The sequence below is a fragment of the Rutidosis leptorrhynchoides genome, chromosome 4 (genome assembly GCF_046630445.1).
Source record: "Rutidosis leptorrhynchoides isolate AG116_Rl617_1_P2 chromosome 4, CSIRO_AGI_Rlap_v1, whole genome shotgun sequence".
Classification (NCBI taxonomy): domain Eukaryota; kingdom Viridiplantae; phylum Streptophyta; class Magnoliopsida; order Asterales; family Asteraceae; genus Rutidosis; species Rutidosis leptorrhynchoides.
Window position 1 is genome coordinate 287,963,176 of NC_092336.1, and position 288,358 is coordinate 288,251,533.

Below are 288,358 nucleotides of genomic sequence, written 5' to 3' on the forward strand. Positions count from 1 at the left end.
CTATGGTTGAATTATCGAAATCGAATATGCCCCTTTTTATTAAGTCTGGTAATCTAAGAATTAGGGAACAGATACCCTAATTGACGCGAATCCTAAAGATAGATCTATTGGGCCTAACAAACCCCATCCAAAGTACCGGATGCTTTAGTACTTCGAAATTTATATCATATCCGAAGGGTGTCCCGAAATGATGGGGATATTCTTATATATATGCATCTTGTTAATGTCGGTTACCAGGTGTTCACCATATGAATGATTTTTATCTCTATGTATGGGATGTGTATTGAAATATGAAATCTTGTGGTCTATTGTTACGATTTGATATATATAGGTTAAACCTATAACTCACCAACATTTTTGTTGACGTTTAAAGCATGTTTATTCTCAGGTGAATACTAAGAGCTTCCGCTGTTGCATACTAAAATAAGGACAAGATTTGGAGTCCATGTTTGTTTGATATTGTGTAAAAACTGCATTCAAGAAACTGATTTCAATGTAACATATTTGTATTGTAAACCATTATGTAATGGTTGTATGTAAACAGGATATTTTAGATTATCATTATTTGATAATCTACGTGAAGCTTTTTAAACCTTTATTTATGAAATAAAGGTTATGGTTTGTTTTAAAAATGAATGTAGTCTTTGAAAAACGTCTCATATAGAGGTCAAAACCTCGCTACGAAATCAATTAATATGGAACGTTTCTAATCAATAAGAACGGGACATTTCAGTTGGTATCCGAGCGTTGGTCTTAGAGAACCAGAATTTTGCATTAGTGTGTCTTATTGAGTTTGTTAGGATGCATTAGTGAGTCTGGACTTCAACCGTGTTTACTTGAAAAATGATTGCTTAACAAATTTTGTTGGAAACTATATATTTTTAACATGTGAATATTATGTGATATATTAATCTCTTAACGTGTTTGATATTATGTGATAGATGTCTACCTCTAGAACAAGTCCCATTGACTCACCTAATAATAATGAAGAGTCAAATGTAAATTGGAATGATTCGTGGACTGATTCACAAGTTCCCGAAGAGGAACCGGAAGAAGAGTCGGAACCGGAAGAAGAATCGGAACCGGAAGAAGAATCAGAACCGGAAGAAGAAATAGAACCGGTGGGGGAAATAATAAAATGGTTAAGTAAAAGAGAATCCTCAACCAACCGACCAAGGTTAATTATGGTCAATGGTGTTTCCGCCAAGGAAGCAAAATATTGGGAGGATTACCAATTCTCCGATGAATCGGATTCCGACGAGAATTCCGATGATGTTATAGAAATTACCCCAACTGAATTTAAAAAGGCAAAAGAAAATAATAAGAGAAAGGGCATAAAAATAGAGAAATCTAATTCCAACCCCGATGAACTTTATATGTATCGTCAACCCCCGAAGTCCTTAAGTTGTAACAATGACCCGGGAACCTCTAAACCACCAGGTTTTTCTAAACCAATGTGGACAACGACGGCTCGTAATAGGGGAACATCATATATCCCTAGAAACTTGGCAAAACGAACCAAAACCGAACAAGAAGAAACGAGCGAGTCGGAATAAGATAGTTGTATTCGTGTGGTGTAATATATGTAATATAGTGTGCTTATGCTTTATGATATATGTAAAAATTGCTTGTATTAATAAGTATTTTTTTTATGAATCTAACTCTTGTCTATTTTACAGTATAAAAACACAAAATGGATAGACAACCCAATATTTTAAGAGACCTACCCGGAGACATGATTGATGAAATCTTGTCTAGAGTCGGTCAGAATTCTTCGACACAACTATTTAAGGCGAGATCAGTTTGTAAGACATTCGAAGAACGTTCCATGAATGGCTTGGTTTATAAAAGGCTTTCATTCGAAAGATGGGGGATATCACATTGGGAAATCCATAAGTTACGATGTGTTTACTTTGACGCATATATTGCGGGGAACCCAAATGCTATTTTACGTAATGGGTTAAGAAATTATTTTGACTCAGTATATCCGAATATAGGACTTCGTGATTTAGAAAAAGCGGCTAACATGCAACATAAAGAAGCATGTTATGCTTACGGATTAGTAATGTTCACTTCTCACCAAAGTGAGAACAAGAACATCGGGCTACAACTATTAAACAAAACGTTCCCACAAGTGACGGAGTCGGTAATTGGGGTAAGAAATGAGGTTTTTAGGTTATTACGAGACTGTTGGTCATTACGTAACCCTCGTACCTTTGACGACGTTACAACACGCTGTCTTATCAACGGCCATAACGGTTATGTTCCACAAGACCAAGGATGGGAAGTAGTCCTAGTAAAACCAGAATGCATGACTTGTTTCTGGACGTATGAATTACGTGTCTTTATTGCCTTTGCTGAACGACTTGTGTACTAGCTAGAATTATCTTCACAACTATCTTGTATCAAAGTTATTGTGTGCTATATTTCATGCTTTATGTAAAATAAGCGGTATTGTAAGTTTGTAAAATATTGTATAAAAGTTTGAACGCGAAATATTATTACAATCAGTTTTTCATATAGAATTGTAGTAGTTGAATTGTATATTAGCTACTAAGTATGAACTTAACGGGTAGGTACTCCCCGAATTTAAACTTATAAAACGCTAATATGAAGAAAAAGCTTTTATAAATGAGTTCATATTATGCTACGAAATACTATTAACTACTCTTAATATTCTGTATGATTAACTTGTTCCATTTGACTATTTTGAAGGAAATGGCACCGACTACTCGATACACCGTGAATATGAATGAAGAGGAATTCCGTACTTTTCTAGCTTCAAACATAGCCGCAGTACAGGCTGCACTACATACCAATAATAACCTTGGATCTGGCAGTACAGGAAATCGTGTAGGATGCACCTACAAAGAATTCACTGCCTGCAAACCTTTGGAATTTGATGGAACCGAAGGACCGATCGGATTGAAACGGTGGACCGAGAAGGTCGAATCGGTGTTTGCCATAAGTAAGTGTACTGAAGAGGACAAAGTGAAGTATGCTACGCATACCTTCACATGTTCTGCGTTAACATGGTGGAATACCTATCTAGAGCAAGTGGGACAAGATGATGCGTACGCACTACCGTGGTCAGCATTCAAGCACTTGATGAACGAGAAGTACCGTCCCAGAATCGAGGTCAATAAGCTCAAGACAGAACTTAGAGGGTTACGAACCCAAGGATTTGATATTACCACGTACAAAAGACGATTCACAGAATTGTGCCTATTGTGTCCGGGAGCATTCGAAGATGAGGAAGAGAAGATCGACGCGTTTGTGAAAGGATTACCGGAAAGAATCCAAGAAGATATAAGTTCACACGAGCCCGCATCCATACAACAGGCATGTAGAATGGCTCACAAACTAGTGAACCAGATTGAAGAAAGAATTAAAGAACAGACTGCTGAAGAGGCCAATGTGAAGCAAGTAAAAAGAAAGTGGGAGGAAAACGGTGATAAGAATCACCAATACAACAACAACAGCAATTACAACAATAATCGCAAAAATTATCCCAACAATCGCAACATCAATCGCAACTACAACAAACGGCCCAACAACAACAACAACAACAACAACAACAACAGCAACTACAACAATCATCCCAACAACAATAATAACCGCAACAACAACAACAATCAGAAGCAGCTATGCCAAAGGTGTGAAAAGTATCACTCGGGGTTCTGCACCAAATTTTGCAACAAGTGTAAAAGAAATGGTCATAGCGCGGCGAAGTGTGAGGTCTACGGACCAGGGGTTAATAGAACGAAAGGAACAAATGGTGTCGGAACGAGTAATGGCGGAGCAAGTAGTGTCGGAGCAAGTTATGCCAATGTAGTTTGTTATAAATGTGGAAAACCGGGCCACATTATTAGAAATTGCCCGAACCAGGAGAACACGAATGGACAAGGCCGCGGAAGAGTTTTCAATATTAATGCGGCAGAGGCACAGGAAGACCCGGAGCTTGTTACGGGTACGTTTCTTATTGACAATAAATCTGCTTACGATTTATTTGATTCGGGTGCGGATAGAAGTTATATGAGTAGAGATTTTTGTGCTAAATTAAGTTGTCCATTGACGCCTTTGGATAGTAAATTTTTACTCGAATTAGCAAATGGTAAATTAATTTCAGCAGATAATATATGTCGAAATCGAGAAATTAAACTGGTTAGCGAAACATTTAAGATTGATTTGATACCAGTAGAGTTAGGGAGTTTTGATGTGATAATCGGTATGGACTGGTTGAAAGAAGTGAAAGCAGAGATCGTTTATTACAAAATGCAATTCGCATTATACGAGAAAAAGGAAAACCCTTAATGGTGTACGGAGAAAAGGGCAACACGAAGCTACATATTATTAGTAATTTGAAGGCACAAAAACTAATAAGAAAAGGTTGCTATGCTGTTCTAGCACACGTCGAGAAAGAACAAACTGAAGAAAAGAGCATCAATGATGTTCCCATTGCAAAAGAATTTCCCGATGTATTTCCGAAAGAATTACCGGGATTACCCCCACAGCGATCCGTTGAATTTCAAATAGATCTTGTATCAGGAGCTGCACCAATAGCTCGTGCTCCTTACAGACTCGCACCCAGCGAGATGAAGGAACTGCAAAGCCAATTACAAGAAATTTTAGAGCGTGGTTTCATTCGACCAAGCACATCACCGTGGGGAGCTCCTGTTTTGTTTGTCAAGAAGAAAGATGGTACATTCAGGTTGTGTATCGACTACCGAGAGTTGAACAAACTTACCATCAAGAACCGCTACCCACTACCGAGAATCGACAACTTATTTGATCAACTACAAGGCTCGTCTGTTTATTCAAAGATTGACTTACGTTCCGGGTATCATCAAATGCGGGTGAAAGAAGATGATATTCCAAAGACTGCTTTCAGAACACGTTACGGTCATTACGAGTTTATGGTCATGCCGTTTGGTTTAACTAATGCACCAGCTGTGTTCATGGACCTTATGAACCGAGTGTGTGGACCATACCTTGACAAGTTTGTCATTGTTTTCATTGATGACATACTTATTTACTCAAAGAATGACCAAGAACACGGTGAACATTTGAGAAAGGTGTTAGAAGTATTGAGGAAGGAAGAATTGTACGCTAAGTTTTCAAAGTGTGCATTTTGGTTGGAAGAAGTTCAATTCCTCGGTCACATAGTGAACAAAGAAGGTATTAAGGTGGATCCGGCAAAGATAGAAACTGTTGAAAAGTGGGAAGCCCCGAAAACTCCGAAACACATACGCCAGTTTTTAGGACTAGCTGCTTACTACAGAAGGTTCATCCAAGACTTTTCCAGAATAGCAAAACCCTTGACTGCATTAACGCATAAAGGGAAGAAATTTGAATGGAATGATGAATAAGAGAAATCGTTTCAGTTATTGAAGAAAAAGCTAACTACGGCACCTATATTGTCATTGCCTGAAGGGAATGATGATTTTGTAATTTATTGTGACGCATCAAAGCAAGGTCTCAGTTGTGTATTAATGCAACGAACGAAGGTGATTGCTTATGCATCTAGACAATTGAAGATTCACGAACAAAATTATACAACGCATGATTTGGAATTAGGCGCGGTTGTTTTTGCATTAAAGACTTGGAGGCACTACTTATATGGGGTCAAAAGTATTATATATACCGACCACAAAAGTCTTCAACACATATTTAATCAGAAACAACTGAATATGAGGCAGCGTAGGTAGATTGAATTGTTGAATGATTACGACTTTGAGATTCGTTACCACCCGGGGAAGGCAAATGTGGTAGCCGATGCCTTGAGCAGGAAGGACAGAGAACCCATTCGAGTAAAATCTATGAATATAATGATTCATAATAACCTTACTACTCAAATAAAGGAGGCGCAACAAGGAGTTTTAAAAGAGGTAAATTTAAAGGATGAAATACCCAAAGGATCGGAGAAGCATCTTAATATTCGGGAAGACGGAACCCGGTATAGGGCTGAAAGGATTTGGGTACCAAAATTTGGAGATATGAGAGAAATGGTACTTAGAGAAGCTCATAAAACCAGATACTCAATACATCCTGGAACGGGGAAGATGTACAAGGATCTCAAGAAACATTTTTGGTGGCCGAGTATGAAAGCCGATGTTGCTAAATACGTAGGAGAATGTTTGACGTGTTCTAAGGTCAAAGCTGAGCATCAGAAACCATCAGGTCTACTTCAACAACCCGAAATCCCGGAATGGAAATGGGAAAACATTACCATGGATTTCATCACTAAATTGCCAAGGACTGCAAGTGGTTTTGATACTATTTGGGTAATAGTTGATCGTCTCACCAAATCAGCACACTTCCTGCCAATAAGAGAAGATGACAAGATGGAGAAGTTAGCACGACTGTATTTGAAGGAAGTCATCTCCAGACATGGAATACCAATCTCTATTATCTCTGATAGGGATGGCAGATTTATTTCAAGATTCTGGCAGACATTACAGCAAGCATTAGGAACTCGTCTAGACATGAGTACTGCCTATCATCCACAAACTGATGGGCAGAGCGAAAAGACGATACAAACACTTGAAGACATGCTACGAGCATGTGTTATTGATTTCGGAAATAGTTGGGATCGACATCTACCATTAGCAGAATTTTCCTACAACAACAGCTACCATTCAAGCATTGAGATGGCGCCGTTTGAAGCACTTTATGGTAGAAAGCGCAGGTCTCCGATTTGTTGGAGTGAAGTGGGGGATAGACAGATTACGGGTCCGGAGATTATACAAGAAACTACCGAGAAGATCATCCAAATTCAACAACGGTTGAAAACCAAAGTCGACAAAAGAGCTACGCTGACATTAAAAGAAAAGACATAGAATTTGAAATTGGAGAGATGATCATGCTTAAAGTTGCACCTTGGAAAGGCGTTGTTCGATTTGGTAAACGAGGGAAATTAAATCCAAGGTATATTGGACCATTCAAGATTGTTGATCGTGTCGGACCAGTAGCTTACCGACTTGAGTTACCTCAATAACTCGCGGCTGTACATAACAATTTCCACGTCTCGAATTTGAAGAAATGTTTTGCTAAAGAAGATCTCACTATTCCGTTAGATGAAATCCAAATCAACAAAAAACTTCAATTCATCGAAGAACCCGTCGAAATAATGGATCGTGAGGTTAAAAGACTTAAGCAAAACAAGATACCAATTGTTAAGGTTTGATGGAATGCTCGTAGAGGACCCGAGTTCACCTGGGAGCATGAAGATCAGATGAAGAAGAAATACCCGCATCTATTTCCAGAAGATTCGTCAACACCTTCAACAGCTTAAAATTTCGGGACGAAATTTATTTAACAGGTAGGTACTGTAGTGACCCGAACTTTTCCATGTTTATATATATTAATTGAGATTTATATTTACATGATTAAATGTTTCCAACATGTTAAGCAATCAAACTTGTTAAGACTTGATTAATTGAAATATGTTTCATATAGACAATTGACCACCCAAGTTGACCGGAGATTCACGAACGTTAAAACTTGTAAAAACAACATGACGATATATATATGGATATACATATGGTTAACATGAGATTATGATAAGTAAGTATCTCCATAAGTATATTAACAATGAGTTATATACATATAAACAAGACTACTAACTTAAGGATTTCGAAACGAGACATATATGTAACGATTATCGTTGTAACGACATTTAAATGTATATATATCATATTAAGATATATTAATATATCATAATATCATGATAATATAATAATTTAACATCTCATTAGATATAATAAACAATGGGTTAACAACATTAATTGAGATAGTTAACTTAAAGGTTTCAAAACAACACTTACATGTAACGACTAACGATGACTTAACGACTCAGTTAAAATGTATATACATGTAGTGTATTTAGATGTATTAAAATACTTTTGGAAGACTTCAAGACATATATCAAAATACTCATACTTAACAAAAATGGTTACAGTTACTTTTCCATTCTTTTCTTTCATCAAGAATTCTAGTCGTATTCTTACCCGTATTATACACAGCTTCAAAACGTACTTACTATGAGTATATACCAATAGGAACTAGCATGGGATTCCACTCTTGATTATGTCATGTATGACTAATCAATTTTAACTTCTACCATGAGCTAGTCAACTAACTAGAACTCCTTTTAACCCCACTCACCACTCACCAATTACCACTCATCATTCACTCCATTTCACTTCCAATTCTCTTTCTAATTCTCTCTCAACACACACACACTATTATGAACGTATTTTTCCAGTAGTTAATCATCATCTTCATCAAAAATCACTTCAAGAATCAAGCTATAATCATCATAGGAAGAACACTTCAAGAACACTTCAAAAATCCCTTCAAGTTTACTAATTTACTTCCAAGCTTTCTAATCCATTCCAAGTAATCATCTAAGATCAAGAAACCTTTGTTATATATAGTAGGTTATCTTTCTTATTCAAGGTAATATTCATATTCAAACTTTGATTCAATTTCTATAACTATAAACTATCTTAATTCGAGTAAAAATCTTACTTGAACTTGTTTTTGTATCATGATCCTACTTCAAGAACTTTCAAGCCATCCAAGATCCTTTGAAGCTAGATCATTTCTTGTCACTTCCAGTAGGTTTACCTACTAAACTTGAGGTAGTAATGATGTTCATAACATCATTCGATTCATATATATGAAACTATCTTATTCGAAGGTTTAAACTCGTAATCACTAGAACATAGTTTAGTTAATTCTAAACTTGTTCGCAAACAAAAGTTAATCCTTCTAACTTGAATTTTAAAATTAACTACACACATGTTCTATATCTATATGGTATGCTAACTTAATGATTTAAAACCTGGAAACACGAAAAACACCGTAAAACCGGATTTACGCCGTCGTAGTAACACCGCAGGCTGTTTTGGGTTAGTTAATTAAAAACTATGATAAACTTTGATTTAAAAGTTGTTATTCTGAGAAAATGATTTTTATTATGAACATGAAACTATATCCAAAAATTATGGTTAAACTCAAAGTGGAAGTATGTTTTCTAAAATGGTCATCTAGACGTCTTTCTTTCGACTGAAATGACTACCTTTACAAAAACGACTTGTAACTTATTTTTCCGACTATAAACCTATACTTTTCTGTTTAGATTCATAAAATAGAGTTCAATATGAAACCATAGCAATTTGATTCTGTAACATCCCGTGATTTTCCGTTTAATTTATTTTAACACCGTCTTTTTTTTTTATATAATATCTTTCGTTATTCAAATTTGTATCTTTCGTTAACTAACGTTCATAATATTCTCGTTATCTAATTATAAAGTCATCCGTTACTCGAACGTTTTTAAAATATTCGTTGGGTTAATTCCTGCACCCGCTTTGAAACTCGAGGGACCGAGATTGCCAAATGGGCAAACTAGTTGACTAGGTCAACTAGTCAACCCACTTACCACATCCATTCATTTCATCTCCACCTCCCACCTTCATCCTCCTCTTTCTCTCTACTTCTCATTTTTGAACTCAAAACCCTCAAACATAAAATCATCATCTAAATCCGATTGGAGAAGCAAACATCAAAACAAATTACATTTTCGTGATCCTCTCTTCATCCTCTACATTTTGATACCAATATCATCAAGTTTGGGTAACATTTCTAAAACTCTAGATTTCTTTAAATTCGTGTTCTTGACTTATAAAGTTGTTAATTAGTGTCTATGGCTCATCGTGATGTCGTGTATGTAATTTGTATGCTCGATTCGTTGTTTTTGGTGTAACTAGTTCATTATGAAAATTTGCTTGCTAAATCTTTGATTTTGAATGATCAAATGTTGTTAGATTGTTAAAGTGCATGTTTTAAAAGTGTTACTAGTATCATTAGCTTCGTTTTGATGTATAGGTTGATTAAGGAAACTCCAAGAACATGATTAGTGATTTTGTGAACTTGGATTAGGGTTTGATAAGCTTTAGATGAACTTTTGATGCACCAAATGCTATGAAATATTGTAGATAAGAATTTTGTTGCAATGTGTGTATGATTACCTTCGAAACGGCATATCATACATGTAAATTGGTTGCCCGAATCATAAAATGCGTTTTAGAACTTGAAACTTTGATTATGAACGTTTAATGCGGTTTTTGGTTGTTGTTAGTGATGAATTGCTTGATGAAATGTGCTTAGTTGTTTTCCTTGTCAAATTACCTTTCTAATGATATAGGTTATGCGTTTTAATTGTTTTCGGTGCATGAAATGTGTTATATTGTATTTTGGTTCGTGACTTGGACCATTTTTTTCTGCAAACTGCATGATTCCCAGGTATTGCGCGCCGCGCATTTACCCGCGCGCCGCGCAGAATCAGAGATCCCAGATGTTTGCCTTCTTGGTTGAGTTCTGACCAGAAATTGCACTTGAGTGCGCGCCGCGCAACCCAGTGCGCGCCGCGCAAAAGCCCCAGGCCACTCTCTTTTGTTTTTAAATGTCACAAAAATGTTTCCGCTTAACTAAAACTCCGTTTAACATGAAACTTGACTATTAGGCTCTTATATTACTTCTCGTCTTGGGAAAATTATCGGATACCCGACCCGACCCCGTTGACTTTGACTTTGACCAAGTTTGACTTTTAGTCAAACTTAACCAAACGATTATACAATCGTTCTAACATACTTAACTACTTGTATCGTGCATGAAACTTGACAAATTGATTCACATGCTATATTAATCGAGTCGTAACGAGCCATAGGACTAATTGAACATCTTTGACCGTTTGTGCTTACCGATATTGATATAACCTATATGTTTAGGTCAAGACTAGCTTTGTCTTTGCACGCGTTTACTTGTTGAAGTACTTTATTAACTCTCGCGCTCAAGGTGAGATCATAGTCCCACCTTTTTCAACAACTTTTATACTTTTAAATCATGGGCTGAGAAAACATATACTTTGTTACATCTTGTACTACTTACTTTTATGTTTTGAACACAAGTGTGAAAACAAACATTCCACGTGCGAGTTAGAACAAAAATGCCTCAATTCGATTATCATTAGTTACACTTGCAGGGTGTAAGCGAGAACTTATATTGTGTGGCCATACGGGTTTAACAAACCCTCATTCGGACGGTTCGCTACCGTTATGCGGATGAAATATATTTTTGTGTTTTAGTGTGGGTTCTAGCACTGTGTGATGGGGTAACGTTGGTTAAGTTTTGATAATTGAGTGCTCGCGTATAACAACACTTTTGGAATGCAAATGATTTGGATAATCTACGTTATGGAAATACAAAATCTTGTGGTTCAAAAACAACGTTTAATACTTACTAAACCTATGATTTCACCAACGTTTTCGTTGACAGATTTCTATGTTTTTCTCAGGTCTTGCACGATATGTGATACATGCTTCCGCTCATTATTTGATACTTGCATTGGATGTCGAGTATACATGCTTTTCATGGAGCGTCTTATGACTTTACTTTAAACCGTGTCGCCTAGATTTCCTTTGTACTTATAACCTTGTAAACTTTGGGAACAATCTTTATTTTGAAATGAAGGCGACATATTTTGGTCAAACTTTGTCTTAAAGACTTATGACCATGCAATGGGACCTACGTAGACGACGCCGTCACTTGACGATTTGTCGGGGTCGCTACAGATTAACTCAAAACGGATTTAAAATGAAGAAGTTATGGGTAAAACAAGATTGGATAATTTTTCTCATTTTAGGTACGTGAAAATTGGTAACAAATCTATTCCAACCATAACTTAATCAACTTGTATTGTATATTATGTAAACTTGAGATACCATAGACACGTATACAATGTTTTAACCTATCATGTCGACACATCTATATATATTTCGGAACAACCATAGACACTCTATATGTGAATGTTGGAGTTAGCTATACAGGGTTGAGGTTGATTCCAAAATATATATAGTTTGAGTTGTGATCAATACTGAGATACGTATACACTGGGTCGTGGATTGATTCAAGATAATATTTATCGATTTATTTCTGTACATCTAACTGTGGACAACTAGTTGTAGGTTACTAACGAGGACAGCTGACTTAATAAACTTAAAACATCAAAATATATTAAAAGTATTGTAAATATATTTTAAACATACTTTGATATATATGTATATATTGTTATAGGTTCGTGAATCAACCAGTGGCCAAGTCTTACTTCCCGACGACGTAAAAATCTGTGAAAGTGAGTTATAGTCCCACTTTTAAAATCTAATATTTTTGGGATGAGAATACATGCAGGTTTTATAAATGATTTACAAAATAGACACAAGTACGTGAAACTACATTCTATGGTTGAATTATCGAAATCGAATATGCCCCTTTTTATTAAGTCTGGTAATCTAAGAATTAAGGAACAAACACCCTAATTGACGCGAATCCTAAAGATAGATCTATTGGGCCTAACAAACCCCATCCAAAGTACCGGATGCTTTAGTACTTCGAAATTTATATCATATCCGAAGGGTGTCCCGGAATGATGGGGATATTCTTATATATATGCATCTTGTTAATGTCGCTTACCAGGTGTTCACCATATGAATGATTTTTATCTCTATGTATGGGATGTGTATTGAAATATGAAATCTTGTGGTCTATTGTTACGATTTGATATATATAGGTTAAACCTATAACTCACCAACATTTTTGTTGACGTTTAAAGCATGTTTATTCTCAGGTGAATACTAAGAGCTTCCGCTGTTGCATACTAAAATAAGGACAAGATTTGGAGTCCATGTTTGTATGATATTGTGTAAAAACTGCATTCAAGAAACTGATTTCAATGTAACATATTTGTATTGTAAACCATTATGTAATGGTTGTATGTAAACAGGATATTTTAGATTATCATTATTTGATAATCTACGTAAAGCTTTTTAAACCTTTATTTATGAAATAAAGGTTATGGTTTGTTTTAAAAATTAATGCAGTCTTTGAAAAACGTCTCATATAGAGGTCAAAACCTCGCTACGAAATCAATTAATATGGAATGTTTCTAATCAATAAGAACGGGACATTTCATGTTATAGGTTCGTGAATCATCCAGTGGCCAAGTCTTACTTCCCGACGAAGTAAAAATCTGTGAAAGTGAGTTATAGTCCCACTTTTAAAATCTAATATTTTTGGGATGAGAAATCATGCAGGTTTTATAAATGATTTACAAAATAGACACAAGTACGTGAAACTACATTCTATGGTTGAATTATCGAAATCGAATATGCCCCTTTTTATTAAGTCTGGTAATCTAAGAATTAGGGAACAGACACCCTAATTGACGCGAATCCTAAAGATAGATCTATCGGGCCCAACAAGCCCCATCCAAAGTACTGGATGCTTTAGTACTTCGAAATTTATATCATGTCCGAAGGAGGATCCCGAAATGATGGGGATATTCTTATATATGCATCTTGTTAATGTCGGTTACCAGGTGTTCACCATATGAATATTTTTATCTCTATGTATGGTATGTGTCTTGAAATATGAAATCTTGTGCTCTATTGTTACGATTTGATATATATAGGTTAAACCTATAACTCGCCAACATTTTTGTTGACGTTTAAAGCATGTTTATTCTCAGGTGAATACTAAGAGCTTCCGCTGTTGCATACTAAAATAAGGACAAGATTTGGAGTCCATGTTTGTATGATATTGTGTAAAAACTGCATTCAAGAAACTGATTTCGATGTAAAATATTTGTATTGTAAACCACTATGTAATGGTCGTGTGTAAACAGGATATTTTAGATTATCATTTAATCTACGTAAAGCTTTTTAAACCTTTATTTATGAAATAAAGGTTATGGTTTGTTTTAAAAATGAATGCAGTCTTTGAAAAAATGTCTCATATAGAGGTCAAAACCTCGCAACGAAATCAATTAATATGCAACGTTTTTAATCAATAAGAACGGGATATTTCAGTTGGTATCCGAGCGTTGGTCTTAGAGAACCAGAAAATTTGCATTAGTGTGTCTTATCGAGTTTGTTATGATGCATTAGTGAGTCTGGACTTCGGCCGTGTTTTCTTTAAAAATGATTGCTTAACATTTTTGTTGGAAACCATATATTATTAACATGTATATATTATGTGATATATTAATCTCTTAACATGTTTGATATTGTGTGATAGATGTCTACCTCTAGCACAAATCCCATTGACTCACCTAATAATAATGAAGAGTCGAATATATATTGGACTGATTCAAAAGTTCCCGAAGAAGAACCGGAAGAAGAATCAGAACCAGAAGAGGAGGAACCGGAGGAGGAAATAGAACCGGTGGAGGAAATAATAAAACGGTTAAGTAAAAGAAAATCCTCAACCAACTGACCAAGGTTAATTATGGTCAATGGTGTTTCCGCCAAGGAAGCAAAATATTGGGAGGATTACCAATTCTTCGATGAATCGGATTCTGACGAGAATTCCGATGATGTTATAGAAATTACCCCAACTGAATTTAAAAAGGCAAAAGAAAATAATAAGGGAAAGGGCATAAAAATAGAGAAATCTAATTCCAACCCCGATGAACTTTATATGTATCGTCAACCCCTGAAGCTCTTAAGTTGTAACAATGACCCGGGAACCTCTAAACCACCAGGTTTTTCTAAACCGTTATGGAAAACGACAGCTCGTATTAGGGGAACATCATATATCCCTAGAAACTTGCAAAACGAACCAAAACTGAAGAAGAAGAAACGAGCGAGTCGGAATAAGATAGTTGTATTCGTGTGGTGTAATATATGTAATATAGTGTGCTTATGCTTTATGATATATGCAAAAATTGCTTGTATTAATAAATATTTTTTTTTATGAATCTAACTCTTGTCTATTTTACAGTATAAAAACACAAAATGGATAGATAACCCAATATTTTAAGAGATCTATCCGGAGACATGATTGATGAAATCTTGTCTAGAGTCGGTCAGAATTCTTCGGCACAACTATTTACGGCAAAATCAGTTTGTAAGACATTCGAAGAACATTCCAAGAATATCTTGGTTTATAAGAGACTTTCGTTTGAAAGATGGGGGATATCACATTGGGAAACCCATAAGTTACGATGTGTTTACTTTGACGCATATATTGAGGGGAACCCAAATGCTATTTTACGCAACGGGTTAAGAAATTATTTTGACTCAATGTATCCGAATATAAGACTTCATGATTTAGAAAAAGCGGCTAACATGCAACATAAAGAAGCATGCTATGCTTACGGGTTAGTAATGTTCGCTTCTCACCAAAGTGAGAAAAAGAACATCTGGCGACAACTATTAAACAAAACGTTCCCACAAGTGACGGAGTCGGTAATTGGGGTAAGAAATGAGGTTTTTAGGTTATTACGAGACTGTTGGTCATTACATAACCCTCGTCCCTTTGACGACGTTACAACACGCTGTCTTATCAACGGCCATAACGGTTATGTTTCACAAGACCAAGGATGGGAAGTAGACCTAGTAAAACCAGAATGCATGACTTGTTTCTGGACGTATGAATTACGTGTCTTTATTGCCTTTGCTGAACGACTTGTGTACTAGCTAGAATTATGTTCACAACCATCTTGTATCAAATTTATTGTGTGCTATATTTCATGCTATATGTAAAATAAGCGGTATTGTAAGTTTGTAAAATATTGTGTAAAAGTTTGATCGCGAAATATTATTATAACCAGTTTTTCATATAGAATTGTAGTAGTTGAATTGTATATTAGCTACTAAGTATGAACTTAACGGGTAGGTACTACCCGAATTTAAACTTATAAAACGCTAATATGAAGAAAAAGCTTTTATAAATGAGTTCATATTATGCTACGAAATACTATTAACTACTCTTAATATTCTGTATGATTAACTTGTTCCATTTGACTATTTTGAAGGAAATGGCACCGACTACTCGACACACCGTGAATATGAATGAAGAGGAATTCCGTACTTTTCTAGCTTCAAACATAGCCGCAGTACAGGCTGCGCTACATAGCAACAATAACCTTGGATCTAGTAGTACAGGAAATCGTGTAGGATGCACCTACAAAGAATTCACTGCCTGCAAACCTTTGGAATTTGATGGAACCGAAGGACCGATCGGATTGAAACGGTGGACCGAGAAGGTCGAATCGGTGTTTGCCATAAGTAAGTGTACTGAAGAGGACAAAGTGAAGTACGCTACGCATACCTTCGCAGGTTCTGCGTTAACATGGTGGAATACCTATCTAGAGAAAGTGGGACAAGATGATGCGTACGCACTACCGTGGTCAGCATTCAAGCACTTGATGAACGAGAAGTACCGTCCCAGAATCGAGGCTAATAAGCTCAAGACAGAACTTAGAGGGTTACGAACCCAAGGATTTGATATTACCACGTACGAAAGACGATTCACAGAATTGTGCCTATTTTGTCTTGGAGCGTTCTAAGATGAGGAAGAGAAGATCGACGCGTTTGTGAAAGGATTACCGGAAAGAATCCAAGAAGATATAAGTTCACACGAGCCCGCCTCCATACAACAGGCATGTAGAATGGCTCACAAACTAGTGAACCAGATTGAAGAAAGAATTAAAGAATAGACTGCTGAAGAGGCCAATGTGAAGCAAGTCAAAAGAAAGTGGGAGGAAAACGGTGATAAGAATCACCAATACAACAACAACAGCAATTACAACAATAATCGCAACAACTATCCTAACAATCGCAACATCAATCGCAACTACAACAAACGGCCCAACAACAACAACAACAACAACAACAACAACAATAAGAACAGCAACTACAACAATCATCTTAACAACAATAATAACCGCAACAACAACAACAACAATTAGAAGCAGCTATGCCAAAGGTGTGAAAAGTATCACTCGGGGTTCTGCACCAAATTTTGCAACAAGTGTAAAAGAAATGGTCATAGCGCGGCGAAGTGTGAGGTCTATGGACCAGGGGTTAATAGAACGAAAGGAACAAATAGTGTCGGAACGAGTAATGGTGGAGCAAGTAGTGTCGGAGCAAGTTATGCCAATGTAGTTTGTTATAAATGTGGAAAACTGGGCCACATTATTAGAAATTGCCCGAACCAGGAGAACACGAATGGACAAGGCCGCGGAAGAGTTTTCAATATTAATGCGGCAGAGGCACAGGAAGACCCGGAGCTTGTTACGGTTACGTTTCCTATTGACAATAAATCTACTTACGTTTTATTTGATTCGGGTGCGGATAGAAGCTATATGAGTAGAGATTTTTGTGCTAAATTAAGTTGTCCATTGATGCCGTTGAATAGTAAATTTTTACTCGAATTAACAAACGGTAAATTAATTTCAGCAGATAATATATGCCGAAATCGAGAAATTAATCTGGGTAGCAAAATATTTAAGATTGATTTGATACCAGTAGAGTTAGGGAGTTTTGATGTAATAGTTGGCATGGACTGGCTGAAGAAGGTGAAAGCAGAGATCGTATGTTATAAAAATGCAATTCGCATTGTACGAGAAGAAGGAGAACCCTTAATGGTGTACGGAGAAAAGGGCAACACGAAGCTACATCTTATTAGTAATTTGAAGGCACAAAAACTAATAAGAAAAGGTTGCTATGCTGTTCTAGCATACGTCGAGAAAATACAAACTGAAGAAAAGAGCATCAATGATGTTCCCGTCGCAAAAGAATTTTCCGATGTATTTCTGAAAGAATTACCGGGATTACCCCCACATCGATCCGTTGAATTTCAAATAGATCTTGTACCAGGAGCTGCACCAATAGCTCATACTCCTTACAGACTCGCACCCAGCGAGATGAAAGAACTGCAAAGCCAATTACAAGAACTTTTAGAGCGTGGTTTCATTCGACCAAGCACATCACCGTGGGGAGCTCCTGTTTTGTTTGTCAAGAAGAAAGATGGTACATTCAGGTTGTGTATCGACTACCGAGAGTTGAACAAACTTACCATCAAGAACCGCTACCCACTACCGAGAATCGATGACTTATTTAATCAACTACAAGGATCGTCTGTTTATTCAAAGATTGACTTACGTTCCGGGTATCATCAAATGCGGGTGAAAGAAGATGATATTCCAAAGACTGCTTTCAGAACACGTTACAGTCATTAAGAGTTTATGGTCATGCTGTTTGGTTTAACTAACGCACCAGCTTTATTCATGGACCTTATGAACCGAGTGTGTGGACCATACCTTGACAAGTTTGTCATTGTTTTCATTGATGACATATTATTTACTCAAAGAATGACCAAGAACATGGTGAACATTTGAGAAAGGTGTTAGAAGTATTGAGGAAGGAAGAATTGTACGCTAAATTTTCAAAGTGTACATTTTGGTTGGAAGAAGTTCAATTCCTCGGTCACATAGTGAACAAAGAAGGTATTAAGGTGGATTCGGTAAAGATAGAAACTGTTGAAAAGTGGAAAACCCCGAAAACTCCGAAACACATACGCCAGTTTTTAGGACTAGCTGGTTACTACAGAAGGTTCATCCAAGACTTTTCCAGAATAGCAAAACCCTTGACTGCATTAACGCATAAAGGGAAGAAATTTAAATGGAAGGATGAACAAGAGAAAGCGTTTCAGTTATTGAAGAAAAAGCTAACTACGGTACCTATATTGTCATTGCCTGAAGGGAATGATGATTTTGTGATTTATTGTGATGCATCAAAGCAAGGTCTCGGTTGTGTATTAATGCAACGAACGAAGGTGATTGCTTATGCGTCTAGACAATTGAAGATTCACGAACAAAATTATACGATACATGATTTGGAATTAGGAGCGGTTGTTTTTGCATTAAAGACTTGGAGGCACTACTTATATGGGGTCAAAAGTATTATATATACCGACCACAAAAGTCTTCAACACACATTTAATCAGAAACAACTGAATATGAGGCAGCGTAGGTGGATTGAATTGTTGAATGATTACGACTTTGAGATTCGTTACCACCCGGGGAAGGCCAATGTGGTAGCCAACGCCTTGAGCAGGAAGGACAGAGAACCCATTCGAGTAAAATCTATGAATATAATGATTCACAATAACCTTACTACTCAAATAAAGGAGGCGCAACAAGGAGTTTTAAAAGAGGGAAATTTAAAGGATGAAATACCCAAAGGATCGGAGAAGCATCTTAATATTCGGGAAGACGGAACCCGGTATAGGGCTGAAAGGATTTGGGTACCAAAATTTGGAGATATGAGAGAAACGGTACTTAGAGAAGCTCATAAAACCAGATACTCAATACATCCTGGAACGGGGAAGATGTACAAGGATCTTAAGAAACATTTTTGGTGGCCAGGTATGAAAGCCGATATTGCTAAATATGTAGGAGAATGTTTGACGTGTTCTAAGGTCAAAGTTGAACATCAGAAACCATCAGGTCTACTACAACAACCTGAAAACCCGGAATGGAAATGGGAGAACATTACCATGGATTTCATTACTAAATTGCCAAGGACTGCAAGTGGTTATGATACTATTTGGGTAATAGTTGATCATCTCACCAAGTCAGCACACTTCCTGCCAATAAGAGAAGATGACAAGATGGAGAAGTTAGCATGACTGTATTTGAAGGAAGTCGTCTCCATACATGGAATACCAATCTCTATTATCTCTGATAGGGATGGCAGATTTATTTCAAGATTCTGGCAGACATTACAGTAAGCATTGGAAACTCGTCTAGACATGAGTACTGCCTATCATCCACAAACTGATGGGCAGATTGAGTCAATGGGACTTGTTCTAGAGGTAGACATCTATCACATAATATCAAACGCGTTAAGAAATTAATATATCACATAATATTCACATGTTAAAAATATATAGTTTCCAACAAAATTTGTTAAGAAATCATTTTTCAAGTAAATACGGTCGAAGTCCAGACTCACTAATGCATCCTAACAAACTCGATAAGACACACTAATGCAAAATTCTGGTTCTCTAAGACCAACGCTCGGATACCAACTGAAATGTCCCGTTCTTATTGATTAAAAACGTTCCATATTAATTGATTTCGTTGCGAGGTTTTGACCTCTATATGAGACGTTTTTCAAAGACTGCATTCAAAACAAACCATAATCTTTATTTCATCAATAAAGGTTTAAAAAGCTTTACGTAGATTATCAAATAATGATAATCTAAAATATCCTGTTTACACACGACCATTACATAATAGTTTACAATACAAATATGTTACAACAAAATAAGTTTTTGAATGCAGTTTTTACACAATATCATACAAGCATGGACTCCAAATCTCGTCCTTATTTAAGTATGCGACAGCGGAAGCTCTTAATAATCACCTGAGAATAAACATGCTTAAAACGTCAACAAAAATGTTGGTGAGTTATAGGTTTAACCTATATATATCAAATCATAATAATAGACCACAAGATGTCATATTTCAATACACATCCAATACATAGAGATAAAAATCATTCATATGGTGAACACCTGGTAACCGACATTAACAAGATGCATATATAAGATGAAAGGACCCGTTCATATACATTATAAACGATTCACAATAGTTGATTACATCGCGAGGTATTTTGACCTCTATATGATACATGTTACAAACATTGCATTCGTTTTTAAAAGACAAACTTTCTTTACAACGAAAGTTGACGGAATGCACACCATTTCATAATACATCCAACTATAATTGACATAATAATAATCTTGATGAACTCAATGACTCGAATGCAACGTCTTTCAAAATATGCCATGAATGACTCCAAGTAATATCTTTGTATCCCCTATTTATTTGATAAAATAATATTGATCATAATAATAATAAGTAAAAGTTGTATTATTTTGTAATAATAATTATTATTATTCTATAAAAAAAATAACAATATTTATATTTACTAAAAATGTTATTATGATAAAATGATAATACTAACATAATAGTAATAATGATATTTTATAATAACAATGATATTTCTATTAAAATAATAACGACGATAGTAATAATAATCATTTTAACAATAATACTAAAATTCAGTTGACTATAACTTCAAATCCGTTCATCGAGACCATTCGATATCTAAATGAAAAGTTCTTAATTTTTCGCTAGCTTTCCAATGACATGCATATCATATACCCTATCTCAGTAGCATATGTATCTAATTCAGGATTCAACAAACCTATCTAAGGACAATATCGAATGTACAAGCATGCATAATCCTATATACTCGAGCACTAGTCAGGGATACACTATTGATATATAAAAGTTAAGTTATGAGTGCTCACGTATCAATATTGAGATTCAATATTGCAGGAAAGTACGTAGACGCAACGGAGATGATAAAAACTAGATTGACCTGATGAGCATACCCATGAACCATACCCATCACCTCCATAGCTATAACCCATAATTTCCTTAGCTTCGACTCATTCAAAAAACTATTTTGAAATCACTCGGACATCACTCCGTCGTAATATTTTATGTATACTAATAATATCTTGAAATAATATAGAGCAAATATATATATATATATATATATATATATATATATATATATATATATATATATGTAAATCGATTGAGAGAGTTTAGAGAAATATATTTTCAAGTTTCTATGAAATAATGAAACCTATTGAATTCTATTTATAATAGATTTTTGAATTATTAAAGTGAATTATTAAAGTATGAATTATTAAAGTGAATTATTAAAGTATGAATTATTAAAGTGAATTATTAAAGTATGAATTATTAAAGTGAATTATTAAAGTATGAATTATTAAAGTGAATTATTAAAGTATGAATTATTAAAGTGAATTATTAAAGTATAAATTATTAAAGTATGAATTATTAAAGTATGAATTATTAAAGTAAAAGTAAAGGTAAAGTAAAGTAAAGGTAAAGTTAAAGTATAGTAAAAATATAAAAACTATGTATGTATAATACGTGTATAAATATATATAATATTAATTTAAATCGTTATATATATTTAATAAAATAAAATATAAATATCGTTATATTTATTATACTGGTTAAGTAATGAGTTGTCAAAAGTGATTCTAGATATTTATAAAAGTTATATACGTTTTAATAATAAAGTTCTTTTTAAACTGAAAACGTTTTTGTACGTTTAAAAATAGATTAATAGAATATTATGGAAACCAATTCTCCAATAGCTTTTGTCTAACTTTCGTAAATGACACTTTTTATTTTTATTTATAAATAGCTTTACAAATTATTCCGAATATCGTAAAGAGGAATAGATTTCTCAAATCATAGTGGACCTCTCAACAGAGACTTGTAATCATAATTCAATGTTTCTGATAATTCAATCATTTAATATATTTTTTTTATTTCGTCGATAATCATATTGAAACAAATACATTCATATAAAGCATTATACTTTTAAATACTTTGTTGACATTTTCAATTTATAACATATACACATATACATACATATTCATATATGTTCATTTAATGGTTCGTGAATCATTGGAATTTGGTCGAGGTTTAAATGAATGTATAAACATAGTTTAAAATCCTTGAGATTTAACTTAACAAACATTGCTTATCGTGTCAGAATAATATAAAGATAAAGTTTAAATTTAGTCGAAAATTTCCGGATCGTCACAGTACCTACCCGTTAAAGAAATTTTGTCCCCGAAATTTGATAGAGGTCGTTATGGCTAACAATGAGAATGTTATTATGACTATTATGAAGTTTTATCATGTCTAAGAAGTATGGATAAAATAATTCGATTACTCAAAGCGTATGAGGGAAGTTATTATAAATGAAGGAAATAAGATTATAGTGATTCGTCATATCTTTTGACTTCATCACAATTGATCTCTGAATTTAAAGAAAATATTTGTAATCTATGTTGGATTTGATGCTTCGGTGATTAAGGAGATTATGATTCTCTTCGAATTAATACGATAATCCATCTTGATTTCTCTGTCGGGTATTTCACTATAAATCCACCTCCTTCGTTTCCTTACAACTCACACCTTCTATTCTTTCTCCCTCAACTCATATTTTAAAGTATTTGTCAATATTCTTCATCCAGTACTGATTCTCGATATACTCCTCACTTTCATATCTGTCATTCTTCTTTTTCATCTGCCTCCAGAAGAATCTATTTACTTCTACTATATTCTCGGTTTTATAGCGTTTTTAGTTCTTCCGTGTCTTTATATTGCTATATGCATAGATATATACGGTTTATAATTTTTGGGTGGTTGTTGGGTTTTATATCTTCCCTTATATTTCAAAGCCCCTGCTTTTGTCTTCTATAATCATTGGCATCCAAGTTAATGCCTCCTTCTATTTGCTGCGATTTATACTCCAATTTCTATTTTGGAGTTTTGTCCTTTTGTTTCTTCTTCTTGCGATTAAGCAACGTTTGTAATGATCCAGTATTCGAAGATATAAATTTCAGAATGAACATAGTTAATGTTCTAAGAAGGAAATGGTAATGGCACGATCTTGATTTATTAATTTACCAGAATACCCTGAAAAGGCCGAATCATCAAGAAAATATATTCTTGATATTTTTAGAGATTAAATAGAATACAAGAGTCGTGTAATATGGAACATGATGACGGCATGGTCTGTGAATCGTCATGTCCCATTAGAAACGTAGCATGACTTACTGTAATATAATCACGTTGATCAAGTGTCATTATATTATACTAACTCATGCTTCATTTCTCAACACTACTTCAAAACATTCATAATTTAAACTCGAAAGTTTATAGAATATAGAAACTAATAGTTTCTTATATGATATAACACTGATAGCGCAAAGAGATAAATGACTTCAGATAAGATTAGTTGTGAAAATATCTTCAGAAATATCGCGGATATTTATAATGAAAGATATGATAATATCTTAGAATTTCTATTATTGATGGATGATGATGAAGATTTGTCTGTAAAGGTTTAGAATAAAGAGTAAGGTAATCGTTAATGACTTTAGCAGGCACTGAATCATTTGGATTCTTTGAAGGCAGATTTAGTCTTTGTGATTTGTCCACAGCCTCCTTCATAGTCTGTTCAATCCGTTTTCCAGTTCCAAACCTTCTCTTTTTCTTAGCTTTACCACCTTACTATTCTTTGTCATCAAACTTTTTACTGTTAAGATCGTTTACAGTTTTTGATGCTTCGTCAGCATTTCAAGAACTAGTTTGCAGTTCAGAATATTTTTCAAAACTTCACATTCAAAGTATGTAAGTCCAGGAGATAGACGTTTTACGTACACATATAACTGTTGGCGTAGACATGCTGCGAGATTTCAAAATACTGGTTACTGTTTTTTGATGATTCATATGACAATTCTCGTTACAAGATGCGAATGAGTAAATGATATGATTTCAATAAATATAATGATTTTTCGAAAAGTCAAAGATAATTGAAGTTGTTGGTAAGTTTATTACTAAGGTGGCGAGATATGAAAGGTCCCCAGTAACGATGACGAAAGGGCAACGTATCTATCGAGGTTATAATAAGACTAGTCCAACTGAAAAGTCGAAGCTGACTTGCTGGAGCTGTGACAAAACTGTCTACTTTGAAAAGGAATTGAAAAGTCATTTTAGCTAATAAATGCCAAAGGGTCTGACACGGATACGCGTCGAACTATGACTTTGGCTTCGAGAGCTTTTTAGGTACATAAATGTGGGTAATATGTGATTGGATCATCATCTCGATTGTTCATTGTTTGAGGTGTCTTCGAAAACTTCGGAGAGTTTGAACACAGTTTGTAATTGTTAATATACATATGATGTTCTAACACGGTTTCGAAGTCAAAGTATAGCTTTGAAAGATGTAGGAATCAAAGAGTGATGTCTTCTGTTAAATCATGACTTGGATTTTGATTTGTCAAAATCAGAATGCGTAATCAAATTTGGGTGAGAATGGTTGTTTTGATTTCTATACAAGAATGTATATTGTTGTGAGATTTTGAGAGTATAGTTGATGATTTGCTTAATCAGATTCGAAAAATGTAATATATTAATTGTAAATTTATATATCTCTCGGGTATTACCTACCCGTTAAAAAAAATTTCACAATTAATATTTTGTACAACAGAATTTTATTACAGTCTTTATGAAAATATATATGTGCATATTTTCTTCAGATGTAACATAGATTTAATGAGTTAATATTAAATTAAACTCATTTGATTTACGGTTGAAACTAGAACTGAATAATCCCTAAAGACTTTAGAAATTACATAACTTTTACGGAGTATTTATTCAATAAAATTGAAATTATGAATTAATACTTCGTTATTTGTTGGTGTTTGTAACCCTTGCACCATATTCTCTAAAGCCACTACTCGAGCGCGAAGATCGTTGACTTCTTCTATTACATCGGGGTGATTGTCGGTTCGGACGAGCGGATAAATAAAATCTAGAATTTGATGTAGTATATAATCGTGACGAGATACTCTGAAAATGAGAGAGAAAATGGTGTTTCAGACCGGTTCGCTGGTAAGTGCTTTAGGTTCATCGCCAAGAGGGCAATGTGGTGGATGGAAGGGATCACCTTTTTCTTGTCTCCAATTATTGAGGAGGCTACGAACCTATCCCCAATTCATTCATAATAGATGATGTCTAATTGGTTGATCCATTCCGGTCACACTGCTTTCGGAGCTTGAGTGGGATTCCATATCGGAATTCGAGGGACTTGAACTAATGACGAATTCCATTTTGTTCGATTGAATAAAGAATTTTTCGATATAAAAGATTTTTCGGCTATCGGGTGGTATTCTAATTACATAGAATATCTATATATATAGCGCAAAAGATTTCGTAGATTACGGAGGAAATTACGGGATATGTCAGGCAAAGTTTACAGTAACAGATACGCTAAGATATGGATTAGCAGATACACTAAGATATGAATTTTGTCTATACACTATTCATGCAATCAATGCAGTAAGACGTGTCTAGACTAAGAATGATAAGCAGACAATTTCTGACAAAAATGATAAGCAAAACTTTTGACATGCAGACACGGTCGAAGTCCAGGCTCATTAATGCATCCTAACGACTATCAGTCAGACACACTAATGCAGACCTGGTTCGCTAAGACCACCGCTCTGATACCAACTGAAAGGACCCGTTCATATATACATTATAAACGATTCACAATAGTTGATTACATCGCGAGGTATTTTGACCTCTATATGATACATGTTACAAACATTTCATTCGTTTTTAAAAGACAAACTTTCTTTACAACGAAAGTTGACGGAATGCACACCATTTCATATTACATCCAACTATAATTGACATAATAATAATCTTGATGAACTCAATGACTCGAATGCAACGTCTTTCAAAATATGCCATGAATGACTCCAAGTAATATCTTTGTATCTCCTATTTATTTGATAAAATAATATTGATCATAATAATAATAAGTAAAAGTTGTATTATTTTGTAATAATAATAATTATTATTCTATAAAAAAAATAACAATATTTATATTTACTAAAAATGTTATTATGATAAAATGATAATACTAACATAATAGTAATAATGATATTTTATAATAACAATGATATTTCTATTAAAATAATAACGACGATAGTAATAATAATCATTTTAACAATAATACTAAAATTCAGTTGACTATAACTTCAAATCCGTTCATCGAAACCATTCGATATCTAAATGAAAAGTTCTTAATTTTTCGCTAGCTTTCCAATGACATGCATATCATATACCCTATCTCAGTAGCATATGTATCTAATTCAGGATTCAACAAACCTATATAAGGACAATATCGAATGTACAAGCATGCATAATCCTATATACTCGAGCACTAGTCAGGTGTAGTGACCCGAACTTTTCCATGTTTATATATATTAATTGAGATTGATGTTTACATGATTAAATGTTTCCAACATGTTAAGCAATCAAACTTGTTAAGACTTGATTAATTGAAATAGGTTTCATATAGACAATTGACCACCCAAGTTGACCGGTGATTCACGAACGTTAAAACTTGTAAAAAAAACTATATGATGACATATATATGGTTATATATATAGTTAACATGATATTATGATAAGTAAACATATCATTAATTATATTAACAATGAACTACATATGTAAAAACAAGACTATTAACTTAATGATTTTGAAACGAGACATATATGTAACGTTTATCGTTGTAACGACATTTAATGTATATATATCATATTAAGAGATATTCGTACATCATAATATCATGATAATATAATAATTTAAAATCTCTTTTGTTATTATAAACATTGGGTTAACAACATTTAACAAGATCGTTAACCTAAAGGTTTCAAAACAACACTTACATGTAACGACTAACGATGACTTAACAACTCAGTTAAAATGTATATACATGTAGTGTTTTAATATGTATTTATACACTTTTGAAAGACTTCAATACACTTATCAAAATACTTCTACTTAACAAAAATGCTTACAATTACATTCTCGTTCAGTTTCATCAACAATTCTACTCGTATGCACCCGTATTCGTACTCGTACAATAGACAGCTTTTAGATGTATGTACTATTGGTATATACACTCCAATGATCAGCTCTTAGCAGCCCATGTGAGTCACCTAACACATGTGGGAACCATCATTTGGCAACTAGCATGAAATATCTCATAAGATTACAAAAATATGAGTAATCATTCATGACTTATTTACATGAAAACAAAATTTCATATCCTTTATATCTAATCCATACACCAACGACCAAAAACACCTACAAACACTTTCATTCTTCAATTTTCTTCATCTAATTGAACTCTCTCAAGTTCTATCTTCAAGTTCTAAGTGTTCTTCATAAATTCCAAAAGTTCTAGTTTCATAAAATCAAGAATACTTTCAAGTTTGCTAGCTCACTTCCAATCTTGTAAGGTGATCATCCAACCTCAAGAAATCTTTGTTTCTTACAGTAGGTTATCATTCTAATACAAGGTAATAATCATATTCAAACTTTGGTTCAATTTCTATAACTATAACAATCTTATTTCAAGTGATGATCTTACTTGAACTTGTTTTCGTGTCATGATTTTGCTTCAAGAACTTTGAGCCATCCAAGGATCCATTGAAGCTAGATCCATTTTTATCTTTTCCAGTAGGTTCATCCAAGGAACTTAAGGTAGTAATGATGTTCATAACATCATTCGATTCATACATATAAAGCTATCTTATTCGAAGGTTTAAACTTGTAATCACTAGAACATAGTTTAGTTAATTCTAAACTTGTTCGCAAACAAAAGTTAATCCTTCTAACTTGACTTTTAAAATCAACTAAACAAATGTTCTATATCTATATGATATGCTAACTTAATGATTTAAAACCTGGAAACACGAAAAACACCGTAAAACCGGATTTACGCCGTCGTAGTAACACCGCGGGCTGTTTTGGGTTAGTTAATTAAAAACTATGATAAACTTTGATTTAAAAGTTGTTATTCTGAGAAAATGATTTTTATTATGAACATGAAACTATATCCAAAAATTATGGTTAAACTCAAAGTGGAAGTATGTTTTCTAAAATGGTCATCTAGACGTCGTTCTTTCGACTGAAATGACTACCATTACAAAAACGACTTGTAACTTATTTTTCCGACTAGAAACCTATACTTTTTTTTGTTTAGATTCATAAAATAGAGTTCAATATGAAACCATAGCAATTTGATTCACTCAAAACGGATTTAAAATGAAGAAGTTATGGGTAAAACAAGATTGGATAATTTTTCTCATTTTAGCTACGTGAAAATTGATAACAAATCTATTCCAACCATAACTTAATCAACTTGTATTATATATTATGTAATCTTGAGATACCATAGACACGTATACAATGTTTCGACCTATCATGTCGACACATCTATATATATTTCGGAACAACCATAGACACTCTATATGTGAATGTTGGAGTTAGCTATACAGGGTTGAGGTTGATTCCAAAATATATATAGTTTGAGTTGTGATCAATACTGAGATACGTATACACTGGGTCGTGGATTGATTCAAGATAATATTTATCGATTTATTTCTGTACATCTAACTGTGGACAACTAGTTGTAGGTTACTAACGAGGACAGCTGACTTAATAAACTTAAAACATCAAAATATATTAAAAGTGTTGTAAATATATTTTGAACATACTTTGATATATATGTATATATTGTTATAGGTTCGTGAATCAACCAGTGGCCAAGTCTTACTTCCCGACGAAGTAAAAATCTGTGAAAGTGAGTTATAGTCCCACTTTTAAAATCTAATATTTTTGGGATGAGAATACATGCAGGTTTTATAAATGATTTACAAAATAGACACAAGTACGTGAAACTACATTCTATGGTTGAATTATCGAAATCGAATATGCCCCTTTTTATTAAGTCTGGTAATCTAAGAATTAGGGAACAGACACCCTAATTGACGCGAATCCTAAAGATAGATCTATTGGGCCTAACAAACCCCATCCAAAGTACCGGATGCTTTAGTACTTCGAAATTTATATCATATCCGAAGGGTGTCCCGGAATGATGGGGATATTCTTATATATGCATCTTGTTATTGTCGGTTACCAGGTGTTCACCATATGAATGATTTTTATCTCTATGTATGGGATGTGTATTGAAATATGAAATCTTGTGGTCTATTGTTACGATTTGATATATATAGGTTAAACCTATAACTCACCAACATTTTTGTTGACGTTTTAAGCATGTTTATTCTCAGGTGATTATTAAGAGCTTCCGCTGTCGCATACTTAAATAAGGACAAGATTTGGAGTCCATGCTTGTATGATATTGTGTAAAAACTGCATTCAAGAAACTTATTTTGTTGTAACATATTTGTATTGTAAACCATTATGTAATGGTCGTGTGTAAACAGGATATATTAGATTATCATTATTTGATAATCTACGTAAAGCTTTTTAAACCTTTATTGATGAAATAAAGGTTATGGTTTGTTTAAAAATGAATGCAGTCTTTGAAAAACGTCTCATATAGAGGTCAAAACCTCGCAACGAAATCAATTAATATGGAACGTTTTTAATCAATAAGAACGGGACATTTCATCAGGGATACACTATTGATATATAAAAGTTAAGTTATGAGTGCTCACGTATCAATATTGAGATTCAATATTGCAGGAAAGTACGTAGACGCAACGGAGATGATAAAAACTAGATTGACCTCACGAGCATACCCATGAACCATACCCATCACCTCCATAGCTATAACCCATAATTTCCTTAGCTTCGACTCATTCAAAAAACTATTTTGAAATCACTCGGACATCACTCCGTCGTAATATTTTATGTATACTAATAATATCTTGAAATAATATAGAGCAAACATATATAGATATATATATATATATATATATATATATATATATATATATATATATATATATATATATATATATATATATATATATATGTATGTATGTAAATCGATTGAGAGAGTTTAGAGAAATATATTTTCAAGTTTCTATGAAATAATGAAACCTATTGAATTCTATTTATAATAGATTTTTGAATTATTAAAGTGAATTATTAAAGTATGAATTATTAAAGTGAATTATTAAAGTATGAATTATTAAAGTGAATTATTAAAGTATGAATTATTAAAGTATGAATTATTAAAGTGAATTATTAAAGTAAAAGTAAAGGTAAAGTAAAGTAAAGGTAAAGTTAAAGTATAGTAAAAATATAAAAACTATGTATGTATAATACGTGTATAAATATATATAATATTAATTTAAATCGTTATATATATTTAATGAAATAAAATATAAATATCGTTATATTTATTATACTGGTTAAGTAATGAGTTGTCAAAAGTGATTCTAGATATTTATAAAAGTTATATACGTTTTAATAATAAAGTTCTTCTTAAACTGAAAACGTTTTTGTACGTTTGAAAATAGATTAATAGAATATTATGGAAACCAATTCTCCAATAGCTTTTGTCTAACTTTCGTAAATGACACTTTTTATTTTTATTTATAAATAGCTTTACAAATTATTCCGAATATCGTAAAGAGGAATAGATTTCTCAAATCATAGTGGACCTCTCAACAGAGACTTGTAATCATAATTCAATGTTTCTGATAATTCAATCATTTAATATATTTTTTTTATTTCATCGATAATCATATTGAAACAAATACATTCATATAAAGCATTATACTTTTAAATACTTTGTTGACATTTTCAATTTATAACATATACACATATACATACATATTCATATATGTTCATTTAATGGTTCGTGAATCATTGGAATTTGTTCGAGGTTTAAATGAATGTATAAACATAGTTTAAAATCCTTGAGATTTAACTTAACAAACATAGCTTATCGTGTCAAAATAATATAAAGATAAAGTTTAAATTTAGTCGAAAATTTCCGGATCGTCACATAAGAATATCCCCATCATTCCGGGACACCCTTGGGATATGATATAAATTTCGAAGTACTAAAGCATCCGGTACTTTGTATGTGGTTTGTTAGGCCCAATAGATCTATCTTTAGGATTCGCGTCAATTTGGGTGTCTGTTCCCTAATTCTTAGATTACCAGACTTAATAAAAAGGGGCATATTCGATTTCGATAATTCAACCATAGAATGTAGTTTCATGTACTTGTGTCTATTTTGTAAATCATTTATAAAACCTGCATGTATTCTCATCCCAAAAATATTAGATTTTAAAAGTGGGACTATAACTCACTTTCACAGATTTTTACTTCGTCGGGAAGTATGACTTGGCCACTGGTTGATTCACGAACCTATAACAATATATACATATATATCAAAGTATGTTCAAAATATATTTACAATACTTTTAACATATTTTGATGTTTTAAGTTTATTAAGTCAGCTGTCCTCATTAGTAACCTACAACTAGTTATCCACAGTTAGATGTACAGAAATTAATCGATAAATATTATCTTGAATCAATCCACGACCCAGTGTATACGTATCTCAGTATTGATCACAACTCAAACTATATATATTTTGGAATCAACCTCAACCCTGTATAGCTAACTCCAACATTCACATATAGAGTGTTTATGGTTGTTCCGAAATATATATAGATGTGTCGACATGATAGGTTGAAACATTGTATACGTGTCTATGGTATCTCAAGATTACATAATATACAATACAATTTGATTAAGTTATGGTTGGAATAGATTTGTTACCAATTTTCACGTAGCTAAAATGAGAAAAATTATCCAATCTTGTTTTACCCATAACTTCTTCATTTTAAATCCGTTTTGAGTGAATCAAATTGCTATGGTTTCATATTGAACTCTATTTTATGAATCTAAACAGAAAAAGTATAGGTTTATAGTCGGAAAAATAAGTTACAAGTCGTTTTTGTAAAGGTAGTCATTTCAGTCGAAAGAACGACGTCTAGATGACCATTTTAGAAAACATACTTCCACTTTGAGTTTAACCATAATTTTTGGATATAGTTTCATGTTCATAATAAAAATCATTTTCTAGGAATAACAACTTTTAAATCAAAGTTTATCATAGTTTTTAATTAACTAACCCAAAACAGCCCGCGGTGTTACTACGACGGCGTAAATCCGGTTTTACGGTGTTTATCGTGTTTCCAGGTTTTAAATCATTAAGTTAGCATATCATATAGATATAGAACATGTGTTTAGTTGATTTTAAAAGTCAAGTTAGAAGGATTAACTTTTGTTTGCGAACAAGTTTAGAATTAACTAAACTATGTTCTAGTGATTACAAGTTTAAACCTTCGAATAAGATAGCTTTATATGTATGAATTGAATGATGTTATGAACATCATTACTACCTTAAGTTCCTTGGATAAACCTACTGAAAAATATAAAAAATGGATCTAGCTTCAACGGATCCTTGAATGGCTCGAAGTTCTTGAAGCAGAATCATGACACGAAAACAAGTTCAAGTAAGATCATCACTTGAAATAAGATTGTTATAGTTATTGAAATTGAACCAAAGTTTGAATATGATTATTACCTTGTATTAGAATGATAACCTACTGTAAGAAACAAAGATTTCTTGAGGTTGGATGATCACCTTACAAGATTGGAAGTGAGCTAGCAAACTTGAAAGTATTCTTGATTTTATGTAACTAGAACTTGTAGAATATATGAAGAACACTTAGAACATGAAGATAGAACTTGAGAGAGATCAATTAGATGAAAAAAATTGAAGAATGAAAGTGTTTGTAGGTGTTTTTGGTCGTTGGTGTATGGATTAGATATAAAGGATATGTAATTTTGTTTTCATGTAAATAAGTCATGAATGATTACTCATATTTTTGTAATTTAATGAGATATTTTATGCTAGTTACCAAATGATGGTTCCCACATGTGTTAGGTGACTCACATGGGCTGCTAAGAGCTGATCATTGGAGTGTATTTACCAATAGTACATACATCTAAAAGCGGTGTATTGTACGAGTACGAATACGGGTGCATACGAGTAGAATTGTTGATGAAACTGAACGAGGATGTAATTGTAAGCATTTTTGTTAAGTAGAAGTATTTTGATAAGTGTATTGAAGTCTTTCAAAAGTGTATAAATACATATTAAAACACTACATGTATATACATTTTAACTGAGTCATTAAATTATTATATTATCATGATATTATCATGTATGAATATCTCTTAATATGATATATATACATTAAGTGTCTTTACAACGATAATCGTTACATATATGTCTCGTTTAAAAATCATTAAGTTAGTAGTCTTGTTTTTACATATGTAGTTCATTGTTAATATACTTAATGATATGTTTACTTATCATAGTATCATGTTAACTATATATATATCCATATATATGTCATCATATAGTTTTTACAAGTTTTAACGTTCGTGAATCACCGGTCAACTTGGGTGGTCAATTGTCTATATGAAACATATTTCAATTAATCAAGTCTTAACAAGTTTGATTGCTTAACATGTTGGAAACATTTAATCATGTAAATATCAATCTCAATTAATATATATAAACATGGAAAAGTTCGGGTCACTACAATACAAACGCTTGAAGACATGCTACGAGCTTGTGTTATTGATTTCAGAAACAGTTGGGATCGACACCTACCGTTAGTAGAATTTTCCTACAACAATAGTTATCATTCTAGTATTGAGATGGCGCCGTTTAAGGCACTTTATGGTAGAAAGTGCAGGTCTCCAATTTGTTGGAATGAAGTGGGGGATAGACAGATTACGGGTTCGGAGATAATACAAGAAACTACCGAGAAAATCATCCAAATTCAACAAAGATTGAAAACCGCCCAGAGTCGACAAAAGAGCTACGCGGATAGTAAAAGAAAAGATATAGAGTTTGAAATTGGAGAAATGGTCATGCTTAAGGTTTCACCTTGGAAAGGCGTTGTTCAATTTGGTAAACAGGGGAAACTAAATCCAAGGTACATTGGACCATTCAAGATTATAGATCGTGTCGGACCAGTAGCTTACCAACTGGAGCTACCTCAACAACTCGCGGCTGTACATAACACTTTCCACGTCTCAAATTTGAAGAAATGTTTTGCTAAAGAAGATCTCACTATTCCGTTGGACGAAATCCAAATCAATGAAAAACTTCAATTCATTGAAGAACCCGTCGAAATAATGGATCGTGAGGTTAAAAGACTTAAACAAAACAAGATACCGATTGTTAAGATTCGATGGAATGCTCATAGAGGACCCGAGTTCACCTGGGAGCGTGAAGATCAGATGAAGAAGAAATACCCGCATCTATTTCTAGAAGATTCGTCAACACTTTCAACAGCTTAAAATTTCGGGAGGAAATTTATTTAACGGGTAGGTACTGTAGTGACCCGAACTTTTCCATGTTTATATATATTAAATGAAATTGATATTTACATAATTAAGTGTTTCCAACATGTTAAGCAATCAAACTTATTAAGACTTGATTAATTTGAATAGGTTTCATATAGACAAATGACCACCCAAGTTGACCGGTGATTCACGAACGTTAAAACTTGTAAAAACTATACGATGACATATATATGGTTATATATATAGTTAACATAATTTTATTATAAGTATGTATCTCATTAGGTATTTTAACAATGAGTTATATACATAAAAATGAGACTATTAAATTAAGAAACTCGAAAACGATATATATAACGATTATCATTATAACGTCTTACTAGGTACATATGAATCATATTAAGATATTGATACACTTGGTTAATTATGTTAAATGATAAGTAAATATATCATTAAGTGTATTAACAATGAACTACATATGTAAAAATAAGACTACTAACTTAATGATTTTGAAACGAGACATATATGTAACGATTATCGTTGTAATGACATTTAATGTATATAGATCATATTAAGAGATATTCGTACATCATAACATCATGATAATATAATAATTTAAAATCTCATTTGATATTATAAACATTGGATTAGCAACATTTAACAAGATCGTTAACCTAAAGGTTTCAAAATAACATTTACATGTAACGACTAACGATAACTTAACGACTCAGTTAAAATGTATATACATGTAGTGTTTTAATATGTATTCATACAATTTTGAAAGATTTCAAGACACTTATCAAAATACTTCTACTTAACATAAATGCTTAAAATTACATCCTCGTTCAGTTTCATCAACAATTCTACTCGTATGCACCCGTATTCGTACTCGTACAATACACAGCTTTTAGATGTATGTACTTTTGGTATATACACTCCAATGATCAGCTCTTAGCAGCCCATGTGAGTCACCTAACACATGTGGGAACCATCATTTGGCAACTAGCATGAAATATCTCATAAAATTACAAAAATATGAGTAATCATTCATGACTTATTTACATGAAAACAAAATTACATATCCTTTATATCTAATCCATACACCAACGATCAAAAACACCTACAAACACTTTCATTCTTCAATTTTCTTCATCTAATTGATCTCTCTCAAGTTCTATCTTCAAGTTCTAAGTGTTCTTCATAAATTCCAAAAGTTCTAGTTTCATAAAATCAAGAATACTTCCAAGATTGCAAGTTTACTTCCAAGTTTTCTAAATCCATTCCAAGTAATCATACAAGATCAAGAAACCTTTGTTACTTACAGTAGGTTATCTTTCTAATACAAGGTAATAATCATATTCAAACTTTAATTCAATTTCTATAACTATAACAATCTTATTTCGAGTGGAAATCTTACTTGAAATTGTTTTCGTGTCATGATTCTGCTTCAAGAACTTTCAAGCCATCCAAGGATCCTTTGAAGCTAGATCTATTTTTCTCATTTCCAGTAGGTTTATCCAAGGAACTTAAGGTAGTAATGATGTTCATAACATCATTCGAGTCATACATATAAAGCTATCTTATTCGAAGGTTTAAACTTGTAATCACTAGAACATAGTTTAGTTAATTCTAAACTTGTTCGCAAATAAAAGTTAATCCTTCTAACTTGACTTTTAAAATCAACTAAACACATGTTCTGTATCTATATGATATGCTAACTTAATGATTTAAAACCTGGAAACACGAAAAACACCGTAAAACCGGATTTACGCCGTCGTAGTAACACCGCGGGCTGTTTTGGGTTAGTTAATTAAAAACTATGATAAATTTTGATTTAAAAGTTGTTATTCTGGGAAAATGATTTTTATTATGAACATGAAACTATATCCAAAAATTATGGCTAAACTCAAAGTGGAAGTATGTTTTCTAAAATGGTCATTTAGACGTCGTTCTTTCGACTGAAATGACTACCTTTAAAAAAACAACTTGTAACTTATTTTTCCGACTATAAACCTATACTTTTTCTGTTTAGATTCATAAAATAGAGTTCAATATGAAACCATAGCAATTTGATTCACTCAAAATGGATTTAAAATGAAGAAGTTATGGGTAAAACAAGATTGGATAATTTTTCTCATTTTAGCTACGTGAAAATTGGTAACAAATCTATTCCAACCATAACTTAATCAACTTGTATTGTATATTATGTAATCTTGAGATACCATAGACAAGTATACAATGTTTTGACCTATCATGTCGACACATCTATATATATTTCGAAACAATCATAGACACTCTATATGTGAATGTTGGAGTTACCTATACAGGGTTGAGGTTGATTCCAAAATATATATAGTTTGAGTTGTGATCAATACTGAGATACGTATACACTATTGTAGGTTACTAACGAGGACAGCTGACTTAATAAACTTAAAACATCAAAATATATTAAAAGTGTTGTAAATATATTTTGAACATACTTTGATATATATGTATATATTGTTATAGGTTCGTGAATCAAGCAGTGGCCAAGTCTTACTTCCCGACGAAGTAAAAATCTGTGAAAGTGAGTTATAGTCCCACTTTTAAAATCTAATATTTTTGGGATGAGAATACATGCAGGTTTTATAAATGATTTACAAAATAGACACAAGTACGTGAAACTACATTCTATGGTTGAATTATTGAAATCGAATATGCCCCTTTTTATTAAGTCTGGTAATCTAAGAATTAGGGAACAGACACCCTAATTGACGCAAATCCTAAAGATAGATCTATTAGGCCTAACAAACGCCATCCAAAGTACCGGATGCTTTAGTACTTCGAAATTTATATCATATCCGAAGGGTGTCCCGGAATGATGGGGATATTCTTATATATGCATCTTGTTAATGTTGGTTACCAGGTGTTCACCATATGAATTATTTTTATCTCTATGTATGGGATGTGTATTGAAATATGAAATCTTGTGGTCTATTGTTACGATTTGATATATATAGGTTAAACCTATAACTCACCAACATTTTTGTTGACGTTTAAACATGTTTATTCTCAGGTGAATACTAAGAGCTTCCGCTGTTGCATACTAAAATAAGGACAAGATTTGGAGTCTATGTTTGTATGATATTGTGTAAAAACTGCATTCAAGAAACTGATTTCGATGTAACATATTTGTATTGTAAACCATTATGTAATGGTCGTGTGTAAACAGGATATTTTAGATTATCATTATTTGATAATCTACGTAAAGCTTTTTAAACCTTTATTTATGAAATAAAGGTTATGGTTTGTTTTAAAAATGAATGCAGTTCTTAAAAAATCGTCTCATATAGAGGTCAAAACCTCGCAACGAAATCAATTAATATGCAACGTTTTTAATCAATAAGAATGGGACATTTCAGTTCTTGCAAGTGTGTGTGAAAATTAGAAGTAAAATTTGGAAAATGAATGTGTAAAAATGAGTTAGAAATGGTGCTTATTTATCGGCTTGAAAATTTGGCTTTTAGTAAAAATATCTAAGATAAGTTAAAATGTATTAAGTCATGGATGACATATTAAATTGATTAGGTCATGGATGACATATTACACAAATAATTGCAGATTTCTATTGGTATATACCAATAGTAAATACTTCTAGAAGCTGTGTATAATACGGGTAAAAATACCGTATGAATGCGAGTAGAATTCTTGAGAAAATTGAACAGAAATATGAGTATAGCTATCCTTTATATGTATTGGTATATTATAAAGTGTATTCAATACTTGTAAGGATATATTTACACTCGTAATACATTATATGTAAATACATTTTAATATAAGTTAATTACGTCGTTTAAATAGTAACATATATATTGTTTAAAAACTCTTTAAATTAGTAGTATGAAAATATATATACAATACTTTTTTAATATACTTAATGAGATATTTAATTATCATATTTTCAAGTTATATATATATAAATCCATATATATACATAATAATTAAACAATTAAACAATTAAATCAAGTTATGACGTTCATGAATCGTCGAAATAAAAGGGTGAACAAAAGCTTGTATAAAACTCTTTCCGGAGGTTCAATATTTATTAAAAATTCATTGCTTATCAAGTCGGAATTATAAAGATTAAGTTTAAATTTGGTCAGAAATTTCCGGGTCGTCACAGTACCTACCCGTTAAAGAAATTTCGTCCCAAAATTTGATCGAGGTCGTCATGGCTAACAATAAGAATGTTATTATGACGAATATAAGTTGATTCATAGGGTTTTATCATGATTGAGAAATATGGATAAAATAATTCGATTACTCGAAACGTATGAGTGAAGCTATCGTAAAAGAGTGAAATGAGAAAATAGGGATTCGTCTTATCTTTTGACGTCATCACGGTTGATCTCTGGATTAAAGAAAATCTTTGTAATCTATATAGAATTTGATTCTTCGGTGATTAAGGAAATTATGATCCTCTTCGATTTAATGCGATGATTCATCTCGATTTTTCTGTCGGATATTTCACTATAAATCCACCTCCTTCATTTCCTTTTAATTCACACCTTCTATTCTTTCTCTCTCAATTCTTACTTTAAAATTTTTTGTCAATATGCTTCATCCAGTGCTGATTCTCGATATACTCCTCACTTTCATATCTGTCCTTCTTCTTTTTCATCTACCTCCGGAAGAATCTATTTACTTCTACTATACTCTTGGTTTTATAGTGCTTTTAGTTCGCCCGTGTCTTTATATTGCTATATGCATCGATATATACGGTTTATAGTTTCTGGGTTGTTGTTGGGTTTTATATCTTCCCTTATATTTCGATGTCCATGTTTCTGTCTTCTATAATCATTGTCATCCCCAATTAATGCTCTCTTTTATTTACTGCGATTTATATCCCAATTTCTATTTCGGAGTTTTGTCCTTTCGTTTCTTCTTCTTGCTATTAAGCACCACTTGTAATGATCCAGAATTCGCATATATGAATTTTGGAATGAACATTGTTAATGTTCTAAGAAGGAAATTGTAATGGCACAATCTTGACTTGTCAAATTACTAAAATACCTCGGAAAAGGCCGAATCATCAAGAAATATTTTCTTGATATTTTAGAGGTTAAAGAGAATACAAATGTCGTGTAACATAGCATATGATGACGTTATGATCTACGAATCATCACGTTCCATTTAGAAACTTAGCATGACTTACTATTATATAATCACGTTGATCAAGTGTCATTATATTATACTAGTTCATGCTTCAGTTCCCAACACTACTTCAAAAATATTCCTATTTTAAATTCGAAAGTTTCAGAATTTAGAAACTAAAATAGTTTCTTTTATGATGTAATACAGACAGCGTGAAGAGGTAAATGATTTCAGATAAGAATAATTATGGAAATATCTTCAGAAATATGGAGGATATTTATAATGAAAGATACGATGATATCTTAGAATTTCTAATATCAGAGGATGATGAAGAATATTGTCCGTAAGGGTTTAGAGTCAGGAGCAACGTATTCGATAATGACTTCAGCAGACACGGAATCATTTGGATTCTTTGAAGGTAGATTTCGTCCTTGTGATTTATCCACAGCCTTCTTCATGGTTTCCTCAATTCGCATTTTTCAGTACCAAATCTTGTGTTTTTCTGAGCTTTGCCAACACACTACTCTTTATCATCAAACTTTAACTGTTAAGGTCGTTTATAGTATTTGTTGCTTCATCAGCATTTCGAGAACTAGTTCACAGTTTAGGGTGTTTTTCAGAAACTTCACATTCAAAGTATATAAGTCTAGAAGATAGACACATATAATTGTTGGTGTAGACATGCTGCGAGATTTCAAAATACTGATTGCTAATTCCCGATGATTCGTATGGCAATTCTCGTTACAAGATGCAGATGAGTAAATGATGGGGTTTTGATAAATATAAAGATTTTTCAAAAAGTCAAAGATCAATGAAGTTGTTAATAAGTTTACTGCTAATGTGGCAAGATATGAAAGGTTCCCCGGTAATATTGATGAAGGGGTAATCATTATAATAAGGCTTATTCGAATGAACAATTGAAGTTGGTTTGCTGGAGTTGTGACAAAACCGTCTATTTTTAGAAGGGATTGAAAAGTTATTTTAACTAGTAAATGCCAAAAGGTCTGACATGGATACGTATTAAATTATGACTTTGGTTTCAAGAGTTTTTCATGTACGTAACTGTGGATAACATGTGGTTGGATCATCATCTCGATTGTTCATTATTTGAAGTGTCTTCAGGTATTTCGAAGGGCTTGAACACAGATTATAATCGTTAATATACATACGATGTTCTAACACAGTTTTGAAGTCAAAGTATAGCTTTAAAAGATATAAGAATCTAAGAGTGATGATACCGGTTATATCTTGAATTGAATTCGGCGATTTCAAAATCAGAATATCTAATTAGATTTTTGAATGAGTATGGTTGTTCTGATTTCTATAAAAGAATGTATATTGTTGTGAAAGTAGAGAGTATAATGGATGATTTGCTGAATCAGATTCGAAGAATGTAACATATTAATTGTGAATTTATATATCTCTCGGGTATTACCTACCCGTTAAAAAAAATGTCACAATTAATATTTTGTACAAAAGAATTTTATTACAGTCTTTATGGAAATATATGTGTATATTTCTTCAGATGTAATATAGATTTAATGAGTTAATATTAAATTAAACTCATTTGATTTATGGTTAAGGCTAGGATAGATAATTTCTAAACTTTAAAAATTACATAATCGTCGTAGAATGTTTTCCCAATGAAGTTATGAATCAATACTTCATCGTTGTGGTATTCCTTAGTATCTACAGGGCGTATGACGTCAATGCTCATAGGACAGATTGTGAAGTTGAGGTTTGCGATGCGGTTGTTGTTGGTGGTGGTAATGGTACTATTGATGTTGTTTATGTTGCTGGTGCTGCTGCTGGTGTTTGTAACCTTTGCACCATATTCTCCAAAGCCACTACCCGAGCGCGAAGCTCGTTGACTTCTTCTATTACACCGGGGTGATTGTCGGTTCGGACGAGCGGATAAATAAGATCTAGAATTTGGTGTAGTATATAATCGTGACGAGATACTCTGGATGAGAGAGAAAATGGTGTTTCGGACAGGTTCGCCGGTAAGTGCTTCAGGTTCTTTGCCAAGAGGGCAATGTGGTGGATGGAAAGGATCGCCTTCTTCTTGTCTCCAATTATTAAGGAGGCTACGAACCCATCCCCAATTCATCCAGAATAGATGATGGCTGATTGGTTGATCCATTCCAGTCACACTGCTTTCAGAGCTTGAGTGGGATTCCATTTCGGAATCCGAGGAACTTGAACTGATGACGAATTCCATTTCGTACGATTTGATAAAGGATTTTTCGATACAAAATGATTTTTCGGCTATCGGGTGGTATTCTAACTACATAGAATATCTATATATATAGATCAAAAGATTTCATAGATTATGGAAGAATTTACGGAATATGTCAGGCAAAGTTTACGGTAATAGATACGTAAGATATGATTTAGCAGATACGCTAAGATATGAATTTTGTCTATACACTATTCATGCAATCAATGCAGCAAGACGTGTCTAGACTAAGAATGATAAGCAGGTAATTTCCTAAGGATGATAAGTAGGTAATTTTTGACACAAATGATAAGCAAAACTTTTGTCATGCAGACACGGTCGAAGTCCAGACTCACTAATGCATCCTAACGTCTTATCAGTTAGACACACTAATGCAGACCGGGTTCGCTAAGACCACCGCTCTGATACCAACTGAAACGACCCGTCCATATTACTATAAACGCAGTACGTTCTCATTGGTCCCATAGCGAGGTATTTGACCTCTATATGATACGTTTTAGAAAATATTGCATTCATTTCATAAAAAGTACATTATTATTATACATAATGCATGTTTTAAACAAGTGGGCGATTATTTAAGAAATAATCCCCAAAATAAATCGGTTTCCAAATACTACACACGTGATGTAACAGTCGAATATAATACATGACAAAGGTTTTATTGAATGCAACACTTTATTTAAATAAAAGTATGAGACTCCATGCACAGCTTGCTCAGATAATGCAACAGCTGAAGACTTTCTTAAGGACATGAGAATAGACATACGTAAACAGTCAACACAAAGGTTGGTGAGATATATAGGTTTATCATCGATATAAATATAGACCACAAGATTTCATAGTTATAAATATATGTACACTCGCAAGTGTATAAAAGTATTCTATAAGTTGTTGAGCGCTTCAGTAACCATACTTAACCTTTAATGTGGCATATTCCCTTTATTGTGAAATCTCTCTACACTGTACCAAGTATAGTAAAAATGAAGTACTATCAACCATTTACGATACTAGAGCGACTAGCCCGGTTGGGGTTGTCAAACCCGATATATCTATCAATAGGATTCGCGCTTACATGTTCTTACAACATGTAAATATTAGTTACCAAGCTATTAGGGAAGATATGCAAGGTGGTACAACTCAACGTAGAATATATTTTAATTACTTGTGTCCATGGCGTAAAACATAAAATGCATGTATTCTCATCCCAAAATATTTGTAGAGTTTAAAAATGGGACTATATACTCACGGTAGTAAAAGTATATTAATAATAAGTTTTTAACTTATTAAAAATATGGCCGTCGTCCTTGGATTCACGAACCTATAATAATAATAATGATTCAGATAATAATACATGTGAACAAAATTAATATAGAAAGTTCATATCATATATTCAATCACATGTGATTGTTTGAGTTTATATTTTCAATCACATGTGATTATTTATATTTTCAATCACATGTGATTATTTAAGTTGTCAAGTTTAGTAGTTCAAAATTGTAACGACCCGGATTTTTCAGATCGTTTTATACATATAAGATTAATATTTACATAAATTAAATATTACCAACATGATAACCAATCCAAATTGTTGAGGCTTATGTTTTTGAAAAGAGTTTTACACAACGGTTGACCGTCCAATTTGACCGATGATATCACGAACTATATAACATACGATTATTATACGTTTGTGTATATATATGTATTTATATATATTTAACATGATCTAAGGATGGTTTAACATCTCATTGTGTACTAATAACAATAAGTTATAAGTATACTTTGAGACTACTCACTTAAGCTTTCAAAACAATAACTATACGTAACGTTCTTTGACATATATACTTGTAACCTATAATGCTTATACAAGTATCGTATAAATATGTATTTAATTACTTTTAAAGGGATTTTATACATAAAACAATATAAGTATATTTACAAAAGATAGGTATATTTGAATCCTCGTTCCGTTTTCTCAAGATTTCTATACGTATATCTATGGTATATGTACCTGTATCATACCCAGCTTCTATACGTATTTACTATTGGTATATACACATCAAATCAACATCCAAATCAGCCATATTACAAAATAACAAACTAAGAACTTTTCCTTGTCCCCCCCCCCCCCCAATTCACGTTTTTAAGGACCATCACCCATATCATTTCTAGTTCATCATCTCACTTCCAATTACCCTCTAACTCACCTACTTGAAAGCCATAAGAAACTCACATCAATTCAGCAAGTAACCATGAAGATCTAGCTTCAAAAATAAGCCTTAATCATCATAAGAAATTCCTTTCAAGAACACTTCAATAATCCTTCCAAGTATACAAGTTTACTTCCAACCATTTGATCTAACTCCACCACTCTTTGATTCCAAGATTATTTCTTATCTCTTGCAGTAACTTTGTCCAAGTAACTTGAGGTAGTAACCTTTTTCATAATCTTATTCAATTCATATTCATATAGCTATCTTATTTTGTGTTATAAAATTTTAATAACAAGAACATAGTTTGAATGATTTCAAACTTGTTCGGAAACTAAATAGATCCTTCTAACTTGACTTTTAAAACACTTCAAGACCTGTAATAGATCATAATGATATGCTAACTTAACAAGATACAACTTGATTTTACAAAGAACACCTTAAAACTGAATCTACATCGTTGGAGTGCAACCGGGGGCTGTTTTGGGTTGGATAATTAAAAACCATCTTAACCTTTGAATTGGAAGTTTATATTCTGGAAAAATGATATTTCTTATGAATATGTTAATATATAAAAATCTCATGGTGTAACTCAAAGTGTAAGTATTTTTGTAAAAATGATCATCTAGATGTTGTTTTTACAACGGAAATGATCACTTTCATAAGTTTCACCAAAGTTTGACCTATAACCTGTGATTTTGAATGCAAACTAAGGTATTTATAGTTCATATTCATAAATAATGACTCAATCCAAGGAAGTGGCAAGTTGAACCAACAAAAACGGAGTTATATTGAAGAAACTACGGCTAAAACAAAATTGGGTATCCGAAGCTAGTTTAGCTACGAAATTAATTGGAGTAAAACTAAACTAATCATGCCTTTGCTAATTAATATGATATTTTATATATATTTACTTATGATTTGATTTTATATATTTCAGGACCACCCGTAAACAACACGAGAAGATTAATCATAAGACCTCATGATTGTACGCAACACGTCATTTGACAACACGGTACTTTATGTACGCAACACGTCATTTGATAACATGGTACCATGGGTCAAGATTAATTCCGATCAATACGAATACGATGGGGTCTTTATTTATTTTATTGAACAACTAATTGTAGACCACTAACATCGGACTGCTAACTACGGACTAATAGATATTAAAAGTATTATAAGTATATATGTAACGATTATTTGAAAAGAAAATATGTTAATATATTATATATATGGTTAGGTTCGTGATATCTATCAGAGACCAAGTCGTGTTAAATATCTTCAAGGCAAAAGTGAGTATATAGTCCCACTTTTAAACTCTAAATATTTCGGGATGAGAATACATGCATTTTATGATTTACGTTATGGACACAAGTGATTAAAAATATATATTCTACGTTGAGTTGTACCACTGGCATACTTCCCTGTAACTTGGTAACTACTATTTATATGCAGTATTGTAAACGCGAATCCTGTTAATAGATCTATCGGGCCTGACAACCCCAACCGGACTGGACGACCAGTATTCAACGGTTGCACAGTACTTCGTTTCGGTGACTACACTTGGTACGGTGTAGTGAGATTTCATAATAAAGGGAATATGCGACGTTGATTAAATTTTAAGTATGTTTATCAAGTGCTCAACCACTTAGAATATTTTTATTAAAACGTTTATGTATATTAAATCTTGTGGTCTATATTTATAACGATGCTAGCATTAAACCTATATCTCACCAACTTTATGTTGTCGTTTTAAGCATGTTTATTCTCAGGTGATAATTAAAACTGCATTATGCCGAATTTAAGCTGGATTTGGAGTATGCATATTTGTGTTAAAAATAAAACTGCATATTGGAAGATTTGTAATGTGAAATATGTTGGAAATCGTATTGTTATTATCAAATGTAAACTTTGTAAAACTAAGATTATCGCTAAATGATAATCATTATTATGCTGTTTGAACCTTTGATTATAATAAAGGTTATGGTTTGTATTATCAAAACGTATGCAGATTTTGAAAAATGTCACATATAGAGGTCAATACCTCGCAATGACACCAATGGGTACGTGACGTTTATATTCGATATGAACGGGACGCTTCAGGTGGTATCAGAGCATTGGTCTTAGAGAACCAGAAAATTTGCATTAGTGTGTCTTATCGAGTTTGTTAGGATGCATTAGTGAGTCTGGACTTTGACCGTGTTTGATTTCGAAAACTATTACTTATCCTTGTTGGTTAAAAATTAATATGTAAATATTATGTGGTACTAATGTGCTAGTTGTTGTGTGATAGATGTCTGGCTTAGAACTTGTTATCACATTCAGCGACTCCGAACCAGAATCCTCAGATAGTGTTCCAGTCATTAACTTATCCGATGATGAAAACGACACCTTTGGGGAAGACTCACAATTTCCGGATGAATCAATTGAAGAGGAACTGGGAAGTGATGCTGAGGAGGAAGAAATATAGGAAATTACGAAAGATAAGTTTGAACGAGGAAAGAAACGAAAGGCTACTGAATTGGAAAATCCAAATCCCGAGTTTAGTGAGGATGTTGTGGCACCAACTCCACCAGACACTTCCACCCCTATACCCGCTATTCCTATTAGTTCTATCCCGACATCCAGTTCTTCAACCCCTCAGCCAAAACGTAGGGAGACAGCCAGGATAACCTTTAAGCGATTTGTTTGAACACAAACGTTTTGGGTTAAATGATGCGCTGTTGTTTTAAACCATGGGATCATATAACATTTTGTATAATATTACTAGTGTGGTTTGCTTAATGTTTGATGTAAGATAAGCATATGTAAAATTGTGAAGTGTGAAATGCAATAATTTTCCATGGTTGAGTATTATTTGGGTGGTAGTAATTGATTCCGTACTAAGCTATTAAGTATGAACTTTAACGGGTAGGTACTACCCTAGATATAATTATAAAATGCTAATAAGAAGAAAAGGCTTTTATAATAATAACTGGTTTATATTATTAATAAGCTACGATGTACTATAAATACACACTACATCTATAATATTCCATGTAAATAATTATTTTTTTTCCATTCTTATTGAAGAATATGGCGCGATTGAACCGAATGATGGAACAAGAAATCAAGGAACTCATCAATCAGCGAGTGAACGACAGAATGTTATGGGTCGAGGCTGCAAGATGTGCTGCAGTTAACCCAAATCCTCGTGTGGGATGCACCTACAAAACTTTTCAAGGTTGCAAGCCCTCATCATTCAGTGGAACAGAAGGACCGGTCGGTTTAATCCGGTGGATCAAAAAGATTGAGTCTGTGTTTAAAATCAGTGGTTGTACTGAGAAAGACATGACCAAGTATGCATCGTGCACCTTACAAGATATTGCACTCATGTGGTGGAAAAACTATGTGAAGGCCGTAGGAGGAGATGTAGCTTATGATACTCCATGGGAAGAATTCAAAATAATGCTAATCAACGAGTATTGTCCAAGGAACAAGGTTAGGAAGTTGGAAGCTGAACTACGAAGCCTGAAAGTTATTGGTACTGAACTCACCAACTACAATCAGCGATTCATGGAATTAGCTTTGCTATGTCCCGAATTGGTACCAACAGAAGAACGGAAGATAGAACTGTACAAAGATGGTTTGCCTAAAAATGTCAAGGCAAATGTTACAGCATGGAAACCCAAGACTATTCATGAAGCCATCACTATGGAAAACGAGTTGATGGACCAGATTATTCTGGATAAGAACACCGATGTCAAGACATCGGAAAACAAAAGAAAGTGGGAAGGTAATCAACAATCCAACAAGAAACCACGCAAGGTGCTGGTAGTGGTTCAAGCTCAGGTTACAAGGGACGAAATCCTTTATGTAACAGATGCCACAAACATCACTCTGGTTATTGTAATGTGGTATGCAATAATTGTAATCGAAGGGGTCATCTTACTGAAGATTGTAGGGTACCCGTTACAATTACAAATGACACCAAGACTCCTGCCACCAATGCAAATAGAACTACCTTGGCCACTGTTACTTGTTATGGGTGTGGGAAATAGGGTCATTATAAGAGCCAGTGCCCGAATCCAGAGAGAATAACGGATCTGCACGTGGAAGAGCATTTATTATTAATGCTAGAGAGGCGTGTGAAGACCCGGAGCTTGTTACGGGTAGGTTTACCATTAATAACTTATCAGCATCTATTATATTTGATACTGGTGCCGATAGAAGTTATATGTGTAGAGACTTTTACGCTAAATTGAATTGTTCATCATTACCTCTAGATGCTAAGTACATGATTGAGTTAGCTAATGGTAAACTAATTAAAGCCGATAAAATTCGTCGTGATTGTAAAATAAATTTAGCCGGAGAAAAGTTTAAAATTTATTTGATACCCGTAGAATTAGGAAGTTTTGATGTAATAGTCGGCATGGACTGGATGTCCAAAATAGGAGCCGAAGTTGTGTGTGCCAAGAAGGCAATTCGCATTCCTCGTAAGGATAAAACGCCAGTAATAATTTATGGAGAGAAGGGTAACTCAAAGCTAAAACTTATTAGCTGTTAGAAAGCCCAAAAGTGCCTGAAGAAAGGGTGTTATGCAATCTTAGCACATGTTCATAAAGTCAAAATGAAGGAAAAAGAGAAGAGCATCAATGACGTGCCTGTAGCAAAAGATTTTCCTGAAGTCTTTCCGGAAGAGTTGCCGAGATTACCTCCATTTAGATCTGGAGAATTTCAAATAGATCTAGTACCAGGAGCTGCACCAGTGGCTCGTGCTCCATACAGTCTTGCACCATCTGAGATGAAAGAGTTACAAAGCCAGTTACAAGAATTACTGGACCGTGGTTTCATTCGACCGAGCACTTCACCGTAGGGAGCTCCGATTTTATTCGTCAAGAAGAAAGATGGATCCTTCCGAATGTGTATAGATTACTGGGAATTAAATAAATTAAGTATCAAGAATCGGTATCCACTACCAATAATTGACGACTTATTTGATCAACTGCAAGGATCATGTGTTTATTCAAAAATCGATCTAAGATCGGGCTATCATCAACTACGCGTCAAAGAAGAAGATATTCCGAAAACTGCTTTCCGAACGCGCTACGGTCATTATGAATTTTTGGTCATGCCGTTTGGATTAACGAATGCGCCAGCTGTATTCATGGACCTCATGAATCGAGTTTGTAGTCCGTATTTAGATAAGTTTGTTATCATTTTCATTGATGATATTCTCATCTATTCCAAAAATGAGCAAGAGCATGAGCAACATTTAAGGTTGGTATTAGAATTGCTAAGAAAAGAACAGTTATACGCCAAATTTTCTAAGTGTGCATTTCGGTTGAAAGAAGTGCAATTTCTTGGTCACGTTGTTAGTAGCAAAGGAATTCAGGTTGATCCAGCTAAAATTGAGGCCATTGAAAAATGGGAGACTCCTAAGACACCATTAACATCATTAACGCAAAAAGGGAAGAAGTACGAATGGACATCTGAGCAGGAGAGTGCATTTCAATTACTAAAGAAGAAGTTGACTACAGCGCCTATTTTATCGTTACCTGAAGGGAACGATGATTTTGAGATATATTTTGACGCTTCGCGAAAAGGTTTTGGTTGCGTCCTTATGCAACGAAAGAAAGTTATTACATACGCATCCCGATAATTGAAGATTCACGAGCGAAATTATACGACGCATGATCTAGAACTGGGAGCAGTCGTGTTTGCATTGAAAATATGGAGACACTACCTATATGGGGTTAAATGCACTGTGTTTACCGATCATAAAATCCTTCAACATATTTTCGATCAGAAACACCTGAACAAGAGGCAACGTAGGTGGGTCGAGCTAATAAATGACTATGATTGTGAGATTCGCAATCATCCCGGGAAAGCGAATGTAGTGGCTGACGCTCTAAGTAGAAAGGAACGAGAGCCAAATCGAGTACGAGCGATGAACATAAAAATTCGTATGACTCTCAACTCACAAATCAAAGAGGCTCAACGAGAAGCTCTTACTAAGGAAAACATAGGAACTGAAATGATGAAGAATTATGAGAAGCAACTCGTTATACGGGAAGACGGAATTCGATGTTTTGCAAAACATATTTGGGTACCAAAGTTGGGTGGATTAAGGAAGTTGATATTGAACAAGGCACATAAGACAAGATACTCGATACATCCTGGAGTTGGAAAGATGTATCAAGATCTTAAGACACATTATTGGTGGCCTAATTTAAAGACAGACGTTGCAACATATGTCGGGGAATGTTTAACTTGTTCCAAAGTTAAAGCAGAACATCAGAAGCCGTCAGGGTTACTTCAACAACCAGAAATCCCAGAATGGAAATGGGACGGTATTACCATGGATTTTATCACAAAGTTACCCAAGACTGCATGGGGTTATGACACCATTTGGGTAATAGTTGATCGTCTCACCAAATCTGCACATTTCTTGCCTATAAAGGAAACGGATAAAATGGATAAACTATTATGATTATACATAAAGGAAATTGTTTCAAGGCGTGGAATACCTATCTCCATTATATCCGATCGTGATAGTAGATTTACTTCAAAGTTTTGGCAATCACTACAGGAGGCCCTAGGAACTCATTTGGATATGAGCACTGCATATCATCCGCAAACTGACGGGCAGAGTGAAAGAACCATTCAGACTCTTGAAGATATGCTCAGGGCATGTGTGATTGATTTTGGAAACGGATCGGATAAATATCTACCATTAGCAGAATTCTCGTATAATAATAGTTATCATGCGAGCATTAAACCTACACCATTCAAAGCACTGTATGGAAGGAAGTGTAGATCCCCTATCTGTTGGAATGAAGTAGGAGATCGACGATTAACTGGTCCCAATATTATACACAAAACTACTGAGAAGATAGTACAAATCAAGGAGAGATTGAAAACAGCCCGTAGACACCAAAAGAGCTACGCCGATGTCCGAAGGAAACCATTAGAGTTTCAGATCGGTGACATGGTTATGCTAAAGGTGTTACCTTAGAAAGGTGTAATACGTTTCGGAAAAAGGGTAAACTGAACCCAAGGTATGTAGGCCCGTTCAAGATCATCGAACGCATTGGACCGGTAGCTTATCGACTTGAGTTACCACAACAACTCGTCGGAGTACATAATACGTTTAACGTTTCAAACCTCAAGAAGTGTCTTGCAAAGGAAGACCTCACCATTCCACTTGAAGAAATCTAAGTTGACGAGAAACTACAATTCATAGAAGAACCAGTCGAAATCATGGACCGTGAAGTTAAACAACTCAAGCAGAGCAACATACCAATCGTTAAGGTTCGTTGGAATGTACGAAGGGGTCCTAAGTTTACTTGGGAACGAGAGGATCTGTTGAAACAAAAGTACCCACATTTGTTTCCCGAGAACTCAAAATAGGTAAAACTTTAAAATTTCGGGACGAAATTTATTTAACGGGTAGGTATTGTAACGACCCAGATTTTTCCGATCGTTTTATACATATAAGATTAATATTTACATAAATTAAACATTACCAACATGATAAGCAATCCAAATTGTTGAGACTTATGTTTTTGAAAAGAGTTTTACACAATGGTTGACCGTCCAATTTGACCGATGATATCACGAACTATATAACATACGATAATTATATGTTTGTGTATATATATGTATTTATATATATTTAACATCATCTAAGGATGGTTTAACATCTCATTGTGTACTAATAACAATAAGTTATAAGTATACTTTGAGACTACTCACTTAAGCTTTCAAAACGATAACTATACGTAACGTTCTTTGACATATATACTTGTAACCTATAATTCTTATACAAGTATCGTATAAATATGTATTTAATGAAATGTCCCGTTCTTATTGATTAAAAACGTTCCATATTAATTGATTTCTTTGCGAGGTTTTGACCTCTATATGAGACGTTTTTCAAAGACTGCATTCATTTTAAAACAAACCATAACCTTTATTTCATCAATAAAGGTTTAAAAAGCTTTACGTAGATTATCAAATAATGATAATCTAAAATATTCTGTTTACACACGACCATTACATAATGGTTTACAATACAAATATGTTACAACAAAATAAGTTTCTTGAATGCAGTTTTTACACAATATCATACAAGCATGGACTCCAAATCTTGTCCTTATTTAAGTATGCGACAGCGAAAGCTCTTAATAATCACCTGAGAATAAACATGCTTAAAACGTCAACAAAAATGTTGGTGAGTTATAGGTTTAACCTATATATATCAAATCATAATAATAGACCACAAGATTTCATATTTCAATACACATCCCATACATAGAGATAAAAATCATTCATATGGTGAACACCTGGTAACCGACATTAACAAGATGCATATATAAGAATATCCCCATCATTCCGGGACACCCTTCGGATATGATATAAATTTCGAAGTACTAAAGCATCCGGTACTTTGGATGGGGTTTGTTAGGCCCAATAGATCTATCTTTAGGATTCGCGTCAATTAGGTTGTCTGTTCCCTAATTCTTAGATTACCAGACTTAATAAAAAGGGGCATATTCGATTTCGATAATTCAACCATAGAATGTAGTTTTACGTACTTGTGTCTATTTTGTAAATCATTTATAAACCTGCATGTATTCTCATCCCAAAAATATTAGATTTTAAAAGTGGGACTATAACTCACTTTCACAGATTTTTACTTCGTCGGGAAGTAAGACTTGGCCACTGGTTGATTCACGAACCTATAACAATATATACATATATATCAAAGTATGTTCAAAATATATTTACAACACTTTTAATATATTTTGATGTTTTAAGTTTATTAAGTCAGCTGTCCTCGTTAGTAACCTACAACTAGTTGTCCACAGTTAGATGTACAGAAATAAATCGATAAATATTATCTTGAATCAATCCACGACCCAGTGTATACGTATCTCAGTATTGATCACAACTCAAACTATATATATTTTGGAATCAACCTCAACCCTGTATAGCTAACTCCAACATTCACATATAGAGTGTCTATGGTTGTTCCGAAATATATATAGATGTGTCGACATGATAGGTCGAAACATTGTATACGTGTCTATGGTATCTCAAGATTACATAATATATAATACAAGTTGATTAAGTTATGGTTGGAATAGATTTGTTACCAATTTTTACGTAGCTAAAATGAGAAAAATTATCCAATCTTGTTTTACCCATAACTTCTTCATTTTAAATCCGTTTTGAGTGAATCAAATTGCTATGGTTTCATATTGAACTCCATTTTATGAATCTAAACAGAAAAAGTATAGGTTTATAGTCGGAAAAATAAGTTACAAGTCGTTTTTGTAAAGGTAGTCATTTCAGTCGAAAGAACGACGTTTAGATGACCATTTTAGAAAACATACTTTCACTTTGAGTTTAACCATAATTTTTGGATATAGTTTCATGTTCATAATAAAAATAATTTTCTCAGAATAACAACTTTTAAATCAAAGTTTATCATAGTTTTTAATTAACTAACCCAAAACAGCCCGCGGTGTTACTACGACGGCGTAAATCCGGTTTTACGGTGTTTTTCGTGTTTTCAGGTTTTAAATCATTAAGTTAGCATATCATATAGATATAGAACATGTGTTTAGTTGATTTTAAATGTCAAGTTAGAAGGATTAACTTTTGTTTGCGAACAAGTTTAGAATTAACTAAACTATGTTCTAGTGATTACAAGTTTAAACCTTCGAATAAGATAGCTTTATATGTATGAATCGAATGATGTTATGAACATCATTACTACCTTAAGTTCCTTGGATAAACCTACTGGAAAAGAGAAAAATGGATCTAGCTTCAACGGATCCTTGAATGGCTCGAAGTTCTTGAAGCAGAATCATGACACGAAAACAAGTTCAAGTAAGATCATCATTTGAAATAAGATTGTTATAGTTATAGAAATTGAACCAAAGTTTGAATATGATTATTACCTTGTATTAGAATGATAACCTACTGTAAGAAACAAAGATTTCTTGAGGTTGGATGATCACCTTACAAGATTGGAAGTGAGCTAGCAAACTTGAAAGTATTCTTGATTTTATGAAACTAGAACTTTTGGAATTTATGAAGAACACTTAGAACTTGAAGATAGAACTTGAGAGAGATCACTTAGATGAAGAAAATTGAAGAATGAAAGTGTTTGTAGGTGTTTTTGGTCGTTGGTGTATGGATTAGATATAAAGGATATGTAATTTTGTTTTCATGTAAATAAGTCATGAATGATTACTCATATTTTTGTAATTTTATGAGATATTTCATGCTAGTTGCCAAATGATGATTCCCACATGTGTTAGGTGACTCACATGGGCTGCTAAGAGCTGATCATTGGAGTGTATATACCAATAGTACATACATCTAAAAGCTGTGTATTGTACGAGTACGAATACGGGTGCATACGAGTAGAATTGTTGATGAAACTGAACGAGGATGTAATTGTAAGCATTTTTGTTAAGTAGAAGTATTTTGATAAGTGTATTTAAGTCTTTCAAAAGTGTATAAATACATATTAAAACACTACATGTATATACATTTTAACAGAGTCGTTAAGTCATCGTTAGTCGTTACATGTAAGTGTTGTTTTGAAACCTTTAGGTTAACGATCTTGTTAAATGTTGTTAACCCAATGTTTATACAAATGAGATTTTAAATTATTATATTATCATGATATTATCATGTATGAATATCTCTTAATATGATATATATACATTAAATGTCTTTACAACGATAATCGTTACATATATGTCTCGTTTAAAAATCATTAAGTTAGTAGTCTTGTTTTTACATATGTAGTTCATTGTTAATATACTTAATGATATGTTTACTTATCATAGTATCATGTTAACTATATATATATATCCATATATATGTCATCATATAGTTTTTACAAGTTTTAACGTTCGTGAATCACCAGTCAACTTGGGTCGTCAATTGTCTATATGAAACATATTTCAATTAATCAAGTCTTAACAAGTTTGATTGCTTAACATGTTGGAAACATTTAATCATGTAAATATCAATCTCAATTAATATATATAAACATGGAAAAGTTCGGGTCACTACAGTACCTACCCGTTAAATAAATTTCGTCTCGAAATTTTAAGCTGTTGAAGGTGTTGACGAATCTTCTGGAAATAGATGCGGGTATTTCTTCTTCATCTGATCTTCACGCTCTCAGGTGAACTCGGGTCCTCTACGAGCATTCCATCGAACCTTAACAATTGGTATCTTGTTTTGCTTAAGTCTTTTAACCTCACGATCCATTATTTCGACGGGTTCTTCGATGAATTGAAGTTTTTCGTTGATTTGGATTTCATCTAACGGAATAGTGAGATCTTCTTTAGCAAAACATTTCTTCAAATTCGAGACGTGGAAAGTGTTATGTACAGCCGCGAGTTGTTGAGGTAACTCAAGTCGGTAAGCTACTGGTCCGACACGATCAATAATCTTGAATGGTCCAATATACCTTGGATTTAATTTCCCTCGTTTACCAAATCGAACAACGCCTTTCCAAGGTGCAACTTCAAGCATGACCATCTCTCCAATTTCAAATTCTATATCTTTTCTTTTAATGTCAGCGTAGCTCTTTTGTCGACTTTGGGCGGTTTTCAACCGTTGTTGAATTTGGATGATCTTCTCGGTAGTTTCTTGTATAATCTCCGGACCCGTAATCTGTCTATCCCCCACTTCACTCCAACAAATCGGAGACCTGCACTTTCTACCATAAAGTGCTTCAAACGGCGCCATCTCAATGCTTGAATGGTAGCTGTTGTTGTAGGAAAATTCTGCTAACGGTAGATGTCGATCCCAACTGTTTCCGAAATCAATAACACATGCTCGTAGCATATCTTCAAGCGTTTGTATCGTCCTTTCACTTTGCCCATCAGTTTGTGGATGATAGGCCGTACTCATGTCTAGACGAGTTCCTAATGCTTGCTGTAATGTCTGCCAGAATCTTGAAATAAATCTGCCATCCCTATCAGAGATAATAGAGATTGGTATTCCATGTCTGGAGACGACTTTCTTCAAATACAGTCGTGCTAACTTCTCCATCTTGTCATCTTCTCTTATTGGCAGGAAGTGTGCTGATTTGGTGAGACGATCAACTATTACCCAAATAGTATCAAAACCACTTGCAGTCCTTGGCAATTTAGTGATGAAATCCATGGTAATCTTTTCCCATTTCTATTCCGGGATTTTGGGTTGTTGAAGTAGACCTGATGGTTTCTGATGCTCAGCTTTGACCTTAGAACACGTCAAACATTCTCCTACGTATTTAGCAACATCGGCTTTCATACCCGGCCACCAAAAATGTTTCTTGAGATCCTTGTACATCTTCCCCGTTCCAGGATGTATTGAGTATCTGGTTTTATGAGCTTCTCTAAGTACCATTTCTCTCATATCTCCAAATTTTGGTACCCAAATCCTTTCAGCCCTATACCGGGTTCCGTCTTCCCGAATATTAAGATGCTTCTCCGATCCCTTGGGGATTTCATCCTTTAAATTTCCCTCTTTTAAAACTCCTTGTTGCGCCTCCTTTATTTGAGTAGTAAGGTTATTATGAATCATTATATTCATAGATTTTACTCGAATGGGTTCTCTGTCCTTCCTGCTCAAGGCATCGGCTACCACATTTGCCTTCCCCGGGTGGTAACGAATCTCAAAGTCGTAATCATTCAATAATTCAATCCACCTACGCTGCCTCATATTCAGTTGTTTCTGATTAAATATGTGTTGAAGACTTTTGTGGTCGGTATATATAATACTTTTGACCCCATATAAGTAGTGCCTCCAAGTCTTTAATGCAAAAACAACCGCGCCTAATTCCAAATCATGCGTCGTATAATTTTGTTCGTGAATCTTCAATTGTCTACACGCATAAGCAATCACCTTCGTTCGTTGCATTAATACACAACTGAGACCTTGCTTTGATGCGCCAAAATAAATCACAAAATCATCATTCCCTTCAGGCAATGACAATATAGGTGCCGTAGTTAGCTTTTTCTTCAATAACTGAAACGCTTTCTCTTGTTCATCATTCCATTCAAATTTCTTCCCTTTATGCGTTAATGCAGTCAAGGGTTTTGCTATTCTGGAAAAGTCTTGGATGAACCTTCTGTAGTAACCAGCTAGTCCTAAAAACTAGCGTATGTGTTTCGGAGTTTTCGGGGTTTTCCACTTTTCAACAGTTTCTATCTTTGCCGGATCCACCTTAATACCTTCTTTGTTCACTATGTGACCGAGGAATTGAACTTCTTCCAACCAAAATGCACACTTTGAAAACTTAGCGTACAATTCTTCCTTCCTCAATACTTCTAACACCTTTCTCAAACGTTCACCGTGTTCTTGGTCATTCTTTGAGTAAATAAGTATGTCATCAATGAAAACAATGACAAACTTGTCAAGGTATGGTCCACACACTCGGTTCATAAGGTCCATGAACACAGCTGGTGCATTAGTTAAACCAAACGGCATGACCATAAACTCGTAATGACCATAACATGTTCTGAAAGCAGTCTTTGGAATATCATCTTCTTTCACCCGCATTTGATGATACCCGGAACGTAAGTCAATCTTTGAATAAACAGACGAGCCTTGTAGTTGATCAAATAAGTCGTCGATTCTCGGTAGTGGGTAGCGGTTCTTGATGGTAAGTTTGTTCAACTCTCGGTAGTCGATACACAACCTGAATGTACCATCTTTCTTCTTGACAAACAAAACAGGAGCTCCCCACGGTGACGTGCTTGGTCGAATGAAACCACGCTCTAAAAGTTCTTATAATTGGCTTTGCAGTTCTTTCATCTCGCTGGGTGTGAGTCTGTAAGGAGCACGAGCTATTGGTGCAGCTCCTGGTACAAGATCTATTTGAAATTCAACGGATCGATGTGGGGGTAATCCCGGTAATTCTTTCGGAAATACATCGGGAAATTCTTTTGCGACGGGAACATCATTGATGCTCTTTTCTTCAGTTTGTACTTTCTCGACGTGTGCTAGAACAGCATAGCAACCTTTTCTTATTAGTTTTTGTGCCTTCAAATTACTAATAAGATGTAGCTTCATGTTGCCCTTTTCTCCGTACACCATTAAGGGTTTTCCTTTTTCTCGTATAATGCGAATTGCATTTTTGTAACAAACGATCTCTGCTTTCACTTCTTTCAACCAGTCCATACCGATTATCACATCAAAACTCCCTAACTCTACTGGTATCAAATCAATCTTAAATGTTTCACTAACCAGTTTAATTTCTCGATTCCGGCATATATTATCTGCTGAAATTAATTTACCATTTGCTAATTCGAGTAAAAATTTACTATCCAAAGGCGTCAATGGACAACTTAATTTAGCACAAAAATCTCTACTCATATAGCTTCTATCCGCACCCGAATCAAATAAAACGTAAGAAGATTTATTGTCAATAAGAAACGTACCCGTAACAAGCTCCGGGTCTTCCTGTGCCTCTGCCGCATTAATATTGAAAACTCTTCCGCGGCCTTGTCCATTCGTGTTCTCCTGGTTCGGGCAATTTCTAATAATGTGGCCCGGTTTTCCACATTTATAACAAACTACATTGGCATAACTTGCTCCGACACTACTTGCTCCGCCATTACTCGTTCCGACACCATTTTTTCCTTTCGTTCTATTAACCCCTGGTCCGTAGACCTCACACTTCGTCGCGCTATGACCATTTCTTTTACACTTGTTGCAAAATTTGGTGCAGAACCCCGAGTGATACTTTTCACACCTTTGGCATAGCTGCTTCTGATTGTTGTTGTTATTGTTGTTGTTGTTGTTGTTGGGCCGTTTGTTGTAGTTGCGATTGATGTTGCGATTGTTGGGATAATTGTTGCGATTATTGTTGTAATTGTTGTTGTTGTTGTATTGGTGATTCTTATCACCATTTTCCTCCCACTTTCTTTTGACTTGCTTCACATTGGCCTCTTCAGCAGTCTGTTCTTTAATTCTTTCTTCAATCTGGTTCACTAGTTTGTGAGCCATTCTACATGCCTGTTGTATGGAGGCGGGCTCGTGTGAACTTATATCTTCTTGGATTCTTTCCGGTAATCCTTTCACAAACGCGTCGATCTTCTCTTCCTCATCTTCGAATGCTCCCGGATACAATAGGCACAATTCTGTGAATCGTCTTTCGTACGTGGTAATATCAAATCCTTGGGTTCGTAACCCTCTAAGTTCTGTCTTGAGCTTATTGACCTCAGTTCTGGGACGGTACTTCTCGTTCATCAAGTGCTTGAATGCTGACCACGGTAGTGCGTACGCATCGTCTTGTCCCACTTGCTCTAAATAGGTATTCCTCCATGTTAACGCACAACCTGTGAAGGTATGCGTAGCGTACTTTACTTTGTCCTCTTCAGTACACTTACTTATGGCAAACACCGATTCGACCTTCTCGGTCCACCGTTTCAATCCGATCGGTCCTTCGGTTCCATCAAATTCCAAAGGTTTGCAGGCAGTGAATTCTTTGTCGGTGCATCCTACACGATTTCCTGTACTGCTAGATCCAAGGTTATTGTTGGTATGTAGCGCAGCCTGTACTGCGGCTATGTTTGAAGCTAGAAAAGTACGGAATTCCTCTTCATTCATATTCACGGTGTGTCGAGTAGTCGGTGCCATTTCCTTCAAAATAGTCAAATGGAACAAGTTAATCATACATAATATTAAGAGTAGTTAATAGTATTTCGTAGCATAATATGAACTCATTTATAAAAGCTTTTTCTTCATATTAGCGTTTTATAAGTTTAAATTCGGGTAGTACCTACCCGTTAAGTTCATACTTAGTAGCTAATATACAATTCAACTACTACAATTCTATATGAAAAACTGATTATAATAATATTTCGCGTTCAAACGTTTATACAATATTTTACAAACTTACAATACCGCTTATTTTACATAAAGCATGAAATATAGCACACAATAACTTTGATACAAGATAGTTGTGAAGATAATTCTAGCTAGTACACAAGTCGTTCAGCAAAGGCAATAAAGACACGTAATTCATACGTCCAGAAACAAGTCATGCATTCTGGTTTTACTAGGACTACTTCCCATCCTTGGTCTTGTGGAACATAACCATTATGGCCGTTGATAAGACAGCGAGTTGTAACGTCGTCAAAGGGACGAGGGTTACGTAATGTCCAACAGTCCTGTAACAATCTAAAAACCTCATTTCTTACCCCAATTACCGACTCCGTCACTTGTGGGAACGTTTTGTTTAATAGTTGTAGGCCGATGTTCTTGTTCTCACTTTGGTGAGAAGCGAACATTACTAATCCGTAAGCATAACATGCTTCTTTATGTTGCATGTTAGCCGCTCTTTCTAAATCACGAAGTCCAATATTCGGATATATTGAGTCAAAATAATTTCTTAACCCATTGCGTAAAATAGCATTTGGGTTCCCCGCAATATATGCGTCAAAGTAAACACATCGTAACTTATGGATTTCCCAATGTGATATCCCCCATCTTTCAAACGAAAGCCTTTTATAAACCAAGGCATTCTTGGAACGTTCTTCGAATGTCTTACAAACTGATCTCGCCTTAAATAGTTGTGCCGAAGAATTATGACCGACTCTAGACAAGATTTCATCAATCATGTCTCCGGGTAGGTCTCTTAAAATATTGGGTTGTCTATCCATTTTGTGTTTTTATACTGTAAAATAGACAAGAGTTAGCTTCATAAAAAAAAATACTTATTTAATACAAGCAATTTTTACATATATCATAAAGCATAAGCACACTATATTACATATATTACACCACACGAATACAACTATCTTATTCCGACTCGCTTGTTTCTTCTTCTTCGGTTTTGGTTCGTTTTGCCAAGTTTCTAGGGATATATGATGTTCCCCTAATACGAGCCGTAATTTTCCACATTGGTTTAGAAAAACCTGGTGGTTTAGAGGTTCCCGGGTCATTGTTACAACTTAAGGACTTCGGGGGTTGACGATACATATAAAGTTCATCGGGGTTGGAATTAGATTTCTCTATTTTTATGCCCTTTCCCTTATTATTTTCTTTTGCCTTTTTAAATTCAGTTGGGGTAATTTCTATAACATCATCGGAATTCTCGTCGGAATCCGATTCATCGGAGAATTGGTAATCCTCCCAATATTTTGCTTCCTTGGCGGAAACACCATTGACCATAATTAACCTTGGTCGGTTGGTTGAGGATTTTCTTTTACTTAACCGTTTTATTATTTCCCCCACTGGTTCTATTTCTTCATCCGGTTCCGATTCTTCTTCCGGTTCCGACTCTTCTTCCGGTTCCTCTTCGGGAACTTGTGAATCAGTCCACGAATCATTCCAATTTACATTTGACTCTTCATTATTATTAGGTAAGTCAATGGGACTTGTTCTAGAGGTAGACATCTATCATATAATATCAAACGCTTTAAGAGATTAATATATCACATAATATTCACATGTTAAAAATATATAGTTTCCAACAAAATTTGTTAAGCAATCATTTTTCAAGTAAACACGGTCGAAGTCCAGACTCACTAATGCATCCTAACAAACTCGATAAGACACACTAATGCAAAATTCTGGTTCTCTAAGACCAACGCTCGGATACCAACTGAAATGTCCCGTTTTTTTGATTAAAAACGTTCCATATTAATTGATTTCGTTGCGAGGTTTTGACCTCTATATGAGACGTTTTTCAAAGACTGCATTCATTTTAAAACAAACCATAACCTTTATTTCATCAATAAAGGTTTAAAAAGCTTTACGTAGAGTATCAAATAATGATAATCTAAAATATCCTGTTTACACACGACCATTACATAATGGTTTACAATACAAATATGTTACAACAAAATAAGTTTCTTGAATGCAGTTTTTACACAATATCATACAAGCATGGACTCCAAATCTTGTCCTTATTTAAGTATGCGACAGCGGAAGCTCTTAATAATCACCTGAGAATAAACATGCTTAAAACGTCAACAAAAATGTTGGTGAGTTATAGGTTTAACCTATATATATCAAATCATAATAATAGACCACAAGATTTCATATTTCAATACACATCCCATACATAGAGATAAAAATCATTCATATGGTGAACACCTGGTAACTGACATTAAGAAGATGCATATATAAGAATATCCCCATCATTCCGGGACACCCTTCGGATATGATATAAATTTCAAAGTACTAAAGCATCCGGTACTTTGGATGGGGTTTGTTAGGCCCAATAGATCTATCTTTAGGATTCGCGTCAATTAGGGTGTCTGTTCCCTAATTCTTAGATTACCAGACTTAATAAAAAGGGGCATATTCGATTTCGATAATTCAACCATAGAATGTAGTTTTACGTACTTGTGTCTATTTTGTAAATCATTTATAAACCTGCATGTATTCTCATCCCAAAAATATTAGATTTTAAAAGTGGGACTATAACTCACTTTCACAGATTTTTACTTCGTCGGGAAGTAAGACTTGGCCACTGGTTGATTCACGAACCTATAACAATATATACATATATATCAAAGTATGTTCAAAACATATTTACAACACTTTTAATATATTTTGATGTTTTAAGTTTATTAAGTCAGCTGTCCTTGTTAGTAACCTACAACTAGTTGTCCATAGTTAGATGTACAGAAATAAATCGATAAATATTATCTTGAATCAATCCACGACCCAGTGTATACGTATCTCAGTATTGATCACAACTCAAACTATATATATTTTGGAATCAACCTCAACCCTGTATAGCTAACTCCAACATTCACATATAGAGTGTCTATGGTTGTTCCGAAATATATATATATGTGTCGACATGATAGGTCGAAACATTGTATACGTGTCTATGGTATCTCAAGATTACATAATATATAATACAAGTTGATTAAGTTATGGTTGGAATAGATTTGTTACCAATTTTTACGTAGCTAAAATGAGAAAAACTATCCAATCTTGTTTTACCCATAACTTCTTCATTTTAAATCCGTTTTGAGTGAATCAAATTGCTATGGTTTCATATTGAACTCCATTTTATGAATCTAAACAGAAAAAGTATAGGTTTATAGTCGGAAAAATAAGTTACAAGTCGTTTTTGTAAAGGTAGTCATTTCAGTCGAAAGAACGACGTTTAGATGACCATTTTAGAAAACATACTTTCACTTTGAGTTTAACCATAATTTTTGGATATAGTTTCATGTTCATAATAAAAATCATTTTCTCCGAATAACAACTTTTAAATCAAAGTTTATCATTGTTTTTAATTAACTAACCCAAAACAGCCCGCGGTGTTACTACGACGGCGTAAATCCGGTTTTACGGTGTTTTTCGTGTTTTCAGGTTTTAAATCATTAAGTTAGCATATCATATAGATATAGAACATGTGTTTAGTTGATTTTAAAAGTCAAGTTAGAAGGATTAACTTTTGTTTGCGAACAAGTTTAGAATTAACTAAACTATGTTCTAGTGATTACAAGTTTAAACCTTCGAATAAGATAGCTTTATATGTATGAATCGAATGATGTTATGAACATCATTACTACCTTAAGTTCCTTGGATAAACCTACTGGAAAAGAGAAAAATGGATCTAGCTTCAACGGATCCTTGAATGGCTCGAAGTTCTTGAAGCAGAATCATGACACGAAAACAAGTTCAAGTAAGATCATCATTTGAAATAAGATTGTTATAGTTATAGAGATTGAACCAAAGTTTGAATATGATTATTACCTTGTATTAGAATGATAACCTACTGTAAGAAACAAAGATTTCTTGAGGTTGGATGATCACCTTACAAGATTGGAAGTGAGCTAGCAAACTTGAAAGTATTCTTGATTTTATGAAACTAGAACTTTTGGAATTTATGAAGAACACTTAGAACTTGAAGATAGAACTTGAGAGAGATCACTTAGATGAAGAAAATTGAAGAATGAAAGTGTTTGTAGGTGTTTTTGGTCGTTGGTGTATGGATTAGATATAAAGGATATGTAATTTTATTTTCATGTAAATAAGTCATGAATGATTACTCATATTTTTGTAATTTTATGAGATATTTCATGCTAGTTGCCAAATGATGGTTCCCACATGTGTTAGGTGACTCACATGGGCTGCTAAGAGCTGATCATTGGAGTGTATATACCAATAGTACATACATCTAAAAGCTGTGTATTGTACGAGTACGAATACGGGTGCATACGAGTAGAATTGTTGATGAAACTGAACGAGGATGTAATTGTAAGCATTTTTGTTAAGTAGAAGTATTTTGATAAGTGTATTGAAGTCTTTCAAAAGTGTATAAATACATATTAAAACACTACATGTATATACATTTTAACTGAGTCGTTAAGTCATCGTTAGTCGTTACATGTAAGTGTTGTTTTGAAACCTTTAGGTTAACGATCTTGTTAAATGTTGTTAACCCAATGTTTATAATATCAAATGAGATTTTAAATTATTATATTATCATGATATTATCATGTATGAATATCTCTTAATATGATATATATACATTAAATGTCTTTACAACGATAATCGTTACATGTATGTCTCGTTTAAAAATCATTAAGTTAGTAGTCTTGTTTTTACATATGTAGTTCATTGTTAATATACTTAATGATATGTTTACTTATCATAGTATCATGTTAACTATATATATATCCATATATATGTCATCATATAGTTTTTACAAGTTTTAACGTTCGTGAATCACCAGTCAACTTGGGTGGTCAATTGTCTATATGAAACATATTTCAATTAATCAAGTCTTAACAAGTTTGATTGCTTAACATGTTGGAAACATTTAATCATGTAAATATCAATCTCAATTAATATATATAAACATGGAAAAGTTCGGGTCACTACATTTAATCACTTTTAAAAGGCTTTTATACATAAAACAATATAAGTATATTTACAAAAGATAGCTATATTTGAATCCTCGTTCTGTTTTCTCTAGATTTCTATACGTATATCTAAGGTATATGTACCCGTACCATACCCAGCTTCTATACGTATTTACTATTGGTTTATACACATCAAATCAACATCTAAATCAGCCATATTACTACCCTAGATATGAGGTAACTAAGATTTGTAAGCTAGTATGGATATTATTACAAAATAACAAACTAAGAACTTGTCCTTGTCCCCCCCCCCCCCATTCACGTTTTTAAGGACCATCACCCATATCATTTCTAGTTCATCATCTCACTTCCAATTACCCTCTAACTCACCTACTTGAAAGCCATAAGAAACCCACATAAATTCAGCAAGTAACCATGAAGATCTAGCTTCAAAAACAAGCCTTAATCATCATAAGAAATTTCTTTCAAGAACACTTCAATAATCCTTCCAAGTATGCAAGTTTACTTCCAACCTTTTGATCTAACTCCACCACTCTTTGATTCCAATATTATTTCTTATCTCTTGCAGTAAATTTGTCCAAGTAACTTGAGGTAGTATCCTTGTTCATAATCTTATTCAATTCATATTCATATAGCTATCTTATTTTGTGTTATAAAATTTTAATAACAAGAACATAGTTTGAATGATTTCAAACTTGTTCGCAAACTAAATAGATCCTTCTAACTTTACTTTTAAAACACTTCAAGACCTATAATATATCATAATGATATGCTAACTTAATAAGATACAACTTGATTTTACAAAGAACACCTTAAAATTGAATCTACATCGTTGGAGTGCAACCGGGGGCTGTTTTGGGTTGGATAATTAAAAACCATCTTAAACTTTGAATTGGAAGTTTATATTCTGGAAAAATGATATTTCTTATGAATATGTTAATATATAAAAATCTCATGGTGTAACTCAAAGTGTAAGTATTTTTGTAAAAATGATCATCTAGATGTTGTTTTTACAACGGAAATGATCACTTTCATAAGATTCACCAAAGTTTGACCTATAACCTGTGATTTCGAATGCAAACTTAGGTATTTACAGTTCATATTCATAAATAATGACTCGATCCAAGGAAGTGGCATGTTGAACCAACAAAAACGGAGTTATATTGAAGAAACTACGGCTAAAACAAAATTGGGTATCCGAAGCTAGTTTAGCTACGAAATTAATTGGAGTAAAATTAAACTAATCATGCCTTTGCTAATTAATATGATATTTTATATATATTTACTTATGATTTGATTTTATATATTTCAGGACCACCCATAAACAACACGAGAAGATTAATCATAAGACCTCATGATTGTACGCAACACGTCATTTGACAACACGGTACTTTATGTACGCAACACGTCATTTGACAACATGGTACCATGGGTCAAGATTAATTCCGATCAATATGAATACGATGGGGTCTTTATTTATTTTATTGAACAACTAATTGTGGACCACTAACATCGGACTGCTAACTACAGACTAATAGATATTAAAAGTATTATAAGTATATATGTAACGATTATTTGATAAGAAAATATGTTAATATATTATATATATTGTTAGGTTCGTGATATCTATTGGAAACCAAGTTGTGTTAAATATCTTCAAGGCAAAAGTGAGTATATAGTCCCACTTTTAAACTCTAAATATTTCGGGATGAGAATACATGCATTTTATGATTTACGTTATGGACATAAGTGATTAAAAATATATATTCTACGTTGAGTTGTACCACTGGCATACTTCCCTGTAACTTGGTAACTACTATTTACATGCGGTATTGTAAACGCGAATCCTGTTGATAGATCTATCGAGCCTGATAACCCCAACTGAACTGGACAACCAGTATTTAACGGTTGCACAGTACTTCATTTCGGTGACTACACTTGATACGGTGTAGTGAGATTTCATAATAAAGGGAATATGCGACGTTGATTAAATGTTAAGTATGGTTATCAAGTGCTCAACCACTTAGAATATTTTTATTAAAACGTTTATGTATATTAAATCTTGTGGTCTATATTTATAACGCTACTAGCATTAAACCTATATCTCACCAACTTTATTTTGACGTTTTAAGCATGTTTATTCTCAGGTGATAATTAAAAGCTTCCGCTGCATTATGTCGAATTTAAGCAGGATTTGGAGTATGCATATTTGTGTCAAAAATAAAACTGCATATCGGAAGATTTGTAATGTGAAATATGTTGGAAATCGTATTGTTATTATCAAATGTAAAGTTTGTAAAACTAAGATTATCGCTAAACGATAATCATTATTATGCAGTTTGAACATTTGATTATAATAAAGGTTATGGTTTGTATTATAAAAACGTATGCAGATTTTGAAAAATGTCACATATAGAGGTCAATACCTCGCAATGACACCAATGAGTACGTGACGTTTATATCCGATATGAACGGGACGCTTCAAAAATAGTCTGAAAATTCCAACAGTCCAACAGTCCAATAGTCGGTATATATATATATATATATATATATATATATATATATATATATATATATATATATAGATATAATCTTAGAATTACCCCACGGCGTATTGTGTACGTATTGTCTTACATCAATCTAAAGATGTATTGTATACGTATTGTCTTAGAATTAACAAAGACGTATTGTGTACGTATTGTCTTAGGATTTATCAAAACGTATTGTGCACGTATTGTCATGGAACGTACCAAGATTATTATATATATATATATATATATATATATATATATATATATATATATATATATATATATATATATATATATATACAATCTCGAAATTAATCAAGATTATAATATTTTGTTATACTAATGATAACATGTCCAAATATATATAGGATATAGGAAAAGTTAACAAGGATATGGTTAATATAGTTTTTATAATATAAATTTCACCCATACCACGTTAATTTTAGCAGATTTTGTTTTGCTCGCCAAATATTCATTACAACTCCGTTTAAAGTGAATCAAATTGTTATGGATTCCTTAAGAAGTCAATTTTACAAAAACAATTCAAAAAGTTCATCCCAAGTAGTAATTGTTAGAGCTTTACCCTCTTTTTGTGTCAGTGGACAGATTTGGAAAAATCCCGGCATCTACCCAATATATGATTTTTGATAAAATACTTCCACTTTGTCTAAAATCATGAAAAAAATACTGGAAGTCTTATTTACATATATTAACATATTTCCAAAGTCTTAGCCTCGAACTAAAAGTCTAAGATAGGTTTTTAATTTCCAACCCAAAACAGCCCGCTTTTTACTGAATGGAGATTAAAGGATATATGTTAAGTTTCAAGGTGTTCTTCATATGTACAAGTTATAAGTTCTTATATTAACTTAATATAACATCATAATACAAATAAATAAATGTTATTAGAGTTAAGTTAGAAAGATTAGATTAGTTTTTCAAACAAGTTTAGAATCAACTAAACTATGTTCTAGTTTATAAACTCTTATATAGATAGCTATAAACATATGAATTGAACAAGAGTTGAAGTAGAGTTTTTACCTCAAGTTTAGAATTTAAAGTTGCTGGAAAGAAGTAGTAGAACAAAAATTGAGAGAGTTCTTGTAAGTGTGTGTGAAAATTGGAAGTAAAATTTGGAAAATGAATGTGTAAAAATGAGTTAGAAATGGTGCTTATTTATAGGCTTGAAAATTTGGCTTTTGGTGAAAATATCTAAGATAAGTTAAAATGTATTAAGTCATGGATGACATATTAAATTGATTAGGTCATGGATGACATATTACACAAATAATTGCAGATTTCTATTGGTATATACCAATAGTAAATACTTCTAGAAGTCGTGTATAATACGGGTAAAAATACCGTATGAATGCGAGTAGAATTCTTAAGAAAATTGAACAGAAATACGAGTATAAATATCCTTTATATGTGTTGGTATATTATAAAGTGTATTCAATACTTGTAAGGATGTATTTACACTCATAATACATTATATGTAAATACATTTTAACATAAGTTAATTACGTCGTTTAAATAGTAACATATATATTGTTCAAAAACTCTTTAAATTAGTAGTATGAAAATATATATACAATACTTTGTTAATATACTTAATGAGATATTTAATTATCATATTTTCAAGTTATATATATATATAAATCCATATATATACACAATAATTAAACAATTAAACAATTAAACAATTAAATCAAGTTATGACGTTCGTGAATCGTCGGAATAAAAGGGTGAACAAAAGATTGTGTAAAACTCTTTTTGAAGGTTTAAGATTTATTAAAAATTCATTGCTTATCAAGTCGGAATTATATAAAGATTAAGTTTAAATTTGGTCGGAAATTTCCGGGTCATCACAGTTTGACAAATCAAGATCTTGCCATTACAATTTCTTTCTTAGAACATTAACTATGTTCATTCCGAAATTCATACCTACAAATTATAGACCATTATTCGCTTGACTTGAAGTCGGAAAGAGGAGACAAAAGTACGGAACTCTTGAATATAAAATAAAATATAAAGCTCAACAACAACACATAAATTACAAACCGTGCATATCAATACGTATTGCGACGTAAAGGTACGGGAGAATTAAAATTACTATAACCCCAAGGTAATAGTAAAAGTAAATAAAATCCTCCTATGGTAGATAAAAAAGAAGAATGACAGATATGAAAGTGAGGAGTATATCAAGAATCAGTACTGGATGGTGCATATGGATGAATACTTTAAAATATGAGTTGAGGGAGAAAGAATAGAAGGTGTGAGTTGTAAGGAAACAAAGGAGGTGGATTTATAGTGAAATATCCGATAGAGAAATCGAGATGGATTATCGCATTAAATCGAAGAGGATCATAATTTCCTTAGTCGCTGAAGAATCAAATCTTATATAGATTACAAAGATTTTCTTTAATCCAGAGATCAACCGTGATGACGTCAAAAGATACGGCAAATTTCTATTTTCTCATTTCACTCTTTTACGATAGCTTCACTCATACGCTTCGAGAAATCAAATTATTTTATCCGTATTTCTTAATCATGGTAAAAATTTTATGTATCAGCTTATATTTGTCATTATAACATTCTTACTGTTAGTCATGACGACCTCGATCAAATTTCGGGGACGAAATTTCTTTAACGGGTAGGTACTGTGACAACCCGGAAATTTCTGACCAAATTTAAACTCTAATCTTTATATTATTCTGACATGATAAGCAAAGTTTGTTAAGTTAAATCTCAAGATTTTTAAACGATGTTCATACATTCATTTAATCTCAACCAAATTTCGATGATTCATGAACCATTATATAATTGGATATGAATATGTATATATATATATATATGTATATGTATATATTATAACTTGAGAATATTAACAAAGTAGTAAACATATAATACTTTACATGAACGTATTTGTTTCAATATTTTTATCAATGGAATTAGAAGATAATATCAAATGATTGAATTATCAGGTACAGTGTATGATTAAGAGTCTCTGTTGAGAGGTCCACTTTTGATTTAACAAACCTTTCCTTTTTAACGGTATTCAGAAAATGTGGTAAAGTGATTTATAAATAAAAACAAAAGTGTCATTAACAAGAATTAGACAAAGGTTAGTAGAAGACTAAATTGCATATTAATCAATTGATTTAGTTTCAATCGTACGAAAACGCTTTTCGATATAGTAGAACTTGATTATTTAAAATGTCTTTGATTAAATAAACGTAAGTTGAAATATTGGTTGTTAAATATATATATATATATATATATATATATATATATATATATATATATATATATATATATATATATATATATATATATATAACTTGCAACTTGTATTTAAGAAGTATTCATTAAAAATATATGTTTTCAAATTAGTTGAGTACGCGATAGTAACACTCGCTTAGTGATGCGATTGATATTTGAAACGTTAGTACATAAATGAATCGTATTTATTTAAGTTTCAAAAATGAAAACGTTACGTGTTATAATATTTTTCTAAACGAAATAAAAATGAACTTTGAAATATAATTAGTTTTGAAATGACAAATATTATATCATTAGATAAATATTTCAAAAAATATATATTATGTATAAATTTATAATTCTAAATATATATATATATATATATATATATATAAATATATATATATATATATATATATATATATATATATATACATATATATATATATATATATATATATATATATATATATATATATATATATATATATATATATATATATATATATTAACTTAGTCATAAAAAGTCCCGATTTAAAAAAATATATTTTGATAAACAACGAGCCACTGATTTATAGAAGCAAATGACCACAACACTCAATTATATAAGTTACATTTCTTATAATAGGTACGCGTCGCGTAACATAAAGTCACATATGGATAATTATATATATATATATATATATATATACACTATATGGATAATTATATATATATATATATATATATATATATATATATATATATATATATATATATATATATATATATATGTATATATATATATGTATATATATATATATGTATATATATATATATGTATATATGTATATATATATATGTGTATATATATATATATATGTATATATATATATGTGTATATATATATATATACTATATATATATATGTATGTATATATATATATATACACATACATATAGTATATTACGTGTCATTAATGATGAAACATTAGGAGGATGTGATCATTCAATGTTAGGAAAAGAAAACTTGTCCTCAAATATTCTATAGAACCTAAGGATCGTCAAAATGAACTCAAAAGTAGAAGAAGTGAAGAAATCCTTCATCAGAAGATTCACGGCTGAAGCACGGCTGACCGCAGTCACGACTGTAGAAAGCTGTTCTAATCGTCTGAAGTTTTTCCTCCACGGCCAAGTCCACGGTCGATCGCACTTCGACCGTGCGCGGCCTGACACTTTTATAAATTGAATTAAGCCCTCACTTTTTATTCCACTCAAACTCAATTCAAACAAATACTCTCTGCACGGCTGAGGAGATCGACCGCACATCGAAGAACACGCATTCCTTCCATCTCAATTCCTATTTTCAGTATGATCAATCCCTATTTTCCTAGCATTCAATTGTGTCTATATGATGAACTCCTCACTAATGTTGTGAAGAAACCCTAACTAGAATGTCCCAAAATCTAAATTGATGCAAACAATCAAAATTGTTCTTGAAGAACAACTTAGAAACGATTGTAGTGATGCCTATCTATGCATTGATTTAACTTTGAACAATTCTAGGGTTCATTATACATCTAGGTTAGGTTTTCATAGAACCATTGTTCATATGATATAAACTACATTGTTGCAAATTGAGTGTGATAATGTTAGATATCAAAACATGTGTTAATGATAATCTCAAAAATCTAGAACACATATGAACTTTGTGAAAATCATAATCTAGTTGAAAACTCATTGATACTAATAAAGAGTGGAAATGTGAATTGAAAACTCATAATCTAAGTATTGATGATAATTAAAGTTTGCAAAACTTGTTGCCTACAATTGAATTATTCATACACTTTGAATTGACTTGAAGTATCGTTGTGTAGAAAATGGCAAGAGGGAAGGGAAAGAATACCGAACCGAGAAGAAAGGATTCATACAAACTGTGATGACCAGGGAATTTCCGATCAAATTTAAACTTTAATCTTTATATGTTTCCGACACGATAAGCAAAAAATCTGTAATGTTGAGTCTCAAAAGTTTTGAAATCTATATTCATGTAATCAATTACCCTTTGACTATGCCTGACAATTCACGAACAATTATGTGTAAACAAATATATATACATATACATATGTGTGATTTTTAAATTAAGAAATATTAATAAAACATTGAACGGATTAGTTGATATGAATATAAGCTATGAGATCTATTTTATGAACTTGGAAATGCTATCAAGGTATTGAATGAATAATACTTTACATGAACGTATTTGTTCGATGTAAGTTTATCGACGAGATTAAAAGATAATACCAAATGATTGAATTATCAGATACATTGAATTATGATTACGTGTCTCTGTTATGAGGACCACTTTGAATTAGGAAACCCTTACTTTTTAACGGTATTCGGAAATAATGGTGAAGTGATCTTCAAATAAGAACAAAGTGTCACTTATCGAGAGTTAGACAAAAGTTAGTGGAGAATTGAATTTCGTAATACATTGATTGATCTATTTTCAATTGTGCGAAAACGTTTTTCGATATAATAGAATTTTTTTATTAAAAGGTCCTTGTTAAATAACGTAAGTTGGAAAATTAGTTGTTAGATATATGAATAACTTGCAACGTACATTAAAACGTGTTCATTAAATACATATGTTTTAAATTAGCTTAGTACACGATAGTAACATTCGCTTAGCAATGCGATTGATAATTAAAAAGTTAATAAATAAATAAATTGTATTAAGTTTTTTAAATGAAAACGTTACGAGTTATAATACTTTTCTGAACGATTTTAAAACGAACTTTGAAAAATAATTGGTATTGGAAAGACTAAATATTGTATCATTAGATAAATATTTCAAACATATATCATGTACAAATTAACAATTCTAAATAAAAATATATATATATTTTAATTTAGTCATAAAACGTTCTGATTTAAAATAATGTATTTTGATAAACAATGGGTCACTGATTTATAGAAGTAAATGACCACAACGCTCAATTTCATAAATTACATTTTTATATGATAAGTTATTGATGAGTAAGTCAAATTATTAATAAGGGTACACGTCGCGAAACGTAAAAGGCTAGTTTTCTAAACGTACGAAAGTGCGCTCGAAAAACCGAAAGTGGTACATGAGTCGAGTGACAACATACGAGTCATTTGAACAAAAATTACATTTTTACTACGCACATAAATATAATATAATATTTAATTAATTCTAAAGATTAAATATAATATATATTAAATAATATATAAATTTACTTATCATATGTAATATAAAGTAAAAGTGTCGACATCCTTAAGAAATGAATTTGTGAGCTGGATAATTAGATGGCATGAGGAGTAGGTGAGCTTCAGGATCTTTAAATAATCGAATTCTGGTTCTGCATGTATCATTATCCATCCAACTCTATCGATATCTCTCTCAATATATATATATTATTAATATTATTTATTATTATTAAGATTAAAATATTTATTATTATTAGTAGTATTAATATTATCTATACATAAAATACTACGACGGGGTTCTGTTCGCGTGTTTTCAAAACGGGTTTTAGGAGTGGGATAGAGCTAAAGAAATTATGGGTTATAGCTATGGAGGTTATGGGTAATGTTTGGGGGTATGCTCGTGAGGTCAATCTAGTGTTTATCATTTCCGTTGTGTTTACGTACCTTTCCTGCAATATTGAATCTCAATATTGATACGTGAGTACTCGTAAATTAATTTTTACATATTAATAGTGTATCCCTGACTAGTGCTCAAGAAAATAGGATTATGCATGCTTGTACTTTTGATATTGCCCTTATATAGGTTATGTTGAATCTTAAATTAGTTACACCTACGGTTGAGATAAGGTATAAGATATGCATGTCCTTGGAAAGCTAGCGAAAAATTAAGAACTTTTCCTTTAGATACCGAATGGTGTTGACGGATGGATTAGAAGTTATAGTCAATTGAAATTTTTGTATTATTATTAAAAATGATTATTATTATCATCTTTATTATCGTCGTTCTAGTTTTCATTTAATTATTATTATTTATTATTATTATTATTATTAATACTATCATTATCAATAAAAAGTATTATCATTAAAGATTATTATTTTTATTATTATTACTATCGTTATTATTGTTAAAAGTATAATTAGTATTATTATTATTATTATCAAAAATATTTATTAGTACTATCATCATAATATTTATTATCATCATTAATAATACTATAATTGGAACTAATATTAGTGACATTTAATTAATATAAATATGATTAATATGGACGCGACATAAAAGACGATTTAAAAACTATTAAATGAATTGATTAGAAAATAATGAGTATGAGTATCATGATGAAATTAAAATATTGTAAGGTATTAAATTAGATAAAATTGGCATTTTTTTATCATTACTATTATTACTAAAAAGTATCGTAAATATTAAAGTTATTCTAATTAAAACTATCATTCTATCATATTATCATTCTTAGTAATTTTAAATATTAATATTTTATTAATAGGATAATAATTATTATTATTACAAAATAATACAACTTTTACTTACTATTATTATAAATATTATTTTATCAACTAAATATGTGATACAAATATATTATATTACGTATAATAAAATTACATTAATAATACCTATCATATTATCTTTATGATATTAAATAAACTTTATAAATTTTATTACTTAATATATATATATATATATATATATATATATATATATATATATATATATATATATATATATATATATATATATATATATATATATAAGTATATTTTATTATATAAATGTTAATATAAAATTTCACTTATTAATAAATGAATTATTCTAATAAATCTTTTAAAAATATTTAAATATAAAACGACGATATTTAAATTATATAATAATCATGTACAAATTTTAAAAATCATTTTTAGTCAAATTGACTTTTGTTGACTTTGGCATATTAGTCTCGAGCATTAGGATTGTGGTACACTATGACTTGACTTAATTTGATAGACAGATATTGACCAACATATAAATATATATAATCTATTTAGGTTCGTGAATTCGAGGCCAACCTTACACTTGTTCAATGATGTTATATGCATTTTTACTACAAAATACAGTATGGTGAGTTTCATTTACTCCCTTTTTAAATGCTTTTGCAATATATAATTTTGGGACTGAGAATACATGCGCTGCTTTATAAATGTTTGACGAAATAGACACAAGTACTTAAAACTACATTCTATGGCTGGATTATTAAACCGAATATGCCCCTTTTTAGTATAGTAATCTAAGAATTAGGGAACAGACACCCTAATTGACGCGAATCCTAAAGATAGATCTATTGGGCCTAACGAACCCCATCCAAAGTACCAGATGCTTTAGTACTTCGATGTTGTTTTTATCATGTCCGAAGGATTTCCCGGAATGATAGGGAATATTCTTATATGCATCTTGTTAATGTCGGTTACCAGGTGTTCAATCCATATGAATGATTTTTGTCTCTATGCATGGGACGTATATTTATGAGAACTGAAAATGAAATTCTTGTGGTCTATTTAAATGATGGAAATAAATGATTATGATAAACTAATGAACTCACCAACCTTTTGGTTGACACTTTAAAGCATATTTATTCTCAGGTGTTAAAGAAATCTTTCGCTGTACAATTGCTCATTTTAAAGATATTACTTGGAGTCTTTCATAGCATATTTTGAAGAACGTTGCATTCGAGTCATTGAGTTCATCAAAGATTATTATTAAATCAATTTATAGTTGGATAGTGGATATTATGAAATGGTATGCATGCCTGTCAATTTTCGATGTAAAGAAAGTTTGTCTTTTAAAAACGAATGCAATGTTTGTAAAATGTATCATATAGAGGTCAAATACCTCGTAATGTAATCAACTATTGTGAATTGTTTATATTGTATATGAACGGGTCCTTTTAGTTGGTATCAGAGTGGAGGTCTTAGCGAACCAGGTGTTGCATTAGTGAGTCTAACTGATAGTCGTTAGGATGCATTAGTGAGTCTGGACTTCGACCGTGTCTGCATGTCAAAAGTTTTGCTTATCATTTTGTCGGAAATCAATTCCTTACCATCCTTAGGAAATTACTTGCTCATTATTTTTAGTCTAGACACATTTTACTGCATTGACTGCATGAATAGTGTATTGACAAAATTCATATCTTAGCGTATCTGTTACTGTAGACTTTATCTGACACGTTTCCTTAATTTCCTCCGTAATCTACGGGATCTTCTGTATTATATTAGATATTCTATATAATTAGAATATTATCCGATAACCGAAAATCATTTCATATCAAAAACCCTTTAACTGATCGTGAGAGATGGATCCTACTCCTAGCTTGGATTCCATTAGTTTGGGAAGCGATTTCGAGATGTATATTGAAACAGACTCCGAAGTCAATGAACCAGAAGTGCCTCAACCATTTAGTTATTTTTCTTTCTGGAGGAGATGGGGGTGGGTCCTAGAATTACTCACTCGATGGAGAAATGAAGAAGGAGAGCCCTACCGCGAACCAAACTTACCTCATAACATCGGAGAAAATGAAGTGCTCACCAGGGAACCTATGCGCAACACTGTATTCACCCTTCTTGCTAAAATATTCCGCCTCGAAGGTCGCGTTACTGCAAACTCAGAAAATATTCAACCTCTACTTCCGGATACCAATCGAAGGGGAATATTAGAAGAAGTTAGTGAACTTCAAATTGATAATCAAGATCTATCGAATCAGATGAGTGGATGGATAGAAATGATAGAGGGTAGGATAGAAAACCTGACAAGAATGGTGCGTGATCTACAAGCTATACTTACTACACCAACATCATCACCAACCTCAGCACACCAACAACACTTGTAGCACCGACAACAATAGTACCACCATCAGCAGCACCAGCAGCATAACCAGTACCAACAACAACAACATCATCACACGTCTCAACCTCGCAATCTATACCTCAAGCATAATCATCGTTCTACAAATCGTTCTACATAAACTATCTTCGTCCTTCATGGCAATTATGTAATCTCTAATGTTTTAGATGTTATGTACTCTAGTTCTTGCCGTAAATCTAATGAGTTTAATAACACATTGACTCATTAAATCCATGATTACGTCTGAAGAAAGTATATATGTATATATATATTGTTTCATAAAGATTGTAATTAAAAATACTTTCGTACAAACTATTAATGGTGAAAATATTTTAACGCGTAGGTAATACCTGAGGAATACTTAGATTTCACATTAATAAGTACACTGTACATTCTTTCAAATCTAATTCAACGATCATTTATTATCTTATTTACATCCACAGATAAACGTATCCGTTCACCACAGAATAACCATATTCATCCAATTTCATATTGGGATATTGAGTTATCAGAAATCCAATAAGTGGCATAATGAAGAAGATATTTGACAAAATAAAATTTGTTAGAAACAAACAAATTAACTATGAGAAATTTTGTTAAGAATCCACGCTAACAAGATCCTAGCTAACTGTTCCTAGCTAACTGTTAATTCCGTATTACATATTAATTATCGCATTTTATTTATCGCAATTTTAATTCTCGCAATTTTATTTATCATTATTTAATTTTTTTTATTTATTTTACACACTTTAAATATCGGGACACGTATACAAGGTTTTTGTGACAACCCGGAAATTTTCAACCAAATTTAAACTTTAATCTTTATATGTTTCCGACACGATAAGCAATATTTGTTAAGTTAAATTGCAAGAATTTTAAACTATGTTCATACATTCATTCAACCTCGACCAAGTTCCAACGATTCACGAACCATTAAACGAATATGATTATATATGTATATGTGTATATATATTATAACTTGAAACGTAAACAAAATATTAGATTAAATACTTTATATGATTGTATCTGTTTCAAAATATTTATCAATGGAATTAGAAGATAAGATCAAATGATTGAATTATCAGATATATTGAATTATGATTACAAGTCTCTGTTGAAAGGCCCATGTTGATTTGAGAAATCTTTCCGTTTTAACAATATTCGGAAAATGGTAAAGTGATTTATAAATAAGAATAAATTGTCAATCATTGAGAATTAGATAAATGATAGTGGAAGATTGAATCTCATAAAGACTCGATTGATCTATTTAGTTTCAAACGTACAAAAACGTTTTCAGTTTAAAAAGAACTTTATTATTAAAACTTATATAACTTTTATAAATATCTAGAACCACTTTTGACAACTCATTACTTAACTAGTATGATAAAGATAACGATATTTATATTTTATTTTATTAAATATATATAACAATTTAAATTAATATTATATATATTTATACGCGTATTATACTTACATAGTTTTATACTTTTACTATACTTAAACTTTACCTTTACTTTATTTTTACTTTACTTTAACTTTAATAATTCACTTTAATAATTCATACTTTAATAATTCACTTTAATAATTCATACTTTAATAATTCACTTTAATAATTCATTTTAATAATTCATACTTTAATAATTCACTTTAATAATTCATACTTTAATAATTCACTTTAATAATTCAAAAATCTATTATAAATAGAATTCAATAGGTTTCATTATTTCATAGAAACTTGAAAATATTTTTCTCTAAACTCTCTCAATCGATTTACATATATATATTTACTCCGTATTATTTCAAGATATTATTAGTATACATAAAATATTACGACGGAGTGCTGTCCGAGTGATTTCAAAATTGTTTTTCGAGTAGGATAGGATTAAGGAAATTATGGGTTATAGCTATGGAGGTGGTTGAGTATGGTTCATGGGTATGCTCGTGAGGTCAATATAGTGTTTATCATTTCTGTTGCGTCTACGTACCTTTCCTGCAATATTAAATCTCAATATTGATACGTGAATACTCATAATTTAACTTTTACATACTAATAGTGTATCCCTGACTAGTGCTCGAGTATTTAGGATTATGCATGCTTGTACTTTTGATATTGCCCTTAGACAGGTTAGGTTGAATATTGAATTAGTTACACTTGCGGTTGAGATAAGGTATAAGATATGCATGACCTTGGAAAGCTAGCAAAAAATTAAGGACTTTTCCTTTAGATATCGAATAGTTTCGATGAATGGATTAGAAGTTATAATCAATTAAATTTTCGATATTTTTATTAAAAATGATTATTATTATCGTCGTTTTTATCGTCGTTCTAGTTTTATCTTATTATTATCATTATTATTATCTTTATCAATAAAAGGGATTTATCATTAAAAATTGTTATTTTTTTTATTATTACTATCGTTATTATTGTTAAAGTTATAATTAGTATTATTATTATTATCCAATTATTATTATTATTATTATTATTATTATTATTATTATTATTATAAGTATTATTATTATTATCATTATTAATATATATATCATTATTTAAAAATGGATATTGTCATTGTTATTATTATTATTACTCTATTATCATTAAGATAATTATTAGTATTATCGTTAAAATGTTATAGTAACTATCATTATTAATATTAGTGTAATTAAAACAAATATTTGTAACACCTAATTATTTTGATTACTATTATTATCATTATTATGAACACGATATAAAAGACGATTAAAAGCTATTAAACGAAACGATTAGGAAATAATGAGTAAGAGTATCATGATAAAATTAAAATATTATAAGATATTGATTTAGATAAAATTATTTTTCTTATTATTTTTATCATTACTATTATTATTAAAAATATCGTTAGTATTAAAACTATCATTTTAACAAAAATTATCATTTTAATAGAAATGTCATTGTTACTATAAAATATCATTATTATTATTATTTTAAATAGAATTATTATTTTAAAGATAATATTAAAAATCATCGTAAATATTAAAGTTATCATAATTAGAAATATCGTTTTTTCATAATGTCATCTTAGTAATTATAAATATTGATATTTTTATAATAATAATTATTATTACAAAATAATACAACTTTTACTTACTATCATTATAGATATTATTTTATCAAATAAATATGTGATACAAACATATTTTACTACGTGTCATAACTTACTTTAATAATACCTATCATATTATCTTTATAATATTAAATGAACCCTATAAATTTTATTACTTAATATATATAAAAGTATATTATATTATATAAATTTAATATAAAATTTTATTTATTAATAAATAAATTATATTATTTTCTCTAATAAATCTTTTAAAAATATTTAAAATTATAAAACCACGATATTTAAACTATATATTAATCATGTATAGATTTTTGAAAATTATTTTGAGTCAAATTTACTTTTGTTGACTTTTGCATATTAGTCTCGAGCATTAGGATTGTGGTACACTATGACTTGGCCTAATTTGTTAGACAAATATTGACCAATACATAAGTATATATAATTAATTTAGGTTCGTGAATCTGAGGCCAACCTTGCACTTGTTCAATGACGTTATATGTATTTTTACTACGAAATACAGTATGGTGAGTTTCATTTGCCTTTTTACCCTTTATATTTTTGGGACTGAGAATACATGCGCTTTTATAAATGTTTGACGAAATAGACACAAGTAATTGAAACTACATTCTATGGTTGAATTATCGAAATCGAATATGCCCCTTTTTATTAAAGTCTGGTAATCTAAGAATTAGGGAACAGACACCCTAATTGACGCGAATCCTAAAGATAGATCTATTGGGCCTAACAAACCCCATCCAAAGTACCGGATGCTTTAGTACTTCGAAATTTATATCATGTCCGAAGAAGGATCCCAAAATGATAGGGGATATTCTTATATGTATCTAGTTAATGTCGGTTACCAGGTGTTCACCATATGAATGATTATTTTTGTCTCTATGCATGGGACGTATATTTATGAGAACTGGAAATGAAATTCTTGTGGTCTATTAAAATTATGGAAATAAATGATTATGATAAACTAATGAACTCACCAACCTTTTGGTTTGACACATTAAAGCATGTTTATTCTCATGTGTTAAAGAAATCTTCCGCTGTGCATTTGCTCATTTTAAAGATATTACTTGGAGTCTTTCATAGCATATTTCGAAGAACGTTGCATTCGAGTCATTGAGTTCATCAAAGATTATTATTAAATCAATTTATAGTTGGATAGTGGATATTATGAAATGGTATGCATGCCTGTCAATTTTCGATGTAAAGAAATTTTGTCTTTTAAAAACGAATGCAATGTTTGTAAAATGTATCATATAGAGGTCAAATGCCTCGCAATGTAATCAACTATTGTGAATTGTTTATAATGTATATGAACGGGTCCTTTCAGTTGGTATCAGAGCGGTGGTCTTAGCGAACCAGGTTTGCATTAGTGTGTCTAACTGATAAGTCGATAGGATGCATTAGTGAGTCTGGACTTCGACCGTGTCTGCATGTCAAAAGTTTTGCTTATCATTTTGTGTCAAAAATTAACTACTTATCATCCTCAGGAAATTACCTGCTTATCATTTTTAGTCTAAGACACGTCTTGCTGCATTGATTGCATGAATAGTGTATAGACAAAAATTCATATCTTAGCATATCTGCTAAATCATATCTTATCGTATCTGTTACTTTAAACTTTGCCTGACATATCCCGCAAAGCCCTCCATAATCTACGAAATCTTTTGATCTATATATATATATATATATATATATATATATATATATATATATATATATATATATATATATATATATATATATATATATATATATATATATATATATATATATATATATATATATATATATATATATATATATATATATTCTATGTAATTAGAATACCATCCGTTAGCCAAAATCGTTTCATATCGGAAAAAAAATCCTTTATCCAATCGTACGAAATGGAATTCATCATTAGTTCAAGTCACTCAGATTCCGAAATGGAATCCCATTCAAGCTCCGAAAGCAGTGTGACCGGAATAGATCAACCAATCAGTCATCACCTATTCTGGATGAATTGGGGATGGGTTCGTAGCCTCCTCAATCATTGGAGACAAGAAGAAGGTGATCCCTTCCATCCACCACATTGCCCTCTTGACGAAGAACCTGAAGCACTTACCGGCGAACCTGTTCGAAACACCATTTTCTCGCTCATTTCCAGAGTATCTCGTCACGATTATATATTACATCAAATTTTAGATTTTATTTATCCGCTCGTCCGAACCGACAATCACCCCGGTGTAATAGAAGAAGTCAACGAGCTTCGCACTCGGGTAGTGGCTTTGGAGAATATGGTGCAGAGATTACAAACACCACCAGCAGCAGCAGCAGCATAACCAGTACCACCATCATCAACGCCAACAGTACCATTACCACCTCCAACCACAACCGCGTCGTAAACCTCAACTTCACAATCTGTCCCATAAGCATCAACCTCATACGCACCATAGATACCAAGGAGTACCAACAACAATAACTGACGAAGTATTAATTCATAACTTCATTGGAGAAACATTCCGCGGCGATTATGTTGTAGTGACCTGAACTTTTCCATGTTTATATATATTAATTGAGATTGATATTTACATGATTAAATGTTTCCAACATATTAAGCAATCAAACTTGTTAAGACTTGATTAATTGAAATATGTTTCATATAGACAATTGACCACCCAAGTTGACCGGTGATTCACGAACGTTAAAACTTGTAAAAACTATATGATGACATATATATGGATATATATATAGTTAACATGATACTATGATAAGTAAACATATCATTAAGTATATTAACAATGAACTACATATGTAAAAACAAGACTACTAACTTAATAATTTTTAAACGAGACATATATGTAACGATTATCGTTGTAAAGACATTTAATGTATATATATATCATATTAAGAGATATTCATACATGATAATATCATGATAATATAATAATTTAAAATCTCATTTGATATTATAAACATTGGGTTAATAACATTTAACAAGATCGTTAACCTAAAGGTTTCAAAACAACACTTACATGTAACGACTAACGATGACTTAACGACTCAGTTAAAATGTATATACATGTAGTGTTTTAATATGTATTTATACACTTTTGAAAGACTTTAATACACTTATCAAAATACTTCTACTTAACAAAAATGCTTACAATTACATCCTCGTTCAGTTTCATCAACAATTCTACTCGTATGCACCCGTATTCGTACTCGTACAATACACAGCTTTTAGATGTATGTACTATTGGTATATACACTCCAATGATCAGCTCTTAGCAGCCCATGTGAGTCACCTAAAACATGTGGGAACCATCATTTGGAAACTAGCATGAAATATCTCATAAAATTACAAAAATATGAGTAATCATTCATGACTTATTTACATGAAAACAAAATTACATATCCTTTATATCTAATCCATACACCAATGACCAAAAACACCTACAAACACTTTCATTCTTCAATTTTCTTCATCTAATTGATCTCTCTCAAGTTCTATCTTCAAGTTCTAAGTGTTCTTCATAAATTCTACAAGTTCTAGTTACATAAAATCAAGAATACTTTCAAGTTTGCTAGCTCACTTCCAATCTTGTAAGGTGATTATCCAAGCTCAAGAAATCTTTGTTTCTTACAGTAGGTTATCATTCTAATACAAGGTAATAATCATATTCAAACTTTGGTTCAATTTCTATAACAATAACAATCTTATTTCAAGTGATGATCTTACTTGAACTTGTTTTCGTGTCATGATTCTGCTTCAAGAACTTCGAGCCATCCAAGGATCCGTTGAAGCTAGATCCATTTTTCTCTTTTCCAGTAGGTTTATCCAAGGAACTTAAGGTAGTAATGATGTTCATAACATCATTCAATTCATACATATAAAGCTATCTTATTCGAAGGTTTAAACTTGTAATCACTAGAACATAGTTTAGTTAATTCTAAACTTGTTCGCAAACAAAAGTTAATCCTTCTAACTTAACTTTTAAAATCAACTAAACAAATGTTCTATATCTATATGATATGCTAACTTAATGATTTAAAACCTGGAAACACGAAAAACACCGTAAAATCGGATTTACGCCGTCGTAGTAACACCGCGGGCTGTTTTGGGTTAGTTAATTAAAAACTATGATAAACTTTGATTTAAAAGTTGTTATTCTGAGAAAATGATTTTTATTATGAACATGAAACTATATCCAAAAATTATGGTTAAACTCAAAGTGGAAGTATGTTTTCTAAAATGGTCATCTAGACGTCGTTCTTTCGACTGAAATGACTACCTTTACAAAAATGACTTGTAACTTATTTTTCCGACTATAAACCTATACTTTTTCTGTTTAGATTCATAAAATAGAGTTCAATATGAAACCATAGCAATTTGATTCACTCAAAACGGATTTAAAATGAAGAAGTTATGGGTAAAACAAGATTGGATAATTTTTCTCATTTTAGCTACGTGAAAATTGGTAACAAATCTATTCCAACCATAACTTAATCAACTTGTATTGTATATTATGTAATCTTGAGATACCATAGACACGTATACAATATTTCGACCTATCATTTCGACACATCTATATATATTTCGGAACAACCATAGACACTCTATATGTGAATGTTGGAGTTAGCTATACAGGGTTGAGGTTGATTCCAAAATATATATAGTTTGAGGTGTGATCAATACTGAGATACGTATACACTGGGTCGTGGATTGATTCAAGATAATATTTATCGATTTATTTCTGTACATCTAACTGTGGACAACTAGTTGTAGGTTACTAACGAGGACAGCTGACTTAATAAACTTAAAACATCAAAATATATTAAAAGTGTTGTAAATATATTTTGAACATACTTTGATATATATGTATATATTGTTATAGGTTCGTGAATCAACCAGTGGTCAAGTCTTACTTCCCGACGAAGTAAAAATCTGTGAAAGTGAGTTATAGTCCCACTTTTAAAATCTAATATTTTGGGATGAGAATACATGCAGGTTTTATAAATGATTTACAAAATAGACACAAGTATGTGAAACTACATTCTATGGTTGAATTATCGAAATCGAATATGCCCCTTTTTATTAAGTATGGTAATCTAAGAATTAGGGAACAGACACCCTAATTGACGCGAATCCTAAAGATAGATCTATTGGGCCTAACAAATCCCATCCAAAGTACCGGATGCTTTAGTACTTCGAAATTTATATCATATCCGAAGGGTGTCCCGGAATGATGGGGATATTCTTATATATGCATCTTGTTAATGTCGGTTACCAGGTGTTCACCATATGAATGATTTTTATCTCTATGTATGGGATGTGTATTGAAATATGAAATCTTGTGGTCTATTATTATGATTTGATATATATTGGTTAAACCTATAACTCACCAACATTTTTGTTGACGTTTTAAGCATGTTTATTCTCAGGTGATTATTAAGAGCTTCCGCTGTCGCATACTTAAATAAGGACGAGATTTGGAGTCCATGTTTGTATGATATTGTGTAAAAACTGCATTCAAGAAACTTATTTTGTTGTAACATATTTGTATTGTAAACCATTATGTAATGGTCGTGTGTAAACAGGATATTTTAGATTATCATTATTTGATAATCTACGTAAAGCTTTTTAAACCTTTATTTATGAAATAAAAGTTATGGTTTATTTTAAAATGAATGCAGTCTTTGAAAAACGTCTCATATAGAGGTCAAAACCTCGCAACGAAATCAATTAATATGGAACGTTTTTAATCAATAAGAACGGGACATTTCAGTTGGTATCCGAGCGTTGGTCTTAGAGAACCAGAATTTTGCATTAGTGTGTCTTATCGAGTTTGTTAGGATGCATTAGTGAGTCTGGACTTCGACCGTGTTTACTTGAAAAATGATTGCTTAACAAATTTTGTTGGAAACTATATATTTTTAACATGTGAATATTATGTGATATATTAATCTCTTAACGCGTTTGATATTATGTGATAGATGTCTACCTCTAGAACAAGTCCCATTGACTCACCTAATAATAATGAAGAGTCAAATGTAAATTGGAATGATTCGTGGACTGATTCACAAGTTCCCGAAGAGGAACCGGAAGAAGAATCGGAACCGAATGAAGAAATAGAACCGGTGGGGGAAATAATAAAACGGTTAAGTAAAAGAAAATCCTCAACCAACCGACCAAGGTTAATTATGGTCAATGGTGTTTCCGCCAAGGAAGCAAAATATTGAGAGGATTACCAATTCTCCGATGAATCGGATTTCGACGAGAATTCCGTTGATGTTATAGAAATTACCCCAACTGAATTTAAAAAGCCAAAAGAAAATAATAAGGGAAAGGGCATAAAAATAGAGAAATCTAATTCCAACCCCGATGAACTTTATATGTATCGTCAACCCCCGAAGTCCTTAAGTTGTAACAATGACCCGGGAACCTCTAAACCACCAGGTTTTTCAAAACCAATGTGAAAACGACGGCTCGTATTAGGAGAACATCATATATCCCTAGAAACTTGGCAAAACGAACCAAAACCGAAGAAGAAGAAGAAACAAGCGATTCGGAATAAGATAGTTGTATTCGTGTGGTGTAATATATGTAATATAGTGTGCTTATGCTTTATGATATATGTAAAAATTGCTTGTATTAATAAGTATTTTTTTTTATGAATCTAACTCTTGTCTATTTTACAGTATAAAAACACAAAATGGATAGACAATCCAATATTTTAAGAGACCTACCCGGAGACATGATTAATGAAATCTTGTCTAGAGTCGGTCAGAATTCTTCGGCACAACTATTTAAGGCGAGATCAGTTTGTAAGACATTCGAAGAACGTTCCAAGAATGCCTTGGTTTATAAAAGGCTTTCGTTCGAAAGATGGGGGATATCACATTGGGAAATCCATAAGTTACGATGTGTTTACTTTGACGCATATATTGCGGGGAACCCAAATGCTATTTTACGCAATGGGTTAAGAAATTATTTTGACTCAATATACCCGAATATTGGACTTCGTGATTTAGAAAAAGTGGCTAACATGCAACATAAAGAAGCATGTTATGCTTACGGATTAGTAATGTTCGCTTCTCACCAAAGTGAGAACAAGAACATCGGGCTACAACTATTAAACAAAACGTTCCCACAAGTGACGGAGTCGGTAATTGGGGTAAGAAATGAGGTTTTTAGATTGTTACGGGACTGTTGGACATTACGTAACCCTCGTCCCTTTGATGACGTTACAACACGCTGTCTTAGCAATGGCCATAACGGTTATGTTCCACAAGACCAAGGATGGGAAGTAATCCTAGTAAAACCAGAATGCATGACTTGTTTCTGGACATATGAATTACGTGTCTTTTTTGCCTTTGCTGAACGACTTGTGTACTAGCTAGAATTATCTTCACAACCATCTTGTATCAAATTTATTGTGTGCTATATTTCATGCTATATGTAAAATAAGCGGTATTGTAAGTTTGTAAAATATTGTGTAAAAGTTTGAACGCGAAATATTATTATAATCAGTTTTTCATATAGAATTGTAGTAGTTGAATTGTATATTAGCTACTAAGTATGAACTTAACGGGTAGGTACTACCCGAATTTAAACTTATAAAATGCTAATATGAAGAAAAAGCTTTTATAAATGAGTTCATATTATGCTACGAGATACTATTGACTACTCTTAATATTCTGTATGATTAACTTGTTTCATTTGACTATTTAAAGGAAATGGCACCGACTACTCGACAAACCTTGAATATGAGCGAAGAGGAATTTCGTGCCTTTCTTGCTTCAAACATAGCCGCAGTACAGGCTGCGCTACATACCAATAATAACCTTGGATCTAGCAGTACAGGAAATCGTGTAAGATGCACCTACAAAGAATTCACTGCCTGCAAACCTTTGGAATTTGATGGAACCGAAGGACCGATCGGATTGAAACGGTGGACCGAGAAGGTCGAATCGGTGTTTGCCATAAGTAAGTGTACTGAAGAGGACAAAGTGAAGTACGCTACGCATACCTTCACAGGTTCTGCGTTAACATGGTGGAATACCTATCTAGAGCAAGTGGGACAAGACGATGCGTACGCACTACCGTGGTCAGCATTCAAGTACTTGATGAACGAGAAGTACCGTCCCAGAACCGAGGTCAATAAGCTCAAGACAGAAGTTAGAGGGTTACGAACCCAAGGATTTGATATTACCACGTACTAAAGACAATTCACAGAATTGTGCATATTGTGTCCGGGAGCATTCGAAGATGAGGAAGAGAAGATCGACGCGTTTGTGAAAGGATTACCGGAAAGAATCTAAGAAGATATAAGTTCACACGAGCCCGCCTTCATACAACAGGCATGTAGAATGGCTCACAAACTAGTGAACCAGATTGAAGAAAGAATTAAAGAACAGACTGCTGAAGAGGTCAATGTGAAGCAAGTCAAAAGAAAGTGGGAGGAAAACGGCGATAAGAATCACCAATACAACAACAACAGCAATTACAACAATAATCGCAACAATTATCCCAACAATCGCAACATCAATCGCAACTACAACAAACGGCCCAACAACAACAACAACAGCAACTACAACAATCATCCCAACAACAATAATAACTGCAACAACAACAACAATCAGAAGGAGCTATGCCAAAGGTGTGAAAAGTATTACTCGGGGTTCTGCACCAAATTTTGCAACAAGTGTAAAAGAAATGGTCATAGCGCGGCGAAGTGTGAGGTCTACGGACCAGGGGTTAATAGAACGAAAGGAACAAATGGTGTCGGAACGAGTAATGGCGGAGCAAGTAGTTTCGGAGCAAGTTATGCCAATGTAGCTTGTTATAAATGTGGAAAACCGGGCCACATTATTAGAAATTGCCCGAACCAGGAGAACACGAATGGACAAGGCCGCGGAAGAGTTTTCAATATTAATGCGGCAGAGGCACAGGAAGACCCGGAGGTTGTTACGGGTACGTTTCTTATTGACAATAAATCTGCTTACGTTTTATTTGATTCGGGTGCGGATAGAAGCTATATGAGTAGAGATTTTTGTGCTAAATTAAGTTGTCCATTGACGCCTTTGGATAGTAAATTTTTACTCGAATTAGCAAATGGTAAATTAATTTCAGCAGATAATATATGTCGGAATCGAGAAATTAAACTGGTTAGCGAAACATTTAAGATTGATTTGATACCAGTAGAGTTAGGGAGTTTTGATGTGATAATCGGTATGGACTGGTTGAAAGAAGTGAAAGCAGAGATCATTTGTTACAAAAATGCAATTCGCATTATACGAGAAAAAGGAAAACCCTTAATGGTGTACGGAGAAAAGGGCAACACGAAGCTACATCTTATTAGTAATTTGAAGGCACAAAAACTAATAAGAAAAGGTTGCTATGCTGTTCTAGCACACGTCGAGAAGGTACAAACTGAAGAAAAGAGCATCAATGATGTTCCCATTGTAAAAGAATTTCTCGATGTATTTCCGAAAGAATTACCGGGATTACCCCCACATCGATCCGTTGAATTTCAAATAGATCTCGTACCAGGAGCTGCACCAATAGCTCGTGCTCCTTACAGACTCGCACCCAGCGAGATGAAAGAACTGCAAAGCCAATTACAAGAACTTTTAGAGCGTGGTTTCATTCGACCAAGCACATCACCGTGGGGAGCTCCTGTTTTGTTTGTCAAGAAGAAAGATGGTACATTCAGGTTGTGTATCGACTACCGAGAGTTGAAAAAACTTACCATCAAGAACCGCTACCCACTACCGAGAATCGACGACTTATTTGATCAACTACAAGGCTCGTCTGTTTATTCAAAGATTGACTTACGTTCCGGGTATCATCAAATGCGGGTGAAAGAAGATGATATTCCAAAGACTGCTTTCAGAACATGTTACGGTCATTACGAGTTTATGGTCATGCCGTTTGGTTTAACTAATGCACCAGCTGTGTTCATAGACCTTATGAACCGAGTGTGTGGACCATACCTTGAAAAGTTTGTCATTGTTTTCATTGATGACATACTTATTTACTCAAAGAATGACCAAGAACACGGTGAACATTTGAGAAAGGTGTTAGAAGTATTGAGGAAGGAAGAATTGTACACTAAGTTTTCAAAGTGTGCATTTTGGTTGGAAGAAGTTCAATTCCTCGGTCACATAGTGAACAAAGAAGGTATTAAGGTGGATCCGGCAAAGATAGAAACTGTTGAAAAGTGGGAAACCCCGAAAACTCCGAAACACATACGCCAGTTTTTAGGACTAGCTGGTTACTATAGAAGGTTCATCCAAGACTTTTCCAGAATAGCAAAACCCTTGACTGCATTAATGCATAAAGGGAAGAAATTTGAATGGAATGATGAACAAGAGAAAGCATTTTAGTTATTGAAGAAAAAGCTAACTACGGCACCTATATTGTCATTGCCTGAAGGGAATGATGATTTTGTGATTTATTGTGACGCATCAAAGCAAGGTCTCGGTTGTGTATTAATGCAACGAACGAAGGTGATTGCTTATGCGTCTAGACAATTGAAGATTCACGAACAAAATTATACGACGCATGATTTGGAATTAGGCGCGGTTGTTTTTGCATTAAAGACTTGGAGGCACTACTTATATGGGGTCAAAAGTATTATATACACCGACCACAAAAGTCTTCAACACATATTTAATCAGAAACAACTGAATATGAGGCAGCGTAGGTGGATTGAATTATTGAATGATTACGACTTTGAGATTCGTTACCACCCGGGGAAGGCAAATGTGGTAGCCGATGCCTTGAGCAGGAAGGACAGAGAACCCATTCGAGTAAAATCTATGAATATAATGATTCATAATAACCTTACTACTCAAATAAAGGAGGCGCAACAAGGAGTTTTAAAAGAGGGAAATTTAAAGGATGAAATACCCAAAGGATCGGAGAAGCATCTTAATATTCGGGAAGACGGAACCCGGTATAGGGCTGAAAGGATTTGGGTACCAAAATTTAGAGATATGAGAGAAATGGTACTTAGAGAAGCTCATAAAACCAGATACTCAATACATCCTGGAACGGGGAAGATGTACAAGGATCTCAAGAAACATTTTTGGTGGCCGGGTATGAAAGCCGATGTTGATAAATACGTAGGAGAATGTTTGACGTGTTCTAAGGTCAAAGCTGAGCATCAGAAACCATCAGGTCTACTTCAACAACCCAAAATCCCGGAATGGAAATGGGAAAACATTACCATGGATTTCATCACTAAATTGCCAAGGACTGCAAGTGGTTTTGATACTATTTGGGTAATAGTTGATCGTCTCACCAAATCAGCACACTTCCTGCCAATAAGAGAAGATGACAAGATGGAGAAGTTAGCACGACTGTATTTGAAGGAAGTTGTCTCCAGACATGGAATACCAATCTCTATTATCTCTGATAGGGATGGCAGATTTATTTCAAGATTCTGGCAGACATTACAGCAAGCATTAGGAACTCGTCTAGATATGAGTACTGCCTATCATCCACAAACTGATGGGCAGAGCGAAAGGATGATACAAACGCTTGAAGACATCCTACGAGCATGTGTTATTGATTTCGGAAAGAGTTGGGATCGACATCTACCGTTAGCAGAATTTTCCTACAACAACAGCTACCATTCAAGCATTGAGATGGCGCCGTTTGAAGCACTTTATGGTAGAAAGTGCAGGTCTCCGATTTGTTGGAGTGAAGTGGGGGATAGACAGATTACGGGTCTGGAGATTATACAAGAAACTACCGAGAAGATCATCCAAATTCAACAACGGTTGAAAACTGCCCAAAGTCGACAAAAGAGCTACGCTGACATTAAAAGAAAAGATATAGAATTTGAAATTGGAGAGATGGTCATGCTTAAAGTTGCACCTTGGAAAGGCGTTGTTAAATCCAAGGTATATTGGACCATTCAAGATTATTGATCGTGTCGGACCAATAGCTTAAAGTTAGATTATTGATCGTGTCCGACTTGAGTTACCTCAACAACTCGCGGCTGTACATAACACTTTCCACGTCTCGAATTTGAAGAAATGTTTTGCTAAAGAAGATCTCACTATTCCGTTAGATGAAATCCAAATCAACGAAAAACTTCAATTCATCGAAGAACCCGTCGAAATAATGGATCGTGAGGTTAAAAGACTTAAGCAAAACAAGATACCAATTGTTAAGGTTCGATGGAATGCTCGTAGAGGACCCGAGTTCACCTGGGAGCGTGAAGATCAGATGAAGAAGAAATACCCGCATCTATTTCCAGAAGATTCGTCAACACCTTCAACAGCTTAAAATTTCGGGACGAAATTTATTTAACGGGTAGGTACTGTAGTGACCCGAACTTTTCCATGTTTATATATATTAATTGAGATTGATATTTACATGATTAAATGTTTCCAATATGCTAAGCAATCAAACTTGTTAAGACTTGATTAATTGAAATATGTTTCATATAGACAATTGACCACCCAAGTTGACCGGTGATTCACGAACGTTAAAACTTGTAAAAACTATATGATGACATATATATGGATATATATATAGTTAACATGATACTATGATAAGTAAACATATCATTAAGTATATTAACAATGAACTACATATGTAAAAACAAGACTACTAACTTAATAATTTTTAAACGAGACATATATGTAACGATTATCGTTGTAAAGACATTTAATGTATATATATATCATATTAAGAGATATTCATACATGATAATATCATGATAATATAATAATTTAAAATCTCATTTGATATTATAAACATTGGGTTAATAACATTTAACAAGATCGTTAACCTAAAGGTTTCAAAACAACACTTACATGTAACGACTAACGATGACTTAACGACTCAGTTAAAATGTATATACATGTAGTGTTTTAATATGTATTTATACACTTTTGAAAGACTTTAATACACTTATCAAAATACTTCTACTTAAAAAAATGCTTACAATTACATCCTCGTTCAGTTTCATCAACAATTCTACTAGTATGCACCCGTATTCGTACTCGTACAATACACAGCTTTTAGATGTATGTACTATTGGTATATACACTCCAATGATCAGCTCTTAGCAGCCCATGTGAGTCACCTAACACATGTGGGAACCATCATTTGGCAACTAGCATGAAATATCTCATAAAATTACAAAAATATGAGTAATCATTCATGACTTATTTACATGAAAACAAAATTACATATCCTTTATATCTAATCCATACACCAACGACCAAAAACACCTACAAACACTTTCATTCTTCAATTTTCTTCATCTAATTCATCTCTCTCAAGTTCTATCTTCAAGTTCTAAGTGTTCTTCATAAATTCTACAAGTTCTAGTTACATAAAATCAAGAATACTTTCAAGTTTGCTAGCTCACTTCCAATCTTGTAAGGTGATCATCCAAGCTTAAGAAATCTTTGTTTCTTACAGTAGGTTATCATTCTAATACAAGGTAATAATCATATTCAAACTTTGGTTCAATTTCTATAACAATAACAATCTTATTTCAAGTGATGATCTTACTTGAACTTGTTTTCGCGTCATGATTCTGCTTCAAGAACTTCGAGCCATCCAAGGATCCGTTGAAGCTAGATCCATTTTTCTCTTTTCATGTAGGTTTATACAAGGAACTTAAGGTAGTAATGATGTTCATAACATCATTCAATTCATACATATAAAGCTATCTTATTCGAAGGTTTAAACTTGTAATCACTAGAACATAGTTTAGTTAATTCTAAACTTGTTCGCAAACAAAAGTTAATCCTTCTAACTTGACTTTTAAAATCAACTAAACACATGTTCTATATCTATATTATATGCTAACTTAATGATTTAAAACCTGGAAACACGAAAAACACCGTAAAACCGGATTTACGCCGTCGTAGTAACACCGCGGGCTGTTTTGGGTTAGTTAATTAAAAACTATGTTAAACTTTGATTTAAAAGTTGTTATTCTGAGAAAATGATTTTTATTATGAACATGAAACTATATCCAAAAATTATGGTTAAACTCAAAGTGGAAGTATGTTTTCTAAAATGGTCATCTAGACGTCGTTCTTTCGACTGAAATGACTACCTTTACAAAAACGACTTGTAACTTATTTTTCCAACTATAAACCTATACTTTTTCTGTTTAGATTCATAAAATAGAGTTCAATATGAAACCATAGCAATTTTATTCACTCAAAACGGATTTAAAATGAAGAAGTTATGGGTAAAATAAGATTGGATAATTTTTCTCATTTTAGCTACGTGAAAATTGGTAACAAATCTATTCCAACCATAACTTAATAAACTTGTATTGTATATTATGTAATCTTGAGATACCATAGACACGTATACAATGTTTCGACCTATCATGTCGACACATCTATATATATTTCGGAACAACCATAGACACTCTATATGTGAATGTTGGAGTTAGCTATACAGGGTTGAGGTTGATTCCAAAATATATATAGTTTGAGTTGTGATCAATACTGAGATACGTATACACTGGGTCGTGGATTGATTCAAGATAATATTTATCGATTTATTTCTGTACATCTAACTGTGGACAACTAGTTGTAGGTTACTAACGAGGACAGCTGACTTAATAAACTTAAAACATCAAAATATATTAAAAGTGTTGTAAATATATTTTGAACATACTTTGATATATATGTATATATTGTTTTAGGTTCGTGAATCAACCAGTGGCCAAGTCTTACTTCCCGACGAAGTAAAAATCTGTGAAAGTGAGTTATAGTCCCACTTTTAAAATCTAATATTTTGGGATGAGAATACATGCAGGTTTTATAAATGATTTACAAAATAGACACAAGTACGTGAAACTACATTCTATGGTTGAATTATCGAAATCGAATATGCCCCTTTTTATTAAGTCTGGTAATCTAAGAATTAGGGAACAGACACCCTAATTGACGCGAATCCTAAAGATAGATCTATTGGGCCTAACAAACCCCATCCAAAGTACCGGATGCTTTAGTACTTCGAAATTTATATCATATCCGAAGGGTGTCCCGGAATGATGGAGATATTCTTATATATGCATCTTGTTAATGTCGGTTACCAGGTGTTCACCATATGAATGGTTTTTATCTCTATGTATGGGATGTGTATTGAAATATGAAATCTTGTGGTCTATTATTATGATTTGATATATATAGGTTAAACCTATAACTCACCAACATTTTTGTTGACGTTTTAAGCATGTTTATTCTCAGGTGATTATTAAGAGCTTCCGCTGTGGCATACTTAAATAAGGATGAGATTTGGAGTCCATGCTTGTATGATATTGTGTAAAAACTGCATTCAAGAAACTTATTTTGTTGTAACATATTTGTATTGTAAACCATTATGTAATGGTCGTGTGTAAACAGGATATTTTAGATTATCATTATTTGATAATCTACGTAAAGCTTTTTAAACCTTTATTGATGAAATAAAGGTTATGGTTTGTTTTAAAATTAATGCAGTCTTTGAAAAACGTCTCATATAGAGGTCAAAACCTCGCAACGAAATCAATTAATATGGAACGTTTTTAATCAATAAGAACGAGACATTTCATATGTAATCTCTAAAGTCATAGATATTATCTAATCTAGCCCTAACCATAAATCAGTTAAGCGAACCAAAATGGTAGAAGGAAGAGAAGAAACCCTGACAAAAATGGTGTGTGATTAACAGGCTAAACTTGCTTTACCAACAGTATCAACAGTACCGTCAGCGTAACCAGCATCGTCAGTACAGTCAACATCCGAATCAACAACACCGATAACATCACAAACTCTGTCAGTTCAAGAATCACTGTGGACATCATTACGAATCAATAACGTGTATATTGTATCAACGAGTTATGAAGAACTAACTCATTCCCTTTGAAGAAATTATATGTATATTATATATATATATATTTATATATATATATATATATATATATATATATATATATATATATATATATATATATTGAAATAAATCTTTCCGTGCTAAGCTATTGTGTGTGAATCTTAACTACTCGGTTAATTCATATTACAAATATGCAATAATGTACGTCCTTCGGCCGCAACTTAACCAGCGTTAACTACAATCTCTGTCGCAATTCAACAAATTCCAATTCATAATAAATCAAGTATATATTTGATTTTACACTTTCATCATCGATGTACCCGAAACTTTTCAGATAACATCATTCGTACTTTGCGAAATTCACAAGAATTCCACGAACCGAACATCATACATCAACAAATAACGAAGTATTGATTCATAATTTCAATGTCATTAAAGAAATACTGCGTAAAAGTTATGTACTTTTTAAAGCCTTTAGGGATTATTCAATTCTAGTTTCAACCGTAAATCAAATGAGTTTAATTTAACATTAACTCATTAAATCTATGTTACATCTGAAGAAAATATACATATATATATTTTCATAAAGACTGTAATAAAATTCTTTTGTACAAAATATTAATTTTGAATTTTTTTTTAACAGGTAGGTAATACCCGAGAGATATATAAATTCACAATTAATATGTTACATTCTTCGAATCTGATTCAGCAAATCATCCATTATACTCCCTACTTTCACAACAATATATATTCTTTTATAGAAATCAAAACAACCATACTCATTCAAAATTTAATTACATATTCTGATTTTAAAATCTCAAAATTCAACTTGAGATATGACCAAAATCATCACTCTTAGATCCTTACATCTTTCACAAGCTATATTTTGACTTCAAAACTGTGTTAGAACATCAAATGTATGTTAACGATTACAATCTGTGTTCAAACCCTTCGAAAATTTCTGAAGACACTTCGAATGATGAGCAATCGAGATGATGATCCAACCACATGTTAACCTCAGTTATGTACCCGAAAAACTCTTGAAACCAAAGTAAAAGTTTAAACAACGTATCCGCGTCAGATTCTTTGGCATTTATTAGCAAAAAATAACTTTGCGACTCCTATTCAAAGTAGCCAGTTTTGTTACAGCTCCAGCAAGTCAACTTCAACTTTTCGGTCAGACTAACCTTATTATAACCTTGAGATATACACCTTCGTTACCAGGGAACTTTTTACATTCCACCACATTATTAGCAGATGTACCAACAACTTCATTACCCTTTAACTTTAGCCTCTCCAAAAAGTCATTATAATTATTCATTGAAACCCCATCATTTACTCATTCGCATCTTGTAATGAGAATTGCCATACGAATCATTGGGAATTAGCAATCAGTATTTTGAAATCTCGCAGGATGTCTACGCCAACAATTATATATGTATATATAACGTCTATCTTCTGGACTTAATTTGAATGTGAAGTTTCTGAAAAACACTCTGAACTACGAATTGGTTCTCCAAAAATGGAAAAAAAATACTGATGAAGCAAAAAAAACTATAAATGACTTTAAACGGTAAAAGCTGGATGATAATGATGAAGTGTGTTGGCAAAGCGCAGAAAAAGAGAAGTTTTGGAACTGGAAAACGGATTGAGCAAAATAGGAAGGAGGCTGTGGACAAATTACAAAGACTGAACCTGACTTCAAAGGATCCAAATGATTCAGTACCTGCTGAAGTCATTAACGAATACCTTGCTCCTGACTCTAAACCCCCGCGGACAATATTCTTCATCATCCTCTGATATTAGAAATTCAAAAATATCATCATATCTTTCATTATAAATATCCTCCATATTTCTGAAGATATTTTCTTAATTTTTCTTATTTGAAATCATTTACCTCTTCGCGCTATCTGTATTACATCATAAAAGAAACTATTTTAGTTTCAAAATTCTGAAACATTCAAGTTTAAAATAGGAATATTTTGAAGTAATGTTGGGAACTGAAGCATGAATTAGTATAATATAATGACACTTGATCAATGTGATTATATTAAAGTAAGTCATACTGAGTTTCTAAATAGAACGTGATGATTCACAGATCATAACATCATCATGTGCCATGTTATACGACTCTTGTATTCTATTTAACCTCTAAAATATCAAGAAAATATTTCTTGATGATTCGACCTTTTTCAAGGTATTCTAGTAATTTGACAAGTCAAGATCGTGCCATAACAATTTCCTTCCTAGAACATTAACAATGTTCATTCCAAAATTCATATCTGTGAATTCTGGACCATTACAAGCGGTGCTTAATCGCAAGAAGAAGAAACGAAAGGACAAAACTCCAAAATAGAAATTGGGGTATAAATTGCAGCAAATAAAAGAGAGCATTAACTGTGAATGATAATGATTATAGAAGACAGAAGCAGAGACTTTGAAATATAAGGGAACATATAAATCCCAACGACAAACCAGAAATTATAAACCATATATATCGATGCATATAGGAATATAAAGACACGGGAGAACTAGAAACACTATAAACTCAAGAGTATAGTTGAAGTAAATAGATTCTTCCGGCGGTAGATGAAAAAGAAGAATGATCGATATGAAAGTTAGAAGTATATCGAGAATCAGAACTGGATGGAGCATATTGATGAATACTTTAAAATATGAGTTGAGGGGGGAAAGAATAGAAGGTGATGAAACATGACTAGGAACTTAGAAATCAACAGATTTAACTCACACAATGGCGGAATAAGTGAATCAAACCCTCTAGTGAATAGGTTAAGTTTTTTTTGATTAATTTAGTCAAACCACAACTAAATCAAGTGTGATTAGATCAACACCTAGAGCTATTATTCATCACCTGGGTGATTTGGACTGAGAGTGAATTGGAGGAGCTCACTAGATCTGAGTGTATGTAACAAATGAGAGGCTTAACCTAAAATGAAGAACATAAGACTTTATATACCCCTGCTGTTGACTCACCCATACGATTCATTCATCACACGTACGAGTTGGCTTCATCAGTCGTACGGGTGATCACTCACTCGTGTCTTCTCATTTAGGTTGTAATTGTGATTTAGCTCAGCATCAACCGTGCGTATGAGCCTGTCAGCTGTACTAGTGAGGCTTCACTCGTACGTCTGACTAAGTCTAACATAGTCACACATCTAAATCTCGTTCCTGCAGTTCCTGTAACCACATATAAACACGGATAGGATAATAACGAGCAATCATGGTGGCCTGTAAACTGTTGTACCTGCAATGGACGTGGGTAGATGTCTAGGGACTTGCATAAAATGCATCAACAGAAGGTGTGAGTTGTAAGGAAATGAAGGAGGTGAATTTATAAGAAAATCTTCGACAGAACAATTAAAATGGACGATTGCATTTAAAGCGGATCCTAATTCCCTTGATTACTGGAGAGTCAAATCTTATTAAGAAGATTTTCTTCAAATGCCTTGAAATCTGGGAATCAATCATATCTACGTCAAATGATAAGATGAATCTACACTTACTCATTTCACTCTTCTATGTTAACTTCATTCGTACTCTTCATATAAATGGATTGTTTATCCAAATTATTCGATGATGATAAAACTCTAATTTTCAGCCCGTATGCATCATGAAAACATACTTATTATCATTCACGACCTTTCCACTCAAATTTCGGGACGAAATTTCTTTAACGGGTAGGTACTGTGACAACCCGGAAATTTTCAACCAAATTTAAACTTTAATCTTTATATGTTTCCGACACGATAAGCAATATTTGTTAAGTTAAATTGCAAGAATTTTAAACTATGTTCATACATTCATTCAACCTCGACCAAGTTCCAACGATTCACGAACCATTAAACGAATATGATTATATATGTATATGTGTATATATATTATAACTTGAAACGTAAACAAAATATTAGATTAAATACTTTATATGATTGTATCTGTTTCAAAATATTTATCAATAGAATTAGAAGATAAGATCAAATGATTGAATTATCAGATATATTGAATTATAATTACAAGTCTCTGTTGAAAGGCCCATGTTGATTTGAGAAATCTTTCCGTTTTAACAATATTCGGAAAATGGTAAAGTGATTTATAAATAAGAACAAATTGTCAATCATTGAGAACTAGACAAATGATAGTGGAAGATTGAATCTAATAAAGACTCGATTGATCTATTTAGTTTCAAACGTACAAAAACGTTTTCAGTTTAAAAAGAACTTTATTATTAAAACGTATATAACTTTTATAAATATCTAGAACCACTTTTGACAACTCATTACTTAACTAGTATGATAAAGATAACGATATTTATATTTTATTTTATTAAATATATATAACGATTTAAATTAATATTATATATATTTATACACGTATTATACTTACATAGTTTTATACTTTTACTATACTTAAACTTTACCTTTACTTTATTTTTACTTTACTTTAACTTTAATAATTCACTTTAATAATTCATACTTTAATAATTCACTTTAATAATTCATACTTTAATAATTCACTTTAATAATTTATACTTTAATAATTCACTTTAATAATTCATACTTTAATAATTCACTTTAATAATTCATACTTTAATAATTCACTTTAATAATTCAAAAATCTATTATAAATAGAATTCAATAGGTTTCATTATTTCATAGAAACTTGAAAATATTTTTCTCTAAACTCTCTCAATAGATTTACATATATATATTTACTCCGTATTATTTCAAGATATTATTAGTATACATAAAATATTACGACTGAGTGCTGTCCGAGTGATTTCAAAATTGTTTTTCGAGTAGGATAGGATTAAGGAAATTATGGGTTATAGCTATGGAGGTGGTTGAGTATGGTTCATGGGTATGCTCGTGAGGTCAATATAGTGTTTATCATTTCTGTTGCATCTACTTACCTTTCCTGCAATATTAAATCTCAATATTGATACGTGAGTACTCATAATTTAACTTTTACATACTAATAGTGTATCCCTGACTAGTGCTCGAGTATTTAGGATTATGCATGCTTGTACTTTTGATATTGCCCTTAGACAGGTTAGGTTGAATATTGAATTAGTTACACTTGCGGTTGAGATAAGGTATAAGATATGCATGTCCTTGGAAAGCTAGCGAAAAATTAAGGACTTTTCCTTTAGATATCGAATGGTTTCGATGAATGGATTAGAAGTTATAATCAATTAAATTTTCGATATTTTTATTAAAAATGATTATTATTATCGTCGTTTTTATCGTCGTTCTAGTTTTATCTTATTATTATCATTATTATTATCTTTATCAATAAAAGGGATTTATCATTAAAAATTGTTATTTTTTTTATTATTACTATCGTTATTATCGTTAAAGTTATAATTAGTATTATTATTATTATCTAATTATTATTATTATTATTAGTATTATTATTATTATAATTATTAATATATATATATCATTATTTAAAAATGGATATTGTCATTGTTATTATTATTATTACTATATTATCATTAAGATAATTATTAGTATTATCGTTAAAAATGTTATAGTAACTATCATTATTAATATTAGTGTAATTAAAACAAATATTTGTAACACCTAATTATTTTGATTACTATTATTATCATTATTATGAACACGATATAAAAGACGATTAAAAGCTATTAAACGAAACGATTAGGAAATAATGAGTAAGAGTATCATGATGAAATTAAAATATCATAAGATATTGATTTAGATAAAATTATTGTTCTTATTATTTTTATCATTACTATTATTATTAAAAATATCGTTAGTATTAAAACTATCATTTTAACAAAAATTATCATTTTAATAGAAATGTCATTGTTACTAAAAAATATCATTATTATTATTATTTTAAATAGAATTATTATTTTAAAGATAATATTAAAAATCATCGTAAATATTAAATTTATCATAATTAGAAATATCGTTTTTTCATAATGTCATCTTAGTAATTATAAATATTGATATTTTTATAATAATAATTATTATTACAAAATAATACAACTTTTACTTACTATCATTATAAATATTATTTTATCAAATAAATATGTGATACAAACATATTTTACTACGTGTAATAACTTAATTTAATAATACCTATCATATTATCTTTATGATATTAAATGAACCCTATAAATTTTATTACTTAATATATATAAAAGTATATTATATTATATAAATTTAATATAAAATTTTATTTATTAATAAATAAATTATATTATTTTCTCTAATAAATCTTTTAAAAATATTTAAAAATATAAAACGACGATATTTAAACTATATATTAATCATGTATAGATTTTTGGAAATTATTTTGAGTCAAATTTACTTTTGTTGACTTTTGCATAATATTATCGAGCATTAGGATTGTGGTACACTATGACTTGGCCTAATTTGTTAGACAAATATTGACCAACACATAATTATATATAATTAATTTAGGTTCGTGAATCCGAAGCCAACCTTGCACTTGTTCAATGACGTTATATGTATTTTTACTACGAAATACAGCATGGTGAGTTTCATTTGCCTTTTTACCCTTTATATTTTTGGGACTGAGAATACATGCGATTTTATAAATGTTTTATGAAATAGACACAAGTAATTGAAACTACATTCTATGGTTGAATTATCGAAATCGAATATGCCCTTTTTTATTAAAGTCTGGTAATCTAAGAATTAGGGAACAGACACCCTAATTGACGCGAATCCTAAAGATAGATCTATTGGGCCTAACAAACTCCATCCAAAGTACCGGATGCTTTAGTACTTTGAAATTTATATCATGTCCAAAGGAGGATCCCGGAATGATAGGGGATATTCTTATATGTATCTAGTTAATGTCGGTTACCAGGTGTTCACCATATGAATGATTATTTTTGTCTCTATCCATGGGACGTATATTTATGAGAACTGGAAATGAAATTCTTGTGGTCTATTAAAATGATGGAAATAAATGATTATGATAAACTAATGAACTCACCAACCTTTTGGGTTGACACTTTAAAGCATGTTTATTCTCAGGTGTTAAAGAAATCTTCCGCGGTGCATTTGCTCATTTTAAAGATATTACTTGGAGTCTTTCATAGCATATTTCGAAGAACGTTGCATTCGAGTCATTGAGTTCATCAAAGATTATTATTAAATCAATTTATAGTTGGATAGTGGATATTATGAAATGGTATGCATGCCTGTCAATTTTCGATGTAAAGAAATTTTGTCTTTTAAAAACTAATGCAATGTTTGTAAAATGTATCATATAGAGGTCAAATACCTCGCAATGTAATCAACTATTGTGAATCGTTTATAATGTATATGAACGGGTCCTTTCAGTTTTGACATATCATATCGACGCATCTATATATATTATTTGGAATAACCATAGACACTCTATATGCAGTAATGATCGAGTTCTCTATACAGGGTTGAGATTGATTCTACAATAATATATATAGTTTGAGTTGTGATCGAGTCTAAGACGTATATGGGTCACGACACGTATTAATTAATTCAAATATAATATATTAAACTATATCTGAATTACTGGACTGTTAACTGTGGACTATCGACTGTGGACTAATAACATTGGACAATTAAAAAGAATTAAAATATTGATTATAACATATGAAACTAAACAATTCTTCAAGTTTGTCACTTGATTTCATCTTAAACCTCATTGTATCTCGACGATTACAATCTGCGTTCAAACCTTTCGTGATTCTTGAAAACACCTCAAATGATAGGATGAATCAACCGCACTTCATCTACGGAAGAAAAGATTTATGCATATAGTTATGTACCTGAGAAACTCTCGGCAACTAAGTAAAAGTTTAACACGTAGCCGCGTCAGATCCTTTGGCATTTATTAGCAAAAATAACTTTGCGATCCCTTTTCAAAGTAGCCAATTTTGTCACAGCTCCAGCAAATTAACTTCGACTTTTCATTCGAAGTAGCCTTACTATAATCCTGATATATACGATTACCCTTTTGATACCGGAGAATTCTTTTAGATTCCACCATATTACCAGCAGATGTACCAGCAACCTCGTTGCTTCTTGGCTTAAATCTCTCTGATAAATCATTATATTTATTCATTGAAACCCTATCATATACTCATATGCATCTTGTAACAAGAATTGCCATATCAATTACCGGGAATCAGCAATCAGTACTTTGAAAACTCACAGCATATCTACATCAACAGTTATATGTATGAACTTTATCTCTTAGAATTATGATCTCTCATTCTGAAATTCTGAAAAGCACTCAGTCACAAATCAATACTCTGAATGTTGAAAAAAACTGAATGAAGCAGCAGAAACCATAGACAACCGTAAATGACCTTAATCATCGGAAGTTTGATGATAAAGGATAGTATGTTAGAAAAGCTCAAAAAAGTTGGAACTGGAAAACGGATTGAGCTAACCACGAAGGAGATCAAGGAAAAATACAAGGACCATACCATATATTCAAAGAATCCAGGTAATTCTGGATCCGATGAAACCTTCAACGAATATCTTGCTCCGTACTCATGTTAAAATCTTGCAGAAAATCTTCCTCATCAACCATCGAACTTAGAAATTCTAAGATATCATCGTATCTTTCATTATAAATATCCTCCATAATTCTGAAGATATTTTCATAACTATTCTTATCTAAAATCAATATTCTCTTCGTGATATCAGTGTTACATCATATAGAAACTGTTAGTTTCTATATTCTATAAACTTCCGAGCTTAAAATATGAATGTTATTGAAGTAATGTTAGTAATTGATGCATGAGTTAGTATAATATAATGACACTTGATCAACGTGATTATATTACAGTAAGTCATGCTGAGTTTCTAATGGAACGTGATGATTCACAGAACATACCGTCATCATATGCCATTTACACGACTCTTACATTCTACCCCATTCTTCAAACATATTAAGAACATATCTTCTTGATAGTTCTATTTTCTAGGGTATTCTGGTAAATTACAAATCAAAATCGTGCCATTTCGATTTCATTCTTATAACATTAATTATGTTCATCCAAAACAGTATACATACGAATTCCGGACCATTATTCGCTTGACTTGAAGTCGGGAAGATGAGACAAAAGTATAGAATTCTTGAATATAAAATAAATTATAAAACTCAACAACCACACAGAAATTCAAACCGTGCATATCAATACGTATTGCCACGTAAAGGCACGGGAAAATTAATAACACTATAACTCTAAGATAATAGTAGAAGTAAATAAAATCCTCCGGTGGTAGATGAAAGAGAAGAATGCCAGATGTGAAGATTAAGAGTATATCAAGGATCAGAATGGGATGTAGCATATTGACGAATGTCCTAAAGTAGGAATTAAGGAGAAAGAATAAGAAGGTGTGAGTTGTGGAAAATAAAGAAAAGAAAGGGGTGGATTTATAGTGAAATATCCGACATAAGAATCGAAACAAATTATCGCATTAAATCAAAGGAGATCTTGATTTTCTTAATCGCCGAAGAATCAAATCTTATTATGAAGATTTTCTTTAAATCCCTTAAATTTCAGAAACCAATCATAATTACGTCATCAGTTAAAACGAATATACGTTACTCATTTCACTCTATTGCGATAGCTTCAGTTATACTCTTCGCGTAATCAAATTGTTTTATCTATATTACTCAATGATGATAAAACTCTATTTATCAACTCATATTCTTCATGAAAACATTCTTATAGTTAGCCATGACGATCTCGATCAAATTTTGGGACGAAATTTCTTTTAACGGGTAGGTACTGTGATGACCGGGGAATTTCCTATCAAATTTAAACTTTAATCTTTATATGTTTCCGACACGATAAGCAAAAAATCTGTAATGTTGAGTCTCAAAAGTTTTGAAATCTATATTCATGTAATCAATTACCCTTTGACTATGCTTGACGATTCACGAACAATTATGTGTAAACAAATATATATACATATACATATGTGTGATTTTTAAATTAAGAAATATTAATAAAACATTGAACGGATTAGTTAATATGAATATAAGCTATGAGATCTATTTTATGAACTTGGGTATGCTATCAAGGTATTGAATGAATAATACTTTACATGAACGTATTTGTTCGATGTAAGTTTATCGACGAGATTAAAAGATAATACCAAATGATTGAATTATCAGATACATTGAATTATGATTACGTGTCTCTGTTATGAGGACCACTTTGAATTAGGAAACCCTTACTTTTTAACGGTATTCGGAAATAATGGTGAAGTGATCTTTAAATAAGAACAAAGTGTCACTTATCGAGAGTTAGACAAAAGTTAGTGGAGAATTGAATTTCATAATACATTGATTGATCTATTTTCAATTGTGTGAGAACGTTTTTCGATATAATAGAATTTTTTTATTAAAAGGTCCTTGTTAAATAACATAAGTTGGAAAATTAGTTGTTAGATACATGAATAACTTGCAACGTACATTAAAACGTGTTCATTAAATACATATGTTTTAAATTAGCTTAGTACACGATAGTAACATTCGCTTAGCGATGCGATTGACAATTAAAAAGTTAATAAATAAATAAATTGTATTAAGTTTTTTAAATGAAAACGTTACGAGTTATAATACTTTTCTGAACGATTTTAAAACGAACTTTGAAAAATAATTGTTGTTGGAAAGACTAAATATTGTATCATTAGATAAATATTTCAAACATATATTATGTACAAATTAACAATTCTAAATAAAAATATATATATATTTTAATTTAGTCATAAAATGTTCCGATTTAAAATAATGTATTTTGATAAACAATGGGTCACTGATCTATAGAAGTAAATGACCACAACGCTCAATTTCATAAGTTACATTTTTTATATGATAAGTTATTGATGAGTAAGTTAAATTATTAATAAGGGTACACGTCGCGAAATGTAAAAGGCTAGTTTTCTAAACGTACGAAAGTGCGCTCGAAAAACCGAAAGTGGTAATGAGTCGAGTGACAACATACGAGTCATTTGAACAAAAATTACATTTTTACTATGCACGTAAATATAATATAATATTTAATTAATTCTAAAGATTAAATATAATATATATTAAATAATATATAAATTTACTTATCATATGTAATGTAAAGTAAAAGTGTCGACATCCTTAAGAAATGCATTTGTGAGCTGGATAATTAGATGGCATGAGGAGTAGGTGAGCTTTAGGATCTTTAAATAATCGAATTCTGGTTCTGCATGTATCATTATCCATCCAACTCTATCGATATCTCTCTCAATATATATATATTATTAATATTATTTATTATTATTAAGATTAAAATATTTATTATTATTAGTAGTATTAATATTATCTATACATAAAATACTACGACGGGGTTCTGTTCGCGTGTTTTCAAAACGGGTTTTAGGAGTGGGATAGAGCTAAAGAAATTATGGGTTATAGCTATGGAGGTTATGGGTAATGTTTGGGGGTATGCTCGTGAGGTCAATCTAGTGTTTATCATCTCCGTTGTGTTTACGTACCTTTCCTGCAATATTGAATCTCAATATTGATACGTGAATACTCGTAAATTAATTTTTACATATTAATAGTGTATCCCTGACTAGTGCTCGAGAAAATAGGATTATGCATGCTTGTACTTTTGATATTGCCCTTAGATAGGTTATGTTGAATCTTAAATTAGTTACACCTGCGGTTGAGATAAGGTATAAGATATGCATGTCTTTGGAAAGCTAGCGAAAAATTAAGAACTTTTCCTTTAGATACCGAATGGTTTTGACGGATGGATTAGAAGTTATAGTCAATTGAAATTTTTGTATTATTATTAAAAATGATTATTATTATCGTCGTTATTATCGTCGTTCTAGTTTTCATTTAATTATTATTATTTATTATTATTATTATTATTATTATTATTATTATTAATACTATCATTATCAATAAAAAGTATTATCATTAAAGATTATTATTTTTATTATTATTACTATCGTTATTATTTTTAAAAGTATAATTAGTATTATTATTATTATTATTATCAAAAATAGTTATTAGTATTATCATCATAATATTTATTATCATTAATAATACTATAATTGGAACTAATATTAGTAACATTTAATTAATATAAATATTATTAATATGGACGCGACATAAAAGACGATTTAAAAACTATTAAATGAATCGATTAGAAAATAATGAGTATGAGTATCATGATAAAATTAAAATATTGTAAGGTATTAAATTAGATAAAATTGGCATTTTTTTATCATTACTATTATTACTAAAAAGTATCGTAAATATTAAAGTTATTCTAATTAAAACTATCATTCTATCATATTATCATTCTTAGTAAATTTAAATAATAATATTTTATTAATAGGATAATAATAATTATTATTAAAAAATAATACAACTTTTGCTTACTATTATTATAAATATTATTTTATCAACTAAATATGTGATACAAACATATTATATTACGTATAATAAAATTACATTAATAATACCTATCATATTATCTTTATGATATTAAATAAACTTTATTACTTAATATATATATATATATATATATATATATATATATATATATATATATATATATATATATATATATATATATATATATATATATAAAAGTATATTTTATTATATAAATGTTAAAATAAAATTTCACTTATTAATAAATGAATTATTCTAATAAATCTTTTAAAAATATTTAAATATAAAACGACGATATTTAAATTATATAATAATCATGTACAAATTTTAAAAATCATTTTTAGTCAAATTGACTTTTGTTGACTTTGGCATATTAGTCTCGAACATTAGGATTGTGGTACACTATGACTTGAATTAATTTGATAGACAGATATTGACCAACATATAAATATATATAATCAATTTAGGTTCGTGAATCCGAGGCCAACCTTACACTTGTTCAATGATGTTATATGTATTTTTACTACAAAATATAGTATGGTGAGTTTCATTTGCTCTCTTTTTAAATGCTTTTGCAATATATATTTTTGGGACTGAGAATACATGCGCTGCTTTATAAATGTTTGACGAAATAGACACAAGTACTTAAAACTACATTCTATGACTGGATTATTAAACCGAATATGCCCCTTTTTAGTCTGGTAATCTAAGAATTAGGGAACAGACACCCTAATTGACGCGAATCCTAAAGATAGATCTATTGGGCCTAACGAACCCCATCCAAAGTACTGGATGCTTTAGTACTTCGATGTTGTTTTTATCATGTTCGAAGGATTTCCCGAAATGATAGGGGATATTCTTATATGCATCTTGTTAATGTCGGTTACCAGGTGTTCAATCTATATGAATGATTTTTGTCTCTATGCATGGGACGTATATTTATGAGAACTGGAAATGAAATTCTTGTGGTCTATTAAAATGATGGAAATAAATGATTATGATAAACTAATGAACTCACCAACCTTTTGGTTGACACTTTAAAGAATGTTTATTCTCAGGTGTTAAAGAAATCTTCCGCTGTGCAATTGCTCATTTTAAAGATATTACTTGGAGTCTTTCATAGCATATTTCAAAGAACGTTGCATTCGAGTCATTGAGTTCATCAAAGATTATTATTAAATCAATTTATAGTTGGATAGTGGATATTATGAAATGGTATGCATGCCTGTCAATTTTCGATGTAAAGAAAGTTTGTCTTTTAAAAACGAATGCAATGTTTGTAAAATGTATCATATAGAGGTCAAATACCTCACAATGTAATCAACTATTGTGAATCATTTATATTGTATATGAACGGGTCCTTTCACAATCCACCATCAGATCCAACAAGAAGAATAAATTACAACATTGAGTTCCTCTCTGACCGACATATCACTGAAGGAAGAAGAGTTGTCAACAGTCAAATGCCTGAACTCGTGAGACAATTCAAAACTCTTAAATGGGAAGCATTTCTCACTCTTGATGGTCCTATTTACCCATCTCTTATTTGAGAGTTCTATGCAAACTTCAACTTTGTGAATAACGAAGCTCACTTTAATCTTTAAGGCACAAACTATCGCTACTCTCTCAAGGACTTTGGGCGCATTCTTCAAGTTCCAACAGATGGTGACGAATTCTTCAATACGCGTCATGAATTGACGTACCTTCCAAGCTTTATCTCTAACAAAATGGCATTGATCGATACACTGTGCAAGGAGGATGCTCCTCGAGCTGAAATTGAAAGATCTGGAGTGCTGGGAAGACATCTCTCTCCTGAGTATGAAGTTTGGAATAAAGTAATTGACTACAATATCTACTGCAAATCTAAAAATCACTCAAATGTCCATGCCACTCAATTCGCTCTAATGTTGTGCTTGGAACATGGTATCAAGGTGAATGTAGCCTATCTGATGGCAACCAGGATGAACGGAACTATCACCAAAACAACTCAAGGATTACCTTATGTAATGCATCTCAATAAATTGTTCGGACACCTTAAAATCTCAAGTGGTAACTCTCTTCCACCTACTCACAAACCCATCTTACCATCAAACACGGCAAGAGGATCAACATCCAAACGGAGAAAAACTTCTAATGAGGAAGGAACTAGCAGAGGAGCTATTGAGATACCTGACAGTAAATGCAAAGAAGGATATGAGTCTGTGAGAGAACTTGGGGTAAACGCCAAAATGGACAAAATCTATCAAACTCAAATTAAAATCTTGAAGAAAGAATCAAAAGTGAAAAAGTTGGTAAAGGGAGTGATCAGAAGCTTGACCTGTAGGTCAGGAAACAAGGAAGAAGATGATTTGAGCGATGAATTCTAATAAGTTCTTATGAAACTGTTCTACTGCTTTATGGTTGAATGTTCAAGACAATAGTATGTATATTTAATAAATATTTATCTATGTTTACTACATGCATTCAATTGATCATACTAAAAGTTCAAACAAAACTGTTAAAGCCACTCACGGCTAAACTCACGGTCGATCGCAGGGTAAATCGTAGATAGGCTGACAAATTGTTTTGTCTTATTTAGCTCAATAACATCAAAAACTCAATAAAGTCTCAAATAAGAATTGACATGTCAATCAAAAGACTTTATTCATCTAACCTACCCCACTTATGAGTATTCGATGAAGTTAAGTTGTACCTAGTAAACCTCTATAAAAACTAGTGCATTCAACTAAACTCATATCCAACATCAAAAACCTTTAAAATCCATCACTCTCAATCAAGTCATGAGACCTATTGCAGAAGGAAGACAAGTGTCAATACACCAACTTTCAACTTACTTACTTGCCAACTTCTCTAGTGTAAATTGGAATGCCTTTCTCAACCTCTGAGGACCTCCATATCCTCTCCATGTGAATGAATTCTATGCAAATTTCCAATTCCATGATGATATGAAGATATCATTCTCTCTATATGGCAAAAGCCATTCTTTGACACTTGAAGAATTTGGAAACATCATGGATGTTCCAAGTAACGGAATCAAATTCTTTCTCAACCCAAACTCATTTGATGAGTTTACAGAATGGTTAGAAAAAGATAGTGCTCTTGAAACACTATGTGAAGGACCACTCAAATTTGAGTCCATTAACAAGGATGGGTTCCTAGTCCATCATCTTACCTCATCATATGATATATGGAAATAGATCATCTCTATAAATGTATATGGAAAAGGCGAAATACTTTGAAGAATGAATGCAAATGAGGTTACTCTTCTGTGGTGTTTCATACACTCACTCAAAGTAAACATTGCATATATTATGGCATCAAGAATGCAATAAGCAGCTCGAGAACTGAAATGTCCCGTTCTTATTGATTAAAAACGTTCCATATTAATTGATTTCGTTGCGAGGTTTTGACCTCTATATGAGACATTTTTCAAAGACTGCATTCATTTTAAAACAAACCATAACCTTTATTTCATCAATAAAGGTTTAAAAAGCTTTAAGTAGATTATCAAATAATGATAATCTAAAATATCCTGTTTACACACGACCATTACATAATGGTTTACAATACAAATATGTTACAACAAAATAAGTTTCTTGAATGCAGTTTTTACACAATATCATACAAGCATGGACTCCAAATCTCGTCCTTATTTAAGTATGCGATAGCGAAAGCTCTTAATAATCACCTGAGAATAAACATGCTTAAAACGTCAACAAAAAATGTTGGTGAGTTATAGGTTTAACCTATATATATCAAATCATAATAATAGACCACAAGATTTCATATTTCAATACACATCCCATACATAGAGATAAAAATCATTCATATGGTGAACACCTGGTAACCGACATTAACAAGATGCATATATAAGAATATCCCCGTCATTCCGGGACACCCTTCGGATATGATATAAATTTCGAAGTACTAAAGCATCCGGTACTTTGGATGGGGCTTGTTGGGCCCAATAGATCTATCTTTAGGATTCGCGTCAATTAGGGTGTCTGTTCCCTAATTCTTAGATTACCAGACTTAATAAAAAGGGGCATATTCGATTTTGATAAGTCAACCATAGAATGTAGTTTCACGTACTTGTGTCTATTTTGTAAATCATTTATAAAACCTGCATGTATTCTCATCCCACAAATATTAGATTTTAAAAGTGGGACTATAACTCACTTTCACAGATTTTTACTTCGTCGGGAAGTAAGACTTGGCCACTGGTTGATTCACGAACCTATAACAATATATACATATATATCAAAGTATGTTCAAAATATATTTACAACACTTTTAATATATTTTGATGTTTTAAGTTTATTAAGTCAGCTGTCCTCGTTAGTAACCTACAACTAGTTGTCCACAGTTAGATGTACAGAAATAAATCGATAAATATTATCTTGAATCAATCCACGACCCAGTGTATACGTATCTCAGTATTGATCACAACTCAAACTATATATATTTTGGAATCAACCTCAACCCTGTATAGCTAACTCCAACATTCACATATAGAGTGTCTATGGTTGTTCCGAAATATATATAGATGTGTCGACATGATAGGTCGAAACATTGTATACGTGTCTATGGTATCTCAAGATTACATAATATACAATACAAGTTGATTAAGTTATGGTTGGAATAGATTTGTTACCAATTTTCACGTAGCTAAAATGAGAAAAATTATCCAATCTTGTTTTACCCATAACTTCTTCATTTTAAATCCGTTTTGAGTGAATCAAATTGCTATGGTTTCATATTGAACTCTATTTTATGAATCTAAACAGAAAAGTATAGGTTTATAGTTGGAAAAATAAGTTACAAGTCGTTTTTGTAAAGGTAGTCATTTCAGTCGAAAGAACGACGTCTAGATGACCATTTTAGAAAACATACTTCCACTTTGAGTTTAACCATAATTTTTGGATATAGTTTCATGTTCATAATAAAAATCATTTTCTCAGAATAACAACTTTTAAATCAAAGTTTATCATAGTTTTTAATTAACTAACCCAAAACAGCCCGCGGTGTTACTACGACGGCGTAAATCCGGTTTTACGGTGTTTTTCGTGTTTCCAGGTTTTAAATCATTAAGTTAGCATATCATATAGATATAGAACATGTGTTTAGTTGATTTTAAAAGTCAAGTTAGAAGGATTAACTTTTGTTTGCGAACAAGTTTAGAATTAACTAAACTATGTTCTAGTGATTACAAGTTTAAACCTTCGAATAAGATAGCTTTATATGTATGAATCGAATGATGTTATGAACATCATTACTACCTTAAGTTCCTTGGATGAACCAACTGGAAAAGAGAAAAATGGATCTAGCTTCAATGGATCCTTGGATGGCTCAAAGTTCTTGAAGCAAAATCATGACACGAAAATAAGTTCAAGTAAGATCATCACTTGAAATAAGATTGTTATAGTTATAGAAATTGAACCAAAGTTTGAATATGATTATTACCTTGTATTAGAATGATAACCTACTGTAAGAAACAAAGATTTCTTGAGGTTGGATGATCACCTTACAAGATTGGAAGTGAGCTAGCAAACTTGAAAGTATTCTTGATTTTATGAAACTAGAACTTTTGGAATTTATGAAGAACACTTAGAACTTGAAGATAGAACTTGAGAGAGATTAATTAGATGAAGAAAATTGAAGAATGAAAGTGTTTGTAGGTGTTTTTGGTCGTTGGTGTATGGATTAGATATAAAGGATATGTAATTTTGTTTTCATGTAAATAAGTCATGAATGATTACTCATATTTTTGTAATTTTATGAGATATTTCATGCTAGTTGCCAAATGATGGTTCCCACATGTGTTAGGTGACTCACATGGGCTGCTAAGAGCTGATCATTGGAGTGTATATACCAATAGTACATACATCTAAAAGATGTGTATTGTACGAGTACGAATACGGGTGCATACGAGTAGAATTGTTGATGAAACTGAACGAGGATGTAATTGTATGCATTTTTGTTAAGTAGAAGTATTTTGATAAGTGTCTTGAAGTCTTTCAAAAGTGTATGAATACATATTAAAACACTACATGTATATACATTTTAACTGAGTCGTTAAGTCATCGTTAGTCGTTACATGTAAATGTTGTTTTGAAACCTTTAGGTTAACGATCTTGTTAAATGTTGTTAACCCAATGTTTATAATAACAAAAGAGATTTTAAATTATTATATTATCATGATATTATGATGTACGAATATCTATTAATATGATATATATACATTAAATGTCGTTACAACGATAATCGTTACATATATGTCTCGTTTCAAAATCATTAAGTTAGTAGTCTTGTTTTTACATATGTAGTTCATTGTTAATATACTTAATGATATATTTACATATCATAATATCATGTTAACTATATATATAACCATATATATGTCATCATATAGTTTTTACAAGTTTTAACGTTTGTGAATCACCGGTCAACTTGGGTGGTCAATTGTCTATATGAAACCTATTTCAATTAATCAAGTCTTAACAAGTTTGATTGCTTAACATGTTGGAAACATTTAATCATGTAAATATCAATCTCAATTAATATATATAAACATGGAAAAGTTCGGGTCACTACAGTACCTACCCGTTAAATAAATTTCGTCCCGAAATTTTAAGCTGTTGAAGGTGTTGACGAATCTTCTGGAAATAGATGCGGGTATTTCTTCTTCATCTGATCTTCATGCTCCCAGGTGAACTCGGGTCCTCTACGAGCATTCCATCGAACCTTAACAATTGGTATCTTGTTTTGCTTAAGTCTTTTAACCTCACGATCCATTATTTCGACGGGTTCTTCGATGAATTGAAGTTTTTCGTTGATTCGGATTTCATCTAACGGAATAGTGAGATCTTCTTTAGCAAAACATTTCTTCAAATTCGAGACGTGGAAAGTGTTATGTACAGCCACGAGTTGTTGAGGTAACTCAAGTCGGTAAGCTACTGGTCCGACACGATTAATAATCTTGAATGGTCCAATATACCTTGGATTTAATTTCCCTCGTTTACCAAATCGAACAACGCCTTTCCAAGGTGCAACTTTAAGCATGACCATCTCTCCAATTTCAAATTCTATATCTTTTCTTTTAATGTCAGCGTAGCTCTTTTGTCGACTTTGGGCGGTTTTCAACCGTTGTTGAATTTGGATGATCTTCTCGGTAGTTTCTTGTATAATCTCCGGACCCGTAATCTGTCTATCCCCCACTTCACTCCAACAAATCGGAGACCTGCACTTTCTACCATAAAGTGCTTCAAACGGCGCCATCTCAATGCTTGAATGGTAGCTGTTGTTGTAGGAAAATTCTGCTAATGGTAGATGTCGATCCCAACTGTTTCCGAAATCAATAACACATGATCGTAGCATTTCTTCAAGCGTTTGTATCGTCCTTTCGCTCTGCCCATCAGTTTGTGGATGATAGGCAGTACTCATGTCTAGACGAGTTCCTAATGCTTGCTGTAATGTCTGCCAGAATCTTGAAATAAATCTGCCATCCCTATCAGAGATAATAGAGATTGGTATTCCATGTCTGGAGACAACTTCCTTCAAATACAGTCGTGCTAACTTCTCCATCTTGTCATCTTCTCTTATTGGTAGGAAATGTGCTGATTTGGTGAGACGATCAACTATTACCCAAATAGTATCAAAACCACTTGCAGTCCTTGGCAATTTAGTGATGAAATCCATGGTAATGTTTTCCCATTTCCATTCCGGGATTTCGGGTTGTTGAAGTAGACCTGATGGTTTCTGATGCTCAGCTTTGACCTTAGAACACGTCAAACATTCTCCTACGTATTTAGCAACATCGGCTTTCATACCCGGCCACCAAAAATGTTTCTTGAAATCCTTGTACATCTTCCCCGTTCTGGGATGTATTGAGTACCTGGTTTTATGAGCTTCTCTAAGTACCATTTCTCTCATATCTCCAAATTTTGGTACCCAAATCCTTTCAGCCCTATACCGGGTTCCGTCTTCCCGAATATTAAGATGTTTCTCCGATCCTTTGGGTATTTCATCCTTTAAATTTCCCTCTTTTAAAACTCCTTGTTGCGCCTCCTTTATTTGAGTAGTAAGGTTATTATGAATCATTATATTCATAGATTTTACTCGAATGGGTTCTCTGTCCTTCCTGCTCAAGGCATCGGCTACCACATTTGCCTTCCCCGGGTGGTAACGAATCTCAAAGTCGTAATCATTCAATAATTCAATCCACCTACACTGCCTCATATTCAGTTGTTTCTGATTAAATATGTGTTGAAGACTTTTATGGTCGGTATATATAATACTTTTAACCCCATATAAGTAGTGCCTCCAAGTCTTTAATGCAAAAACAACCGCGCCTAATTCCAAATCATGCGTCGTATAGTTTTGTTCGTGAATCTTCAATTGTCTAGACGCATAAGCAATCACCTTCATTCGTTGCATTAATACACAACCGAGACCTTGCTTTGATGCGTCACAATAAATCACAAAATCATCATTCCCTTCAGGCAATGACAATATAGGTGCCGTAGTTAGCTTTTTCTTCAATAACTGAAACGCTTTCTCTTGTTCATCATTCCATTCAAATTTCTTCCCTTTATGCGTTAATGCAGTCAAGGGTTTTGCTATTCTGGAAAAGTCTTGGATGAACCTTCTGTAGTAACCAGCTAGTCCTAAAAACTGGCGTATGTGTTTCAGATTTTTCGGAGTTTCCCACTTTTCAACAGTTTCTATCTTTGTCGGATCCACCTTAATACCTTCTTTGTTCACTATGTGACCGAGGAATTGAACTTCTTCCAACCAAAATGCACACTTTGAAAACTTAGCGTACAATTCTTCCTTCCTCAATACTTCTAACACCTTTCTCAAATGTTCAGCGTGTTCTTGGTCATTCTTTGAGTAAATAAGTATGTCATCAATGAAAACAATGACAAACTTGTCAAGGTATGGTCCACACACTCGGTTCATAAGGTCCATGAACACAGCTGGTGCATTAGTTAAACCAAACGGCATGACCATAAACTCGTAATGACCGTAACGTGTTCTGAAAGCAGTCTTTGGAATATCATCTTCTTTCACCCGCATTTGATGATACCCGGAACGTAAGTCAATCTTTGAATAAACAGACGAGCCTTGTAGTTGATCAAATAAGTCGTCGATTCTCGGTAGTGGGTAGCGGTTCTTGATGGTAAGTTTGTTCAACTCTCGGTAGTCGATACACAACCTGAATGTACCATCTTTCTTCTTGACAAACAAAACAGGAGCTCCCCACGGTGATGTGCTTGGTCGAATGAAACCAAGCTCTAAAAGTTCTTGTAATTGGCTTTGCAGTTCTTTCATCTCGCTGGGTGCGAGTCTGTAAGGAGCACGAGCTATTGGTGCAGCTCCTAGTACAAAGATCTATTTGAAATTCAACGGATCAATGTGGAGGTAATCCCGGTAATTCTTTCGGAAATACATCGGGAAATTCTTTTGCAATGGGAACATCATTGATGCTCTTTTCTTCAGTTTGTACTTTCTCGACGTGTGCTAGAACAGCATAGCAACCTTTTCTTATTAGTTTTTGTGCCTTCAAATTACTAATAAGATGTAGCTTCGTGTTGCCCTTTTCTCCGTACACCATTAAGGGTTTTCCTTTTTCTCGTATAATGCGAATTGCATTTTTGTAACAAACGATCTCTGCTTTCACTTCTTTCAACCAGTCCATACCGATTATCACATCAAAACTCCCTAACTCTACTGGTATCAAATCAATCTTAAATGTTTCGCTAACCAGTTTAATTTCTCGATTCCGACATATATTATCTGCTGAAATTAATTTACCATTTGCTAATTCGAGTAAAAATTAACTATCCAAAGGCGTCAATGGACAACTTAATTTAGCACAAAAATCTCTACTCATATAGCTTCTATCTGCACCCGAATCAAATAAAACGTAAGCAGATTTATTGTCAATAAGAAACGTACCCGTAACAAGCTCCGGGTCTTCCTGTGCCTCTGCCGCATTAATATTGAAAACTCTTCCGCGGCCTTGTCCATTCTTGTTCTCCTGGTTCGGGCAATTTCTAATAATGTGGCCCGGTTTTCCACATTTATAACAAACTACATTGGCATAACTTGCTCCGACACTACTTGCTCCGCCATTACTCGTTCCGACACCATTTGTTCCTTTCGTTCTATTAACCCCTGGTCCGTAGACTTCACACTTCGCCGCGCTATGACCATTTCTTTTACACTTGTTGCAAAATTTGGTGCAGAACCCCGAGTGATACTTTTCACACCTTTGGCATAGCTGCTTCTGATTGTTGTTGTTGTTGTTGCGGTTATTATTGTTGTTGGGATGATTGTTGTAGTTGTTGTTGTTGTTGTTGTTGTTGTTGTTGTTGTTGTTGTTGTTGTTGTTGGGCCGTTTGTTGTAGTTGCGATTGATGTTGCGATTGTTGGGATAATTGTTGCGATTATTGTTGTAATTGCTGTTGTTGTTGTATTGGTGATACTTATCACCGTTTTCCTCCCACTTTCTTTTGACTTGCTTCACATTGGCCTCTTCAGCAGTCTGTTATTTAATTCTTTCTTCAATCTGGTTTACTAGTTTGTGAGCCATTCTACATGCATGTTGTATGGAGGCGGGCTCGTGTGAACTTATATCTTCTTGGATTCTTTCCGGTAATCCTTTCACAAACGCGTTGATCTTCTCTTCCTCATCTTCGAATGCTCCCGGACACAATAGGCACAATTCTGTTAATCGTCTTTCGTACGTGGTAATATCAAATCCTTGGGTTCGTAACCCTCTAAGTTCTGTCTTGAGCTTATTGACCTCGGTTCTGGGACGGTACTTCTCGTTCATCAAGTGCTTGAATGCTGACCACGGTAGTGCGTAAGCATCATCTTGTCACACTTGCTCTAGATAGGTATTCCACCATGTTAACGCAGAACCTGTGAAGGTATGCGTAGCGTACTTCACTTTGTCCTCTTCAGTACACTTACTTATGGCAAACACCGATTCGACCTTCTCTGTCCACCGTTTCAATCCCATCGGTCCTTCGGTTCCATCAAATTCCAAAGGTTTGCAGGCAGTGAATTCTTTGTAGGTGCATCCTACACGATTTCCTGTACTGCCAGATCCAAGGTTATTGTTGGTATGTAGCGCAGCCTGTACTGCGGCTATGTTTGAAGCTAGAAAAGTACGGAATTCCTCTTCATTCATATTCACGGTGTGTCGAGTAGTCGGTGCCATTTCCTTCAAAATAGTCAAATGGAACAAGTTAATCATACAGAATATTAAGAGTAGTTAATAGTATTTCGTAGCATAATATGAACTCATTTATAAAAGCTTTTTCTTCATATTAGCGTTTTATAAGTTTAAATTCGGGTAGTACCTACCCGTTAAGTTCATACTTAGTAGCTAATATACAATTCAACTACTACAATTCTGTATGAAAAACTGATTATAATAATATTTCGCGTTCAAACTTTTATACAATATTTTACAAACTTACAATACCGCTTATTTTACATAAAGCATGAAATATAGCACACAATAACTTTGATACAAGATAGTTGTGAAGATAATTCTAGCTAGTACACAAGTCGTTCAGCAAAGGCAATAAAGACACGTAATTCATACGTCCAGAAACAAGTCATGCATTCTGGTTTTACTAGGACTACTTCCCATCCTTGGTCTTGTGGAACATAACCGTTATGGCCATTGATAAGACAGCGTGTTGTAACGTCGTCAAAGGGACGAGGGTTACGTAATGTCCAACAGTCCCGTAACAATCTAAAAACCTCATTTCTTACCCCAATTACCGACTCCGTCACTTGTGGGAACGTTTTGTTTAATAGTTGTAGCCCGATGTTCTTGTTCTCACTTTGGTGAGAAGCGAACATTACTAATCCGTAAGCATAACATGCTTCTTTATGTTGCATGTTAGCCGTTTTTTCTAAATCACGAAGTCCTATATTCGGATATACTGAGTCAAAATAATTTCTTAACCCGTTGCGTAAAATAGCATTTGGGTTCCCCGCAATATATGCGTCAAAGTAAACACATCGTAACTTATGGATTTCCCAATGTGATATCCCCCATCTTTCAAACGAAAGCCTTTTATAAACCAAGGCATTCTTGGAACGTTCTTCGAATGTCTTACAAACTGATCTCGCCTTAAATAGTTGTGCCGAAGAATTCTGACCGACTCTAGACAAGATTTCATCAATCATGTCTCCGGGTAGGTCTCTTAAAATATTGGGTTGTCTATCCATTTTGTGTTTTTATACTGTAAAATAGACAAGAGTTAGATTCATAAAAAAAATACTTATTAATACAAGCAATTTTTACATATATCATAAAGCATAAGCACACTATATTACATATATTACACCACACGAATACAACTATCTTATTCCGACTTGCTTGTTTCTTCTTCTTCGGTTTTGGATCGTTTTGCCAAGTTTCTAGGGATATATAATGTTCCCCTAATACGAGCCGTCGTTGTCCACATTGGTTTAGAAAAACCTGGTGGTTTAGAGGTTCCCGGGTCATTGTTACAACTTAAGGACTTCGGCGGTTGACGATACATATAAAGTTCATCGGGGTTGGAATTAGATTTCTCTATTTTTATGCCCTTTCCCTTATTATTTTCTTTTGCCTTTTTAAATTCAGTTGGGGTAATTTCTATAACATCATCGGAATTCTCGTCGGAATCCGATTCATCGGAGAATTGGTAATCCTCCCAATATTTTGCTTCCTTGGCGGAAACACCATTGACCATAATTAACCTTGGTCGGTTGGTTGAGGATTTTCTTTTACTTAACCGTTTTATTATTTCCCCCACCGGTTCTATTTCTTCATCCGGTTCCGATTCTTCTTCCGGTTCCGATTCTTCTTCCGGTTCTGACTCTTCTTCCGGTTCCTCTTCGGGAACTTGTGAATCAGTCCACGAATCATTCCAATTTACATTTGACTCTTCATTATTATTAGGTGAGTCAATGGGACTTGTTCTAGAGGTAGACATCTATGACATAATATCAAACGCGTTAAGAGATTAATATATCACATAATATTCACATGTTAAAAATATATAGTTTCCAACAAAATTTGTTAAGCAATCATTTTTCAAGTAAACACAGTCGAAGTCCAGACTCACTAATGCATCCTAACAAACTCGATAAGACACACTAATGCAAAATTCTGGTTCTCTAAGACCAACGCTCGGATACCAACTGAAATGTCCCGTTCTTATTGATTAAAAACGTTCCATATTAATTGATTTCGTTGCGAGGTTTTGACCTCTATATGAGACGTTTTTCAAAGACTGCATTCATTTTAAAACAACCCATAACCTTTATTTCATCAATAAAGGTTTAAAAAAGCTTTAAGTAGATTATCAAATAATGATAATCTAAAATATCCTGTTTACACACGACCATTACATAATGGTTTACAATACAAATATGTTACAACAAAATAAGTTTCTTGAATGCAGTTTTTACACAATATCATACAAGCATGGACTCCAAATCTCGTCCTTATTTAAGTATGCGACAGCGGAAGCTCTTAATAATCACCTGAGAATAAACATGCTTAAAACGTCAACAAAAAATGTTGGTGAGTTATAGGTTTAACCTATATATATCAAATCATAATAATAGACCACAAGATTTCATATTTTAATACACATCCCATACATAGAGATAAAAATCATTCATATGGTGAACACCTGGTAACCGACATTAACAAGATGCATATATAAGAATATCCCCATCATTCCGGGACACCCTTCGGATATGATATAAATTTCGAAGTACTAAAGCATCCGGTACTTTGGATGGGGCTTGTTGGGCCCTATAGATCTATCTTTAGGATTCGCGTCAATTAGGGTGTCTGTTCCCTAATTCTTAGATTACCAGACTTAATAAAAAGGGGCATATTCGATTTTGATAATTCAACCATAGAATGTAGTTTCACGTACTTGTGTCTATTTTGTAAATCATTTATAAAACCTACATGTATTCTCATCCCAAAAATATTAGATTTTAAAAGTGGGACTATAACTCACTTTCACAGATTTTTACTTCGTCGGGAAGTAAGACTTGGCCACTGGTTGATTCACGAACCTATAACAATATATACATATATATCAAAGTATGTTCAAAATATATTTACAACACTTTTAATATATTTTGATGTTTTAAGTTTATTAAGTCAGCTGTCCTCGTTAGTAACCTACAACTAGTTTTCCACAGTTAGATGTACAGAAATAAATCGATAAATATTATCTTGAATCAATCTACGACCCAGTGTATACGTATCTCAGTATTGATCACAACTCAAACTATATATATTTTGGAATCAACCTCAACCCTGTATAGCTAACTCCAACATTCACATATAGAGTGTCTATGGTTGTTCCGAAATATATATAGATGTGTCGACATGATAGGTCGAAACATTGTATACGTGTCTATGGTATCTCAAGATTACATAATATACAATACAAGTTGATTAAGTTATGGTTGGAATAGATTTGTTACCAATTTTCACGTAGCTAAAATGAGAAAAATTATCCAATCTTGTTTTACCCATAACTTCTTCATTTTTAAATCCATTTTGAGTGAATCAAATTGCTATGGTTTCATATTGAACTCTATTTTATGAATCTAAACAGAAAAGTATAGGTTTATAGTTGGAAAAATAAGTTACAAGTCATTTTTGTAAAGGTAGTCATTTCAGTCGAAAGAACGACGTCTAGATGACCATTTTAGAAAACATACTTCCACTTTGAGTTTAACCATAATTTTTGGATATAGTTTCATGTTCATAATAAAAATCATTTTCTCAGAATAATAACTTTTAAATCAAAGTTTATCATAGTTTTTAATTAACTAACCCAAAACAGCCCGCGGTGTTACTACGACGGCGTAAATCCGGTTTTACGGTGTTTTTCGTGTTTCCAGGTTTTAAATCATTAAGTTAGCATATCATATAGATATAGAACATGTGTTTAGTTGATTTTAAAAGTCAAGTTAGAAGGATTAACTTTTGTTTGCGAACAAGTTTAGAATTAACTAAACTATGTTCTAGTGATTACAAGTTTAAACCTTCGAATAAGATAGCTTTATATGTATGAATCAAATGATGTTATGAACATCATTACTACCTTAAGTTCCTTGGATGAACCTACTGGAAAAGAGAAAAATGGATCTAGCTTCAATGGATCCTTGGATGGCTCAAAGTTCTTGAAGCAAAATCATGACACGAAAACAAGTTCAAGTAAGATCATCACTTGAAATAAGATTATTATAGTTATAGAAATTGAACCAAAGTTTGAATATGATTATTACCTTGTATTAGAATGATAACCTACTGTAAGAAACAAAGATTTCTTGAGGTTGGATGATCACCTTACAAGATTGGAAGTGAGCTAGCAAACTTGAAAGTATTCTTGATTTTATGAAACTAGAACTTTTGGAATTTATGAAGAACACTTAGAACTTGAAGATAGAACTTGAGAGAGATCAATTAGATGAAGAAAATTGAAGAATGAAAGTGTTTGTAGGTGTTTTTGGTCGTTGGTGTATGGATTAGATATAAAGGATATGTAATTTTGTTTTCATGTAAATAAGTCATGAATGATTACTCATATTTTTGTAATTTTATGAGATATTTCATGCTAGTTGTCAAATGATGGTTCCCACATGTGTTAGGTGACTCACATGGGCTGCTAAGAGCTGATCATTGGAGTGTATATACCAATAGTACATACATCTAAAAGATGTGTATTGTACGAGTACGAATACGGGTGCATACGAGTAGAATTGTTGATGAAACTGAACGAGGATGTAATTGTAAGCATTTTTGTTAAGTAGAAGTATTTTGATAAGTGTCTTGAAATCTTTCAAAAGTGTATGAATACATATTAAAACACTACATGTATATACATTTTAACTGAGTCGTTAAGTCATCGTTAGTCGTTACATGTAAATGTTGTTTTGAAACCTTTAGGTTAACGATCTTGTTAAATGTTGTTAACCCAATGTTTATAATAACAAAAGAGATTTTAAATTATTATATTATCATGATATTATGATGTACTAATATCTATTAATATGATATATATACATTAAATGTCGTTACAACGATAATCGTTACATATATGTCTCGTTTCAAAATCATTAAGTTAGTAGTCTTGTTTTTACATATGTAGTTCATTGTTAATATACTTAATGATATGTTTACATATCATAATATCATGTTAACTATATATATAACCATATATATGTCATCATATAGTTTTTACAAGTTTTAACGTTCGTGAATCACTGGTCAACTTGGGTGGTCAATTGTCTATATGAAACCTATTTCAATTAATCAAGTCTTAACAATTTTGATTGCTTAACATGTTGGAAACATTTAATCATGTAAATATCAATCTCAATTAATATATATAAACATGGAAAAGTTTGGGTCACTACAAGAACCCTACTCGAAATTGCCTTATGATCTTCATCTAACTAAACTATTTGCTCACCTCAAATTAACATCCACCTATCACTATGCTGCTCAAGTCTCATCATATCCAATATGTAGAGCATCAACCAAACCATTCACTGAACCTTCTCTTGATAATCCTCAAAACTTCAGTCTTCTTTCAACCTTGGGACAAAACAGTGTCATTCACAAGAACGTTCTGAAAATCGAACGACATTTGAGCAAAATTGAAGGAATCATAAGAGACACTCATCACTACATTCACCGCAAGAAATAGGCCAAGGCAATTTGTAGAATGTCTACCTATGCCATAAATGTCTTTGCTCTATGTTGAATTTTCCATACATATTTCCATGAATGCATATCTATATTTCGTGTTTGCTATGAATAAAATGTGTGCTTGTTATGTTTTTAATAAATATCTTCCATCGGGCACAATTTAAGGGGGAGCTTTGCTCTAAGGGCGAGCATAGTTCTAGGGGGAGCTAACCTTTTTGCTTCTACAAAAGGGGGAGACAGATGGATACAAGTGATGTTAACACTTGCGTATTTATAGCAAAATGTCCATCATCACTTGTATGTTTGTCATCATCAAAAAGGGGGAGAATGTTGGTTGAATGTTGGTTAATGGACTAACGGACAAAGTTAAGTATGATGCTTAACCAAAGAATATGTTTTGATGATGACACATACATACGCATAAGTGATGATTGACATCTTAACATAAAACATGCAAGTTCACTAATCCATACTTGATCTTGAAAATGACCAAGTCAAACAAAACTTATAGAATGAAAACAAAAGATCATTAAAATACACGGTCAAAATACGGTCGACCGTACACTTAGCTGTAGAAGCCCGGACTGAATCTGCAACGCAGTTTTGTGAAAACAAGTTGCACAACTTAGAATAGATATCCTTTCCATAGTCAATTGAGTCTTGGTCATAAAAACAATAATCTTGGTTAATTACGCTTAATTACATCTTAATAACAAATTAACCATGATTAGGCATAACACATAAGTGTTAATCAATAACTTGTGATCTTAAAACTTGTCTAGACATTCTTAGGATGATCACCAAGTACCAACACACTTAAGCCAATGTCACTAGAACACTAATTACAATTAAAGATTACTTAGTGACAAATTAAGGCTAAATGAAGAACAATACTTTTGAGTAAAGACTTGTAATCCTAAAATACACTTAGATACATTTAGGATGGTTACCAAGTTCCAACTATAGATTGCTCTTCCCTTGTACATGTGTTGGACATTAATGTGTGCTTACAGATTAATCATGCAATATGTTATATTGCAAGTAAGCTTGCTAAAGCTTAAACCATAGTGTTGTGCAAATATCCATATGATTGATCTTAGAATAACTATCTCTTGCTATATGTGACTATTACTTTCTACTTGCTAATATGTTTAATACTCATTAATTTACCAACTTGATTAACATGCTTGCTATGTGCTACTAGTTAGAATACTAGGATTCAAGTAGCTAGTTTACCTCAGTGAATTAAGTGTAAAATGGTTCACAAAAGAATAATGGTCAATAATCTATTTGGTCTTGGCCAAGTAACACATTGTGTAATATGTCCAAGTATAACTTAACATTGATGTCTTTGTACACTTAATGATTGATTTAGAAAGACATCATCCAATTAATCTCTAATTAGTCTTAAATGAATATGACTTGTGATTAATTGAAACTAGGAAGTTAATAACATATTGACTAGTCTTTATGGCTGAACCAAATGCATTAATGAACTTAACTAAGTCTTGACCAAAACTGAGATTACCCTAAATATCAATCAAGACACTTCTCCAAGAATGTTGGGTTTACCACATTTGGAGTGTTAGATCATTTTCACTCAATAAGACCAAATCTCACACACTTAATGCATATAGTACTTGTATAGGATATTGGGTTTCTTTTGCAGGTACTAGATGGAGTAAAGATTCCAAAATGTGGTATTCAAATCTGAGTCAAACGGCTATACAACGGATACATATTTTAGAATGGGGTACGCGCGGTCGAACCACGGTCGACCGTGCTGGTGACCGTGTGACAACGGCTAGTTTTTAAATCTCACTATAAATAGCAAGCATTGAAGGGCATTTGAAGCTGAACCTCTTGCATATTTCAAATGCTTATTTCCAGAGATCACAAGTGCTTTAATTACTACTCAAATTTGATCAAGAAAGAGAAGATTCTATGATCTTATAGATGTAGAATTTGGTTGTTGTAAACTTACTAATCAAAATTATTTATCTTGTGAGTTTACTTGGTGTAATGTATGTCCTAGTATTGTGTTAGGATCATCATTACAAAGTGTATGCATCTTGTAACTTCAATTAGTAGAAGCATAGGCTAGCTGTAACGACCCTACTTTTTCCGTTATCTTTTATCGTTAATTATTTAACAACCGTTATCTGTTATTCGTGCCACTTCATTTCTATGACCTATATTATTATTTTAGTAATAATATATTATTTATTAAGTTTTATATGAATATTTCTATTCATATTTTAAATTGTACGTTTATACGAATCGTAGATTTCTATCCGGCGAATCTTTTCGGTTTTCAAACCAACGGTCAAAATTTTGGGATTTTTAAATCCAAATTATTTTAAATATGATATTTTGAAGTCATATGATTATATATAGTGTTTATATATTTTATCCGTCGCGTACTTGTTATCTCTCTGAAAAATCAATCGCGTAGTAGCGTTTTCGCTTTTCGGGCTTCGATCGGGCGTTCGGGCCACAAGCAATTAATAATTTATCAATTTTGGGCCAAAGGGGGGCCCACCCTACCCATGGAAAACCGGACACCCTAGATAGGGGTGGTTTGTGATTTCTTTTTTTTTCATTTATTTCATTTTACACTTACCATTCCATTTTCCCTAAACCTAGTTTCTATTTTCTCTCATCCCTCTCCCTTATTCCCTTTTTTGGCTGTCACCTATAGCACCAACATCACCATCATTCATCATCAAATCAAGCTTGGATCATAGGGCTTTTTACATAATCGGATTGCTCCCGTTCTTCTCTACGCGTTCTTATAAATCAATTCTCGATTAGGGTATAAACACTAACCCTAGATTTTTAATTTTTCTTATATTTTATGTATTTTGATGTTATATTGATAGTATGATGCATATATGTTATTGTATTGATGATTATATGCGTAGAATTGCTCGATTATACATGTTTCGGTTTGATTAAATTGGGACAGCAGCATATTCGTTCATTTCTGGTTATGTAGCTGATATAAAAGTGAAATTGAAGTATCTAGATGAGTTCCTCTCATCAAGACATTAATTTTAGACTCCAGATTCATGTCATTTCGATTCCCGGAGCTTAAGATATGATTAAAATGGTGTTATGTGGTGATTAAACTATGAAAACGAATTGAACCAGGTTTGGTCTGACTTTGTGACCATTTTTAGAGTCCTTAGGGTGTACTAGTGTGTTAAGATTGATGATGGGATGAACTTTCATATCTGGGTCATCGAAATCCGAGCCACGGATCACCCGTTATCACTAAAACACGTTTTTGAGCGGATTGAAGATCCAAACTGATTAGTGGCTGTAAGTCACGACTTGTTTGCTGTTATTGGGGTGTTCTTGAGCACACTAAGGTGTCGGGTTAGTTGGTTAGGCGAAGATATATATAAGACTCGCCGAAAAGTGATTCCCGGGGCTCAAGTTATGACCCGATGAACTTTTAATTAAAACTTATGGTTATTAATTATGACTTATCATAAAAATAATGACTTTCATTATTAATAAATTGCTTAGGATATAAAAAGTAATTAATTTAATTTAAGACTTATGGTATATATTTATTTTATCATTTATTAATTACTTATGATTTAATTAAACATTTAATTAAACTTATGATTAATAATACTTTTATTATAAATGAAAAATACTTATGGTAAGTATTAAACTTATATTATGAGATTATTATAATAAGACTTATAATAAGGATTAATCAATTATTTAATTATTGTAAGGCTTAGTTATTATTTAATTATAATTTAATTATTAAATACTTATGATTTAATAATTAAAATTAGAAACTTATGATATGATTAATAATTCATTATTAATTAGTGATACTTATGATATGACTTAAAATTTATTATTAATTAATAATACTTATATTATGATTAATATTTAATTAATTAATTAAATACTTATGTTATATTAATTATATCATTTAAAGTTATGTTAACTTTAATAATTCATTTTAATTTAATTAAACTTATGTTATAACATAATTATACATATTTAACTTTAATTAACATTATAACTTATATTATTATTACAACTTACACTTTAAAAACTAATGTTGACTATGTTTGACCACGGTTGACTTTTGAGTTGACTTTGACTTTCAGTTGACTTGTGTTGACTTTCTAATTAAGGAAACTTTGCCAACGTAAAAACTTTCTAAAAATAGAAACTTTCTAAATATGGAAACTTTCTAAATTTAGAAACTTTCTAGAAATAGAAACTTTCCTAAAATAGAAACTTTCTGAAAATAGAAACTTTCCTAAAATAGAAACTTTCCAAAAATGGAAACCTGCTAAAATAGAAACTTTCTAAAAATAGAAAGTGTGTCTCCGTACGCTGTTCCTATCAAACCGATGCATGTTGAGTGTTGTTCTATGTCTACTTGTAATATGTACAATAGCTATCATACTAAGACTTGACCTAAGTTAGTTATTTATATCGACCTGCTTTATTTATAGGTCGGCGTTGTGATCATTCCTGATCACTTTACTTCGATTGCTGTTCGCTTATTTGTATGGTTACTTCGTTTACTTTAAGGTGAGTTATAGTCCCATTTTTCTATTTTAAATCTTTTGGGATGAGAATACATGCAATTTATTTTATATTTTGGACACATGTGGAAGTTGGTTTAAATTATTCATTGTGAGTTGAACAAAAATATTCCCGAGTCTGGTAACTGTAATCACTGGTGAAGGCGAATCCTATGGATAGATCTATCGGGTTTGACAATCCCATTTCGAGCTAGTCGCGCTAGTAATTTATAATCGGTATGTTTAGTACTTCGTATTTAGTTGAAGATACACTTGTTCGGTGTATATTGTTTATTGTGTTTGGCAAGGGTAAATAAATGGTTAAGTGGTTACCAGGTGGCTCACGGAAAATGGAATAATATTTTTATATATTTTCGAGCATATAATTTTGTGGTCCAAAAAGGAGTTTTTATGTTTTCAAACATAAATTTTTATGGTTTAAATTAAATATTGTTTGCAATATTAAACCTATAATTCACTCAACATTTTTGTTGACAGTTACTCGCATGTTTTATTCTCAGTTTAATGATTGATTGCTTCCGCTGTGCTTAGAGAGTCTGCATATTTATGATGGCAGCTTTTGTTAAATATTAACTTGCATTCTATTTTGATACATTAAATAGTGGGTGTTTGTTGACTTTGTTTTGGTCAACTTTTGGTTAAAGTATTTATGTATAGTTTTTCTAAACTTATACATTTTGGTAGATTTCCTTTATAGGAAATCATTTATAAATAAAGAATGCAAGGTTGTTTTATTAAATTCATATAGAGTTTCGATCAAACTGTGGGACCAAGATAACGATGGTCATCAAGTGTACTTTGACGGGTCGTTAAACTAGCTTAGTGATCTACTTCCTTAAAGGGACTTAGGAAGTTGATTAATCTTATTTGAAGATTAATACTTGTCCAAGGTGAAGACAAGTTGATCTAGGTTGGAGTTGGTCTTTCAAATGGATAGAAAGATTAGGTTTGTTGTCTACTAAAGAAGTTGAAGACTTGTAAATCGAATCTCCACCGGGTTTGGAGAAAAGTGCTTAGTGAAGCAATAAATCCCGATTAGTGTAATCGGGGAGTGGATTAAGGTAGATTAGTTAACATCCACCCGAACCACTATAAATCCTTGTGTCTATGTTCTTTACATTACTTTTCTTATCATTTTGAACATATACATCACACACATTAAGTTGGAGTTGAATTGATTGATCATAGTTATTCAAATTTGTTGATCAATTGAAAAAGTGTTAAAAACGTATCAAGTAACTATTCACCCCCCTCTAGTTACTTACAAAAGATATAATGGTTTACTTTATGAAAGTAAATTCTTTTTAAAATATTAAATAAAGCTTTGACATAAAAACCAAAGTACAATTTACTATTACAACGCACGAGCGCAAAACACAGCACGGAGAAAATAAGGGCAATTGAACAAAAACATTTTCATAAGTATTTGAACATAGACAAGTGTATTCAATCAATGAATAACATAATACGACTAAGTTATACAATTTAGCAAACTGATCATAAAAAGATTTCGCAAAAAATCACCTTGAAAATTCATCCTTGATGATGGGTGTAAGACAGATAACAGCAAAATATTTTGAACAAGTATAAATACTTAGCAAAATTGTTCAGAAAAAACATAATTAATGAGCAGAACATAGAGCAAAGCAAAGCCAAGCCAAGCAATTGTTAACAACAAAATACACATATGTATATCTAGAAAAGCATAAATTGTACAAGATTTATTATAAATGATAGTATTGATTTAACGATCAAATCATTCAGAGAGGCACATTTAAAATTTCATCAACGGTAGATTCCTCTTTTCTGCAAACATCATTTAACGTTTCATCATTCAAACTGGCTACCACAATCTTAGCCTCCTCAAACTTCTCATTTGTATTTTTAACAATCAGTTTAGCCACACTCTCTGGCAAAGGATAAGAAACATTAGGAAGAAGACTCAAAATAGATTGGATTGAACTGGAAGTGGATTGAGTAACTGAAGCACGCAGATAAGCTTCAAAAGGGTCATTGATAGTTTATGAAAAAAGTTCTCTAACTACCAATTCTGGGAGATCAGTTTTCAACCTCTTTACGTTAGCTTCAGCTGGTTCATCACGTTTAACAACATCATTCAAAGAAGTACCAGTACTTTCCAGCTGATTCTTTAAATCTTCAAAAGGGTCATTGATAATTTATGAATCAAGTAATCTAACTACCAATTCTGGGAGATCATTTTTCAACCTCTTTAAGTTAGCTTCAGCTGGTTCAGCATGTTTAACAACTTTTAGTGCCTCCTCCCAATTCTTTAAATCTTCATTAACCATCCTAAAACAGAGACCATGACCTTCAACAACTTTTAGTGCCTCCTCCTTCATGCGTCCAACGTCAATAGCCTTGAATACTTCACTCTCCATCTCTTTAATCCTCCGGTAAGCAATAATTTTTTCTTGACTTGTTGCGATTGTACCATGTATAAACCTTGGGCTTCTTGAATCTTCAAACTGTGAAAAACAATTTGCGCGTGAAGAATTGTAGAAGATGCAGTAGCTTGAAGACTCTGAGTAAAAGGCATAGTAGTCAATGACGAAAAAAGGTCAGGAACAGAGATCATCTGTAAAAAGATGATATTGTTAGTATAAATAGAAAGCAAGACAGGTATACCTTTAAATAATTAATTATATCTAAGTTGTCAAGATTAGCTTCAATAAATGTGTGCATGGCATCAACATAAATAACAGGCTGAGGAATTAAAGAAGTAAAGGAAGTGGTGTTTTGAGTTGGAGAAGAGGTAGTGAAAACATGAGGAGATTTGTGACCATCATTATTGTCATCATCATCATCGGAATCATCATCGTCATTATCTTCAACAACATCATCTTCATCAGTATGATTAGTTGCTAAAATGAAAAACAATAAGGGAAGAATACATAAGCATTAAAACATTAAAATATATATGAAAGAAATAAAGATACATACTTTTGGAATGTTTAGAACGACCAGCCTTCACCGGAGTAGTTGCATGGTATTTTCCGGCTTTCTTCCTCTTCAAAGAAACATTAGGGGCAGGGGAATCTAAAATAGTAATTTATAGGGTATCCTCAACGACATCTCCCGTAGTGCGTTCAGGTGTTTTTTGAGAAGCACTTCCAGAAGCGATGCTAATCTTTTCAACCTCAATTTCTTCAGCAGTCTTTGGCCGCTCAGAAATAACAACCTTGTTTATGTTATAAGCATTAAAAGTTTCAATAACCATCACCTCTTATTTTGAAAAAAGAAATAGAATATATATACATATCATATAAACATATAGATAAGACGTACCGAAACATTTTCAAAAGTATAAAATTACAATTAAATCCTACCATGGCCTTGCATTTGAAGTATTGGAACAGAAGACGACATTTCGTTACTAACACCAGCAAGAACTAATATCCCCTATGGATAAGCTCTTTAGGGAAGTCTCAGGTCACTAAGCTCTTCAACAAGTCTACGTGCCTTCTTTTTATGGCATTTGACTTTCCCAACATCAACAACGACGTAAGACCACTTCGGACAGATGCTTAGTTTTCATCAATAAAGTTTTCATCAACAAAAAAGAAGGGTTCTGTCTAATCGTGTAAAGAATTATCTTTATCTCTAACAAATGCTCTACCTTTTTTGCAATCAAAGGTATGCCAACATTTGTTAATACATCGAGGACAGTCAAAAGTGTGAAATATATCTATATTGGGATTTCTATTCAAGGAGTTGAAGTACATTTCAAAAATAATAATTTTTTGAAGACTATGGGGATAAATTTGGCATTGACCAAGATGATAGTGCTCTAGAATATTTAAAAGAAAAGGAGAAATTGGAATTTGAATGTTACCTACATTTAGTTGAAGGACATAAAGGGTAATTTTCTCTGAAGGAGAGTTTAAATTATAAAAGTTTTTCATAATATTTTAAGAAGTTATCTTGGTATTTTAAAGTCAAGCCAGGCATCGGGCATGCGCACCGGCCTGTGGCGCCGGCTTGCCACGCCGGCCTGCCAGTCGTCTCCAGCCAAAACCATTTCTATTTAAGAGGAATTTGTGATCTTATTTTACACACACTTCAATTCACTTCTTTCTCTTTCTTTCTATTATAATTAGTCATATTTTCAAGGTCTTCGACTCTGAGCGGGAAAATTAGTACCCGGAGAAGAACGCCGAAGATTGTATTAGGAGCGGTCTAGAGTTTGAAGTTGTCACTTTTATATTTTCGGAACTCGTTTAATCTGCTAGTACTTCTATCCTTTATCTTTATAATGTGTTTCATTATTATGATTTATTATATTGTTACCATGATTAGAGAGTAGTTATCTTTAGTGTATGCTATGATGTAGTAAGTTATAATGCTGAAATAATACTATGGTTTATGTATGTTGTTGAGATGGTTTCCGATTATGCTTTAAACTCAATCGCTTTTCCAACAAATAGAACATAGTTATTGGCTTTGTTATTGGGAAGTCGCGAACCCCGATTTAGAGTACACTATATGTGTCACCCCTTGGTAAGAGAATTCTATCGGATATAACGCAAGCTTGACTGAGGCACACCGATTGTAGTAAGTCAACCGAGCTTTGGATTCTGACTAAGGACTCTTTCGTAGTGAAACATCTAACTAGGCCCATAGTACATTGTCGGTCCTAGACCATGCTATTGTAGTCACCAAGCATATAAACTTCGTACGTGCATGCTGAAGCACAACGGTTGTTGTAAGCTGTACCTCTGCTAAGTAAGGCCATGGAACTCGGAAAGTGCTCAAGCATTTCACCCCGCTTGAAGGATTTATAGTTAATTAAGGAACTGTTTGTTTAAACTCATAAATGATTCGACCGTTAGGATAACCGAACGTGTTCATGGAAGTCACACCAACTTGGCCATGGTGTTCTTTATGGTTAAACTCTTTTTAAGGGCCCAAATATCTTTTAAAACCAATCATTAACGAAAGCATCGACACACATCGCGTCTCTCAGATATTGAATACTTTGTACTTCATTATGCTTAAGAAAGTTTAGACCTTTTAGACGGTTAATACGTCACTTAACCGAGTTTCTCAATTGGAAGAGCCATCTGAACGTGTATGCCTGTAGTCACGCTGCACGGGTGTCAGGGGTATGTGACGTTGCTATCTATTCAGAATCTTCAAGCCTAATGCATTACCTAGTGACATGTCTTATGACAGGGGTTGTATGACCAGCGTAATAAATACAAAGTCACTACCTATTCATGAGCCAGCATTCCATAATCTCAGCAAAGTAACTAATGAAATCATAGTTTGCACTTGCTTTAAATTTATCTGAATTACAAATTTTATCGCATTTACTTTATTTTATCTTATAAACTAGAAATCCCAAAATTAGGTAATTTACAACTACTCCTATACCTTAGGAATATCCTAAGCTAATAGGTTCGATTCTGCTGACTTCTTAAAAATTCGACCCTAGGTCATACTTCCCTTACTCACTATAATAAGAAGTAGTACGATTTATGAAATGTCCCGTTCTTATTGATTAAAAACGTTCCATATTAATTGATTTCGTTGCGAGGTTTTGACCTCTATATGAGACATTTTTCAAAGACTGCATTCATTTTTAAACAAACCATAACCTTTATTTCATCAATAAAGGTTTAAAAAGCTTTATGTAGATTATCAAATAATGATAATCTAAAATATCCTGTTTACACACGACCATTACATAATGGTTTACAATACAAATATGTTACAACAAAATAAGTTTCTTGAATGCAGTTTTTACATAATATCATACAAGCATGGACTCCAAATCTTGTCCTTATTTAAGTATGCGACAGCGGAAGCTCTTAATAATCACCTGAGAATAAACATGCTTAAAACGTCAACAAAAATGTTGGTGAGTTATAGGTTTAACCTATATATATCAAATCGTAACAATAGACCACAAGATTTCATATTTCAATACACATCCCATACATAGAGATAAAAATCATTCATATGGTGAACACCTGGTAACCGACAATAACAAGATGCATATATAAGAATATCCCCATCATTCCGGGACACCCTTCGGATATGATATAAATTTCGAAGTACTAAAGCATCCGGTACTTTGGATGGGGTTTGTTAGGCCCAATAGATCTATCTTTAGGATTTGCGTCAATTAGGGTGTCTGTTCCCTAATTCTTAGATTACCAGACTTAATAAAAAGGGGCATATTCGATTTCGATAATTCAACCATAGAATGTAGTTTCACGTACTTGTGTCTATTTTGTAAATCATTTATAAAACCTGCATGTATTCTCATCCCAAAAATATTAGATTTTAAAAGTGGGACTATAACTCACTTTCACAGATTTTTACTTCGTCGGGAAGTAAGACTTGGCCACTGGTTGATTCACGAACCTATAACAATATATACATATATATCAAAGTATGTTCAAAATATATTTACAACACTTTTAATATATTTTGATGTTTTAAGTTTATTAAGTCAGCTGTCCTCGTTAGTAACCTACAACTAGTTGTCCACAGTTAGATGTACAGAAATAAATCGATAAATATTATCTTGAATCAATCCACGACCCAGTGTATACGTATCTCAGTATTGATCACAACTCAAACTATATATATTTTGGAATCAACCTCAACCCTGTATAGCTAACTCCAACATTCACATATAGAGTGTCTATGGTTGTTCCGAAATATATATAGATGTGTCAACATGATAGGTCGAAACATTGTATACGTGTCTATGGTATCTCAAGATTACATAATATATAATACAAGTTGATTAAGTTATGGTTGGAATAGATTTGTTACCAATTTTCACGTAGCTAAAATGAGAAAAATTATCCAATCTTGTTTTACCCATAACTTCTTCATTTTAAATCCGTTTTGAGTGAATCAAATTGCTATGGTTTCATATTGAACTCTATTTTATGAATCTAAACCAAAAAAGTATAGGTTTCTAGTCGGAAAAATAAGTTACAAGTCGTTTTTGTAAAGGTAGTCATTTCAGTCGAAAGAACGACGTCTAGATGACCATTTTAGAAAACATACTTCCACTTTGAGTTTAACCATAATTTTTGGATATAGTTTCATGTTCATAATAAAAATCATTTTCTCAGAATAACAACTTTTAAATCAAAGTTTATCATAGTTTTTAATTAACTAACCCAAAACAGCCCGCGGTGTTACTACGACGGCGTAAATCCGGTTTTACGGTGTTTTTCGTGTTTCCAGGTTTTAAATCATTAAGTTAGCATATAATATAGATATAGAACATGTGTTTAGTTGATTTTAAAAGTCAAGTTAGAAGGATTAACTTTTGTTTGCGAACAAGTTTAGAATTAACTAAACTATGTTCTAGTGATTACAAGTTTAAACCTTCGAATAAGAAAGCTTTATATGTATGAATCGAATGATGTTATGAACATCATTACTACCTTAAGTTCCTTGGATGAACCTACTGGAAAAGAGAAAAATGGATCTAGCTTCAATGGATCCTTGGATGGCTCAAAGTTCTTGAAGCAAAATCATGACACGAAAACAAGTTCAAGTAAGATCATCACTTGAAATAAGATTGTTATAGTTATAGAAATTGAACCAAAGTTTGAATATGATTATTACCTTGTATTAGAATGATAACCTACTGTAAGAAACAAAGATTTCTTGAGGTTGGATGATCACCTTACAAGATTGGAAGTGAGCTAGCAAACTTGAAAGTATTCTTGATTTTATGAAACTAGAACTTTTGGAATTTATGAAGAACACTTAGAACTTGAAGATAGAACTTGAGAGAGTTCAATTAGATGAAGAAAATTGAAGAATGAAAGTGTTTGTAGGTATTTTTGGTCGTTGGTGTATGGATTAGATATAAAGGATATGTAATTTTGTTTTCATGTAAATAAGTCATGAATGATTACTCATATTTTTGTAATCTTATGAGATATTTCATGCTAGTTGCCAAATGATGGTTCCCACATGTGTTAGGTGACTCACATGGGCTACTAAGAGCTGATCATTGGAGTGTATATACCAATAGTACATACATCTAAAAGCTGTGTATTGTACGAGTACGAATACGGGTGCATACGAGTAGAATTGTTGATGAAACTGAACGAGAATGTAATTGTAAGCATTTTTGTTAAGTAGAAGTATTTTGATAAGTGTATTGAAGTCTTTCAAAAGTGTATAAATACATATTAAAACACTACATGTATATACATTTTAACTGAGTCGTTAAGTCATCGTTAGTCGTTACATGTAAGTGTTGTTTTGAAACCTTTAGGTTAACGATCTTGTTAAATGTTGTTAACCCAATGTTTATAATATCAAAAGAGATTTTAAATTATTATATTATCATGATATTATGATGTACGAATATCTCTTAATATGATATATATACATTAAATGTCGTTACAACGATAAACGTTACATATATGTCTCGTTTCAAAATCATTAAGTTAGTAGTCTTGTTTTTAAATATGTAGTTCATTGTTAATATAATTAATGATATGTTTACTTATCATAATATCATGTTAACTATATATATAACCATATATATGTCATCATATAGTTTTTTTTTACAAGTTTTAACGTTCGTGAATCACCGGTCAACTTGGGTGGTCAATTGTCTATATGAAACCTATTTCAATTAATCAAGTCTTAACAAGTTTGATTGCTTAACATGTTGGAAACATTTAATCATGTAAACATCAATATCAATTAATATATATAAACATGGAAAAGTTCGGGTCACTACAGTACCTACCCGTTAAATAAATTTCGTCCCGAAATTTTAAGCTGTTGAAGGTGTTGACGAATCTTCTGGAAATAGATGCGGGTATTTCTTCTTCATCTGATCTTCACGCTCCCAGGTGAACTCGGGTCCTCTACGAGCATTCCATCGAACCTTAACAATTGGTATCTTGTTTTGCTTAAGTCTTTTAACCTCACGATCCATTATTTCGACGGGTTCTTCGATGAATTGGAGTTTTTCGTTGATTTGGATTTCATCTAACGGAATAGTGAGATCTTCTTTAGCAAAACATTTCTTCAAATTCGAGACGTGGAAAGTGTTATGTACAGCCGCGAGTTGTTGAGGTAACTCAAGTCGGTAAGCTACTGGTCCGACACGATCAATAATCTTGAATGGTCCAATATACCTTGGATTTAATTTCCCTCGTTTACCAAATCGAACAACGCCTTTCCAAGGTGAAACTTTAAGCATGACCATCTCTCCAATTTCTAATTCTATATCTTTTCTTTTAATGTCAGCGTAGCTCTTTTGTCGACTTTGGGCGGTTTTCAACCGTTGTTGAATTTGGATGATCTTCTCGGTAGTTTCTTGTATAATCTCCGGACCCGTAATCTGTCTATCCCCCACCTCACTCCAACAAATCGGAGACCTGCACTTTCTACCATAAAGTGCTTCAAACGGCGCCATCTCAATGCTTGAATGGTAGCTGTTGTTGTAGGAAAATTCTGCTAACGGTAGATGTCGATCCCAACTGTTTCCGAAATCAATAACACATGCTCGTAGCATGTCTTCAAGCGTTTGTATCGTCCTTTCGCTCTGCCCATCAGTTTGTGGATGATAGGCAGTACTCATGTCTAGACGAGTTCCTAATGCTTGCTGTAATGTCTGCCAGAATCTTGAAATAAATCTGCCATCCCTATCAGAGATAATAGAGATTGGTATTCCATGTCTGGAGACGACTTCCTTCAAATACAGTCGTGCTAACTTCTCCATATGTTATATCTTAAATTATATGTTATATATATATATATATATATATATATATATATATATATATATATATATATATATATATATATATATTGATTTTGTATACACATATTTTGAAATGATTAATATCTATTTATTTAATTATATTAATATATATATCCATAAGAATTGATTCTTCGGTAATCAAGGAAATTAGGATCCGCTTTAAATGCGATCATCTGTTTTGATTGCTCTGTCGGATATTTTACTATAAATCCACCCCTTTCGTTTTTATTTTTTTTATTTTTTTTTATTTTTCACAACTCTCAATTTCTATTCTTTCTCCCTTGATTCATACTTTAAAACATTTGTCAATATGCTCCATCCCGTTCTGATCCTTGATATACTCCTGACTTTCATATCTGTCATCCTTCTTTTTCCTTTTCTACCAGAGGATTTTATTTACTTCTACTATTATCTTGTGGTTATAGTGTTATTAATTTTTCTGTGCCTTTACGTGGCAATACGTATTGATATGCACGGTTTGTAGTTTCTGGGTGGTTGTTGGGTTTTATATCCTCCCTTATACTTTGATGTCCCTGCTTCTGTTTTCTATAATCATTGTCATCCACAGTTAATGCTCTCTTCTATTTGCTGCGTTTTATACTCCAATTTCTAGTTTGGAGCTTTCATTCTTTCGTTTCCTCTTCTTGTGATTAAGCACTACTTGTAATGGTCCAGAATTCACAGATATGAATTTCGGAATGAACGTTGTCAATGTTCTAAGAAGAAGATTGTAATGGCACGATCTTGATTTGGAAAATTTCCAGAATATCCGAAAAGATAGAACTATCAATAAGATATGTTCTTAATATGTTTAGAGATTGGGTAGAATGTAAGAGTCGTGTAAATGACACATGATGACGGTATGTTCTGTGAATCATCAAGTTCCATTAGAAACTCAGCATGAATTACTGTAATATAATCACGTTGATCAAGTGTCATTATATTATACTAACTCATGCATCAGTTTCCAATACTACTTCAAAAGCATTCATATTTTAAATTCGAAGGTTCGCAGAATATAGAAACTAAAACAGTTTCCTTTTATGATATAATACGGATAACGCAGAGAGATAATTAATATCGAACAAGAATATTTATGAAGATATCTTCAGAAATATTGAGGATATTAATAAAGAAAGGTACGATGATATCTTAGGATTTCAGAATCAAGTTGTGATGAAGAAATTCATTCACGATGATTTAGAGCGGTTAAGGAGTAAGGTATTGGCTACAGATTTCATCAGAAACAGAATCATCGGGATTCTTTAAATACAGGGTTTGGTCCTTGTATTTGTCCTTGGTCTCCTTCATGTTTGCTCGATTCATTTTTCAGAACTCAGAGATCTGATTCGTAAGCTAGAGTGATTTTCAGAATTTCAGAATGAAAGTTCATAATTCTATGAGATAAATGTTATATGTTTACATATAAGTGTTGATGTAGAAATGCTACGAGATTCAAAATACTGATTGCTAATTTCCTGTAATTGGTATGATAATTATCATTATAAGATATGCATGAGTATATGGTAAGGTTTTAATGAACAACCATAATGGTTCTTCGAAGAGACTTAAGTCAATGAGTAATGAAGTTGCTGCTAAGTTTTCTGATAATGTGATGGGGTGCAAACAGTTCCCCGGTAACGATGATGGAGGGTAATCTTTAAAATAGGGTTTATTCGAATGAAAAACTTGAAGTTAATTTGCTGGAACTGTCACAAAATTGGCTAATTTTGAAAAGAAATTGCGTTGTTATTTTCAAAAATAATAATGCCAAAGAAGCTAGCACAGATACGTGTTTAACGTTTACTCAAGTTCCGAATGTTTTTAGGTGTATAACTATATGCATAAATCTTTTCTTCCGTAGATGAGATGTAGTTGGTTCATTCTCTCGGTTGAGGTGTTTTCAAGAGTTATGAAAGGTTTTGAACGCAAATTGGAATCGTCGAGATACAAATGATGTTTAAGATGAAATCAAGTGGCAAACTTGAAGAATTGTTTAGTTTCATATGTTATAATCAATATTTTAATTCATTTTAATTGTCCACTGTTGGTAGTCCTCAGTTGATTAGTACACAGTTAGCTAGGAACAGTTAGCTAGAATTTTGTTAGCGTGGATTCTTAACAAAATTTCTCATAGTTAATTTGTTTGTTTCTAACAAATTTTATTCCGTCAAATGTTTTTCTTCATTATGCCACTTGTTGGATTCTGATAGGTCAAAATCCAAATATGAAATTTGAATGGAAATGGTTATTCTGTGGTGAACGGTTTCATATATCTGTGGATGTAAGTAGGATAGAAAATGACTAGTGAATCGGATTTGAAGAATATACAATGTAGCTTATTAATGTGAAATCTTAAATATTCCTTGGGTTTTACCTACCCATTAAAATATTTTCATCATTAACAGTTTGTACGAAAGAATTTTTAATCACAATCTTTATGAAAACATATATACATATATATTTTCTTCGGAAGTAATCATGTATTTAATGAGTTAATATGATATTAATCTCATTTGCTTTTCGGTTTGAGCTAGAATAGGTAATCCTTAAAACTATTAGGATCCACATATTCTTCGCAGAATATTGACGAAGTTATGGATCAATACTTCATCGTTAATTATTAGGATCCACATATTCTTTGCAGAATATTAATGAAGTTATGGATCAATACTTCATTGTTCATTACTGTTGGTACTCCCTGGTATCTATGGTGCGTATGATGTTGATGTTCGTGGGACAGATTGTGAAATTGAGGCTTGGGATACGGATGTTGTTGTTGGTGGTACTGTTGTTGCTGGTGCTGTTGCTGAAGCTGGTACGTTTTGCACCATATTTTCCAAATTGATTTACTCGAGCGCGAAGTTCGTTGACTTCTTCTATTATTCCGGGATGATTGTCGGTCGTAACGAGAGGATGAATAAGGTTTAGAATTTTAGATAGAATATAATCATGGCGATATATTCGCTTAGTGAGGGTGAAAATGGTGTTTCAGATTGGTTCGCCGGTGAGTGCTTCAGGTTCTTCGCCAAGAGGTGAATTCGGTTGATGGAAAAGATCGTCTTCTTCTCGTCTCCATTGATTATGTCGACTACGAACTCATCAGATGAATTGAGGATGGTTGATTGATTGATTCATTCTGGTGACGCTGCTTTCAGAGCTGGAGTGGGACTCCATATCGGAATCCGAGGGACTTGAACTAGTGGTGAGTTCCCTTGCGTGCGATTTAATAAAGGATGTTTCGATATGAAATGATCTTCGGATATCGAATGATATTTTAATTACATAGAATACCTATACATAATACAGAAGATCCCGTAGGTTACGAAGGGAATTAAGGAAACATGTCAGATTAAGTCTACGGTAACAGATACGCTAAGATATGAATTAGCAGATACGCTAAGATATGAATTAGCAGATACGCTAAGATATGAATTTGTCTATACACTATTCATGCAATCAATGCAGTAAGATGTGTCTAGACTAAAGATGGTAAGCAGATAATTTTTGACAAGAATGATAAGCAAAACTTTTGACATGCGGACCAGGTTGAAGTCCAGACTCATTAATATAACCTAACAACTACTAGGTCGAAGTCCAGACTTCATATCTTAGCGTATCTGTTACCGTAGACTTAATCTGACATGTTTCCTTAATTCCCTTCGTAACCTACGGGATCTTCTGTATTATGTATAGGTATTCTATGTAATTAAAATATCATTCGATATCCGAAGATCATTTCATATCGAAACATCCTTTATTAAATCGCACGCAAGGGAACTCACCACTAGTTCAAGTCCCTCGGATTCCGATATGGAGTCCCACTCCAGCTCTGAAAGCAGCGTCACCAGAATGAATCAATCAATCAACCATCCTCAATTCATCTGATGAGTTCGTAGTCGACATAATCAATGGAGACGAGAAGAAGACGATCTTTTCCATCAACCGAATTCACCTCTTGGCGAAGAACCTGAAGCACTCACCGGCGAACCAATCTGAAACACCATTTTCACCCTCACTAAGCGAATATATCGCCATGATTATATTCTATCTAAAATTCTAAACCTTATTCATCCGCTCGTTACGACCGACAATCATCCCGGAATAATAGAAGAAGTCAACGAACTTCGCGCTCGAGTAAATCAATTTGGAAAATATGGTGCAAAACGTACCAGCTTCAGCAACAGCACCAGCAACAACAGTACCACCAACAACAACATCCGTATCCCAAGCCTCAATTTCACAATCTGTCCCACGAACATCAACATCATACGCACCATAGATACCAGGGAGTACCAACAGTAATGAACAATGAAGTATTGATCCATAACTTCATTAATATTCTGCAAAGAATATGTGGATCCTAATAATTAACGATGAAGTATTGATCCATAACTTCGTCAATATTCTGCGAAGAATATGTGGATCCTAATAGTTTTAAGGATTACCTATTCTAGCTCAAACCGAAAAGCAAATGAGATTAATATCATATTAACTCATTAAATACATGATTACTTCCGAAGAAAATATATATGTATATATGTTTTCATAAAGATTGTGATTAAAAATTCTTTCGTACAAACTGTTAATGATGAAAATATTTTAATGGGTAGGTAAAACCCAAGGAATATTTAAGATTTCACATTAATAAGCTACATTGTATATTCTTCAAATCTGATTCACTAGTCATTTTCTATCCTACTTACATCCACAGATATATGAAACCGTTCACCACAGAATAACCATTTCCATTCAAATTTTATATTTGGATTTTGACCTATCAGAATCCAACAAGTGGCATAATGAAGAAAAACATTTGACGGAATAAAATTTGTTAGAAACAAACAAATTAACTATGAGAAATTTTGTTAAGAATCCACGCTAACAAAATTCTAGCTAACTGTTCCTAGCTAACTGTGTACTAATCAGCTGAGGACTACCAACAGTGGACAATTAAAATGAATTAAAATATTGATTATAACATATGAAACTAAACAATTCTTCAAGTTTGCCACTTGATTTCATCTTAAACATCATTTGTATCTCGACGATTCCAATTTGCGTTCAAAACCTTTCATAACTCTTGAAAACACCTCAACCGAGAGAATGAACCAACTACATCTCATCTACGGAAGAAAAGATTTATGCATATAGTTATACACCTAAAAACATTCGGAACTTGAGTAAACGTTAAACACGTATCTGTGCTAGCTTCTTTGGCATTGTTATTTTCGAAAATAACAACGCAATTTCTTTTCAAAATTAGCCAATTTTGTGACAGTTCCAGCAAATTAACTTCAAGTTTTTCATTCGAATAAACCCTATTTTAAAGATTACCCTCCATCATCGTTACCGGGGAATTGTTTGCACCCCATCACATTATCAGAAAACTTAGCAGCAACTTCATTACTCATTGACTTAAGTCTCTTCGAAGAACCATTATGGTTGTTCATTAAAACCTTACCATATACTCATGCATATCTTATAATGATAATTATCATACTAATTACAGGAAATTAGCAATCAGTATTTTGAATCTCGTAGCATTTCTACATCAACACTTATATGTAAACATATAACATTTATCTCATAGAATTATGAACTTTCATTCTGAAATTCTGAAAATCACTCTAGCTTACGAATCAGATCTCTGAGTTCTGAAAAATGAATCGAGCAAACATGAAGGAGACCAAGGACAAATACAAGGACCAAACCCTGTATTTAAAGAATCCCGATGATTCTGTTTCTGATGAAATCTGTAGCCAATACCTTACTCCTTAACCGCTCTAAATCATCGTGAATGAATTTCTTCATCACAACTTGATTCTGAAATCCTAAGATATCATCGTACCTTTCTTTATTAATATCCTCAATATTTCTGAAGATATCTTCATAAATATTCTTGTTCGATATTAATTATCTCTCTGCGTTATCCGTATTATATCATAAAAGGAAACTGTTTTAGTTTCTATATTCTGCGAACCTTCGAATTTAAAATATGAATGCTTTTGAAGTAGTATTGGAAACTGATGCATGAGTTAGTATAATATAATGACACTTGATCAACGTGATTATATTACAGTAATTCATGCTGAGTTTCTAATGGAACTTGATGATTAAAAATCATTCATATGGTGAACACCTGGTAACCGACAATAACAAGATGCATATATAAGAATATCCCCATCATTCCGGGACACCCTTCGGATATGATATAAATTTCGAAGTACTAAAGCATCCGGTACTTTGGATGGGGTTTGTTAGGCCCAATAGATCTATCTTTAGGATTCGCGTCAATTAGGGTGTCTGTTCCCTAATTCTTAGATTACCAGACTTAATAAAAAGGGGCATATTCGATTTCGATAATTCAACCATAGAATGTAGTTTCACGTACTTGTGTCTATTTTGTAAATCATTTATAAAACCTGCATGTATTCTCATCCCAAAAATATTAGATTTTAAAAGTGGGACTATAACTCACTTTCACAGATTTTTACTTCGTCGGGAAGTAAGACTTGGCCACTGGTTGATTCACGAACCTATAACAATATATACATATATATCAAAGTATGTTCAAAATATATTTACAACACTTTTAATATATTTTGATGTTTTAAGTTTATTAAGTCAGCTGTCCTCGTTAGTAACCTACAACTAGTTGTCCACAGTTAGATGTACAGAAATAAATCGATAAATATTATCTTGAATCAATCCACGACCCAGTGTATACGTATCTCAGTATTGATCACAACTCAAACTATATATATTTTGGAATCAACCTCAACCCTGTATAGCTAACTCCAACATTCACATATAGAGTGTCTATGGTTGTTCCGAAATATATATAGATGTGTCAACATGATAGGTCGAAACATTGTATACGTGTCTATGGTATCTCAAGATTACATAATATATAATACAAGTTGATTAAGTTATGGTTGGAATAGATTTGTTACCAATTTTCACGTAGCTAAAATGAGAAAAATTATCCAATCTTGTTTTACCCATAACTTCTTCATTTTAAATCCGTTTTGAGTGAATCAAATTGCTATGGTTTCATATTGAACTCTATTTTATGAATCTAAACCAAAAAAGTATAGGTTTCTAGTCGGAAAAATAAGTTACAAGTCGTTTTTGTAAAGGTAGTCATTTCAGTCGAAAGAACGACGTCTAGATGACCATTTTAGAAAACATACTTCCACTTTGAGTTTAACCATAATTTTTGGATATAGTTTCATGTTCATAATAAAAATCATTTTCTCAGAATAACAACTTTTAAATCAAAGTTTATCATAGTTTTTAATTAACTAACCCAAAACAGCCCGCGGTGTTACTACGACGGCGTAAATCCGGTTTTACGGTGTTTTTCGTGTTTCCAGGTTTTAAATCATTAAGTTAGCATATCATATAGATATAGAACATGTGTTTATTTGATTTTAAAAGTCAAGTTAGAAGGATTAACTTTTGTTTGCGAACAAGTTTAGAATTAACTAAACTATGTTCTAGTGATTACAAGTTTAAACCTTCGAATAAGAAAGCTTTATATGTATGAATCGAATGATGTTATGAACATCATTACTACCTTAAGTTCCTTGGATGAACCTACTGGAAAAGAGAAAAATGGATCTAGCTTCAATGGATCCTTGGATGGCTCAAAGTTCTTGAAGCAAAATCATGACACGAAAACAAGTTCAAGTAAGATCATCACTTGAAATAAGATTGTTATAGTTATAGAAATTGAACCAAAATTTGAATATGATTATTACCTTGTATTAGAATGATAACCTACTGTAAGAAACAAAGATTTCTTGAGGTTGGATGATCACCTTACAAGATTGGAAGTGAGCTAGCAAACTTGAAAGTATTCTTGATTTTATGAAACTAGAACTTTTGGAATTTATGAAGAACACTTAGAACTTGAAGATAGAACTTGAGAGAGTTCAATTAGATGAAGAAAATTGAAGAATGAAAGTGTTTGTAGGTGTTTTTGGTCGTTGGTGTATGGATTAGATATAAAGGATATGTAATTTTGTTTTCATGTAAATAAGTCATGAATGATTACTCATATTTTTGTAATCTTATGAGATATTTCATGCTAGTTGCCAAATGATGGTTCCCACATGTGTTAGGTGACTCACATGGGCTGCTAAGAGCTGATCATTGGAGTGTATATACCAATAGTACATACATCTAAAAGCTGTGTATTGTACGAGTACGAATACGGGTGCATACGAGTAGAATTGTTGATGAAACTGAACGAGAATGTAATTGTAAGCATTTTTGTTAAGTAGAAGTATTTTGATAAGTGTATTGAAGTCTTTCAAAAGTGTATAAATACATATTAAAACACTACATGTATATACATTTTAACTGAGTCGTTAAGTCATCGTTAGTCGTTACATGTAAGTGTTGTTTTGAAACCTTTAGGTTAACGATCTTGTTAAATGTTGTTAACCCAATGTTTATAATATCAAAAGAGATTTTAAATTATTATATTATCATGATATTATGATGTACGAATATCTCTTAATATGATATATATACATTAAATGTCGTTACAACGATAAACGTTACATATATGTCTCGTTTCAAAATCATTAAGTTAGTAGTCTTGTTTTTACATATGTAGTTCATTGTTAATATAATTAATGATATGTTTACTTATCATAATATCATGTTAACTATATATATAACCATATATATGTCATCATATAGTTTTTTTTTTTACAAGTTTTAACGTTCGTGAATCACCGGTCAACTTGGGTGGTCAATTGTCTATATGAAACCTATTTCAATTAATCAAGTCTTAACAAGTTTGATTACTTAACATGTTGGAAACATTTAATCATGTAAACATCAATCTCAATTAATATATATAAACATGGAAAAGTTCGGGTCACTACAGTACCTACCCGTTAAATAAATTTCGTCCCGAAATTTTAAGCTGTTGAAGGTGTTGACGAATCTTCTGGAAATAGATGCGGGTATTTCTTCATCATCTGATCTTCATGCTCCCAGGTGAACTCGGGTCCTCTACGAGCATTCCATCGAACCTTAACAATTGGTATCTTGTTTTGCTTAAGTCTTTTAACCTCACGATCCATTATTTCGACGGGTTCTTCGATGAATTGGAGTTTTTCGTTGATTTGGATTTCATCTAACGGAATAGTGAGATCTTCTTTAGCAAAACATTTCTTCAAATTCGAGACGTGGAAAGTGTTATGTACAGCCGCGAGTTGTTGAGGTAACTCAAGTCGGTAAGCTACTGGTCCGACACGATCAATAATCTTGAATGGTCCAATATACCTTGGATTTAATTTCCCTCGTTTACCAAATCGAACAACGCCTTTCCAAGGTGAAACTTTAAGCATGACCATCTCTCCAATTTCAAATTCTATATCTTTTCTTTTAATGTCAGCGTAGCTCTTTTGTCGACTTTGGGCGGTTTTCAACCGTTGTTGAATTTGGATGATCTTCTCGGTAGTTTCTTGTATAATCTCCGGACCCGTAATCTGTCTATCCCCCACCTCACTCCAACAAATCGGAGACCTGCACTTTCTACCATAAAGTGCTTCAAACGGCGCCATCTCAATGCTTGAATGGTAGCTGTTGTTGTAGGAAAATTCTGCTAACGGTAGATGTCGATCCCAACTGTTTCCGAAATCAATAACACATGCTCGTAGCATGTCTTCAAGCGTTTGTATCGTCCTTTCGCTCTGCCCATCAGTTTGTGGATGATAGGCAGTACTCATGTCTAGACGAGTTCCTAATGCTTGCTGTAATGTCTGCCAGAATCTTGAAATAAATCTGCCATCCCTATCAGAGATAATAGAGATTGGTATTCCATGTCTGGAGACGACTTCCTTCAAATACAGTCGTGCTAACTTCTCCATCTTGTCATCTTCTCTTATTGGTAGGAAGTGTGCTGATTTGGTGAGACGATCAACTATTACCCAAATAGTATCAAAACCACTTGCAGTCCTTGGCAATTTAGTGATGAAATCCATGGTAATGTTTTCCCATTTCCATTCCGGGATTTCGGGTTGTTGAAGTAGACCTGATGGTTTCTGATGCTCAGCTTTGACCTTAGAACACGTCAAACATTCTCCTACGTATTTAGCAACATCGGCTTTCATACCCGGCCACCAAAAATGTTTCTTGAGATCCTTGTACATCTTCCCCGTTCCAGGATGTATTGAGTATCTGGTTTTATGAGCTTCTCTAAGTACCATTTCTCTCATATCTCCAAATTTTGGTACCCAAATCCTTTCAGCCCTATACCGGGTTCCGTCTTCCCGAATATTAAGATGCTTCTCCGATCCTTTGGGTATTTCATCCTTTAAATTTCCCTCTTTTAAAACTCCTTGTTGCGCCTCCTTTATTTGAGTAGTAATGTTATTATGAATCATTATATTCATAGATTTTACTCGAATGGGTTCTCTATCCTTCCTGCTCAAGGCATCGGCTACCACATTTGCCTTCCCCGGGTGGTAACGAATCTCAAAATCGTAATCATTCAATAATTCAATCCACCTACGCTGCCTCATATTCAGTTGTTTCTGATTAAATATGTGTTGAAGACTTTTGTGGTCGGTATATATAATACTTTTGACCCCATATAAGTAGTGCCTCCAAGTCTTTAATGCAAAAACAACCGCGCCTAATTCCAAATCATGCGTCGTATAATTTTGTTCGTGAATCTTCAATTGTCTAGACGCATAAGCAATCACCTTCGTTCGTTGCATTAATACACAACCGAGACCTTGCTTTGATGCGTCACAATAAATCACAAAATCATCATTCCCTTCAGGCAATGACAATATAGGTGCCGTAGTTAGCTTTTTCTTCAATAACTGAAACGCTTTCTCTTGTTCATCATTCCATTCAAATTTCTTCCCTATATGCGTTAATGCAGTCAAGGGTTTTGCTATTCTGGAAAAGTCTTGGATAAACCTTCTGTAGTAACCAGCTAGTCCTAAAAACTAGCGTATGTGTTTCAGAGTTTTCGGGGTTTCCCACTTTTCAACAGTTTCTATCTTTGCCGGATCCACCTTAATACCTTCTTTGTTCACTATGTGACCGAGGAATTGAACTTCTTCCAACAAAAATGCACACTTTGAAAACTTAGCGTACAATTCTTCCTTCCTCAATACTTCTAACACCTTTCTCAAATGTTCACCGTGTTCTTGGTCATTCTTTGAGTAAATAAGTATGTCATCAATGAAAACAATGACAAACTTGTCAAGGTATGGTCCACACACTCGGTTCATAAGGTCCATGAACACAGCTGGTGCATTAGTTAAACCAAACGGCATGACCATAAACTCGTAATGACCGTAACGTGTTCTGAAAGCAGTCTTTGGAATATCATCTTCTTTCACCCGCATTTGATGATACCCGGAACGTAAGTCAATCTTTGAATAAACAGACGAGCCTTGTAGTTGATCAAATAAGTCGTCGATTCTCGGTAGTGGGTAGCGGTTCTTGATGGTAAGTTTGTTCAACTCTCGGTAGTCGATACACAACCTGAATGTACCATCTTTCTTCTTGACAAACAAAACAGGAGCTCCCCACGGTGATGTGCTTGGTCGAATGAAACCACGCTCTAAAAGTTCTTGTAATTGGCTTTGCAGTTCTTTCATCTCGCTGGGTGCGAGTCTGTAAGGAGCACGAGCTATTGGTGCAGCTCCTGGTACAAGATCTATTTGAAATTCAACGGATCGATGTGGGGGTAATCCCGGTAATTCTTTTGGAAATACATCGGGAAATTCTTTTGCAATGGGAACATCATTGATGCTCTTTTCTTCAGTTTGTACTTTCTCGACGTGTGCTAGAACAGCATAGCAACCTTTTCTTATTAGTTTTTGTGCCTTCAAATTACTAATAAGATGTAGCTTCGTGTTGCCCTTTTCTCCGTACACCATTAAGGGTTTTCCTTTTTCTCGTATAATGCGAATTGCATTTTTGTAACAAACGATCTCCGCTTTCACTTCTTTCAACCAGTCCATACCGATTATCACATCAAAACTCCCTAACTCTACTGGTATCAAATCAATCTTAAATGTTTCGCTAACCAGTTTAATTTCTCGATTCCGACATATATTATATGCTGAAATTAATTTACCATTTGCTAATTCGAGTAAAAATTTACTATCCAAAGGCGTCAATGGACAACTTAATTTAGCACAAAAATCTCTACTCATATAGCTTCTATCCGCACCCGAATCAAATAAAACGTAAGCAGATTTATTGTCAATAAGAAACGTACCCGTAACAAGCTCCGGGTCTTCCTGTGCCTCTACCGCATTAATATTGAAAACTCTTCCACGGCCTTGTCCATTCGTGTTCTCCTGGTTCGGGCAATTTCTAATAATGTGGCCTGGTTTTCCACATTTATAACAAACTACATTGGCATAACTTGCTCCGACACTACTTGCTCCGCCATTACTCGTTCCGACACCATTTGTTCCTTTCGTTCTATTAACCCCTGGTCCGTAGACCTCACACTTCGCCGCGCTATGACCATTTCTTTTACACTTGTTGCAAAATTTGGTGCAGAACCCCGAGTGATTCTTTTCACACCTTTGGCATAGTTGCTTCTGATTGTTGTTGTTGTTGCGGTTATTATTGTTGTTGGGATGATTGTTGTAGTTGCTGTTGTTGTTGTTGTTGTTGTTGTTGTTGTTGTTGGGCCGTTTGTTGTAGTTGCGATTGATGTTGCGATTGTTGGGATAATTGTTGCGATTATTGTTGTAATTGCTGTTGTTGTTGTATTGGTGATTCTTATCACCGTTTTCCTCCCACTTTCTTTTGACTTGCTTCACATTGGCCTCTTCAGCAGTCTGTTCTTTAATTCTTTCTTCAATCTGGTTCACTAGTTTGTGAGCCATTCTACATGCCTGTTGTATGGAGGCGGGCTCGTGTGAACTTATATCTTCTTGGATTCTTTCCGGTAATCCTTTCACAAACGCGTCGATCTTCTCTTCCTCATCTTCGAATGCTCCCGGACACAATAGGCACAATTCTGTGAATCGTCTTTCGTACGTGGTAATATCAAATCCTTGGGTTCGTAACCCTCTAAGTTCTGTCTTGAGCTTATTGACCTCGGTTCTGGGACGGTACTTCTCGTTCATCAAGTGCTTGAATGCTGACGACGGTAGTGCGTACGCATCATCTTGTCCCACTTGCTCTAGATAGGTATTCCACCATGTTAACGCAGAACCTGTGAAGGTATGCGTAGCGTACTTCACTTTGTCCTCTTCAGTACACTTACTTATGGCAAACACCGATTCAACCTTCTCGGTCCACCGTTTCAATCCGATCGGTCCTTCGGTTCCATCAAATTCCAAAGGTTTGCAGGCAGTGAATTCTTTGTAGGTGCATCCTACACGATTTCCTGTACTGCTAGATCCAAGGTTATTGTTGGTATGTAGCGCAGCCTGTACTGCGGCTATGTTTGAAGCTAGAAAAGTACGAAATTCCTCTTCATTCATATTCACGGTGTGTCGAGTAGTCGGTGCCATTTCCTTCAAAATAGTTAAATGGAACAAGTTAATCATACAGAATATTAAGAGTAGTTAATAGTATTTCGTAGCATAATATGAACTCATTTATAAAAGCTTTTTCTTCATATTAGCGTTTTATAAGTTTAAATTCGGGTAGTACCTACCCGTTAAGTTCATACTTAGTAGCTAATATACAATTCAACTACTACAATTCTATATGAAAAACTGATTATAATAATATTTCGCGTTCAAACTTTTATACAATATTTTACAAACTTACAATACCGCTTATTTTACATAAAGCATGAAATATAGCACACAATAACTTTGATACAAGATAGTTGTGAAGACAATTCTAGCTAGTACACAAGTCGTTCAGCAAAGGCAATAAAGACACGTAATTCATACGTCCAGAAACAAGTCATGCATTCTGGTTTTACTAGGACTACTTCCCATCCTTGGTCTTGTGCAATATAACCGTTATGGCCGTTGATAAGACAGCGTGTTGTAACGTCATCAAAGGGACGAGGGTTTCGTAATGTCCAACAGTCCCGTAATAATCTAAAAACCTCATTTCTTACCCCAATTACCGACTCCGTCACTTGTGGAAACGTTTTGTTTAATAGTTGTAGCCCGATGTTCTTGTTCTCACTTTGGTGAGAAGCGAACATTACTAATCCGTAAGCATAACATGCTTCTTTATGTTGCATGTTAGCCGCTTTTTCTAAATCACGAAGTCCAATATTCGGATATATTGAGTCAAAATAATTTCTTAACCCGTTGCGTAAAATAGCATTTGGGTTCCCCGCAATATATGCGTCAAAGTAAACACATCGTAACTTATGGGTTTCCCAATGTGATATCCCCCATCTTTCAAACGAAAGTCTCTTATAAACCAAGACATTCTTGGAACGTTCTTCGAATGTCTTACAAACTGATCTCGCCTTAAATAGTTGTGCCGAAGAATTCTGGCCGACTCTAGACAAGATTTCATCAATCATGTCTCCGGGTAGGTCTCTTAAAATATTGGGTTGTCTATCCATTTTGTGTTTTTAAACTGTAAAATAGACAAGAGTTAGATTCATAAAAAAAATACTTATTAATACAAGCAATTTTTACATATATCATAAAGCATAAGAACACTATATTCCATATATTACACCACACGAATACAACTATCTTATTCCAACTCGCTCGTTTCTTCTTCTTCGGTTTTGGTTCGTTTTGCCAAGTTTCTAGGGATATATGATGTTCCCCTAATACGAGCCGTCGTTTTCCACATTGGTTTAGAAAAACCTGGTGGTTTAGAGGTTCCCGGGTCATTGTTACAACCTAAGGACTTCGGGGGTTGACGATACATATAAAGTTCATCGGGGTTGGAATTAGATTTCTCTATTTTTATGCCCTTTCCCTTATTATTTTCTTTTGCCTTTTTAAATTCAGTTGGGGTAATCTAAAATATCCTGTTTACACACGACCATTACATAATGGTTTACAATACAAATATGTTACAACAAAATAAGTTTCTTGAATGCAGTTTTTACATAATATCATACAAGCATGGACTCCAAATCTTGTCCTTATTTAAGTATGCGACAGCGGAAGCTCTTAATAATCACCTGAGAATAAACATGCTTAAAACGTCAACAAAAATGTTGGTGAGTTATAGGTTTAACCTATATATATCAAATCGTAACAATAGACCACAAGATTTCATATTTCAATACACATCCCATACATAGAGATAAAAATCATTCATATGGTGAACACCTGGTAACCGACAATAACAAGATGCATATATAAGAATATCCCCATCATTCCGGGACACCCTTCGGATATGATATAAATTTCGAAGTACTAAAGCATCCGGTACTTTGGATGGGGTTTGTTAGGCCCAATAGATCTATCTTTAGGATTCGCGTCAATTAGGGTGTCTGTTCCCTAATTCTTAGATTACCAGACTTAATAAAAAGGGGCATATTCGATTTCGATAATTCAACCATAGAATGTAGTTTCACGTACTTGTGTCTATTTTGTAAATCATTTATAAAATCTGCATGTATTCTCATCCCAAAAATATTAGATTTTAAAAGTGGGACTATAACTCACTTTCACAGATTTTTACTTCGTCGGGAAGTAAGACTTGGCCACTGGTTGATTCACGAACCTATAACAATATATACATATATATCAAAGTATGTTCAAAATATATTTACAACACTTTTAATATATTTTGATGTTTTAAGTTTATTAAGTCAGCTGTCCTCGTTAGTAACCTACAACTAGTTGTCCACAGTTAGATGTACAGAAATAAATCGATAAATATTATCTTGAATCAATCCACGACCCAGTGTATACGTATCTCAGTATTGATCACAACTCAAACTATATATATTTTGGAATCAACCTCAACCCTGTATAGCTAACTCCAACATTCACATATAGAGTGTCTATGGTTGTTCCGAAATATATATAGATGTGTCGACATGATAGGTCGAAACATTGTATACGTGTCTATGGTATCTCAAGATTACATAATATACAATACAAGTTGATTAAGTTATGGTTGGAATAGATTTGTTACCAATTTTCACGTAGCTAAAATGAGAAAAATTATCCAATCTTGTTTTACCCATAACTTCTTCATTTTAAATCCGTTTTGAGTGAATCAAATTGCTATGGTTTCATATTGAACTCTATTTTATGAATCTAAACAGAAAAGTATAGGTTTATAGTTGGAAAAATAAGTTACAAGTCGTTTTTGTAAAGGTAGTCATTTCAGTCGAAAGAACGACGTCTAGATGACCATTTTAGAAAACATACTTCCACTTTGAGTTTAACCATAATTTTTGGATATAGTTTCATGTTCATAATAAAAATCATTTTCTCAGAATAACAACTTTTAAATCAAAGTTTATCATAGTTTTTAATTAACTAACCCAAAACAGCCCGCGGTGTTACTACGACGGCGTAAATCCGGTTTTACGGTGTTTTTCGTGTTTCCAGGTTTTAAATCATTAAGTTAGCATATCATATAGATATAGAACATGTGTTTAGTTGATTTTAAAAGTCAAGTTAGAAGGATTAACTTTTGTTTGCGAACAAGTTTAGAATTAACTAAACTATGTTCTAGTGATTACAAGTTTAAACCTTCGAATAAGAAAGCTTTATATGTATGAATCGAATGATGTTATGAACATCATTACTACCTTAAGTTCCTTGGATGAACCTACTGGAAAAGAGAAAAATGGATCTAGCTTCAATGGATCCTTGGATGGCTCAAAGTTCTTGAAGCAAAATCATGACACGAAAACAAGTTCAAGTAAGATCATCACTTGAAATAAGATTGTTATAGTTATAGAAATTGAACCAAAGTTTGAATATGATTATTACCTTGTATTAGAATGATAACCTACTGTAAGAAACAAAGATTTCTTGAGGTTGGATGATCACCTTACAAGATTGGAAGTGAGCTAGCAAACTTGAAAGTATTCTTGATTTTATGAAACTAGAACTTTTGGAATTTATGAAGAACACTTAGAACTTGAAGATAGAACTTGAGAGAGTTCAATTAGATGAAGAAAATTGAAGAATGAAAGTGTTTGTAGGTGTTTTTGGTCGTTGGTGTATGGATTAGATATAAAGGATATGTAATTTTGTTTTCATGTAAATAAGTCATGAATGATTACTCATATTTTTGTAATCTTATGAGATATTTCATGCTAGTTGCCAAATGATGGTTCCCACATGTGTTAGGTGACTCACATGGGCTGCTAAGAGCTGATCATTGGAGTGTATATACCAATAGTACATACATCTAAAAGCTGTGTATTGTACGAGTACGAATACGGGTGCATACGAGTAGAATTGTTGATGAAACTGAACGAGAATGTAATTGTAAGCATTTTTGTTAAGTAGAAGTATTTTGATAAGTGTATTGAAGTCTTTCAAAAGTGTATAAATACATATTAAAACACTACATGTATATACATTTTAACTGAGTCGTTAAGTCATCGTTAGTCGTTACATGTAAGTGTTGTTTTGAAACCTTTAGGTTAACGATCTTGTTAAATGTTGTTAACCCAATGTTTATAATATCAAAAGAGATTTTAAATTATTATATTATCATGATATTATGATGTACGAATATCTCTTAATATGATATATATACATTAAATGTCGTTACAACGATAAACGTTACATATATGTCTCGTTTCAAAATCATTAAGTTAGTAGTCTTGTTTTTACATATGTAGTTCATTGTTAATATAATTAATGATATGTTTACTTATCATAATATCATGTTAACTATATATATAACCATATATATGTCATCATATAGTTTTTTTTTACAAGTTTTAACGTTCGTGAATCACCGGTCAACTTGGGTGGTCAATTGTCTATATGAAACCTATTTCAATTAATCAAGTCTTAACAAGTTTGATTGCTTAACATGTTGGAAACATTTAATCATGTAAACATCAATCTCAATTAATATATATAAACATGGAAAAGTTCGGGTGACTACAATTTAGGCCCCGCTAAATATAAATTTAATACTATTTACCCTCTTCTGATAGCTAATTCCGATGTCTTACGACTTAACGACACCGCATAAATTAAACCATCCATTTTGGTCATATCAAGAGAGGTGTAAAATTTTTGGCGCCGCTGCCAGGGATCTGGTATCAGACAATACTGCTTCTATCAAACCTATTTGCAAACTTTGAGTGGTGTCTAAGAAAGACGATTATAAAAAGACTTGGTTGTTGGATTTTCTGAACAGTCTCCAATTATATTGGGACCAAAAGGATCCTACCTCTCTGCCGTCGATCTGGCCACTTATATTGTCAAATATTTTGTGCGAAGCTCTATTATCAAAATACCAGGGAATCAGTAGCAAGAACCAAAAACATATAAAACTTAGGATAATTGCCTTAGATTATATCACACCCCCAGTTAGGGCCTGGGCGAAATGTGAATTAATATCAAACAACCAACATATTATAATAAACGAGAACAATACTAAATGATAAAATCAAACTTTAATGAGAGTACGCAGCAGAAAATGATATGTCGTTACAAAGGAATAAAGTAAATGTTTAAATGCAATAGTAATAAATGCGATATCTTTTGATCCTATGTCCAAGTAGCATCACATAAGCAGTAGATAAGAAAGCTTGAATCAAATAGCACCTGAGACAAAACATGCTAAAGTGTCAACCAAAAAGGTTGAGTGAAGTTCATAGGTTTAACAAAAGTTTGACCGTTGTTTTAGACTACAAGATTTAGTTTATAAAGTTGATCTCCCGCAGGATCAAAAAGTTATGCCAATACGTGATATTTAGACTAAACGTTCAAGTTTGCCCCAAGACAAGTTATCATTTATACTTGTCGGTTTAATTTCATTATTAAGTAATACAAAGACTTAGTCAAATGTATCGGGGACGTTACTCCCGATAGGCCTACCCCCAATAATTAAGCATGCAAGCAGCAATTAAAAATATCACTGTAGGGACTTAGTCGAATATAGCCGGGTATAGCATAGTGTTAACAGTTGGTACTTGTGTCTAAATTGTAAAATGTAAAAACATCATGTGTCTCACCCCAAGAATAAAAGTAAATAAGTTGCGCAATAGTAAGTAGGGCTATGAATTCACCTTAGTAAGTAGAGAGATGTGGTTATTGATAATGCTAAAAACGAACATATATTTCATAGAATTATCCCTCAAGAAAGACAAGCTTTTAGTTGCAATTGTTCTATTTACAAGTGATATTCGTTTAAATAATAAAAGGTGAAGACAAAAGACAGATTCGATGATTTGAAGACGCAAACGACCAAAAAGCTAAAAAGTACAAAGTACAATCAAAGTGGTTCAAATTATTGATGAGAAACGTCTAAAAATTACAAGAGTACGAGCCGCAAAACGCAAAGTACAAGATATTAAAATGTACACAAGGACGTTCAAAAATCCAAAACCGGGACATGAACCAACTATCAACGCGCGATGCAACGGAACTAAAATTACAAGTCAACTGAGTACAAGAATATAATATAATTTATAATTAATTATATAAAATTATATATATTATATTATATATATATTAAAATTCGAGCAGCCCACGTTTAAAATGAATTGTGACCAGTATTTGATGGCCATGCGATCGCATGGCCAGCATGAAGAAAACTCATGCGATCGCATGAGCCCAGGAGCTTGGCCACATCTATAAATTCAGCAGTTTTTCGAAAGAAAATAACACATCTTTTTCTATCCACACTCTCTCACGATATATATATATATATATATATATATATATATATATATATATATATATATATATAATTTTAATTTTAATTTAAGATTAATAATAATAAGGGTATGTTAGCAAATGTTGTATGTGTGTAATTCGAAATTCTGTCCGTGTAACGCTACGCTATTATTAATCATTGTAAGTTATGTTCAACCTTTTTAAATTAATGTCTCGTAGCTAAGTTATTATTATGCTTATTTAAATTGAAGTAATCGTGATGTTGGGCTAAAATATTAAAGACGGGGTTATTGGGCTTTGTACCATAATTGGGGTTTGGACAAAAGACCGAAACTTGTGGAAATTGGACTATGGGCTATTAATTGGCTTTATATTTGTTTAATTGAATGATAGTTCGTTAATTTAATATAAAGATTTACAATTGGACGTACCTATAAATAACCATATATACTCGATCGGACACGATGTGCGGGATATTTATAAGTACTAATAATCGTTCATTTGACTGCACACGGGAATGGATTAATAGTTAATGGACTCGTTAAAACAGGGGTGAATTATGTACAAGGACACTTGGCGTAATTATTAACAAAGTATTAAAACCTTGGGTTACACGCAGTCGATATACGGGTATAATTATTAAACAAAGTATTAAGAGCTTGTTACAGTTTAAGTCCCCAATTAGTTGGAATATTTGACTTCGGATATAATATAAGGATAATTTGACGAGGACACTCGCACTTTATATTTATGACTGATGGACTGTTATGAACAAAAACCAGATGGACATATCGAATAATCCAGGACAAAGGACAATTAACCCATGGTAATGAACTAAAATCAACACGTCAAACATCATGATTACGGAAGTTTAAATAAGCATAATTCCTTTAATTCATATTTAATCGCACTTTTATTTACTGTCATTTTATTCAATGCATTTTTATTTATCACACTTTTTAATTATCTTACTTTTTAATTATCACAATTTTATTTATCGCACTTTAAATTATTGCATTTTAATTATCGTCATTTACTTTATGCTTTAAATTAAGTTATATTTATTTTTAATATTTTACATTAGGTTTTAACTGCGACTTAAGACATAAAATCGACAAACCGGTCATTAAACGGTAAAAATCCCCTTTTATAATATATATATATATATATATATATATATATATATATATATATATATATATATATATATACAAATATAGTTTTAAAAATATAGCGTTAAACTTGGCTAGTGTGAAGACCCATTCTAATCCATCCAGACGAAGTCCATATCGATTATAAACGATTCACAATAGTTGATTACATCGCGAGGTACTTGACCTCTATATGATACATTTTACAAACATTGCATTCGTTTTTGAAAAGACAAATCTTTCATTACATCGTAAATTGACGGCAGGCATAACATTTCATAATATATCTAACTATAATTGACTTAATTATAATCTTGATGAACGCAACGACTTAAATGCAATGTCTTTTGAAATATGTCATAAATGACTCCAAGTAATAACTCTAAGATGAGCAAACGCACAGCGGAAGATTTCTTTAATACCTGAGAATAAACATGCTTTAAAGTGTCAACCAAAAGGTTGGTGAGTTCATTAGTTTAACATAAATAATCATTTCATAATTTTAATAGACCACAAGATTTCATATTTCCATTTCTCATAAACATACGTCCCATGCATAGAGACAAAAATATCATTCATATGGATTGAACACCTGGTAACCGACATTCACAATTTTCATATAAGAATATCCCCATCATTCCGGGATCCTCCTTCGGACATGATATAAATTTCAAAGTACTAAAGCATCCGGTACTTTGGATGGGGCTTGTTGGGCCCGATAGATCTATCTTTAGGATTCGCGTCAATTAGGGTGTCTGTTCCCTAATTCTTAGATTACCAGACTTAATAAAAAGGGGCATATTCGATTTCGATAATTCAACCATATAATGTAGTTTTGATTACTTGTATCTATTTCGTAAAAACATTTATAAAAATTGCGCATGTATTCTCAGCCCAAAAATATAAAGGGTAAAAAGGTAAATGAAACTCACCTAATATATTTTGTAGTAAAAATACATATGACTATATTGAACAATCGAACAATGCAGGGTTGGCCTCGGATTCACGAACCTATATCATTGGTGTGTGTATATATATATATACATATATATATATATATATATATATATATATATATATATATATATATATATATATATATTAAAACGTATAATCGTAATCGAACAATTTATTATATCTTAATTCTTTTTATTATATATTTAATTTGTGTTTGTATTCAGAAATAATAATTATTTATATAGTTTTATTAATATATCCATACTGGTTTAATGTTATAATTTAAAATCGATAGTTTGTTATATGTAAGTATTTATATAAATAAAATTAATAGATTTGATATATATATAGTTATGTGAAATATTATAGTATATGTGATAAATATATCTTATGTATATAATATTTATCTATTTTAAAGTAATAGTTTTGATAATAATAATGATCTACTAATAATAATATTAGTAACCCTAATGAAAATATAATAACTTTAATAGTAAAGTTAATTTTTGATAAAAAAGATAGTTTTACTTAACAATGGAAATTTTGGTAATTTTAATTAAAAAGTTACATTTAGTATTAAAGATAACAATAATAATACTGATAATAATAATAATAAGAACTATGAGAATAATCTTTTAACTACTAATGATAATAATGCTAATAAGTTTAATAATATTAATACTAGTAATCATATTAATACTAATAATGATAATATTATTAATAATACTTATATTAATATTAGTAATAATGATAATACCACTACTAAATTTTTATAATAATAATAATAATAATAATAATAATAATAATAATAATAATAATAATAATAATAATAACAACAACAATAATAATAATAATAATAATAATAATAATAATAATAATAATAATAATAATAATAATAATAATAATAATAATAATAATAATAATTAAAATAATACGGAGTAAAACCTAATAACAATACGTGTTTTGTTTAACTGTCCCCCAAATCAAATCGAAGTTCACAGAAGCAAAGTGCAGGAGAACTCTCACGATTTAGGGTTTTCAATTCATCAACATATAAATCAATCAAGCAACAATCACCGATGTATAATAGGTTATTGGTTCATCATCATCTTCATTCGAGCATTAATAAATCACGAATAGCAGATCATCAACATCGATCTTCATTGTATCATAATCATCATCGTCCATCCTTCATAAATTGATTATGTAGTCGGTTCATTACTGGATCGAATAGGTAATTGATGTTATCATATTATAGAAGGTATTTTGGGAAATTGATGGTGATTATCGATGAGTTTACTGAGGTGTTGATTAATCGGACTTCAACTTCTCAAATCATAATCATCATCATCTTTACCGTAAATTTCAATTTTTCTGTTTAATTTGATATGTACAATCAAGGATCCATTTACGTAATTCTATTTATTTATAAGTAATTCGTATACTAGTGGACTGATTAGCCTGATTGAATTGTTCTTCCTTATTAACCTTTTTGAATTGTTTATGCTAAATCTCATGTTCATAGTAACAATCTTGTTTTTTTTTATAGAATTAAAAATTTGATTGTATTTTAGGGGATAGGTTGGTCTTTGTGATTTTTGGGTATTGATTTGGAATTAGTGAAGTACAAATATAGCAGCTCACCGATGGTTGTCTGCAGTTGGTTGTTGAGGTCACGATAAATAGCAACAACAGTCAAATGGTTTCGATGAGTTGTAGCTGAAACAGGAATAATAGCAGTAGCAACAATATGGTGATTGTAGGGGTGGTTTTGGTGGTGGTTTGTAAGGTGATTCAAAACAGAACATGAGTACAGCAACAATAAAGATTTTAGTAACCCAGCTGCAACCTTGGTATTCATCTTCTATCATTTTCGCTTTTTTTAAAATCAAAGCATAAAAGTAGAAGTTGCAGGTGGTGGTGTTCACAAGTGTATGATGGGTGCAAAGTGGGTTTGGTTGTGGTGACCGGTTGTAGAGATGGTGGCATTTTATAGTTGTTCTTGATGGTTCGGGTGGTGGTGATAGTTGTGGTTTGCTACTGTGATCAAGAGTAACCGTTAATGGTTGATGGTGGTGGCTAGATGATGGCTGCTCAGGTTGATCGAATTGAGTTGGTGACGGTTCACATGTGGTATTGTAGTTGAAGAGGGTGGTGAGGGTTGTAAGATGGTGGTTCGAGAATGGTGCTGCAAGAATGCATTTGGTCCGTTTCTTTTCTTTCTTCTTTATTTCACAACTAGCTGTAGGGAATGTATAATTGCAGGTGAATGATTAAGTGGTGACAAGAATTGATTTTGGTTGTTTTGTAGCTATAAAGGTGGTTGACAAAGAAAGATATGGGGAAGAAAATGCAATCATGAATGGTCATGTTTGTTGTTATGTGTTTATCTCTGTATGGACTATCTATTGTCTATGTAAAAGTATACATAAATTATTAGATGGTAATTGTTTGTTTGGACAGGATACGAAAAAAAAAATAAGTGGGTGTGTGATTGACAATTAGACATAAAACAGAAAGCAATTTGGATAGATAGTATGATTTTACATATGTATAAAATAGATGTATGTGATCATATATATGTCTCTATATATATATAAATAATTTAGGATAGAATATAAAACCAAATGAAAGACATATAGTTAGAAGTAGTGGTGATCAAAGTGAAGTTGTGGTGGCTTTTCGAATAGACATGGAAATCGTGTAAAATAGAATTACTGGATTGATTTTAGATTCAAGTACCAAAAATATGTAAATAATTAAATATGTAATAATACTAATATAAATATAAATATATTCATATTGTACAAGGAATGGTAACAAATCAATAATATTGCTTAACTAGAAATTAAGAAACATAAATGAGTAATCTTGCAAGTGGAGTGAAAGGGAAAAGAATAGTTGACAGAAAAATTCGAATTATTATTTATATATATACATACACATATATCTATTTATAATTAATTGTTCGTGAATCCTCGAGAACAGTCGAAGGATAATTGCATTCATAAAAATAGTTCATAATCTTTGAGACTCAACCTAACAAACTTTGCTTATCGTGTTAAAGTTATGAAATCGTATCGAGAGTTTGGTTCAAAATTAGTCGAAATTTTCCGGGTCACTACAGCTAGCTCCGTGTGAAACGAACCAGACTTACTAAAAACTACACTACTATACGATTAGGTACACTGCCTATAAGTGTTGTAGCAAGGTTTAGTTATATCCACTCTATAAATAAATAAATAACTTGTGTAAAATTGTATCATATTTAATAGTATTTCGTATAAAAATATAACTATTTCGTATACACCTCTGCGCACATCAAGTATTTTTGGCGACGCTACCGGGGATCACTTAACGCCGAAGCGAAACGCTATTTTTTAAAAAAAAATAGATTTTTATTAAGTTTTAATTTCTTTTTATAAAAATACGTTTTAAATATTAAAAATACAAAAATATAAAGAGAAAAACGAAATATATATATATTTTTAAGAGTTTGTTTAAAATATAAAGTTTTTCTATTTCTATTTTAGTTTTTAAAAATTAAGTTTTTATTCATTTTATATAAATAAATTAAAAACAGAAAAATAAAAAAAAATATATAAAAAGTATTCGGGCTACACTGTAGCAGCCCAATTTGTGATCTGAATATCTGGGCCATGCGACCACCTGAACCCGTAGGCTAAAACTCATGCGACCGCATGAGATTGTCTGACACGCAAGGATTGAACCTGGTACTGCATTAATTACGGAGTATAATTTAATTATTATTATTAGTAAACCCTAATTAGGGTTAATTATTATAGTAATTAGTTTTAGTTTTATTTATTTTGTATTTTTAAGTTATAATTAGTTTTATTAATTATATAAATTAATACTTTTATAAAATAATAATATAAAAATAATATATTTTTTTTAAATTGTATTTTTATAACTTTAGTTTTATTTTTTAAATTTTGTATCTTTTAGTCGTTTAATCGTAATTTATATATTTACCGTTCGTAATTAGTTTAAGATTAGTATTTGCCGTAGTTTATTTTTATTTCTAGATTTTTAGGCTTTGTCGTAAAATCCCTTAAGTGCTTTTTCTTTAGATTAAGACTTAGGCGCTTTAGAATTTTACGACGTTGCTTATTGCTTTAGTATTTAAAATTTTAGTGACTTTTAAGTTATTTCCGTTTTGAATATAGAATTCTTTTAAGCTTTAATACCTTTAGACGCAACTTTTAATATTTAGTTTTTAGACTTTTGAGTTTCGACGCTTTTTTTTTTTTTTTTTTTCGACCTTTTATTTTTTTCGACATTTTTCGACGCGCTCTTTTTCTTTCTTATTTCTCGACGCTTTAGTTTTTAGGACATAGAATTTTCTATTTCTTCTCTAAAATTTCAAAACAAAAAATTATTTTAAGTGGTTAAATTGATAGACATCCAAAATTTACTGGTTCGTAGTAATAGTTAGATTTGTTAGTGGCGATTTGTGGGCTTCCGATTTAAAGGGTCCTGTCTACCTGCTGCATCTATTGGCTATTCAAAACGTGAGCAAAATCAGAAAAGTCTATTAATTTGATAAATTATATAATTTTTTATAACTAATAGGATATTCTGTGAATGCACCGAGCAAAACGTTCACCACATTTTATACGTTCACCACCTGTAACTCGATCAAGACATCTAGCCAACATTGTCGACGTTGATTTTTCTTTAGAATCGTCATCTAGTCGACCAAGTACTCCAGTTCAAATTTTCGATAATCCATTTTTTGAACCCGACCTCACAATTGAGAATCCGGAGGATATTCAGGGACAATTCAGAGATCCTGAACCACTAATTATTCCTCCTGAACCACAAATTACTCATCCAGAGATTGTCGAGGAAGAAACTATTAAATCAAAATCCTCTAGTGATTCATATTTAACCAACGCAATAATGGAAAATCTGGAACCTCTAAGTATAGAAGACCGAATGAGAGCTATACGCACTGGCCAAGATCACGCAATTACTCAACCAGACATTAATGCGCCAGATTATGAAATCAAAGGACAAATCCTACACATGGTAACTAATCAATGCCAATTTAGTGGTGCGCCGAAGGAAGATCCATACGAACATCTTCGTACCTTTAATAGGATCTGTACACTATTTAAAATCCAAGAAGTGAAGGATGAACAGATCTATCTCATGTTATTTTCCTGAACTTTAAAGGGAGAAGTCAAAGATTGGTTAGAATCGTTACCTGAAGGGGCGATTGATACATGGGATGTTTTAGTTGAAAATTTTCTTAAACAATTCTTTCCGGCATCTAAAGCCGTGAGACTTCAAGGAGAAATAGTTACGTTCACGCAAAAGCTAAATGAAACTTTGTATGAGCATGGACAAGATTTGGAAAGTTGTTGAGAGGATGTCCGCAACATGGTTTAGACACTTATCAAATAGTACAAATATTCTACCAAGGATGTGACATCACTACTGTAGTGACCCGAACTTTTCCATGTTTATATATATATTAAATAAAATTGTTATTTACATGATTAAGTGTTTCCAACATGTTAAGCAATCAAACTTGTTAAGACTTGATTAATTGAAATAGGTTTCATATAGACAATTGACCACCCAAGTTGACCGGTGATTCACGAACGTTAAAACTTGTAAAAACTTTACGATGACATATATATGGTTATATATATAGTTAACATGATTTTATTATAAGTATGTATCTCATTAGGTATTTTAACAATGAGTTATATACATAAAAAATGAGACTATTAATTTAAGAAACTCAAAAATGATATATATAACGATTATCGTTATAACAACGTCTTACTAGGTACATATGAATCATATTAAGATATTGATACACTTGGTTAATTATGTTAAATGATAAGTAAATATATTATTAAGTGTATTAACAATGAAATACATATGTAAAAATAAGACTACTAACTTAATGATTTCGAAATGAGACATTTATGTAACGATTATCGTTGTAACGACATTTAACTGTATATATATCATACCAAGATATATTATATATCATAATATTATGATAATATAACAATTTAACATCTCATTTGTTATAATAAACAATGGGTTAACAACATTCAACAAGATCGTTAACCTAAAGGTTTCAAAACAACAATTACATGTAACGACTAACGATGACTTAACGACTCAGTTAAAATGTATATACATGTAGTGTTTTAATATGTATTTATACACTTTTGAAAGACTTCAAGACACTTATCAAAATACTTCTACTTAACAAAAATGCTTACAATTACATCCTCGTTCAGTTTCATCAACAATTCTACTCGTATGCACCCGTATTCGTACTCGTACAATACACAACTTTTAGATGTATGTACTATTGGTATATACACTCCAATGATCAGCTCTTAGCAGCCCATGTGAGTCACCTAACACATGTGGGAACCATCATTTGGCAAGTAGCATGAAATATCTCATAAAATTACAAAAATATGAGTAATCATTCATGACTTATTTACATGAAAACAAAATTACATATCCTTTATATCTAATCCATACACCAACGACCAAAAACACCTACAAACACTTTCATTCTTCAATTTTCTTCATCTAATTGATCTCTCTCAAGTTCTATCTTCAAGTTCTAAGTGTTCTTCATAAATTCTAAAAGTTCTAGTTTCATAAAATCAAGAATACTTCCAAGATTGCAAGTTTACTTCCAAGTTTTCTAAATCCATTCCAAGTAATCATCCAAGATCAAGAAACCTTTATTACTTACAGTAGGTTATCTTTCTAATACAAGGTAATAATCATATTCAAACTTTAATTCAATTTCTATAACTATAACAATCTTATTTCGAGTGAAAATCTTACTTGAACTGTTTTCGTGTCATGATTCTGCTTCAAGAACTTTCAAGCCATCCAAGGATCCTTTGAAGCTAGATCCATTTTTCTCATTTCCAGTAGGTTTATCCAAGGAACTTGAGGTAGTAATGATGTTCATAACATCATTCGATTCATACATATAAAGCTATCTTATTCGAAGGTTTAAACTTGTAATCAATAGAACATAGTTTAGTTAATTCTAAACTTGTTCGCAAATAAAAGTTAATCCTTCTAAATTGACTTTTAAAATCAACTAAACACATGTTCTATATCTATATGATATGCTAACTTAATGATTTAAAACCTGGAAACACGAAAAACACCGTAAAATCGGATTTACGCCGTCGTAGTAACACCGCGGGCTGTTTTGGGTTAGTTAATTAAAAACTATGATAAACTTTGATTTAAAAGTTGTTATTCTGGGAAAATGATTTTTATTATGAACATGAAACTATATCCAAAAATTATGGTTAAACTCAAAGTGGAAGTATGTTTTCTAAAATGGTCATCTAGACGTCGTTCTTTCGACTGAAATGACTACCTTTACAAAAACGACTTGTAACTTATTTTTCCAACTATAAACCTATAATTTTTCTGTTTAGATTCATAAAATAGAGTTCAATATGAAACCATAGCAATTTGATTCACTCAAAACGAATTTAAAATGAAGAAGTTATGGGTAAAACAAGATTGGATAATTTTTCTCATTTTAGCTACGTGAAAATTGGTAACAAATCTATTCCAACCATAACTTAATCAACTTGTATTGTATATTATGTAATCTTGAGATACCATAGACACGTATACAATATTTCGTCCTATCATGTCGACACATCTATATATATTTCGGAACAACCATAGACACTCTATATGTGAATGTTGGAGTTAGCTATACAGGGTCGAGGTTGATTCCAAAATATATATAGTTTGAGTTGTGATCAATACTGAGATACGTATACACTGGGTCGTGGATTGATTCAAGATAATATTTATCGATTTATTTCTGTACATCTAACTGTGGACAACTAGTTGTAGGTTACTAACAAGGACAGCTGACTTAATAAACTTAAAACATCAAAATATATTAAAAGTGTTGTAAATATATTTTGAACATACTTTGATATATATGTATATATTATTATAGGTTCGTGAATCAACCAGTGGCCAAGTCTTACTTCCTGACGAAGTAAAAATCTGTGAAAGTGAGTTATAGTCCCACTTTTAAAATCTAATATTTTTGGGATGAGAATACATGCAGGTTTTATAAATGATTTACAAAATAGACACAAGTACATGAAACTACATTCTATGGTTGAATTATCGAAATCGAATATGCCCCTTTTTATTAAGTCTGGTAATCTAAGAATTAGGGAACAGACACCCTAATTGACGCGAATCCTAAAGATAGATCTATTGGGCCTAACAAACCCCATCCAAAGTACCGGATGCTTTAGTACTTCGAAATTTATATCATATCCGAAGGGTGTCTCGGAATGATGGGGATATTCTTATATATGCATCTTGTTAATGTCGGTTACCAGGTGTTCACTATATGAATGATTTTTATCTCTATGTATGGGATGTGTATTGAAATATGAAATCTTGTGGTCTATTGTTACGATTTGATATATATAGGTTAAACCTATAACTCACCAACATTTTTGTTGACGTTTAAAGCATGTTTATTCTCAGGTGAATACTAAGAGCTTCCGCTATTGCATACTAAAATAAGGACAAGATTTGGAGTCCATGTTTGTATGATATTGTGTAAAAACTGCATTTAAGAAACTGATTTCGATGTAACATATTTGTATTGTAAACCATTATGTAATGGTAGTGTGTAAACAGGATATTTTAGATTATCATTATTTGATAATCTACGTAAAGCTTTTTAAACCTTTATTTATGAAATAAAGGTTATGGTTTGTTTTAAAAATGAATGCAGTCTTTGAAAAACGTCTCATATAGAGGTCAAAACCTCGCAACGAAATCAATTAATATAGAACGTTTTTAATCAATAAGAACGGGACATTTCAACTACAAGAAAAGACATCGATATAGCATCTGGTGGTTCCATTATGAAGAAAACTGCAACTGAAGCTTACAAAATTATTGATAACACTGCTTCCCACTTACATGAGTGGCATCAAGAAAAAGATATCGTTAGATCATCTAAAGCAGCTAGAGCCGATTCTAGCCATGACTTCGACTTTTCATTCGAAGTAGCCTTACTATAATCCTGATATATACGATTACCCTTTTGATACCGGAGAATTCTTTTATATTCCACCATATTACCAATAGACATACCAGCAACCTCGTTACTTCTTGGCTTAAATCTCTCTGACAAATCATTATATTTATTCATTGAAACCCTATCATATACTCATCCGTATCTTGTAACGAGAACTGCCATACCAATTACCGAGAATCTGCAATCAGTACTTTGAAAACTCACAGCATATCTACATCAACAGTTATATGTATGACATTTATCTCTTAGAATTATGATCTCTCCTTCTGGAATTCTGAAAATCACTGAGTCACAAAATCAATACTCTGAATGTTGAAAAAGCTGAATGAAGCAGCAGAAACCATAGACAACCGTAAACGACCATAATCATCGAAAGTTTGATGATAAAGAATAGTATGTTGGAAAAGCTCAGAAAAGTTGGAACTGGAAAACGGATTGAGCTAACCACGTAAGAGACCAAGGACAAATACAAGGACCATACCATATATTCAAAGAATCCAGTTAATTCTAGATCCGATGAAACCTTCAACGAATATCTTGTTCTGTACTCACGTTAAAATCTTGCAGAAAATCTTCCTCATCAACCATCGAACTTAGAAATTCTAAAAATATCATCATCATCAATATCTTCGATATATCTGAGGATATTTTCATAAATATTCTCGTCCGAAATTACATACCTCTTCGTACTTCCTGTGTATCATTATATTGGAAACATTCAATAGAAAATTTAGTACCGAAAAGCAGATTATGCGAAACTATGAAGAAAGCCGTGGACAAATCACAAAGAATAAGTTTGACTTCAAAGAATCCAAATGATTCTATTTCTGATGAAATCTTTAGCGAATACCTTGCTTCTGAATCTAAACCCTTACGGATAAATCTTCTTCATCATCCATCGATATTAGAAATTCCAAGATATCATCGTATCTTTCATTATAAATATCCTCCATATTTCTAAAGATATTTTCATAAGTAATCATATCTGAAATCATTAATCTCTTCGTGCTATCAGTGTTACATCATATAGAAACTGTTAGTTTCTATATTCTGTAAACTTTCGAGTTTAAAATACGAATGTTTTGAAGTAGTGTTGGGAACTGATGCATGAGTTAGTATAATATAATGACACTTGATCAACGTGATTATATTACAGTAAGTCATGCTGAGTTTCTAAATGGGACATGATGATTCACAGATTATAACGTCATCATGTGCCATGTTACACGACTCTTACATCTTATGTGATATATAAACATATCAAGAAAATATTTTTCTTGATAGTTCTATCTTTTCCGTGATAATCTGGTAACTTGACAAGTCAAGATCGTACCATTACAATTTCCTTCTTAAAACATTAACTATGATCATTCCAAAATTCATATCTATGAATTCTGGACCGTTGCTCGCTTTACTAGAGGTCGAGAGGATAATAACAAGGCAAAGAGATCCAAAATATAAGAGGAAATATAAAGCCCAATGACAACACCAAAATTACAAACCATGGATATCAGTATGTATGACAATATAAAGACACGGGAGGATTATAAATACAATAATCCCTAGAGCATAGTAGAAATAAACAGATTCTTCCGGTGATAGTAGGAAAAGAAGAACGATCATTGCGATAGTCAGAATAAGAACAAGGATTAGAACCGGATTAAGCATTATTATAATCTTTTGGATATATGAACTGAGAAAGAAGGTATAGAAGTGGTGAAAACTAATGGAACGAAAAAGGTAAATTTATAATGGAAATATCAGACAGAGTAATCGAGGCAGATCACCGCATTTAATTATAGAGATCTAAATATCCTAAATCGCAGAAGAATCAAATCTTTTAGATTTCGAAGATTTTCTTCAAATCCCTTAAATTCCAGAAGTCAACCAAAACAACGTCAAAAGTGAAGACGCATCCTGTTTTCTAAATTCAATCGTGACTACGTTAAAAGTTAAGATGCATCTTACTTTCAAGATTCAACCCTGACTCTTTCAAAAGTTACGACGAATCTTTACTTATCCTAATTCAATCTTTTGTGATAATTTCACTCGTACGCTTCGAATAATTGAGTTGTTTTATTCAAATCACCTGATGATGATAAAACTTTAATTAATGACTCATATACGTCATGAAAACATTTTTATAGTTAACCATGACCACCACACTCAAATTTCGGGACGAAATTTCTTTAACAGGTAGGTACTGTGATGACCCGGGAAATTCCGACCAAATTTAAACTTGAATCTAATATGGTTTCAACACGATAAGCAAAGTCTGTAAAGTTGAGTCTCAAAAAGTTTGAACTATTTCATGTGACGACCCGGAAATTTTCGACCAAATTTAAACTTAATTCGTATTTGATTTCGACACGATGAGCAAAGTCTGTAATATTGTGTAACAAAGTTTGTAGACTATATTCATAATATCATTTGACCTTTGACTATTTTCGACGATTCACGAACAATTGTGTGCAAATAAAAATGTATATATATATATATAAATTAAATTTTATATGTAAGAATTGGTACACCATTTTTATTAATAATATTATTATTACTTATTATAAATAGTATTATTATTATTAGTATTATTAATAATATTATAATTAACAGTTTTATTATTATTGGATACTATAAAAATTTAGTGAAATTATTATTGTATAATTAATATCATCATATTATTATCATTAAGTATTATTAGTATTATCTTATAAATAACATTATGATTATTATTATTATTATTAATTATAATTATTTTATTGTTAGTACTATATCTATATCTATATAAGTTATATATATAAATATATACATATTCAATCAATGCACCAACTCTTCCTTTTGGTTCAATCATCAGGAAATTAAGGAGACATACATTTCCATCATTTTCTAAAAGTCCAATTATCATATCATGGATAATATCACTTTTGTTATTTTATTTCCTCTTCTATAATTCAATCACCGAACACATATGTATTATTTTTTCTTACTAGCTGATCCCCACCAAATTACTGTTTTCGTTTCTTATTCAATCAGCATCACCACTTTTGACTTTAAAATTCTGCTTTAACTTTACAACCATATGTAGACGTATGCATATTAGTGAATATATATCATATATCATAATCACCAAAACAACTTTGATATATTTCACTTGTTGGAAAACCATCACTATTATATATATTTTTTATTGATCTCTACTAATCAACACTTCCTACTCTTCTTTTTCATAATTTGACAACCACTAGACCATCCCTCGAGATAGTTTTTATTTTTATTTTTTTATTTTTTTTGCTGTTTTTGATCCTAAACGAACATCACCCACATCACAACCTTGATCATCATCATCAAACCAACACCACCATCCCTTCACGTTTTGTTTCCTGTTACCATCGAATTATCATCATTCTCATTCATGTTGCTATTGTTGTTCGAAAATGGGATTCTTTAATGGTTTGTTTTTCAACTTTGCATTCGGTATTGGTTCCAGGTTATACCTTACTCGTTACCAGATTACTCGACCTACTCATCATAATGGTATAGTACGTACATTAACCTCTACATATATATATTTGTATCCTAGTATCCTAATATGTAAATTAAACGAACACATAACACCCACAGTCTCCTACGAGTCAATCGATTAGATCCATCTTGACCCAACAACATACTCGACCCAAAGACTCCACAATAAACCTATTCCACTGCTTGACTTCTGTAACCACTCCTATAACCATTGAAACACCACCCTATTTGATCACCATAAGTCCATCGTACCATCACTTAACCCTCAACGAAAACCCATCTGTAATTCACTATTGTTGTTGCTGCTATACTTGTTTTCTGCTTTTCCTCTTGTTAATAATTCGAACCATCATAGCAAAACACCACACCATCTCACAATTTCGTTGCAACTGCTGCCCATGCAGTTTAGTTCTTTCAAACTCGTCCCACTTACAAACACACTTGTTAAATGATTAAATAATGTGATTATGGATTACATTATATCATTTTACAGTAGGGTCCATAATATGAAACTATGGACGTAAATTGGTGATGTTTATGTGATTTTCCTTTCCTTGTGGTGGGCCGCAAACACTTGATTAATCGAATCAATTATACATGTTAGGAGTAAGCAATTTACTTTAGACATGATTGATACTAATTGTGGGTTGAGATTATCGGTTTAGTTATCATGGTGGGGACGTTCAGGATAAAGAGGATAATGATGTGTTTGTTATTTTTTTTTAACTAAGATGATCTGTAAAGAGGGACTACACGATGTTATTCCTGTGTTAGCAAACGAGCCCCACACTCACAAGAATCCATCGAGCATGATAATTAATTTATTGTTGGATTTGTAGATCCATTTAACAAATCAACATGGGGTCTTTGATAAACGAATTAAAAATAGCAGTGGGCTCTATTTATGAAGTTAAGAGTGACAAACCTCATATCAATGTAAACTTACTACTGTGTTACTCGAATTCTGTTTCCTACTTTTAAATAATAACGATGATGTGAAAAAGAATAAGATGATGATGATATTTGAAGATTATTTTTCTTGGATCCTAAATCCCATTGACTAAACAACAAAGATGATGAAGAGTGAAGTTGATAATGATATAGATGATACGGTTGTTGATGAGGTATTGATCGATGAAGGTTAATGATTATAAATGAGGATTGATTATGATACCTAGCTAAAACCGAACCCTACACCCCAAAAATCCATCGGACAAATTTATTAAACGTGCTATTGGACTATTAGTTGGGCTGTGGGCTTAATTAAACGATTGGGCCGTGTTTGTAGTTGCGCCAAGAAGATCCAGACGACACGGTTTTATATTAAGTAGAAACTGTTATGTTCATGAAAAATATAATTGGAGGAGTGGTTTAGAGGGTGGGTGTTTAAGCGAGAGGTCTTGGATTCGAGCCCGTACTGAGGCTATTTGTTTTGTTTTTGGAGCTTTTCCTCTTAAGGTAGTCTTATTATTAGTATTATTATTAGTATTATTATTATTAGTATTATTATTATTATTATTATTATTAAAAGTATCCTTATTGTTAAAAATATCATTTTTTAGTAAAATTATCATACTTACTAAAATTATCATTTTATTAACACCATCATTATTATTATTATTATTAATATCATTATTATTATTATTATTATTATTATTATTATTATTATTATTATTATTATTATTATTATTATTATTATTATTATTATAACAAATATTATTTATATAAAAATATATTTATTACATACCTATACTAATAGTACATAGTTTTGTATTTTTAAACAAAATATTATTTTTATTAATAGATACATAATATATAAATATCTTATACAATATAGATAGTAATATGATTATATATGTAAAAATTAATCTTAATACATTCTAAACTTAGTTAATTAATATTATACGTGTTAATATATATACTTGATATAGGTTCGTGAATCCGAGGTCAACCCTGCATTGTTCAGTATCGTCGTATGAATATTTTTACTACAAAATATTGCATTGTGAGTTTCATTATTCCCTTTCTAAATGCTTTCGCAATATATATTTTTGGGACTGAGAATACATGCGCAGTTTTTTATAACTGTTTTACGAAATAGACACAAGTAATCGAAACTACATTATATGGTTGAATGATCGAAATCGAATATGCCCCTTTTTATTAAGTCTGGTAATCTGAGAATTAGGGAACAGACACCCTAATTGACGCGAACTCTAAAGATAGATCTATCGGGCCCAACAAGCCCCATCCAAAGTACCGGATGCTTTAGTACTTCGAAATTTATATCATGTCCGAAGGAGGATCCCGGAATGATGGGGATATTCTTATATGTATAATGTGAATGTCGATTACCAGGTGTTCAATCCATATGAATGATATTTTTGTCTCTATGCATGGGACGTATGTTTATGAGAAATGGAAATATGAAATCTTGTGGTCTATTAAAATCATGAAATGATTATTTATGTTAAACTAATGAACTCACTAACCTTTCGGTTGACACTTTAAAGCATGTTTATTCTCAGGTATGAAAGAAATCTTCCGCTGTGCATTTGCTCACTTTAAAGATATTATTTGGAGTCATTCATGACATATTTCAAAAGACGTTGCATTCGAGTCGTCGAGTTCATCAAGATTATTACTAAGATAATTATAATTATATATATTATAAAATGGTATGCATATCGTCAATTTTCAATGTAAGGGAAGTTTGTCTTTTCAAAACGAATGCAATGTTTGTAAAATGTATCATATAGAGGTCAAGAACCTCGCGATGTAATCAACTATTGTGAATCGTTTGTAATCGATATGGACTTTGTCCGGATGGATTAGGACGGGCATCACAGTTGGTATCAGAGCAGAGGTCTTAGCGAACCAGGTCTGCATTAGTGTGTCTAACTGATAAGTCATTAGGATGCATTAGTAAGTCTGGACTTCGACCGCGTCTGCATGTCAAAAAGTTTTGCTTATCATTTTGTGTCGAAAATTATCTGCTTATCATTCTTAGTCTAGACACGTCTTGCTGCATTGACTTCATGAATAGTGTATAGACAAAATTCATATCTTAGCGTATCTGACAATTCATATCTTAGCGTATCTGTTACTGTAGACCTTGCCAGATATCTCTCGTAAATTTCTCCTTAATTTAAGGGATCCTGTTACTATATATATCTATGCAAATTATGCATTGAGAATACCATTCAACTATAAAATTGCTGTCACTAAACTCTTCATACCAAAAATCTTTCCTGAGATCGCGTAAGATGGCCTCTACGAATCAACCAAGTTCCTCTGACTCCGAAGACAGCGTGACAGGAGCACACCAACCAATCAACTACCGTGATTACTGGAGAAAATGGGGGTGGGTTCGCGACATACTCACCCTATGGAGAAGGGAAGAAGGTACTCCATATCATGAATCGAATCTACCACCTAACCTTGAAGTACTTGACCCGCTCACCGGCGAACCCGTTCGCAACACCGTTTATACCCTATTTGCAAGAATTTTTCATCTTGAATCTACCATTAACGGAACTAGAGAAGATATCCGACCACTACCTCACGCTGATAATCAACCAGGGTTAGTAGAAGAAGTTAGAGAACTCCGAGCTCGAGTATTAACTTTAGAGAGCACGATATACAATTTGCAAGCACCAGCTGTATCACCAACACCGGTACCATCACCAGCCTCAGCACCAATGGGACCAGTACAACCAACAACCCAAGTTTCAACAATCCATGCCTCAACATCTCATTCTGTACCTCGAGTATAATCATCGTTCTACGAATCGTTCTACATCATTTATCTTCGTTCGACATGGCGATTAGGTAATCTCTAATGTTTTAGAGATTATATATTCTTATTCTAACGGTAAATCAAATGAGTTTAATATCATATTGACTCATTAAATTCATAATTATGTCTGAAGAAAATATATATGTATATATGTTTTCATAAAGATTGTAAATAAAATTTTTATTGTACAAACTGTTAATGATGAAAATATTTTAACGGGTAGGTAATACCCGAGGAATATTTAGATTTCGCATTAATAAGTTACACTGTACATTCTTCGAATCTGATTCAACAGTCATTTACTATCCTACTTGCAACCACAGCTATACGAATCCGTTCATCACAGAATAACCATTTTCATTCAATTTCATATTTGGATTTTGACCTATCAGAATCCAACAAGTGGCATAATGAAGAAAATATTGGACAAAATAAAATTTGATAGAAATAAACAAATTAACTTTGAGAAATTTTGTTAAGAATCCATGCTAACAAAATCCTAGCTAACTGATTACATTTTATTTATCGTAATTTACATTCTCGCAATTTTATTTATCGTCATTAAATTTCTGTTATTTACTTTACGCACTTTATTTATCGTTATTTAATTTTCTGTTATATATTTTACGCACTTTAAGTATCGGAAAACGTATACAAGGTTTTGACATATCATATCGACGAATCTATATATGTTATTTGGAATCACCATAGACACTCTATATTCAGTAATGATCGAGTTCTCTATACAGGGTTGAGGTTGATTCTATAATAATATATATACTTTGAGTTGTGATCGAGTCTGAGACATGTACACGGGTCCCGATACGTATTAATTAATTCGGATATTATATATTAAGCTATATATGTATTATCGAACTGTTAATTGTGGACTATCAAATATGGACTATCGACATTGGATAATTAAAATGAATTAAAATATTGATTATAACATATGAAACTAAACATATCTTCAAGTTTGCCACTTGATTTCATCTTAAATCTCATCTGTATCCTGACAATTATAATCCGCGTTCAAACCTTTCATGATCCTTGAAAATACCTCAATCGAGAAGATGAATCAACCGCACTTCATCTACGGGAGAAAAAGATTGATGCATTTAGTTATGCACTTGAAAAACACACGGAAACTGAGTAAACGTTTAACACATAACTGTGCTAATTTCTTTAGTGTTATTATTACCCAAAATAACCTTGCAGTTCTTCTTCGAAATAGCCAAATTTGTCACAGCTCCAGCAAGACAACTTCGACTTTTCGTACGAAACAACCTTATTATAACGTTGATATATACGCGTGCTCTTTTATCGTTACCAAGGAACTTTTCATATTCCACCATATTACCATCAGCGTTTAATCATCTAAAAACACAATTCTCTTGAAACCACCTCGGATTAATAACCGATGATTCAGATATCATAGCATTAAATGCAGAGGAAATAGAAAAATTGTAGATGGTCTAAACGGCCAAAAGTTTGATGATAAAGAAAGGAGTGTTAGGAACGCTCGATAGAAAATTGGGTATTGAAAAACAGATTAAGTTACCCATGAAGGAGACCAAGGACAAATACAAAAACCAAACTCTATATTCAAAGGATTCAGGTAATTCTGGATCCGTTGAAATCTTTAGAGAATATCTTGCTCCGAAGTCAGGTTAAAATCTTGCGGAAAAATCTTTCTCCATCAACCATCGAACTTAGAAATTCGAAAATATCATCATCAATATCTTCGATATTTCTGAGGATATTTTCATAAATATTCTCGTCCGAAATTATATACCTCTTCGTGCTTCCTGTGTCTCATTATATTGGAAACATTCAAGAGAAAATTTAGTATCGAAAAACAGATTATGCGAAACTATGAAGAAAGTCGTGGACAAATCACAAAGAATAAGCTTGAATTCAAAGAATCCAAGTGATTCAATGTCTGCTAAAGTCTTTAGTGAATATCTTGCTCCTTACTCTAAACCCTTGCTGACAATAGTTTCTATCATCCATCGATATTAGAAATTCCAAGATATCATCATATCTTTCATTATAAATATCCTCCATATTTCTGAAGATATTTTCATAACTATTCGTATCTGAAATCAATAATCTATTCGTGCTATCAATGTTACATCATATAGAAACTGGTAGTTTATATATTCTGTAAACTTTCGAGTTTAAAATATGAATGTTTTTGAAGTAGTGTTGGGAACTGATGCACGAGTTAGTATAATATAATGACACTTGATCAACGTAATTATATTACAGTAAGTCATGCTGAGTTTCTAATGAAACCTGATGATGGTTCACAGTAGATTATACCATCATCATGTGTCATGTTACATAACTCTTTTATTCTACATAACCTCCGAACATATCAAGAAGAATATATTCATGATAGTTCTATCGTCTGTATTTTTGATAAATTTGAAAATCAAATCGTGCTATCACGTTCCACCCTACTTAGAACATTATAATCATTCAAGACTCTATATCTACAAATTCTGGACCATTACAAGAGATGCCCAATCGCAAGAAGAAGAAACGAAGGGACAAAGTTCCGAAATAGAAATTGGAGTATAAATCGCAGCAAATAGGGGGGAGTATTAACTTGGGATGACAATGATTATAGAAAATAGAAGCAAGGACTTCAACGTATAAGGGAAGATATAAAGCCCTATAACAACACATAAACTACAAACCGAAACTACAAACCGTGTATATCAATGTTTACTGCAACATAAAGACACGGGAAAATTAAAAACACTATAACCCCAAGGGCGAAATAGAAGAAATCAGATTCCTCCGGTGAAAGTTGGAAAAGGAAAATGATTGTTGTGATAGTAAGGATAAGGACAAGGATCAGAACTGGATTAAGCTTTTTCAAAAATATTTTTAATTTGGAATTAACTTTAAAAGTGGTGAAAACTAAAGGAACGAAAAAGGTAAATTTATAATGGAAATATCAGACGTAATAATCGGCACAGATCGTCGCATTTAATTAAAGAAATCCTAATTTCCTTAAATCTCGAAGAATCAGATCTTATAGATTTCGAAGATCTTCTATAATCCCTTGAATTCTGGAATTCAACCCTGGCTACATCAAAAGCTAAGACGCATCTTATTTTTCTAAATTCAATCGCGACTACATCATAAGTTATGGAAAAATCTCCATATTTTCATCTCGATCTTTTGTGATAACTTCACTCATACGCTTCGATTAATCAAATTATTTTATCCATATTACTCAATGATGATAAAACTCTATTTATCAACTCATATACATCATGAAAACATTTCTATAGTTAACCATGACCACCTCACTCAAATTTCGGGACGAAATTTCTTTAACGGGTAGGTACTGTGACGACCCGGAAATTTTCGACCAAATTTAAACTTAATTCGTATTTGATTTCGACACGATGAGCAAAGTCTGTAATATTGTGTAACAAAGTTTTTAGACTATATTCATAATATCATTTGACCTTTGACTATTTTCGACAATTCACGAACAATTGTGTGCAAATAAAAATGTATATATATATATAAATTAAATTTTATATGTAAGAATTGGTACACCATTTTTATTAATAATATTATTATTACTTATTATAAATAGTATTATTATTATTAGTATTATTAATAATATTATAATTAACAGTTTTATTATTATTGGATACTATAAAAATTTAGTGAAATTATTATTGTATAATTAATATCATCATATTATTATCATTAAGTATTATTAGTATTATCTTATAAATAACATTATGATTATTATTATTATTATTAATTATAATTATTTTATTGTTAGTACTATATCTATATCTATATAAGTTATATATATCAATATATACATATTCAATCAATGAACCAACTCTTCCTTTTGGTTCAATCATCAGGAAATTAAGGAGACATACATTTCCATCATTTTCTAAAAGTCCAATTATCATATCATGGATAATATCACTTTTGTTATTTTATTTCCTCTTCTATAATTCAATCACCGAACACATATGTATTATTTTTTCTTACTAGCTGATCCCCACCAAATTACTGTTTTCGTTTCTTATTCAATCAGCATCACCACTTTTGACTTTAAAATTCTGCTTTAACTTTACAACCATATGTAGACGTATGCATATTAGTGAATATATATCATATATCATAATCACCAAAACAACTTTGATATATTTCACTTGTTGGAAAACCATCACTATTATATATATTTTTATTGATCTCTACTAATCAACACTTCCTACTCTTCTTTTTCATAATTTGACAACCACTAGACCATCCCTCGAGATAGTTTTTATTTTTAATTTTTATTTTTTTTGCTGTTTTTGATCCTAAACGAACATCACCCACATCACAACCTTGATCATCATCATGAAACCAACACCACCATCCCTTCACGTTTTGTTTCCTGTTACCATCGAATTATCATCATTCTCATTCATGTTGCTATTGTTGTTCGAAAATGGGATTCTTTAATGGTTTGTTTTTCAACTTTGCATTCGGTATTGGTTCCAGGTTATACCTTACTCGTTACCAGATTACTCGACCTACTCATCATAATGGTATAGTACGTACATTAACCTCAGCATATATATATTTGTATCCTAGTATCCTAATATGTAAATTAAACGAACACATAACACCCACAGTCTCCTACGAGTCAATCGATTAGATGCATCTTGACCCAACAACATACTCGACCCAAAGACTCCACAATAAACCTATTCCACTGCTCGACTTCTGTAACCACTCCTATAACCATTGAAACACCACCCTATTTGATCACCATAAGTCCATCGTACCATCACTTAACCCTCAACAAAAACCCATCTGTAATTCACTATTGTTGTTGCTGCTATACTTGTTTTCTGCTTTTCCTCTTGTTAATAATTCGAACCATCATAGCAAAACACCACACCATCTCACAATTTCGTTGCAACTGCTGCCCATACAGTTTAGTTCTTTCAAACTCGTCCCACTTACAAACACACTTGTTAAATGATTAAATAATGTGATTATGGATTACATTATATCATTTTACAGTAGGGTCCATAATATGAAACTATGGACGTAAATTGGTGATGTTTATGTGCTTTTCCTTTCCTTGTGGTGGGCCGCAAACACTTGATTAATCGAATCAATTATACATGTTAGGAGTAAGCAATTTACTTTAGACATGATTGATACTAATTGTGGGTTGAGATTATCGGTTTAGTTATCATGGTGGGGACGTTCAGGATAAAGAGGATAATGATGTGTTTGTTATTTTTTTTTTAACTAAGATGATCTGTAAAGAGGGACTACACGATGTTATTCATGTGTTAGCAAACGAGCCCCACACTCACAAGAATCCATCGAGCATGATAATTAATTTATTGTTGGATTTGTAGATCCATTTAACAAATCAACATGGGGTCTTTGATAAACGAATTAAAAACAGCAGTGGGCTCTATTTATGAAGTTAAGAGTGACAAACCTCATATCAATGTAAACTTACTACTGTGTTACTCGAATTCTGTTTCCTACTTTTAAATAATAACGATGATGTGAAAAAGAATAAGATGATGATGATATTTGAAGATTATTTTTCTTGGATCCTAAATCCCATTGACTAAACAACAAAGATGATGAAGAGTGAAGTTGATGATGATGTAGATGATACGGTTGTTGATGAGGTATTGATCGATGAAGGTTAATGATTATAAATGAGGATTGATTATGATACCTAGCTAAAACCGAACCCTATACCCCAAAAATCCATCGGACAAATTTATTAAACGTGCTATTGGACTATTAGTTGGGCTGTGGGCTTAATTAAATGATTGGGCCATGTTTGTAGTTGCGCCAAGAAGATCCAGACGACACGGTTTTATATTAAGTAGAAACTGTTATGTTCATGAAAAATATAATTGGAGGAGTGGTTTAGCGGGTGGGTGTTTAAGCGAGAGGTCTTGGATTCGAGCCCGTACTGAGGCTATTTGTTTTGTTTTTGGAGCTTTTCCTCTTAAGGTAGTCTTATTATTAGTATTATTATTAGTATTATTATTATTATTATTATTATTATTAAAAGTATCCTTATTGTTAAAAATATCATTTTTTAGTAAAATTATCATACTTACTAAAATTATCATTTTATTAACACCATCATTATTATTATTATTATTATTAATATCACTATTATTATTATTATTATTATTATTATTATTATTATTATTATTATTATTATTATTATTATTATTATTATAACAAATATTATTTATATAAAAATATATTTATTACATAACTATACTAATAGTACATAGTTTTGTATTTTTAAACAAAATATTATTTTTATTAAGTGATACATAATATATAAATATCTTATACAATATAGATAGTAATATGATTATATATGTAAAAATTAATCTTAATACATTCTAAACTTAGGTAATTAATATTATACGTGTTAATATATATACTTGATATAGGTTCGTGAATCCGAGGTCAACCCTGCATTGTTCAGTATCGTCGTATGAATATTTTTACTAAAAAATATTGCATTGTGAGTTTCATTATTCCCTTTTTAAATGCTTTCGCAATATATATTTTTGGGACTGAGAATACATGCGCTGTTTTTTATAACTGTTTTACGAAATAGACACAAGTAATCGAAACTACATTATATGGTTTAATGATCGAAATCGAATATGCCCCTTTTTATTAAGTCTGGTAATCTGAGAATTAGGGAACAGACACCCTAATTGACGCGAACTCTAAAGATAGATCTATCGGGCCCAACAAGCCCCATCCAAAGTACCGGATGCTTTAGTACTTCGAAATTTATATCATGTCCGAAGGAGGATCCCGGAATGATGGGGATATTCTTATATGTATAATGTGAATGTCGATTACCAGGTGTTCAATCCATATGAATGATATTTTTGTCTCTATGCATGGGACGTATGTTTATGAGAAATGGAAATATGAAATCTTGTGGTATATTAAAATCATGAAATGATTATTTATGTTAAACTAATGAACTCACCAACCTTTCGGTTGACACTTTAAAGCATGTTTATTCTCAGGTATGAAAGAAATCTTCCGCTGTGCATTTGCTCACTTTAAAGATATTATTTGGAGTCATTCATGACATATTTCAAAAGACGTTGCATTCGAGTCGTCGAGTTCATCAAGATTATTACTAAGATAATTATAATTAGATATATTATAAAATGGTATGCATATCGTCAATTTTCGATGTAAGGGAAGTTTGTCTTTTCAAAACGAATGCAATGTTTGTAAAATGTATCATATAGAGGTCAAGAACCTCGCGATGTAATCAACTATTGTGAATCGTTTGTAATCGATATGGACTTTGTCCGGATGGATTAGGACGGGGCATCACATTTCATGTATACATTTAACCCTTGACTATTCCCGACGATTCATGAACATTGATTTGTAAATTAATATTTATATATATATATATATATTATATGAGTATAATTATAAGAACATATATAATATTTTGATTTAATAAAGTATACTTTAATTAATTAAAATTTATGTTGTTAAAATAAATATGTATACATATATAAATATTATTATGAATCTATATAAAAATTTCTATCAAATATATATAAAATATATAAATATTAACCCTTTAATAAATGATGCCGTATAATAATACCACATAAATGATAAATGGTATTATAGTTAATTGCAAGTTTGAGATATATTTGTTATGTTAATATTATTATTATTACTCTCAATATAATTACTAATATTAATATTAATACTAGTAGTATTAGTATTACTATTTTCAATATAAAATTTATAGATAGAAATTTTAATACATGTGTATTAATATTATAATAGTTATATTTATTAATTAATAAGATTAATTATATTATATAGATCATATATATACAGTTAATTAAAAATAGAAATACATATGTATATACTGAATGATACATACACATATATATTAAGAACTAGTTTAGAATCTGTATTATATGTAAATAGGTATAATAATCAGTTATATATATATAAATGCGGTATTATATATAAAAAATACATATATATATAAAAAGCTGTCAGATGCATATATAAACTATAATATCAATACTGTATATACATATAATACAAGATAATATTTATATATACAAGTTGATTTCGTATTCTGTTGTGCATCACTTTCATCTGTAGGGAAATTTTGTTCTTATGTTCCTGACGCAGTACAATTGATTCCATATTTTTTCAATAGCAAACAAAGGTCGATGTCTTTTTATTTTTTTATATTTTCTGTTGTACTGATGAGATAACGCTGTCGAGCAAATCAAACTAGGAAACAAAGGTTAATCGATGTCATATTAACTGTAATAATATCTACTAGCCTTTATATTCTTTTCTGTAAATGAAATTTCCATTAAAAACTAAGAAACCAAATCAAAATATAAAGGTCTGTACACGATATCTCTGGTTCATTTTTTTTTCAAAATTCGATTTTTGCAATCAATTCCAAAAACTAGTAATGCAGTTTTGTTTAAAATCTTCTATTAAAAGTATCTGGAAAAATTCAATCTCTAATCCTTTATATTGATCAAGAATTAGTGGGTCAAAGATTTGTTTCAAAAAAAGTCAAACGGCTGTTCATAGCGAAATTAGAAATTATTTTGAGGTTTTAATTCAAATTTACGATTCAGATAGTTTATATTAACCATTTGAAAACTTTTTCGTGTTATATGTATAGGCTATAACATTCAAAATGATCGAATTTGAATTTGAGTTCTATTATTTATTTTTTTCTTCGAACCTATTTCCAGCTGTTCTAAGTACAGTTTAATTTTCTTTTCTGTTAAAATAGATTCGTAATCACAGATTATTATTAATTAAGTTTTAAAACAAAAACGAACGATTATTTGATGTTTGAACTGATGGTTTGTCGACGGGAATTTTCAAGGGAAGAAGAAGAACATGTAAACTCGGTTTATAATTATATCTATATAATTATTATGAGAAAATCAGAATAGAAGAGTTGGTTAAGGGAGTGAGCGGATATACGGGAGGTCACGGGTTCGAGTCTAAGGGAGGCTATTTTCTCTTGGAATTCATTTTATGTGAGGTAGTCTATTTTTTTCATTATTATTATTATTATCATTATTATTATTATTATTATTATTATTATTATTATTATTATTATTATTATTATTATTATTATTATTATTATTATTATTATTATTATTATTATTATTATTATTATTATTATTATTATTGTTGTTAATATAATTGTTATCATTAGTTATTGTTACTAGTATATTAGTTATTAGTATTATTATTACTAAAATTATTATCATTATAAGTATTAATCTTAATTAGTATAATTATGAATATTATCATTAATAAGATTTCTATTATTATTAGTATAAGTGTTGTTATTGTTATCATTAAGGATTATTATTATTATTATGAAAATAATATAATTTATCACTAATTTCATTAATATTGGTATTAGTATCATTATATAAATATAAGAATTATTATTATTATTAACATAGGTATAATAATAAATACTACCAACATTGTTAATATGATCCCAATTATTAGTATTGTTATTATTACGACTATAATTACTAACATTTTTACTAAAATTATTATTTAGATATCACTAAAACTATTATTTTTGTTATTATCAATATTATTAGGTAATTACTACAATCATTATCATAACCATCATTTACAGTAAAATTAATTTTTACAAGTATTATTATTAATATCATTGTTGTTACCAAAAGTGGAATTTTTATTAACATAAGAGTATTATTAATGTTATTATCATTATCTTTACTAATATTAAATTAGTATAATTAGAACTACTGTTTAAATAAACAAATGAAGTACATACATAAATATATATATATATATTTTACACACATAACATAACAAAATTTAATTTTTTTTATATACAAAATGAACATATAAAAACATAAATACATTATTAACCTAAAAATGATATAACTAATACATTTATAAATATATATATATATATATATATATATATATATATATATATATATATATATATATATATATATATATATATATATATATATATATATATATATATGTGTGTGTGTGTGTGTGATTAATTACAACTATGGATATTAATAAATATACAAATGATATAGGTTCGTGAATCCGAGGCCAACCCTGCATTGTTCAGTTGTTCAATATAGCCATATGTATTTTTACTACAAAATACATTAGGTGAGTTTCATTAATCCCTTTTTAAATGTTTTTGCAATATATTTTTGGGACTGAGAATGCATGCGCTTTTATAAATGTTTTACTAAATAGACACAAGTAATCGAAACTACATTATATGGTTGAATGATCGAAATCGAATATGTCCCTTTTTAGTAAGTCTGGTAATCTAAGAATTAGGGAACAGACACCCTAATTGATGCGAACTCTAAAGATAGATCTATCGGGCCCAACAAGCCCCATCCAAAGTACCGAATGCTTTAGTACTTCGAAATTTATATCATGTCCGAAGGAGGATCCCGGAATGATGGGGATATTCTTATATGCATATTGTGAATGTCGGTTACCAGGTGTTCAATCCATATGAATAATATTTTTGTCTCTATGCATGTGACGGATGTTTATGGAAATGGAAATATGAAATCTTGTGGTCTATTAAAATTATGAAATGATTATTTATGTAAACTAATGAACTCACCAACCTTTTGGTTGACACTTTAAAGCATGTTTATTCTCAGGTATGAAAGAAGTCTTCCGCTGTGTAATTGCTCATTTTAAAGATATTACTTGGAGTCATTCATGACATATTTCAAAAGACTTTGCATTCGAATCGTCGAGTTCATCAAGATTACTATTAAGTCAATTATAGTTAGATATATTATGAAATGGTATGCATGCCGTCAACTTTTGATGTAATGAAAGATTAACTTTTCAAAAACGAATGCAATGTTTGTAAAATGTATCATATAGAGGTCAAGTACCACGCAATGTAATCAACTGTTGTGAATCGTTTATAATCGATATGGACTTCGTTTGGATGGATTAGGACGGGTCCTCATAGTTACGGGACTGTTGGATATTACGTAACCCTCGTCCCTTTGACAACGTTACAACACGTTGTCTTATCAACGGCCATAACGGTTATGTTCCACAAGACCAAGGATGGGAAGTAGTCCTAGTAAAACCATAATGCATGACTTGTTTCTGGACGTAAGAATTACGTGTCTTTATTGCCTTTGCAGAACGACTTGTGTACTAGCTAGAATTATCTCCACAACTATCTTGTATCAAAGTTATTGTGTGCTATATTTCATGCTTTATGTAAAATAAGCGGTATTGTAAGTTTGTAAAATATTGTATAAAAGTTTGAACGCGAATTATTATTATAATCAGTTTTTCATATAGAATTGTAGTAGTTGAATTGTATATTAGCTACTAAGTATGAACTTAACGGGTAGGTACTACCCGAATTTAAACTTATAAAACGCTAATATGAAGAAAAAGCTTTTATAAATGAGTTCATATTATGCTACGAAATACTATTAACTACTCTTAATATTCTGTATGATTAACTTGTTCCATTTGACTATTTTGAAGGAAATGGCACCGACTACTCGACACACCGTGAATATGAATGAAGAGGAATTCCGTACTTTTCTAGCTTCAAACATAGCCGCAGTACAGGCTGCGCTACATACCAACAATAACCTTGGATCTAGCAGTACAGCAAATCGTGTAGGATGCACCTACAAAGAATTCACTGCCTGCAAACCGTTGGAATTTGATGGAACCGAAGGACCGATCGGATTGAAACGCTGGACCGAGAAGGTCGAATCGGTGTTTGCCATAAGTAAGTGTACTGAAGAGGACAAAGTGAAGTACGCTACGCATACCTTCACAGGTTCTGCATTAACATGGTGGAATACCTATCTAGAGCAAGTGGGACAAGATGATGCGTACGCACTACCGTGGTCAGCATTCAAGCACATGATGAACGAGAAGTACCATCCCAGAACCGAGGTCAATAAGCTCAAGACAGAACTTAGAGGGTTACGAACCCAAGGATTTGATATTACCACGTACGAAAGATGATTCACAGAATTGTGCCTATTGTGTCCGGGAGCGTTCGAAGATGAGGAAGAGAAGATCGACGCATTTGTGAAAGGATTATCGGAAAGAATTCAAGAAGATATAAGTTCACACGAGCCCGCCTCCATACAACAGGCATGTAGAATGGCTCACAAACTAGTGAACCAGATTGAAGAAAGAATTAAAGAACAGACTGCTGAAGAGACCAATGTGAAGCAAGTCAAAAGAAAGTGGGAGGAAAACGGTGATAAGAATCACCAATACAACAACAGCAGCAATTACAATAATAATCACAACAATTATCCCAACAATCGCAACATCAATCGCAACTACAACAAATAGCCCAACAACAACAACAACAACAATAACAACAGCAACTACAACAATCATCCCAACAACAATAACAACCGCAACAACAACAATAATCAGAATCAGCTATGCCAAAGGTGTGAAAAGTATCACTCGGGGTTCTGCACCAAATTTTGCAACAAGTGTAAAAGAAATGGTCATAGCGCAGCGAAGTGTGAGGTCTACGGACCAGGGGTTAACAGAACGAAAGGAACAAATGGTGTCGAAACGAGTAATGGCGGAGCAAGTAGTATCGGAGCAAGTTATGCCAATGTAGTTTGTTATAAATGTGGAAAACCGGGCCACATTATTAGAAATTTCCCGCACCAGGAGAACACGAATGGACAAGGTCGCGGAAGAGTTTTCAATATTAATGCGGCAGAGGCACAGGAAGACCCGGAGCTTGTTACGGGTACGTTTCTTATTGACAATAAATCTGCTTACGTTTTATTTGATTTGGGTACGGATAGAAGCTATATGAGTAGAGATTTTTGTGCTAAATTAAGTTGTCCATTGACGCCGTTGGATAGTAAATTTTTACTCAAATTAGCAAACGGTAAATTAATTTCAGCAGATAATATATGCCGGAATCGAGAAATTAAACTGGGTAGCGAAATATTTAAGATTGATTTGATACTAGTAGAGTTAGGGAGTTTTGATGTAATAGTTGGCATGGACTGGCTGAAGAAGGTGAAAGCAGAGATCGTATTTTATAAAAATGCAATTCGCATTGTACGAGAAGAAGGAGAACCCTTAACGGTGTACGGAGAAAAGGGCAACATGAAGCAACATCTTATTAGTAATTTGAAGGCACAAAAACTAATAAGAAAAGGTTGATATGCTGTTCTAGTACACGTCGAGAAAGTACAAACTGAAGAAAAGAGCATCAATGATGTTCCCGTCGCAAAAGAATTTCCCGATGTATTTCCGAAAGAATTACTGGGACTACCTCCACATCGATCTGTTGAATTTCAAATAGATCGTGTACCAGGAGCTGCACCAATAGCTCGTGCTCTTTATAGACTCGCACCCAGCGAGATGAAAGAACTGCAAAGCCAACTGCAAGAACTATTAGAACGTGGTTTCATTCGACCAAGCACATCACCATGGGGAGCTCCTGTTTTGTTTGTCAAGAAGAAGGATGGTACATTTAGGTTGTGTATTGACTACAGAGAGTTGAACAAACTTACCATCAAAAACCGTTATCCACTGCCGAGAATTGACGACTTATTTGATCAACTACAAGGCTCGTCGGTTTATTCGAAGATCGATTTAAGTTCTGGATATCATCAAATGCAAGTAAAGGAGGATGATATTCCAAAAACTGCTTTTAGGACGCGTTATGGTCATTACGAGTTTATAGTTATGCCGTTTGGATTGACTAACGCACCAGCTGTGTTCATGGACCTTATGAACCGAGTGTGTGGGCCATATCTTGACAAGTTTGTCAATGTTTTCATCAATGACATACTTATTTACTCAAAAAATGATCAAGAGCATGAAGAACATTTGAGAAAAGTGCTAGATGTATTGAGGAAAGAAAAACTGTACGCTAAGTTTTCAAAGTGTGCATTTTGGTTGGAAGAAGTTCAATTCCTCGGTCACATAGTGAACAAAGAAGGTATCCAGGTGGACCCGGTAAAGATCAAAACCGTTGAAAAGTGGGAAACCCCAAAGACTCCGAAGCATATACGTCAATTTTTAGGATTGGCTGGTTACTACAGAAGATTCATCCAAGATTTCTCCAAAATAGCAAAACCCTTGACTGCATTAACGCATAAAGGGAAGAAATTTGAATGGAAGGATGAACAAGAGAAGGCGTTTCAATTATTGAAGAAAAAGATAACTACGGCACCTATATTGGCATTGCCCGAAGGGAATGATGATTTTGTGATTTATTGTGACGCATCAAAGCAAGGTCTCGGTTGTGTATTAATGCAACGGACGAAGGTGATTGCTTATGCGTCTAGACAATTGAAGATTCACGAGCAAAATTATACGACGCATGATTTGGAATTAAGCGCGGTTGTTTTTGCATTAAAGACTTGGAGGCACTACTTATATGGGGTCAAAAGTATTATATATACCGACCACAAAAGTCTTCAACACATATTTAATCAGAAACAACTGAATATGAGGCAGCGTAGGTGGATTGAATTGTTGAATGATTATGACTTTGAGATTCGTTACCACATGGGGAAGGCAAATGTGGTAGCCGACGCCTTGAGCAGAAAGGACAGAGAACCCATTCGAGTAAAATCTATGAATATAATGATTCACACTAACCTTACTACTCAAATAAAGGAGGCGCAACAAGGAGTTTTAAAAGAGGGAAATTTAAAGGATGAAATACCCAAAGGATCGGAGAAGCATCTTAATATTCGGGAAGACGGAACCCGGTATAGGGCTGAAAGAATTTGGGTACCAAAATTTGGAGATATGAGAGAAATGATACTTAGAGAAGATCATAAAACCAGATACTCAATACATCCTGGAACGGGGAAGATGTACAAGGATCTTAAGAAACATTTTTGGTGGCCAGGTATGAAAGCCGATATTGCTAAATATGTAGGAGAATGTTTGACGTGTTCTAAGGTCAAAGCTGAACATCAGAAACCATCAGGTCTACTACAACAACCTGAAATCCCGGAATAGAAATGGAAAAACATTACCATGGATTTCATTACTAAATTGCCAAGGACTGCAAGTGGTTATGATACTATTTGTGTAACGACCCGGAAATTTCTGACCAAATTTAAACCTTATCTTCTATATGTTTCCGACACGATAAGCAAAAACCCTAATATTGAGTCTAGAAGGTTCGAAATCTATATTTGAATAATTAGTTACCCTTTTGACCATGCCCGATGATTCACGAATAATAGTTGTATATATATAATAAAATACAAGCTAATTATCAGACTTAAATATGTATAAATGTATTTAGACAATAAAAGTTGTTATAAATTTATATATATTATTTCAACTCATAATTAATGTAAAATATAAATATTTCAATAAATGTTATATTATAATTAATAAATTATGATATTAGAAATATTAAATGAAAATATATTTGTATTATATGATTTATATTATTATTATTATTATTATTATTATTATTATTATTATTATTATTATTATTATTATTATTATTATTATTATTATTATTATTATTATTATTATTATTATTATTAATTAAGATAATATATAATCAATTATACATATACCAAAATCTATCCCTTTCAGTTTAAATTTCTTTTTCTTTCCTTTCTGTGTACTCGTGACTATAACTGTCGATCAATCATATCTCTTTATCATTCTTTATATACATCACTATATCTTTCATTTCATATGAGGTATCAAGATATTAACACACACATTTTTCTCTGATCAAACACATATCAAACACAGATTAACACCTCACACTTTTGGGTTCTACTTCTACTTCATATTTTATTCCGATCAAACCATCCTCCTTTATTCACTATCTTCTGTTTTTCGTTTAACCGAACCCATCATCACTACCACACCAACAATATCGCCTATAATCGTCACCTCCACCTCAACTTCACCACCGGTCATCATTCTTCCATACACCACCCTTACTAATATGATCAACCCGTCGCCTTCGCCCACTTCACACCATTAAACTACCACTTCTAAAATTGTAAAATCTATCACCACCATCGGCACAACCCACCATTATTACCACCTTTCTTCATGTATATCATCAAAACCCACCACTTCTCTATATGTAATTATATACACGACCATATTAGATAAACCGCCACCATTCTTTCAATCACCTTACAACCAAATACCATCAAACAATAGACCACCAACACCGCAAGCGACCTTGTAAGTAAACTGCCACCTACGTTTAATCTTAGATACTTTCTTCCACTCCTCTTTGCTATTCGAATGAACTCACCTCCACGACCATCAATACAACCGTAAAAGATTACCGAGAGCCACCTAATCAACCACCACCATGAACGTCTTAACTCATGGACTACAACCATAATTGAAACCATACGGTTCTCGTTACTAAAGCACGAAGTCGAAATCCTTTGATCTCACCCTCATCTTCACCTACAACCAAATAAACACCTTTTAACACCACTGCTACTACTTCTTCTTCTACCTCACGATCATTGCAACCATGATCATGTCCGCCACCACCGTGACACCACCTCATCTTCTAGCAATCATCGGCTCATCATCCCCGAAACTTGATCACCACCATGGACACCATTTTACACAAACCGTTTTTCACTCTCTCTCCCCTATTTTTTTTTATTTTCATTTCAAACCAACACCATCCTCCATCACCTTGATCGACCTTCTCCAACCATCCACAACTCACCACCAGGAACGTCCGAATTAATCACCTCATCACTGCCATTATAACCACCACCAACGAATCACCATAAACCGTCACTCTCCTCTATCTCTATTTTTTTTTCTCTCTATCCTTTTTCTTGAATGTGAACCCGAACCGAATAACCATACTTCTGTTTGCTGTACTGTTTCTTTACACTCACACAATGATGATTAGAAGTGGATGGTGACTATTGTTCATATAATGATAATATACTTTTCGGTTTAAAAAAAAGAAAAAGAAAAAGAAACATAGAAAGGTGCTGTATATGATTAACATAAAGTAAGAGAGTTGAGGGGACAGGATGTAAACGTGTTCATGGGATTCCAATTTCCACTACATTTAATTTAGTTTTTTGTTGTTGACCACTAAAAGGGAATACCGAAATTCCTAGTTAATGGATGGCTGCTAGTACCGAAGTGAGCTCCAGCTCACCACATCTATCTGTTTTTGTCATCGTATTAAACTGAACCGGGTCGTAATACTTGTTTCTTTTGGACCGTAAACATTATAGCCTGTTGGGCCGAGTGGGTTTAAGTGTTGGGCTTGCGTTATGTTCTTATGATATTGGGCCGAGAGGTGGGCTGCTGTGCAAAATTTACGTCTCTTTTTGAAGCCCAATTATATTTGGGTTTGAGTTCAATCGATCAGATTTTTAGATGGAGGTGAAAAGAAAAACAGGCTAATATTCGGTTAAAAATAAAACGGGTTACAATTTGTATAGAAAAACAAGCATGGAGGAGTGGTTTAGGAGTGGATTGGGTTAGCGAGAGGTCCAGTGTTCGAGCCCAGACATGGGCAGTTATTCTTTTTGGAGCTCTTTCTAGTGAGGTAGTTATTATTATTATTAACTATTAGTATTATCATTATTATTATAATGACTCTTATCATTTAAACTATTAAGTATTAACATTAAGATTAATATTAGAATTATCATTATTATTAAGCTTATCTTTTATTAAAATTTAAATTTAAAAGTGTTATTATTATTATTAATTAGTGTTATTATCATTATTATTATTATTATTAAAATTAAAATTAGAATTTGAATTTGAATTATTATTATTATTCTTATTATTATTATTATAATTAAAATTATTATTATTGTAAAAAAATTTCATAGTTATTAAATTATCATTTTTATTATTAACAATATTTCTAAATACATATAAAAAAATATATATTTGATACATAATTATATTAATATTCCATAAAATATTAAATAAACATTAACATTCATTAAGTATTATATAATTAATAGATGAAATTATTTGACTTCAATTATGTGTTAATATATATACGTAATATAGGTTCGTGAATCGAAGGCCAACCTTATACTTGATCAATGATGTTATATGTATTTTTACTACAAAATACATTAGGTGAGTATATAGTCCCCTTTTAAACTTTAAATATTTTTGGGCTGAGAATACATGCGCTATTTTTATAAATGATTTACGTTATGGACACAAGTGACTAAAATTACGTTCTACATGGGTTTGAATCAAAAAAATCCCCTAGCTTGGTAACTTTAACTATTGGTTTATGAACTGGTAGGCGCGAATCCTAAAGATAGATCTATCGGGTTTTACACCCCCACCCAGATGTTGTTCTAGTCACTACTAAACTAGAAGAACGGGTGTTTAGTACTTCGAGGTTAACGGAACGCACTTGATTCGATGCACATATTATTATAACTCAGGGGTACACACTCTTGTTAAGGCTAGTTACCGGGTGCCCACTGCTTGGAATGCTTTTCATACACTTGCGAGTGTATTATGTTTATGAATATGAAATCTTGTGGTCCATAGTTATAACGCTGCTAGCATCAAACCTATATATCTCACCAACTTTATGTTGACATTTTAAAGCATGTTATTCTCAGGTACGAATTAAGTCTTCCGCTGTGCATTAGCTCGTGTTAAGGACATTACTTGAAGTCGACCATCGCAATGGGACCAACTGTTGATGACTTCGTCCAGGAGGATAAGGTCGAGGTCTTTACAGGTGGTATCAGAGCGTTGGTCTTAGTGAACTAGGTCTTGCATTAGTGTGTCTGACTAGTAGTTGTTAGAATACATTAATGAGTCTGGACTTTGACCGTGTCTATATGTCAAAAGTTTTGCTTATTATATTTAGTCGGAAATCATCTGCTTATCATCCTTAGGAATTGCCTGCTTAGTATTCTTAAGTCTAGACACATTTTACTGCATTTAGTGCATCGATAGTGTATAGACAAAATTCGTATCCTAACGTATCTGTTACTATAAACATTGCCTGACGAATTTCAAAGATTCTCCGCAAATCACGGGATTTTGAGTATTATAAATACATATGTAAGTTATGTATTGAAGAATATCAAACTCAACTCCTATAATTTATCCCAAACCAAAAAAAAAAAAAATTCATTCCCCGACTATACAAGATGAACTCCGCGTCCAGTTCGAATTCCTCCGACTCCGACAGCTACGCTGATATGGATTTTCATTCGGACTCCGAAGGCAGCGTCACTGGAATGGATCAACCAATTTCCCATCATCTATTCTGGATGAATTGGGGATGGGTTCGTAGTGTACTAAATTATTGGAGACAAGAAGAAGGTGATCCCTTTCACCCACCAAATTGCCCTATTGACGACGAACCTGAAGCACTTACCGGCGAACCTGTTTGAGAAACCATTTTCTCTCTCATTTCTCGAGTATCTCGTCACGATTATATCCTATCCCATATTTCGGACCTTGTTCATTCGCTCACCCCAACCGCCAATCATCCTGGTGTACTAGCAGAAATTAACGAACTTCGCGCTCGTGTGACGACTTTGGAAAACACGGTGCGAAGGTTACAAACATCAGCAGCAGCACCGGCAGCATAATCTGTATCATCATCATCAACGCCGATAATACTCTTAACACCCAACCACAATCACGTCGTAAATCTCAACACCACGATCTGTATCTCGGATATCAACATCACACGTCTTAATATCATCATCTGTATTTCAAGTATAATCCTCGCTCTATATATCGTTTTACATCGATTACCTTCGCTTTATGTAACGTTCTACCTCATATATCTTCGTTCGACATGGTAATTATGAAATCTCTAATGTTTTAGAGATCATGTAATCCAGTATTAACGATAAATCAAATGAGTTTAATATCTTACTGACTCATTAAATCCATGATTACATTCGATGAAAATATATATGCAAGTATATTTTCATAAAGATTGTAATTAAAAATTCTTTCGTACAAACTGTTAATGATAAAAATATTTTAACGGGTGGGTAGTACCCGAGAAATATTCAGATTTCACATTAATAAGTTACACTGTACATTCTTCGAATCTGATTCAACGGTCAATTGCTATTCTATTTACAATCACCGATATACGTATTCGTTCACCACAGAATAACCATCTCTATTCAAAATTTCATATTTGGATCTTGACCTAGCAGAATCCAACAAGTGGCATAACGAAGAAAACATTGGACAAAAATAAAAAGTGTTAGAAACAAACGGATTAATTAATTGAAATTGTGATAGGAATCCACGATAACTGTTCCGGCTAACTGTTCCCAGCTAACTGATTAACATTTAATTTATCGCAATTTACATTCTCGCAATTTTATTTATCGTCATTTAATTTCTGTTATTTATTTTACGCACTTTATTTATCGTCATTCTGTTATTTACGCATTTTAAATAACGGGACACGTATACAAGGTTTCGACTTATCATATTGACCCATCTATATATATATTTCGGAACAACCATAGACACTCTATATGTGAAGGTGGGAGTTGGCTATACAGGGTCGGAGTTGATTCCAAAATATATATATACTTTGAGTTGTGATCGACACCGAGACCGGTACACGGGTAACGATACGTATTAATTAAATCGAATATTATATATATTTAATTTATATATGAATATATCGGACTATTGGACTGCTAACTTTGGACAATTAAAAATGAATTAAAATGTTGATTATAACATATGAAACTAAACAATTCTTCAGGTTTGCCACTTGATTTTATTCTAAACCTCATTTGTACCTCGACAATTACAATTCGCGTTCAAATCCTTCATGATTCTTGAAAACACCTCGATCGAGAAATTGAACCAGCCACACCTCGTTTATGGAAAAGAGATTCATGCATACAGTTATGCACCTGAAAAACTTTCGAAACCGATGTCATAGTTAAAACCTATCCGCGTCGAATTCCTTATCATTCATTAGCAAAAACAACCATGCGATTCCTTTTCAAGAAGCTAATTTTGTCACAGCTCCACTTTGACTTCTCAGAAAGACTACTCTTATTATAACCTCGATATTTATACCTTGTCCCTTTGCCATCGTTACCAGAAAACCTTTTATATTCCGCGACATCATCATCGGATGTATCAGCAGCTTGTCATCCCTTTGGCAAAATCCGCAAATTAGTATTTTGAAAATCTCGCATAACTTCTCCAGTTATACCTACAACGTTTATCCCTAAGAATTTCATACTTCGAATGTGAAGTTTCTGAAAAACACCCTGAACTATGAGGTAGTTATTGAAATGCTGATGAAGCAGCAAAAACTGTAAACGACTTTAACAGTCAAAAGTTTGACAATAAAGTACAGTATGTTGGTAAAGCTCATAAAAAGAGAAGGTTGAGAATTGGAAAACGAATTGAGTAAAGTATGAAGGAGATTGTGGACAAATCACAAAGAATAAGTTTGACTTCAAAGAATTCAAACGATTCAGTGCCTGCTGAAACCGTTAGTAAGAACCCTACTCTTTATTCTAAACCTTTCCCGGATGATATTCTTCCTCATCATCTTATCTTAGATATTATAAGATATCTTCATATCTTCCGTTATACATATTCTCCATATTTCTGGAGATATTTTCACAACTATCTGAAAACATTTACCACTCCGTAACATCTGCGTTACAACATAAAAGAAACTGTGTTAGTTTCTAAATTCTAAAATCTTCGAGTTTAAAAATGAATGTTTTGAAGTAATGTTGGGAACTGATGCATGAATTAGTGTAATATAATGAAACTTGATCAACTTCATTATATTACAATAAGTCATGTTGAGTTTCTAATGGAATGTGATGATTCAAAGTACCATCATCATGTGACATGTTACACGACTCTTTCATTCTACTTGATCTCTAAGCATATCACGGAAATATTTCCTTGATATTTCTGTTCTCCCGTAATTCCAACAGTTGCTAATAAATCGTGCTATCACATTTTCTTTCTAATTGGAAGATTTCCTTAAATTCCTTGAATTTTGAAAATCCACCGAGACTACGTCAAAAGTTAAATCTCTATCTCGATCTTTTGTGATAGCTTCACTCGTACGCTTCACATGATCGAATTGTTTTATCTATATTAATCAATAATGATAAAACCCCATTATCACCTCATATTTGTCATGAAAACGTTCCTATTGTTATTTATGACAACCTCTACCAAATTTCGGGGACGAAATTTCTTTAACGGGTGGGTACTGTAACGACCCGGAAATTTCTGACCAAATTTAAACCTTATCTTCTATATGTTTCCGACACGATAAGCAAAAACCCTAATATTGAGTCTAGAAGGTTCGAAATCTATATTTGAATAATTAGTTACCCTTTTGACCATGCCCGATGATTCACGAATAATAGTTGTATATATATAATAAAATACAAGCTAATTATCAGACTTAAATATGTATAAATGTATTTAGACAATAAAAGTTGTTATAAATTTATATATATTATTTCAACTCATAATTAATGTAAAATATAAATATTTCAATAAATGTTATATTATAATTAATAAATTATGATATTAGAAATATTAAATGAAAATATATTTGTATTATATGATTTATATTATTATTATTATTATTATTATTATTATTATTATTATTATTATTATTATTATTATTATTATTATTATTATTATTATTATTATTATTATTATTAATTAAGATAATATATAATCAATTATACATATACCAAAATCTATCCCTTTCAGTTTAAATTTCTTTTTCTTTCCTTTCTGTGTACTCGTGACTATAACTGTCGATCAATCATATCTCTTTATCATTCTTTATATACATCACTATATCTTTCATTTCATATGAGGTATCAAGATATTAACACACACATTTTTCTCTGATCAAACACATATCAAACACAGATTAACACCTCACACTTTTGGGTTCTACTTCTACTTCATATTTTATTCCGATCAAACCATCCTCCTTTATTCACTATCTTCTGTTTTTCGTTTAACCGAACCCATCATCACTACCACACCAACAATATCGCCTATAATCGTCACCTCCACCTCAACTTCACCACCGGTCATCATTCTTCCATACACCACCCTTACTAATATGATCAACCCGTCGCCTTCGCCCACTTCACACCATTAAACTACCACTTCTAAAATTGTAAAATCTATCACCACCATCGGCACAACCCACCATTATTACCACCTTTCTTCATGTATATCATCAAAACCCACCACTTCTCTATATGTAATTATATACACGACCATATTAGATAAACCGCCACCATTCTTTCAATCACCTTACAACCAAATACCATCAAACAATAGACCACCAACACCGCAAGCGACCTTGTAAGTAAACTGCCACCTACGTTTAATCTTAGATACTTTCTTCCACTCCTCTTTGCTATTCGAATGAACTCACCTCCACGACCATCAATACAACCGTAAAAGATTACCGAGAGCCACCTAATCAACCACCACCATGAACGTCTTAACTCATGGACTACAACCATAATTGAAACCATACGGTTCTCGTTACTAAAGCACGAAGTCGAAATCCTTTGATCTCACCCTCATCTTCACCTACAACCAAATAAACACCTTTTAACACCACTGCTACTACTTCTTCTTCTACCTCACGATCATTGCAACCATGATCATGTCCGCCACCACCGTGACACCACCTCATCTTCTAGCAATCATCGGCTCATCATCCCCGAAACTTGATCACCACCATGGACACCATTTTACACAAACCGTTTTTCACTCTCTCTCCCCTATTTTTTTTTATTTTCATTTCAAACCAACACCATCCTCCATCACCTTGATCGACCTTCTCCAACCATCCACAACTCACCACCAGGAACGTCCGAATTAATCACCTCATCACCGCCATTATAACCACCACCAACGAATCACCATAAACCGTCACTCTCCTCTATCTCTATTTTTTTTTCTCTCTATCCTTTTTCTTGAATGTGAACCCGAACCGAATAACCATACTTCTGTTTGCTGTACTGTTTCTTTACACTCACACAATGATGATTAGAAGTGGATGGTGACTATTGTTCATATAATGATAATATACTTTTCGGTTTAAAAAAAAGAAAAAGAAAAAGAAACATAGAAAGGTGCTGTATATGATTAACATAAAGTAAGAGAGTTGAGGGGACAGGATGTAAACGTGTTCATGGGATTCCAATTTCCACTACATTTAATTTAGTTTTTTGTTGTTGACCACTAAAAGGGAATACCGAAATTCCTAGTTAATGGATGGCTGCTAGTACCGAAGTGAGCTCCAGCTCACCACATCTATCTGTTTTTGTCATCGTATTAAACTGAACCGGGTCGTAATACTTGTTTCTTTTGGACCGTAAACATTATAGCCTGTTGGGCCGAGTGGGTTTAAGTGTTGGGCTTGCGTTATGTTCTTATGATATTGGGCTGAGAGGTGGGCTGCTGTGCAAAATTTACGTCTCCTTTTGAAGCCCAATTATATTTGGGTTTGAGTTCAATCGATCAGATTTTTAGATGGAGGTGAAAAGAAAAACAGGCTAATATTCGGTTAAAAATAAAACGGGTTACAATTTGTATAGAAAAACAAGCATGGAGGAGTGGTTTAGGAGTGGATTGGGTTAGCGAGAGGTCCAGTGTTCGAGCCCAGACATGGGCAGTTATTCTTTTTGGAGCTCTTTCTAGTGAGGTAGTTATTATTATTATTAACTATTAGTATTATCATTATTATTATAATGACTCTTATCATTTAAACTATTAAGTATTAACATTAAGATTAATATTAGAATTATCATTATTATTAAGCTTATCTTTTATTAAAATTTAAATTTAAAAGTGTTATTATTATTATTAATTAGTGTTATTATCATTATTATTATTATTATTAAAATTAAAATTAGAATTTGAATTTGAATTATTATTATTATTCTTATTATTATTATTATAATTAAAATTATTATTATTGTAAAAAAATTTCATAGTTATTAAATTATCATTTTTATTATTAACAATATTTCTAAATACATATAAAAAAATATATATTTGATACATAATTATATTAATATTCCATAAAATATTAAATAAACATTAACATTCATTAAGTATTATATAATTAATAGATGAAATTATTTGACTTCAATTATGTGTTAATATATATACGTAATATAGGTTCGTGAATCGAAGGCCAACCTTATACTTGATCAATGATGTTATATGTATTTTTACTACAAAATACATTAGGTGAGTATATAGTCCCCTTTTAAACTTTAAATATTTTTGGGCTGAGAATACATGCGCTATTTTTATAAATGATTTACGTTATGGACACAAGTGACTAAAATTACGTTCTACATGGGTTTGAATCAAAAAAATCCCCTAGCTTGGTAACTTTAACTATTGGTTTATGAACTGGTAGGCGCGAATCCTAAAGATAGATCTATCGGGTTTTACACCCCCACCCAGATGTTGTTCTAGTCACTACTAAACTAGAAGAACGGGTGTTTAGTACTTCGAGGTTAACGGAACGCACTTGATTCGATGCACATATTATTATAACTCAGGGGTACACACTCTTGTTAAGGCTAGTTACCGGGTGCCCACTGCTTGGAATGCTTTTCATACACTTGCGAGTGTATTATGTTTATGAATATGAAATCTTGTGGTCCATAGTTATAACGCTGCTAGCATCAAACCTATATATCTCACCAACTTTATGTTGACATTTTAAAGCATGTTATTCTCAGGTACGAATTAAGTCTTCCGCTGTGCATTAGCTCGTGTTAAGGACATTACTTGAAGTCGACCATCGCAATGGGACCAACTGTTGATGACTTCGTCCAGGAGGATAAGGTCGAGGTCTTTACAATTTGGGTAATAGTTGATCGTCTCACCAAGTCATCACACTTCCTGCCAATAAGAGAAGATGACAAGATGGAGAAGTTAGCACGACTGTATTTGAAGGAAGTCGTCTCCAGACATGGAATACCAATCTTAATTATCTCTGATAAGGATGGCAGATTTATTTCAAGATTCTGGCAGACATTACAGCAAGCATTGGGAACTCGTCTAGACATGAGTACTGCCTATCATCCACAAACTGATGGGCAGAGTGAAAGGACGATACAAATGCTTGAAGACATGCTACGAGCTTGTGTTATTGATTTCGGAAACAGTTGGGATCGACATCTACCGTTAGCAGAATTTTCCTACAACAACAGCTACCATTCAAGCATTGAGATGGCGCCGTTTGAAGCACTTTATGGTAGAAAGTGCAGGTCTCCGATTTGTTGGAGTGAAGTGGGGGATAGACAGATTACGAGTCCGGAGATAATACAAGAAACTACCGAGAAAATCATCCAAATTCAACAAAGATTGAAAACCGCCCAGAGTCGACAAAAGAGCTACGCCGACAGTAATAGAAAAGATATAGAGTTTGAAATTGGAGAAATGGTCATGCTTAAGGTTTCACCTTGGAAAGGCGTTGTTCGATTTGGTAAACGGGGGAAACTAAATCCAAGGTACATTGGACCATTCAAGATTATAGATCGTGTCGGACCAGTAGCTTACCAACTGGAGCTAACTCAACAACTCGCGGCTGTACATAACACTTTCCACATCTCAAATTTGAAGAAATGTTTTGCTAAAGAGTATCTCACTATTCCATTGGACGAAATCCAAATCAATGAAAAACTTCAATTCATTGAAGAACCCGTCGAAATAATGGATCGTGAGGTTAAGAGACTTAAACAAAACAAGATACCGATTGTTAAGGTTCGATGGAATGCTCGTAGAGGACCCGAGTTCACCTGGGAGCGTGAAGATCAGATGAAGAAGAAATACCCGCATTTATTTCCAGAAGATACGTCAACACCTCCAACTGCTTAAAATTTCGGGACGAAATTTATTTAACGGGTAGGTACTGTAGTGACCCGAACTTTTCCATGTTTATATATATATATTAAATGAAATTGTTATTTACATGATTAAGTGTTTCCAACATGTTAAGCAATCAAACTTGTTAAGACTTGATTAATTGAAATAGGTTTCATATAGACAATTGACCACCCAAGTTGACCGGTGATTCACGAATGTTAAAACTTGTAAAAACTATACGATGACATATATATGGTTATATATATAGTTAACATGATTTTATTATAAGTATGTATCTCATTAGGTATTTTAACAATGAGTTATATACATAAAAAATGAGACTATTAATTTAAGAAACTCAAAAACGATATATATAACGATTATCGTTATAACAACGTCTTACTAGGTACATATGAATCATATTAAGATATTGATACACTTGGTTAATTATGTTAAATTATAAGTAAATATATTATTAAGTGTATTAACAATGAAATACATATGTAAAAATAAGACTACTAACTTAATGATTTCGAAACGAGACATTTATGTAACGATTATCGTTGTAACGACATTTAACTGTATATATATCATACTAAGATATATTATATATCATAATATCATGATAATATAACAATTTAACATCTCATTTGTTATAATAAACAATGGGTTAACAACATTCAACAAGATCGTTAACCTAAAGGTTTCAAAACAACATTTACATGTAACGACTAACGATGACTTAACGACTCAGTTAAAATGTATATACATGTAGTGTTTTAATATGTATTCATACACTTTTGAAAGACTTTAAGACACTTATCAAAATACTTCTACTTAACAAAAATGCTTACAATTACATCCTCGTTCAGTTTCATCAACAATTCTACTCGTATGCACCCGTATTCGTACTCGTACAATACACAACTTTTAGATGTATGTACTATTGGTATATACACTCCAATGATCAGCTCTTAGCAGCCCATGTGAGTCACCTAACACATGTGGGAACCATCATTTGGTAACTAGCATGAAATATCTCATAAAATTACAAAAATATGAGTAATCATTCATGACTTATTTACATGAAAACAAAATTACATATCCTTTATATCTAATCCATACACCAACGACAAAAAACACCTATAAACACTTTCATTCTTCAATTTTCTTCATCTAATTGATCTCTCTCAAGTTCTATCTTCAAGTTCTAAGTGTTCTTCATAAATTCCAAAAGTTCTAGTTTCATAAAATCAAGAATACTTCCAAGATTGCAAGTTTACTTCCAAGTTTTCTAAATCCATTCCAAGTAATCATCCAAGATCAAGAAACCTTTGTTACTTATAGTAGGTTATCTTTCTAATACAAGGTAATAATCATATTCAAACTTTAATTCAATTTCTATAACTATAACAATCTTATTTCGAGTGAAAATCTTACTTGAACTGTTTTCGTGTCATTATTCTGCTTCAAGAACTTTCAAGCCATCCAAGGATCCTTTGAAGCTAGATCCATTTTTCTCATTTCCAGTAGGTTTATCCAAGGAACTTGAGGTAGTAATGATGTTCATAACATCATTCGATTCATACATATAAAGCTATCTTATTCGAAGGTTTAAACTTGTAATCAATAGAACATAGTTTAGTTAATTCTAAACTTGTTCGCAAATAAAAGTTAATCCTTCTAAATTGACTTTTAAAATCAACTAAACACATGTTCTATATCTATATGATATGCTAACTTAATGATTTAAAACCTGGAAACACGAAAAACACCGTAAAATCGGATTTACACCGTCGTAGTAACACCGCGGGCTGTTTTGGGTTAGTTAATTAAAAACTATGATAAACTTTGATTTAAAAGTTGTTATTCTGGGAAAATGATTTTTATTATGAACATGAAACTATATCCAAAAATTATGGTTAAACTCAAAGTGGAAGTATGTTTTCTAAAATGGTCATCTAGACGTCGTTCTTTCGACTGAAATGACTACCTTTACAAAAACGACTTGTAACTTATTTTTCCAACTATAAACCTATAATTTTTCTGTTTAGATTCATAAAATAGAGTTCAATATGAAACCATAGCAATTTGATTCACTCAAAACGGATTTAAAATGAAGAAGTTATGGGTAAAACAAGATTGGATAATTTTTCTCATTTTAGCGACGTGAAAATTAGTAACAAATCTATTCCAACCATAACTTAATCAACTTGTATTGTATATTATGTAATCTTGAGATACCATAGACACGTATACAATGTTTCGACCTATCATGTCGACACATCTATATATATTTTGGAACAACCATAGACACTCTATATGTGAATGTTGGAGTTAGCTATACAGGGTTGAGGTTGATTCCAAAATATATATAGTTTGAGTTGTGATCAATACTGAGATACGTATACACTGGGTCGTGGATTGATTCAAGATAATATTTATCGATTTATTTCTGTACATCTAACTGTGGACAACTAGTTGTAGGTTACTAACGAGGACATCTGACTTAATAAACTTAAAACATCAAAATATATTAAAAGTGTTGTAAATATATTTTGAACATACTTTGATATATATGTATATATTATTATAGGTTCGTGAATCAACCAGTGGCCAAGTCTTACTTCCTGACGAAGTAAAAATCTGTGAAAGTGAGTTATAGTCCCACTTTTAAAATCTAATATTTTTGGGATGAGAATACATGCAGGTTTTATAAATGATTTACAAAATAGACACAAGTACGTGAAACTACATTCTATGGTTGAATTATCGAAATCGAATATGCCCCTTTTTATTAAGTCTGGTAATCTAAGAATTAGGGAACAGACACCCTAATTGACGCGAATCCTAAAGATAGATCTATTGGGCCTAACAAACCCCATCCAAAGTACCGGATGCTTTAGTACTTCGAAATTTATATCATATCCGAAGGGTGTCCCGGAATGATGGGGATATTCTTATATATGCATCTTGTTAATGTCGGTTACCAGGTGTTCACCATATGAATGATTTTTATCTCTATGTATGGGATGTGTATTGAAATATGAAATCTTGTGGTCTATTGTTACGATTTGATATATATAGGTTAAACCTATAACTCACCAACATTTTTGTTGACGTTTAAAGCATGTTTATTCTCAGGTGAATACCAAGAGCTTCCGCTGTTGCATACTAAAATAAGGACAAGATTTGGAGTCCATGTTTGTATGATATTGTGTAAAAACTGCATTCAAGAAACTGATTTCGATGTAACATATTTGTATTGTAAACCATTATGTAATGGTCGTGTGTAAACAGGATATTTTAGATTATCATTATTTGATAATCTACGTAAAGCTTTTTAAACCTTTATTTATGAAATAAAGGTTATGGTTTGTTTTAAAAACGAATGCAGTCTTTGAAAAACGTCTCATATAGAGGTCAAAACCTCGTAACGAAATCAATTAATATGGAACGTTTTTAATCAATAAGAACGGGACATTTCAACTACAAGAAAAGACATCGATATAGCAGCTGGTGGTTCCATTATGAAGAAAACCGCAACTGAAGCTTACAAAATTATTGATAACACTGCTTCCCACTCACATGAGTGGCATCAAGAAAAAGATATCGTTAGATTATCTAAAGCGGCTAGAGCCGATTCTAGCCATGACTTTGATTCCATTTCTGCAAAGATAGATGCTGTCGAGAGATGAATGGAAAAGATGACTAAAGATATTCACTCAATAATAATTAGTTGTGAGCAGTGTGGAGGACCACATTTGACAGAAGATTGTCTCAGTATTGAACAAACAATGGAACAAAGAGAGAATGTTTCATACATTAACCAAAGACCTAGAAATAATTATCAAAATAATTATCAACCGCCAAGACCAATCTACAATCAAAACCAGAATTATAACCGAAATGTTCCATACAACAATCAACAAGGTCCTAGCAATCAACAAGTATCTAACAATACTTACAATCAGCAAAGACATATTTTTCAAAACAAACCACCACAAACCGATGATAAAAAGCCAAATTTAGAAGATATGATGTCGAAGCTAGTTGAATCTCAAACTCAATTTTTCACATCTCAGAAACAAACCAATGAACAAAATGCTCAAGCATTTAGAAATCAACAAGCTTCTATCCAAAATCTGGAACAAGAAGTAAGCAACCTAGCAAGGTTAATAGGTGAAAGAAAACTGGGAAGTCTACCTAGCGATACAAATGCTAACCCCCAGAATGAAACAGCTAAAGCCATTACCACAAGAAGTGGTATTACACTTAAACCACCTGAAATACCTGTAATTTCTGATGACTCTATTCCTACTCCACAAGAACAACAACCTGAGCAAGATAAGGAAACAGAACCGGTAGTTGAAAAAGTTAATGAAGATAACATAGTTAAGGCTAAGCCTTATGTTAAACCATATCAACCACCACTTCCTTACCCGAGTAAAATGAGAAAAGAAAGACTTGAAGCCGAGCAATCCAAATTCTTAGATATGTTTAAACAAATAAATGTCAATCTTCCTTTCATTGATGTGATTTCAGGAATGCCTAGGTAAGCCAAATTCTTTAAAGATCTAATCACAAATAGAAAGAAAATGGAAGAACTTTCGGCTGTTACTATGAACGCTAATTGTTCTACAGTGCTGTTAAATAAGATACCAGAAAAATTATCAGATCCAGGAAGTTTCACAATTCCATGTTTTCTGGGTAGTCTTAGGTCAATAGAAGCATTGGTAGACTTAGGTGCTAGTATAAATTTAATGCCATATTCACTATACACTAAACTAGACCTCAAAGAATTGAAACTAACAAGAATAAGCTTACAACTAGCCGATCGATCAGTAAAATATCCTAGAGGGATAATGGAGAACATGCTAGTTAAAGTTGGTACTTTAGTATTTCCAGTAGATTTTGTTATTCTGTACATGGAAGAAGATTCTCGAGTTCCTTTCATATTAGGAAGACCATTATTAAACACGGCTAAAGCAATAATAGACGTGTTCGATAAGAAACTGACCCTAAGTATAGAGGACGAGAGTGTTACCTTTTCTGTTGATAGAGCCATGCAACAACCGCAATCTGCAAATGATACATGTTATTATATTCAAACTACAGATTCACATGCAGAATTGTTAGAAGAATTTCTAGAATTACAAGGAACAGGAGAATGTTCTTTAGGAGAAAGAACTGAACCAATTGATGAAGCTAAAATGTTAGCTGCACTCATGGCTAATGAATACGAACCAACAACAGAAGAAATTCAAATGCTAAAAGAGAAAGACAGATATCGATACAAATCATCGATAGAAGAACCACCGACATTAGAGTTAAAGCCACTTTCAAACCATTTGGAATATGCTTATTTACATGGTGAATCTGAATTACCTGTAATAATATCGTCTTCTCTTACTGAAAATGAAAAATCTCAACTCATTTCTGTGCTAAAAGCTCATAAACCAGCTATTGCAAGGAAGATTCATGATATTAAAGGCATAAGTCCTTCGTATTGCACACATAAAATCCTTATGGAAGAAGGTCATAAAACGTATGTGCAACGCCAACGAAGACTAAATCCTAATATGCAAGATGTTATTAAAAAGAAATTATTAAACTGCTAGATGCAGGTTTAATTTATCCAATCTCTGATAGTTCATGGGTAAGCCCAGTTCAATGCGTACCTAAGAAGGGTGGCATGACTGTCGTCACAAATGAAAAAAATGAGCTTATTCCTACAAGGACTGTAACAGGATGGCGAGTTTGTATTGATTACATAAAATTAAATGATGCCACCAGAAAAGATCACTTTCCCTTACCTTTCATTGATCAAATGTTGGAAAGATTAGCCGGGAATAGTTACTATTGTTTTCTTGACGATTTTTCCGGATATTTTCAAATTCCAATAGCACCCGAGGACCAAGAGAAAACCACGTTCACGTGCCCTTATGGTACTTTTGCTTACAAACGTATGCCATTTGGAATTTGCAACGCCCCTTCAACCTTTCAAAGGTGCATGATGGCGATTTTTCACGACATGATAGAAAAATGCATGGAAGTTTTCATGGATGACTTTTCAGTCTTCGGTGATACTTTTGAATCATATCTAGTTAATCTTGAACAAATGTTTATTAGATGCGAATAATCAAATCTAGTTCTTAATTGGGAGAAATGCCATTTCATGGTTAAAGAAAGCATCGTTCTTGTCATAAAATTTCAAAGGAAGGAATTGAAGTGGATAGAGCTAAAGTAGATGTAATTGCTAAACTTCCACATCCCACCAATGTTAGAGGAGTTAGGAGTTTTCTAGGGCATGCCGGTTTTTACCAACGTTTCATAAAAGATTTTTCTAAAATTGCCACTCCTATGAACAAACTCCTTGAAAAAGATGCTCCATTTATCTTTTGAGATGAATGCATCAAATCTTTTAATATTCTTAAAGAAAAACTCACTAATGCGCCGATCATGATAACTCCAAATTGGAATTTACCATTTGAACTCATGTGCGATGCAAGTGATTTTGCAATGGGAGCCGTTTTAGGACAAAGGATTGAAAAACGATTTCAACCTATTTATTATGCTAATAAGACATTACAAGGAGCACAAACGAATCACACAACTACTGAAAAAGAACTCCTTGCCATTGTCTTTGCTTTTGACAAATTTCGTTCATATCTCGTTCTAGCTAAAACGGTGGTCTATACCAACCATTCTGCTCTTAGATAGCTATTTTCAAAACAAGATGCCAAACCAAGATTAATTCGTTGGATCTTACTCTTACAAGAGTTCGATATTGAAATCCGAGACAAAAAGGGAGCAGAAAATCTCGCCGCTGATCATCTTTCTCGTCTTGAAAATCCTGAATTAGAAGTTCTAAATGAATCGACCATACAAGATAACTTTCCTGATGAATATCTATTAAAGATAGATTATAATGAAATTCCATGGTTTGCAGACTATGCAAACTACTTAGTATGTGGATTCCTTGAAAAAGGGTTGTCGTACCAAAAACGAAAGAAATTCTTTAGTGATATAAAACACTATTTATGGGAAGATCCACATTTGTTTAAAAGTTGTCCCGATGGAATAATGCGCCGATGTGTATTCGGGGATGAAGCTAGTCAAATCTTAAACCATTGTCACACAGGACCAACAGGAGGACATTATGGGCCTCAACTCACAGCAAGAAAAGTCTACGATGCTGGATTCTATTGGCCTACAATTTTCAAAGACGCACACCTTCTCTGTAAATCCTGTGATGCTTGTCAAAGGGCCGGAAAAACAAGTCAACGTGATGAAATGCCACAAAATGTCATTCAAGTATGTGAAGTATTTGACGTTTGGGGTATTGACTTTATGGGTCCATTTCCAGAATCTCATAATAATCTCTACATTCTCATTGCCATTGATTATATATCTAAATGGGCGGAAGCACAAGCTCTCCCAACTAACGATGCATGAGTTGTAGTCAACTTTTTAAAACGTCTTTTTGCAAGGTTCGGAACACCGAAAGCTTTAATAAGTGATCGGGGTACTCATTTTTGTAATAATCAACTTGAGAAAGTTCTCAAAAGATATGGAGTAACTCATAAAATTTCAACCGCTTATCAACCACAAACAAGTGGACAAGTTGAAAATATCAACCGAGCATTAAAACGTATTCTAGAGAAAACGGTAGGATCAAATCCGAAGGAATGGTTCATGAAATTGGAGGATGCACTCTGGGCTTTTAGAACAGCCTACAAAGCTCCAATTGGCACCACACCTTTTAAACTCGTTTACAGAAAAGCATGTCATCTTCCAGTAGAAATTGAGCACAAAGCATTTTAGGCTTTGAAGACGTGTAATCTTGATTTACATGAAGCTGGACGTCTACGGTTAAGTCAACTAAATGAATTAGAAGAATTGAGACATGATGCATACGAAAATTCGTTAATCTATAAAGAAAGAACGAAGAAATGTCATGATAAAAGAATCAGAAGTTTAAAAGAATTTAAGGAAGGAGACCGAGTTCTTCTTTTCAATTCACGATTCAAACTATTTCCTGAAAAAATGAAATCAAGATGGTCTGGACCATTCATAGTCAAAAGGGTTTTCCCGTACGGAACAGTAGAATTAATAAATTCAAATGGGATTGAATTTAAGGTTAATGGTCACAGAGTTGAAGATGAAGTTGAAGATGAAGTTATATAGATAATCCAGTGGAAGTTGAAGATGAAGTTAATCACAATTTCGACACCACAGCTAACTAAGTGTGGGAAGATTCAAGTCTTTTAAGTTTAATATATATTTCTGTTATAGTTAGATTTTCTATTTTCGTGTAGTTTCCAAAAATGGAATCCGAATGGTCGTTCCCTAGCAGACCCTAAAGAACTAGTCTTCTCCCTCCATTCTGAATTTTTATTTTTTTCAGGTTTTACGAGATGAAGAATTCCTTTGATCTGAACCATGGTCTACTACTACACGCTATGATTACTAAACGTAATAATAACATCTTCCCGAGTGAACTGGTTGTAGTGACCCGAACTTTTCCATGTTTATATATATTAATTGAGATTGATGTTTACATGATTAAATGTTTCCAACATGTTAAGCAATCAAACTTGTTAAGACTTGATTAATTGAAATAGGTTTCATATAGACAATTGACCACCCAAGTTGACCGGTGATTCACGAACGTTAAAACTTGTAAAAAAAACTATATGATGACATATATATGGTTATATATATAGTTAACATGATATTATGATAAGTAAACATATCATTAATTATATTAACAAGGAACTAAATATGTAAAAACAAGACTACCAACTTAATGATTTTGAAACGAGACATATATGTAACGTTTATCGTTGTAACGACATTTAATGTATATATATCATATTAAGAGATATTTGTACATCATAATATCATGATAATATAATAATTTAAAATCTCTTTTGATATTATAAACATTGGGTTAACAACATTTAACAAGATCGTTAACCTAAAGGTTTCAAAACAACACTTACATGTAACGACTAACGATGACTTAACGACTCAGTTAAAATGTATATACATGTAGTGTTTTAATATGTATTTATACACTTTTGAAAGACTTCAATACACTTATCAAAATACTTCTACTTAACAAAAATGCTTACAATTACATTCTCGTTCAGTTTCATCAACAATTCTACTCGTATGCACCCGTATTCGTACTCGTACAATACACAGCTTTTAGATGTATGTACTATTGGTATATACACTCCAATGATCAGCTCTTAGAAGCCCATGTGAGTCACCTAACACATGTGGGAACCATCATTTGGCAACTAGCATGAAATATCTCATAAGATTACAAAAATATGAGTAATCATTCATGACTTATTTACATGAAAACAAAATTACATATCCTTTATATCTAATCCATACACCAACGACCAAAAACACCTACAAACACTTTCATTCTTCAATTTTATTCATCTAATTGAACTCTCACAAGTTCTATCTTCAAGTTCTAAGTGTTCTTCATAAATTCCAAAAGTTCTAGTTTCATAAAATCAAGAATACTTTCAAGTTTGCTAGCTCACTTCCAATCTTGTAAGGTGATCATCCAACCTCAAGAAATCTTTGTTTCTTACAGTAGGTTATCATTCTAATACAAGGTAATAATCATATTCAAACTTTGGTTCAATTTCTATAACTATAACAATCTTATTTCAAGTGATGATCTTACTTGAACTTGTTTTCGTGTCATGATTTTGCTTCAAGAACTTTGAGCCATCCAAGGATCCATTGAAGCTAGATCCATTTTTCTCTTTTCCAGTAGGTTCATCCAAGGAACTTAAGGTAGTAATGATGTTCATAACATCATTCGATTCATACATATAAAGCTATCTTATTCGAAGGTTTAAACTTGTAATCACTAGAACATAGTTTAGTTAATTCTAAACTTGTTCGCAAACAAAAGTTAATCCTTCTAACTTGACTTTTAAAATCAACTAAACACATGTTCTATATCTATATGATATGCTAACTTAATGATTTAAAACCTGGAAACACGAAAAACACCGTAAAACCAGATTTACGCCGTCGTAGTAACACCGCGGGCTGTTTTGGGTTAGTTAATTAAAAACTATGATAAACTTTGATTTAAAAGTTGTTATTCTGAGAAAATGATTTTTATTATGAACATGAAACTATATCCAAAAATTATGGTTAAACTCAAAGTGGAAGTATGTTTTCTAAAATGGTCATCTAGACGTCGTTCTTTCGACTGAAATGACTACCTTTACAAAAACGACTTGTAACTTATTTTTCCGACTATAAACCTATACTTTTTTTTGTTTAGATTCATAAAATAGAGTTCAATATGAAACCATAGCAATTTGATTCACTCAAAACGGATTTAAAATGAAGAAGTTATGGGTAAAACAAGATTGGATAATTTTTCTCATTTTAGCTACGTGAAAATTGGTAACAAATCTATTCCAACCATAACTTAATCAACTTGTATTATATATTATGTAATCTTGAGATACCATAGACACGTATACAATGTTTCGACCTATCATGTCGACACATCTATATATATTTCGGAACAACCATAGACACTCTATATGTGAATGTTGGAGTTAGCTATACAGGGTTGAGGTTGATTCCAAAATATATATAGTTTGAGTTGTGATCAATACTGAGATACGTATACACTGGGTCGTGGATTGATTCAAGATAATATTTATCGATTTATTTCTGTACATCTAACTGTGGACAACTAGTTGTAGGTTACTAACGAGGACAGCTGACTTAATAAACTTAAAACATCAAAATATATTAAAAGTGTTGTAAATATATTTTGAACATACTTTGATATATATGTATATATTGTTATAGGTTCGTGAATCAACCAGTGGCCAAGTCTTACTTCCCGACGAAGTAAAAATCTGTGAAAGTGAGTTATAGTCCCACTTTTAAAATCTAATATTTTTGGGATGAGAATACATGCAGGTTTTATAAATGATTTACAAAATAGACACAAGTACGTGAAACTACATTCTATGGTTGAATTATCGAAATCGAATATGCCCCTTTTTATTAAGTCTGGTAATCTAAGAATTAGGGAACAGACACCCTAATTGACGCGAATCCTAAAGATAGATCTATTGGGCCTAACAAACCCCATCCAAAGTACCGGATGCTTTAGTACTTCGAAATTTATATCATATCCGAAGGGTGTCCCGGAATGATGGGGATATTCTTATATATGCATCTTATTATTGTCGGTTACCAGGTGTTCACCATATGAATGATTTTTATCTCTATGTATGGGATGTGTATTGAAATATGAAATCTTGTGGTCTATTGTTACGATTTGATATATATAGGTTAAACCTATAACTCACCAACATTTTTGTTGACGTTTTAAGCATGTTTATTCTCAGGTGATTATTAAGAGCTTCCGCTGTCGCATACTTAAATAAGGACAAGATTTGGAGTCCATGCTTGTATGATATTGTGTAAAAACTGCATTCAAGAAACTTATTTTGTTGTAACATATTTGTATTGTAAACCATTATGTAATGGTCGTGTGTAAACAGGATATTTTAGATTATCATTATTTGATAATCTACGTAAAGCTTTTTAAACCTTTATTGATGAAATAAAGGTTATGGTTTGTTTAAAAATGAATGCAGTCTTTGAAAAACGTCTCATATAGAGGTCAAAACCTCGCAACGAAATCAATTAATATGGAACGTTTTTAATCAATAAGAACGGGACATTTCAGTTGGTATCCGAGCGTTGGTCTTAGAGAACCAGAAAATTTGCATTAGTGTGTCTTATCGAGTTTGTTAGGATGCATTAGTGAGTCTGGACTTCGACCGTGTTTTCTTTAAAAATGATTGCTTAACATTTTTGTTGGAAACTATATATTTTTAACATATGAATATTATGTGATATATTAATCTCTTAACGTGTTTGATATTATGTGATAGATGTCTACCTCTAGAACAAGTCCCATTGACTCACCTAATAATAATGAAGAGTCAAATGTAAATTGGAATGATTTGTGGACTGATTCACAAGTTCCCGAAGAGGAACCGGAAGAAGAGTCGGAACCGGAAGAAGAATCGGAACCGGAAGAAGAATCGGAACCGGATGAAGAAATAGAACCGGTGGGGGAAATAATAAAACGGTTAAGTAAAAGAAAATCCTCAACCAACCGACCAAAGTTAATTATGGTCAATGGTGTTTCCGCCAAGGAAGCAAAATATTGGGAGGATTACCAATTCTCCGATGAATCGGATTCCGACGAGAATTCCGATGATGTTATAGAAATTACCCCAACTGAATTTAAAAAGGCAAAAGAAAATAATAAGGGAAAGGGCATAAAAATAGAGAAATCTAATTCCAACCCCGATGAACTTTATATGTATCGTCAACCCCCGAAGTCCTTAAGTTGTAACAATGACCCGGGAACCTCTAAACCACCAGGTTTTTCTAAACCAATGTGGACAACGACGGCTCGTATTAGGGGAACATCATATATCCCTAGAAACTTGGCAAAACGAACCAAAACCGAAGAAGAAGAAACGAGCGAGTCGGAATAAGATAGTTGTATTCGTGTGGTGTAATATATGGAATATAGTGTTCTTATGCTTTATGATATATGTAAAAATTGCTTGTATTAATAAGTATTTTTTTTATGAATCTAACTCTTGTCTATTTTACAATTTAAAAATACAAAATGGATAGACAACCCAATATTTTAAGAGACCTACCCGGAGACATGATTGATGAAATCTTGTCTAGAGTCGGCCAGAATTCTTCGGCACAACTATTTAAGGCGAGATCAGTTTGTAAGACATTCGAAGAACGTTCCAAGAATGTCTTGGTTTATAAGAGACTTTCGTTTGAAAGATGGGGGATATCACATTGGGAAACCCATAAGTTACGATGTGTTTACTTTGAAGCATATATTGCGGGGAACCCAAATGCTATTTTACGCAACGGGTTAAGAAATTATTTTGACTCAATATATCCGAATATTGGACTTCGTGATTTAGAAAAAGCGGCTAACATGCAACATAAAGAAGCATGTTATGCTTACGGATTAGTAATGTTCGCTTCTCACCAAAGTGAGAACAAGAACATCGGGCTACAACTATTAAACAAAACGTTTCCACAAGTGACGGAGTCGGTAATTGGGGTAAGAAATGAGGTTTTTAGATTATTACGGGACTGTTGGACATTACGTAACCCTCGTCCCTTTGATGACGTTACAACACGCTGTCTTATCAACGGCCATAACGGTTATGTTGCACAAGACCAAGGATGGGAAGTAGTCCTAGTAAAACCAGAATGCATGACTTGTTTCTGGACGTATGAATTACGTGTCTTTATTGCCTTTGCTGAACGACTTGTGTACTAGCTAGAATTGTCTTCACAACTATCTTGTATCAAAGTTATTGTGTGCTATATTTCATGCTTTATGTAAAATAAGCGGTATTGTAAGTTTGTAAAATATTGTATAAAAGTTTGAACGCGAAATATTATTATAATCAGTTTTTCATATAGAATTGTAGTAGTTGAATTGTATATTAGCTACTAAGTATGAACTTAACGGGTAGGTACTACCCGAATTTAAACTTATAAAACGCTAATATGAAGAAAAAGCTTTTATAAATGAGTTCATATTATGCTACGAAATACTATTAACTACTCTTAATATTCTGTATGATTAACTTGTTCCATTTAACTATTTTGAAGGAAATGGCACCGACTACTCGACACACCGTGAATATGAATGAAGAGGAATTCCGTACTTTTCTAGCTTCAAACATAGCCGCAGTACAGGCTGCGCTACATACCAACAATAACCTTGGATCTAGCAGTACAGGAAATCGTGTAGGATGCACCTACAAAGAATTCACTGCCTGCAAACCTTTGGAATTTGATGGAACCGAAGGACCGATCGGATTGAAACGGTGGACCGAGAAGGTTGAATCGGTGTTTGCCATAAGTAAGTGTACTGAAGAGGACAAAGTGAAGTACGCTACGCATACCTTCACAGGTTCTGCGTTAACATGGTGGAATACCTATCTAGAGCAAGTGGGACAAGATGATGCGTACGCACTACCGTGGTCAGCATTCAAGCACTTGATGAACGAGAAGTACCGTCCCAGAACCGAGGTCAATAAGCTCAAGACAGAACTTAGAGGGTTACGAACCCAAGGATTTGATATTACCACGTACGAAAGACGATTCACAGAATTGTGCCTATTGTGTCCGGGAGCATTCGAAGATGAGGAAGAGAAGATCGACGCGTTTGTGAAAGGATTACCGGAAAGAATCCAAGAAGATATAAGTTCACACGAGCCCGCCTCCATACAACAGGCATGTAGAATGGCTCACAAACTCGTGAACCAGATTGAAGAAAGAATTAAAGAACAGACTGCTGAAGAGGCCAATGTGAAGCAAGTCAAAAGAAAGTGGGAGGAAAACGGTGATAAGAATCACCAATACAACAACAACAGCAATTACAACAATAATCGCAACAATTATCCCAACAATCGCAACATCAATCGCAACTACAACAAACGGCCCAACAACAACAACAATAATAACAACAGCAACTACAACAATCATCCCAACAACAATAATAACCGCAACAACAACAACAATCAGAAGCAGCTATGCCAAAGGTGTGAAAAGAATCACTCGGGGTTCTGCACCAAATTTTGCAACAAGTGTAAAAGAAATGGTCATAGCGCGACGAAGTGTGAGGTCTACGGACCAGGGGTTAATAGAACGAAAGGAACAAATGGTGTCGGAACGAGTAATGGCGGAGCAAGTAGTGTCGGAGCAAGTTATGCCAATGTAGTTTGTTATAAATGTGGAAAACCAGGCCACATTATTAGAAATTGCCCGAACCAGGAGAACACGAATGGACAAGGCCGTGGAAGAGTTTTCAATATTAATGCGGTAGAGGCACAGGAAGACCCGGAGCTTGTTACGGGTACGTTTCTTATTGACAATAAATCTGCTTACGTTTTATTTGATTCGGGTGCGGATAGAAGCTATATGAGTAGAGATTTTTGTGCTAAATTAAGTTGTCCATTGACGCCTTTGGATAGTAAATTTTTACTCGAATTAGCAAATGGTAAATTAATTTCAGCAGATAATATATGTCGAAATCGAGAAATTAAACTGGTTAGCGAAACATTTAAGATTGATTTGATACCAGTAGAGTTAGGGAGTTTTGATGTGATAATCGGTATGGACTGGTTGAAAGAAGTGAAAGCGGAGATCGTTTGTTACAAAAATGCAATTCGCATTATACGAGAAAAAGGAAAACCCTTAATGGTGTACGGAGAAAAGGGCAACACGAAGCTACATCTTATTATTAATTTGAAGGCACAAAAACTAATAAGAAAAGGTTGCTATGCTGTTCTAGCACACGTCGAGAAAGTACAAACTGAAGAAAAGAGCATCAATGATGTTCCCATTGCAAAAGAATTTCCCGATGTATTTCCGAAAGAATTACCGGGATTACCCCCACATCGATCCGTTGAATTTCAAATAGATCTTGTACCAGGAGCTGCACCAATAGCTCGTGCTCCTTACAGACTCGCACCCAGCGAGATGAAAGAACTGCAAAGCCAATTACAAGAACTTTTAGAGCGTGGTTTCATTCGACCAAGCACATCACCGTGGGGAGCTCCTGTTTTGTTTGTCAAGAAGAAAGATGGTACATTCAGGTTGTGTATCGACTACCGAGAGTTGAACAAACTTACCATCAAGAACCGCTACCCACTACCGAGAATCGACGACTTATTTGATCAACTACAAGGCTCGTCTGTTTATTCAAAGATTGACTTACGTTCCGGGTATCATCAAATGCGGGTGAAAGAAGATGATATTCCAAAGACTGCTTTCAGAACACGTTACGGTCATTACGAGTTTATGGTCATGCCGTTTGGTTTAACTAATGCACCAGCTGTGTTCATGGACCTTATGAACCGAGTGTGTGGACCATACCTTGACAAGTTTGTCATTGTTTTCATTGATGACATACTTATTTACTCAAAGAATGACCAAGAACACGGTGAACATTTGAGAAAGGTGTTAGAAGTATTGAGGAAGGAAGAATTGTACGCTAAGTTTTCAAAGTGTGCATTTTGGTTGGAAGAAGTTCAATTCCTCGGTCACATAGTGAACAAAGAAGGTATTAAGGTGGATCCGGCAAAGATAGAAACTGTTGAAAACTGGGAAACCCCGAAAACTCCGAAACACATACGCCAGTTTTTAGGACTAGCTGGTTACTACAGAAGGTTCATCCAAGACTTTTCCAGAATAGCAAAACCCTTGACTGCATTAACGCATAAAGGGAAGAAATTTGAATGGAATGATGAACAAGAGAAAGCGTTTCAGTTATTGAAGAAAAAGCTAACTACGGCACCTATATTGTCATTGCCTGAAGGGAATGATGATTTTGTGATTTATTGTGACGCATCAAAGCAAGGTCTCGGTTGTGTATTAATGCAACGAACGAAGGTGATTGCTTATGCGTCTAGACAATTGAAGATTCACGAACAAAATTATACGACGCATGATTTGGAATTAGGCGCGGTTGTTTTTGCATTAAAGACTTGGAGGCACTACTTATATGGGGTCAAAAGTATTATATATACCGACCACAAAAGTCTTCAACACATATTTAATCAGAAACAACTGAATATGAGGCAGCGTAGGTGGATTGAATTATTGAATGATTACGATTTTGAGATTCGTTACCACCCGGGGAAGGCAAATGTGGTAGCCGATGCCTTGAGCAGGAAGGATAGAGAACCCATTCGAGTAAAATCTATGAATATAATGATTCATAATAACATTACTACTCAAATAAAGGAGGCGCAACAAGGAGTTTTAAAAGAGGGAAATTTAAAGGATGAAATACCCAAAGGATCGGAGAAGCATCTTAATATTCGGGAAGACGGAACCCGGTATAGGGCTGAAAGGATTTGGGTACCAAAATTTGGAGATATGAGAGAAATGGTACTTAGAGAAGCTCATAAAACCAGATACTCAATACATCCTGGAACGGGGAAGATGTACAAGGATCTCAAGAAACATTTTTGGTGGCCGGGTATGAAAGCCGATGTTGCTAAATACGTAGGAGAATGTTTGACGTGTTCTAAGGTCAAAGCTGAGCATCAGAAACCATCAGGTCTACTTCAACAACCCGAAATCCCGGAATGGAAATGGGAAAACATTACCATGGATTTCATCACTAAATTGCCAAGGACTGCAAGTGGTTTTGATACTATTTGGGTAATAGTTGATCGTCTCACCAAATCAGCACACTTCCTACCAATAAGAGAAGATGACAAGATGGAGAAGTTAGCACGACTGTATTTGAAGGAAGTCGTCTCCAGACATGGAATACCAATCTCTATTATCTCTGATAGGGATGGCAGATTTATTTCAAGATTCTGGCAGACATTACAGCAAGCATTAGGAACTCGTCTAGACATGAGTACTGCCTATCATCCACAAACTGATGGGCAGAGCGAAAGGACGATACAAACGCTTGAAGACATGCTACGAGCATGTGTTATTGATTTCGGAAACAGTTGGGATAGACATCTACCGTTAGCAGAATTTTCCTACAACAACAGCTACCATTCTAGCATTGAGATGGCACCGTTTGAAGCACTTTATGGTAGAAAGTGCAGGTCTCCGATTTGTTGGAGTGAGGTGGGGGATAGACAGATTACGGGTCCGGAGATTATACAAGAAACTACCGAGAAGATCATCCAAATTCAACAACGGTTGAAAATCGCCCAAAGTCGACAAAAGAGCTACGCTGACATTAAAAGAAAAGATATAGAATTTGAAATTGGAGAGATGGTCATGCTTAAAGTTTCACCTTGGAAAGGCGTTGTTCGATTTGGTAAACGAGGGAAATTAAATCCAAGGTATATTGGACCATTCAAGATTATTGATCGTGTCGGACCAGTAGCTTACCGACTTGAGTTACCTCAACAACTCGCGGCTGTACATAACACTTTCCACGTCTCGAATTTGAAGAAATGTTTTGCTAAAGAAGATCTCACTATTCCGTTAGATGAAATCCAAATCAACGAAAAACTTCAATTCATCGAAGAACCCGTCGAAATAATGGATCGTGAGGTTAAAAGACTTAAGCAAAACAAGATACCAATTGTTAAGGTTCGATGGAATGCTCGTAGAGGACCCAAGTTCACCTGGGAGTGTGAAGATCAGATGAAGAAGAAATACCCGCATCTATTTCCAGAAGATTCGTCAACACCTTCAACAGCTTAAAATTTCGGGACGAAATTTATTTAACGGGTAGGTACTGTAGTGACCCGAACTTTTCCATGTTTATATATATTAATTGAGATTGATGTTTACATGATTAAATGTTTCCAACATGTTAAGCAATCAAACTTGTTAAGACTTGATTAATTGAAATAGGTTTCATATAGACAATTGACCACCCAAGTTGACCGGTGATTCACGAACGTTAAAACTTGTAAAAAAAACTATATGATGACATATATATGGTTATATATATAGTTAACATGATATTATGATAAGTAAACATATCATTAATTATATTAACAATGAACTAAATATGTAAAAACAAGACTACTAACTTAATGATTTTGAAACGAGACATATATGTAACGTTTATCGTTGTAACGACATTTAATGTATATATATCATATTAAGAGATATTTGTACATCATAATATCATGATAATATAATAATTTAAAATCTCTTTTGATATTATAAACATTGGGTTAACAACATTTAACAAGATCGTTAACCTAAAGGTTTCAAAACAACACTTACATGTAACGACTAACGATGACTTAACGACTCAGTTAAAATGTATATACATGTAGTGTTTTAATATGTATTTATACACTTTTGAAAGACTTCAATACACTTATCAAAATACTTCTACTTAACAAAAATGCTTACAATTACATTCTCGTTCAGTTTCATCAACAATTCTACTCGTATGCACCCGTATTCGTACTCGTACAATACACAGCTTTTAGATGTATGTACTATTGGTATATACACTCCAATGATCAGCTCTTAGCAGCCCATTTGAGTCACCTAACACATGTGGGAACCATCATTTGGCAACTAGCATGAAATATCTCATAAGATTACAAAAATATGAGTAATCATTCATGACTTATTTACATGAAAACAAAATTACATATCCTTTATATCTAATCCATACACCAACGACCAAAAACACCTACAAACACTTTCATTCTTCAATTTTATTCATCTAATTGAACTCTCTCAAGTTCTATCTTCAAGTTCTAAGTGTTCTTCATAAATTCCAAAAGTTCTAGTTTCATAAAATCAAGAATACTTTCAAGTTTGCTAGCTCACTTCCAATCTTGTAAGGTGATCATCCAACCTCAAGAAATCTTTGTTTCTTACAGTAGGTTATCATTCTAATACAAGGTAATAATCATATTCAAACTTTGGTTCAATTTCTATAACTATAACAATCTTATTTCAAGTGATGATCTTACTTGAACTTGTTTTCGTGTCATGATTTTGCTTCAAGAACTTTGAGCCATCCAAGGATCCATTGAAGCTAGATCCATTTTTCTCTTTTCCAGTAGGTTCATCCAAGGAACTTAAGGTAGTAATGATGTTCATAACATCATTCGATTCATACATATAAAGCTATCTTATTCGAAGGTTTAAACTTGTAATCACTAGAACATAGTTTAGTTAATTCTAAACTTGTTCGCAAACAAAAGTTAATCCTTCTAACTTGACTTTTAAAATCAACTAAACACATGTTCTATATCTATATGATATGCTAACTTAATGATTTAAAACCTGGAAACACGAAAAACACCGTAAAACCAGATTTACGCCGTCGTAGTAACACCGCGGGCTGTTTTGGGTTAGTTAATTAAAAACTATGATAAACTTTGATTTAAAAGTTGTTATTCTGAGAAAATGATTTTTATTATGAACATGAAACTATATCCAAAAATTATGGTTAAACTCAAAGTGGAAGTATGTTTTCTAAAATGGTCATCTAGACGTCGTTCTTTCGACTGAAATGACTACCTTTACAAAAACGACTTGTAACTTATTTTTCCGACTATAAACCTATAATTTTTTTGTTTAGATTCATAAAATAGAGTTCAATATGAAACCATAGCAATTTGATTCACTCAAAACGGATTTAAAATGAAGAAGTTATGGGTAAAACAAGATTGGATAATTTTTCTCATTTTAGCTACGTGAAATTGGTAACAAATCTATTCCAACCATAACTTAATCAACTTGTATTATATATTATGTAATCTTGAGATACCATAGACACGTATACAATGTTTCGACCTATCATGTCGACACATCTATATATATTTCGGAACAACCATAGACACTCTATATGTGAATGTTGGAGTTAGCTATACAGGGTTGAGGTTGATTCCAAAATATATATAGTTTGAGTTGTGATCAATACTGAGATACATATACACTGGGTCGTGGATTGATTCAAGATAATATTTATCGATTTATTTCTGTACATCTAACTGTGGACAACTAGTTGTAGGTTACTAACGAGGACAGCTGACTTAATAAACTTAAAACATCAAAATATATTAAAAGTGTTGTAAATATATTTTGAACATACTTTGATATATATGTATATATTGTTATAGGTTCGTGAATCAACCAGTGGCCAAGTCTTACTTCCCGACGAAGTAAAAATCTGTGAAAGTGAGTTATAGTCCCACTTTTAAAATCTAATATTTTTGGGATGAGAATACATGCAGGTTTTATAAATGATTTACAAAATAGACACAAGTACGTGAAACTACATTCTATGGTTGAATTATCGAAATCGAATATGCCCCTTTTTATTAAGTCTGGTAATCTAAGAATTAGGGAACAGACACCCTAATTGACGCGAATCCTAAAGATATATCTATTGGGCCTAACAAACCCCATCCAAAGTACCGGATGCTTTAGTACTTCGAAATTTATATCATATCCGAAGGGTGTCCCGGAATGATGGGGATATTCTTATATATGCATCTTGTTATTGTCGGTTACCAGGTGTTCACCATATGAATGATTTTTATCTCTATGTATGGGATGTGTATTGAAATATGAAATCTTGTGGTCTATTGTTACGATTTGATATATATAGGTTAAACCTATAACTCACCAACATTTTTGTTGACGTTTTAAGCATGTTTATTCTCAGGTGATTATTAAGAGCTTCCGCTGTCGCATACTTAAATAAGGACAAGATTTGGAGTCCATGCTTGTATGATATTGTGTAAAAACTGCATTCAAGAAACTTATTTTGTTGTAACATATTTGTATTGTAAACCATTATGTAATGGTCGTGTGTAAACAGGATATTTTAGATTATCATTATTTGATAATCTACGTAAAGCTTTTTAAACCTTTATTGATGAAATAAAGGTTATGGTTTGTTTAAAAATGAATGCAGTCTTTGAAAAACGTCTCATATAGAGGTCAAAACCTCGCAACGAAATCAATTAATATGGAACGTTTTTAATCAATAAGAACGGGACATTTCACTGGTATCATTCATAAGAAGCAAAATGGACGAATTAAGAAAAGAACTCAGGAAAGATCATCATAAGATACATTTTGGTAAAGGAAAATCAAAATCCGCAACAAAAAGAAGAGCACGACACCTTGAAAGATGTCATAAATGCGGAAAATGGTCACACGAACGTAAATGTTCGAACAATCAAACATATTCAAATACCGAATTTGGCACTCTATGCAGAGAAGGACCGTTCATATGTTTAGAAGAAAAGTTATTGAAGAATCGAGGTTACGCTTACGTAGCTATGGAAAACCAAATCACACGACTCTCCTATGAGTCGGCTAAAGCAGGTCTCTGAGAATTCTATCTCACAGGTAAGTATGTAAAGTTTTTATTTTTATTTTATTGCTTTTAAACTTTTGATAATAAACGCTGAATCGTTCACTATAAAGTATTAAATTGATATTCAATAAAATTAGGTATGCGAAACTGAAATTATTGATATCATAAAAAAATTTATTACATCACTGCGAAATTTACCGTTTATTCTTAAGGTATAAATATCTTTAATCAATCAATCTAAAATATTTCACAAATTCGTCAGGAGTAAAACTAGGTAATTTAGCCGAAATTACTTTACGGAAAAGAGGGGCGTATATTTTTGTTAATATTTGATTGATTAAAGTGGGATAAAAGACCAAAAAGGTTTTTAATTTTAATTTTTACCTTGTTTTTAAATTAATATTAAATTATTATTGTAAATTTTTAAACCAATATATTTAAATTTTTAAATATTTTAAAAAATTAATATTTTTAATAAAAGTTTGTAAATATTAATGATATTAATTTGAATTTTTAATATTATGCATTTTAAATTTAAAGTTTGGTGTGAATTTAAAAACAAAAATGTACTTTATTTCATTAAGTTAAAAATATGATTTCTAAAATTCGTCGTGAGTTGAAGATTAGGTCGTTGAACCGAAATTGCTTTACTCGAAGGCGGGACGAGAAATTTTATTATCATTATTTTTAATCTTACTGAATTAAAGTATGCCAAAAATATTAAAAACCCAAAAATCTTTGCTTTTAAAACAATGCTTTAAAATGACAAATTTTAAAATTTTGTCAAGGGACGAACTAGGACTAAGATCCGAAACGCCCTCATTCTAAAAAGAAATAAAATTTTTAATTTTTAATTAATTATTTGTTTTAAAAGTATAATTTAAAAAAAAAAAAATGACCCCATGCGATTGTATGGGGTTTGGCCTTCAGAACCATGCGGTCGCATGGGAAGGAAAAGCTGGGCAGGTACAAAATTTTCAGTTGCCTGCTTCTGTCTCATAAAACAACACACACACAATACAAGAACACTCTCCCAATCTTTCCCAAAAATCATCAATTTTTCACCAAAATCAACCAAATTTTTCACAATAATCATTTCACCCCTAAAAGGTAAACATTTCACCCCTAAACTCTTTAAATTTTCAGTTTTAGTGTTCTTGAGCTAAATTTTACCTAATTTAATTTTTTTAATTTCTAGTGTAATTAGAGTTAAATTGTTAGTATATTATGCATGTATAACCTAGATTGATGCTATTTGTCATGATTTGAAGCCAAAAACTTCAAAAATTTTAGAAATCTAGGGTTTGTGTTTTTGAGCAATTTGGGACTTTTTGATATAAACAGGTTATGGCCGATTTTTTTCATAAATTATTGTTAAATTAAGTAGTGTAACATGTTTAGGTAGCGAAATGATCCAAACATTGATCCTAAACATGATTTTTGAGAATTAAAGTGGACTTTTCAAGTCTAAAATTCATGAACTTGATTAATTTGATATAAATTCCATTTGAAACTTGTTCAATTGCTAGTAATGATTATTTTGACATATTATTTGGGTTGAATGCTTATGAACTTTGTAAACATTTTCATATATGCTTATTTGAAAAAGTGTAGAATTGATAAAAATATGAAAATGAGCATGAGTTTAATATGGATTAAACATTTTATTGTAATTGTTTCAATTTGTTATTTTGCTAACACTAATGCATAATTGGATGCACAAATTTTCTGTTTAATGTGTTTTGTAGAAATATACCGAATCTGGCGGTGCATCATCATCATCCAGACAACCTGAAAATGAACCACAATCAGAAATGCAATATGAACCAGAACCTGAACAGGAGCAACAACAGGAACCACAATATCATAATGATCAACACATACCGTATTATGATCTGCAACAAGAATATGTTAATGCCTACGTACAATTTTTGATTCATCCAATAATAGAACACCCAACGATTCATGAAGAACAGTTGCATCCCAATTTGAGATTTGATCGAAGCTGGAGAGATTACCCGACGTACCAAAGTAACAAATTTAAATTGGTACCGAAAAATGTAGAAGTACCGAGGGTTATCGATTGTGAGACTTTGGAAAGGGTCCAACTAGCTAACTCAGTTAGGCAGCATCTGATTCAAAGGTATGGGAACTCTTCTTTTCCTGATTGGGAATGTTTATTCACCATTCGTAGGCCTGTATATAAAGAGTGGTGTGTTGAGCTTATGAGTACTATATCACTTGATGCGGATGTAGTTAGGTTAGACGATAGGAATTTTCTTAGATTTTTACTTGGCCGTAGGATGTATAGGATGTCCATGCTGGACATGGCCAGGGCTTTACAGATTTACACTCCTGGTGAATTACTACTACCTAATTGTACAAATTTGATTTATCATGATGAAAGGGTAGATAGGAATTTTGATGCTGACGCCGTTTGGAGGCGTATGTCAAATTATAATGTTTTTATGCGGGGAGGAAGACACTCCTATTTAGATATTAACAAAGTCAAGCTTCGTATTATACATAGATTTTTAGCTAATTTGATTACACAAAGAGGTAACAACACGAAGAAAGTGACTCAACACGATTTATTTTACCTTAAGTGTATTCAAAACACTAGAAGCTTTATTAATATCCCCTACTGTGTTGGTTTTTATCTGTCCAAAATGGTGGAAGGAATACAGGACGGGGGAATAATAGGAGGAAGTATTTTTGTTACTCTCATTGGAGAGTATTTGGGTGTAGATAGGGATCAAGGGGGTCCACTAATGGTATGTAGGGAACAAGTTGAGACTTTAGGATTGTGGGTCTATCAGGGTGCAAAGGTATTAAAGAGCAGACGCAATCAGGCAGTACCATATGAGGGTCGTCATCCACAGGTAGAGAGAGGTTCAGATGAGGAAATGGAGGAACCGGATGACATTAGGGATGTCATTAGGGAGGCTGTTACTGACGTTTACTAGTGTATAGATGAGGTAGAAATGATAAACGAGGCTAAACATAGTCAGTTCGAGCAGTGGCACACCAAGAATTTTTATGAGCATTCCAAGCAACGACAGCATGATAGATGACACTATCATCAGCATCAGATCATGAGCCAGCTATCACATCAGGTACCAAATAACTACATACCGACCCGACCTACTTACTATCCTCCACACCAGCCCGATATGCGACCACCATTTACTCACTACGACCCTAACCAGGCCTATCAGTACACCTATAACCAACCGTGGAACTCGACCGATGACATGAACTGGAACCCCTATCCAGATTGATACAGTTCCCGTTGGTGATTTCTATGATTTTTATCTTTTTATTATTTTTATTTATTTATGTTTAAACATATAATATTGTGATACTTTTATGTAAGTTTTAACATTTTTATTATGTTGTACTAATATTTCATATTTGATTTGAAAGTGGGATGTTAAGTCCCATTTCAAATTACCATGCATGTTATTATTTGTATGTATGTATATTGTCAATTGTACACAACAGGGTAAAACATCAAATTTTTAAAGACTGGCATTAAGTTCAGCAAAAGCTACTAATTTTGACGACAAAACAAAAAACAAATGTGATGTAACAACAAGACGGAATGAACAAATGATGTGCACCATTTATCATTCAACAAACAAACGCCAATATGTTTGGAAACTTTGGAAAAATTTAATCATTTTTCTACGCTAATCACCCTCAATAATTTAAATTGTTACTGATTTCTTGCAAATGAGGGCATTGTAAGATCTTAAGTGTGGGAAGGAGTTAAATTCTTTCGGATTTTTAAAATTTTTGACTTATACACTTGGTTACCATTAAAAATACTAGTAACATAGTAGTTGTATTAGAATCTAGTGCTCTCTGATAATAAAGAACAGCCCTAGTCTTATATACTGACTACCCAATTCTAGTAAAATTTTTCAAAATTTTCAATTAAATAAACTCAAAATCATGTTTATACAAATTTATGAATGATAAAACTAGGTGTTAACACCGAAATTATTGTTACCTTGGAAAGGACATAAATTGAGAAACAACCCAAAATGTTATAATTCATTTAAAATGGAATAAAGGAAAATTAAAAGGCAAAGAAAGGAAAATAAAAGCCAAGTGTGGGAAATATTTACCAAGTTATTTAGAACATATGTCACATATTTTTGTACAAATAATTGAAGATACTTTTGTTTTGGACGATTTTAATCAAGTTTTACCCAGTTTATTGTAATAGAATTTAAAAAGGAAGTAAAGTCTTCCAAAAAAAGACACACACTTCTTGATTTAGGTCAGGAAGTTGTCGTCCAGACCAGTTGTAGAGTCTACAAAAAACTTTGAAAAGTTTTCTCGAAAATTAGCTGGAAATCCACGGACCTCAGCATCAAACAGGGTCACCAAGTGGTCAGACTTATCCTAACCATGAGAGGATCTGTCTCGTACAATGGGGGGCACCATGCAAATTAGCTTATAAGACTAATGAATCAGATCCCGAGAAAGGATAATCTCCTTAAAAATCAAAAATCAGCTTTTAAGCCTGATATTACTCAATCCTTGAGATTGACCTTAAAGATTGAGAATTACAAACTCATGGAATTCGATGATATCTAAACTCGAGTTTGAACGAGAAAATATTTTGATTAAATTACAAACCGATTTGTTTTCTGAAAACCCTATTTTCAATGCGTTCATTACCATTGAACGTAAAATCCTAGGAATTCACCTAGAATTTATTAGGTCACCTGAACCAAATCGGGTGTCAACCGTAAGAATGGTGGTTGCATAGCATGGTCAAAGACAGGACCTTGTGCCAGACCAAAAAACTATAGGATAATTTTTACTATTGCTCCTACAAAGGATAGTAATTGCATCCGACACGTTATAGACCATAATCAAAAGCATGTCATGGGACATTGCCTTAACAGTTGCTTGTTCAACGCTTTCCTTTACAACCGGATGGTAGTTTACCAAAAGGTAATGTACGGAGCAAGTAAACTGGACGTATTGCTTTCCCAATACAAGGTTAGCAAGTGGGTGACACAAAACCGCAAGTTTTGAGCTAAAATTTGCAAATCTGAAACCCACAAAACCCACAAAAACATTTTGCAAATACCGGTGAAGGGTTATTCCGGAAAACTTATCTAGGGTAAAAGCTAGATTGAATTTTCAAAAAGAACAAATGTTTTCATAAAGATCCAATTTCCTAAAGGATCTAAATTTTCATAGTCATGTGGGACTTTAAACCACATCGTTACTACCATTGTTCAAACCATCGTATAGAAATCACTGATGTACAAAAGTGTGAAGAATAAAGAAGTGATTCTAGTATTTTTATTTCAAGACTATATTGCTTGAGGACAAGCAACGCTCAAGTGTGGGAATATTTAATAATGCTAAAAACGAACATATATTTCATAGCATTATCACTCAAAAAAGACAAGCTTTTAGTTGCAATTGTTCTATTTACAAGTGATATTCGTTTAAATAATAAAATGTGAAGACAAAAGACAGATTCGACGATTTGAAGAGGCCAACAACCAAAAAGCTAAAAAGTATAAAGTACAATCAAAGTGGTTCAAATTATTGATGAGAAACGTCTAAAAATTACAAGAGTACGAGCCGCAAAACGCAAAGTACAAGATATTAAAATGTACGCAAGGACGTTCGAAAATCCGAAACCGGGACATGAACCAACTATCAACGCGCGACGCAACGGAGCTAAAATTACAAGTCAACGGAGTACAAGAATATAATATAACATATAATTAATTATATAAAATTATATATATTATATTATATATATATTAAAATTCGAGCAGCCCACGTTTAAAATGAATTGTGACCAGTATTTGACGGCCATGCGATCGAATGGCCAGCATGAAGAAAACTCCTGTAATCGCATGAGCCCAGGAGCTTGGCCACATCTATAAATTCAGTAGTTTTTCGGACGAAAATAACACATCTTTTTCTATCCACACTCTCTCACGATATATATATATATATATATATATATATACATATATAATTTTAATTTTAATTTAAGATTAATAATAATAAGGGTATGTTAGCAAATGTTGTAAGTGTGTAAGTCGAAATTCTGTCCGTGTAACGCTACGCTATTATTAATCATTGTAAGTTATGTTCAACCTTTTTAAATTAATGTCTCGTAGCTAAGTTATTATTATGCTTATTTAAATTGAAGTAATCATGATGTTAGGCTAAAATATTAAAGACGGGGTTATTGGGCTTTGTACCATAATTGGGGTTATGACAAAAGACCGACACTTGTGGAAATTAGACTACGGGCGATTAATGGGCTTTATATTTGTTTAATTGAATGATAGTTCATTAATTTAATATAAAGATTTACAATTGGATGTACCTATAAATAACCATATACACTCGATCGGACACGATGGGCTGGATATTTATAAGTACTAATAATCATTCATTTGACCGGACACGGGAATGGATTAATAGTCAATGGACTCATTAAAACAGGGGTGAATTATGTACAAGGACACTTGGCGTAATTGTTAACAAAGTAATAAAACCTTGGGTTACACGCAGTCGATATCCTGGTGTAATTATTAAACAAAGTATTAAGACCTTTTTACAGTTTAAGTCCCCAATTAGTTGGAATATTTGACTTCGGATATAAGAATAATTTGACGAGGACACTCGCACTTTATATTTATGACTGATGGACTGTTATGGATAAAAACCAGATGGACATATCGAATAATCCAGGACAAAGGATAATTAACCCATGGTAATAAACTAAAATCAACATGTCAAACATCATGATTACGGAAGTTTAAATAAGCATAATTCCTTTAATTCATATTTCATCGCGCTTTATTTACTATCATTTTATTCATTGCATTTTTATTTATCGCACTTTTTAATTATCATACTTTTTAATTATCGCAATTTTATTTATCGTCATTTTATTTATCGCACTTTAAATTATTGCATTTTAATTATCATCATTTACTTTACACTTTAAATTAATTTATATTTATTTTTAATATTTTACATTCGGTTTTAACTGCGACTTAAGACATAAAATTGACAAACCGGTCATTAAACGGTAAAAACCCCTTTTATAATAATAATACTACTTATATATATATATATATATATATATATATATATATATATATATATATATATATATATATATATATATATATATACAAATATAGTTTTAGAAATATAGCGTTAAACTTGGCTAGCTCCCTGTGAAATGAACCGGACATACTAAAAATTACACTACTATACGATTAGGTACACTGCCTATAAGTGTTGTAGCAAGGTTTAGGTATATCCACTCTATAAATAAATAAATAACTTGTGTAAAATTGTATCATATTTAATAGTATTTCGTATTAAAATATAACTATTTCGTATACACCTCTGCGCACATCAGTTATTCCTCGGAATAGTAAGTTGGACGAGTGAGCAGAAAAGTCAACCTATGATATTTAAGAGTAGTTAAGTGTTTTGCCCAAGTTTAAGTAGATGTTTACATATGACAGTGTTTTAAGTATAGTTCGTTTTACTAAGTTTCATTTCCTAGTAAGTTTCTATTTTTAGAAAGTTTCCACTTTTAGTAGGTTCCTTATTTTAGTAAGTTTCTATAATTAGAAAGTTTCTACTTTTAAGAGTGTTTTCTATTTTAGGATACTTGCCGTATTAGATAAGCTTCCAATCACCCCTTTCCCTTTGAATGGCCATTTCAGGTCTAGGGGCTTGAGCTATAGGTCCCTTTAAATCAGATATCCAAACCCTTCCGCCTAGAGTTTCGTAAAAACAATTCGTCAAGAAAGTTCGAAGATCTATACATCTCTAATACATATCCTAAAATGTTTTTATGTGCTACAATATAAGTAGTAGGTTATAGGTGCTAGTAATAGTAATAGTGTATACATGTAAATTAATAGTATAAATAGTATTAGGGTTTCATTAATTAGGATTAGTTAATTAAAGTAGTAATTAATAACTCTAATTTAGTTAATTAATGTCCTAGGGTTTAATAAATTAGGGTTTAGTAAATTAGGGTTTATTTAATGTAGTAATGATTAGGGTTTTAATAATTAAAGTGGTATTAAATAATTAAGGTTTTGTTTAATGTAGTATAGTTTAGGGGTAATTAGGGTTTAAGGTTTTAATATGTATATGTATGTATTTTCGTGTATATATATATATACATATATATATATATATATATATATATATATATATATATATATATATATATATATATATATATATATATATGTATGTATATAAAAAAATATATTTTTACATGTATATATGTATATGTGTCGATATGTGTATATATATATATATATATATATATATATATATATATATATATATATATATATGTGTGTGTGTGTGTAGGTTTATTTTGTTTTCTTAATTAACCATAACAAATCTTCCATGTAATAACCTAGGGTTTTAAGATCAAAGTTTCCTTTCCCCCTTTTTTTTTCTTCTAGTCGACATGCATACATATATATATATATATATATATATATATATATATATATATATATATATATATATATATATATATATATATATATATATATATATATATATATATATATATATATATATATTTACATGTATAGATCTAGGTGTTTATGTATTTACTTATGTATAACAAGTTTATAATATGAATATGAATTAACAAAGATCAAAGTTTATGTAAATAGTTTAGGGTTTATGTTATACCTTTGAAGATTCGAAGATAACTAAAGAAGAAAAGAAGAATACGATGAAGATTGAAGATTTAAGCCTTGAGAAACTTGAATAACACCTTGAAGATTCACGAAGAACACTTGAAGATCACCTTGAAGATTGGTGGGGATTTCGATGGTGGGGGGTGGTATTTTCGATTTTGGGCCGAAAATAAGAGAGAGAGGGAGAGATTTGGGAGAGAGTTGTAACTGTGATTTGGTACATAGAATGGGTTAGCCTAGGTCTCTATTTATAGGGAGGATAAGATTATTCTAGAATTAGGGTTTAATAAGGAATTACTTAGGGAACAAGTTCTCTTGGAAAAGGGGTAAAGAGGGTGGATTAGGGCCAAAATTTTGAGGGTAATAGGGTAATTTTACCCTCTAAAAATTAGCTAGGGTTTTAGGGTTAGGGTTTAAGATTTTTCACTTTAAACCTTGCACTTTAATTTAGCTTAAATGGTTCCTTAATTATCCAAGTTTAATTATTTTAATTACACAAGTTTTAAAGTTATTTATTTATTCACAAAAGTTAAATAGCTTATTATTTTTATTAACTTGTCGATTAATGTACAAAGTTAATTATTATATTTTATAATTATTAACGCTTAACAATTATCGATTAAAGTTTAATTATTAAGGTTAATTATTTTGTTGGGCATTTAATAAGGAAAAGTATAGAATGGAAAAATGAGAATTATAGAATGGAAAAAATGAGGGTCGTTATAGATTACCTTAGATTTCCTTAGATTACCTTAGGATTACTTTAGACTAAATTAGGAACTTAGAATATCTACCTAAAACTCAAAAACAAAAGGGAATACTCAGTGTATGACCCATACCCGATCTGGACCAGGGCCGTTTATTCGTACATGATCCAGAAGCAATAATATCTAAAGCACGCAAGGAAGAAAGAATCAGAAACCGAATGGCGTTACGCGTTAATCTAGTAGAAAACACCAAACCCTCGATTGAAGGTCGAGGAGGACCAATCAGATTCCCGAAGATCCAAGGACACTCGTTCGAGTTAAAAAATCATATTATACAGCTCATCCAAAATGGTTGTCGATTTCATGGATTACCGAATAACGACTCTAACTCTCACCTTGATAAATTCATAACTCTTTCGAACTTCTACAAGCATCCAGGGATAGGACAAGATATAGTTCGGCTATACTTGTTCCCCTACTCTCTCACTCATCATGCGTAAACATGGTTTGAAGGATTGGAAAAAGATTCTATCACGTCATGGACAGAGATGGCAACTAAATTCCTAACCAAAATTTTCCCTCATTCTAAACAAACTAAGCTCAAGAATGACATCAATAACTTTAAGAAAAGTAATGATGAATCTCTTTACACCGCATGGGAGCGATTCAATACCCTGCTGAAGAAATACCCTAATCACCAGCTAGACCGTTAACCTCAAATCTGTACCTTCTATCAAAGGATGACGATCGATGCAGCAGCTCAAGGAAATCCGATAAACTAAATCGAAGATGAAGCATAGGAGTTGCTCAAAAACATGAAAATGTATCATCATGACTGGAATAGTGGTGAAACAACCTCATCATCTACTTCACTCTCTGCTGTGACGACCCGGAAATTTCCGACCAAATTTAAACTTTAATCTTTATATTATTCCGAAACGATAAGCAAAGTTTGTTAAGTTAAATCTCAAGAATTTTAAACTGTGTTCATACATTCATTATAACCTCAACCAAATTTCGACGATTCACGAACCGTTATATATAAATAGATATGTATATGTATATATATATTATAACTTGAGAATATTAATAAAGTATTAAACGTATAATACCTTACACGAACGTATTTGTTTCAATATGATTTTCGATGAAATTAAAAAAATATATTAAATGATTGAATTATCAGAAACAATGAATTATGATTACAAGTCTCTGTTGAGAGGTCCACTATGATTTGAGAAAATCTATTCCTCTTAACGATATTCAGAATAATTTGTAAAGCTATTTATAAATAAAAACAAAAAGTGTCATTTACGAAAGTTAGACAAAAGTTAGTGGAGAATTGGTTTCCATAATATTCTATTAATTTAGTTTCAAAAGTACAAAAAACGTTTTCAGTTTAAAAAGAACTTTATTATTAAAACGTATATATCTTTTATAAATATCTAGAACCACTTTTGACAACTCATTACTTAACCAGTATGATAAAGATAACGATATTTATATTTTATTTTATTAAATATATATAATGATTTAAATTAATATTATATATACTTATACGCGTATTATACGTATATAGTTTTATACTTTTACTATACTTTAACTTTACCTTTACTTTACTTTTATTTTACTTTAACTTTAATAATTCATACTTTAATAATTCAATTTAATAATTCATACTTTAATAATTCATACTTTAATAATTCATACTTTAATAATTCACTTTAATAATTCATACTTTAATAATTCATTTTAATAATTCATACTTTAATAATTCACTTTAATAATTCATACTTTAATAATTCATACTTTAATAATTCACTTTAATAATTCACTTTAATAATTCAAAAATTTGTTATAAATAGAATTCAATAGGTTTCATTATTTCATAGAAACTTGAAAATATATCTCTCTAAACTCTCTCAATCGAATTACATATATATATTTTCTTTGTATTATTTCAAGATATTATTAGTATACATAAAATATTACGACGGAGTGCTGTCCGAGTGATTTCAAAATATTTTTTTTGAATGAGTCGAAGCTAAGGAAATTATGGGTTATAGCTATGGAGGTGATGGGTATGGTTCATGGGTATGCTCGTGAGGTCAATCTAGTGTTTATCATCTCCGTTGCATCTACGTACTTTCCTGCAATATTGAATCTCAATATTGATACGTTCGTGAATCCGAGTCCAACCTTGCACTTGTTAAAAGACGTTATATGTATTTTTACTACGAAATACAGTATTGTGAGTTTCCTTTGCTCCCTTTTTAATTGCTTTTGCAATATATATTTTTGGGCTGAGAATACATTCGCTGTTTTATAAATGTTTTACGAAATAGACACAAGTACTAAAACTAATTCTACGTGGGTTTAAACCAGAAATATACCCTTAGCTTGGTAACATTAAACTACTTGTCTATGTACGGTAGGCGCGAATCCTAAAGATAGATCTATTGGGCCTGACAAACCCCATCCTGACTATGGGATGCTTTATGTAGTGACCCGAACTTTTCCATGTTTATATATATTAATTGAGATTGATGTTTACATGATTAAATGTTTCCAACATGTTAAGCAATCAAATTTGTTAAGACTTGATTAATTGAAATAGGTTTCATATAGACAATTGACCACCCAAGTTGACCGGTGATTCACGAACGTTAAAACTTGTAAAAAACTATATGATGACATATATATGGTTATATATATAGTTAACATGATATTATGATAAGTAAACATATCATTAATTATATTAACAATGAACTACATATGTAAAAACAAGACTACTAACTTAATGATTTTGAAACGAGACATATATGTAACGTTTATCGTTGTAACGACATTTAATGTATATATATCATATTAAGAGATATTCGTACATCATAATATCATGATAATATAATAATTTAAAATCTCTTTTGTTATTATAAACATTGGGTTAACAACATTTAACAAGATCGTTAACCTAAAGGTTTCAAAACAACACTTACATGTAACGACTAACGATGACTTAACGACTCAGTTAAAATGTATATACATGTAGTGTTTTAATATGTATTTATACACTTTTGAAAGACTTCAATACACTTATCAAAATACTTCTACTTAACAAAAATGCTTACAATTACATTCTCATTCAGTTTCATCAACAATTCTACTCGTATGCACCCGTATTCGTACTCGTACAATACACAGCTTTTAGATGTATGTACTATTGGTATATACACTCCAATGATCAGCTCTTAGCAGCCCATGTGAGTCACCTAACACATGTGGGAACCATCATTTGGCAACTAGCATGAAATATCTCATAAGATTACAAAAATATGAGTAATCATTCATGACTTATTTACATGAAAACAAAATTACATATCCTTTATATCTAATCCATACACCAACGACCAAAAACACCTACAAACACTTTCATTCTTCAATTTTCTTCATCTAATTGAACTCTCTCAAGTTCTATCTTCAAGTTCTAAGTGTTCTTCATAAATTCCAAAAGTTCTAGTTTCATAAAATCAAGAATACTTTCAAGTTTGCTAGCTCACTTCCAATCTTGTAAGGTGATCATCCAACCTCAAGAAATCTTTGTTTCTTACAGTAGGTTATCATTCTAATACAAGGTAATAATCATATTCAAACTTTGGTTCAATTTCTATAACTATAACAATCTTATTTCAAGTGATGATCTTACTTGAACTTGTTTTCGTGTCATGATTTTGCTTCAAGAACTTTGAGCCATCCAAGGATCCATTGAAGCTAGATCCATTTTTCTCTTTTCCAGTAGGTTCATCCAAGGAACTTAAGGTAGTAATGATGTTCATAACATCATTCGATTCATACATATAAAGCTATCTTGTTCGAAGGTTTAAACTTGTAATCACTAGAACATAGTTTAGTTAATTCTAAACTTGTTCGCAAACAAAAGTTAATCCTTCTAACTTGACTTTTAAAATCAACTAAACACATGTTCTATATCTATATGATATGCTAACTTAATGATTTAAAACCTGGAAACACGAAAAACACCGTAAAACCGGATTTACGCCGTCGTAGTAACACCGCGGGCTGTTTTGGGTTAGTTAATTAAAAACTATGATAAACTTTGATTTAAAAGTTGTTATTCTGAGAAAATGATTTTTATTATGAACATGAAACTATATCCAAAAATTATGGTTAAACTCAAAGTGGAAGTATGTTTTCTAAAATGGTCATCTAGACGTCGTTCTTTCGACTGAAATGACTACCTTTACAAAAACGACTTGTAACTTATTTTTCCGACTAGAAACCTATACTTTTTTTGTTTAGATTCATAAAATAGAGTTCAATATGAAACCATAGCAATTTGATTCACTCAAAACGGATTTAAAATGAAGAAGTTATGGGTAAAACAAGATTGGATAATTTTTCTCATTTTAGCTACGTGAAAATTGGTAACAAATCTATTCCAACCATAACTTAATCAACTTGTATTATATATTATGTAATCTTGAGATACCATAGACACGTATACAATGTTTCGACCTATCATGTCGACACATCTATATATATTTCGGAACAACCATAGACACTCTATATGTGAATGTTGGAGTTAGCTATACAGGGTTGAGGTTGATTCCAAAATATATATAGTTTGAGTTGTGATCAATACTGAGATACGTATACACTGGGTCGTGGATTGATTCAAGATAATATTTATCGATTTATTTCTGTACATCTAACTGTGGACAACTAGTTGTAGGTTACTAACGAGGACAGCTGACTTAATAAACTTAAAACATCAAAATATATTAAAAGTGTTGTAAATATATTTTGAACATACTTTGATATATATGTATATATTGTTATAGGTTCGTGAATCAACCAGTGGCCAAGTCTTACTTCCCGACGAAGTAAAAATCTGTGAAAGTGAGTTATAGTCCCACTTTTAAAATCTAATATTTTTGGGATGAGAATACATGCAGGTTTTATAAATGATTTACAAAATAGACACAAGTACGTGAAACTACATTCTATGGTTGAATTATCGAAATCGAATATGCCCCTTTTTATTAAGTCTGGTAATCTAAGAATTAGGGAACAGACACCCTAATTGACGCGAATCCTAAAGATAGATCTATTGGGCCTAACAAACCCCATCCAAAGTACCGGATGCTTTAGTACTTCGAAATTTATATCATATCCGAAGGGTGTCCCGGAATGATGGGGATATTCTTATATATGCATCTTGTTATTGTCGGTTACCAGGTGTTCACCATATGAATGATTTTTATCTCTATGTATGGGATGTGTATTGAAATATGAAATCTTGTGGTCTATTGTTACGATTTGATATATATAGGTTAAACCTATAACTCACCAACATTTTTGTTGACGTTTTAAGCATGTTTATTCTCAGGTGATTATTAAGAGCTTCCGCTGTCGCATACTTAAATAAGGACAAGATTTGGAGTCCATGCTTGTATGATATTGTGTAAAAACTGCATTCAAGAAACTTATTTTGTTGTAACATATTTGTATTGTAAACCATTATGTAATGGTCGTGTGTAAACAGGATATTTTAGATTATCATTATTTGATAATCTACGTAAAGCTTTTTAAACCTTTATTGATGAAATAAAGGTTATGGTTTGTTTAAAAATGAATGCAGTCTTTGAAAAACGTCTCATATAGAGGTCAAAACCTCGCAACGAAATCAATTAATATGGAACGTTTTTAATCAATAAGAACGGGACATTTCAGTTGGTATCCGAGCGTTGGTCTTAGAGAACCAGAAAATTTGCATTAGTGTGTCTTATCGAGTTTGTTTGGATGCATTAGTGAGTCTGGACTTCGACCGTGTTTTCTTTAAAAATGATTGCTTAACATTTTTGTTGGAAACTATATATTTTTAACATATGAATATTATGTGATATATTAATCTCTTAACGTGTTTGATATTATGTGATAGATGTCTACCTCTAGAACAAGTCCCATTGACTCACCTAATAATAATGAAGAGTCAAATGTAAATTGGAATGATTTGTGGACTGATTCACAAGTTCCCGAAGAGGAACCGGAAGAAGAGTCGGAACCGGAAGAAGAATCGGAACCGGAAGAAGAATCGGAACCGGATGAAGAAATAGAACCGGTGGGGGAAATAATAAAACGGTTAAGTAAAAGAAAATCCTCAACCAACCGACCAAAGTTAATTATGGTCAATGGTGTTTCCGCCAAGGAAGCAAAATATTGGGAGGATTACCAATTCTCCGATGAATCGGATTCCGACGAGAATTCCGATGATGTTATAGAAATTACCCCAACTGAATTTAAAAAGGCAAAAGAAAATAATAAGGGAAAGGGCATAAAAATAGAGAAATCTAATTCCAACCCCGATGAACTTTATATGTATCGTCAACCCCCGAAGTCCTTAAGTTGTAACAATGACCCGGGAACCTCTAAACCACCAGGTTTTTCTAAACCAATGTGGACAACGACGGCTCGTATTAGGGGAACATCATATATCCCTAGAAACTTGGCAAAACGAACCAAAACCGAAGAAGAAGAAACGAGCGAGTCGGAATAAGATAGTTGTATTCGTGTGGTTTAATATATGGAATATAGTGTTCTTATGCTTTATGATATATGTAAAAATTGCTTGTATTAATAAGTATTTTTTTTATGAATCTAACTCTTGTCTATTTTACAGTTTAAAAACACAAAATGGATAGACAACCCAATATTTTAAGAGACCTACCCGGAGACATGATTGATGAAATCTTGTCTAGAGTCGGCCAGAATTCTTCGGCACAACTATTTAAGGCGAGATCAGTTTGTAAGACATTCGAAGAACGTTCCAAGAATGTCTTGGTTTATAAGAGACTTTCGTTTGAAATATGGGGGATATCACATTGGGAAACCCATAAGTTACGATGTGTTTACTTTGACGCATATATTGCGGGGAACCCAAATGCTATTTTACGCAACGGGTTAAGAAATTATTTTGACTCAATATATCCGAATATTGGACTTCGTGATTTAGAAAAAGCGGCTAACATGCAACATAAAGAAGCATGTTATGCTTACGGATTAGTAATGTTCGCTTCTCACCAAAGTGAGAACAAGAACATCGGGCTACAACTATTAAACAAAACGTTTCCACAAGTGACGGAGTCGGTAATTGGGGTAAGAAATGAGGTTTTTAGATTATTACGGGACTGTTGGACATTACGTAACCCTCGTCCCTTTGATGACGTTACAACACGCTGTCTTATCAACAGTCATAACGGTTATGTTGCACAAGACCAAGGATGGGAAGTAGTCCTAGTAAAACCAGAATGCATGACTTGTTTCTGGACGTATGAATTACGTGTCTTTATTGCCTTTGCTGAACGACTTGTGTACTAGCTAGAATTGTCTTCACAACTATCTTGTATCAAAGTTATTGTGTGCTATATTTCATGCTTTATGTAAAATAAGCGGTATTGTAAGTTTGTAAAATATTGTATAAAAGTTTGAACGCGAAATATTATTATAATCAGTTTTTCATATAGAATTGTAGTAGTTGAATTGTATATTAGCTACTAAGTATGAACTTAACGGGTAGGTACTACCCGAATTTAAACTTATAAAACGCTAATATGAAGAAAAAGCTTTTATAAATGAGTTCATATTATGCTACGAAATACTATTAACTACTCTTAATATTCTGTATGATTAACTTGTTCCATTTAACTATTTTGAAGGAAATGGCACCGACTACTCGACACACCGTGAATATGAATGAAGAGGAATTCCGTACTTTTCTAGCTTCAAACATAGCCGCAGTACAGGCTGCGCTACATACCAACAATAACCTTGGATCTAGCAGTACAGGAAATCGTGTAGGATGCACCTACAAAGAATTCACTGCCTGCAAACCTTTGGAATTTGATGGAACCGAAGGACCGATCGGATTGAAACGGTGGACCGAGAAGGTTGAATCGGTGTTTGCCATAAGTAAGTGTACTGAAGAGGACAAAGTGAAGTACGCTACGCATACCTTCACAGGTTCTGCGTTAACATGGTGGAATACCTATCTAGAGCAAGTGGGACAAGATGATGCGTACGCACTACCGTGGTCAGCATTCAAGCACTTGATGAACGAGAAGTACCGTCCCAGAACCGAGGTCAATAAGCTCAAGACAGAACTTAGAGGGTTACGAACCCAAGGATTTGATATTACCACGTACGAAAGACGATTCACAGAATTGTGCCTATTGTGTCCGGGAGCATTCGAAGATGAGGAAGAGAAGATCGACGCGTTTGTGAAAGGATTACCGGAAAGAATCCAAGAAGATATAAGTTCACACGAGCCCGCCTCCATACAACAGGCATGTAGAATGGCTCACAAACTAGTGAACCAGATTGAAGAAAGAATTAAAGAACAGACTGCTGAAGAGGCCAATGTGAAGCAAGTCAAAAGAAAGTGGGAGGAAAACGGTGATAAGAATCACCAATACAACAACAACAGCAATTACAACAATAATCGCAACAATTATCCCAACAATCGCAACATCAATCGCAACTACAACAAACGGCCCAACAACAACAACAACAACAACAACAGCAACTACAACAATCATCCCAACAACAATAATAACCGCAACAACAACAACAATCAGAAGCAACTATGCCAAAGGTGTGAAAAGAATCACTCGGGGTTCTGCACCAAATTTTGCAACAAGTGTAAAAGAAATGGTCATAGCGCGGCGAAGTGTGAGGTCTACGGACCAGGGGTTAATAGAACGAAAGGAACAAATGGTGTCGGAACGAGTAATGGCGGAGCAAGTAGTGTCGGAGCAAGTTATGCCAATGTAGTTTGTTATAAATGTGGAAAACCAGGCCACATTATTAGAAATTGCCCGAACCAGGAGAACACGAATGGACAAGGCCGTGGAAGAGTTTTCAATATTAATGCGGTAGAGGCACAGGAAGACCCGGAGCTTGTTACGGGTACGTTTCTTATTGACAATAAATCTGCTTACGTTTTATTTGATTCGGGTGCGGATAGAAGCTATATGAGTAGAGATTTTTGTGCTAAATTAAGTTGTCCATTGACGCCTTTGGATAGTAAATTTTTACTCGAATTAGCAAATGGTAAATTAATTTCAGCAGATAATATATGTCGGAATCGAGAAATTAAACTGGTTAGCGAAACATTTAAGATTGATTTGATACCAGTAGAGTTAGGGAGTTTTGATGTGATAATCGGTATGGACTGGTTGAAAGAAGTGAAAGCGGAGATCGTTTGTTACAAAAATGCAATTCGCATTATACGAGAAAAAGGAAAACCCTTAATGGTGTACGGAGAAAAGGGCAACACGAAGCTACATCTTATTAGTAATTTGAAGGCACAAAAACTAATAAGAAAAGGTTGCTATGCTGTTCTAGCACACGTCGAGAAAGTACAAACTGAAGAAAAGAGCATCAATGATGTTCCCATTGCAAAAGAATTTCCCGATGTATTTCCGAAAGAATTACCGGGATTACCCCCACATCGATCCGTTGAATTTCAAATAGATCTTGTACCAGGAGCTGCACCAATAGCTCGTGCTCCTTACAGACTCGCACCTAGCGAGATGAAAGAACTGCAAAGCCAATTACAAGAACTTTTAGAGCGTGGTTTCATTCGACCAAGCACATCACCGTGGGGAGCTCCTGTTTTGTTTGTCAAGAAGAAAGATGGTACATTCAGGTTGTGTATCGACTACCGAGAGTTGAACAAACTTACCATCAAGAACCGCTACCCACTACCGAGAATCGACGACTTATTTGATCAACTACAAGGCTCGTCTGTTTATTCAAAGATTGACTTACGTTCCGGGTATCATCAAATGCGGGTGAAAGAAGATGATATTCCAAAGACTGCTTTCAGAACACGTTACGGTCATTACGAGTTTATGGTCATGCCGTTTGGTTTAACTAATGCACCAGCTGTGTTCATGGACCTTATGAACCGAGTGTGTGGACCATACCTTGACAAGTTTGTCATTGTTTTCATTGATGACATACTTATTTACTCAAAGAATGACCAAGAACACAGTGAACATTTGAGAAAGGTGTTAGAAGTATTGAGGAAGGAAGAATTGTACGCTAAGTTTTCAAAGTGTGCATTTTGGTTGGAAGAAGTTCAATTCCTCGGTCACATAGTGAACAAAGAAGGTATTAAGGTGGATCCGGCAAAGATAGAAACTGTTGAAAAGTGGGAAACCCCGAAAACTCCGAAACACATACGCCAGTTTTTAGGACTAGCTGGTTACTACAGAAGGTTCATCCAAGACTTTTCCAGAATAGCAAAACCCTTGACTGCATTAACGCATAAAGGGAAGAAATTTGAATGGAATGATGAACAAGAGAAAGCGTTTCAGTTATTGAAGAAAAAGCTAACTACGGCACCTATATTGTCATTGCCTGAAGGGAATGATGATTTTGTGATTTATTGTGACGCATCAAAGCAAGGTCTCGGTTGTGTATTAATGCAACGAACGAAGGTGATTGCTTATGCGTCTAGACAATTGAAGATTCACGAACAAAATTATACGACGCATGATTTGGAATTAGGCGCGGTTGTTTTTGCATTAAAGACTTGGAGGCACTACTTATATGGGGTCAAAAGTATTATATATACCGACCACAAAAGTCTTCAACACATATTTAATCAGAAACAACTGAATATGAGGCAGCGTAGGTGGATTGAATTATTGAATGATTACGATTTTGAGATTCGTTACCACCCGGGGAAGGCAAATGTGGTAGCCGATGCCTTGAGCAGGAAGGATAGAGAACCCATTCGAGTAAAATCTATGAATATAATGATTCATAATAACATTACTACTCAAATAAAGGAGGCGCAACAAGGAGTTTTAAAAGAGGGAAATTTAAAGGATGAAATACCCAAAGGATCGGAGAAGCATCTTAATATTCGGGAAGACGGAACCCGGTATAGGGCTGAAAGGATTTGGGTACCAAAATTTGGAGATATGAGAGAAATGGTACTTAGAGAAGCTCATAAAACCAGATACTCAATACATCCTGGAACGGGGAAGATGTACAAGGATCTCAAGAAACATTTTTGGTGGCCGGGTATGAAAGCCGATGTTGCTAAATACGTAGGAGAATGTTTGACGTGTTCTAAGGTCAAAGCTGAGCATCAGAAACCATCAGGTCTACTTCAACAACCCGAAATCCCGGAATGGAAATGGGAAAACATTACCATGGATTTCATCACTAAATTGCCAAGGACTGCAAGTGGTTTTGATACTATTTGGGTAATAGTTGATCGTCTCACCAAATCAGCACACTTCCTACCAATAAGAGAAGATGACAAGATGGAGAAGTTAGCACGACTGTATTTGAAGGAAGTCGTCTCCAGACATGGAATACCAATCTCTATTATCTCTGATAGGGATGGCAGATTTATTTCAAGATTCTGGCAGACATTACAGCAAGCATTAGGAACTCGTCTAGACATGAGTACTGCCTATCATCCACAAACTGATGGGCAGAGCGAAAGGACGATACAAACGCTTGAAGACATGCTACGAGCATGTGTTATTGATTTCGGAAACAGTTGGGATCGACATCTACCGTTAGCAGAATTTTCCTACAACAACAGCTACCATTCAAGCATTGAGATGGCGCCGTTTGAAGCACTTTATGGTAGAAAGTGCAGGTCTCCGATTTGTTGGAGTGAGGTGGGGGATAGAAAGATTACGGGTCCGGAGATTATACAAGAAACTACCGAGAAGATCATCCAAATTCAACAACGGTTGAAAACCGCCCAAAGTCGACAAAAGAGCTACGCTGACATTAAAAGAAAAGATATAGAATTTGAAATTGGAGAGATGGTCATGCTTAAAGTTTCACCTTGGAAAGGCGTTGTTCGATTTGGTAAACGAGGGAAATTAAATCCAAGGTATATTGGACCATTCAAGATTATTGATCGTGTCGGACCAGTAGCTTACCGACTTGAGTTACCTCAACAACTCGCGGCTGTACATAACACTTTCCACGTCTCGAATTTGAAGAAATGTTTTGCTAAAGAAGATCTCACTATTCCGTTAGATGAAATCCAAATCAACGAAAAACTCCAATTCATCGAAGAACCCGTCGAAATAATGGATCGTGAGGTTAAAAGACTTAAGCAAAACAAGATACCAATTGTTAAGGTTCGATGGAATGCTCGTAGAGGACCCGAGTTCACCTGGGAGCGTGAAGATCAGATGAAGAAGAAATACCCGCATCTATTTCCAGAAGATTCGTCAACACCTTCAACAGCTTAAAATTTCGGGACGAAATTTATTTAACGGGTAGGTACTGTAGTGACCCGAACTTTTCCATGTTTATATATATTAATTGAGATTGATGTTTACATGATTAAATGTTTCCAACATGTTAAGCAATCAAATTTGTTAAGACTTGATTAATTGAAATAGGTTTCATATAGACAATTGACCACCCAAGTTGACCGGTGATTCACGAACGTTAAAACTTGTAAAAAACTATATGATGACATATATATGGTTATATATATAGTTAACATGATATTATGATAAGTAAACATATCATTAATTATATTAACAATGAACTACATATGTAAAAACAAGACTACTAACTTAATGATTTTGAAACGAGACATATATGTAACGTTTATCGTTGTAACGACATTTAATGTATATATATCATATTAAGAGATATTCGTACATCATAATATCATGATAATATAATAATTTAAAATCTCTTTTGTTATTATAAACATTGGGTTAACAACATTTAACAAGATCGTTAACCTAAAGGTTTCAAAACAACACTTACATGTAACGACTAACGATGACTTAACGACTCAGTTAAAATGTATATACATGTAGTGTTTTAATATGTATTTATACACTTTTGAAAGACTTCAATACACTTATCAAAATACTTCTACTTAACAAAAATGCTTACAATTACATTCTCATTCAGTTTCATCAACAATTCTACTCGTATGCACCCGTATTCGTACTCGTACAATACACAGCTTTTAGATGTATGTACTATTGGTATATACACTCCAATGATCAGCTCTTAGCAGCCCATGTGAGTCACCTAACACATGTGGGAACCATCATTTGGCAACTAGCATGAAATATCTCATAAGATTACAAAAATATGAGTAATCATTCATGACTTATTTACATGAAAACAAAATTACATATCCTTTATATCTAATCCATACACCAACGACCAAAAACACCTACAAACACTTTCATTCTTCAATTTTCTTCATCTAATTGAACTCTCTCAAGTTCTATCTTCAAGTTCTAAGTGTTCTTCATAAATTCCAAAAGTTCTAGTTTCATAAAATCAAGAATACTTTCAAGTTTGCTAGCTCACTTCCAATCTTGTAAGGTGATCATCCAACCTCAAGAAATCTTTGTTTCTTACAGTAGGTTATCATTCTAATACAAGGTAATAATCATATTCAAACTTTGGTTCAATTTCTATAACTATAACAATCTTATTTCAAGTGATGATCTTACTTGAACTTGTTTTCGTGTCATGATTTTGCTTCAAGAACTTTGAGCCATCCAAGGATCCATTGAAGCTAGATCCATTTTTCTCTTTTCCAGTAGGTTCATCCAAGGAACTTAAGGTAGTAATGATGTTCATAACATCATTCGATTCATACATATAAAGCTATCTTGTTCGAAGGTTTAAACTTGTAATCACTAGAACATAGTTTAGTTAATTCTAAACTTGTTCGCAAACAAAAGTTAATCCTTCTAACTTGACTTTTAAAATCAACTAAACACATGTTCTATATCTATATGATATGCTAACTTAATGATTTAAAACCTGGAAACACGAAAAACACCGTAAAACCGGATTTACGCCGTCGTAGTAACACCGCGGGCTGTTTTGGGTTAGTTAATTAAAAACTATGATAAACTTTGATTTAAAAGTTGTTATTCTGAGAAAATGATTTTTATTATGAACATGAAACTATATCCAAAAATTATGGTTAAACTCAAAGTGGAAGTATGTTTTCTAAAATGGTCATCTAGACGTCGTTCTTTCGACTGAAATGACTACCTTTACAAAAACGACTTGTAACTTATTTTTCCGACTAGAAACCTATACTTTTTTTGTTTAGATTCATAAAATAGAGTTCAATATGAAACCATAGCAATTTGATTCACTCAAAACGGATTTAAAATGAAGAAGTTATGGGTAAAACAAGATTGGATAATTTTTCTCATTTTAGCTACGTGAAAATTGGTAACAAATCTATTCCAACCATAACTTAATCAACTTGTATTATATATTATGTAATCTTGAGATACCATAGACACGTATACAATGTTTCGACCTATCATGTCGACACATCTATATATATTTCGGAACAACCATAGACACTCTATATGTGAATGTTGGAGTTAGCTATACAGGGTTGAGGTTGATTCCAAAATATATATAGTTTGAGTTGTGATCAATACTGAGATACGTATACACTGGGTCGTGGATTGATTCAAGATAATATTTATCGATTTATTTCTGTACATCTAACTGTGGACAACTAGTTGTAGGTTACTAACGAGGACAGCTGACTTAATAAACTTAAAACATCAAAATATATTAAAAGTGTTGTAAATATATTTTGAACATACTTTGATATATATGTATATATTGTTATAGGTTCGTGAATCAACCAGTGGCCAAGTCTTACTTCCCGACGAAGTAAAAATCTGTGAAAGTGAGTTATAGTCCCACTTTTAAAATCTAATATTTTTGGGATGAGAATACATGCAGGTTTTATAAATGATTTACAAAATAGACACAAGTACGTGAAACTACATTCTATGGTTGAATTATCGAAATCGAATATGCCCCTTTTTATTAAGTCTGGTAATCTAAGAATTAGGGAACAGACACCCTAATTGACGCGAATCCTAAAGATAGATCTATTGGGCCTAACAAACCCCATCCAAAGTACCGGATGCTTTAGTACTTCGAAATTTATATCATATCCGAAGGGTGTCCCGGAATGATGGGGATATTCTTATATATGCATCTTGTTATTGTCGGTTACCAGGTGTTCACCATATGAATGATTTTTATCTCTATGTATGGGATGTGTATTGAAATATGAAATCTTGTGGTCTATTGTTACGATTTGATATATATAGGTTAAACCTATAACTCACCAACATTTTTGTTGACGTTTTAAGCATGTTTATTCTCAGGTGATTATTAAGAGCTTCCGCTGTCGCATACTTAAATAAGGACAAGATTTGGAGTCCATGCTTGTATGATATTGTGTAAAAACTGCATTCAAGAAACTTATTTTGTTGTAACATATTTGTATTGTAAACCATTATGTAATGGTCGTGTGTAAACAGGATATTTTAGATTATCATTATTTGATAATCTACGTAAAGCTTTTTAAACCTTTATTGATGAAATAAAGGTTATGGTTTGTTTAAAAATGAATGCAGTCTTTGAAAAACGTCTCATATAGAGGTCAAAACCTCGCAACGAAATCAATTAATATGGAACGTTTTTAATCAATAAGAACGGGACATTTCACTTTAGTACTTCGAGGTTATTTTAAACACACCTGATCTGGTGTACTTCAGAGGGTAAAACATTAACGTTAAGGCTTGTTACCGGGTGCCTACAACTTATAGAATACTTTTATACACTTGCGAGTGTACATATATTTATAAACAGAAATCTTGTGGTCTATTAATATATTGAAATGATTGTTATGATAAACCTATGAACTCACCAACCTTTTGGTTGACACTTTAAAGCATGTTTATTCTCAGGTATTAAAGAAATCTTCCGCTGTGCATTAGCTCATTTTAAGGATATTACTTGAAGTCATTCATGGCATATTTTGAAAGACGTTGCATTCGAGTCATTGAGTTCATCAAGATTATTATTAAGCCAATTATAGTTGGATGTTTATGAAATGGTGTGCATGCCGTCAACTTTCGTTGTAAAGAAAGTTTGTCTTTTAAAAACGAATGCAATGTTTGTAAAATGTATCATATAGAGGTCAAATACCTTGCGATGTAATCAACTATTGTGAATCATTTATAATGTATATGAACGGGTCCTTTCAGTTGGTATCAGAGCGGTGGTCTTAGCGAACCAGGTCTGCATTAGTGTGTCTAACTGATAGTCGTTAGGATGCATTAGTGAGTCTGAACTTCTACCGTGTCTGCATGTCAAAAGTTTTGCTCATCATTTTTGTCGAAAATTATCTGCTTATCATTCTTAGTCTAGACACATCTTATTGCATTGATTGCATGAATAGTGTATAAACAAAATTCATGTCTTAGCGTATCTGCTAATTCATATCTTAGCGTATCTGTTACTGTAAACTTTGCCTGACATATTCCGTAAATTCCTCCGTAATCTACGAAACCTTTTGCTCTATATAATTAGAATACCACCTGATAGCCGGAAAATCATTTCATATCGAAAAATTCTTTATTCAATCGTACGAAATGGAATTCGTCATTAGTTCAAGTCCCTCGGATTCCGAAATGGAATCCCACTCAAGTTCCGAAAGCAGTGTGACCGGAATGGAGCAACCAATTAGTCATCATCTATTCTGGATGAATTGGGGATGTGTTCGTAGCCTCCTTAATCATTGGAGACAAGAAGAAGGTGATCCCTTCCATCCACCACATTGCCCTCTTGGCGAAGAACCTGAAGCACTTACCGATGAACCTATTCGAAACACCATTTTCTCTCTCATTTCCAGAGTATCTCGTCATGATTATATACTACACCAAATTCTAGATCTTATTTATCCGCTCGTCCGAACCGACAATCACCCCGGTGTAATAGAAAAAGTCAACGAGGTTCGCGCTCGGGTAGTGGCTTTGGAGAATATGGTGCAAAGGTTACAAACACCAGCAGCAGCACCAACAACATAACCAGTACCACCAGCAACATCAACAGTACCATTACCACCACCAACAACAACCGCATCGCAAACCTCAACTTCACAATCTGTCCCATGAGCATCGACGTCATATGCCCTGTAGATACTAAGGAATATCACAACGATGAAGTATTGATTCATAACTTCATTGGGAAAACATTCTATGACGATTATGTAATTTCTAAAGTTTAGAAATTATCTATCCTAGCCTTAACCATAAATTAAGTGAGTTTAATTTAATATTAACTCATTAAATCAATATTACATCTGAAGAAATATACACATATATTTCCATAAAGACTGTTATAAAATTCTTTTGTACAAAATATTAATTGTGACAATTTTTTTTAACGGGTAGGTAATACCCGAGAGATATATAAATTCACAATTAATATGTTACATTCTTCGAATCTGATTCAGCAAATCATCCATTATACTCCCTACTTTCACAACAATATACATTCTTTTATAGAAATCAAAACAACCATACTCATTCAAAAATCTAATTACATATTCTGATTTTGAAATCGCCGAATTCAATTCAAGTTATAATCGGTATCATCACTCTTAGATTCTTACATCTTTCAAAGCTATACTTTAACTTCAAAACTGTGTTAGAACATCGTATGTATATTAACGATTATAATCTGTGTTCAAGCCCTTCGGAATACCTGAAGACACTTCAAATAATGAACAATCGAGATGATGATCCAACCACATGTTATCCACAGTTACGTACCTGAAAAACTCTTGAAACCAAAGTCATAATTTAACATGTATCCATGTCAGACCTTTTGGCATTTACTAGCTAAAATAACTTTTCAATCCCTTCTAAAAATAGACGGTTTTGTCACAGCTCCAGTAAACCAACTTCAATTGTTCAATCGAATAAGCCTTATTATAATGATTACCTCTTCATCAATATTACCGGAGCAGTAAACTTATTAATAACTTCATTAATCTTTGACTTTCTGAAAAATCTTTATATTTATCAAAACCCCATCATTTACTCATCTGCATCTTGTAACGAGAATTGCCATACGAATCATCGGAAATAATCAATCAGCATTTTGAAATCTTGCAGCATGTCTACGCCAACAATTATATGTGTCTATCTTCTGGACTTATATACTTTGAATGTGAAGTTTCTGAAAAACACCCTAAACTGCGAACTAGTTCTCGAAATACTGATGAAGCAGCAAAAACTACAAACGACCTTAACAGTAAAAAGTTTGATGATAAAGAGTAGTGTGTTGGCAAAGCTCAGAAAAAGAGAATATTTGGTACTGAAAAATACGGATTGAGCAAACCATGAAGAAGGCTGTGGATAAATCACAAGGACGAAATCTACCTTCAAAGAATCCAAATGATTCCGTGTCTGCTGAAGTCATTATCGAATACCTTGCTCCTGACTCTAAACCCTTACGGATAATATTCTTCATCATCCTCTGATATTAGAAATTTTAAGATATCATCGTATCTTCCATTATAAATATCCTCCATATTTCTGAAGATATTTCCATAATTATTCTTATCTAAAATCATTTACCTCTTCGTGCTGTCTGTATTACATCATAAAAGAAACTATTTTAGTTTCTAAATTCTGAAACTTTCGAATTTAAAATAGGAATATTTTTGAAGTAGTGTTGTGAGCTGAAGCATAAACTAGTATAATATAATGACACTTGATCAACGTGATTATATTACAGTAAGTCATGCTGAGTTTCTAAATAGAACGTGGTGATTCACAGATCATAACGTCATCATGTGCTATGTTACACGACTCTTGTATTCTTTTTAACCTCTAAAATATCAAGAAAATATTTCTTATGATTCGGCCTTTTTCGAGGTATTCTAGTAATTTGACAAGTCAAGATCGTGCCATTACAACTTCCTTCTTAGAACATTAACAATGTTCATTCCGAAATTCATATATGCGAATTCTGGACCATTACAAGCGGTGCTTAATCGCAAGAAGAAGAAACGAAAGGACAAAACTCCGAAATAGAAATTGGGGTATAAATCGCAGCAAATAAAAGAGAGCATTAATTGGGGATGACAATGATTATAGAAGAAGCAAGGACTTTGAAATATAAGGGAAGATATAAAACCCAACAACAACCCAGAAATCACAAACCGTATATATCAATGCATATAGCAATATAAAGACATGGGAGAACTAAAAACACTATAAAACCAAGAGTATAGTAGAAGTAAATAGATTCTTTCGGAGGCAGATGAAAAAGAAGAGCGACATATATGAAAGTGAGGAGTATATCAAGAATCAGCACTGGATGAAGCATATTGACAAATACTTTAAAATATGAGTTGAGAAGGTGTGAGTTGTAAGAAAACAAATGAGGTGGATTTATACTGAAATATTCGATAGAGAAATCAAAATGGATTATCGCATTAATTCGAAGAGGATCATAATTTCCTTAATCGCCGAATAATTAAATCCAATATAGATTACAAAGATTTTCTTTTCGGAGATCAATCGTGATGACGTCAAAAGATACGACGAATCACTATTATCTTATTTCATTCATTTACGATAACTTCACTCACACGTTTCGATTAATCGAATTATTTTATCCATTCTTCTTGAACATGATAAAACTCTATAATCGTTATAATAACATTCTCATTGTTAGTCATGACGACCTCTATCAAATTTCGGGGACGAAATTTCTTTAACGGGTAGGTACTGTGATGACCCGGAAATTTCCGATCAAATTTAAACTTTAATCTTTATATTATTCCGACACGATAAGCAAAGTTTGTTAAGTTAAATCTCAAGAATTTTAAACTGTGTTCATACATTCATTATAACCTCAACCAAATTCCGACGATTCACGAACCGTTATATATAAATAGATATGTATATGTATATATATATTATAACTTGAGAATATTAATAAAGTATTAAACGTATAATACCTTACACGAACGTATTTGTTTCAATATGATTTTCGATGAAATTAAAAAAAATATATTAAATGATTGAATTATCAGAAACATTGAATTATGATTACAAGTCTCTGTTGAGAGGTCCACTATGATTTGAGAAAATCTATTCCTCTTAACGATATTCAGAATAATTTGTAAAGCTATTTATAAATAAAAATAAAAAGTGTCATTTACGAAAGTTAGACAAAAGTTAGTGGAGAATTGGTTTCCATAATATTCTATTAATTTAGTTTCAAAAGTACAAAAAACGTTTTCAGTTTAAAAAGAACTTTATTATTAAAACGTATATATCTTTTATAAATATCTAGAACCACTTTTGACAACTCATTACTTAACCAGTATGATAAAGATAACGATATTTATATTTTATTTTATTAAATATATATAATGATTTAAATTAATATTATATATACTTATACGCGTATTATACGTATATAGTTTTATACTTTTACTATACTTTAACTTTACCTTTACTTTACTTTTATTTTACTTTAACTTTAATAATTCATACTTTAATAATTCAATTTAATAATTCATACTTTAATAATTCACTTTAATAATTCATACTTTAATAATTCACTTTAATAATTCACTTTAATAATTCATACTTTAATAATTCATACTTTAATAATTTACTTTAATAATTCATACTTTAATAATTCATTTTAATAATTCATACTTTAATAATTCACTTTAATAATTCATACTTTAATAATTCATACTTTAATAATTCACTTTAATAATTCAAAAATCTGTTATAAATAGAATTCAATAGGTTTCATTATTTCATAGAAACTTGAAAATATATTTCTCTAAACTCTCTCAATCGAATTACATATATATATTTTCTTTGTATTATTTCAAGATATTATTAGTATACATAAAATATTACGACGGAGTGCTGTCCGAGTGATTTCAAAATAGTTTTTTTGAATGAGTCGAAGCTAAGGAAATTATGGGTTATAGCTATGGAGGTGATGGGTATGGTTCATGGGTATGCTCGTGAGGTCAATCTAGTGTTTATCATCTCCGTTGCGTCTACGTACTTTCCTGCAATATTGAATCTCAATATTGATACGTTCGTGAATCCGAGTCCAACCTTGCACTTGTTAAAAGACGTTATATGTATTTTTACTACGAAATACAGTATTGTGAGTTTCATTTGCTCCCTTTTTAATTGCTTTTGCAATATATATTTTTGGGCTGAGAATACATGCGCTGTTTTATAAATGTGTTACGAAATAGACACAAGTACTAAAACTAATTCTACGTGGGTTTAAACCAGAAATATACCCTTAGCTTGGTAACATTAAACTACTTGTCTATGTATGGTAGGCGCGAATCCTAAAGATAGATCTATTGGGCCTGACAAACCCCATCCTGACTATGGGATGCTTTAGTACTTCGAGGTTATTTTAAACACACCTGATCTGGTGTACTTCAGAGGGTAAAACATGAACGTTAAGGCTTGTTACCGGGTGCCTACAACTTATAGAATACTTTTATACACTTGCGAGTGTACATATATTTATAAACAGAAATCTTGTGGTCTATTAATATATTGAAATGATTGTTATGATAAACCTATGAACTCACCAACCTTTTGGTTGACACTTTAAAGCATGTTTATTCTCAGGTATTAAAGAAATCTTCCGCTGTGCATTAGCTCATTTTAAGGATATTACTTGAAGTCATTCATGGCATATTTTGAAAGACGTTGCATTCGAGTCATTGAGTTCATCAAGATTATTATTAAGCCAATTATAGTTAGATGTATTATGAAATGGTGTGCATGCCGTCAACTTTCGTTGTAAAAAAAGTTTGTCTTTTAAAAACGAATGCAATGTTTGTAAAATGTATCATATAGAGGTCAAATACCTTGCGATGTAATCAACTATTGTGAATCGTTTATAATGTATATGAACGGGTCCTTTCATCTGCACTTAATAATCAAACAGAAGCCATCAAATCCCTCACAGACAAGATGGAGTCTCTTGCCAAACAACTTGGAGAATTGAAGACACAACCGCAGTAGATTACCAGGCTCAGTCCTGTACTAACTATACCAACTCGCAACCTACAAAAGAATATCAAGTTGTGTACGAGAATCCTGCCAGTTCAGTGTGTTACGTCCAATACCCTGCTCGTCAACCAAATCCCGGATTCAATCAACAATCCATAGTTAACTAAGTTCAAAGAATTAATCAACCTTTTCACTATCGTTACCCACCTTATCTACCAAAACAACTTCAATTGACCTACGATCAACCATTTCCACTCAATGGACCACCAGCTGAGGAAAACTCTCCAACCACCCAAATTACAAAAGTAGCCAACCCTGCTCTCGAGACTGATGATCAGTTGACTCAGTTCATTCAAGGACAACAACAGCTAAATTAGAGAACCACGTCTAGACTAGACCATACAGAGATACTCATGTGAAACCAATTGGCTCTGCTCAAAAGTCAAGAAACGTAGCTCGGACAGTTATCACAACGCCTTGAAACCCGACCATAAGGAAGATTACCTAGTAACACTATCTAAAATCCCCACATAGAAGAAGCTAAGCAAATGGATTCCATAAACCCAAAGAAAGAACCAAGGATGAGGTCAGCTAGGCTCAAGAACAAATCGACAAATACTCTGAAGCTGCTCGCTGAGAATCCAGTTCGTGAAATGTCCCGTTCATATTGATTATAAATGTTCCATATTAATTGATTTCGTCGTGAGGTTTTAACCTCTATATGAGACGTTTTTCAAAGACTGCATTCATTTTTAAAATAGCCATAACCTTTATTTTATCGATAAAGGTTTAAAAAGCATAACGTTGATTATCAAATAATGATAATCTAAAATATACCGTTTACACACGACCATTACATAATGGTTTACAATATGAATATATTACATCAAAATAAGTTTCTTGAATGAAGTTTTACATAATATCATACAAGCATGGACTCCAAATCTTGTCCTTATTTTAGTATGCAACAGCGGAAGCTCTTAATAATCACCTGAGAATAAACATGCTTAAAACGTCAACAAAAATGTTGGTGAGTTATAGGTTTAACCTATATATTATCAAATCATGATAATAGACCACAAGATTTCATATTTCAATACGTCCCATACATAGAGATAAAAATCATTCATACGTTGAACACCTGGTAACCGACATTAACAAGATGCATATGAGAATATCCCCATCATTCCGGGACATCCATCGGATATGATATAAAAACTCAAAGTACTAAAGCATCCGATACAACGGATGGGGTTTGTTGGGCCCAATAGATCTATCTTTAGGATTCGCGTCAATTAGTAGACTGGTTTACTAATTCTTAGGTTACCAAGTAAAAGGGGCATATTCGGCTTCGATCGTTCAACCATAGAAAGTAGTTTCATGTACTTGTGTCTATTTTGTAAAACATTTATAAAGCTGCATGTATTATCATCCCAAAAATATTAGATTTTAAAAGTGGGACTATAACTCACTTTCACAGATTTTTACTTCGTCGGGAAGTAAGACTTGGCAACTGGTCGATTCATGAACCTATAACAAATATGTACATATATATCAAAGTATGTTCAAAATATATTTACAACATTTCTAATACGTTTTAATGTTTTAAGTTTATTAAGTCAGCTGTCCTTGTTAGTAACCTACAACTAGTTGTCCATAGTTAGATGTACATAAATAAATTAATATATATTATCTTGACCCAATTCACGACCCAGTGTATACACGTCTCAGGCTAGATCACAACTCAAAGTATATATATTTTTGGAATCAACCTCAACCCTGTATAGCTAACTCCAACATTACTGCATATAGAGTGTCTATGGTTGTTCCAAATAATATATATATATATGGGTCGTTATGATATGTAAAAACATTTGCATACGTGTCTATGGTATCCCAAGATTACATAATATATTAGAATATATATATATTATACAATATAAGTTAGCTAGGATATGATTAATATAGATTTGTTACCAATTTTCACGTAGCTACAACAAGTAAAAATATCCAATCTTGTTTTACCCATAACTTCTTCGTTTTAAATCCGTTTTGAGTGAATCCAATTGCTATGGTTTCATATTGAACTTCAGTTTATAAATCTATATAGAAAAAGTATAAGTTATAGTCAGAAATACAGGTTACAAGTCATTTTTATAAAGGTAGTCATTTTAGTCAAAAGAACGACGTCTAGATGACCATTTTGGAAAACATACTTCCACTTTATGTTTAATCATGATTTTTATATATAGTTTCATGTTCATAAGAAAAATAATTTTCCCAGAAGAACAACTTTTAAATCAAAGTTTATCATAGTTTTTAATTAACTAACTCAAAACAACCCGCGGTGTTACTACGACGTTGTATATCCAGTTTTACGGTGTTTTTCGTGTTTTCAGGTTTAAATCATTAAGTTAGCATATCATATAGATATAGAACATGTGTCTAGTTGATTTTAAAAGTCAAGTTAGAAGGATTAACTTTTGTTTGCGAACAAGTTTAGAATTAACTAAACTTTGTTCTAGTGATTTCAAGTTTAAACCTTCGAATAAGGTAGTTTTATATATATGAATCGAATGATGTTATGAACATAATTACTACCTCAGGTTTTATGGATAAACCTACTGGAAATGAGAAAAATAGATCTAGCTTCAAAGGATCCTTGGATGGCTTGAAAGTTCATGAAGCAGAATCATGACACGAAAACAAGTTCAAGTAAGATTTCCACTCGAAATAAGATTGTTATAGTTATAGAAATTGAATTAAAGTTTGAATATGAGTATTACCTTGTACTAGAAAGATATCTTACTATAAATAAGAAAGATTTCTTGAGGTTGGATGATCACTTTACAAGATTGGAAGTAAGCTAGCAAACTTGGAAGTATTCTTGATTTTATGAAACAAGAACTTATAGAATTTATGAAGAACACTTAGAACTTGAAGATAGAACTTGAGAGAGATCAATTTGATGAAGAAAATTGAAGAATGAAAGTGTTTGTAGGTGTTTTTGGTCGTTGGTATATGGATTAGATATAAAGGATGTGTAATTTTGTTTACATGTAAATAAGTCATGAATGATTACTAATATTTTTGTAATTTTATGAGATATTTCATGCTAGTTGTTAAATGATGGTTCCCACATGTGTTAGGTGATTCACATGGGCTGCTAAGAGATGATCATTGGAATGTATATACCAATAGTGCATACATCTAAAAGCTGTGTATTGTACGAGTACGAATACGGGTGCATACGAGTAGAATTGTTGATGAAACTGAACGAGGATGTAATTGTAAGCATTTTTTTTAAGTAGAAGTATTTTGATAAGTGTCTTGAAGTCTTTTAAAGTGTATGAATACATATTAAAACACTACATGTATATACATTTTAACTGAGTCGTTAAGTCATCGTTAGTCGTTACATGTAAATGTTGTTTTGAAATCTTTAGGTTAACGATCTTGTTAAATGTTGTTAACCCATTGTTTATTATATCTAAAGAGATGTTAAATTATTACATTATTATGATATTATGATATATTAATATATCTTAGTATGATATATATACAGTTAAATGTTGTTACAATGATAATCGTTACATATATGTCTCGTTTCGAAATCATTAAGTTAGTAGTCTTGTTTTTACATATGTAGTTCATTGTTAATACACTTAATGACATGTTTACTTATCATTTATCATGATTAAACATAGTGTATCAATATCTTAATATGATTCATATGTATTTAGTAAGACGTTGTTATAACGATAATCGTTATATATATATCGTTTCGAGTTTCTTAATTCAATAAACTCAATTTTATGTATATAACTCATTGTTAAAATACCTAATGAGATACTTACTTATCATAATATCATGTTAACTATATATAATCATATATATGTCATCATATAGTTTTTACAAGTTTTAACGTTCGTGAATCACCGGTCAACTTGGGTGGTCAATTGTCTATATAAAACCTATTAAAATTTATCAAGTCTTAACAAGTTTGATTGCTTAACATGTTGGAAACACTTAATTATGTAAATAACAATTTCATTTAATATATATAAACATGGAAAAGTTCGGGTCACTACAGTACCTACCCGTTAAATAAATTTCGTCAATTTTAAGCAGTTGGAGGTGTTAACGTATCTTCTGGAAATAAGTGCGGGTATTTCTTCTTCATCTGATTTTCTCATTCTCAGTGAACTCGGGTCCTCTACAAGTATTCCATTGAACTTTAACAATTGGTATCTTGCTTTGCTTAAGTCTTTTAACCTCACGATCCATTATTTCGACGGGTTCTTAGACAAATTGAAGTTTTTCGTTGATTTGGATTTCGTCTAACGGAATAGTGAGATCTTCTTTAGCAAAACATTTCTTCAAATTTGAGACGTGGAAAGTGTTATGTACAGCCGCGAGTTGTTGTGGTAATTCAACTCGGTAAACTACTGGTCCGACACGATCAATAATCTTGAATGGTCCTATATACCTTGGATTTAATTTCCCTTATTTACTAAATCGAACAACGCCTTTCCAAGGTGCAACCTTAAGCATGTCCATCTCTCCAATTTCAATTTCTATATCTTTTCTTTTAATGTCGGCGTAGCTCTTTTGTCAACTTTGGGCGGTTTCTTTTATTATCTCCGAACCCGTAATCTGTCTATCCCCCACTTCACTCCAACAAATCGGAGACCTGCACTTTCAACCATAAAGTGCTTCAAATGGCGCCATCTCAATGCTTGAATGGTAGTTGTTGTTGTAGGAAAATTCTGCTAACGGTAGATGTCGATCCCAACTGTTTCCGAAATCAATAACACATGCTCGTAGCATGTCTTCAAGCATTTGTATCGTCCTTTTGCTCTGCCCATCAGTTTGTGGATGATAGGCAGTACTCATGTCTAGACGAGTTCCTAATACTTGCTGTAATGTCTGCTAGAATCTTGAAATAAATCTGCCATCCCTATCAGAGATAATAGAGATTGGTATTTCATATCTGGAGACGACTTCCTTCAAATACAGTCGTGCTAACTTCTCCATCTTATCATCTTCTCTTATTGGCAGGAAGTGTGCTGATTTGGTGAGACGATCAACTATTACCCAAATAGTATCAAAACCACTTGCAGTCCTTGGCAATTTAGTGATGAAATCCATGGTAATGTTTTCCCATTTCCATTCTGGGATTTCAGGTTGTTGAAGCAGACCTGATGGTTTCTGATGCTCAGCTTTGACCTTAGAACACGTCAAACATTCCCCTACGTATTTAGCAACATCGGCTTTCATACCTGGCCACCAAAAATGTTTCTTGAGATCTTTGTACATTTTCCCCTTTCCAGGATGTATTGAGTATCTGGTTTTATGAGCTTATCTAAGTACCATTTCTCTCATATCTTCAAATTTTGGTACTCAAATTCTTTCAACCCTATACCGGGTTCCGTCTTCCCGAACATTAAGATGCTTCTCCGATCCTTTGGGTATTTCATCCTTTAAATTTCCCTCTTTTAAAACTCCTTGTTGCGCCTCCTTTATTTGAGTAGTAAGGTAATTGTGAATCATTATATTCATAGCTTTTACTCGAATGGGTTCTCTGTCCTTTCTACTCAAAGCGTCGGCTACCACATTCGCCTTCCCCGGGTGGTAACGAATCTCAAAGTCGTAATCATTCAACAATTCAATCCACCTGCGCTACCTCATGTTCAATTGTTTCTGATTAAATATATGCTGAAGACTTTTGTGGTCGGTATATATAATACTTTTGACCCCATATAAGTAGTGCCTCCAAGTATTTAATGCAAAAACAACCGCGCCTAATTCCAAATCATGCGTCGTACAATTCTGCTCGTGAATCTTCAATTGTCTAGACGCATAAGCAATTACCTTCGTTTGTTGCATTAATACACAACCGAGACCTTGCTTTGAAGCGTCACAATATATCACAAAATCATCATTCCCTTCATGTAATGACAATATAGGTGCCGTAGTTAACTTTTTCTTTAACAATTGAAACGCTTTCTCTTGTTCATCCTTCCATTCAAATTTCCTCCCTTTATGCGTTAATGCAGTCAAGGGTTTTGCTATTCTGGAAAAATCTTGGATGAACCTTCTGTAGTAACCAGCTAGTCCTAAAAATTGGCGTATATGCTTCGGAGTTTTCGGGGTTTCCCATTTTTCAAAGGTTTCAATCTTTGCTGGATCCACCTGAATACCTTCTTTGTTCACTATGTGACCGAGGAATTGAACTTCTTCCAACCAAAATGCACACTTTGAAAACTTACCGTACAGTTTTTCTTTTCTCAGCAACTCAAGCACTTTTCTTATATGTTCTTCATGCTCTTGATCATTCTTCGAGTAAATAAGTATGTCATCGATGAAAACAATGACAAACTTGTCAAGATATGGCCCACACACTCGGTTCATGAGGTCTATGAACACAGCTGGTGCATTCGTCAATCCAAACGGCATAACCATAAACTCGTAATGATCGTAACGCGTCCTAAAAGCAGTCTTCGGAATTTCATCCTCCTTCACCCGCATTTAATGATACCCAGAACGTAAATCAATCTTCGAATAAATCGACGAGCCTTGTAGTTGATCAAATAAGTCGTCGATTCTCGGTAGTGGGTAGCGGTTCTTGATGGTAAGTTTATTCAACTCTCGGTAGTCGATACACAACCTAAATGTACCATCCTTCTTCTTGACAAACAAAATAGGAGCTCCCCACGATGATGTGCTTGGTCGAATGAAACCATTCTCTAAAAGTTCTTGTAATTGGCTCTGAAGTTCCTTCATTTCGCTAGGTGCGAGTCTGTATGGAGCACGAGCTATTGGTGCAGCTCCCGGTACATGGTCTATTTTAAATTCAACGGATTGGTGTGGAGGTAGTCCCGGTAATTCTTTTGGAAATATATTGGGAAATTCTTTTGCGACTGGAACATCATTGATGTTCTTTTCTTCGAAATTGACTTTCTCGACGTGTGCTAGCACAGCATAGCAACCTTTTCTTATTAGTTTTTGTGCCTTCAGGTTACTAATAAGATTTAACTTCGCGTTGCTCTTTTCTCTGTACACCATTAAGTTTTCCTTTTTCTCGTATAATGCGAATTGCATTTTTGTAACAAATGATCTCTTCTTTTACTTCTTTCAACCAGTCCATATCGATTATCACATCAAAACTCCCTAACTCTACTGGTATCAAGTCAATCTTAGATGTTTCACTAACCAGTTTAATTTCTCGATTCTGACATATATTATCTGCTGTAATTAATTTACCGTTTGCTAATTCGAGTAAAAATTTATTATCTAAGGGCGTCGGTGAACAACTTAGTTTAGCACAAAAATCTCTACTCATATAGCTTCTATCATCACCCGAATCAAATAAAACATACGCAGATTTATTGTCAATGAGAAATGTACCCGTAACAAGCTCCGGGTCTTCCTGCGCTTCTGCCGTATTAATATTGAAAACTCTTCCGCAGCCCTTCCCATTAGTATTCCCCTGATTCGGGCAATTTCTACTAAAGTGGCCCAGTTTTCCACATCCAAAACAAACTATAGCGGTATTATTTGTTCCGACATTATTTGTTCCTTTAGTTCTGTTATGCATTGGTCCGTAGATTTCGCACTTCTTCGCGCTATGACCATTTCTTTTACACCTATTGCAAAATGTCGTGCAGGACCACAGGTGATGCTCTTCACATCTTTGGCATGGCTGTTTTTGGTTTTTGTTGCCATTGTTGTTATTGAGATTGTTGTTGGGATTGTTATTGTTGCTGTTGTTGTTGTTGTTATTATTGTTGGGCTGGTTATTGTAGTTATTGTTGGGACGTTTGTTGAAGTTGTTGTTGCGATTGATGTTGCGGTTATTGGGATAGTTGTTGCGATTTTGGTTGTGATTGTTGTTGTTTTATTGGTGACTCTTGTCATTGGTTTTTTCCCACTTTCTCTTGACTTGTTTCATGTTAGCCTCTTCGGTCACCTGCTCTTTAATCCTTCCTTCGATCTGGTTCACTAATTTGTGAGCCATTCGACTTGCCTTTTGTATGGAGGCGGGCTCGTGTGAACTCACATCTTCTTGAATTCTTTCCGGTAACCCTTTTACAAATGCGTCGATCTTCTCTTCTTCGTCTTCAAACATTCTAGGACACAATAGGCACAATTCTGTGAATCGTTGTTCGTACGTGGTGATATCAAAACCTTGCGTTCGTAATCCTCTAAGCTCTACCTTGAGGTTATTGACCTCGTTCCTGGAACGATACTGCCCGTTCATCAATTGCTTGAATGCTAACCATGGTAGTGCGTAAGCAGCATCTTGTCCTACCTGCTCGAGATAGGTATTCAACCACGTTAACGCCGTACCTGTGAAGGTATGCATAGCATACTTAACTTTGTCCCCTTAAGTACACTTACTTATATCAAACACCGATTCGACCTTCTCGGTCCACCGTTTCAATCCAATTGATCCTTCGGTTCCATCAAATTCTAAAGGTTTGTAGGCAGTGAATTCTTTGTAGGAGAATCCTACACGATTTCTTGCGGAATTAGTTCCACTTCTAGATCCAGAGTTATTGTTATTTTGCATTGCAGCCTGCACTGCGACTATGTTCGCAGCAAGGAAAACACGGAAGTCTTCCTCACTCATGTTCAATTTCTGACGAGTCGCCGGTGCCATTTCCTTCAAAATAGCCAAAAGAATTGAGTTAATCATATAGAATTTAAGAGTAGTTAATAGTATTTCATAGCATAATATGAACTTATTTATAAAAGCTTTTTCTTCATATTAGCATTTTACAGTTTTAATTCGGGTAGTACCTACCTGTTAAGTTTATACTTAGCAGCTATTATACAATTCAACTACTACGATTCTATATGAAAAACTTATTACAATAATATTTTGCGTTCAAACTTCATACAATATTTTACAAACTTACAATACCGCTATAATACATATAGGATGAAATATAGCACATAATAACTTTGCTACTCGGCAGCTATGAAGGCAATTGTAGTTAATACGCAAGTTGTTCAGCAAAAGAAATAAAGACACATAATTCATAAGTCCAGAAACAAGTCATGCATTCAGGTTTTACTAGGATGACTTCCCATCCTTGGTCTTGTGGAAAATAACCGTTATGACCATTGGCTAGGCAGCATGTTGTAATGTCATCTAAAGGACGGGGGTTTCGTAATGTCCAACAGCCCCGTAATAATCTAAAAACCTTGTTTCTCACCCCAACTACTGAATCCGTCACTTGTGGGAAGGTTTTATTTAAAAGCTGCAATTCGATGTTCTTTTTCTCACTTTGGTAAGAAGCGAACATCACTAACCCGTAAGCATAACATGCTTCTTTATGTTGCATGTTAGAAGCTCTTTCTAATTCATGAAATCCTATGTTGGGATATGTTGAGTCAAAATAGGTTCTTAACCCGTAGCGTAAAATTGCATTTGGGTTCCCCGCATTTAACGCTTTAAAGAAAAAACGGTGTAACTTACGGTCTCCCCAATGTGATATACCCCACCTATCAAAGGAAAGCCTTTTATAAACTAAGGCATTTCTGGAAAGTCTTTCAAATGTTTGACAAGTTAATTTCGCCATAACTAATTGTGCTGATGAATTTTGACCGACTCTAGACAAGATTTCCTCAATCATATTCTCTGGTAGGTCTTCTAAAATATTCGGTTGTCTACCCTTAACGTCCATTTTGTTTTTATACTGTAAAATAGACAAAGATTAGATTCGTAAAAGATAATTAACAAATAATACAAGCAATTTTTACATCGAACATAAAAGTACAATCACACTACAATACATTTAATACACAACATGATTACAACCCTCTAATCTGAATCACTGGTTTCTTCTTCTTCGGACTTGGTTCGTTTTCCTAATTTTCTAGGAATATATGGTGTTCCTCTAATACGAGCCGTCGTTTTCCACAATGGTTTAGAAAAACCTGGTGGTTTAGAGGTTCCCGAGTCATTGTTTCATTTTAGGAAATACGGATGTTGCCGATACATATAAAGTTCATCGGGGTTGGAATCGGGTTTCTCTATTTTTATACCTTTTCCCTTATTATTTTCTTCCGCTTTATTAAATTGGGTAGAGGTAATTTCTATAACATCATCGAAATCCTCATCGGGATCCGATTCATCAGAAAATTGATAATCTTCCCAATATTTTGCTTCCTCGGCGGAAACACCATTGACCATTATTAACTTTGGTCCATTGGTTTAGGATTTTCATTTATTTAATTGATTTACTATAGGTATCAATATTTCTTCCTCCGGAAACTCTTCTTCTTCCAGTTCCTCCCCTTCCGGTTCCTCTTCTTCCAGTTCCTCCTCTTCCGGTTCCTCCTCTTCCGGTTCCTCTTCTTCCGGTTCCTCTTCGGGAATTTGTGAATCTTCCCAAAATATATTCGACTCTTCATTATTATTAGGTGAATCGATGAGATTTATACTAGTGGTAGACATCTATCACACAATATCAAACACATTAAGAGGTTAATATATCACATAATATTTACAAGTTAATAATATATAGTTTCCAACAAAAGTGTTAAGCAATCGTTTTTAAAGAAAACACGGTCGAAGTCCAGACTCACTAATGTATCCTAACAAACTCGATAAGACACACTAATGCAAATTTCTGATTCTCTAAGACCAACGCTCTGATACCAACTGAAATTTCCCGTTCATATTGATTATAAATGTTCCATATTAATTGATTTCGTCGCGTGGTTTTGACCTCTATATGAGACGTTTTTCAAAGACTGCATTCATTTTTAAAACAACCATAACCTTTATTTTATCGATAAAGGTTTAAAAAGCATTAAGTAAATTATCAAATAATGATAATCTAATATATACCGTTTACACACGACGATTACATAATGGTTTACAATATGAATATATTACATTAAAAATAAGTTTCTTGAATGCAGTTTTACATAATATCATACAAGCATGGACTCCAAATCTTGTCCTTATTTTAGTATGCAACAGCGGAAGCTCTTAATAATCACCTGCGAATAAACACGCTTAAAATGTCAACAAAAATGTTGGTGAGTTATAGGTTTAACCTATATATTATCAAATCATGATAATAGACCACAAGATTTCATATTTCAATACATCCCATACATAGAGATAAAAATTATTCATACGATGAACACCTTGTAACTGACATTAACAAGATGCATATAAGAATATCCCCATCATTTCGGGACATCATCGGACATGATATGAAAACTCGAAGTACTAAAGTATCCGCTACAACGGATGGGGTTTGTTGGGCCTAATAGATCTATCTTTAGGATTTGTGTCAATTAGTAGACTGGTTTACTAATTCTTAGGTTACCAAGTAAAAGGGGCATATTCGCCTTCGATCGTTCAACCATAGAAAGTAGTTTCATGTACTTGTGTCTATTTTATAAAACATTTATAAAGCTGCATGTATTCTCATCCCAAAAATATTAGATTTTAAAAGTGGGACTATAACTCACTTTCACAGATTTTTACTTCGTCGGGAAGTAATAATTGGCCACTGGTCGATTCACGAACCTGTAACAAATATGTACATATATATCAAAGTATGTGCAAAATATATTTACAACATTTCTAATACGTTTTAATGTTTTAAGTTTATTAAGTCAGCTGTCCTCGTTAGTAACCTACAACTAGTTGTCCATAGTTAGATGTACATAAATAAATTGATATATATTATCTTGACCCAATCCACGACCCAGTGTATACACGTCTGAGGCTTGATCACAACTCAAAGTATATATATTTTTGGAATCAACCTCAACCCTGTATAGCTAACTCCAACATTACTGCATATAGAGTGTGTATGGTTGTTCCAAATAATATATATAGATGGGTCATTATGATATGTAAAAACATTTTCATACGTGTCTATGGTATCCCAAGATTACATAATATATTAGAATATATGTATTATACAATATAAGTTAGCTAGGATATGATTAATATAGATTTGTTACCAATTTTCACGTAGCTACAACAAGTAAAAATATCCAATCTTGTTTTACCCATAACTTCTTCGTTTTAAATCCGTTTTGAGTGAATCCAATTGCTATGATTTCATATTGAACTTAAATTTATAAATATATACAGAAAAAGTATAAGTTTATAGTCGGAAATATAGGTTACAAGTCATTTTTTTAAAGGTAGTCATTTCAGTCGAAAGAACGACGTTTAGATGACCATTTTGGAAAACATACTTCCACTTTGGCTTTAATCATGATTTTTGGATATAGTTTCATGTTCATAAGAAAAATAATTTTCCCATAAGAACAACTTTTAAATCAAAGTTTATCATAGTTTTTAATTAACTAAACCAAAACAGCCTACGGTGTTACTACGACGGCGTATATCCAGTTTTACGGTGTTTTTCGTATTTTAAGGTTTTAAATCATTTAGTTAGCATATCATATAGATATAGAACATGTGTATAGTTGATTTTAAAAGTCAAGTTAAAAGGATTAACTTTTGTTTGCGAACAAGTTTAGAATTAACTAAACTATGTTCTAGTGATTTCAAGTTTAAACCTTCGAATAAGGTAGTTTTATATATATGAATCGAATGATGTTCTGAACATCATTACTACCTCAAGTTTTGTGGATAAACCTACTGGAAATGAGAAAAATAGATCTAGATTCAAGGGATCCTTGGATGGCTTGAAAGTTCTTGAAGCAGAATCATGACACGAAAACAAGTTCAAGTAAGATTTCCACTCGAAATAAGATTGTTATAGTTATAGAAATTGAATTAAAACTTGAATATGAGTGTTACCTTGTATTAGAAAGATATCTTCCTGTAAATAAGAAATATTTCTTGAGGTTGGATGATCACTTTACAAGATTGGAAATCAATTTGATGAAGAAAATTTAAGAATGAAAGTGTTTGTAGGTGTTTTTGGTCGTTGGTATATAGATTAGATATAAAGGATGTGTAATTTTTTTTACATGTAAATAAGTCATGAATAATTACTAATATTTTTGTAATTTTATGAGATATTTCATGCTAGTTGCCAAATGATGGTTCCCACATGTGTTAGGTGACTCACATGGGCTACTAAGAGCTGATCATTGGAATGTATATACCAATAGTACATACATCTAAAAGCTGTGTATTGTACGAGTACGAATACGGGTGCAATTGTAAGCATTTTTGTTAAGTAGAAGTATTTTGATAAGTGTCTTGAAGTCTTTCAAAAGTGTATGAATACATATTAAAACACTACATGTATATACATTTTAACTGAATCGTTAAGTCATCGTTAGTCGTTACATGTAAATGTTGTTTTGAAACCTTTAGGTTAACGATCTTGTTAAATGTTGTTAACCCATTGTTTATTATATCTAAAGAGATGTTAATTATTACATTATCATGATATTATGATATATTAATATATCTTAGTATGATATATATACAGTTAAATGTTGTTACAACGATAATCGTTACATATATGTCTCGTTTCAAAATCATTAAGTAAGTAGACTTGTTTTTGAATATGTAGTTCATTGTTAATACACTTAATGACATGTTTACTTATCATTTATCATGATTAAACATAGTGTATCAATATCTTAATATGATTCATATGTATTTAGTAAGACGTTGTTATAACGATAATCGTTATATATATCGTTTCGAGTTTCTTAATTCAATAAACTCAATTTTATATATATAACTCATTGTTAAAATACCTAATGAGATACTTACTTATCATAATATCATGTTAACTATATATATAATCATATATATGTTATCATATAGTTTTTACAAGTTTTAACGTTCATGAATCACCGGTCAACTTGGGTGGTCAATTGTCTATATGAAACCTATTTAAATTAATCAAGTCTTAACAAGTTTGATTACTTAACATGTTGGAAACAATTAATCATGTAAATAACAATTTCATTTAGTATATATAAACATGGAAAAGTTTGGGTCACTACAGTTCGTGTACCTTATCCTAGAAGACTAATGGAAGAACCATCAAAGCTTGATTCCTACAAGCTTGACGGAAGATTCTTGGACACCATGTCCAAAGTACCCAACCAGAAGAGATATATACGAAGGCTTCTCTCTACAAAGGAAAGGATACCAGACTCCAACAAAATTCCACTGAGTGAAGAATGCGCAACATTCCTCAGAAACTCTCGACCCAAGAAACTAGGAGATACGGACCGATTCATTTGCCCAAGTTCAATCTACCAATCTGGAACCATTCATGCACTAGAAGATTTAGGAGCAAGTATCAACCTCATACCCTACTCTCTCTACAAGAGATTAAAGCTAGGAGACTTAACACCAACCAAAATGAAAATTTAACTTGCAGATCACATAATCAGATATCCTAAGGACATAATTGAGAACGATTTGGTGAAGGTCGACAAATTCTTGTATCCTATGGATTTCGTAGTAATGGATATTAAGAAATGCCTACATACACTAATAGTATTAGGAAGACCTTTCATGAACACGGCGAGGACTGTCATTGATGTTTACAATCAAACCTTGATCTTACGATCACATAAGGGGAGCTTTACCTTTAAAATTGATCGACCTACCGATCTTTCTGGACAAGCAGAAATGTTTTCTATTTTCACCCGACGGATAACTTCCGATGATGAGTCCCCACCACCAGCCAATGATATAGAAATGGGTGTCAAATCACAGTGTGCTGAAGATCCAAAAATGGAAGAAGAGGATCCTAGTGAAGAAATAGAGAACAAAGAGTCTGAATAGGAAGAAGTTATGGGAGACGTAGAGAAAACTGCGACAATATCCTCTCTAAGCTCAAAAGCAATTCATAAACATCAGGAAGAAATAATGAGGCTAGAGAAGGAAGGCCACAGTTTAATAATTCTTTTCAAGAAGAAGGCTGATAAGCCTGGGCAATCTAAGGATATAGAGATTGACCCCGCCAGTGTAAAAGTAGAACACCAGAATACTGAAGAAGCCCGTTCATCAGAAGATTCTACAGAAGAAAGTTATACCAATGATGACGAGGAAGAAGAATAAAACGAAGACATTCTAGGTGATTCTTATCCTCTACCAGCGGTATCAGATCAAGAGGAGTCAGGCTCTTCTTCTTCAGATCACTCAGAGATACCGGTCATATCTAATCACAACGATATGATATCCTTCATCAATGACACCGATGAATTTGAAGACATTCTCAACGCCATCCGTAAATCAAAAATCACTTTCACAACATGTTTAAAGGTGCGGATCAAGGCTATCGAAGATGAATACAACCTTTATCTACCAAGAGAAGATGATAATGTTGAACTCTTAGAAGGGCGCATTCAAGACTTTATCACTACTTTTCACGATCATATCTACCATGAAGAAAGGCTACGAGAGCACAATTCAGTGGTTTGCACTATTCTCAAAACAAGATTTTGTTGAGAACAGAAGATCATTTACTTTAATGTTTACAATACCTTAGCCGGATCTACACTTCCGTTCTCAGCAAACCAACAAGCACTATTGACTCTAATCCGGAAGCATATGGATCTTTCCACCGAATGCCCGACTTATCACTCTGATGCGCAAATGATTGAAGATATTCATAGCCTCTTCGTTCTCTTAGAAAAAGATAATTTTGAAAGCACACCAGACAGACTAGTGATCTACGTAACAATTGATCACAATGTTGAGCTCATTATCAAGGAATTAAGAGACATATAAGTAGAAGAAAGAGGACACAACAATCAATTCTCACATCTGGAGCCAGACCGAGTCAACATTGACACCTTTGATACAAAGCAATTAGCACGTATCTTCCATGAGTCCACAGATCCTAGTTTCACATTTAAAGTTGAATGTCGGGAGATATATTCCAAAACAGTGACATTAATGCTTGGGTACGGATTGCTTTCCACTTCTTGCCAGCTTCGCTTCTTAACAAATCTGTGCCGAGCTACAGAGTCCTTCTGTGGAGACCACCGTTCAGAAGATTTTGAAATACTGAAGATACTTTGACACTATTTGTGGACCTCTAAATCGAACACCCATTTAGAGAAAAAACCACCACAAGCACAGCCTCGATGTGGCGACCCGAAAATTTCCAACCAAATTTAAACTTAATCTTTATATGATTTCGACACGATAAGCAAAGTCTATAATGTTGAGTCACAAAACTTTTTTTGAACTGTTTACATGGAAAACATTTAACCTTGCACTATTCCCGATGATTCACGAACAATTTGATTGTAAGTAAATATGTAATTGAATATATATATTTATATATAAATGAAAGTGTAAATGATAATTAAAAATAATATAATATAAGTTAATCATTTAAATTAAAAATGTAAAGTAATAATAACAGAATTAGTAAATTGTTAATAAAAGTAAAGCTATATATATATATATATATATATATATATATATATATATATATATATATATATATATATAAATGTTGAATATTCAAATATATTATTATATGAAATAAGTATTACATAATTAATGAAATGTAAGGTTAATATATTATATGTAATTACAAATTAATGTATAAATGTTATATTAGTATTATGATCATTATTTTCATTATTATTATTAAAAATATTAGTAAATAATATTATGATATAAATATGAAATTTGATATATATAAAATTGTTATATTATTATTATTATTATTAATATTATTACTATCATTAATAATATTAATATTAATAAAATTAGTATTATTATTAGTATTAAGAATAATATTATTATTACCAAAAATTTTTTAGTTAATATCATTATTATTATCTAATATTATTATAATAATTATTATTAGAGTTTTGATTATTTCTAATATTATTAAATGTATTATTATTAACATATTTATATTTATTATTAATATTAAATATAAATTATATATATAAAAAATATACATAAACGCGTAATATCATATATATATATATATATCAATATCTATCTGATTGGAATAAAAGCATATTCTTTTAACTCTTCTTCTTCTTTTTTCTGGTTACCCGTGACTATATGTAACTTTCTTTTTTATATTGTAGATCGATTGTTATATTGTTTAGGAGATGAATTATTCTTTTCCTATCATCAATCACTCTATTATATACTTTGAATTATATTGCAAATTCAATCAGATATAAAATAAAAAAAATAAAAAAACGTTCTTCCCCTGTTCGAAAGAGGTGAGAATCAAAATCATAATTTTTGTTTCAATCTTACATTTTAAAAATGCAGAAGTGTTCTAAATCATGTCATGAATCTTTCTGTAAATTTCCAAATCGTAATTTGTAAAATTGAACTTGAATTTTGGAGTCAAAGTTTTTGAATTAAAAAGTCAAACAATTATTCTTGATTAAATTCGAGTTCAATGTTATGTTTTGAGTTTAATTCATGATGGAGAAAGTTTTTAGGAAGGATTTGGAACACAATTTGTGTTGTGAACTTTATCTAAAACGTTACAAAAATCAAAATCAAATTTTTTTTTTGTTCTTCATTCGCGAATAGCAGACAAGGTCTGTTTGTATATTTAATTTTTTTTTGTTTCTCGCCTTTTATAAATTCAAACAAATAATTATGATTATTTATAATCTTAACGAATGATTCAAAATAAGTTTGATAAAAGTATTGAAAAAGTATTGATTGATGGTAGATTCAGTTGTGAGAGGAAGAAGAATATAAACAGAAAGATACGGTTTGAATAAATTACGGATGAGTATAATATCAGAAAAACTGTCACAGCTGGATGGTTTGGAGTGTTAACGGGTTAGCGTGAGGTCACGGGTTCGAGCCCGGGCGTGGGCTTTTTTTTAAGACTTATCACATTGAGGTAGTTTTTCTAATATTTCTATTATTATTATTATTATTATTATTATTATTATTATTATTATTATTATTATTATTATTATTATTATTATTATTATTATTATTAGTGATTGTTATTAATACAAGTATTATAGTTATAGTTATTATTATTACTATTATTATTATTACTAAAACAAGTAGTTACCATTTATTGTTATTATCATAATTATAATTACAAATATGATTATTGTTATTATTAATGTTGTTACAAATATTATTATCGTCATTTAAAATATAATCTTATCATTTTTATGTATTATTATTATTATTATTATTATTATTATTATTATTATTATTACTATTATTATTATTATTATTATTATTATTATGAGTATTGTTATTATATATTCATTAATATTGTTACTATTTTTATTGTTATCTATATAAAAATAATAAATGTAGTTTTATTAAAATCTTAAAAAATATTAGTATTATCATTACTAATATTATCATTACTATATTACAGTAAGTCATGCTGAGTTTCTAATGAAATATGATGATTCACAGACTATAACGTCATCATTTGCCATGTTACACGACTCTTACATTCTGTCTAATCTATAAACATATCAAGAACATATTTTCTTGGTAGTTCTATCTTTCTCTTGAATTCTGGTAATTTAACCAATCAAGATCGTGCTATTACAATCTCTCTCTTAGAACATTAGTCATGTTCAGTCAAAACTCCATACCTACGAATTCTGGACCATTAATTGCGAAGAGAAAGCAAAAGAATGAAGCTCCGAAATAGAAATGGGGGTATAAATCGCAGCAAATAGAAGCTTGCATTAACTGTAGATGACAATGATTATAGAAGACAGAAGATGGGACTTCGAAATATAAAGGAAAATATAAAGCCCAACAACAACGCCGAAATTACAAACCGTGTATATTTATGCGTATAACAATATAAAGACTCGGGAGAACTAAAAACACTATAAACCCAAGAGCATAGTAGAAGTAAACAGATTCCTCTAGTGGTAGATGAAAAATGAGAATGATTGATATGAAAGTCAGGAATATATCCAGAATTAAAACTGGATGAAGCATATTAACTGATGATTTGGAAATATGAATTAAAGTATAGAAAATGGGAGTGGTGGAAAATAATGGAATGGAAAAAGTTTAATTTATAATGGAAATATCAGACGGAGTAATCGAGGCAGATCACTGTATTTAATATTAGAAATCTTAATTTCCTTATTCACGGAAGAATCAAATCATTTAGATTTCGAAGATCTTCTTTAAATCCCTTGAATTCTGGAAATCAACGTTGACTACGTCAGAGGTTAAGACAACTCTTTATTTTATCATTTCAGTCTTTTGTGATAGCTTCACTCATACACTTCAAGTATACAAATCATTTTATCAAATTATTCAATGGCAATAAAACTCTATTTATCAATTCATATTCGTCATGAAAATATTTTTATCGTTAACCATGACGACCTCACTCAAATTTTGGAACGAAATTTCTTTAACAGGTAGGTACTGTGACGACCCGGAAATTTCCAACCAAATTTAAACTTAATCTTTATATGATTTCGACACGATAAGCAAAGTCTATAATGTTGAGTCACAAAATTTTTTTTGAACTTTTTACATGGAAAACATTTAACCGTGGACTATTCCCGATGATTCACGAACAATTTGATTGTAAGTAAATATGTAATTGAATATATATATTTATATATAAATGAAAGTGTAAATGATAATTAAAAATAATAAAATATAAGTTAATCATTTGAATTAAAAATGTAAAGTAATAATAACAGAATCAGTGAATTGTTAATAAAAGTAAAGCTATATATAAATATATATGATCTTTAATAAATTGTAATATATATATAAAAATATATAAAAATTAAATATTCAAATATATTATTATATGAAATAAGTATTACATAATTAAAGAAATGTAAGGTTAATATATTATATGTAATTACAAATTAAAGTATAAATGTTATATTAGTATTATGATCATTATTTTTATTATTATTATTAAAAATATTAGTATATAAATTTATGATATAAATATGAAATTTGATATATATAAAATTGTTATATTATTATTATTATTAATATTATTACTATCATTAATAATATTAATATTATTATAATTAGTATTATTATTAGCATTAAGAATAATATTATTATTACCAAATTATTTTTAGTTAATATCATTATTATTATCTAATATTATTATAATTATTATTATTAGAGTTTTGATTATTTCGAATATTATTAAATGTATTATTATTAACATATTTATATTTATTAAAAATATATCTTATATATATATATATATATATATATATATATATATATATATATATATATATCACTATCTATTTGATTGGAATAAAAGCAGATTCTTTTAACTCTTCTTCTTTTTTTTCTGGTTACCCGTGACTATATGTCACTTTCTCTTTTATATTATAGATCGATTGTTTTATTGTTTAGGAGATGAATTATTCGATTCCTATCATCAATCACTCTATAATACACTTTGAATTATATTGCAAATTCAATTAGATATAAAAAAAAATTGTTCTTCCCCTGTTCGAAAGAGGTGAGAATCAAAATCATAATTTTTGTTTCAATCTTAAATTTTAAAAATGCAGAAGTGTTCTAAATCATGTCATGAATCTTTCTGTAAATTTCCAAATCGTAATTTGTAAAATCGAACTTGAATTTTGGAGTCAAAGTTTTTGAATTAAAAAGTCAAATAATTGTTCTTGATTAAATTCGAGTTCATGTTATGTTTTAAGTTTAATGATGATGGAGAAAGTTTTTATGAAGGATTTGGAACACAATTTGTGTTGTGAACTTTATCTAAAACATTACAAAAATCAAAATCAAATTTTTTTTTGTTCTTCATTCGCGAACAGCAGACAAGGTCTGTTTGTATATTTTTTTCTTGTTTCTCGCCTTTTATAAATTCAAACAAATAATTATGATTATTTATCATCTTAATGAATGATTCAAAATAAATTTGATAAAATAATTGAAGAAGTATTGATTGATGGTCGATTCAGTTGTGAGAGGAAGAAGAATATAAACAGACAGATACGGTTTAAATAAATTACGGACGAGTATAATATCAGAAAAACTGCCACAGCTGGATGATTTGGAGTGTTAATGGGTTAGCGTGAGGTCACGGGTTCGAGCCCAGACTTGGGATTTTTTTTTAAGACTTATCACATTGAGGTAGTTTTTCTAATATTTCTATTATTATTATCATTATCATTATTATTATTATTATTATTATTATTATTATTATTATCATTATTATTATTATTATTATTATTATTATTATTATTATTATTATTATTATTGTTATTAATACAAGTATTATAGTTATAGTTATTATAACTATTTACTATTATTATTATTACTAAAATAAATAGTTACCATTTATTGTTATTATCATAATTATAATTACAAATATGATTATTGTTATTATTAATGTTGTTACTATTATTATTATCGTCATTTAAAATATAATCTTACCATTTTTATGTATTATTATTATTATTATTATTATTATTATTATTATTATTATTATTATTATTATTATTATTATTATTATTATTATTATTATTATTATTAAGAGTATTCTTATTATATATTCATTAATATTGTTACTATTATTATTGTTATCTATATAAAAATCAAAAAATGTAGTTTTATTAAAATCTTAAAAATTATTAGTATTATCATTAATAATATTGTTATTATTAGTACTATTATTATTGTATTATTACTGCTCGCATTATTATTATTATAAATAAATATCATTTATATTATTATTATGAATTTTCATTATAGGTATTGTTACTACTAAAAGTTATTATCTTTAATATTATTTTTACTAAAACTATCTTTTTGTAATCCTTAAAAACTATCATTTTAATTATTATCAGTAATATCTATATTATTATTATTAAAATAATTTTAATTATGAAAATAAAAGTTTAAAAGACATGGTTAAGATTATAAGTATAAAAATATATCTTTATATATATATATATATATATATATATATATATATATATATATATATATATATATATATATATATATATATATATATATATATATATATATATATATATATATATATATATATATATATATATATATATATATATATATATATATAAAGATATATTTAATATACAAAATTTAATTATAATAAAATTATTATGTATAAAAATGAAAATATATAAATAAACAATGAAATTTATAAAGTAATACATATAACAATTATATTACTAATAATAATATATATATTTGTTCGATTACAAGTATATGTTTTAATATATAGTTTCGTAAATCTGAGGCCAACCCTGCATTGTTCAGTATCGTCGTATCAATATTTTTAATACAAAATATTGTATTGTGAGTTTCATTTGCTCCCTTTTTAAATGCTTTTGCAATATATATTTTTGGGACTGAGAATACATGCGCTGCTTTTATAAATGCTTTACGAAATAGACACAAGTAATCAAAACTACATTCTATGGTTGGATTATCGAAGCGAATATACCACTTTTTAGCTTGGTAGTCTAAGAATTGGGGTTTATCATAATTGCCACCAATTGACCCGAATCCTATAGATAGATCTATTTGGCCCAACAAGCCTCATCCGAATTACGATGCTTTAGTACTTCTATTTATCATGTCCGATGAGAGTCCTGAAATGATGGGGATATTCTATATGCATCATGTTAAGGTCGGTTACTAGGTGTTCAATCCATATGAATGATATTTATGCAGATGCATGATATTTATGAGAAATGAAATGAAAATCTTGTGGTCTATTAAATTAATGGAAATGATTTTTTATGATAAACTAATGAACTCACCAACCTTTTGGTTGACACTTGAAAGCATGTTTATTCTCAGGTATGAAAGAAATCTTCCGCTGTGCATTTGCTCATTTTAGAGATATTACTTGGAATCATTCATGACATATTTCAAAAGACGTTGCATTCGAGTCATTGAGTTCATCAAGATTATTATTAAGTCAATTATAGTTTGATATATTATGAAATGGTATGCATGCCTGTCAACTTTTGATGTAATGAAAGTTTATCTTTTAAAAACGAATGCAATGTTTGTAAAATGTATCATATAGAGGTCAGAACCTCGCAATGTAATCATATGTTATTGTATTCGTCCTTATGGATTAGGACGGGTCGTCTCACTCGATGATTGACATTCATGGATCAATCAGCAGAGCCGTAGATCATGTTCTCATCAGAGTCCAAGATTTGTCACTAGCTAAAACCGCCCATTATCTCGCCTTCAGAAAATCTTCAAGAGAAATACCGGATCTTCTACTACTTTTGGTCCGACATTTTCTCAGATTCTATTCACCAATACTGTTCCCTCAAGAAAACTACGATTATAGCTGCCAGAGGGGAATGTCTGCTCTTCAACAGTACACTCCATCATGGTTGAGCCAATGACCCTAAACAAAAGCGCTTCTCGGGAGGTGATATCGGCCAAAAAGTCACATTTTTACTCCCGATAATTAGACCTAAAAGCACGAATTAATTAACTTTTCTATAGAATTAATAATTTATTTGTCTGGTTTAATAAATCAAGTGATTATGAAGACAACGCAAGAAGAATCAACGAAAACGGGCTTAAAACGAAGGATCTAGAGCAGAAACAGAGGAAACCCGAAAAAAACCCCAAGAAAACAGCCTGCCACTATATGTGGACGGCCCAACCTTATTAAAAACAGCCTGCCTTTCACACGGGCTAATTAAACGGGCCACCACCAATTTGGACGGCCCAACAACCAATTATATGGGCTAATTAAATGGGTAACCACAATTTGGACGGCCTGCAAGGCCAGATTTTAGTATAAATAAGGCTCATTTGTATCCATTTCAAAAAACACTCCACTCTTCAATTCACTCTAAAATTTAGTTTTCTAGTCTAGTTCGAGAATAGTCTTTCGAGGCCTTCTCACCTCCGAGCGGGAAATTAAGTACCCGGAGACGAACGCCGAAGATTGTACTAAGAAGCTGTCTAGAGTCGAAGTTGTCAATCACTTGTAACGGTCCACGTCATTTGTATACGGTGAACACTTTCCTTAATTTAATGATATATTTGGTAATCTTAAATTAATGTATGCATTTGTCTATCCATTATAATTGTCATGTTTATTAATATTTATCTGTAACTATATTGTTGTTATGCTGAAACCTTGATAGTTTAGAGGACAAATTCACGGACCACCCTTTCCAATTACCCACGTGGCTATAACCTAGTGTTAGGAACTGATCAATCCTAGGATACAAGGTAAGTAGTGTGACGACCCGAAAATTTTCGACCAAATTTAAACTTAATCTTTATATGTTTTCGACACGAAAAGCAAAGTCTGTAATGTTGTGTCTCGAAAACTTTGGAACTGTTACATGAATGCATTTGCCCTTTTGACCATTCCCGAAGATTCACGAACAATTAATTGTAAATAGCTATGTGTGTATATATATATATATATAAATAATAATTCAAATATAATTTGAAGTATTATATGTTGTTGTTAGTAAAATTAATAAAATAAAAATAGGATATTATAATAATTATTATTTAAAATATATCCATATATATAAATAAAGTATATTAAATATATATTTTGTGATTTCAAATCTATTAGTAAAAGACAGTAACACTCAATTGTCATTCGATCGATATTAAGCGATTTAATTTCAAACTTATGTGATTTAAAAATAAACGGTGATTCCAAATGAGATATATAATTTATAGGCTTATTCATTATGTATTTAGGAACTATTTGTTAAGTTTTAAAATTTTCTTATATTTTATCTAGGATCGGGAGTGGACAGTGAGTTAATTTTTGTTTAATAATTTTAAATAGTTAATGATCGAATTTTATACCATAATGACCAAAATAAATAAAATAGTTAATTTAAAAATATGAGATTTTTCTGAATACATTTTATCCGCCACTGAATTAACAACGGAACACGATATTTCACCCCGTACAAACTGTCGGCAACTTAATTACGAAGATGAATTCATTTTACACGTTCTTTTAACTCTTTAATATAAAGTTACTGTATTATACTATATAAGTACATGTATATGCAAAGATAGGATCCACCAGTTTATATTATTACTTCATAATTCATCTATCATCTCTGTCTCTCATCTCAACCTTCAACACCACATGAAACCCATCACCCACCTCACTTCCTTTTGATTTTTAAACAAACAGCCAAGACAACCGTCACCTTTCACCTTAGAACCACCATGATCAAATCAACGGTCACCTTCATCATGATCAACCCACCATGTACCATCTAAACTTATTTCCATAAATCTTATTGATTCTTTACTATTTTTCCTAACTCGATCACCAATTTACAAACACCATTAGGCTTAACAAAAACACTTATATAGTGCATATTATTACCCATATTGTATGCTATAGAAACCACCCAACCGAACCCATCATCAACTAAACAACCATCGAAACTTTTGCAAATGCAATTGTTGTCATTTTATACTGTAAACCGAGAGCCATCACCACAAAACCACCACCTTCATCACTTGATGCAGCTCCTGCTCGTCATCCTAGAAAACCACCACCAGCTCCGCTGTTTTGCAACCCAAAACCACCATCGACACCACTTCTTGATTCACTTTCCTTGTTCTTCGATCAACCATCACCACCATCTGTTATTATTTTTCTGTTTCATTTAACCACCTTCGGTTATCCTTACCGTTAGCCAAGAACCAAAGCCAAAATGGTCACCTTCAACTTAGAATCATTAAGCGGCTACCTCGTTCCTGTTTTATATTCCAGGCAGCGCAACCTAAACCAAAACTCACTTAATAATTGCTACATCTGTTATCTATTTTCTGTTTCGAACAATCGCCACACACCACCACTTTTACTTCTATTGTTTAATGTTTCTGTTTGAAACCATCCGTCACTTTTGGCAATCAGCAAACCCACTTAAACAATCACCTTTTTACTCGTCAAAAACCATAGAAAACAACCATCACTATAAACGGTTTATTGTTGCTGCAGCTGTTTTCTGTTTCAGCCCGTCACCAAGAACCACCCAAGACCACCACAAACAACCTGCAACTACTCACTGTTACTGCTACACTTTACTTTTTCTCTTTCAAAACCATCACCACTATCATCATTAACTCAACAAAAATGACCACTCAATCATCGAAATTTTGCTGTTAATCTTCTGTTTCCTTTCCTGACACCACCCAAACAACCTACTGTCTACATCTCAAGTTCGGTTTAATCAAAAACTTTGAAAACACCACGATCACTGTCACTGTTATGCTGCTGCTACTTTTTATTTGGTTTCTGTTTCGTTTACCGCTGTTGGTACGTGTTTCTCTTACTTATGCTACAGTAACAATAACGATGATAAAGATGATGATGATGTGGGTATTATGATAATAATGATAGAACGTTGGGGACGCGACAATTATTGAGTGATGCTAAAGTTGATGATGAAAGTAATGAAACACAAATGAAAATGGAATCCTAAGGTTATTGCATAAAGAAGATTATTTACGTGTTCCATTTTATTTTATTTTTACCGTGTCCCATTTTAATTGGTGGCTGATCATCTTGGTTACCTAGTTGGGCCAATCTTTTTATCAACTTTCCACTTGGGCCATTTAAAAACTACTTAACTTAAACGGATTTAGCTAATTGGGTTGTGAAACAGTAATTGGACAAAATAAATAACTAGTATCATAATTAAATGTTTAATTAGTTTCGGTTGATGTTTGATGGTAAAGGATGATGATTTAAAATTGACGATACATATGATGATATAGCATAGAAATGATGATGATGATGATGATAACAAAGTTTGGTTGATGATCATGATAAAATATTGCGTGACATGTGATTATGTTTTGACAAGGGATATGACGATGAAGATGTTAAAATCATAATGATGAGGGTTAGATGATGATATAAGTTAGGATGAAGATGATGGTGCATGATGATGAGTATGACGGTGATACTTCATGATGATGATGATCATGATATGCTGATGATGATAATGAAACACGATAATGATGATGATGATTATGATGATTATGCCATGATGATAATGGTATAATTCTTGTTAGTATTATTATTATTATTATTATTATTATTATTATTATTATTATTATTATTATTATTATTATTTATTATTTATTATTATTATTATAATTATTATTATTATTATTATTATTATTATTATTATTATTACTAGTATTAGTAAAATTTTCATTATTTTTATTATCATTATTAATATTATTAACACTATTATTATTATCCTTATTATTACTATTTTAAACATTAATATTATTATTTTAACATTATTATTATTAATATCTTTTTTTTACTACTAGTATCAGTATTGATATTACAATGATATTATTATTATTATTACAATAAAAGTTAGTCATATAAAAATATACTTAATAAAACTATATTTTTATAAATTATTTATTTAAAGTATACAAAATAAATATAGATAACATATAATTTAAAGATATAAAATGTAAATAAAATATATGTACTTGAATTAAGATTTAGTATAAAATTTTATATATAATTACAACACTAATATATAAATATAATTAATAGATAGAATTATTTAATTCTATGAGTTAATATATATGTATATAATTGATATAGGTTCGTAAATCCGAGGCCAACCCTGCATTGTTCAGTTCCGTCGTATGCATATTTTTACTACAAAATATCGTATCGTGAGTTTCATTACTCCCCTTTTAAATGCTTTTGCAATATATATTTTTGGGACTGAGAATACATGCGCTGCTTTTATAAATGTTTTACGAAATAGACAAAAGTAATCGAAACTACATTCTATGGTTAGATTATCGAAATTGAATATCACCCTTTTAGCTTGGTAGCCTAAGAATTAGTGAACGCTACTAATTGGCGCGACTCATGTAGATAGATCTATGGGCCTAACAAACCCCATCCAGGTTATGGATGCTTTAGTACTTTAATTTTTATATACAGATGAGTGTACCTATATATTTGGGGATATTCCATATGCATTTGTTAATGTCGGTTACCAGGTTTTCACCATATGAATGAATTTTTATACAGATGAGTGTTCTTGTATTATAATTTTTGCAGATGAGTATTCTTGCAGTTAACTATGAAAATTAAATCTTGTGGTCTATTAAAATTATGAAAACTATTATTATGATAAACTAATGAACTCACCAACCTTTTGGTTGACACTTTAAAGCATGTTTATTCTCAGGTATGAAAGAAATCTTCCGTTGTGCATTTGCTCATTTTAAAGATATTACTTGGAGTCATTCATGGCATATTTTGAAAGACGTTGCATTCGAGTCATTGAGTTCATAAAGAATATTACTAAGTCATTTATAGATTGGGACGTATTATGAAATGGTATGCATGCCTGTCAACTTTCAATATAATGAAAGGTTGTCTTTTAAAAACGAATGCATTGTTTGTAAAATTTATCATTTAGAGGTCAAATTGCCTCGTGATATAACCATATGTTATTGTATTCATCCTTATGGATTAGGACGGGTCGCTTCATGTGGTATCAGAGCGGTGGTCTTAGCGAACCAGGTCTTGTATTGGTGTGTCTAACTGATAGTTGTTAGGATGCATTAGTGAGTCTGGACTTCGACCTTAGCTGCATGTCAAAGAGTTTTGCTTATCATATCTTGTCAAAAATTACATGCTTATCATTCTTAGTCTAGACACATCTTACTACATTGATTGCATGAATAGTGTATAGACAAAATTCATATCTTAGCATATCTGCTAATTCATATCTTAGCGTATCTGTTACTGTAAACTTTGCCTAACATATTCCGTAAATTCCTCCGAAATCTACGAAATCTTCTGTACTATGTATAGGTATTCTATGTAACTAGAATATCATTCGATATTCAAAAATAATCTCATATCGAAAACCCTTTATCTAACCGTAAAAGATAGAACTCGCAACTAGTTCAAATTCCTCGGATTCTGACAGTTATTTCGACATGGATATTCACCTAAGCTCCGAAAGCAGTGTAAACGAAATGGATCAACCAATTAGTCATCTTCAATTCTGGATGAATTGGGGATGAGTTCGTTGTAACATCTATGTTACATCCGTCCCACATCGGTTGGAGAGGAGAACGAAGCATGCATTATAAGGGTGTGGAGACCTTTTCTAGCATGACGTGTTTTGGGACCACAAGCGCAACATATCCCATGAGAACTCTGCAGTTA